This window comes from Leucopleurus acutus (assembly GCF_964270905.1).
Source record: "Leucopleurus acutus genome assembly, chromosome: 15".
In the NCBI taxonomy this organism is placed as follows: domain Eukaryota; kingdom Metazoa; phylum Chordata; class Mammalia; order Artiodactyla; family Delphinidae; genus Leucopleurus; species Leucopleurus acutus.
In genome coordinates, this window is record NC_139157.1 from 9,030,686 (window position 1) to 9,298,535 (window position 267,850).

The following is a 267,850-nucleotide window of genomic DNA, read 5'->3' on the forward strand; positions in this document are numbered from 1 at the left end:
CTGTGGAGAGAGACCTAGAAGATGTGAACTACAGAGAGAAGAACTGAGATGCTCCTGCTAACAGCCAGCACCAGCTGCCAGACGTGTGAGCAAGGCCATCTTGAACGTTCCAGCCCCAGCCCAGCTCTCAACTCAAGGCAGCCACATGAGTAACACCAACGATCAACATACAGAGCAGAAGAAACGCCCACCTGAGCCCAGAGAGAATCATGACAAAATCACGATACGCTGATGTTTTGAGATAGTTCATTTTGCCACAACAGAAAACTAACACAGTCAATCCCGTTTTGTAGAGAAGGATTCTTTCATTTCTTACTGGAAGGTGAAGGTCTGGTTGCCAGTATCCTGGGAGCAGAATGGAGGAGGAAGGATGGGAAGGGTCCTTATGTATTTAACGCTCATATTTACTTCATCCCCCTTGTTTTGGCAATCAGTTGCTGTGCTGCAAAATCAGTGGCTTAAAATAAGTCGCATATTTACTCACAATATTGCAATTTGAGCAAAGCTTAGCAAAGACAGTCTGTGCTTGCTCCATATGACATCAGCCAGGGTGGCTCCTCCAGCTGGAGGATCCAGTTCCATGATGCCTCACTCACACAGCTGGCCATCTGATGCTGGGAGCTCAGCTGAGCTGCTGGCAAAGGGCCTGACTCTCTTCCATGTAGGCCTCTCCATGAAGCTGCTTGGGCTTCCTCACAGTATGGCAGTAGGTTCTCAGAAGGAGATAGTGTAGGCAGACAGGCCTTCTTAATGGCAGTGCCTGGGAGTCCCAGGACAGCACTTTCTTTGTATCCTACAGGTTGAAGCAGTAGAGACCCAGCCCAGCTTAATGGAATTAACAGGACTCAACCTCTTGATGGGAGCTGCTTCATGCCCATATAGGGAGGAGGGGAACTGTTTGGGGCTATCTTTGAAGGTTAATTTCTATACCCCTGTTTTCAGCACAGCTTCCCGGCCTGTGATTTTGCCCAGTATGTCCCAGTCCAGATACCCTCAATTTCATAGTCTCTAGGGAATCAACCTCTAGCTTCCCACCAATGTTGGGGAATGGAAGTTGCCTACTGGCACAGAGTGGAGATAGATTTGGGAATTTAACAGCTTATCAGACGTGCAATCTATCTTCCTGTTGTTTTTTTTTTAATTGAGGTATAACATACATAACATTATGCAATTTTAAGTGTATACATTATCCAACTTTTACATATATATTCATCCATGTAACCACTACAAACATGAAGATGCAGGACATTTCCCACCCCCCAGAAGGCTCTGTCTTGTCTTTTCCCTGCCACTTCCTCTCCCAGTGGTAACCACTATTCTGGCTTCTATCACTATAAATATATTTTGCCTACTTTTCAATATTATATAGAATCACACAGTATGCATTCTTCTGTTTGACTTTTGTTAGCTGAATATTATGGGTTTTTTGGGGTTTTTTTTTGTGGTACGCGGGCCTCTCACTGTCATGGCCTCTCCCGTTGCGGAGCATAGGCTCCGGACGCGCAGGCTCAGCGGCCATGGCTCACAGGCCCAGCCGCTCCGCGGCATGTGGGATCTTCCCGGTCTGGGGCACGAACCCGTGTCCCCTGCATCGGCAGGCGGACTCTCAACCACTGCGCCACCAGGGAAGCCCTATGTTGTATTTTTAAGTGTTGTTTCATGCAGTGTTTTGTGGTTTTGGTTTCTTTGTTTTTTCTATACAGTATGCCAGTGTATAGATATAGCGTAATTTATCCGTTTTTGGTTATTCAGATTATGAACTTTCTTGTATTTTTTTGGGAGGGGCATAAGCACTCATTTTACTTGGGTTTATACCTAGTGAAATCACTGGGTTATAGACTACACATATATTTGGCTTTAGTAGATACGGTCAAACTGTTTTCCAAAGTGATTGTGGCATTTACATTCCCACCAACAATGTGCAGGAGTTCCAGTTGCACCATGTCCTTACTACTCTTGATTTCGAGATTTTTACTTGTAGCCATTCTAGTGGTCTGTAGTGATTCATCATGATTTTTGCCCCATCTTCACTGTTTTTGTTTTTTTTTTTTTTGGCTGCCTTGGGTCTTTGTTGCTGCACGCGGGTTTTCTCTAGTTGCCGCGAGCGGGGGCTACTCTTCGTTGCGGTGCGTGGGCTTCTCATTGCAGTGGCTTCTCTTGTTGTGGAGCACGGGCTCTAGGCTCTCGGGCTCAGCAGTTGTGGCTCACGGGCTCTAGAGCACAGGCTAAGTAGTTGTGACGCACGAGCTTAGTTGCTCCGCAGCATGTGGGATCTTCCTGGACCAGGGCTCGAACCCATGTGCCCTGCATTGGCAGGCAGATTCTTAACCACTGTGCCATCAGGGAAGCCCCTTCACTCTCACTTCTAAAGAAGGTGATTCTGCCGCTGGTTCCCAAAATGCTTGAGGAATCTACGGTGCAGATTGGGTTGTTTTCTGGCTTTCCTCATTGGTTTTGTGGGGTTTTTGCAAAAGTATGTTCAATCCTCCACCTTCATTTTTTGGACCATGTCTTATTAACAATGTTATGCTGGTGCTCAGCTCAGATAGGTACTTAATACATGCTTGTTGAATGCCCTCAAATTATCCCTTCTACACTTCCACTTGTTAAAAGGACCATTATCTTATTGTGATGCTCTTATGCAACTGCAAGAAAGCAAGAATGTTCATTCAATTGCGGCTAAGAGCACAGGTTCTAATCAGAAAGATGAGTGACTCTACCACTTTTTTAGCAATGTGAGTTTGGGCTGAATACTTAATATCTCTAAGTTTTGGTCCCTTTCATGCGTACAGAAAGGATGATAATGCAGGCTGCCTCATGAGTTTGTGGGAAACATTATGTAGAGCACTGAATACACGCCTGGTCCACAGTAAATTCTCATTAATGGGTTAACTCCCCTGGAGCATTTGCATATTTCCTCCCCCCAGGAGTACTGATATCCATTCTTTCTCATTATAGAAACTTATATAACAAACAGCTTAGCTAAGAAAATGAAAATCATCCATATATTCACCCCTGACAATCACTGTAAACATTTTAAAATACTTCTCTTACAATACGTGTAATACATTAAATTACTGCCCAAGTCCCTGTAATGATTGCCCCAATATTCAATTTTTTTTTTTTTTTGGCCAAGCCATGCGGCTTGCGGGATCTTGGTTTCTGGACCTGGGCCCTCAGTGAAAGCGCAGAGTCCTCACCACTGGACCACCAGGGAATTCCCCCAATGTTCAATTTTTAAAGATCAAGATGTTAATGAGATTTTGAAAAGATCTGAAGCCAGCAACTTTTTATACCTTTTCTAAGTGAAATACATTGTTCATTTACACGAAATTTGACTGAATATACAGTTTTGTAAATCTTTGTTTTTGATGCCTCTTTAAAAGGTGTTGGTAGCAAAAGAGGAGAAATACCCCTTAAAGTTAATCCTTTGCATCCCTGTCTTTTGAAATACGAAACCATGAGACCTAGAGTGAACTGCATTTCATACAGGGTTCCTTATGCTTACTGGCTTGTTTATTTGTGGATTAGATTTTAAAGGGCATTGTTTCTTCTGAGAACATAGGAGACTCTGCAAAGAATCATCAAATCAAAAATACTCTTCAGATCATCTTCATCCTCTGAGTGAAATACAATAAAGGAAGGCCATAAGAAAATCTAACTAGAAGATGAGATGAGCAGTACTATGAATACGGTCGGTATAATTTATTATTGCTCAGTCACAAACAGCAACACGCAATTCTTTCTCTGCTCCTCAAAGAAACCACACAGCAAGTTTCTTGTTTTTCTGGCTTTTAGTTGAGATATTCCCTGGATACACTGTTAATGGTAGTGTTTTTTTTAATTTTTAAAATTTATTTATTTATTTATTTTTGGCTGCGTTGGGTCTTCGTTGCTGCACGCGGGCTTTCTCTAGTTGCGGCTACTCTTGTTGTGGAGCACGGGCTCTAGGCGCGCGGCCTTCAGCAGTTGTGGCTTGCGGGCTCTAGAGCGCAGGCTCAGTAGTTGTGGCGCACGGGCCTAGTTGCTCCACGGCATGTGGGATCTTCCTGGACCAGGGCTCAAACCCGTGTCCCCTGCATTGGCAGGCGGATTCTTAACCAATGTGCCACCAGAGAAGCCCCAATGGTAGTTTTATTACCAACAACTATCGTAATAGACCCATTTCATATTGTGTGCTAGACACGGTGATAAGCATGTGATGCCGCTGTCTCACTCAGTTATCTCAACAGTTTTATGAGGTGGTGCATTAGGTTCTCCAAAGAAACAGAAACAACAGGAACCAACAGAATATATGTATTTATTATGAGGAATTGGCTCATGTGATTATGGAGGCTGAGAACGCCCACAACTTGCCTTTTGCAAGCTGGAGACCTGGGAAAGCTGCTGGTGTAATTCCAGTCCAAGTCCAAAGGCCTAAGAACCAGGAAAGCCTATGGTGCAAGTCCCAGTCTGAGGACCACAGAAGATGAGAGGCCCCAGCTCAAACAGGGAGGCAGATAAAAAGTAGGTGAATTTCTTCTTCCTCTGACTTTTGTCCTATTCAGGCCCTCAGTGGGTTGGATGATACCCACCCACATTGGGAAGGGGGCAATTTAGCTTACTGAGCCCACCAATTCAAGGGCTAATCTCATCCAGAAACATTCTCATAGACACACTCAGAAATAATGTTTGATCTGGGCACCCGACGGTCAGTCAACTTGACACATAAAATTAACTGTCATAGGTGGCTACTATTATTATTGACATTTTGAGGTAACCGAAGCTTAGAGGGATTGAGTATCTGCTCATAATTCCACAGCAAGTAACAGGAGCTGTATTTGATCCCAGATGTGTCTGACTGCAGAGATTTCACTTTTACTCAATACATGGTACAGCCTCTACTGAGGCACCCCACTGAAGACCAGCTGTATTTGGAGAATGAGCTACTGCAGCTCCATTAAGAAACAGCTCTGATTCCCTGATTTCACATAGCATCATCACACAACCCATCGAAGACACACCCTGTATTTAAGGACCAGTGAGGCTAAAATGTTTAGAGTCCTGTTACAGTTGTGACAGTAATAATCGTGCATACATATTCCTCTGTCAATCTCATGCCAGTGCCTCCCACTGACCAAACAGACCTGACAGGAAGCCAGGGATCAAGGCTGCTGAGTGATGCAGTCCATCGGTGTCGGTCTCCTGGGACTCAGAACTGGACAGAGAAAGCACAGGATCTGGGGAGGAGAGCAAAGAGAGAGTCACTAGCACACACTGCTCATAGCCTTTTCCTCTGAGGTCAGTGAATGCTTGATGGTAGAGAGTAAATATGACTTACAAGAATAAAATCCAGCCCCAGGACTAGCTTTGGCTCAGAGGGAAGGTCGGTAGCGAATCCAGGACAGCACTGAGAGGTCACAGGACAGCTATTGTTCCATTTCTTGAATGTTTTTGGTTTTTATGTTAATTAAAATCTGTTCTTATCTTTGTATTCTTTTTTTAAAATTTCTGTTATTTTCCAATGTCCGAAGATGTATATTTTGCTAATTTTCCGTTTTTGTTCTTATGTAAAAATAAGCATTTAAGGCTACAAATGTAACTCCAAGTACCGTCTTCATGGCATTTCACTTCGATTCATTATCATACAGTTCTTCTCTCGTCTCTGGATCACTTAGAATGCATTTCAAAATTTCAAGTATCTGGACAATTTTGTCTCTTTATATTGACTTATACCTTAATTGCATTGTGTTCCAGAAACATAGTCTATACGGTACTGATTCTTTGAATTTTGTTGATGCTTGCTTTATGGTCTCCTATGTGATCAATTTTTATAAATGTTCCGCTTTTGTTTCAAAAGATTTTGTATGCTCTAGTTGCTGGGTGCCAAGTTTTACTTATGTCCGTGAGCTTAGGCTTTTGAGTGTTAGATCCATCTACAATGAAAAGAACTATGTTGTAAGCTCCCACCACACTGGTGGATTTGTCAATGAATCCCTGTAGGTCCATCAATTTTTGCTTTATATATTTCTTGGGGCTATTTAAAAACTTTCATTATGGAAATGTTCACACATACTCAAAAAGAGTCTAGTTGAATGAATTCCCTTACTCACTCGCCATCCACGTATCCATAATCTCTCGCCCAGCCTGAGTTACCAGTGCCCTTCTTGTTTTATCTGATCTCCCTACCATTTTTGCTTTGGGGATATATTAAAGCAAATCCCTGATACAACGTTTTTACTTCAGTATTTTTCTCTCATAAGGACTTACAACATATAAACAAAGTGTGTTGCACCTACGAGGAAAGAATTGCTTGACTCTAGTGAGCTGAACCTAGTTTTCAGGTTTTCGTTTGGGAAGCTGACCCCTTCTCTAGTTCAGTCTTTCCTGGTAAACAGAGTCAAGGTGAGGCAGCTGCAGTGATGTCCTGTATTCAGTGGCTGCTCAGTGTTTGTGGCAACTACTTACCCACTGAGATCTTTAGGAATGGTCTTGGGAAGTCTGGCTTGCTCAACAGCTAGCAATCCTCAAGGGTAACATACTTTGGAAAGGCCCCAAAGTCTTGATATTATCCTTGTCCGTTTCCTGTCATGCTGAGCACTTGGTAGAGGCTAAGCGGGGCTCTTGGCAGTTTTGGGAAACGGGAGTACTAGGGTGAAAGAGCTGACTCTTTCAAATGCTACCTTTAGGCAAATCAGGCTTGCAGCCAAACTTTTCAATTTACACTGGAATTTTGCTGGATGAGAATTTTGCTTATGATGAGTGGTCTCACAGATGGGTCTTAGATAAGTCCTGTTTATTACAGAGATTTTACGTATACTGACCACCCACCCTGTTCCAGGTACTTTACAAAGCACTGGGCACTCTCATGGGGTCCGCAGTGTAGACAGAACATGTACTGTTATATATTCATCCTAACCCACGTGTGAGTACAATGGGACATGTGCTCTGAAGGAACTTAACAAAATACTTCATCTAGAATGGAGCAAGGGGGCTTCCCTGGTGGCGCAGTGGTTGAGAGTCCGCCTGCCGATGCAGGGGACACGGGTTCGTGCCCCGGTCCGGGAGGATCCCACATGCCGCGGAGCGGCTGGGCCCGTGAGCCGTGGCCGCTGAGCCTGCGCATCCGGAGCCTGTGCTCCGCAACGGGAGAGGCCACAACAGTGAGAGGCCCGCGTACCGCAAAAAAAAAAAAAAAAAAAAATAGAATGGAGCAAGGGAAGGCTTCACTGCAAACATGGTCTTGAAAGAGCTCTGAAGGGTGAGCTGAGTTAAAGGGGAAGCTGGGCGGATAAGGGAAGGTGTGGCAGGCAGTGAGATGAGCTTGGGCAAGGGCCAGCGTGGTGAGAAGCGTGCAGAGAGGAACTGGGTTCTGGAGCACAGAGCTGAGGCTGGAAGAGTAGTCAGAAGCAGGTGAGGGGTTTGGTTTTTATCCTAATGATAAGGATGGTGATGCAACATTCCGAGCACTTCACATTGCTAACTCATTTAATCCTCAAAACTACCCTATCCAGTGGGCACTATAGTATCTTCTTTCTGCGGGTGGGGAAACAGATCCAGAGCTGCTGTGTCATCTTGCCCTAAGTTACCCAGCTAGTGGGCAACATAGCCAAGCAGGCTGGATCTAGAGGTGATGCCTCTCCCCACCACGCTTGACCACTGTTAGTGGATTTTAAGCTGAGAAATGATATAAAAACAGGGATTAAAAAAAAAATCACCCTGGTTACTGAGTTGAGAGTGGTCCAGGGGAAGAAGCAGCCCGAAGACCAGTTAGGAGGCTCCAGAAGTCTAGGTGGAAGGTCACGAGGGCTTCAACGGGGTCGAGGCTGCAGAGGTGGAGTAGTGGGAGGGCTCCAGAGCCCTGGGAGGAGAGCGGGATGGGACCTGGCGGTGTACCATCGTGGGAGCAGGAAGAGAGGAGTGCACCAGGCTGGCTGCACAGCTGGGAGCCCTTCTACCGGGTTCCAGAACACTAAGGCCTTGAGTGGAGAGGATGCGCTGACCTGGGAGAGGAGGGGGTCAGTAGAGTCTCGCTGGGACCACACACTCTGTGAGGCGGGGCTGGGCTTATGTTATTCACGCTGGGATTTCCTGTCTCAACAGGAATCATGGTGACTGGCACGTAGTAGGCACTTCATTAATATGTACTGAATTAATGGGAAAATTTTAAAAATCTAAGTCTTGAACCCACCAGCTGCATAACTTCTGGTGAAGCACGCAGCCTCCTTAGATGCAACAACCCCTACGTTGCCATGTGACCTGAGGCCGGGCTTGCTGTTGTATTCTGAAAAACAACGCACACAAGTGACATGCTGGAGTCGGCTCGCACTGCCTCATGATGGTTCTATTTTCAGGAATCTTGAGACCTTATTGTTAAACCCAGTCACTTATTAAACATTAAGTTGCTACTTACTGCGCATTTCCTTCTAACTCCACATTCGATGACACGTTGGTTGCTTGAAACTGGCTCTGGTGGGAATATTTACACCATGAAAATCAGCAAAAAGCCATAAATCAGGAATTAACTTGGTTTTGTTTATTGCTTCAAGTGTAAGCTCTAGACTTCAGAAAGTCAGAGACAATGTTGATAATGCAGTTTAACTTGAAAAATGTATCATGCCAGTAGCCATTACACGGTGAATAGCACCAGAAACTTGAGGAAATTTTCTTCCAGTATTCAGAAATTATGATCCGATTTATCACAGAAATTGCTCATGTCATTGATGTCCGGGTAAAGTTCTGGCGATGCACTGAACACACATCTTTGTTGTTTCACGTCTGTCTTGCTCATAAATGTAAATGAAGGCATCAACCAACATTCATGTCCGAACTACACTCGTTTGTCAGCTGTGATCATTGGTTGGCTATGGATACAAGCGTTTGGCAAAAATCAACAGAAGCATTCCGCGAGATGCAAATGGCTCTACGGAATTATACTAGAGCACTGTACATTTTATTATTTGTGATTGTGTGCTATGCATTCTTCATATCACGGCAATTTATAATGCTTATGTAGGTATATTTATGCATGCAGGATTCTGCTTGTGTCCGGAGAGCTGGCTGTTAAACGTTTGCCAGCAGGTCACTGCACTCAACCCTGAGCTGAAAGTACTCTTCTCTGAGACAGGGTATCTCGAAGGAGACAAGGCCCAAGCACCAGAGGACCTGCAGGGGCAGAGGGGGAGATAACCCTGTTCGTCCAGCAGGAGGACACGGGCAGGCTGGATGACTTCAAAAGGAGTATGGAAAAGCTGGAGTTCCGATAAAGCTGTCACTGACAGTTTATACGTACCACCCCTTCTACCGAGAGGTTTGCAGGGATGGTGAGTCAATCAGTAGTGAAATTCTCCATGAATTTCTGAGAACACGCTGGCTTTAATATTCACGCGCTGCTGAGCTCTCTTGAAGTTGCTACGCCTCCCCCCTCTCCACCTGCCACCCCTGTGGGAATCAGAATCCACTTTCCTCCCCAGGGTGGTATTACTATTTAGAGGTGGGAGAATTCTTAGTGAAACACTTCAGAAGCAGGTGACCTGGTAATGGGCAGCACAGCCCTGTTTCGGGAGAGCACAGTCCCCGGAACTAACCTCCATCAGTGAAGAGAATCACTGCCCCAACTCTGCCACAGAAAACACAAAGCTTGCAAGAACTCACCGTGCGCACTGCAGGGACTATTTTTGTGTTCCTTGGGGGTGAATCAAGGCAATAAAATAAAAATGAGGTTTGTGATAAAATGTGACTGTAACTAGGTTATGATCTGCAGAGTATTTCCTAATTATCTTTCTCACGTAACTTCCAGTGGCTCCTAAGTGTTTATCCCCTTGTGATTATTTCCGAATGTGCCCATAGTCCAGCAGGCCATTTCCATGCTTGCATGATCAAATTAGAAACTGTGCAAGATGTATCTCGCATGTTTTCTGGACAGCATTTCTTAGGTATCTAAAGATAGAATTGTGCGATTGTAAGGTATTTTTATTAATGTCCGTTAGTTTACTGTTCATTGGGGGAAGGTTGATTTCATTCTTATGATAAAATTCAGGAAAACTGGAAATTTGCTTTCTTAAACTGAGAGACCCAATAGATAAATCAACAGCGTCCAGACCACATACAAACACTCTGATCTGCCTGCAACCTGCAGTAAGCACCCCAGAAGCCTGTCTGCCCGAAGTCAGACATACAGGAAGTCACACCGCCCTCTCCAGCAACAATCCCGGAAGCCCAACCATCACCCCTGCGACAACTGGCCCCAAACAGTCAGCACTTGACTAATAACTGACAGTTCCCCTAATTTTTGTCCCTGCTTCTAATTTAGGACCAGCCAGAGAAAGCCAATATGCACCCCTAACAATCACGGAGCCCAGGCTTCTAGTCAGCCGCCTCCAGCTTCCCCGCAGCCTCCATCAGGACACACTTGAAGCTGTCCCTTTCTTCACTACGAAGCTTCCCCACTCCTCTGCCTGCCTTTGAGTCCCTGGCAATCTCAGCGATGGTGGCTGACTCCCTTGCTCCAGCAAGCTCTAAATAAGTAGGCTTTGCTTGTCACCATTTGGTCGGTCTTTACTTCCATAAAAGTAAGACAATGAGGAACTTCCAGATCATCTTGAGGCAACCCTGACTCCTGGGCTGTCTCCCTGGAACCAAGGGGCACAATTCAGTATCTTCCTAGTGGCCCTTTCAGGGCCCTGAGCACCAGGCCTCCCCTAGGGAGGTCCTCACCAGGGGCTTGGGACCCTCCCAGGAACACACAGTGAGGCCCAGACCCCCTCCCGCTTAGGCCATCCCCAGGCGGCTACCAGCTGTCCCCCTCCCATTTAGGTAGGGCCCAGGTGGATGCCAGACCTCAGGTGATGGGGTCAGGGAATGGGGTCCCCCTAGGGGACATGATTTGCTCTGACTTTCAGATCAGATGAATATTCTCAGCCCTTGGCTTGTTTTTGGCAACTGAAATGACAAGAAGTCTTTTTGCAAGAGTTCAGAAGAGACGTTTACTTTTGTGTATCACCTACCCAGCCAGCTGAAGTTCTATTTATGACCGCATTTCTGGATATGAACTCCCAACCCCTGGAGGGCGCAGACCTTAGGGTGTAATGTACTGGCTTCAACCCAGATGAATGCTTGGTTGACCCTAAGTGGTTCTCTTCTCTAAACTGAGTGAAAGATGATGTCTAGGGCCCCCGGTGAAGCTAGAGAACAGAAATCTGGAAATACCAATTAGGGACAGAAGATGAGGTAGGTCAGAATGAGTCTGACGTCCTCAATCTCAGTTACCTTAGGAAAGACTGTATTTGTCTGAGTTAGAACTGCAGACTCAACGAGCTAAGTATTTGCATCTTGGTGGGCTGTAATGGGCAAGAGCTCATTTCTGTTCCCAACAGCTCTGCTCCGTTAAGTACCCTGTAGAAACAAAACAACACTCTACACCTTTGCAGCTCAGCAAACACACTTCACACTTGAACGAGGGTCTCTTGCCTACTTGCGCAGAAGCCAAGTAGATCTTTTATTCTATCAGAAGAGGGAGAAAAGAAACCTGCCTTAAGTTTTCAGTAAAATTCACAAAAGCACAGAATTCTGAACTCGGGAAGAATTTGGAGAGCATCCAGTCCAATTTCCCTAATCCTATCTACTCCTTGGGCCATTGGTCCTACAAGATGCTCCCTTAAAATAGGATTCTGAGGGCAAAAAAGTTTGGTATTTCCTCCTCTTGGTGGCCCACCACGCACAACACATTAGCATACTGATGTTTCCAGAAAATCCTACAGTAAAGGAACGCGTTTTCCTTTCGTCAGTGTGCGCAATTACTGGGGAAGTTTGGCCCACGCCTGGGGAATACCTAGTCCCGTCTCCATCTATCAGTTAGGCTGCGCAATTTGGTGACAGATCCGGGATAAGCTCCTTCATCTCCCAGCTTGCAGAGCAGTGCTCCTCGCCCTACGCCACGCTGCCTCTCCACGAGGCCCGGGACAATGACACACCCAGCCAGGTATTCTCACTGACCCAGAACCCGTTCACCGTTAATACAGTCTTGTCACTACTCATTGAAAGAGTGCTGTGACCCAGCCTTTTACCAAGGATTTTCCACTCAAGTCTGGTCTCAGTTATAACTCTGCCATACAAGGGTGCACACAGGCATTTGTTAAGGACATGCATACTTCATAAGTTGTAAATGAAATCTGAACTGTTTCCAAGAAAAACGCCTGGGTTTTAATGCTGGAATCCTGCTGATTTGCCCCATCCCTTACCTGTAACCTTGGAGCTCCAAAGGTGCACAGCATGGAGCCTCTCCCAGTGGAGCCGGCCAGGCACCAGGTCTGGGCAGGGCTGAAGCGTTTAGGAGCCCAGGCCCCTGGGAGAGCACTTTGCTGCTTCTGTGACAAGAGGGAACAAAGCCTGGAACACTTCATAGCACAAAGCAGCCTAAAGGAGACCTCTGTGTAGGAAGGTTTGGGTCAGGCCCCTGCCTCTTCTACCTCTAGCAGCTCTTTGTCTGGCCCACGTGAGAGGTTTGAAAATCAACTCTTTTCTCCCCTTAGGAGGGTGGCTGGTGTGGGAAATTCTGGGCGTACTGTCCCTTCTGGTTCTTCTCTTTGGGCTGAGTCCCTTTCTCCCGCACCCAGGCAGGTCTTTCTGCTAGCAGCTCAGGCTCTCTGATGAAAAGTGAGCCGTCCTGCAGAGTGGCTCCTCTTCTCTGAATGTTAACTCACTGAGTTTCTTGTCACTTCTGAGACGTCCTGGTCAGGGGTCTGGACAAGATGAACCTGGGTCTTTGGAGCATCACATCCCTCTTGGGAAACTGACCATCAAGGAGAAAGTAAGTGGAGGGCAAATGTTGAGGACAGCTCTCAGCCTCGCCCTGGGCTCTGGGTCTGGGCATCATTTCCCGGGGGAGGGCGGCTTTCCAATCGCCGGGGCTTGGAGGCGGGGAGGTGTGGAGGCGGGGAGGAAGCTTCACAGGAGCCCTTTTCAAAGAGGAGTGGTGATTTGGCTGCTCTGAGATTTGCTCCTGGCTTTCTCTCAACACTGCCTGGCTTGGAGCAAAGTCACTTAGGAATTTCGACCTGATTTCCCCATCTCTAAACTGGGACCAACCCTTCCCACAAAGGGCTTGTGAAGAGGGATTTACGATGCCACAAAGGCATACTTTCCCACTGTGGTTTGCAAAACTTGCTGTTGTTATGGGGTTGCGCTGTTGGTGTCAGTTTTACCTTTGCTTTGGTTTTGGGTACGGATACACAGCCAGACAGCCTTGTGTTGCACCAGTTAGACAGGAGACCTTTAGCTACCTAAAGTTAGCTGAGTCTCTACAGTGTACTGAGGATAAAAAAAAAGTACCAGGCTCCAAATAAAAGTCTCTTGGTACGGATGCACTTGTATCTGGCTAGTTTTAAAAAATTATTATGCTTTCAAATACAGGTTTACCAGTTCTTCTTTCCACACAGATCACATTTTTCAAGCACGAACTTGAGAGACCAACACCATGAAAACACATTAAGAGACAGGCTGGCGTGCCCCGTGCTGTAATCCCCCTGGAGGGCAGGTCGCTGCAGGGACCCCATCAGAAGGAGGAGTGTCACCATCGCTGCTTCTAGCCGCTGGCGGGCAGAATCCACCCAGTGAGTTACATGCCAGGAACTGAGCAGGTTTGGGGAATGTGACGCTCTCAAGAGGTGGGTGTGATCTAGTCTGAGGGCTTCCTGGGGACACGGGCGGAGAAACCTGGCTGATCCCCTCCAAGTCTGTTGCACTCGCTCTCTCAGCCTCCCAGGAATTCAGCACCTGCCAGGAGGTATGGGTGTTGGAAAAGAGGATGCTTATGAACGCATCCCATGGGAGGGGAGCCCTGAAGCAAGGGTGAGGCCCACTGGGGTGGAGCTCGTGGGAACAGAAGGAAACAGAAGGGCTAGCGGAAAGGAGGCCAACTCCACGTGGCTGAGTTGGGGCAGAAATCCTGAGGGTTCAGTAAATCCAACGTTCTGCAGTTTTTAGAGCAACTAGCCTCCCCCATTGGCTTGGGATCCGTGTCAACAAATGAACCCTGGGGCGTTGACGGGACCTTCTCCCACACTGCTGGACACCAAGCCGCGGCTGGGGCTGGTTATTCTGACGGAATGAGTGGAGACAATCTCTTCCTGTCAGAGAAATGTTTTCTCTTATGATTTAAAACAAAGGAGTCAAGCTTCAGTACTGGCAAGAAACCATAATTCTGGGACTTAAGAGCCTCCTGTAGTCAGTAAAGGCTCTTGAGGAACATGTGACCGGGACTCACAGGACCCCGTGGGGCTCCAGCACAGAAAGAAATGAGTCACTCGAGGACAATCCTGCGTACAGCGGGACTCCATCACACGTGTGTGTCGCAAGCACTGTGGTGTCTGGGTCACTCACCTTACCAGGAGAGAAAGAAAAAGTAACACTGGTAAAGCCCAGGTTTCCACGATCCCAGACGTGAAAAGAACGGGATTCAGGGATGCAAGGATTTCTCCTCTTGCAACAGGGACTGCACCACTACTGGGTCGATGCAACACTGTGACAGGCGCTTCATGGCGGGCCCTCAAGGTGACACCTAGGGAGGGAGGCAGGGAACACCGAATTAATCCACGTGAAAGGAGAAACCACAAGACCGTCTGAACAAGCTGGAGGCCCAACTAAAAAAACGCACAGCGACCCCTGGTTCCCCGCGCACACAACAGGGAATGGTGTCAGGACTGGCCACTTCTTCCTACTTTGAAGAAGAGTGGAAGAGAACTCATGAGGTTCTCTCTGCACCCTGACGGCTGAAGATGGGGTAAATGACTAAGGTAACCGGCTTGACTAAGAGAAGGCAACTTGATCAGTAGTTTGAGATACTGCTATGCGGCCAGCCTTTAATATCCAAACTCCCCCCATTTTTTTGGTGGGGGGGGGCAGAGGAGGGAAGGAGCACAGGCAGTGAAAATGCTGCATAATCCTGGGACTTAGAAAGTGCCTGGAACAGAGCAAGAGCTAAATGATACATGGGCTACCGGAATTTCGGATCCACCAAAGGCACAGATATTTCACATGGCAAAGACAAAAATCGTATGCAAACTGTGTGCCTGCTGTCCTGAAGGTGACTGAGGTTTAAGAAATTCCTCAGGCTTATTTGTCCTTAAGAGAAACGCAATTAAGTTCTCTGCTATAGTTTTATAATTTCCCATAGAGCTTTTACTTTGCCTCAACAGCAAGGTTTCAAGGAACAAGGCTTGAAACTGCACTGAACGCTCCCATCCCTATGTAAGGGAAGCTTCAGGAGAGTGGCTTTAAGGTCACCTAAAGCACAGAGAACGCACTCCCTATAGAGGGAAGCGATGTGGAAAGCAGGAAACTAAGAAAAGGGAAAGCAGAAGGGATGAGGCGTAACTATTTTCACACCTGACTCAGTTTCCTGCCGGGGTCCTGCTTCCGTGCTGGTGTGCCTGTTAGCATTTGAAGCTATCGTTCTAACAGGAACTTCAAGCAGATTTAAGAAATGAGTCCATTCTTCACGTGGATGGTTTCACCTTCTTTAGTGGATTGAGCAACTCTTTCTAAGATACGCAAAGAAACAAATCCACACAGACCTGCTCCTCTGGGATGCCTGGGTGAGTTAACTGTTCTATCTTCTGACAAGAAAGAGCTGTGGACAGGGTGAGCTCACCTGCTGATGGGCGAGGGTGGCCCACCTACGTTGCCTCTTTTCAAGGGAGATGACTAAGTGTAAGTGGCTCAGAGCTCATTACAGGCAAATCATTACGAAACACCCGAGTGAGAAGCTGGGAATAAACTAGGCCTATTCATTAATGTGGCCTAGAAATCTTCAATTCTATTTCAGGATCATTTTTTTGTCTGTGGAATCCAGGAACCATTTCAACCTCTCAATGCTTCAGTTTTCTTCTGAAAGGAAAGGAAGGCAAAAGGTAACCACCTCATAGTGGAGTTTGGAGAGTTACCTGTGCACTCTGGAAAAACTGCAATGCAGTCTGCACGAGGCAGTCATTTCCCTTCTACAATGAGTTTTGGGGACCAGGATGTGAGAGCTAAATTGATTCCCTCTTCTCTTAACACTACCGGGAAAAGCATGCTGAGTGCCAGAATAAACATAGAATGCGTGCTTTTCAAAATAAGTCTGTAGAAGGCAAGGGATTTGCCAAGTTTTCTTACTTAAAAAATAAGACACTTCTGGAGACACCAACGCACGCTGAACGGTCCCAAAGCTGACCTTGGGGCTGGGCTGGTGGAGAAGGTAGCCCCACTCCTACACATGGTCCTTGGCACCAACCAACACAGCCTGGCTGTTAGGGTCTTGGTCCCTTGATTTTGAGGGGAGGGGAGGAGGGGGGTGTTCCTGATCAGGTTTCCCTGCTACCTGATTTAAGTGATGAAGATACAAGGAATATTAACTGGAAGTTCACAGACTTTCACAGTAAAACGAGACGCGTTTAGATTCGCCTACGAAATTGGGGTTAGCTTCATATGGTTATTACTATTTAAAGCAGATTTATAGTCCTTTGATTATTTTAAAACTTAATGAATGATTAGAATTTGTTAGAGACGACAAGTCGTTTTTGGTTCTCTCTCCCCCAAAGCCTGAGTGACTACGTGTCTATTTTTTATCCCTGAAAAAAACAAATGGGTGGTTCTGTAAATGCACATGGGAACTATGGTGTTTACAGATGCGCCTCCTATGACCCCCAGTCCCTGCCTCCCTCCCACAGTCAGAGGGAATTCTAGGGTGGAGCAAGGAGGTGCACTAAGACTCCTTAGTAATAACAACAATTAACAGTTATATTAGCACTTGTAGTGGAATTGCTCAAAACCCGGTTTTATTAAGTTTGCTACCAATTTAAAAAGGTGTTGATGTATCTAGCACCTCAGGTCTTGCAGGTGCTGTGACAGAAACACCGTGAAGCAGATCCTCTTTTTTTTGGATGGATCATCAACATTTATGTAATCGGAATACACTGAATGATATGGACCAAAGTTCAATGTTTCTACCATGACAGTGTTCACTGCAGCACTATTTACAATAGCCAGAACATGGAAGCAACCTAAATGTCCATCGCCAGATGAATGGATAAAGAAGATGTGGTACACACAGGGAGATCAGCTCGGTGCTTTGTGACCACCTAGAGGGGTGGCATAGGGAGGGAGGGAAGGAGGGAGAAGCAAGAGGCAGGGAACAAAAAAAAAAGATGTGGTACGTACATATAATGGAATATCACTCAGCCATAAAAAGGAACGAAATTGGGTCATTTGGAGAGACGTGGCTGGACCTAGAGACTGTCATACAGAGTGAAGTAAGTCAGAAAGAGAAAAACAAATACCGCATATTAACACATATATGTGGAATCTAAAAAAATGGTATAGATGATCTTAGCAGAAATAGAGACACAGATGGGTCCTCTTTGAAAAAGCAAGGAAAAATAAAACAAAAACAAACACAAACTCATACCAACTCACCAAGAAAACAGCACAACCTCTGAGCTCTCAGAAAGAGCAATGATGATAAAGATCTCAGGTGTCAAAGCAACCCCTGGCAGTAACCCAGGGATCAGAGAAGCAGCTGGAGGGTGGTCATGCCAATGGAGAGCGGTGATTTCTTCTCAAAGGACTCAAGACCGCATCTGAATTCTGCACACAAGTAACTGATTCGTTTTTGATCTGTAAAATTTTATTAAGCAATAGCTGACAACTCTTGCAACTTCAAATCATCAGGAAAAAAATAAGGAGATTAATCCATCTCAGTAATAAAGACAGAAAATACTTTGGACAAACCACGCCATTTTGAATGCAAACCATTAATGCCTTCTAGAATACCTCCTGCACAATCTAATACACAAAATACATAAGAAGAGAGGAAATAAGGGTGAGCGCATTAGAATGCAAATCAGAAATCTCAACAGATCTTGCTTGGAAAGTAAAACAAAGCAGGATGCTGAGTTCAAAAACGAACAAACCAACATGGGAGGGATCAGGCACACGCAGCAGCGCGCCACTCCCGAGGCAGGGACAAGAACATGCTGGTGGTCTGGTTTGGTCTGGGACCTCTGCACCTGCATCGCACACTTACAGTTGGGGGCGGGGGGGAAGGAAAAAGAAAATGCCAGTAGTAATAAACTCAGAAATTATATCCAAATTTACAGTACCAAAATAATGCATTTATAAACAAATGCAAAAACAATACCCCTTTGGTAAATAATACAGTGCCTTTTTCAGTCAAACGTATAACCCATGCTTTTCTACAACACTAAAAAAATTTTATCTACAATAAACGAGATCTTAGAACCCTCCCCCTCCCATTTAAAAGAACATATAAACAGAAAATATAGGTACAAGTAAAGTTACAAGAAAATTGCACAAAGCCAAAGAAATGAAAACCATAACCCTTCAGAGCTTCATCAGCCAGGGACAAGGAAATACACAAAAGGTGAAGAGTTTTGAGTTGTGTGCTATGACAAAATTCCAGGAACCCAAACAACATTTGGACACATTTTGTTTCAGCTAACTTTGCTCATAACCCCTGACTTGGCCAAATGATAGATGGCCCACAAGGGGACACAACGGGTTCCTTCTCGAGAAAACCTTCTGAACGCAAAGCTCGTGCAACACTGCACTGCACAGCACACTCAAGAACTCAAGCCAGCCTAGGCATATACTCCTTTGTTCTTTTTTCAACTCACTCTTCAGGGCAAAGTGGTGACTTATTTTAGGGCTGTTCTCTGGGGTGTCCACCGAGTAGGGCACACTCATGGGAAGCCTTCTCTGTCTTACCTGGAATCGGTGCTTTTGTATAATTTTATGAGAACAAACGTGATTCCAAATGCATTCGTTGCTAGAGGTAAACCTCCCAAAGATACTATTTTAAATGCACTGGTTTACATTCAGTAGGTTGCTCGTTAATACAGGAAAAAAAAAAAATTTCTCTACAAAGGGCAATGTTTTGAAACCTTCCTTCCAAGTTTGTAAAATGGAATTGATGAAACGGTTACATTTTGGGCCCTCAAGCCGTTCAAGCTGGTCGACAGGAGTTTAGAAAATTGTCCAGGCCATCCTTTCTTTTACAGACAGACAAATGGAGGCCCACGGTCCCCCTCCAGTTTTGTGGCAGAGCCGGCTTGACCCCGGGGTCTCCTGACTTTCGTCTATGATTACACGTCTTCGCATGCCCTCGTGGGGCCCTCGATGAGGAAGCAACAGCCGTGGATGAAAACACTGCAAACCCTCTGACCTATCCTGCCACAAGAGCTCCGACATCTTCCTGCTTTCCTGGTACCGGTTTTTCTTAGGATATACATACATTCAATGGGTATATGCTATACTCAAAGCTGTGCCTTTGGTTTGATGAGGTAAAACCAACTTTAAAACTGGTTCTCATGCCTGTTCACACACCGCTTCCCTCAAAAAGGCCTGGATTCTGTATGTGGTTGGCTATTTACTGCGCTAATGTTTTTACTTTAGAGATTCACTGAGGTATCTTAATATTCATAAGTTGCTATTAATGGACACTAAATATGTAGAATTCTGCTGCTTAAAGTACTGACTTTGGTAGCATTTAATAAATTGAGACTGACCGAATGGAAGCATTTTTAAAGTAAGTGAAAACGTCACCATTAAGTGAAAAGACACGCGTCGCCACGGCTGCAGACGCCTGTCTGACTGGACTGGGGACTACGTCTTCCTTCAGGCCAGGGCCGCAGAGCTGAGCGACCGTCGCTCTTCCAGAGGCGGATCCAAGACGGAGGCCTTTGTCCCCAGGTGGGGAAAAGGTCCTTTGGGGAGGGAGCTAAGAATTCAGGAAGTTTAGTTAATTGTTCGTGACACACACTCACTTCCTCTTCACTCATGCATCTGGAGTCTTCATTCCAAGGATTTCCCTCTGTATTTTGCTCTTATTAGGAAAAGTTCTAAAATGTGGTCTTTACATCTCAAAAACCAGTCAGAACTTGAAGAACTGAAACTTACTACTATAATTCCTTTCTTGTGCTACTCTCATTCTCTTAAGTCTCATTTCATTTCACCTTTTATTTTCATTAAAAATAAAGTTTTCAACAGAAGGGGAAATAATATTTTAGGATATGTTATCTCAAAGAAATCTTCTCCTTTTATATAATTGATACCACAAAATGAAAAAAAAAAAAAAGAATTGCTTTTAAAGGATTAATAGGAATTTTTCCCAATTAGAAAAAGTTACAAATTGTCCAGTAAAAAAAACCTTCTATCACATCCTTTTTATTTCTTGCAGCAAAATATACTGCCACCAAATAAGTCATTACATACTATTTTTCTAAATAAATAATAAAGTGGGCATAACTCACCAGAACATAGTAACAAAATAATTTCTACAAACACTATGAAAGCAAGATAAATAATTAACTTTTGGACAATAAAACAGAGGAACTGCATTTAAATTATTTAGAAATAGGCTATAACCATTATTGCACAGCTGATAATAAGCACTGAAACATCATGTTAAGCTACAGAAACTCATATAAAAGAATTATATAATTCTGAATACACTGCTAAATTCTTTCTGGAAATATTTACCCACCAAAGAATCTGGTTCAATATTTTAAAATATAAAATGGGAAGCTCTGGTATTAGCTGGGAGATGTCCTTCACCATATTTGAAACCTCACCTGTGTTTCTTCTGGGTCTGAAGAAAATGGTAAGTGATGTCATCTTGCATTGGGCCTGTTTCTTTTCTAATTTTTAAACTAAAACAGAAGATTGAAAACAAATTTTTTTTTGGGGGGGAAAATAACGTTTCTGCAGTATCTTCCACCTGTTTGTTTTCAAACAAAATCCAAATTTAGGACCCTAAACTGGTACACAGTTCTTGTGTTCCTGCCCTAAACAACATCACAGATATCAGTAACTGAAAACTATGAACTGGGTCTTGTTATCAGGGCTGAGTATTGCCCTCCGTGGAGGGGGAGGTGGGAAAAGAGAACCTCTGGATTTTTGTTGTTGTTGTTGAAATTAACAAAGAATAGTCAACCAACTACATTAAGTACTGTAACTTTAACCACATTCTCCCAGTGGTTTATCTCCTCAGTAAACAGTCTGTAAGTTAATAAACAACTTTTTTTTTTTCTAGAAAAGCTTGTGGGGCTCTTGTCAAAAGAATTGATTATAACTCTTATCTTTTCATACCCTGGCAAATGCCTAACATTTCTTTTGCTACATTTCTAATCTGTTGGAAAACATCTCTAACCAACTGAATTTTAATACAGCCCCAAAGAGGAAAGGAGCGCTTTCAAATCAGTGTTGTCAGCATTTTTAGAGAGAGCAAGTATAGAACAGTGTTACCTAGTGGGGAAGACACCGCCTCTGGCACGGTTCCCAGGTTCAACAATGAGAGGGGAGAGGGAGTGAGGCCCACTTCTCAGCAGCAGGTCTCTTAAGGAGCCACCACCGCAGCCCAGAAAATCGCTGCCCCACACCACACTACTCGGGGACCTTCCTCCCGAAGTCAATCAGACTGAATGATCGCTGAACCAACGGAATTCTGACGTAGTAGGAAACTAGTGGAGGTTTCAGTGTAAACCTCCTCTGAAGAGGAGCGTGGCCCTTGTACTGCTTCAGGTCACACGACGTGAGCCACCTGCGTGAACACCTGCAGGAGATCCTTCCTCGCCCGTCATCCTTTCCCCTACGAGCTCATGAGCAAATCATATTTATACCTGGTAATAGCACCCCCGTAAAACGCCTACTTTTATTAGTCAAACACAGTGCATTTGCCAAAATACCCCTCATTAATCAAGTCACCTCTGGGGGAATAACATAATATGCGTGAATTAAACGTTGTCCCCCCCACAAGAGAACCTGTACCTTCAGGATTTTTTGGTTGTGTTTTTCTTAACAAGTTTTTTATATTTACACTAGTAGTGATGTTGGAGGAATAATAAAAGCTAGATGTTGTGGAGAATGAAAACAATGCACACTCCTCGTCTAGAAGAACAGCAGGTGAGAAGGCAGTCTAACCTTCCCTCTGAAGGGCCCTTTGTCCCGTCGCCGACATAAGCAAACCCAGTAGGACATTCCCACAGCGACCATGCCGCCTAAACACCACCAGATAGGTGCCTCGCACCCTTTGCTTGCAAACACCGCTCTCCTGTATTTTACTTTTGTTTAAAAAAATGAGAGAAGAAAAAAAAAAATAAAGGATAATAAAAACCCAAACAAACAACAACGAAAGGTCAGTGCCCTCCCCTGGGCCTGACAGGCGTTTCCAGTTTTGCCCTTGTCTTCTGGTCCCCCGGGCACCAGGCCGTGCAGGCTCCTCCAGCGTCTGCGATCAGACAGCTTTCTCCTCCCCACACCAGTCTCTTCATTTGAGGCGCTGGGTCACGTTGGCCAGGGCAACTGCAAAGGCCTGCACAGCGGAGAAGGGGTACTGGAAGTCCAGGATGTACGCGTTGCCGTCAATCCTTCCAAACTGCATCACCTGGGGTGAGGGTGGGGCGGGGAAGCAAAGACGTTAAAGGAAAACCTCCTTGCGGCTCCTGATAGAAGCAGACAGCGCGGCCTGTGAGATATTTCTGCCAACAAAAGCGACTCTGAAAAGCTTCTCAATCTAACTATGAGTTTGTCGGAAATAAACAGATGGAAGAACACGTTAAATCGTGCAGTGGGGAGGCCACAAGCAAAACTCAGAGCATGGAAAGCTCCGCGGGTCAAAGGAAGTGGTTTCTCCACCAAGGAAACAGAAGGAGAAAGAAAACGTAGAGAAAAAAAATCTACAGGCTAAGAGGCTTAAGAGAACCACCACCTGCGATGTCAGATGTCACGCTGCTCAGAGAGGGACCAAGCAGAGCACACGTGGTCCCCCTTGCACTCCACCTCCTGCACCTGCCTTCCTGTCACCCCAGTGCTTACTGTGACCACACTGTATCATGTTATTATATGATGTTACACATATTTGTTTATGGTCTTTCTTCCATTTTTGTAAACTCCAGGAGGACAGAGATCTCCCTCTGTTTTCCTCAGTGCTCTAAATTTCAGCACTCAGAACTGGGGTTCCCAAACTCTCTGTAAAGGGCTGATGATAAAACATTTTAGACTTTGTAGGTCATATGGACTTTGCCACAGCTACTGAACCTCTGCTGCAGGGCAAAAGCAGCGCAGACAGTACTGAAATAATGGGCGAGGCTGTGTTCCAGTAAAACTTTATTTCTATAACGAGGCTGCAGGCTGGATGGGCCTGTAGGCCGTAATTTCCCAACTCCTGGCCAAGAGGATTGCCAGGCATATAGCAAGTGCTCAATAATCATTTCTTGAGCGAATTAATGACGATGAGATTTAAATATGAGCGGTGAAGGGAATTTCCGGGATGGTGGAGAAGGGCAGTCCCAGAACGACAGCTATGCAGTGGGACCACAGCAACAATTCCAGGTTGGTGCAGGAAGAACTGACAAACTACGCAAAGTGCTCAAGTGCACCAAGAAGAGATGTATGTTCTGCCAGAGAACTGGGGAAGGACTTAACAACAGAAACACAGAAAGACAAGCAAATGAAAACTGGGTAATTATTACGTCTTGAGTAAAAAGTCTACACGATAAAAAAGGAACTGTAATTAAACCCTAATACGTGGCTCAGAAATGAACCATATTCAGTGGCACAACGAGGGACCAATGACTACTGATTTACCTGCGAAAAGGGGGAAGGGAAAGTTCACATGTTGGGGGGCGTTGGGGTGAAGAAAATGAACCCTTATGGTGCTCAGGAAGAAGTCAGTACATGACGCCCCAAACTAAAAAATCAAGAGATAGAAGTAGGAATGTGTTCTTCGCAAGTACGGTGGCAAACACCAGAAGCAGCACACAGACTGAGTTGTTAGAGCTGGCCTCTGCAGAGCAGCTGTGGGCAGTGGGCAGGTGCCTGCTATTTTCCTCATGGGTCTCACAGAACCATCTGACTTCAAAAAATCAGGACATGCGTTACTTCGGGGAGAAATAAAGAAAAGATAGCAATAGGCACACTGAAAATTACCAGCCCGCCCGGCCCCAGCTAAGAGTCATCAGCCGTTTCCCACATTTCCCATCTGGCCTTCATAAAAATGCTCCCGAAGGCCGAAGTCCAGAGACCTGTCAGGACCAGACAGTGGCACTCGGGCCACACCCCAGCACATGGCTTCTTACCTGCCGCCCCTCCAGCTCGATCTGGAAGTTCTTTGCCGACTCCTGGGTCACCCGCCCCCCGAAGTCCAGCTGGTACACCTGGGTGGCCTCGTTCCAGAGAGGCTGCTTGTTGGCCATGACGTACACGAAGCCCTGGCTGCCCAGCCGCCCGTCCTCTTTCTCGCTGGCTTTCCTGCACTTGAACTCCTCCAGCTCACTGGCCGCCCTCAGGCTCCTCTTGCTCTTCCAGCCCTTCTTGCTGCCCTGGCTCTGGTTCATCAGCTCGTCCCCGCTGATGAACAGCTCCGGCTCGCTCTCCGAACTGTCCTGGAACTCATTTGTCTTATTCAACTTCTTCGACTTCAGCTGGTCTTTCTGACTCTTCACTTTCTTCTTCTCTCTCCCCAGGCGGGGGCTGGAGATGAGGGAATTAAAATCACTCAAAGTCCGAGCCTCCTTCTTCACTTTGCCTTCAGTGATGGCCTGAACATTTCCCTCCTCGGCCCGGCTGTCCAGCCGCTTCCGGTTTTTCTTTCCGAATTTCTCTGTCCGCTGGGGCACTGGGCTCTCCGTCAGGGAGAGGACTTCCTGGAAGTTGTCTGCTGTCTCTACCATCACCTCTGTACCCAGGTGGGTTTGGAGGTCCGTGGGCGGCGGGGACACGAGGGGCTTCTCCACCACCAAGTGCGCCTTGGGGGGAAGAGCGCCCTGGGGGTTCTGCACGGGCGGGCACGCGCTGTAGGAATTCCAAGGGTGCAAGGCGATGGGTGGCAGTTGTAAACTCGAGCAGGCGCTGCTTCCCGGATACATGGGGGGCAGGGGGCAGTAGGAGAGGCTGGGCGGGTAGGCCGTTTGAAGAACCACCGCGGACTCCTGTTGTGCAAACTGTGCTGGGGCCAGAGCGTCTTTCGGGGAGCAGGGAGCCTGCACCCCCGTCAAAGCGGAGGTGTTATAGCCTCCCGGATAGGGCACTCCCATGCCATAGCCTGTCTGGAAAGTGGCAGTAGGGCTGGCGGGAGGCTTGGGGGAGACGAAGGGCACTCGGGACACATCCAGGTGCTGGCTCTGACCTACCATCAGTGGGGACAGCTTCAGGGGGTTGGGCATCGCGGTCTGTGCTGTCCTTTCCTGAGGAACCCAAACATCCTCCCCCAGCACGGGGTCCCACTGGTAGGGGGGCGGCCGCTTCACGGCCACAGCGGCTTCGCTCAGCTGGGGGTGCCTCAGCGGCTTCTCGGCCTGACAGTGCTGGGCCAGCGCCTCGTCCTCTGTGAAGGCCGAGTTGACGTAGTCGGCGCGCTCGCGGGCGCCGTCGCCCGCGCTCAGGAGGCTGTAGGACGACTGGGAAGTCAGCGGGGAGGTGCCGGCCGCGTGCACCAGGCCGACGCCCGGCTGCGACCCCGCGCCCGGCTCCGGCCTCCCCGCCGCGCCCGCGCCGCTGCACTGGCTGCAGGTGTACAGGGCGGGCGGGGGCCGCGCCGGGAACTGCGCCGCGCCCTTTGGCCTGGGCGGGTGCGGCGGCGGCCGCGGGGGCTCGGCCAGCGGCGCCGCCTTGAGCGCCGCCTCGCGGTTGTTCCTGCGCAGCGTGGCGTGGATGAGGCCGCCGTCGGGTCTCTGCCCCGCGCCGCGGCCGGGGGCGCCCAGCGGGCCGGCGAGGTCCGGGTAGGGGGGCGGGTCCCCCGGGGGGATGGAGTAGCGCGGGACCGTCAGGCGGTTCAGGGTGGCGCTGGTGCAGGGCTGCGGGACCTTCTTCTCGGTGGCGGTGAGCCTCAGCGTGGCCGAGCTGCCCGGGCCCGGGAGCGCGTAGGTGTTCTGGGAGCAGAGCATGCGTGTCCGGGGCCGGCACACCTCCTCCACGTTGCCGCTGCTATCGAAGGTGGTGATTCTCTCGTAGCCCAGGGGCGGCTGGTAGTGCGCCGCCGTGGGGTAGGGCGAGAAGTCGCCCTTCTTCAAGCACGTGTCCAGCGGGGGCGGTGGGGGCGGTGGGGGCGGCGGCGGCGCCGCGGTGGTGGGGGCCGCGGGGATGGTTCCCGGGTAGGGGGGTGGGGGGTTCATCTTGGCCACCTGGACCTCCTGGGGGGCGCTGAACACCACCGCGTCCCCCTCGGTAGCCAACTGTGGCACCGGCCGCAGGGCCTTGGCTGGCTTCTGCAGGTGCTCGTGGTCTCGGTCCCCGTGGTCCAGCACGGACAGCTGGATGGCCCCCTGTGCTGGCGGGGGCAGGGACAGCTGAGGGGGGTTGGGAATGACGCGGCTCATCTCCACGCCCCCGAAGATCACCTGGCCAGGGCTGGAGTAGCGGCTGGCCACTGGGTACTGGGCGGCGCTGTCGCTTGCGTGCTCGGCAGCGCCCACGGCTGTGGTCTGATTGGTCAGGACATCCAGCTGCACATTCTGGTTGGCCAGCAGGGACTGCACCAGCCCGATGCTCTGCGTGGGGGACATCGCTTGAGCCGAGCTGTGGATGGGGGCGATGGGGATGTTCACGGTGCAAGGTGGGTTGTTCTCGGGCACACCAGATGCTCCTGTCACTGAAAGGAAATTAGAAAGATGAACTGCTTACAAACAAAACACTGCCATGAAACTGGGTCAGAATAAGCAACACACCTCTACTCATCCAGTCCTTCTGCATACAGAATGCAGTCGCTACAGAGGAAGGTGTGTTTGCTTAGGGAAAGCTGGACAGTTCACACAAGTTACACAACACTTCCCTAAATGTTTCTAGAAGGACACACAGGCAATCCCAGTGGGTTCTTCAGGGCAGCCTGCAGTCGTCCGTAAGCTAAGGGACGACTCTCCCTTATTTTCAATAAACACCTCTGAACCTTCTGAATTTGGTACCATGTACCTGAATGGCACCATGGCAAACGATTAAGTGTTTAAAAGATGCTTTTAACTTGTGATATTCATAAAACGGCCCCCTCTTTTGTGCAAGAAGAGGGCCCTGGTACAGTATGAAACTCCACTGAGGACTCAGTGCCTAGGCTTCTTTAGAGTGGATTCATCCAGGGTCACGGACTGGTTAGTGTGGGAAGTGTCATGCAGCAGGTGTGTGTCTGAGATGTGTACGGCAATTAAGTTTCTGTAAATAGAACCATGTGAAATGCAGTAGAGAAACCAATGAAAAGACTCCTCTAGCAAATCTGCATATGAGGGGAAGGGTCATTTCCTAATTTAGCTGCTTTTTAGCATTTCAAATGGTACATAAGGTGAGCCCCATTGAATAAACCCTGTAAATATATCCTATTTGTTCACAGTGGGGATTTAATAAAGTGTATATTTGAGCGTTGACCTGCAGACCACGTGCATGTGCTCAGAGCCACTGTCTGAACTGCTCACTGAGCACGGCAAGCTGGCTCATGTGGGCCTCTAAGTGCTGTGTGGCAACCAGTATCCGAGCAGGAAATAGAATTTAACAGGCTAATTGCAGAGGCCGGCTGACCGTTCACCAGAACTTCAGAACGAAACCAGCTGGTTCATGAAAAGCTAAGCCCACCCTCAGCGCCTGTAACAGACTCTCCCCTTCCGGGGGGTCCTCTTGTGAGAGGTAACTATCTCCTGGCTGCACGAATCTGGGCCCTGTCCCAAGTTTTCTACTATTCCTGTTCAGCTTCCTCTTCCAGACGTTCTCTCCTTGGTATAGAATACTGACGACAGGTGTCTTCCCCACTGAACGAGACGAGAGTCTCTGTCGCGTCACAAAGCACTGAGTTTAAACTCTGAGACCAAACGTTCCCTCCTCCACAGGGAACCACAGACGATTACAACAACAGCTGAGCATTAGAGAGAGCTCTATCAGTCACGTTCTGGGAGAATGGAAGGCGATAAGGAGAAAGTGTAAAAGATACTCCCAGATCCAAGGCTGTGAACTAGCAGGGCACAGGCTACACACTCAAGGGTGTGCAGCCTCACCAAACCACAGGCTAACACGGTTGCAAGACCTTGCCCATCAGGGCCGCGTGAGTCCAGAACATCTGCTCCACCCATGAGGAGAGGTAAACCGTCAGAGGACCAAAGGCGGCTACTGTCAGAAAGCACAGTCATTTTACAGGTAAAAACCTGGGCTGAGAGAAGGCAGACAACTCCCTCACGTTCAGAGCCTGAGCTGGGATCAGTGTCTAGCCCATCCCATGGCGAGACTAGAGCCCTTCTGTTTGAGAATGACCAGGTACAGGAAAAGTCAGTGGCCCATGCAGGGCTCCTCTGGCTCAGAAACCAGAGACTTTCAGAACCTTGCTTGGTTGTAAGTAGAGGAAGCTCTGTGTTTATAAAACTGTTGCAGGTGGACTTCTTTTGAGAATAGTCACAGACAATAATTGGGAGACTAATTAGAATTCATTCTAGTCTGTTAATCAAAATAGGACCCCCTGACTAGGAAGCGCTTAAATGAACCTAAGATGCTATAGATATTTCAAAATCTGTAAACTGGGATTTTAAAACCTTGTACCAGATTTTACTTTTAACTCACACCAGGCTTCTGTTCTGTGCATGGAGACCTGCACTGCACTTAAGAGAGACGTTGAAATGCACAGGTTTTCTGCCCGGGAGACGGGGCAGGTTTGAGAAACTGGGCTTCGTGGGCATAGGGTCATCTGCGTGACGTCATTCTCTAAGCAGGGACAGAGAGGACGAGGGCTGGCCTAGGGTCCGTGAGACAGGGTTTCGTTTCTGATGTCTGATTGGTCCCGTTAACTTCTCTTTATGCAGGCACGTGACTAGGAGGATCACCCTGAGGGTGAGACGAGGTGGCAGCAGCACTCACAGCCACCTCCACCTCCATCGTCCTTACTCCGGCAACTCCCCTCCTCCCCAAACTAGTGACAGTGTGTGACCTTTCTGCCGTGACACCTCACATGCCTTCCAACCTTACTGAGGCAGCAGGCACAGGCTGACGTGCTGTAATCCTCAACTACCACCACTCTGTCCCCCAACACGACCCACTAAGAGAGGGTGTGGGCTCGTGACAAACCAGCTGACATGCGTGAACACACCTGGTAAATCATCTTCATCTTCACTGAACACGTTTGGGTTGAAGACAGGTAAATTAACAAAGTCCATGGAAATCTTCCGAACCTCCGGGAGATAGATGGTCATCTGCCGCGGCTGGAGATGCAGGAGGCTGGTTTTATAGATTACTGGTGGGGAGGAGGAGGAAAGCACGGTCAACAGAGACAAGCAGAGGGCAGCCAGGGTGCCAGCAGAGTCCCTCACGGGGAGAGAAATGGGGCTGCGGTGTCCCTGCCCTCCGAAGACAGATCTGTGCGGGCGGGCTGAGAGCCTGAGGGCAGCTGCGCATCTGCCCCTGGCACTCGACCCGCCACCCTGGACACAGTGCAGATTCAGTGACAGCAAATTCTCGGTCTAGCCCGGCCACTCTGCCAGTGGTTTGTCTACAGAACCACACATTTTAAATGTTAAAAACGTACACTCTTTTTTGGAATGAGCTGGAAATGATATATATTTTTTTAAACCTCATTTGCAATCAGAAGGATAATTTGGTGAAAATAGTTGTGATAACCAGAGCGCCGAGCTCAGGGGAATCTCGGGCAATCAAGGAGCTGTTTGAAGGCAACTATGACAGAAGGGGTGACGTGACTCAGGTAGGAATGAAACGCCGCTTTTATTCAGGACTGAATTCTTATCTTACTGACTTTCAATTTCATGATCAGGATAGACACGGGGAACTGCCACATGCTTCTTTAAATACTAAGGTTTACTTTGATTAATGGGGACATTTAAGAGAAGGCCTAGATTGCAACTAAAATATTTAGAGACAAAATAAGCTGAAAAAAATAATGAATCTGAATTTAAGTTTCACGGTAGATTAGAATCAGCATGAAACTGCCCCGCCAACTTTCCCTTTACACTCTTTCCTGTGACATATGTAGAGTTGCTTTAATTATTACTATTTTAAGTTTTGTGTTAAGATAAGCCAAACCCTATCTCCACAGCTCTCACCTCCAACAGCCTGGTGGCTGGCTGGCCAGCAGCCCCAGGGCGCAGTAGGCTTCCTTTTTTGAAGCACCTCTGTAAGGTGCGTGCTTGGACTGGCGTGGGCTAAGACGATTTTTCCAACCCAGCAGTCCTTACAGGTCTTTTTCATCTCCCTTGCCCACAGAAGAGAATATGCATTTCGGCCTAAAAACTCTGGATGGCCATATAGCTTCAGAATTAGTGCATGCATTAAAGTGCTGCTCTTGTCATTCAGATTGACAAAGAGAAATAAAATTAAAAATCCCAGGAGGGATTAAGACACAGCATCAGTTGCCTCCAGAGGGGGGAGGAAACCTAGGTGCTGGGGGTGAGGACGAGACAGCTTAACTATGCTCCTTTAAACCTTCCGAATTTATTCCATATTTTTAAAATTAAGAAATGTAAAAAATTAAAAATAGAAAATTTCACAGGCCAGATCATTCTAATAGAAAGAAACAAATTATTATCCAATGATCCAATATAAAGTAACCAACAGCACTCACTTTCTTTTTCTTTTAATAACCACAGGCCAGGCCATACAGACTTCTAGCTTTCCATCCACACTGGTGAGCTTACCAGAGTATTTAATAGGGTGCCCATATGTAATATACCTTCTAAAATCCAAGAGTTAATTTCTTCTCTCTAGTAGAATCAAATGCAAAATTCTCTTCGCTTGACATATGGTACTAGCTAAAACCCTCTTTTTTTTTTTTTTTTTTTTGCGGTACGCGGGCCTCTCACTGTTGTGGCCTCTCCCGTTGCGGAGCACAGGCTCCGGACGCGCAGGCTCAGCGGCCATGGCTCACGGGCCCAGCCGCTCCGCGGCATGTGGGATATTCCCAGACCGGGACACGAACCCGTGTCCCCTGCATCGGCAGGCGGACTCTCAACCACTGCGCCACCAGGGAAGCCCTAAAACCCTCTTTTTAAAAAGGTCAATGACTAGGACAGTGATTTCACCGCAGTCACACAGCAGGCTTTGGTCCCGGGCACTCAGATTCCTCGCACAGCAGCAGCACGGGCCTCAGAGGCACTTACGGGCCCTCCCATCTGAAGGTCTCGCTGACCCACTCGTGGGTCTACTCAACGTCCAAGAAATAAGGGCAGACAGAACGAAAAGATTCAGTAAGTAAATTCCTTCATTCCTTTTTTCAAGTTTACAGTCAGCAGATGGCTAAGTTCTCAGCTTACTGACATGGGGATGGTCACAACCCTCACACAGTGGTATAAGAACCCCGTGTACACCAGCAGCGCACTGCTGAACTACTGAAGAACAGGCTTTTGTGGTCTTCAGAAGGTGTCCAGGTTGTGGAAAATACCCTAAGAGATTTCTTTGCATTATGTACAGGGATAGTCTACTCTTATGTCCTAAGTCAGTTTTATATTTTACCTTTATTCCTCCTCTTCTTTAAGCTGAATAACTTCAAAATGAAAAATCCACCTGCAGCACTGCTTAATAAGCCTCTGAAGATACAGACACAGCAACATATCTTTTAACGTCTGCTTTGCAAGAATTATTTATTTTAAAGGATCTGTGTTTGAGACAGCTCTAATAGGCAGATTCAGAATTTAAAACAAAAAACCAAAAAACAAAAAATATTTTTAGTAGGTTACACAGAGCACATTCAAGATGGGGCCCCCAGCCACAGGCTGGCCAAGGCGGCCTTCTGGAATGGCGTGTGCATGTCAAATGATCAGGCCACCCCACAAGGTGGGGGACACACAGCCGCTCAGCCCATACAGGGCCGTGCCAGCAGGAGGAAGCCACTTGGAAAAGGACCTCTGTCATTTCCCTCCCTCACTGTCCCGGAGTAAAAGTGACACGTTAGTGCTACTCACTCAAGTCGGGTACCGAGGAGGACGCATACTCTGGGTTCTCGCCCAGCTCTGTCCTCCGTTGGTTCCATTTTCCCCGATGTCTCAAGCTTCCAACAGACAGGATATTTATCTGGTACTTACAAATGAAATCTACAAAGATTTACCACTAAGAACTGTACTAACAGGCAGCCCACATGTTCTAATAGCCTCCAATGCTCTCTTCTCGACTTTCTTGAGAAGTTTCTTTTGCCTCAAGAACCTAAAGACACTGGTACCAAAATCTGCCCACGGTAAAAGGCCAGAAATCAAAATAACCAGAAACCTATCAGAGCTTTTGGTTATTTCTGTCATTTTTATCAGTCACGGCTTCTAGAAAAAAATCAAAGCACCACTGGCAAAAAAAAAAACCGGATTCGAGCAATAATTCTAATTTTTACAACATCACAGTGGCTAACCTGGAGGTAAAGCACATGCGAACCTTTTGGTGTCGTAAGAGCTCGTGTTTTACTTTAGGCCACTGGAGGTCGAAACTGATTTCTCAGCCTGAGTTCTGACTGGGATGCATGCAGTGCTTACCTGCACCGAGGTTGGTTGGCAGGAAAGCAGCCAAGCCCACGATCTTAAATTTGGTTCCCCAGATATTAGACGTGACCTGAGCAAGATAGTTGTGCTGTGGGGGGGGGGGGGGGGGGGGGAGAAAAGAAGAAAAATCACAATCTCTTTCCATATTTTCTATCAATCACTTAAGAAGTAAGAATGCCAACACTTTTTGCTTAAAAAGTCGCTGGTGGGCACTGACAGAAACATTCATTCTCTGTATCGTTCTACCGTTTTCAATACCAGATGCCGACTACAGCATGCCAGGCCCTGTTTTTAAGTGGTGGCTCACGGGCTGTGATTCTCAGGTCTGGGAGTGAGGGGCGGACGGTGTCCCAGTGTGCCCGTGTGTGGGTAGCTTAGAAAGGTCACAGAAGTGACGTGGGCACATGTTTCTTCACCTCTCCTTTTGCCCCGGTCACTGATCTATTACACAAGGTACCAAGCTCTGACTCCATTCTTAGCCTTGATATTTCTCCCAGAAATATCAGTTGCATTGATACCACTATGTCCTGAGACCACCCAATTATGTTTTTTCATTCAATTAAATTTCAAAAAACTTAAAAAGTTATCACTGTGCTCAAACCACACATATGTGTAGGGTGTGTGTGTACGCATGTGCAAGGGCAATAATAAAGACGAATAAAATCTAGCTCCTCAGGAAAAGGGAACCCTCCAACACTGTTGGTAGAAATGCAAACTGGTGCAGCCACTGTGGGAAACAGTATGAAGGTTGCTCAAAAAACTAAAAATAGAACTACCATATGATTCAGCGATTCTATTTCTGGGTATTGTTCTGAAAGTGAAACTCCCAAGACACTAATTTGAAAAGATATGTGCACCCCAAAGTTCACAGCAGTATTATTTAAAATAATTAAGGCATGGAAGCAACCTAATTACCCATCAATAGATGAATGGATAAAGAAGCTGTGGTACACACACACACACACACACACACACACACACACACTGGAATATGACTCAGCCATACACAGAATGAAATCTTGCCGTTTGTTAACAACATGGATAGACCCACAGGGTATATGCTAAGTGAAGTAAGACAGACAAAGGCAAATACTGTATGATTTCACTTATATGTGGACTGTAAAAAACAAACCAAATGAACAAATACAACAAAACAGAAACAGACTGGTGGAGAACAAACAGGTGGTTGCCAGAGGGGAGGGTGGGGGGATGAGTGAAACAGGTGAGGGAGATTAAGAGCTACAATTCCAGTTACAAAATAAATAAATCACAGGGATGAAATGTACAGCATGGAGACTACAGTCAATAATATTATAATAACTTTGTATGGTGACAGACAGTAACTAGATTTATCACAGTGACCATTTTGAAATGTATAAAAGTATCAAATCACTACATTGTACACCTGGAACTAACATAGTGTTGTAGGTCAATTACACTTAACCCCCCCCCCCCCCCCCCCGCCACACACACACACATACACACAGGCACCGAGAGCTCATGAGCTAATGGAGGAGATCAGGCTTGTAATTATTTGCAGACAGAGCGTCACGGAGCAATGTTATAAGGGAGCTATAAACAACATGCTTTGGGGTTACTCTGGCTGAGTCAGGGAAGGAAGGCTTCGGCATGGAGGTGAACTTATATCTGGAAGCGTGAAGGCAGAAACAAGGGGGAGGAGAGGAGAGGATGGGCCCGATGACCCGGAGATGGAGACGCAGGCAGGACAAAGGCACAAAGGTGGGAAGAGGCCAGTCAACAGCGAGGCTGCAGCCCCCAGGGTGAGGGGGACCAGGAGGGAGACAGGCAGGCCAGACTGCGGGGCCGCAGCTGGGGCTGGGCTCCCGCAGACACTGGGAGTCACTGGGGGGTCAGGAGCAGTTTGAGGGAGCAGAGGTGGACATGAGGATATGTCTCAAGCAGAGCTGCCTGGGAGAAGGTTCTCGTGGCAGCAGCAGGGATGCCCGAGGTGGGAGGGAGGCCCAGCGGGATGAAGAGGTGGCAAGGGTACCGAGGGGGGCAACCAGGGCTCTTCTCCAGGGCGCCCGGGTCGGGCACTGCCGTCCCAGGCACGGAGACGGTCCCGAGGGCTCAGCCGCTGTCATGCACGCACGAGGAGGGGTGCGTGGCGGGGCTCAAGACCCTACCTGAGTGATGTCTTCAAAGGGAAACTCCCTCCGCGTCAGGCTGGGCGAGCCGATGGACGGCTTGCGCATGGGCAGGCGAGGAGACCGGGATATCTCCTGAGCCGCACGCGACAGCTTGGGGGACTTCCGAGCCTCAATGTTGATCCTGCAGAGACGAGGCCACGGGTCAGGCACCCACCGGCGCTCCCGGACCCTCCTCACTTTCTAGCAGCCCCCCGTGGTGTCACTCTCTCAGAGGCTGGGCCCTTAATTTAATCAAGTCCCTCCCACCTGCTTTTGCCTTACGAACATGAGGAAAGAAGGACAGAATCGTATATCAAATAGCATATATTTAAAGTATACTGCGGTTAGATGAAGCGATTCATTTGTAAGGAACCCCTGAGAATTAACTTTTACTTCCTATTGACGAAGAGTATGTTTAGAAATGCCTTCTACCGGGGATTTACAAAATTAGTCCCGGGGAAAATGGTGGGTGGGAAGAGTTATTTCTCACCTTAAGACCACAATGATTCCACAATTCCTAATACGTAATGTTTGGACTTCAACAGACTTATCTAGCATTTCACCACCTGCAATATTTAAATTAGATCTAAAGTTTGTCTTCAGTTCCTATGCTTATGACATGGGGAACATACGTGTTTAATGCCAATCTACCCCGAAGAGAGCATTATAAAAATGAACATGGTAAGGTTGATGGCGTTCTATGAAGGAAAACCATGAAGCCTCACATATACTGCTTGAGAGCTCGATAAGATACCTAGGGCGGAGGGGGACAGAGCTGGCTAAATCGCCGCGCGAGGACACCCAGCCTGGCTGCTGTGTGCAGGGGATTCAACGCTGGGAAAGACGGAAGGAAGGAGGACCAGCTCTGGAGACGGCCGCACCCAGCAACTTCAAATGGACATTTACACGTGAAGGAGTTGACTACTCATGTGTTAAATGGCCTCTCTGCTTAAGTAACGGGAAACGCGGAAACACTGCAGAAGTGTAGGAAAGTTCATAATCTAATTTGCAAATTAACAAGCTTAGAATAAAGATGAAAAAAGAAATCAATCAGGTTGCTAGAGCAAATGGATATCTACGCGGGAAAAAACCCAAACATTTACCCCTAACCCATATTTACACAAAAATCAATCTGCGGTATAAAATTCATCTGAGAGCGAAACGTGAAAGCTAAAACTTTACAGAGCATCCAAAAGAGAACAGAAGAACGTCTTCATGACCTTAGGGTAGACACAGATTTCCTCAACAGGACAAAAAAAAGAAGAAATGCACATATTAGATGGTATGACAATCCATGTATCTGCCGAAGGACTCACAGTTAGAAAACACAAGACACCCAAATGGCCAACAAACATATGAAAACTTGCTCAGCATCATTAATCACTGGAGATAACCAGGATTAAACTATTGGGTTGGCCAAAAAGTTTGTTCGGGTTTCCCATAAGATCATATGGAAAAACCCAAACGAATTTTTTGGCCAACCCAATACAACCAAATACCGCTTCCCACCCACCGGAATGCATACAATTTTTTAAGTGACCTTCAACTGCAGGTAAGAATGGGAGCAGTGAGAGCTCTCATACACTGCTGGTGGGAATTTGAAATGGTACAGGCACCTAGGGATACTGTTTGGTAGCTTCCCATAAAGTTCAACACATGTCTACCCCATGGCCCTGCAACTCCCCTCCTAAACAAGTGCATATGTCCCCAGAAGGTCTTGTATAAGAACATCTACAGTTGGTTTTGATTCATAATAGCTCCAAACTGGAAACTACCAAATATCCATCAATTGGTAAATGGAATACATTATAGTATATTCGTAACAAGCGAATTTCATAGAGCAAAAAAAGAGAAACTGTTGATATACGCAACGACATGCATGAATCAAAATCATTATGTTGAGCAAAAAAGCCTAAAAAAAAAAAAAGAGCACGTATTGTTTGACGCCATCTATACGAAGTTCAAGAACAAGCAAAACCAACCTACGGCAACAGAAGTCAGAATGGTGCAGGTATCAAACAGGAAGGGCCCAGGGAACCCTCCAGGGTGACGGAAATCTCATCTTCAACTGGGTGGTGAATACACTGGTTTATCAACTACACCGTGCTTACGTGTTTAAGATCGGGCGGGATTCTATCTGTATGTGAATTATACCTTGGTTTTGCACAGCATCACAGAGGGATCTTAGTGAAGATCTGGTCCACCCTTTAACTTCCACAGATAAGGAAAGTGGTGTCCAGGTCAGGGAGCCAGGATGGGGCACGTGGGGTTTCTTATCTGCAACACCGTAGCCCCTTCCACCTCCTCTCAGCTTTCTGCCACTCCTTAGGACAAACTTTAGGATCTAATTTTTTTTAGTTCACTATTTTTTCCCTATTACAGAATTATAGGCATGTAATTCTGCACTTTCTTTAACACATTACATACACCGTAAAAACATTTTTCTTACTTTTCTCAAACTGGAAGGTAAAACAAGCTCCCTGGCTATGGCCACCCCATGCCACCCACCGTCAGTGCTAACCACCCCTGGAAGTTCTGCGGGTTTAGCAGACTTGCTACTGGATGTCTTTTTCTATCCCAAAGGCAAGGATGAAGGAAGCTGTGATTACTGCGGGCAGATCTTCCAGACGAAAGGCGACGACGCCCTCTGGCTGTGCTCTTCAGCTGCTGGTTTCAGTGGGATTCTGCTGCAGACACAACAGACACACCTTCGGAGACACAAAAAAGGGAGCACACCCCTAAAGACCGAAATTACCTTGGGAGTTTGGGTGATTTGCTAGCTCGGGAGATCTTGGGAGACTTCTTGGCAGCCCAGTCATCACTCAGTTCAATGTCACTGGAGTCTGAGCAGTTGCAGCTGTCAATCATCGTGGAAATCAGGCTGTTTCCATAGATTTCATCTGGTAAGATACCAACCAGCAAAATTTAGGGGAGTAATGTCAATTAGACCCTAACAATGGTCATTACTAGAAACCAGAGGACAGACTGACTCTGACAGGCCATCAGTTTAAGTCTAGAGGTTGAAGCAGAAAGGAGCAGGACACTGTTTTCCATCTACCTTTTTATGCTCTTACATTTCCTAAGCAAAAGTAGGCACTTCTACTGCTATCAAAATGGGCATGAATTTTAACGCCTCTGGAATGTACACAACAGTCTGGCCCTGTTTACTGTGCGGAAGGCTGGAGCCAAAACGGCTGTGCTGTTGCTCCTCATGACACACCAGGCAGCCACCTGGGGCCACAAAGGCTTGCGGTGGCCCCGGAACCCATGCCAAGCAAGGGGCTTGCTGACTCAGTGACTGCCCTGAGGGCCTGCTGCTGGCCTGGGACCTAGGAAGACCCCAGTTGGTTCCAGGCCTGCTCTGGACTAAGACCCATGTCAGGTCTGTTCCAGGGACTCCCAGAAGTTTACGCCTAGATGCCAGGTGGTCTTGGAAGTGCCACAAGGTTGCCGGTGGGCCTTGGCTTTTCCACCTGCAGGAGCTGCTGGCTTGCTTCGAGCAATGGCTGGAATGAGACCCATGCAGTAGAACATTCGGCGGTAGCTGTGGGCTCCGCTGAGGTGCCTGTATGGGGGCCAGCTGGCCATCAGGCAGAAGATGATGTGCACAGAGCAGGCTGTCACCAAACCGCAGAGTAGATGAAGTTCACATTTAACATCCTCCCCAAATCCCCTCTCCTTTGCTGCCTTCCTCACCCCCTCACCCCCTCACCCCCGAAAACCACCCGAAACCCAGCTCTGCCCTCACTGGAAGTACCCCGTGCTTCAGAATCACTTTGCTGACAAAGCTTCATCCCTCCAGGCTCCGAGAGCCTTGCCAGGTGATAGAAAAAGGCACGTGAACTAATTTATAGAACGTGAGTGATCAGATCGTTCAAAAGGGCTGTTTATGCTGGAAAGGATGAGTCTGTTAACCCAAACTCGGCGCCAAGTTTCTGAGCATGTGGAGATGACATCTGTGAACAGGGGCCTCTCGGAGGCCACAGGAGGCAAAGCAGAACAACTCGGCAGGGAGGCTGCTGACGCCCAGCCCGTCACTACCTCACCCCCTTAAGCTGCTGCCTGAATCAGGAGGCACAGCTCCAGCACCCAGCGAGCCAGAGTGCTGTGCATCTGAGTTCCACCACGCCCCGAGCAGTGCTTTCTACTACTTCATTTATAATTAGTCGCAAATTATTCCTGGATCAAAGGAAGTTTGGCCATGATTCAAACAGGCGTGTGACCTCACAGAACACTTTCGCGTGTTCATGAGCACAGAGCCAGTCCACAGACCTGAGGAAGTTCAGTAACACAACTCAACGCTGACCTACACTTGTTAACCACTGCTATATACCATACCGTTTGCTCGTTTCCTTCACTGAAGCCTTAGTCTGTTTGGGCTCCTGTAACAAAATACCACACACTGCGTGCCTTATAAACAACAGAAATTACTGTCTTGCAGTTTTAGAGGCTGGAAGTCCAAGGTCAGGGTACCAACATGGCCGGGTTCTGGTCATGCCCTTTTCGGGACTGTAGACTGCTGACCTCTCACCGTGTCCTCACGTGGCAGAAGGGGCCAGGGATCCTCCTGCAGGCTCTTTTATAAGGCACTAATCTCATGAGTATGAAGGCTCCGCCCTCATGACCTAATCACCTCCCCAAGGCCCCACCTCCTAATACCATCTCACTGGGCGTCAGAATTTCAACACCTGAATCCTTTCTTGGATGCGGGCACAAACATTCGTAACTACTGTAGCAGCTGTCTCCCTAGTGTGTAATTTCGCCATAATAATGAAACATGAAAGGGGAACATTAGAAAGGACATAATAAAACATGAGAAGTGAGTAACAAAATTGTAAGGACTTTATTGTGAAATACAAAATATGTGAAAGCATTTAAGGTGTGTATTGATTCATGGCAACACTGTGCAAATAACTGATTTTGTAGGTTGTACCTAAGCACTTGTCCTTCCAAGTCTTTTGTTCGTAAGTTATTTTTTTTTTGCTTCTTCATTTGTCTCCTCATTTGACACTGCACTTTTTTTTCTTGCCAAATTTCTTCCTTCATTAACAGAGATACGTTGGGACTTCCCTGGCAGTCCAGTGGTTAAGAATCCGCCATTCCACTGCAGGGGGCACAGGTTCGATCCTTGGTAGGGGAACTAAGATCCCGCATGCTGCATGGTGCGGCCAAAAAAAAGAGAGAGATAGTGGTTTCCAAATACTAGGCTGCGTATTTGTGGCTGAGCTTTGTGTTGCGCTGGGAATGCCCCTACACTGTTGTTCGCGTTCTTGGCATACGGTCCCACGTCTGCTGATAGATGTTCCAAAGTTCTACGAGAAACACGGGTTCAGCTCTGCACCTTTGAGGCCCTCGGCTTCCTTCTCCTCCAACGTAGTGTGTTTCAAAATAGGAAACCAACTCTCAGGGCAAATCATCGTCATCTGTTAGCCCAATAAAGCCATCAGTAACGTCGCTAACTGGGAGAAATGCTAGTGCATTTCAACCAGCCGAAACCAAACTGTCAAACCAAAGTGTCAATCAGTTATTTTATTTTTCACAGCAAAGGTGTCTATGGCAAGAGGCTTGTGGCAAAAACACCGGACATGGGCTTAAACAACAGAAATTTATTTTCTCAGTTTGGGAGGCTGGAAGTCCAAGATAAAGGTGCCTGCAAGGTCAGGTTCTGGTGAGAGCTCTCTTCCTTTCTTGCCGATGGTCCCCTCTGCACCGTGTCTTCACAAGGACTTTCCTCAGTGCGTGCATGTGTGTGTGTGTGGGAGAGGGAGGGAGGGAGGGAGGGAGGGAGGGGGGAGAGGGGGAGGGGGAGGGAGGGGGGAGGGGGGAGGGGGAGGGGGGGAGAGAGAGAGAGAGAGAGAGAGAGAGAGAGAGAGAGAGAGAGAGAGAGATCTCTTCTTTCCCTTCGTCTTACAAGGCCACCAGTCTTACTGGATCAGGACCCCACGCTTACAACAGCCTCATTCAACCTTAATTACCCCTAAGAGCCTGAACTCCAGAGTCCACAGCATTCCACCCCTGCTGCCCCGCTCAAATTCATGGCAAGCTCCCATGCAAAATACACTCCTCCCATCCCAACAGCCCCCAAAGTCTTATTACCTCATACCAGCATCAACACTCTCATCTAAAGCCCAAAGTCTCACGTAAATATCATCTAAATCAGATGTGGGTGAAACTCAAGGTACAATTCACACTGAGGCAAAATTCCTTTCCGGATGTGAACCAGTGAAAGCAGACATGTTATGTGCATCCAAAACACAGCTGTGGGACAGGCACAGGGGAGGGATTCCTGCTCCAAAAGGGAGGAGAAAAAGGAAAGAAAGAAAGGGCGATGGGTCCTACGCAAGTCCAAAACCTAGTAAGGGGAATTCCATTAGACCTTAAGGCTCAAGAATAATCCCCTTTGGTTCAATACTCTGTGTCGCCTCCGTGGTACGCTGGGCTGCGGTTCAAGGCTCTGGGCTGAGGCCGTCTTGCCTGTTGAAACCGCGGCAGTGGCCCTGCTGACCTCTGAATCGCCGCTGGGGTCATTCTCCCTCTTGAAGAACAGAGTACGTTCCTACAAACAGCTCTCTCATCCCATCCCGGCAAATCCAAGATGTCCAACAGCCTGCCTTCACCTCGTCCTGTGTGGAAAGGCTGAGAATTTTCCAAATCTTCAAGTTCTGGTTCCTTTGTACTTAACAATTCCTTCTTCAATTCGTCCTCCCCTTTCTCGTTTTATTCTAAGCAGTCCCGACGAACCAAGCCACTCCTTCCAAACCACTTAGAAATCTCCTGGGGTAAATATCCAGTTTCACTGGCTTGCAAGTTTTATCTTCCACAAAACACCAGAACACACTTCAGCCACGTTCCCTGCCGCTTTATAACAAGAGTCACTTTCCTCCAGTTTCCAATAACATGCTCCTCACTCTGCCCGAGACGTCACCAGAGATCGCCCTAACTTCCGTATTTCCAAGGTGTCCCTCAGAACTCCTCCAGCCTCTACCCAGGACCCAGCGCCAAAGCTGCTTCCACATCTTCGGGTATCTGTTCCAGCAGCACCCCACTTCTCAGCACTACAGTCTGTATTAGTCAGGGTTCTCCACACACGTACAGGAAAAGGGAGCGAGAGGAGGGGAACTGGCTTGTGCGGTAATGTTGGCTGAGAAGTCCCAAGGTCAGGGGGCCAGCACGGCCGTGTCCTTGGCTTGCAGACCCACACCTTCTCACTATGTGCTCCCATGGCCTCTCCTTGGTGTGTGCACATGTTGGTGGGGGTGGGGTTAGTGCACGCGCGCGCGCGACAGAGAGAGAGAGAGAGAGAGAGACAGAGAGAGACAGAGAGAGACAGAGAGAGAGAGAGAGAGACAGAGAGAGAGAGAGCACGTGCGCGAGAGAGCGCATGAGAGAGCGAGAGCGTGAGAAAGAGCGAGAGAGCACGCGAGAGAGAGCGCGTGAGAGAGAGAGACAGAGACGGGGGGGGGGGGGGCGGGGAGAGAGAGAGAGAGAGAGAGAGAGGGAGGGGGAGGGGAGAGGGAGAGGGGGGAGGGGAGAGAGAGCGCTCTCCCTCCTCATTTTCTTAGAACGCTATCAATCCTATCGGATGAGGAGCCCACCGTTATGACAGCGTTAATTACCTCCTAAAAGCCCTGGCTCCAAAATGCAGTAACCCTGGGTTAGGGCTTGAACATGTGAATTTGGGGGGCACACAATTCAGTCCATTGCAAGCTCTAAGGATTCCTTTTGAGAATCCTTTGAGAAATGGTGGATTTCTGCTAAAAAAAATTATTGGGATTCATGTTATCTATTATAAAAACATACAGTGGTAATTTTGAGGAACATCTGTTAAGTTGCTTGGAGAACATCTACAACAGTGGATCACAAACTTTAGAACATAACAATCACCTGCACACCCATTAATCTGCAGATTTCTAGGCTTCCCTCCAGACCTGCTGAGTTAACCTAAGGGGCAAAAGCCCAGGAATCTCTATTTAAGTAAGTATTCCAGGTGACTTACAGGGAGGCAGCCCATGGACCACAGGTGAGAAACAACGATGTGCAGGTTTGGAAGAGTTAATCTGCTTCTCACGATGAGCAATTCCTGGTTTCTCCTGGTCAGGGAGCTTTTCCTCCTCTGCACCCGTTTACGTTCACCATTCAGCTGGTAATTAGTCATATTCTGCCTGTGATACATCTTCTATTTTTGTCTCAAGGTATTTAAATCTTGACTTTTTAAATGAACTTTTCGAGTGTTGTCTTGCCGTCCAAAAGGGATTATAAACTCCTTGAAAGCAGAGACGCCCTGGCGTTGCTTCACAGCTGCAGGAGATTCAAGGACCGTGTACGAAGTAGGCACCAAACACACCTTATTGAATCACTTTGCTTTACAACTTTTAACTTCTTTTAACTACAGAAATAAAACATCTCCTCCCCCCACCCCTGGCTTCTGTCCTGTTCTTCAGCAGGGAATCCATGCACCCGGGGAACAGAGGCAAGCTCTGCACTCAATTCCCCTCCAGATGTCACCTGAGCATAGGCCCTATGAAGTCACGTGCCCGGGAGGAACCTGGGAGGCAAGAGCGCCCGTGAGAAGCCGGACGCGTGTGCTGCTCAGCCCTTCTTCACACGCCCCCTCGTCGGCCACGCTCATTGTCAACAGCTCTCTTCTTTCCCATCCCCTGAAACGCATTTTCCTTCCAAGTTCACGTCCACTGCTCGCCTGTTCTCCTCACTTTGCCTTCCTGCCTCCACCTGCCTCCTCACCAGCCTCCACTCCTTCTACTTGCTCTCCCTGCTCCTGAAGACAAAACTGACTAAGGTAAGTACAGCTGTACTGCTTTCAATTTTATACAGTAACACTGGTAGCAGAATGTTGCCACAGATGCTGAGTGACTAAAGAAAAGCAGACACAGGTGGATTGACTATATAAAACACTAGAGGGGCAAGGAGGCTGAGAAAGCCCACTGCACTGTGACAGGAGGATGACTCTGGTCGTCCCACGACCTGTGGCTTTGGGGACATAACGAGGGGCAGAGCCCAGCTTAATGGGCAGGAGCGTGAGTCGGAGACGGGAAGTGGAGAGAATAAAGATGAACTAATGGAAACAAACCCAATTCAGCTCGTGTCATTTCAAGGTCAGGTGCGTGCCAGTCCCTGGGGGTACCACGATGACTCAGTTCCCTCCCCGCAGGCCCCCGGGATTCGGGGGCCAGACGGAGCCCTGGCGTGACAACCACCGCGGGCCCTGAGGGACACGGTGATGGGCAAGACTCCACAGGGAGGCGGCAGCACCTTCGGGCCGGTAGGTCCTGCTGGTGGGGACATGCAGGCCATGCCAGTCACCAGGTGGGGGCCCCGGGCTAGCACACACGGTACCAACAAAAAGAACACGGTTCCTTCCCTCGAGGCTCCCAGAGAGAAGTACGCAGAGAGCACCTGGACACACCACCGAGTCATGAAGACCAGTCTAGGAGGGTTTCTGGAAGGCAGGGGTGGTTCACCATGCCAAAATCTCTATGGGTGAACAAGCAGTTTTCCTTGGAGGTCGGCTACAAAGCAGTTAACGGTGGATTAGAGAGGAGCAGAAGCAAGGTGCTAGCGGGAGGCTGGGGGGCAGGCTGAAGGTCTGACAACTCCAGTTCTATCGTTCCCTCTGGGGGGCGGAGACAGCACCTCACTACTACTTTCCAATGGCCTCCACCAGCACACGAAGGTCCTCAGTGAACACCTGATGAGTAACCGACAGAGGAAGTCGCCATTCCCAGAAGGCCTATGCCAGCTTCCCCCGACTGGAGCCCGCGCTGCCTCTACAGACCCGGCCACACTGAAGCCGTACAAAACGCTGTTAAAAACCCATCAGAAAGTACATTAAGAGAGTCATTAACTTTAACGGGATTTTGGAAATGGAGCAGCTTCAGGGATGCTCCTCGCCAGCCCAGACAGGCTCACGTTTCATCCACAGGCTCCCCCTCCGCACAGTTCGCCAGGAAGGCTATTCCACAACCACACCCGACAGGGCTTCAGTGCCTCCAGGGGAGGGGGCCCCACCTGATCTGCCATCTGTCCGCGGGTCCATGATGACGAACTCGGGCCGCAACTTGCTGATGCGCCTCCCCTTAAGGATGGGCACGAGCCCGCCCAGGTGCTCCAGGTAGAGCGTGTAGCAGGGGCCGCCCACCTCGGGGTCGTCCTCTGTGCGCTTCATGGTGCAGTGCAGACGCTCGCTGCCGGTCGACGGGTAGCTGACGAAGTCTCGCATGTTGCTGGGGTCTGGAATTGGGGGCTGGAGGCAGGACACAGAAGGAAGCGAGTGTGGGCACCACTGATACTCTGCACTGGCTGCAGCTCAGAAAGGGTTAACTATGTGCCGTGAAACAGGGACTCGCAGCGCTGGGTGTGTGTCAGAATGCCAGCGGTTAGGACTCGGCGCTTTCACTGCTGGGGCCCGGGTTCAACCCCTGGTCAGGGAACCGAGATCCCACAAGCCGCATGGTATGACCAAAGAATAAAAAAAGAATCTCCTGGGGGCTTTTAAAAAATACCTAAGCCAGGATCCCACCTCAGACAATGAAATTGGAATCTCCAGGGGATAGGCCTGGGCATGTGCATTTTCTAAAAACTCCCCCAGGTGATTCCAACGTGCAGCCAGGGTGGAGAATCACTATTGCAAAACCAAGATTGTAAACCAACTAGAAAAAAAACATCATAACAGGTTCTAAAACTCTGATGTTTTAGAAAAAAAGTAACCAACAAACCAACAAACTTAGAAGCAAAGATAAAAAACAAAAAAAGAGAATACAGAAAAGAACCTAAGGTGCAGAGGGCCAGAGGCTAAGGAGGAAACCCACCCTTGAACAGCAACTGGCAGCTATGTTCCACACACTCCCACTGAGAACAGACTAGTTTCTGGGTTACAACCCGTAGAAAGAACAGCTGACAGTGAGTGCTGGCAGCAGTCAGCTTCCTCAGCACAGTGGTGAGGAAGGCAGGCCCTAGGACTGAACTGGGCTCAATCCCGACCATTTTCGTAACTATCGATGGAGCGAGTTACCTGACTTCTAGGAACACGTTTCCCGCTGTCTCACGTGGGAACAATGGCAGCATCTGCCCGCAAGTCAGGACTGAACGGACGGACTGACCGTCGGGAGGCTACAGCAGTCAGGCTCGGAATACTGCCTTTACCACAAAAAAGCTCACGTCCATCACACAAGGCAAGTCCCCCATGGACACTAACGCTAGGGACAGACAGCACACAGGGAGGACCACGGCAGAACTCTGGGGAGCCGCACGACTTCTGTGGTCCTGCTCTGGGCCTCTTGCCCATCTCCCTGACTCCGCCCTCCTCCCGGCGGTCCTTCTGGGGCAGGCAGGCAGCCAGCAGGGTGAAGAAGGAGCAGGGGGAAGGCTTTACCTTGATGGTGGGGATGAAGGCAGTGGAGAGGTAGGAGCAAAGGCGGGGGGGCAGGGTCAGCTTGCTGACGTCCTTGTCCTCTCGCAGGGCGCTGGCAATGGCCTGCTGGCACAGCAGCTGCAGGCTGGACACCCGGTGCTCCACACGCACCACGTACAGGGCCGGTCCTGACGCCATCAGCAGCCGAGAGTCCCGGTGTCCCCAGCAGATGGAGATGATGGGGCGCTGCCGGGAAGGGAAGGGAGACTGTGTGTAAGCTTTTGCTCTTGTGAAAAGCAAAGAAAGATCACGCTCTCTGTGTCGAGCGAAATAAAATGATCTAACAGATTTTTAGAATGTTGGTTTTAAAAAGCACAGTCGAGGATATTAAATCCTACATTATAAAAAGTCGGCATTTTCAGGCTTTCCCCGGTGGCGCAGTGGTTAAGAATCCGCCTGCCAATGCAGGGCACACGGGTTTGAGCCCTGATCCGGGAAGATCCCACATGCCGCGGCGCAACTAAGCCCGTGCGCCACAACTACTGAGCCTGTGCTCTAGAACCCGCGAGCCACAACTACTGAGCCTGCGCACCCAGAGCCCGTGCTCCGCAACTAGAGAAAGCCCGCGCGCAGCAACGAAGATCCAACGCAGCCAAAAATAAAATTAATTAATTAAGGAAAAACACGGTCGGTGTTTTCACTGAAAAGTAGTTAGATCCCCAGGCCAGGGCACAAAGCGCCGGGATAGTGCTGCCAAGTTCTTATACATGTATTATCTCATTTAATTTGGTGGCATAAAACCTAACCTAGCTCCATATAATGACACCTCCGCCAGGAGATGCAAACAGCCTGTGGCACACAGTAACCCGCATTCCTTACTGAGGCTCTGGCTACCTGGATCCTCAAGTAACAGGGGTAGTTCCCAAGGCTTGGAGAGGTAGACCAGATGGCCCTTCCCTTTTGTCCCTATAAGGAACATTTCAGAGTCAGATCAACATTGGATTTGAGTCACAAGCTCATGACCCAGGGAATAATACAAGTCTCATACTTTCTCATGAGTCAAAAGGGGGCTGTGAGGATTAAAGGAGATGAAAGAAATCAGAGTGCTTCTGGGACTCATCACAGGTGATAACCCACAGATACTCAATCACTGTTATTCTCAGCCATCCTTGAGCCGATGGGGCAGGAAAGGGGAGAGAGAGGGACACAGTTCCTGTGGCAGCTGCTCTACGGGTTTGTGGCCATTATTGGCTTTGAAGAGGCAGGCTGGAATCCAAATATGCAAGTTAGAAACTGGCTGCACTGGGAAAAAGACTCCGAAGCTCAGGGGCGCCATCTAGGAAAGGTCAGCCCAGGAAGAGCGGAGGGTCGCGACGGAGAAGCAGCGAGAGGATTCGCTCACTCTGGTCCAGACAGGTGGAGTTCCAATTTAATGAAGTCAAGATCAGAAGTGGGGATACCAGATCTTTTATAGGAAACAGGAAGAGAAGTTTCACAACACTTTAGTGACAGGCATCAAGATAAAAGAAACACATGAAGACACTTGCTTAAAATAGCCTCCAGGGTCAGCTAATCCTGGCTTCGAATTCAAAACAAAAATGCAAGGCTGAAGATAACTTCATTTCCATCATGGCGAGGCCGCGCAGCCGCAGGGTAGGACCACAGCCGCAGTCCCCTGGAGGAGGGTCACAGGGCCTGGAGCTCAGTCTGGGGGCTTCAGAGTACTTCCAAGAAGGGCCTCCTTATAAAAGGATCCCTCACAGAGGGTAGACCCCCACAGAGGAAACTGTTAGGTTAGAGCAAGACATAATCACTGCCGAAGACACGGCAGACGACACATAAAAAATATACGAAGAGAGTTTCTTCAGTATGACCGACCCCCCGTAAGCGCAGTTTAGGACAAAGCTCTATTGGTAGCATAATCATGCTTGATCTTAAAGCTGCAAACCGCCCTGCCAACCCCCAAGTCTCCGAAGATAATACTTACAACCTACAGCTCAAATCATGAAGAACCGCTTCCAATTAGCACAATCTGACTCGGTTGGAACTGGCTGCAAAAATACCAGACACTTCTTTCTTCCAATTTCCCATGAGTTTTGAATCCATCTACCTGATGTCCCAGTGGTCACAATGCAAGAACACATATATTCATCCTCTCTTCCCCTCCCTCCTCCTGGTTTGCTTTTCATAGTAATTACCTCTGTGTTAACAGCTGATTACATGTTTTGGAAGGGTCTTCTATAAGATTATCATTATGATAAGTATGCTATAGCTTTGTAAAAAGGAATTTAAACCACTTTATAGACTTTCAAGTCTATAAACAGATAAAAATCCTATCTGTTATAATTACAGGTATAATCACTACCCATCTTAACAAAAATTAACAATCAGGTCGTAAAAACTAACTACATTCCAGTTGCACATTAAGGTATCTTAATAAGCACCCGTATTATCTCATTTAATCCTCTCAACTCTGCCACACAGGCATCATTATTCCCAGTTAACATTTGTGGAAACTGAGACTAAGAGAGCTCCGTAACTCACAGCTGATCAGCAGGAGAGCACATTCTCACCCATCCCCCAACCCCGCTGCTTATGCTCATCTTACTACAACGCGCTGCCTCTCTGTCAACCACAAATACAGTCACGAACCCCAATTCTCCCCACAGTTCTCCCCTTAATCTGCTTGGTCAAGGCTATTTTACTCACAAACAGACCCAACAACGGATGTGTAGAAAAGGCAACAGATAAGAGGAGAAACGAGCTGCATAAACCACGAGGGGACAATGACCGGAATAACTCATTGTGGCAGAAAAGAGCCCCCCGGTCACATGGGCCCCGCGCTCCGCGGTAACCCAGCCACGCAGCGCTGCCGGGTGAGCGCGAAGCAGCAGAAGGTGGAGGAAGGGCCGTGCCCTCCACACCCGGCATCGCGAAATGAGGAAAACAGAATTCTCAGCAAGGAGGAGTTGAAAGGACTGAAAACTAGACCCGGGAAAAAGGAACTGGAATAATTTGGCCTGGAGAAGTGATGCCTGCAGGGTCTCAAAGGACCTGTTATCTGGAGCAAGGTGACCAGGAAACCCCCTTTTCTAAGAGCACGACAAGACCACTACCACTAGGAATTTATAGTACAGTACAGTACGGTACAGCATTCACTTACTTGCCCAAGTCAGTGATGATTTATTTATTTCAGCAAAGGGGGAAATCACACTCATTGAATTTATTTTTACAGCATATGCCCCACGTAAGATAATAAAGTAGCAAAATAAATACTGGTGCCTTTGCCATAATAAATCTTAAAGCTGTATTAGAAAAGTAAGGAAAAATTTACAACTAGTGAAAGCTGATACTCTTGTCTGAAGATTCTGAGGTATCACTGACATGGGGAAATTGACTGTCATAGTTACCATTGAGTCTGAGGCCAGTAAGTAGGGCCATGACCTCTCAGGATCCCTGTAAGTCCTGTAAGCCCGTAGGAAGTCCTACTACCTGGGATCCATGCACAGCATGGTGAGTACAGTTAACAATACTGTACAAATACCTAGAAGTTACTAAGAGAGAAGACCTTACATGTTCTCACCACAGAAAAGAAATGGTAATTATGTGACATGAGGGAGCTGAGAGCTAACTTCACGGCAGTAATCATACTGCCATGCATACGTATAGCAAATCCAGACGTCGTAGACCTCAAACTTACAAAGTGTCCATATCAAATATATCTTAATAAAACGGGAAATAAATAAGAAAATTAACACACACAAAAAAATCCTTTTATACCTTGCTTACACTTTTACAGTTTTTTACATGTCATCTTACTTTTTACAAGTCTCATTTCCTGCCGGTGCTCATCTTCCTGTGCTGTGTACTGGCGCTCCAGCCTGCAAAGCCCTCAGTATAAGCTTGCCGTTTTCTCAGAAAGGACAGGAATCAAGGCGGTGGTAAACACACGTGCCCGCAGACACAGGGTAGGGGCGTCCCGATTCAGCGGCTCCGGCCCCTGGGACCTGCCGCTGCAGGTAGAACAGGAATCCCCTGCTCACTGCCCCCGGGCAGAGCGCGTCCAAGCTCATCTTCCCCAGGCACATCCCACCCACCAGGATTAGCTGCAGCGGAAGAGAACGGTGTCAAACATTCTCTTCCAGCGAACCTGGGAACACGCGAGAGTGCACACAGACGCGACTCCCGCAGATGAATGTTTTTGTTTTTGAACAGCTGCCGTCTGCTAGGGAGAAACTCAGCTGTAGATGTGTGGACTTCATCGCTTTCTCAAATTGCACAAAATGACTATTTTTAGAACCGATGGCTAGAACTTAATTTGTGTAGGTATTCGGCACGTAAATCTAAGGCAAAAGGGCAAGACGACGAGCTGCATTTCGGGGAGTATCCGTGTGGCGGAACCTGGTGCTTTGGTGAGTTTGCTGGCCCGATGCCAGGTGTCCCTGGGTCGGAGAGGTACGAGAGGAGCGGCCAATGGACAGTCAGGCTGTCCCTCTCTCTGTGTCAGACGCCAGCTACTTACGAGGAAAGCAGGTTAGTCTGCTCACCCTACTTCCGCTGCCACAGCATCATGGAAGGTTAACGGCCTGTTTCAACCCCTTATGGCACGTGAAGAGACGCTAACTACCTCGCGACCTCATCTCCTGCTGCTACACGATCCGTGCCATGCATCCGTCCAATCACGTACTCGCCTCCTGAGCTGTCAATCGGTCAGTCAGTAAATCCCTGTCAAATGTGTGCAGTGGGCCAGACAGATGCCGGGCGTTTGGGGATTGACACGGAATAAAAGAAGCTCCCTGCCTTCACGGAGCTGATGCTCTGAGGGGGAACGGGGAGAGAGAAGTGCCTCAGGCTCTGTGATAGGGACGGACTACCTGATGGTGTCAGCTAGTGAAGAATGCTACGAGGTAACAACGGTAGGATAAGGGGCTAGAGGCAGAGCAACGGGATCATTTCAGACAGGGGAGCAGAGAAAGCTTCCATGCAGGAAGTTTCAGCAGAGCCTGAGATGAGTGAGTTGGTGACGCTTGTGGCCGGACCTGAAAGCCTGCTCACCACACCACCATTTCTGTGTGCAGCAGTGCGCTGCGCGGAGTTCTCGAAAAATTTAAAAGGGAATAAAAAGCGGGGTGTCCTTTCCATGTTAAAGATAAGCTTTTCAAGCAGGATTAGAGTCAAGAGACAACAAAAGGGTCAAACCAGTTACACTGGCCCAAGAGAGAGAAAAAGAGGCCATCCAGGTACGCAGCTGCTGGCTGATGGAGCCCCGGGACGCGGAGTGAGAACCCGGGAATGTCAGAGGGGTCTCCTGTCTCCCAATTGCTTTCCCTCCTTTCTGAGCTCCCCTAGGAAGAAGGTGGGGATCTCTGTCTTAGAGGAAATGCACTTCAAATGTTTCACAGCCCCTGGTAGAAGGGGGTGTTTTTTTTTTTTTTTTTTTGCGTTATGCGGGCCTCTCACAGTTGTGGCCTCTCCCATTGCGGAGCGCAGGCTCCGGACGTGCAGGCTTAGCGGCCCAGCCGCTCCACATGTGGGATCCTCCCGGACCGGGGCACGAACCCGTGTCCCCTGCATCGGCAGGCGGACTCTCAACCACTGCGCCACCAGGGAAGCCCCAGAAGGGGGTGTTTAATGTTTGTACAGGCGAGTACACAGGAGGAAAGCCTTCCAGCAGAGTTCACTTTTAAATAGACCAAGGTGGTGACTGTTCACCGTAAAACTGTGTTGGCTGGAGCCATGGACAATTTTGAATATTAAGTTACAATGATCTGGCCACCAACTAAGCTGCAGTAATAAAAGCTAGCTCAGGATTCAGTCGCCCAAATCTCCGTTTTGAAAGAACATGCCGTTCTTGTATTTTATAAGCAGACAGCCCAGAAGGGACTTTCTCAGCTACTTACAGCAAACAATGGGAAAAACACACCTGTGGCAGCTTTGAGAGAACAGGTACAATTAATTCTCAATTTAAGAAAGGCAAAAACAGTTTTGCTAAAGAATTCTCCTTCAAGAGCCTGGAAGTCTATGACCGTAAATGCGCTCCGTCACTTGATTTTTCGGTTCCCACACCTGCCATCTTCCTCTTTTAATTTTTTACCCAAATATCTTACATCAACACCTGAACCTTACAGAATATAAGGCAACTCCACCAACTTGCCTTTATTGCAAAAAAAGTTCATAAAGCTAAAACACACACACAAACCAACCAACCCACCCAAAAAACCCAACCATCCAACCAAATAAAAAACACACAGACCTGAATTACCGAAGCCTGTGAACTTCAGTCAGTGGTGCTAACCCTCAAAATCTGTGGTCAAAGGATCAGATATGCAATTACATGTAGATGGTTACAGATAGCACCTAGTGTGATCAACTCTAGACTTTTAAATTATGACAGGAAGGAAAAGAAAATAAATTACAGTGTATTTCCTTCTGGGAGCTTCAGCCACAGGCATTGCTGTTATGAGTAACTCAGGAGAATCAGTTTTAAAATGAGGCTGCCGCAAGTTTGTGCTGGGCAACGGCTTTGTACGCGATAACCTACAATCTCATTAACTTGGAAATAAGTTATCCGATCTAAACTGCATTTAGTTCTTTTTATAAACAGCCCAATAAATTGCCTAACTTCCTTCCTGCTATAAAAACGTTCCTGCCTTTGGACAACTTGAATGGCACAGTACAGACATGTGATTCTAGAGTCATTACAGACGACAGTTAAGTTGGTGCTACACATAATCAGTACTGTACTTGGTTTTTAATAGCATCGTTATTTAACTTTATATTATTGAGGCGATTTTTCCAACGGCTGAAACAGACCCTCAAATGAAAAAAGAGTCAACAATTTATTAAAATGCTGAGACACTGTGTGAATAGCTTTCTCCAAAGGAAGGTGAGCCAAGCCCCTCTCTTATCCCTGAGCCTCAAATGGTTTAAATTCAGGACCTATGTTAATTTCATGGGATAGTTGATGAGAACTTTTGCAATGGTTAAGGCTGTCAAGCTTCTACTACATTCTAAGCACAGTGAAGGTCAGAAAAATGAACAAACCGTGGCCTTTGACTTTAAGAAAATAAGGCAAATAAACAGAAAAGTGTAACACATGCCAGAGGTATTAAGCAATGCCCTGGCAGTAAGGTAACAATTACTGTGTAAACAAGGTAATCTCTCCTTCAATCCCAAATCCATAGGGACTCCAGTATCTACCTTTATTTTGCCACACACCTTGGCCTCATGCTAACGGCCTCAACTCTGCTCCACTTGAGCTCTTCCTGGGTTCGCCTCATCACCTAGAACTACTTCACTTCTAAAATAGGAATCTGCATTTCCTATCCAAGCACAGCTTCCCATCCTGTGTTTATCACTTCTTCCTGAACATGCCTTATTACGACTTTATATTACTTGCCAGTCTCAAGTCATAGAGCAGATGCTACCCACCAAGGTTCCCTGGCTGCCCATTTCTATACCGTCCTTCGCAGTTCCCTGAATTCCTTCCAGTTTTGGTCTCTCTGCTACATGAATCTCTCCAGTTCCTCATTTCAGGCAGCCTGTACCACTTCTGCCTCTCGGGGTTGCAGAGGCGGCCTGGGCAACGTTGACTCTCACTTTAAAACCACGCTGTCCTGCTCTGGCCGGGGCTTGATTTCAGCTTGTTACCTTGAAGGGCTCCTGCATCGCGTTCTATGCACTAGCACTCAGAGCTCTGAGCTCAGGGCCAGCTGCGTAGGAGCCCCTCAAAATATGTTTGCTGGGTGCTTGAACAAACGAACAAACAAATACGCTTATCTGCCCACAGAACATATTACACTGTCAAAAGATACATTTAAATCCTATGACAACTCAGCAACAAGAAAAACTAGCAATCCAATTAGGAAGTGGGCAAGGGTCTTGAACTGACATTTTTCCAAGGAAGATATACAAACGGCCAACAAGTACAGGAAAAGATGCTCAACATAACTAATCCTCAGGGATATACAAATCAAAAGCACCACGAGATAACACCTCATGCCCATCTGGACGGCTATCATCAAAAAACCAGAAAATAACAAGAGCTGGCGAGGGCGTGGAGAAGCTGGAATCTTTGTGCACTGCTGGGGCGAACGTAAGATGGTGCAGCCACCATGAAACAGTATGGCAGCTCTTCAAAAAGTCTGACACAGAATTACCATATAGCCTAGCAATTCGACTTCTGGGCATTTATCCAAAAGGACTGAAAGCAGCAACTCAAAGAGATATTTGTATATCCCTGTTCACAGCAGCATTATTCGTAACAGCCAAAAGCTGGAAGGAAACCAAACGTTCACTGATGGATGAATGGATAAACAAGACGGAGTGCACACATACAATGGCATATTATTCAGCCTTAAAAAGGAATGAAATTCTGACACAGGCTACGATGTGGATAAACCTCGAGGACATTCTGCTAAGTGAAGTAAGCCAGACACAAAAAGACACACACTGTATGGTTCCACTTATATGAGGTATGTAGAACAGTCAAATTCATAGAAACAAGAAGGTATAGATAGTTTCGGTTTTGCAAAGATGAAAAAATTCTGGAGATTGGTTACAAAATAACGTAGCACACCTAAAAATGGTTAAGACAGTAAATTTTATGTTATGTGTATTTTACTACAATTAAAAAAAAGATACATTTAAATAATTAATGCCTGCACCTAATTACAAATTTCCCCAAACCTGGTATACCTGTCTCTCTGATGCGCTGGGTAAGGTTAGGACGTAAGTCCCTAGTTTATTATCACCCCCATCAACCATCAACTCGCTCTCAGACTCCACTCCACGCCACTCCACGGTAGTGGAATTCTGCCTCCACCATAACTGATCCAGACCAGAAATGAGGCGGCCTAAAGCTTTCTGGGAGATAAAAACAAATAGAGAGGGGCCCACGTGTGCACACTTTCTTAAACACCTTTAAGCTTTTCTACTAACTGTTTAACAATAATTTAGTTTAACTGTAACAGTACGTTACTGGCATAACAAACAAAATCAGAGTAAATAAATGTAAATCCAGCATTCACTTCTCTGCGAGTTTCTGATTTTTACTTCAGAATGATGATAAACACCAGCTCGCTCTGCTTACTCAGTGTGCACTCGTCTGGGAATGGAAATGGGTGTATTTTGGTTAACAGGCAAAAACTTCTTTTTCCCTTACTTCTTCTGGTCTATACCCCATAATTTAATTCAGGTCAACAAAAGATTAAAATCTGTCAAAGATAATCACAGTGAGTAGAATCAGCTCACGAGCATTTAACGGAGGGTGGGTGCAAACTAACACATCAGAGGCACGGCCGGGTGCCTGGCACACATCCTTACTTGCACAAGCGTGTCCAGTGTAAAGATGTGCTCCCCGCGAACATTGTAGAACTTGACCATGGCACTCTTCAGAAGAGGGCCATTGGGAAGGTCACCGAGCTGGGTGGGGCGCTCCATGCCAGCGACTGCCAGGAGGTCTCCCTGCGTGCACCACTGGGCCACCACCTCTGAAATCAGAAAGAGGAAAACTGTCAGCACGAGGGTGGGACCCTTGCCTCCCTGCAAAGATGCTCTGGCTCGGTCAGAGTCTGAATTCATGACTGAATTATTTTTCCTTGAAAGATAACAGAGTGTGCACCCCAAGATATGCCACATTGGCATGAGAATTACGTAGAGCTGAAGGCGATGGAGAAGAAGCAGATAGAAGAAAAGCTCTCTCCCTTCCCCCTACTTGCCTAAAAGCAGGACATAAATCTGTGAAGGTGTCTACCCATCCCCCACCAGGAAGGACAGAAATGAACCACTGGAGACAACGCTAGACCATTATCAACACCAGAGGAATCTGCATAACAAACTTTACTAACTGGCCCTTATCTTCCGTTAGCTCCCCCATATAATTACCTGCCCACAATGTGCTGTCCTAGAAACTTCAAGTCTTCTCCTTGTCACTTCTCCAAAAAATGTATTGTTCTTTCGTTAACATGCTATCTAAACCCTCTGAGCTACTCATCTCTGTGCTTCCACAGGTAAACAGTGCAGGTGTTGTTAAGCTTCTGTGTGTTTTACTCTGGTCAATCAGTTTTTTGTCAGTCTAACTTACAGGGCCTGGTCTGAGAGCCTAAGATGGGTAGAGGGGAAATAGCCTTTTTCCCCCCTCCCCGCTACGTCCTCAAGAAAGAGGAAAGTCACAATAAAGGGTAAAAACCCCAAATGAGGTGAAGCAGTTTACAGTTCACTGTGTGATAAACAGAATTCCCCGAAGCTGGGATACTCAGCAGATCTTTCTTCAAGGCAGAACTTCCTCAGCAAACGTCAGCAAGGCAAAGTCCCCCCAACCCCACGAGTCTGCAGTGAAAATGGAGTGGGCAGGGGTGGGAAGGAGGGCTGGCCGTGGAGACCACGAGGGGTCCAGCACTGTAAGCTCTTGTGCACATGACACAGATTACCGTGTTGGTGACAAGCTGGGGAATACCAGGAGTCACCTTTCTTCGCTGGAAAAGTTCTCTGATGATGTTTCTTCGAGACAGTAAAAAAGAAATACTAGACCCTTCTGCTCTACAGATCTCCCTTGGCTTACAACAGGGTTACATCTGGATAAACCCATGGTAAGTTGGAAATGCATTTAATACACCTAACCTTCCGAACACCATAGCTTAGCCTCACCCACCTTAAACATGCTCCGAACACTTACATTAGCCTACAGATCATCCAACACAAAGCCTATTTTATAATTAAGTGTTGAATATCTCACGTAATTCACTGAATACTGTACCGAAAGTGAAAAACAAAGTGTCCGGGTACAGAGTGGTTTTAAATGTATCGGGTTTTGACCCTCGTGATCGCGGGGCTGCCTGGGAGCTCCGCTCGCTGCCGCTGCCCAGCATCACGAGAGAGGATGGCATTGCAAGTCACTAGCCTGGGAAAAGATCCAGATTCAAAATTCAAAATACGGTTTCTACCAAAGGCATATCGCTTTTGCACCGTCATAAAGTTGAAAAACCCCAGGTTGAACCACGGTAAGTCAGGGACCGTCTGCACCTTGCGAGTCAAACGACCAACCTGTCCGTGATGGGACAGGTTACCGCAGGTGGAAGAAGCTGCGGTGAGCCATCTTTGACGGCACCTGGCGACCTGTCCCAGTATGTACTAACATATCCCATAAAGCGGTGGACAAAAATAAACAAATTTTCAAAAAACGACTGCTGTCCATACCACACGTAAGACTGAAATATTCTGAAACCAAGACAGAAGAGAGAAACTGCCTACACGCAGCACCTACTGGATGACACCAATCTACTGAAACATCACCTAACTTTCTGAAACTGGGAAGACAGTGCAAAAGCATCTCGTGTCACGAGGGCATAAATGATTGAAAACATTTTGAGATTAGACTGAGATTTCTAGTTAGGTCATCACAAGAATGCTAAATTTGCCTGTATTTTTAGGATAAAACTCAAGTCAAGAACTTTCACATTCGGGAGGGGTACTTGGGGTCGCCTCCCCAAGTCACCTCACCTTCATGTTCCCAATCCTCTCATGCCCATTGTGGGACTGTGTTAGAAGGGCTGCTCCAATATACTTTAGTTTGATAGAGAACAAAAGAATACACCCAAGGAATAAAAAGTAAAGTTTCCACAGGTAGGTTCCAAGATGGCGAAAAATTTGAAAAACTCACCCTACAAAGAATACAAAGGAACTGAGCGGTAATTATGATATTTTCGGTCAGACACTTGGTAGAGAACGAAGTTCAGGACGGCAGAACTAGAGGCAGGTACTGATGCAATTAATAAACTTGGTTAAAAGGTTTAAAAACAGAATTTTAGAAGAACAAAAGTAGAGCTTGGATCACTAAATATATGAGAGAATTTATGATGACTACCTTTTTGTTTTAGCTCCATGAAAGACAGAAAATTCAGAAAAGAATTTACAGAAAAGTCCAAGGAATTTAAGTTCATCATCATCGTAAAAAGAAACTTCCTCAGCTCCTAACGGGTCCATTTGTGATAATAAAGAAGGACGTCTACATGTCCCTCCGGAATTTATAGGCCAAATAATTCCTTACAATTATAGTTTTGAAACAGCAAATGGGACACTTAAAAGAGGGAGTTTAACTTGTTGCCAAGAATATCCAATAGTTCTGAAACAGAATTAAGTGCTTGTGGGGTGTGCAGGCAGGGACGATGCATTCCCGCCAATCAACAGTTAAGTATGTGGACTTGATTCTCCATATCCCTGGCATTCCTGAACAATTCAGACAAGAAGCAACATGGCCAGGACTCTGGTCTGATGGCCAGTCTCGAAGGACAGCAGCTGAACTGAAGGTTCCGGTTTGCCTCCCCACCGCCGGGCCCCGCAATGGCTCCCATTCAGATTATAGCAGGTCCCTTAACCTCGAGGACCAGAAGTAGCCCTGGAATTTCTACACTGCACCATTCAACCCTGAAGAGACAGAACTGTTTTTCCAAAGAACTCCTCAGAGGCACCACCTCAACGGTATTCCTGAATTGCAAAATTCAGAACACCGCGAATGCTTACGGGTGCCTGTCTTGCCTTGAGACAGCATTTCATTAACGTCCCTCAGGAAGGCATCAGCCCCTGACTGCTGACCTTCACACCGAGGCCTCGGCTGTCTTGTGTGTCACCTGCTGCCGCAGGCACGGCAGGTGCTGCCGCCCAACACCCGCAGTGCTGGCTGCAGGCAAGCGGCCCACACCCGAGAGGATCGCTCCTGCCGTGGGGGGAGAAGGGCAGGTGAAGACGAAGGGGACTGTCAGGAATCCCTCCTCAAGGTGAGACTAGATAGGAATCGACTTGTCGGCTAAGCAGAGGAGTGAACAGACTCCATTAAGCCTGGAAGAGGCCACTGCAGAGGCCGGGGGTCAACAGGCCTGGCCGTGACGCCCAGCTCGGAAGGCTGGCCGCTCGGGCTGATCCGTACCTTTCAGCCCCGACTGGATGACAGTAGGAGACAAGTCGTCATAGTTGTTCATCAAGCTGATGTCTCCTGAGGTGAAGCTGACGGTGAGCAGCGGCTTGATGCTCTGTACTGGGATGGGATACGCCGCCGGACCATCTGCGGGGACAGAAGCGCCGAGTGAAAACGAGGCAACAAGCACGTGACCGGAATCCAGGCCCGCGTGCTGCAATCCTGCGGAGGGCCTCGAAACTGCCCAACAGTGCAGACCAGACTCTGGGCTGGGACATCACCAAGTAAGGCAGTGCTGCACAGCACTCAGGAACTACACGGAGCCCCCTGGAATGAGAGGCGCTGGGGGCCGAAGCCCCGAGGGCACCGAGCAGGGCTCCCTGGGCTCTGTACGCCGTGCTGAGAGCGTGCATGCAGAGTTTATTAACCCCTGTGGTCACGGGTTTACATGGTTCTGACGATGTGCAAACGTCCATTATTTTAATGTCACGTAACGTATAAGGATGGTGCGAAGAGGGATGAAAACATTTTCTTAATCCTGGTCCAATGTAAAGAGAAAAGCTGCCTTTCAACACTGAACACACTTTCACTGAACATTATAGGCAGTGAGCGGCCACCATGAGCTCTCTGCTTTTACCAGAAGAGACCCCACACCTGGAGAGAAGGCCAAGGTCGGATGTGGCTCACACCCAGCGCACGGCCAGCAGAAGGGAACCCTGCCTCGTGCGTGCGAGGAGACTGTGCATTAAGGCAGGAGCCGTGAGGGATGACGCTCTGTATGCTCCCCCCCAGGGCGGGCCAGCCTGATCTCTGCTCGCTCACCATGCTCAGCCCCACCTGCGGAGGACCCCCAGTTATGACTCTCCTTTGCTTCACTTTTAAGATGCTGCAGGTACCTACCTCTGTGCTCAAATTCCCTAGGCCACCAAGAAACACCCTGCTCTATCTGAATGGTAAATCCCAGTCATCCTCCAAACTGGCCTCTGCTTCTGAAGAGGGCAACAGGTTAGCGTAGTAGCCAGGAACTGCGTTCTGCTCCGAGACTTACTCTGGACTTGCTCTAGCAACTTGGTCTCTGGATCTTGTTTCTTCCCCTAATAAATGTGGATAAGCAAATATGCATTCAATCTAGCAAAGTTCTGTTTTAAAAGGATGCCGAGTCCAAGGCTGAAAGACACTGGCTTCATCGCCACGAGGTGGAGGATGGATCAGCACTTCGCTCAAGGCTGGGGCCCCACGAGGTGATGGATTTCCAGGAGCGAAGAACGCTCTCCCTCCCGACACCCACCAATCCTGAAACACTACCGCCAATCGACACTTTTTTCACAGGGTCTGAAACAATCTTTCATTACCCGTCTGAACACTGCCTTCTCCCTAACTGCACGAATGGCGATGTATATGTGTACGTCTCTGGGAAGCATGACACTTTATCACGTCTGGGACAAGAGGGAGAAGACTCCAAGTACCAGTGAGGGCAGATGCTGATGGGGGAGAAAGTTAAAAATACTCTCCCTGGACCAGCCCTTCACAGGCTGAACATGCTCACAGTCACAGGGAAGGGTAGACACTGTCCAGCGTGTGCCTTTAGCCCATTAAGGGCACTCAGCCAGCAGTGTGAGCACAGCTGCCCGGAAGTCCCACAGCAGGTGACCACGGGGAGTCTTTTCCTTCCACTATTCGTAACATATTCTCCTTTTAAAAAAAGAGGTTGGAGCAGGGGATGGGACACTGGGGAAGAGCCAGAGCCCTGAGTGGGCCAGTGCTGAGGGCTGACATTGGTGATGGCCAGCGTCGACACCAAAGGCTTCTGCTTTGGGGGCTAAGACACACACTGAAAGGGGTGAAGGAAGCTGGAACCTGAAATTATCCCCACCAAGGGTCTGAAACAATCTTTCATTACTGGTCCAAATGTTAAAAAACTCCGACGTCATCTACTCTAATCTAACGTCACTGTGAGGCTTGGGGGCGGGGGGTGAGGGCGGCAGGTTCACCTGAACTGAGGAAGCCCAGACCTTCTGCCTGAAATAAAAAAGACAGGGGCATGGATACCAGCCCAGTGTACTGGCCTTCACTAGGGGCAGAGCTAATCCTTTCCCCACACAACTAAAGCTACGGGCTTTAATAACGTTAGGGATTTGAAACACCACAGATTAGGGTATAAGAATAATGGCACAGCATTTCTCATCTTCAGCTCTCTCTACTCTCACTAAGCAGCGAAGTCCCACGACACCCCAGGGACATGGAAACGGCCATAAGTCTTGCTTTATATCTAGGAAAACCTAAGCCAATGGAGCTTCATCAATCTGACCAGTGATTCTGCAAAAAGGGATGGCAGAGAGAAGACGGTCCAACCAAGAACAGAGACTGGGCCAGTTCTGCCTTGCACCTCCATTGAGAACCCTGCCCAGTAGGTTAGGGAGCCGTGCACACGGCGGGCCTGTCCCTTCCCCTGCGGATGGGTTCATTCTCCTTCCACACTCTTGTCCCCACGGAGCCCGCGAGCTACCTTGGGGCGGGGAGTAGTCATCGGAGTCGGTGTCACTCTCGCTGCTGTCCTCCACTAGGAAGGCGGGGTAGTTCCAAGACATGCTGAGGATGCCGTCTGACTCATGCAGGAGGACGTGGGCCAGCATCCTGCCATGGCAGTCCATGACGATCACCTGCCCGTCAGCCGTGCCAAACAGCACCTGCAACCAAGGACCAGGACTCGTGATGGACGGGGAGAAAGGTCTGTGGTTTCTGGCAAACCTCACCACCTTGACTTGTCCACCAGGACTAAAGAAAGAGACCAGGTAAGCAACTGAGGAAATACACAAAGCAGGAAATGGCGGAAACTTAGCTGGCTATTACTGGAAGAATTTTAGTCCTCTATTAGTGAAACGTGACTAATGCTATAGTAAATATATTCATTATGTTATGTGGACTTTTCAAACACCAGCAAAATCACTGTTTCACCTTCTGTGGGTTGTTTTTCTTTGTTTTGCTTTTTTGGTTGAAGGAGGAGGGCTAAGAAGAGGATAATATTCTCTTATTTTTCTTAAAAAAAAAAAAGCAGCAGCAGAGGTTCATTGTTAAAAACCTCTTAAAGAAAAACTTTAAGTGTATGTAAGCATGTTTGTCTCATGTTCTATTTCACTGAGACTAATAATGGTGTTGATGTATTTAAGTAATAATGTTATAATGAATTCATGATATTAATACATTCATTAAGTGCTTACTTTGGGCTAAGCACTATTCTAACCAGTTTACCTCACTAACTGTCAAAACAATCCTGGGAGGCAAGCGCCAGCGCTGCCGGCACGGAGCTGAGACAGGCCTGACGCCTTGTGTGCTGAGGGCCGCTCCTAGGCCCCGCCCAGTCACCGGCCCGCAGGCGGACACACGGCCAGGGCTTAAGCACAAGCACGCAGAGGGAGACTGGGCGGCGGCGGAGGCCCTCCGTCGGAGCGGCAGAGGAGCTGCTCGTGGTTGCTCAAAGCCCCCCCCATGGACACCATCCCACTGGACGACCCTGAGGGGGCCCTTGGGGCCTGGGAAGCAGGACCTCCCTGAGGAGTACACCGTGTTATCTCCTGCTTTGTGTGCTAGGCTCTGCGGTTTCTGCGTCTGCCGGCATTGAAATCTTTGTATCTTTTGTGTCTAATGACATCTGTCCATCCACCGACAACTCACTGAGAGAACCATACCAGGATCTACACAAAGGGAAAGTTATTTAAGACTTTTAGGTCCATACTACTTTTTGCTTTTTAGATTTTGACACTGAGCTCCTTGAGGGCCAAGACCGTCCACAGCTGTACCCCTGGCACCTAACAGAGCTTTGGGTACAGTAGGCACTCAATAAGTATTTATGGTTACGTGAGTGAATTAAAGTCAGTGACAATCAATAGGCAATTATCCTGATGATTACGAGAGATTAATTGCAAGGGAAGATGTATTTCATTTCAGCAGTAATATGCTCACAGAATTTAGAGCTGTTTTAGATAAACCAACTGTCCATCAAATATTCCTTTAGGGCTTCCCTGGTGGCGCAGTGGTTGGGAGTCCGCCTGCCGATGCAGGGGACACGGGTTCGTGCCCCGGTCCGGGAAGATCCCACATGCCGCGGAGAGGCTGGGCCCGTGAGCCATGGCCGCTGAGCCTGCGCGTCCGGAGCCTGTGCTCCGCAACGGAAGAGGCCACAAAAGTGAGAGGCCCGCGTACCGCAAAAAAAAAAAAAAAAACCTTTAAACATGATCTACATTTTTAATGATTGTAAACTTAAAAAAAAAAGAAGCTAAAACAGTTTTCCCCCAAGGCCAGTGATGAATCATCATCGAACGCTGCTTAAAGGAAAAAACAGATAAGACGTAATAGGAACACAGTAAAAATCATTTTAGAAAAAGCTGAATTCTTGGCTGCCAACAGAGAAAATAAACAGTATCCACCAGCATGTCCACAAAGACCTCATGTGACACGGGCAGAGAGAGGCAGACACTGGAGCGGTGGGTCAGAGCCACTGAAGCCCTGGCAGAGGCAGACACTGAATATGCTTCCTGAGCAGTTTGCAGAGAAGATAAATATGGAGCGTGACCTCCTGTAACTTCAACTGAAATGTACAATTTACATTATTTCAGAAGAAAAAGACGTGTGGGAACCCCACTGTAAGGCAACATCCCAGGAAGCAGGCGTTTCTTCTCCCCTTTCCACATCCTCACCCATTTGTTCAAGCATGTCTGAAGGGCAGCCCTGTACCATGGTGTACGTGAAGGGGTTATTTCATCACCTGTGACTTTGTTTCTCCTAAACGTAGCCCATTAGCAGGCAAGGGCAAACAGTCATTCTTCTCAAGTACCCAGGATTAAAACGTATCAACCCCAAACAAGTTCCCAGACCCCTCCTGTATGTCTCCCACAGTCTCCACTGGCACAATCACCACTATTCTCATAACTGACTGTGGGATTATTTGATTTGTCTGACTCCCATGCTAGACTGCAAGCTTCTGAGGACATGGACTATGTCTGCTCTGATCGCTGCAATCTCCTCAGGGCCTGTCATATCCGATGACACATGGCAGGGTTTGTGAAGGGAAGGAGGAAATGAAGCATCTTTTGAGTAACACTCGCATTTTTCCATTTTGGAGAAGAACAGACACCATCTAATTCCTGAATGAAGGCCTGGTGGCTTAATGAGTTTTCAATGTTCAACATCACAGTAAAGCAGAAGAGGACCAAAAAAACCCAGCTGCCAAATCCCCCGTCATTAATCACCTCCGACTACATCTCTCTGGAGAGATGATGCACTGTTAGGATCAGAGAGAAGGAAAAAGGCAACCCTAGCAGTCGGGTTGTCAAGCAGTGATGGAGGAAGTTACTCTGTTTTGGAACAAGTGTGTCAGATAACTGAAGAACACTGATATGACATAAAATCAGATTTTCAAAAATCTCCTCTATTACAAGTTCTTTTCATGCCTAATCATTTCCAATGAGATAAAGCTTCTACGAGCCAAGGACTTCAAGAGAACAAGACAGAAAAGTCTAATAATAATAAATACACACACTGGCAAATGCATCCGTCCCTGCAGCTTCCACTCCTTAATTCTGGTGCTCTGGACAGAATGGTGCCGGCTCCTTTTTCCCAGGCTCTGTCTCCTCTTTTAGGCTTGGCCCCAGACCTCCTTCCCTTTCTAGGAGGTCAGAGTCACATCCACAGCCTCAAGGACGCCATTCAGGGCTGGCTTCCTGCCCAGGCCATTCCCCTAAGCTCCAGACTCACAGGTCCAACTGCCTGCCAGCCACCTACCCCTGGATGTGTCGAAGGCCAGGCCCTTCAGAATCAACATGTCCCAGATGAGATTCATAACCTCACCCATCCCCTGACCCACACACACAGCAGGTCCTCTGCCAGCAAAGACTGTGGCTTTATCTCCAGTGTCCAGTACGGTGTCTGATACGTTACAGGTGCTCAGACGAGGCTTTTGGGGCCCCCTACACAGAATTAACCTCACTCTAACCATGGCTCCCACAACACTGTTTTTGCATGTCTGTCTTTCCCATTAAACCATGAGGTTCTTGAGGGCAGGTCTGCACCCCCAGGTTCTCCCATGCTGCCTGGCATGAGCGGATGCCCAGTGACTATTAGCAAGCAAATTTCTCCCCAAAGCTTTGGCCTTTGCCCAAATTTTCCTACAAATGAAGCAACAACTTCTTTCCTCTCTTCTTTAAACTAAACCAGTGCTCAAATCCTCCCATAAAATTGGCCTCCAAAACACTTTCAGTTATGGATGACATAAATTTCTGTCTCATATTTTTCCTGCTGTTTTCTCTACTGGACTGCAGGCTTCACAGAGGGGCAGGGACAATGCTCCCTCTGTAACGGGTGCACCAAGAACCAAAGAAGGTGGTAGAAACCTGCTAGGCCTCAGGCCACACCAGTTCAACGGCGGTCCCTCAGGGACGGGGGACGCTATTGCAGGGCAGTGTTCAGTATCAATGCAATGTTTAAAAAATTGTGGTATCCACATATAATCTCTCCATTTAAATGTACTCCATTCTAAACTAGTTTTAGATGTAATTATTTTAAAATGTAACACAATTATCACCAGCAATTAAAATCGAACCAAGCCACAAACCAAAGGAGGTAGGAAGAAGACAGCAAATCATTCAAAAGATTTATGTTTTGGAACCAGTGATGACATATATCACCAGTGATTTTACCTTTGGAGACTGGTACGCATCTAAATTCTCGAATAAAGACCATATTAGGAGATTTCAACTATAAAAATATGTGCTTCTATAACTGTTCACCTTTTTTGTAGTAGACTTTAACCAGTAGCATTGGAACCAGCTACAAAAGGAATTGACTTTGCCCCATTTATTTGCTTTTGTGATTTAAAGCTGGGGGAGAGGATAACAAAGTGATTACAAATTCCTACTACAGGTAGGCCTTATTTTATTATACTTTGCAGATACTGTGTTTTTTTTTTTTTATAAATTAAAGGTCTGTGGCCACCCTGTGCCAAGCAAGTGCCAGTTTCCCAGCAGGATTCGCTCACTCTGTGTATCTGTGTCATATTTTGGTAATTCTCACAACATTTCAAACTTTTTCATTATTATATTTTTTAGAGTGATCTGTGATCAGTGACCTTTGAGGTTACTACTGTAATTATTTTGGGGCATCACAAACCATGTCCATATAAGATGGCGAACTTAACTGATTATTTAAATGGCAACAAAGGATCTAGAATATGACAAACTTACTTGATAAAGCAGGGTTTGAGAGAACTGACTCTGATTTTGAAAGAAGTTCTACTGTGCATAGAATGCTATCAAACAGCACTGCATGCTACAGAGACATGGTTCATGAAAGGAAGAGTCAACTGATGGGGCAGACGTCACTGCCATCTCACTTTAAGAACTACCACAGGCACCCCAGCCTTAGCAGCCACCAGCCTGACCAGCCAGCAGCCACCAACACGGAGACAAGGCCCTCCACCAGCCAAAAGGTTACGACTCACTCAGATGATGGTTAGCGTTTTTTAGCAATAAAGTCTTTTTTAGGGCTTCCCTGGTGGCGCAGTGGTTGAGAATCTGCCTGCCAATGCAGGGGACACGGGTTCGAGCCCTGGTCTGGGAAGATCTCACATGCCGCGGAGCAACTGGGCCCGTGAGCCACAACTACTGAGACTGCGCATCTGGAGCCTGTGCTCCGCAACGAGAGGCCATGACAGTGAGAGGCCCGCACACCTCAATGAAGAGTGGCCCCCGCTCGCTGCAACTAGAGAAAGCCCTCGCACAGAAACGAAGACACAACACAGCCAAAAATAAAAATTAATTTTTTTTGAAAAAGTCTTTTTTAATTAGGGTATGTTCATTGTTCTTTTAGACATAACGCTGTTGCACACTTAACAGACCACGGTACAGTGTAAACATAACTTTTATATGCACTGGGAAACCTAAAAATTTGTGTGACTCACTTTACTGCAGTGGTCTGGAACCAAGCCCACACATCCCTGAGATACGCCTGCAGTAACTTCAGCTCCGTTGGTGGCAAATGTCTAAATGCACTACTGTGGAGGGAGGAGTGAAGGGACAGGCCGTGACGTCCCTTTGCTCTTTAGAAGGAAGCTTCTGTCCTGAGATGCCACCAAAGTAAAACTTTTGTTTTGAAAAGACCTCCCCGTTGGGTTGCAGAACACTAGCTTGTAAATGTGCTTCAAGGCCAGATTTGAGTATTTTGCAACTAAGGAAATAGTCATTGAAATCAGACAGTTGTAAAGGACAGAATTGCTCAGTTGATTAACAGAGTATTTCCTGGTTCAAAAAAAAAGATGAAATATAATTTCACAATTGACTATAACATGCATTTCTAAAATGGACATTTTAAGACTTATTCTGATAAATATGGGAAAGAAATCTCACCCAAAATACAGAATAACAATTTGTATCTTTGGTCCAAACATGTAATTTTGAAGTCATTTCATCTCCTCACTGCAGAATAACTGCTTATAAACTAACTCATAAAGATGAGAGACTATGCTAAGTTCAAAGATTTTCAGAGAAGGAGATATTCTATCTGCCTCAGGTACTGAATTTAATGTTAGTTAATTCCCATTGCTAGAACGTTCTTCCCCAAATCTTTCAGGCTCCATTTTAAAGTTTGTTCACCCTTTTAAGACACCTACACATGATTTCTGGGGGTGGGGTGGGGAACAGAATGACTCGAGGACTAATTTAAAAACAGGATACCTCCAGAAGGATACACAGGTAACTGGAAACACCAATTACCTCTGGGGAACAGAAGTGGGTGGCTTGAGGATAGTGGGGAAAATGGAACTTTTCATCATATATCCTTTTGAACATTTAGAATTATATACCATGTGAATATACTATTAAAATATATTTACTACACAGGGAATAAGGTAGAGAGAAAAGTTTCAGGAGCATAGCTCCATATCAGATCTCTGGAGCGGGGTGAAAACACCCAGGCCACTTACCACGTGGTCCTTGGATTGGGAAAGAGGTGCTAGGTGACGCTGAAGTCTGCTTAACCTGTTTGGTAAAGACAGTCTTAAATCTTCTGGGGAAACATCCCTTTCTTTGCAAAGAACTCAGAACTGGGAGTTGGCTGGCTAGGGGTCTGGTTCTATTTTGACTCCTAAATACTTATGTAACTTCGAATTGATCATTTACCTTCCTGAGTATTTGTTCTCTTCTGTCATCTAAAAAAGGTATATTAGATGAGCTCTCAAATCCTTTCCTGTTTCAAAATGCTCCAAATCTTTGAAACATATCTAAATATATTTCTCAGTATACAGAAACAGTAATTTCCTCCTGTGGCTACTAATAAACTTCAACAAAAGGGCTAAGAGGAAACGATTTCCTGGTCTGAGGACAGTGACGGTCTTCTGACTCAACGGTAGCTGTCAGGGTACACGGTGATGAGGGCAGACCCAACAGCACCTGTGACTGGTGTCAAAGATCAGTGAAGCCGGACACTAGTCAAGGAGGTAAGGACAGATTTTTACCCAGTAATCATTACTGCAATAAGAAGGAGGTGAACCCAACTTCCACTAGTGCAGACATGACTGCGCATTTTAAAGGGAGAATGAGAGAGCAGCGAGGGAGGCGGGGGCTAGGGCAGAGCCAGGGAAGTGGAAATTTTGCCAAAAGTGGGAGGTGGGGACTGTCAGTGTCATTAGGCCATCTGGGTTTTGCTAGTTAAGGTCCAGACACTGGGAGACAGGGGCCCTAGTTTCAGGTGCTGTAATTCTTCCGGCAGCCTCGAGCTTTCCCAGGCAAGAACATCGGAAGGCTGGAGTTGTCATCTTTAGCTACACAGCCTTGCGTGGACAGAAACTATGCTAGTGTTTGTTCAAGACAGAGAGAGAGAGAGAGAATGAAACATTTGTGATGCGAATCTAGTTTGACAGGCCAAGGCTGAGGCCCAGTCAAGAAGAGTGGGGCCTGCCTAGAATTTAGTCAGGAGAGTGTCTGTCACTCTTAGTGACACACATCACCTCCCTCTAAAATGACACCAGGATGTATTCAATGCCCATGGTAGGGCTGTCAGAGCGGCAAGGCATTCGAGGTTTAGGAATGCCAAAGGGAACCCTGGGAAGCTCAATCCTGTAGTGCAGCCATCCGGACAAAGACCGCCATTCCTGCAAGGGCTCTGCGTCAGAACCAAGGCCACTGCCATGCTGTGGTATTAATATAAGCATATGAAGAAAATATAACACTAAACTGACTTTAAAATAATTTAGACTACCAATTTAAAAAAATACATATCTTTTTAAAAAAATTGTGGTAAGAATACTTAATACGAGATCTACACTCATAAATTTTTAAGTGTACAGTACAGTTTTAAGTGTACAATATCGTTCACTATAGGCAAAACGCTGTGCAAAAGATCTCTAGAACTTGTTAATCTCGCATAACTGAAACTTTATAGCAACTGAACTTCAATTCCCTGTTCTCCCCTCCCTCCAGCCCTGGGCAACCACAATTTTACTCTCTGCTTCCATGTGTTTGATTATTTTAGATACCTCATATACATGAGATCATGAAGTATTTGGACTTCAGTGACTGGATCATTTCACTTCGCATAATGTCCTCAAGGTTTTTTATTATATTATTTAGCCTCCCTTTTTTTTTTTTTTTTTTTGGCGGTACGCGGGCCTCTCACTGTTGTGGCCTCTCCCGTGGTGGAGCACAGGCTCCGGACGTGCAGGCTCAGCGGCCATGGCTCACGGGCCCAGCCGCTCTGCAGCATGTGGGATCCTCCCGGACCGGGGCACGAACCCGCGTCCCCTGCATCGGCAGGCAGACTCTCAACCACTGCGCCACCAGGGAAGCCCCTAGCCTTCCTTTTTAAGACAGTATTTCACTGTATGTGTATATTTCATTGTAAGAATATATGACATTTTCTTTATCTTTTCATTCACTGATGGACATTTAGGTTGTTTCCACATCTTGGCTATGGTGAATAATGCTGCAATGAACATGGCTGTGCAAATACCTCTTTAAGACGTTGTTTTCAATTCTTTTGAATACACAGCCACAAGCGGGATTGCTGGGTCATATGGTAGTTCTATTTTTAATTTTTTGAGGAACTTCCGTATCTGCAACGTTTTACATTCTCACTACAGTGTACAAGGGTTCCAATTCCTCCACATCCTTGCCAGCACTTTTTTTTCTTTTTTTAAGTAACAGCCATCCTGACAGGTATAAGGTGTATCGGACAGTGGTTTTGATTTGTATTTCCTGATGATTAGTCATGTTGAGCATCTTTCATATACTTGTGCGTCAATGTAAGGATTCTTTGGAGAGATGTCTATTCAAGTCCTCTGCCCATTTTTTATTCTGGCTTTTCTCTTTGTTTTTCTATACTTTATTAATTTTTCATTATTTTTAATTTTTTTTGCTATTGAGTGGAAGGAGTTCTTTATATATTTTGGATACTAACTACTTATCACATATGTGGTTTGCAAATATTTTCTCCCATTCCACAGGTCGCCTTTTCACTCTGTTAATTGTTTTCTATGCTGTGCAGAAACTTCCTAGTTTGATATAGCCCTACTTCGCTAATTTTGCTTTTGCGGCCTATGCTTTTGGTGTCATATCCAAGAAATCATTGCCAAGACCAATGTCATGAAGTGTCCCCTATGTTTTCTTCTAGGAGTTTTACGGTGTCAGAGCTTGTGTTTAAATCTTTAATCCATTTTTTAGTTGATTTTTGTATATGGTATAAGGGTCCAATTTTATCCTTTTGCATGTGGATATCCAGTTTCCTAGAACCATGTATTGAAGAGACTACCCTTTCTTCATTGTATATTGTTGGCACCCTTGCTGAAGATCAGTTGACTACATATGGGTTAAATTTCTGTTCCACTGGTCTCTATGCCATTGGTGTTTATGCCAGTACCGTAGCGTTATATTTGGTATAGCACTGTAGTGTACTTTGAAATCAGGAAGTGTGATTCCATCAGCTTTGTTCTTTTTCACAACATTGTTTTGGTTAGTCTAGGACCTTTGTGGCTTCATCTGAATTTTAGAATTTTCTCCCTATCTCTGTATAAAATGCCATTGGGATTTTGATAAGGATTGCACTGAATCTGTAAATAGATTTGAGCAGTATGGACACTTTAACCATAATAAGTCTTCCCGTCCATGAACACGGGATGTCTTTCCATTTATTGGTGTCTTCTTTAATTTCTTTCCTCAATGTTTGATAGTTTTCAGTGTACAAGTCTTTCACCTCCTTAATCTAGTATATTCCTAAGTATTTTATTCCATTGGATGCAATTGTAAATGGGATTGTTTTCTTCATTTCCTTTTCAGAGAGTTCATTGCTAGTATATAAAAATGCAACTGATTTCTGTACACTGATGTTTGGATCCTGCAATTTTACTGAATTCATTTATTCTAACAGTTTTTTTGTGTATGTGTAGTCTTTAGGGCTTTCTACATATAAAACTATGTCATGATTTCTATTTGAATGTCTTTTTTTTGTTTTTCTTGCCTAACTGCCCTAAGACTTCTAGTATTTTGTCAAATAAAAGTAAAGAGAGCAGGTATCATCTTGTTCCTGATCGCAGAGCAAAAGCTTTCAGTTTTTCACCACTGCGTATGATATTAGCTGTAGAATTTTCATGTATGGTCTTCGTTATGTGGAATTAATTTCCTTCTATTCCTCGTTTAGAGTTTTCTTATCCTGAAATGGTGCTGGATTTTGTCAAATGCTCTTTTTCTGCATCTATTGAGAACACGGTTCTTATCCTATATTCTGTTAATGTGGTGTATCACATTAATTGACTTATAATGTTGAACATCCTTGCATCCCAGGGGTAAATCCCACTTGACTGTTGTGTAAGATCCTTTTAATGTGCTGTATAATTCAGTTTGCTAATATTCTGTGGAGAATTTTTGCATCTATGTTCATCAGGGATATTTATCTGTAATTTTCTTTTCTTATAGTGTCTTTGTCTGGCTTTGGTACCAGGGTGATGGTGGCCAGATACTATAAAACTCTTAGAGGAACACATAGGCAGAACCCTCCTTGACATAAGGAGAATAATCACAGAAATATCTTTTTCGATTCATCTCCCAGAGTGATGGAATAAAAACAAAAATAAACAAATAAAATAAAAAATAAACTCAAAAGCTTTTGCGCAGCAAAGGAAACCACAAACAAAACGAAAAGACAACCCACAGAATGGGAGAAAATATTCGCAAATGATGCTACCAACAAGGGATTAGTCTCCAAAATTTACAAACAGCACATGCAGCTCAATATCCAAGAAACAAACAACCCAGTCAAAAAATGGGCAGAAGACCTAAATAGACATTTCTTCAAAGAAGACATACAGATGGCCAAGAGGCACATGAAAAGATGCTCAGCATCGCTAATTATTAGAGAAATGCAAATCAGAACTACAATGAGGTATCACCTCACACCAGTCAGAATGGCTATCCTCAAAAAATCTACAAACAATAAATGCTGGAGAGGGTGTGGAGAAAAGGGAACCCCCCTACACTGTTGGTGGGAATGTAAATTGGTACAGCCCCTATGGAGAACAGTATGGAGGTTCCCTAAAAAACTAAAAATAGAGCTACCATACGATCCAGCAATCCCACTCCTGGTCATATTCTCTGGAGAAAAACATGGTTTGAAAGGATACATGCACCTCAATGTGCACTGCAGCACTGTTTGCAATAGCCAAGACTGAAAAAAAAAAAAAAAAGATACAAATGAACTTATTTACAAAACAGAAACAGACTCACAGACTTAGATAAGGAACTTATGGTTACCAGCGCTGAAGGGTGTGTGGGGGGGGAGGGAAAGATTGGGAGTTTGGGATTGACATGTAGACACTGTTATGTTAAAGAAAAATTAAGAAAAAAATTAAGTTCATTAAAGTAAAAAAAAAAATTCTTTTTACCCATTTTTGTTTCTATCCTCACATAAAAATAGCAAACAGTATGTGACACACTATATACTATGTATACAATTATTATTAAAATAAACCTGATATGGTATTTAAAATGAAAAAAGTAAACATGTCTCTTAGGTCCACTTGGTTTACAGTGTTGTTAAGGTTCACTCTTCCTCTATGGATTTTCTGTCTGGTTGTTCTATCCAGTATTGAGAGTGGAGTAGTGAAGTCTCCTACCATTACTGTATTGCTATTTCTCCTTTCAGTTCTGTCAATGTTTGCTTTACATAATAATTTAGTGTTTTATATACTTAGGTGCTCTAATGTTGTATGCATATATAATTGTTATTTCTCCCTGGTTAATTGACCCTTTTGCCTTTATGTTTTTCCTTATCTCTTGTGACAGATCTTGACTCAACATCTACTTTGTCTGATATAATTATAGTCACCCTTGTTCTCTTTGGTTATCGTCTGCATGGAATATCTTTTGCCATCCCTTCACTTTCATCCTATATATGATCTTAAATCTAAAGTGAGCCTCCTATGGGCAGCATATAGTTGTATCTTGTTTTTTTTTTCATCCATTCAACTACTTTGTGTCTTTTTATTAGGGAGCTTAATCTATTTACATTTAGAGTAATTATTGATAGGGAAGGACTTATTACTGCCATTTTGTTAACTGTTCTCTGTCAGTCTTTTAGTTCTTCTGCCCCTCTTTTCCTCTCTTGCTGTCTTCGTGTTTCATTGATTTTTTTGTATTCGTATGCTTTGATTCCTTTCTCTTTTTCTTTTGCATATCTTCTATAGGTATTTTCTTTGGTTACTATGGGGCTTACATAAAAGAAATTATAGTTACTCTACTTTTTTTTTTTTTTTTTTGCAGCACACAGGCCTCTCACTGTTGTGGCCTCTCCCACTGCGGAGCACAGGCTCCGGATGCGCAGGCCCAGCGGCCATGGCTCATGGGCCCAGCCGCTCCACGGCATGTGGGATCCTCCCGGACCGGGGCACAAACCCGTGTCCCCTGCATCAGCAGGTGGACTCCCAACCACTGCACCACCAGGGAAGCCCTATAGTTACTCTACTTTTAATTCTCCCCTCCCACTGCATTTTATGTTACTGATGTCACAATTTATATATTTTTATATTGTGCATCCACTGGCATAGTTTTATAATTATAGTTATTTTTAATAGTTGTCTTTTAACTTTTATTATAACTTTTATTATATTAAAAATAATTTTTTTATATTAAAAATTTTATTTATAACTTTTATTATAAATAACTTATTTTATTTATTTTAAAAATTTTAAAAATTATTTTAAAAATTTTATTTGTAACTTTTATTATATTAAAAGTGATATATCCATCACCATTACAGTAACAAAATAGTCTGTATTTGTCTATACCTTTATTAGCGAGTTTTGTACTTTCATACTGTTGCTTATCATCCTTTCATGTCAACTTAAAGAACTCCCTTTAGCATTTTTTGTAAGGTAGGTCTAGTGGTGATGAACTACCTCGACTTTTGTGTGTCTGGGAAAGCCTTTATCTCTCCATCACTTGTTAAGTACAGTTTTGCAAGGTATAGCATGCTTAATCGGCAGGTGTTTTTTCATTCAGCACTTTGAATATATAGTCACAACCCCTCCTGGACTGAAAGTGTCATGGCGGTTTCCTTACATGAGACAAGTTGCTTTTTTCTTGCTGATTTCGAAATTCTCTTTGCCTTTGGACTTTTGACAATTAGATTATAATGTATCTCAGTGTGGATTTCTGAGTTCATCTTATTGGGGATCCATGAGGAGCCCTGAATCTGGATGTCCATTTCATTCCCCAGATTTGGGAAGTTTTCAGCCACTATTTCTTTGAATGAACAGTCTGCCCCTTTCTCTCTCTTTTCTTCTGAGACTCCCATGATACATATATTGGTCCATGCGATGGCATCCCGCAAGCCCCTCAAGCTTTCTTCATGCTCTCACTCTTTTTCCTCCTCTGACTAGATAATTTCCAACGACCCATCTTCACGTTTCCTGATTCTTCCCACTGCTCCATCGAATCTGCTGCTGAAACCCTCCAGTGTGCTCTTCACCTCAGCTGTTGTGCACCTCAGCCACTCAACTGCTAATTTTTAAAAAACATCTGAAAGCCTCGCTTGGTTCATGCTTTGTTCTCTTGAACTCACTGAGCGCCTCTATGACTGCAGTTCAGAATTTTCTGTCAGGTAAATTATGTATCTCCATGTCATTGGGGTCAGTGTCTGGAGATTCATCTTGCTAGTCCAAACCACTGTCTTTGTTCTTAGTGGCCCCAAGGTGTATAGGGTATGCTGGGTCATGTCAGTGCTCTAATTCAGAAGCCAGTCCCTTGGGCAGTCCTCAGGAAATCTGAACATTGGATACATGGTCCAACTCTCCCTGCCCCCCAAGCCCCCACCCAAAGTAGGAGCTGGAATCTGGGCTTTTTTTCACCAGCTCACTCTGTGTTGGGCCAGAAGGAGGGGCCGTGTTGAGTGATAGTTCAAACTGCCACCTCTGTTCTCAGTCACCCCGGTGTTCAATCAGCCCTTTGAGACAGATGAGACAGAAGCCAGTGGCTTAGGCTACACCCAGGGAAAAAAATCAGAATATTGGATGTATGATCCAGTTCTTTCCTTCTCTTTCCAGGGAGAAGCTGGGAGTTTTCTCCCAATCATATGGCACTTTGCCAGGGGTGGTGATTACGGCAAGAGGGTATCTCAAATTTTCCTACCAATTCTGATGTGGCTGGTTTCACACACACTTGGGGTGTGGAAGCCTCTCAACTGGTTTCTGGATTTCTCACAAAGGGAACTGGTCTGTGTATTACTGATTTGGTGTGCCTGTTGAAGAAAGGAGGGTCCAGAGCTTGCTATTCTGCCATTCTGCTAACATCGCTCCTGCCCAACACAGTCTTTAAAGGGTGTATTAAGTAACAGCCATTGTACACAAAAACTGCCTCCCGCCTTTCATTCTTAACCTGAACTGCCAAATGTAAATTTCAAGGAAGATTTTCTATTTGGCATATTTTATAATTTATCTGTACTGAGTGTTCTATATAGTGATCCAACAATGATCTGAGTCTGGAGATAACAAAGAGCAATTTAATTTTTAAATGACTTAGTTGCCAATGTCACTCAACCCAAACAGCACAAAATAGTACAAACAGTAGTTTCACCTGTTTTTGCTAAAGAAAATCTATTTTCTCCTATGAAGAGCTCAGCAGAATATCCAGAACACACACGTACAAACAAAATCCAAAAACGTTTAAACTGTATTCACAGTAGTGTAAAGATAGCCACAATGGGTGGGAGGCCATCTCCTGATCTCCTTTCCTGAGCATGTTTCCATTATTTTCCTTCATCGTTACTCACATCCTCCTTGCCTATTTTGGCAAGAAGCATCCCTATATATGTTCAGTTCGAGCCTTTAAATAAAGACGAGCTTCCCTCGTACAGTACTTTTTTAGTACATGCACCACTAAAAACTCATGGGAAAATCTAATGGGAAGAGAATCACTTTTCCCACTGGTTTAGATTAAATCTGATTTCAAAGCTATGTTTCCACAAGCCACTAGGCAGGAGCTGTACTCACAGGTCCTTTAACCTACTTACAGCTCCCTCGCGACTGAGGGTCTTCAGAATAAGAATGGTTCACTGAGTTGTTCCTCTAGTGAGTCTGTGGATTAAAAATAATAATAGTAATAAATAATTCGAGTACAAGAGCTTGGGTAAGAGATTTCCATGTTCTTCTCTCACTGTGTTAGCACAATGGCTTTCAAGTCTTTCCAGGGAAGCTAAGACCTATACAGTTCCGTAATTACTACCTGAAAGGACTACATGCAGGCTCCCTGGAGAGGTGGGGGCAGCACTGTGGGGGGCAGTCGGCTGAGTCACTCCAAAAACCAGCACTTACACAGCCAGCAGAGCAGAATATTTTCCTATGGTGAAGAAAAGACTCCTTGCAAATAACAAACTGGGACTCTTTTTATTTTGGTTTTGTTAAGTCTGACTTTTTTTCTATCCATGATCGGGCCTCATCTATGAGACAGTCATTTCCTGTATGTCAAATATCAGTAAATTACTTTACATTTACAAAACTACGGTGGCAACATCACATTTTTAGCTGAGAAAGTAAAGATTTACACTGCTTTTTAAAGTTTCCTTTATAAACCATTTCCTATCTTACAGTGCAAGACAAACAAAAACTTCAGAATGAACACCCATCTTCTTGATGTAACAGATGCCCTCCTTTAAAGCCATGGCTAATCCAAGCCCCAGACAAATCATTTACTTTAATCTGACAAGACCCTCTTCAAAGTAAAGATAAGAGGTGGTATGCCAGATAACAGCACTGTGGTTATGGAAGGAAATCCCACATTTTGAAGAGATTTATATTGACATAAGTATGGGTGAAAGGACATGCTATTTGGGATTTGCCTTAAATACAGCACAGAAAAAAAAGAATAAAGGGATAAAATAGCAAACGTGGTAAAATATCTGGGTTCTTTATTTATTTTTGACGTGTTACTGAATTTTTTATAGTCAAAGTTTTAAAATTTATAAAATTAAAAAACCCGACAGAATCATTTATTACTTAAAATACTTCGAGGGAGTCAGCAAATCTACTTGAGTCCTATGTTGGTACTTCATAACCTTATATTTCAGAATTAAATGAATAATTACTCTTTTCAACCGACTAATGTGTTAAAGCTTTAAGCGTATATTAGTACCATAACAGTTCCTTTTTCACCAATTCATCTCTCTGGAAAGATGCTGTACAGTAATGATTTAAATTTTTTTATTTTTAAAATTATTTGAACTAAATGAATTAATCCTGCACTGAAGTATCCCCCTTTAACGATCCTGCTACACCACTCAAGTCCTGACTCCAGTCTACTCCAAATGAGGAATAAAGGTCATGTTTCTTACAAAGCGTGTACATAAAAACAGCTTTCATTTCATAGATGTCACAGAGGCACAAAGGGTACTTTTAGGGATTTTTCTTGTTGTTGTCGTCCACGTCACGGCACCGACTGCATTTAAAGTTGTTGTAAAAACGCTGGTGGATCACTGATCACATCAGCAGACACCAGACACTGGATCAGGAGGGACCACATTTTGTGAAAAACTTACTGTCAGCCGATGAGAGGAGGCTTGGAATCTACCATTTGTATCCAAAAGCAAAAAGAATAAACCTCTCTTCCTCGGTTAAAAACAACAAAACAACACACCAGGATGGAGGCCAGAGGAGAAGATTTCACCCCACTCACATCTGCGTGTACTAAGACTTGAAAATTGGAAAGCCTTCTCTTGGGGCTGTTTAAGACATACCAACCCCAGACCCCTTCTAGTTTATTTGAAATCATGGCTTGAAGTGTCTAAGAAAATATCAAGTCTATTTAAGTATTTAAGACTTCCTTTGAAAATGGTTTTAGTATTCAGTACCAGGTTTTAAGCTTTAGTATATAAACAAACATTACCTCTACTCCTGGAAAACTAAAGTCTGGACGTTTAGCAAACAGATGTATTAGGTGAAGAATTCCCATTTCACACCAAACTGCCTTCTAAACGAGGGCAATTTCTACAGAATATTCTTTTAAATAGGAAAGATTTCCTTACATGGATACTTTAAGTATAATTATGATTACAAAAACTCGGTTCACCTACATTTTAACATCTAGTATATAAAGTGAAGAATACCTGTATTTCTTTAGGACTATTAACATCAGTAGCAAACACTTAAATATGCCAGCTATGTGACAAACGTTTGTTTCCTAACAGCACATTCCAAAGGAGAAACCACTGGTTATTCATTATAATTGAAGGTCAAGCATAATATGTGTCTACTGAAATAATAGGTTTCACTTGTAAGACTGTGTCTGTAAATCCTTTGGAGCAGAAAATTTGTTTTCATAGTCTACTTCTCTCTCTTCTATTGTATAGGATCGTTCTCCTGTTTTTGACGTTCATCATCATCACACAATAACCTCTGCTGTATAATTTAATCATAGTTTGTATCTGTCGTCGCCTGGATAAACTCTACAAAGTAATTATCAGTACTTCCAAATTTTATGAAGAAGTAGTATTTGCCTTTAGGATTTTTAAAAATATTGACCTGTGTCCTCATTAAAGGAAAAGAGCCTTAAAGTGTCCCTCCTATGGCTACAGACTTCCTGAATGTAATTCCAGGATGTTCTTCATGAATTTTTATCGGGAATGATGTCACCAAGCTGGTGAAATCGTCATTCCTGACTTTGCTCCCCTGCACCAGAAGAATAACTAATACCTATTCACCATACCACCGAGAGAATCCTAGTGAGGCTAAGTGCCGCCCTGCACCCTGGAGACCCAGGTCTGCAATACGGTAACAGTGGTGCATAATCCACTTACAATTGAAGTTAAAAAAATGAATATATGTTATAGGCACACTGGGGAAAGAGGAGAATTTCAGAATATTGACACTGAAAAGTCTGTTGGCTCAGGATAAAAAAATTCTCATTACTGTAAAGAAGAGATGGAAGAGAGGGAAAAAGAGGGGTCAGATATGACATAGGAAGAAAAAAGGAAAAAAATCTTAGGGCGGGGTGGTCTGTGAAGACGTCATCAATCCTAACCCGCCGTCCTCAGGCAGCACTGCAGGGACACCATGCCAGGAAACGGAGACATGTAATCTTGCAAAGGCCTTCCTCCAAGGAAACCACGCGGATTTTCTTGGTACTATATCCTAAGAGCTAATAATTGTCACTGAGTTGAATTCTCTATACCGTGAATCAAGATGAAGCTGACAATTCATATTCAGAAACTGTTTTTGGATTTGAGTAGGAAGAAGAATTCAGTTATTAGGATCCTCACTCAAACTGCTTTCTAAAGGAGGGATAACCACACAGCCTAAAAAACTAAGAAAAAAACCAACAACGCCCCACCCCACCCCTCAATCCAACCAGCCTTAAGTAATGAAAGATTCCACACAAGTATCATGAGATGTGAAAAACCAAAAAATTAGACTTTTCTGTATGAAACAGTTATGAATGAAAAACTAATGCTGGGCCCTCCCAGGACAGCCTATGTGGGGTAAACCAAGAACTCCTCTCATGACTGTGTGGTACCTGAGGACGGGAGGAAATATGGCAATTCCTTAGGTGAGGATAAGGACTTAATCATCACCAGGCGGAGAGGAGGGGGAGGCCGGCGCTTCTGGAGAAAGCATTCTTCCCGCACTCACTGCATGACCGCACTACTGCTGCACAGGGAACAATGAGGCGTGGCCCCTGCCCTCACATCCGGTAAGAAAGAAAATATGCAACCAACAGTTACAACACAATGTGGAAAATGTTACCAAATGTGCTCTTGGTGTACAGGAGGTGCTCCTGGAACACTCCAGAGTCTAATTAGCTCTGCCTGGGCTGGAGTGGAGGAAGGTGGCAGGGAGCAGACTATACAGAGGAGGTGATGTTTGAGTTGACCCTTCAAGGACGACTGGAAATTGACTGGACAGACAAGGGGCAAGGGCAGAAGCAACAGCACACTCGAAAGTAGGAAAGCATTGTGAGCGTAGGAAATCAAACGAGTCCACTAGGGCGAGTGTGAAGGGGAGACAGGGGCAGGGAGAAGCCTGGAAAGGTACGAGGGGTTGCGTGATGGACTGAACACCTTCCCGAACCCCACTCAATTGAGGGGTAATGAGCGTGAAGCTCTAACAGAGAACTGGAGAGAACAGGTCAGCGGAGAGGTCAGCAGACAGAGAAGTCAACACTTAGAAACTGACAGCACATGGGCACGTGGTAAGTGACAGAGTAGACCAGAGCGAGCTGAAGCCCAAAGCTACACCAGGAAACACAAGAGTAAGCTGATTAGGGTCACCTTCCCAGAGTGGACTGGTTGGAAGCCTTGAAAAGGAATGGTTAGCCCTCCGCATCTCCTCTCCTACCCAGGCAGGCGGGTACGCATCTTACTCTCTGTGAAGGGGCTGAACAGAAGGCCAGACACAGCTCAGGGGCCTAGGGTGAAAAACCCAGCAACTGAATGGTAAAACGGAGCCCACTTCAGCCACCAGGTAAGGCCCACAGGCAGCCAGCCTCCAACACTGCCACGGTCAGGAAGAAGATTGCTCAAAGACAGACTCTGATGTCCAGATGGGTCTTCCAAGTAGAAGGACAGGTCCACTAATTACCCCATTCCACAGGCTTCCAAGTACTTTTTAGTATCCACCTCTTAAATATGAGCAGACAACCAAGGATCACCAGACATTTGAGAAAAGCATCTAACATGAAAAAGAGAAGCCAAAACAAAACCAGAAAGAACCTGGAGGAGAAAGACAATGAAGAATACAGAAGAATACTTCAAATCAGGGCTGCCCTGGTGGCGCAGTGGCTGGGAGTCCGCCTGCCGATGCAGGGGACGCGGGTTCGTGCCCCGGTCCGGGAAGATCCCACATGCCGCGGAGCAGCTGCGCCCGTGAGCCGTGGCCGCTGAGCCTGTGGGTCCGGAGCCTGTGCTCCGCAGCGGGAGAGGCCACAGCAGTGAGCGTACAGCAAAAAAAAAAACCAAAAAAACCTTCAAATCAATATCCTCACGTTGTTTTGTTCTCCATGAGATAAGAATAAAATGAATTTTTTTTAAAGAAAGAACAATCAGAAAACAAAACAAAACAAAAAGAGCTCCTAATAATTAAAAATGTGATAGCATTAATTTTTTAAAAGTCAAAGAAAACTTGGAGAATATAGCTCAGGACATCACCCAGAAAACAAGATTAGGCAAAGAAAAGAAACAGGACGAGAAAAGATATTAAAATCAAATCATCAACCTAAAAGAACATCATCTGAATAATACGGTTTCCAGAAAGAGAAAAGAAAATATCACGGAACTAAGACAAGTCCTTGGAGGTGAAGGACAAGTTGGAAAAGGACCACCATGTCCCAGCCAAACAGGGGAGAGAGACAAAGCACAGCATCTTGAAGCATACAACACCCTGAAGCCACGCTCCCCCAGAATGAGGGGACACAGCGCAAACATAAAGGTGCTCGTCCCAGACACAGGAGGAGATGAGGGAACGGGTGCTCAGGATGCCAGGTGTGCTGCAGGCCAAGAGCAACCGGTTCAGGCCGGCAGGCGGCTGGGGGCCCAGGGAGGGGCAGCGCCAGCAAACAAGTGAGTCGGATGTACCACTTGGGGTGGTGGAACATTTCGGAGGAGATTTTCAATTTTTTGGAGAGCAGAGGGCTTAATTTGTGATTGGTACACAGAAAACTAAGGAAATAAATAAAGCAACTTGACTAATTCTGGAAAAAGCAAATGACTGCATGAGGAAGGCAATGCTATCCTGGTTCTTCTGTGTACGAGTCGGGCCTTCAGCGAGAAGACAGAGCACACTGGGAGGATGGGAGGTGGGGGGCGGGCAGCCGTGGAAGGGGGCCTTCTGAGAGAGCCAGTCCTTGTCTCCCACGTGCAACGTCAGCAGAGAAGACCTGAGTCCAAAGAAAGATCCAGATCTGGCACATAAGCCCGTAACTCAGAAATGCGGAGGGAAACACAAGCAAAGTGCTGACCACAGGGAGCAGGGATCTGGGAGCGGGAGGGGCGGCGCAGGGAGCTGAAAGGTGCTTGTGTTTTGTGGTTTTTAAAAAACATTCATTATAAACCCAGTAGTACTATCTGACTTTTAAAAACTACAGCTCTTTAATAAAAATTAGTAAAAATAAATAGGAAAGGAAGCTAGAGGGGAAGCAGACTGTGCAGAGAGGGAGCAGATTCCCATCCCAACAACACATCTAAAACTAACGGAAGTGGGGTTGCCCCGGGCTCTGCTGGGTGCTCTCCGCCCCCTCCTCCCCGGGCCGTAGGCCACCCCCAGCCCCAGGAACGCAGATGCACAACTCCCTGAGGAATGCACACCGTGTGCAAGCCACTGCGGTGGCCAAGGGGAACCTTCGAGTAATTTCAAAGAGCTGAAGAGCCACTCACTCCCTCACTGGACATGAACCAAGAAAAAGGCAGCCCAGTTGGCAGAAGCAGCCACCAGACATGACAGAAGGAACCAGCCAAGGGACGAAGCTGCAGGAGAGGAGCGGTGGGAAGAAGCTGGGAGTCCCCAGATCAACCAGCCCTACTCCAGAATTCCAGGTACGTGGAGCCTTACCTACCTTCACGGACGTTAGTCTGAGCACAGTCATCTGCCACTTTTAAATACAAATAAATCAATTCCTGGCCCTGAAGTATTTAGGAAGTGGACTCAGTAGGGTTTAGTGACTACGTAGAGGGTGCAGCTAAGGAAGAGGGAAAGTCAAGCACAGCTCCCAGTCGGGGGCGTAAGTGATCAACAATTAGAGGAGCAGGGCGGGGACGAGGACGGACCAGAGAGTGCGGACCACACGGGATTCCAGCGGGGTCTGCGGGCAGCTGGGGCTCAGTGTGAAGGACCAGAGGGAGACGTGAGCACAGCACAGAGCTGGGGAGCCTGAGATGCACACGTGGCAGTGGAAGAAATCGCCCCGAGGACAGGCAAAAAGGGGGAAGGTCAAGGGTGGAAGTCCAGAAAGCGTGCAAGGAGCTCGGGAGCCCGAGGTGGCAGCGCCAGCACAGGGCAGCTGGGGAAGGTTTCCAGGAGCAGGCGAAGGGCGGCACTGGGAAGAGGAAGACGAGGCTGGGACAGGGGCTGGATCTGGCCAGCAGCGACCAGAGAGCAGGAAGCCTGGACGTGTGGCCTGGGGCCGAAGGGGCCGAGCAGTGGGGCAGCAGCCAAGGGAAGCCGCGGGCTGCTTGGAGGGAAGCCTTCACCCGAGGCAGGAGCCCAGAGAGAAGATGCTCCAAGACTGGGGGCCCGGGGGCAGGCAACCTGAGTAGCAAGTGTGGGGAAGCGGCAAGAAAGGCCAGCAGGCCAGGACAGTGGGAAGGACCACTGGCTCGGGGAGGGAGGCTGCAAACGCCGGGATTGAATGAGCCTGTTTGATCAGGGGCTGCACTGACTGTGTGCAAGCAGGAGTCGCTAATGTGCCTCACGTGCACATGGTTCTGACACCCGAGATCCCTTACAACTAATCCAAACACGGCTGGCGCACCCAGACCATACACGTGCCTCTTGTGGGAGCTGTGACAGAGAAGCGGCAACTGGGACAAGAATGGGACAAGGCCAGCAGCCTGAGAAGTCCTCTGCAGAACCCCTGGTCCCCACCACAGAGGGATTTTCTGGGAGCCGCCTTCTTGGAGTTCTCCCAGGAAGGGCGGAAAGGAAAGGAGGGAGAGTTTTCTTCTTGTGCTCAGAACTTTAACCACAAAAACCTTCTTCATCTAACCTAAATCCGTCAGATGTAAGTTTGAGGCTTTTTCCTCTGTCCTGCTCTTGCGGACACGGATCCACCAGCTGCTCACCCTCCTCCTGGGACAGCAGTGCTAACTCCTAGACACATGATGGCTCACGTGCCAGCATCTCTACCTTTTTTTTTTTTTAACATCTTTATCGGAGTATAATTGCTTTACAATGGTGTGTTACTTTCTGCTTTATAACAAAGTGAATCAGTTATACATATACATATGCTCTCATATCTCTTCCCTCTTGCGTCTCCCTCCTTCCCACCCTCCCTATCCCACCCCTCTAGGTGGTCACAAAGCACCGAGCTGATCTCCCTGTGCTATGCGGCTGCTTCCCACTAGCTATCTACCTTACGTTTTGGTAGTGGATATATGTCCATGCCTCTCTCTCGCTTTGTCACAGCTCACCCTTCCCCCTCCCCATATCCTCAAGTCCATTCTCTAGTAGGTCTGCGTCTTTATTCCTGTCTTACCCTAGGTTCTTCATGACATTTCTTTTTCTTAAATTCCATATATATGTATTAGCATATGGTATTTGTTTTCTCTTTCTGACCTACTTCACTCTGTATGACAGACTCTAGGTCTATCCACCTCATTACAAATAGCTCCATTTCATTTCTTTTTATGGCTGAGTAATATTCCATTGTTTATATGTGCCACATCTTCTTTATCCATTCATCCGATGATGGACACTTAACGGAAACACGTCTCGAGTTCTCCACAGCCAGCTGAAAGGCTCTGACAGTGAACTGATACTCAGCTAAGACTCAAAGTGAGCTGGATGCATATTTGTAAATGTTCATGTCTGAAGAGGCACAGTGTTCACCCAGACCCCCCAGAAAAAATGAGGAAAATATATGACAAACAGGAAAATGGCTAGATTTCAAACTCACTGCTTGTAAAACTGTACTGCTTACATTTTGAAGAGTTAACAGGAAGCAGCCTAAAATCCCATTACGATCAGAACCGTCTCAAGATGTGAGGAGGCGCCCTGGAGGCTGTTTTACTCTACATCAAGGGCAGAAGGTTCTCAAGGAGAAGAAAAGAGATGTAGCCGGCTTCTTGCAGCCCACACCTGAGACTGTCCCAATGTCAGAGCTCAGGGCATTAACTACAAACATTATACTGTCTTCACACTCTTTTCTCATCAATAATTTTCAAACTAAGCAAAAGATACGAAAGAATGACAGAGACGGAGGGAGGAATGTCTCAGTTCAAACACGACCCATAGAGCGTCCCACACACCTCTTCCCTGTGTAAAATTCCTCCAAGGTCTGCAATCCTTTTTATAGAGGCAATGGAGCTCTTTCCTCAAATGAAATCCCACCTGCTGGCCCTCAGTACAGAACCATAAAAACAGCCATCCAGACAGAGGTGTGGGCCAGGAGCCCAACCATCTGCAAAGCTGCTTTGGGGTCCTGCCGACAGGCCTAGGGAACCCAGTCGAAGCTGCAGCCCACCTTGCTTCCATCCCCCGCTCGACACCATGCTGTCTGCCACCCGGGCAACCATGTTGGACGCAGCACAAGGCGCTTGTGGGCCTGCCTCCTCCAGTGGCCCAAGGCCCCCTCAAAGGCAGGTGCTGCATCTCACACAGTGTGTCCCCAGCCTCTCTGGGTCCCATGCCTGTCACACTCCAGGTGTGCAGTCTGCTGGGGACACTGGCCAGCACAGCTCAGAGGGGACGGTGACATGAGCCTCACGGTTCCATCACTCCAGGTGAGGGAAGAATGTGAAGCCGACACTTCCTCTGACATATTCTTAACTGCTTTCGCATCTGTTCCCTCATCTGATCATTATAAAAGCCCTGGGAATTAGGCAGGAAATAATTCACACCCCTTGTCACAGAGGAGGAAACTGAAGCAGGGAGAGGTTGAGTGTGTGTGCAAGGTCACTCACTGGGCCACGGCACGCATCTCTGAGCAGACTGCAGGGGCAGTAAAACCTACGAAAATGAAATGCTGTAATAAATAAGTCCAAGTGCTCCACACAGAAACACACATCTGCTACTGGGTACGCAGATGCCTTTGGGGGATGGGGAGGGAAGAGACTCAAGAGTTGGGACTACTACCTCTCTGTAATTCTCATAATACTAATTTTGAGAAGAGAAAAAAATACTGAGCATTTTTACTTGAAAATAAAATGGAAACATGAAATATACAGTGATAAGAAGTCACAAGGTTGGTTGTTTGGCCTGGGGCGACCCAACACTGGAGCCTACCTGGGCTATTTGGTGGGGCTAATGGCAGACTCTGGGAGGTCTCATGCCAAGGAGTACTTCCCAGAACTTCTGCTGCCAGTGTCCTTGTCCTCACGGTAAGACACAGCCACGCCCTGCCTCTGCAGGAGACTTTCCAACACTAGCAGGTGATCAGAAATGGAGAGAAAAGTAAACAGAATCTATCTTGCTTCTGAACCTGATATAATTCATTTTCTACAAGTTGCTTGGGAAAAAACACTAGGATCTGGTTTTGTTATTACACTTACTGATGGTCAGTCAGCATGGACTGGGACAGTTTGTGAATCAGAGATTTCCCAAGAAGCTGATGACATGGCAATGGAAAAAGAGAAATATGTTGATGAACTGAGAAAAGCACTGGTGTCAGGAGCAGGACCAACTGACACATACAAGTTTAATTTTTCGAAAGAGTCTTGTCACTTCTCCTTTGAGAAAAACTTGAAAGATGTTTCATACAAACCTCTGGGACCCTTCCTGCTCCATCACCAGGACACTTCAGTTGGCAGTAGATTGTTCTGGATGACAGCATACTCTAGTACAAGCATTTAGAACTCATTATCTCTTCACAATAAGTACTGTTGCCTACTCAAGAGATTATCATGTACTTTGTGTCACTCTTTTCGCTCTGCCTTTTACAGTTCATATGGATTTTGCAGTATATACTTTGTCATGCAAATAATACATCTTAATTAAAAATGTCTTCCTGGGCTTCCCTGGTGGCGCAGTGGTTGAGAGTCTGCCTGCCGATGCAGGGGACACGGGTTCGTGCCCCGGTCCAGGAAGATCCCACATGACGCGGAGCGGCTGGGCCTGTGAGCCATGGCCACTGAGCCTGCGCGTCCGGAGCCTGTGCTCAGCAACGGGAGAGGCCACAACAGTGAGAGGCCCGCGTAGCGCAAAAAAAAAAAAAAAAAAAAAGGTCTTCCTCTTCTTCTCTCATAATTTGCTCTGTTCCTTCAGAAAACATTTTCATTCATGAGCCATGTAAAAAAGACCTAATTTTTTTTATAAGAGTAACCCTGGGGGGAGACAAAATACCTGTATGCAGAAAACTATAAGACACTGATGAAAGAAATTAAAGATGATACCAACAGATGGAGAGATATACCATGTTCTTGGATTGGAAGAATCAATATTGTGAAAATGACTATGCTACCCAAAGCAATCTACAGATTCAATGCAATCCCCATCAAATTACCAATGGCATTTTTTACAGAACTAGAACAAAAAATCTTAAAATTTGTGTGGAGACAAAAAAGACCCCGAATAGCCAAACAGTCTTGAGGGAAAAACATGGAGCTGGAGGAATCAGACTCCCTGACTTCAGACTATACTACAAAGCTACAGTAATCAAGACAATATGGTACTGGTACAAAAACAGAAACATAGATCAATGGAACAAGATAGAAAGCCCAGAGATAAATCCACGCACCTATGGTCAACTAATCTATGACAAAGGAGGCAAAGATATACAATGGAGAAAAGACAGTCTCTTCAATAAGTGGTGCTGGGAAAACTGGACAGCTACATGTAAAAGCATGAAATTAGAACACTCCCTAACACCATACACAAAAATAAACTCAAAATGGATTCGAGACCTAAATGTTAAGACCAGACACTATAAAACTCTTAGAGGAAAAGATAGAAAGAACACTCTTTGACATAAATGACAGCAAGATCTTTTTTGACCCACCTCCTAGAGTAATGGAAATAAAAAAAAAATAAACAAATGGGACCTTATGAAACTTAAAAGCTTTTGCACAGCAAAGGGAACCATAAACAAGATGAAAAGGCAACCCTCAGAATGGGAGAAAATATTTGCAAACAAATCAATGGACAAGGGATTAATCTCCAAAATATATAAACAGCTCATGCAGCTCAATATTAAAGAAACAACCCAATCCGAAAATGGGCAGAAGACCTAAATAGACATTTCTCAAAAGAAGGCATACAGATGGCCAAGAAGCACGTGAAAAACTGCTCAACATCACTAATTATTAGAGAAATGCAAATCAAAACTACAATGAGGGGCTTCCCTGGTGGCGCGGTGGTTGAGAGTCCGCCTGCCGATGCAGGGGACATGGGTTCGTGCCGCGGTCCAGGAGGATCCCACATGCTGCGGAGCGGCTAGGCCTGTGAGCCATGGCCGCTGAACCTGCGCGTCCGGAGCCTGTGCTCCGCAACGGGAGAGGCCACAACAGTGAGAGGCCTGCGTACCGCAAAAACAAACAAACAAACAAAACTACAATGAGGTATCACCTCACACCAGTTAGAATGGGCATGATCAGAAATCTACAGACAACAAATGCTGGAGAGGGTGTGGAGAAAAGGGAACCCTCTTGCACTGTTGGTGGGAATGTAAATTGATACAGCCACTATGGAGAACAGTATGGAGGTTCCTTAAAAAACTAAAAATAAAATTACCCTCTGACCCAGCAATCCCACTACTGGGCATATACCCAGAGAAAACCATAATTCAAAAAGACACATGCACCCCAATGTTCATTGCAGCACTATTTACAATAGCCAGGTCATGGAAGCAACCTAAATGCCCATCGACAGACGAATGGATAAAGAAGATGTGGTACATATATACAATGGAATATTACTCAGCCATAAAAAAGAATGAAATTGAGTCATTTGTTGAGACGTGGATGGATCTAGAGACTGTCATACAGAGTGAAGAAAGTCAGAGAGAGAAAAACGAATATCGTATATTAACACATGTATGTGGAACCTAGAAAAATGGTACAGATGAACTGGTTTGCAGTGCAGAATTTGAGACACAGATGTAGAGAACAAATGTATGGACACCAAGGGGGGTAAGCCACGGGTCGGGTGGTGGTGGTGGTGTGCTGAATTGGGTGATTGGGATTGACATGTATACAGTGATGTGTATAAAATTGATGATTAATAAGAACCTGCTGTATAAAAAAATAAATAAAATGAAATTCAAAAATTAAAAAAAAAAAAAAAAAGAAGTCACAAGAAGCAATTCATTAAAAAAAAGAAAAAAAAGGTTCCCCCAAAAGTCATGGTTTCATATTATACTGTTTGATTTTACCACAATTAAACTGAAATCTCAAGTACAAAATGTTCTGGCATTTTAGGGATTCTCCTGTACTTGGAAAACACAAATTTTACATTTGCAAAGGTTTTAACTAGTCAACCCTTATATTAAAAAATGAATTATCAATATATAATTTTATTAGGTTATTATACATCATTTTATCATGAACGTAAAATAGGCACCTTAAAGAAAAACTTGAAAGTAGGTTTTAAAAATGACCCAGAGGCTCACCATAAAATAACCACCTACATGCGGCATTTTGATTAATTTCCTTCCAGTTAGTTTGACAATGTGGGTAGTTTCCTTCAGTTGTTTTATGATGTGGTAATCACACCACATACACCATTTCGTATCCTGGTTTTTCTCCTTAACATTATATCATAAGAGCTCTTTCAGATTATTACGTCATCTTTATAACCACGATCTCTAATTTATTGGACTACTATATGATCCTTTAAGTGGTTATACCACAGTTTACTTAACCAGTCTTCTATTTTCGTACTAGTAGGCTGTTGCCAAATTTTTACTATCATAAATAATGCTTTAACGACCACAACTCTTATTTTCTTCCCATTTTGTCTCTTTTAGATAAATTCCTAAAGCATATCACCAGGTCAAAGCAGATGATAATTTTTTAGACTTGCTTAAAAATTGTATCAAATCTTTGCCACCCCAAAGATCGAATGCATATTATTACCAGCAATGAATGAAAATACTTATTTGATTAAACCGTTATGAATGATAAATAAAATCATGGGTATCATTTTCTTTGTTAATAAGTGAAAATATACCCTCTCACTATGCTATTTCCCATTTTTTCCCTGAGAGTACATACTTTCCCACCATGACTACTGACTGGTTGAACTTCTTTTGTGAACGATTTATGTCCATTATCCATTTATCAATTGGCTATTTATGCAGATTTTAAAGTAAATTTGTATGAGTATTTTCTATAATTAAACTGTTAACTCAGTATTCACAGTATCGGTGGGGAATGTTATTTCTCCAATCTATTAACACATGAAATTTTGGTGTTAATTTTTACCTGGACAAGCTCAGTGTTCTTTCCCTTTGTCATTCTTTACCAGCCTTTGAGACAGCTCTCCTCAACGCCCCCCCCCCCCCCGTATTAGTACTTAACGCTTTTCCCCCTCAGCTCACGTCGTTTTAACATGACACATCATGTTCAAGAGGCGTTACCTGTTGGTCATCGGGCGTCCATATGCCACATGTGATTTGACTTTCCAAGTTGATCTCAGATGACCAGTGTCTTTGTCCACTGACAGAACCAACCAGGACAAACCCATCTCGATAGGAAATAAGTGCTTGAGTCCCATCGTGGCTCCACGTGAAATCACTCACCTTTGGGACACACAGATAAAAGGAGTCAATGTGTAATCTGAAAGGGAAAGCACTTTTATCAAAGACTAGACGTAGTCATTACCTTAGCCTTTGGCTAAGATCGAGATGGCCTTAAAGAGACAATACAATATGTTGTTGCATGTATTTTAACAATAACACATAAAACACATTATTTGAAAAGCATATGCCAGCGTGGAGTTGCTAAGTGTGTCACACATGGTAATTCATTAAGCCCATGGTAATACCTCCCACAGCGGAGAGAAGTAACTTCTCCTTGGTCTCACAGGGCTGGCGAGGGGCAGAGCGAAGAATGGTCAAGGGTTGTGCGGCTCCAGCATCCTTGCTTTTAGACACTGTTCTACGGCCTGCCCCTTATAGTACCAGATTCTCCATCAGTGTCTCGTGGTCACTTATCAAGATAGTAAAGCTCTCAGTTTCTGATTATATACGTTTCTCAGTCTTGCTAACAACATTCCCGCAATCAAAATGAGAAACAATCTCTAACCGGAACACATTACTTATACTTGGGTGTTCAGTTCTATCAAATGCATTTATTCAAAGGACCACATGTTTTTCCTTTTAATCTATTACTGCAGCAAATTACTTCCATGGATTTCCCAGTTTTATGCCATCCTTACATACCTAGAAGAAGCCCAACTTCGAGGTCAAGTATTGTCCTTTACACATACAGTTGAAGTTGATTACGTGTTTGGGATTTCCACATCTGTATTCACGAGTGAGGCAAACTTGTGATTTCATTTTTTATAACGTCTTTGCTTGAATTTATCAGGGTTAATGCTGACCTCTCAGAATGAGTTAGAGGGTAGTCCCTTTTCTTCCATGGCCAGGAAGAATTTGTATAAACTGGGCCGACCTGTTGCCTCAAAGTTTGGTGGAACATGCCTGTGAAACCATCTGGCTTTGCACTTTTTTGTGGGATGATTTTTAATCATTGCTTCAATTTATTTAATAGTGTTAGCAGCAGGCAAGCTTCTCTTTTTATTTCTTCTTGAGTCAGTTCTATTAAAATATTTTTTTAGGAATTTGTCCAGTTCATGTAAGTTCTCAAAACTGTTGGCAAGTAGTTGTTAATAGTACTTATTATCCTTTTAAATATCACCTTTAGTGAGCTATAATTTATGTGCAATAAATAAAGTTCCCCTTGGCAGTCAATTCCCTGCCCTCACCCTGGGTCTGAGGCAACCAGTGACCTAACTTCTGTAACTGGCTGCTTATTCTAGGAATTTCGCATGAATAGAACCACACAGTATGTTCACTTTTCTTCATGATTGCTTCTACTCAGTATAATAATTTTGAGAGTATTCTGATTTCTTGTGTGCATCAGTAGTTCATTCCTTTTTATAGATGAGTAATATTCCATGGCATAAATATACCACAATTTATTCATCTCCCCAAAGGGCTGGGCGTTTGGGTTGTTTCCAGTATTTGCTTATTACAAAATTGCTATGAGTATTCACGTGCAAGACTTTCTGTAGGCACATGGTTTCATTTTTCTTGAGTAAATACCTAGGAATGGAATTAACTGCTGGGTCATACGGTAAGTGTATGTTTAAATGCATAAGAAATTACCAAGCTTTTCCAAAGTGGCTAAACCATTTCACATTCCCATCAGCAATATATGTGAGTAGGTCCACACCTCACCAGCACTCGGTGTTGCCAGTCTTTTTTATTTTAGCTATTCTAGTAGGTGTGTAGTGGCAGGACACTGTGCTTTTAATTTGCATTTCCCCAATGACTATTATGCTGAGCATCATTTCATGTGCTTATTGATCATATGCACATCCTCTTTTGGAACCTTTCTATTCACATCCCTTGCCATATATATCTATTTGTATATCTGTTCACGTTCACCTATTCATTATATACGTAAATACACACACACATACACATACGTATACAGATATATAGAAGTTTTCGACCTTCTTATTGTGTTGTAAAAATTCTAGATACTATCCTTTATCTGAATATGTGCTGCAAATAATTTCTCCCATTCTGTAACTTGCCTTTTCATTTTCTTAAGGATATCTTTCAAAAAGTAAGTTTTAAATTTTGATGAAGTCCAATATGAAGTTCTTTCTCTTACGTTTCATGCTTTTTGTATCCAATCCAAGAAATCTGTACCCAACCCAAGGCGGCAAACGCAAACTTCCCAGAAGAAGTGTACAGCTCTTACATTAATGTCTATGATTCATTTAATTTTTGCACAGGGTGTATGGTAAGAATCAAGGTTCTACTTTTTAAATTTTAAATGCAGATATTCAGTTGCTTCTGCACCATTTGTCAAAAAGACTATTCCTTGGATGTCAAATAGACTTATCGTGGCGATCATTTCCCAGTAGATACAAATTCTGTTGTACACCTGAAACCAGTATGTTATATGTTAATTATACCTCAATTAAAAAAAAAAGATGACTCTTCCCCCACTGAAATACCTGGGCATCTTTTATTTACCTTTGACTACCTTGTAATCTCTACCTTATCTACAGTTATGCTCAACTTTTCATTCATAAAATTATTTTAGGTTTCATCTTTCTTCTCTTACTCAAGGCTTGCCAGCAGTTTGTCTACTTCATTAATTTTTTTCCAAAGAACAAATATTTGAATTTGTTGATCTCCTCTATTGTATGATTTTTTCGCTATTGCATTAATTTCTACTTTTATTTAAATTATATTTTCTTTCTCCTTTTACTGGATTTACTCTGTTCATTTGATCAGAGTTTTATTCCTTTCTAATATACATAAATTAAGGATATATATTCTCTTTTAAAAAAAATTAGTTTATTTATTTATTTATTTAACTTCGGCTGTGTGGGGTCTTTGTTGCTGCACGCAGGCTTTCTCTAGTTGCAGCGAGCAGGGGCTACTCTTCGTTGCGGTGCACGAGCTTCTCATTGTGGTGGCTTCTCTTGTTGCACAGCACGGGCTCTAGGCGCGTGGGCTTCAGTAGTTGTGGCGTGTGGACTCAGTAGTTGTGGCTCGCGGGCTCTAGAGCTCAGGCTCAGCAGTTGTGGTGCACGGGCTTAGCTGCTCTGCGGCATGTGGGATCTTCCCGGAGCAGGGTTTGAACCCTTGTCCCCTGCACTGGCAGACGGATTCTTAACCACTGCGCCACTAGGGAAGACCCTAGGATATCTATTTTCTTATACCACCACTTTAATCCTATCTCACAAGTTTTGATATGTGGACAGTCCGTTATCATTCAGATCTAAGCTTTTATAAATGGCCGTGACCTAGTTAACAATGCGTTTAAAAATGACCAAGTGTCCAGGTATTTGGTCAGCAATTTCCTTTCTTTTCTTTTTTTCTGGCCACGCTGCATGGCTTCTGGGATCTTAGTACCGTGACCAGGGACTGAACCTGGGCCCCGGCAGTGAAAGGGCCGAGTCCTAACCACTGGACCGCCAGGGAATTCCCACCAATTTCTTAAATTTATGTTTTTGTTATTAACTTCTAACCCATTCAGAAATCATGGTCCATAATCATGAGAGCTACCGATGGAAATTTGTTTAGGTTTTATGAATGCCCTGAAACAGGCTGGCAAACTATGGCCAGTGGGCCAAATCTATTTGCCGCCTATTTTTGTACAGTCCACAAACTATGGTTTTAAATGGTTAGGAAAAAATTTCGAGAGGAATGATACTTTGTTGTATGTGAAATTATATAAAATTCAAATTTTAGCATCCATAAATAAACTTTTTAACTTTATCAACAAAAAGTTTTCTGGTTTTCTTTTCTTTCTTGTTAGTACTTACATAATATCCTCAATTCTGACTCCTCGTCCACAAAGCCTAAAATATGTACTAACTTGCCCCTTCACAGAAAAAGTCTGCGAAACCTCAGAACATGATTAATTTTTGTAAACGTTCTGTGTGTGTCTGAGAAAAATGTATGTTCTCTACTTGGTGGATTCAGTAACTACAAGTGTCCATTAGGTCAAGCTTGTTAACTGTGTTGCTCAGATCGTCTATATCTTTGCTGATTTTTTTTGTTGTTGAAACTTCTCAGTATATCAATGAATTTATCAGTTTTTACTTTCAGTTCTGTCAATTTCCTTCATATATTTTGACGCTATTATTAATAAGTACACACATATTTAAAATATCATCTTGGTAAACTACAGCTTTTATCATTATGTGGTAGCACTCTATAAACGAAACATTACTTTCTATCTTTAAGTCTATTTCATCCAAAAGTAACAGTTGCTACTCCAGCTTTCTTTTTTCCTGGATATTTGCTCAATACATCTTTTCCACCTTTTTACTTTAAACTTGTATATGTCCTTAAGTTTTAGGTGTGGCTCCTAATAGCATATAGCTATGTTTTTAAAAACGTAATCTGTCAAGCATCATCTTGACCGGTGAAGTCAGTCCATTTACATTTATTCTAATTATTGTTATATTTGGTCCTGTTTCTATCGCCTTAATTTACTTTTTCAGTTTGTACTACCTTTTAAATATTTTCTAACTTAAAAAAATGGATTATCTATCATCTTCACTGTTGCTTATACTTGGAAATGTTCACCTTCATTGAAATTTGTAACGTTACTGGACTTTTCACACTTCAGGTAGTAATAAAACAAATGAACAAACACCAAAAGGACATGAACTTCTTGCTGTTTTCCCAGCAGGGGTTATAGGTTATCAGTGGTCAGCACGTCCCCCTCATGACAATGGCATGGGGGTGTGAGACAGCTCCTCGACAGCTGGTCTGAAGGTACTGGAAAAAGCTGTTTGTTTTTCAACTCAGAATCTTGGTTTCTCTGACCTTATGTTTCAACCAGTTATGTTATCTAGTTTTTCTTAAGAACTGAAAAGATTTTTTTTTTTTTACAGACAACACATTAATTCTGCAATAAACTGTAAAAGTCATTTCATTTTGCAAAGATAATGTTACTTATTTACATGGGTTTTAACTCATTTATCTTTGTGCTAAAGGAAAAACATCTCACTAGAGTGAGAAAACGTATAGCCAGTGACAAGATGCTTCTCCAAGGCACCACCCATCTTACAGTCACAAAAAATGATAACAGAGGATGTTTACATGATCTAATTGCGTTTATTAAATTAGGTTGGCATAGAGTGATAAGACTATACCAAAATTGGAAAAACAAAACCAGGGGAACTGAGTCCCTAGTGTGTTAAGGAAATAAGCAGAAAGCCCTCTGCTGTGGCCTATCCGATGCGGGGGGCCGTGGCACTCCTGGCCCACGTTCAGGGCTCTCTCGACATGACTGACCAAAGCTGAGGAGCAGACTGGACGGCCCGCCACCCAAGACAGCCTTTCCTCTGACGGTCCGAGGCCTGGGCCTGGCACAGCCAGCCTGTGACCAATGCTGTGAAATAATGCAAGCACTGTTCCAGACTCATTTTGGAAATAAAGGACTCATAATCATTTCCTGAAAAAAAGAGTGTTAAAGCTTCACTTGGCTTCTGCCAAATGTCTGATTACCTCACGACAATGAAAGGCCTGCTATATAACAAAGATCACCTGTCACCTCTTCTAAAGAGTATCACTTCAAGGACGCTCCTCCTCCAGGCACAGAACTGTCCCTCCTGCCCCCAGACACCGCTCCCAGTGCGCGGACCCTCCACTCCCTCCACCAGTGAGCCATCCTCACCGGTGCATGACGCTTCTCATACAGGACGCGACTCCAACACAATTAAAAGCGGCCAAATCTCCCCCAAATGCAAGTGCTTAACGATAACAATTGCTCAATGGATTCTGAGGTCTGTAGAATCAGAGTGGCAAACAGCAAAGCTATATGAAGATCTGGATCAGATCACTAGATACAGTGATTACTCTGGTCGAACCTGAAAGGAACAGGCTTTTGGGAGATTCTAGGTGCTTCCAGATGTTCTATGGTCCATGTAAGCTCATTCATTTCCAGGTCTGAATTCATCCGTTCTTGTTTCTAACGTGCTTTTTTTTTTCGCCAAACTCTCAATGAAAAGAAAGGCTGAGGGTATATGGCGGTGGCAGAGGCCACACGGCTCTGACGTGGAGGTGACAGATGTCTCCCTCCTCAGAGAAGCTGCCGTCAGCAGGAGACAGTGTGGCAGCACCACCAGGCTGGGGGGGCCGGACTCGCCAATGGCAGTGAAGCCTGAGCTCTCTGGATGTACTAGGAGTATATGCACCTCTGCTGAAGAGAAAACAGTTTATTGTCTGGGAACAAGACAGAGTTTCAGACTCAAACCTGGGTTCAAATTCTGGCTTTACAAACCATGAACTAACTTCCCTGGGTGAGTTACTCAACCTCCCTGAGCTGGGTTTTTTCTTCCATTAACTGAGAGTAACAACATCTTCCCAACAGGGTTCCTGTGGAGGTGAGGGATGACACCTGGAAAAGGCCAGCACTGAGTGCCATTCTGTAGGAGTAACACTCTGTAAGACCTCTTGCCGGCCAAGGTCTGAAGACATGTCTCACGTGACCACTGGGCCTTTCTAGGGAAAGGCTTCACTCTGGTGGATGGGAGAACAGCGGCACTTCAAAGACCTTCATGGGCAAGTGCAGAAGAGTTGCTGCCTCAAGGCCTGAAGCTGGTCTTTGGTGATGATGCTACGGCGACGACCTAAGGGCAGGTGCGCCCCGTGGTCGGCGGCTATGGGTGCTGGCACCTCGTGAGTGCTTCAGGCACCGTCGCAACTTGTGGGGACGACCATCATGTGCAGACAGTGGCACAGCGTTCTCCACATTTAATCTGTTTTTTGCGGGGGCTGTGCCACGCAACTTGCAGGATCTCAGCTCCCTGACCAGGGGCTGAACCCGAGCCACGGTAGCAAAAGCCTGGAATCCTAACCACTGGGCTACCAGGGAACTCCCTTCCATATGGAATCTTCTGTAATCCGCCCAAGTGATCCGTGGAGGCAGGCACCATTAAACTCCCTGTGTACAGATGAGGAAACTGAGGCACGGAAGTAAAGTATCTCCTACTGAAGTGCGACGGACCGAGACGCTGACTCCAGAGCTCATGCTCTTGACCACAGTGTCCACCTTCTAGGTGACGTGAACTTCTTATGGGCATGGAGGTTTCCACATCTGTGGCTCAATTTCAAGGTTAGTTAGTAGTCACAGCGTAGGCGCCACCTCTTCCTTTTTCCACTCACGGCGGAATACAGGAAACCGGTAAGGCCTTACCAGAGTCAGTCAAAATTATGACACCGACCCTACCAAATAAATAAACGCACACAAAGAAGTATGTTCTGTTTGCACCCAGAGGTAGCTCTGCCTTCTGTGATGGCATCTTACAAAGCTCCTCAGCCTGGCAGTAACTGCCAGTAAGAGCTTCATTCCCTGCAATTTTATGTCACCTCACCCATCTGCATCTTTCGAAGTTGTAGAGCTCGTAGCTTATTTAAGCAACAGATGGGAAGAGAGAGGGTGAGAATTCATTTCCTTAGGAATGTATAGAAAGGCAGTCACAGGGGAACCACCCCGGAGCCAAACAGACTAAGAAACCCCTTGTCAATAAAGGTTCCCCCAGCACTCGGGCCTGTCAAATCCTTGGCACGGGACCCGTGTCCTTAAACACACGAGACAGGAGCTCCACGCAGCCGTCCTCGCGGGGAGGGAGAGCCAGGGCCATACCATCAGCCACGAGAACCCACGAAGTGGTTTTTAAAATAGCACAGCTCGGCAGGGTGTCCCTGGAGCAACTGTTTTCCTCAGAGCAGCGACAAATTGGTACCAGAAAGGGAGAGCTGAGTGATGACAACAGGTGGCCCCGCTAATTGAAACCTGACCGAAGGGACTGTGAAAAACTCGGCTTGGGGATTGGCTGTGAGAACGGTCATGTGGAGCTCCCCGTGAGAGAACTAGGAAGATGACAACACGGGAAAATACCTTCCACGGGGCAGCAAAGAAGCGCTACGCCAGGAGCGCTTCGCTAAATCGGAATTTAACAGGTAATCACAACACTGAGTGGTGAAAAACGACTTCACAGGTTTAATTAAAGCTTAAGGCCTGGAGCGTTCTCACAACAGCCGCAGAGTGGAAGAGAAGGAAGGACGATCCTTCTCTCGCTCTAGTGACGTACTCAACGGGCAGCACGAGAAGCAGGATGCTGGTTTCATTCATCTGCCCTCCGCCCTTCCCTGAGGAGCGTCCTGCCCGCTCACCTGGGCCCCTCGGTCGTTGACCAGCTCCACAGACCACCGCCCTTCGTACTGGATCCACACGAATATCCCGCCGTCTGCGTCGCACGTGGCCAGCTTCTGGTACGGCTCGTTCCACCTCACCAACACGACCTAGGAAACGACCAAAAAGACACTTACTGCAGGGAAGGAGCCCGTGGGCCGCAATCACGTCTACGACGTTATCAGACCCAGAACTAACTAGAATGCACGGACAAAGGCAAGGACTCGGGGAGGATGGGGGGTGGGGAGTCCAGCAGAGAGGACACACGGCAGCACCTCAGGGGACCAGGCCCACGTGACGTGGCCTCCTGACAAACAGCAGACACCTGAGCAAACCATGAACCACAGCGCTGCAGCGCCCGTCGCCGTGACCGCAGAGCCGGCCCAGAGCCCACCCGTACCCGGCCCTGCCTCCACAGTGCCAGGCTCGCTCGCCTGAGGGCCCTGCGCGGCGGGGAACCGATTTCCTCGGAACCTACTGTGCGCACCCGAGTCAGGGCACTATTTGCTTGGTACAGATGGAAGAAAGGGTGCGGCCTATGTAATCTCATTTTCTCCCAAAGTGAAATTTTCTGTACCTTTGCCAGGCTACATTATTTCCAAGTAGTTCAGCATCTAAGCATGCCAATTTGGAAAAAATACACAGTTGAAATATCTAAGCTGTTCAGGATTTATCACAGAGGAAATACGAAGAAACTATAAGCTTCAAAACGGATGAGTATGAGAACTTAATTTTTAAATTTGAAAAATCCTGAACGTGGACAATCATTTTCATCTTTCTCAACTATCACTCGTTCATGTAAAAGGTGGCCGCAGGTAGGTGGTCTGTGGGATCAGCCCTCACAGAGCCCAGTAGAACCTGTAAGGGCACAGGGCTATGAAGTGGTCCCAGGAGGCACAAAACCAGCGCCGGGCTCCCCACGGGGAATGCTTCTGGAGGTCACCTGGCCCGCCCGCGCTGGTGCCCGTGATCGTTTCCTTCGTTCAGCTCGTACTCATCAGATCCATGCTGCGCGCTGCTGCGTGACCAACACGGAGGTGGAGAAGACAGGGCCTGCCCTCGGCAAGCGCAAAGTCCAGCTGGGAGCCAGAACAGCCATGGATACGTGGACACATTCGGATGTATGTCAGTCGAATGAGGACTGTTACTAACCAGCAAGAGCACCCCTGCTGCTCACAAGATGCGAATCCGTCTCCTCCCAGGACTTTGTGCCTGATAAGCTAACAACCCTCGTGAATACGTGGCACCGGTGCATAGGGTCCCCAAGCTCCACTTATGTTCTAAACCACTGACTGCGAGCGGCAGAGAGCAAGGACTGACCATCACAGGCCTCCAAAAGCACAGTTCCCTCCTCACGTCCATCTGCGTCCAAACCACAGACCGACACAGAAGCCCTGCCCCTTCTCAAAGTTGTACCATGGGCACCAGGGAGCCAGGAGAGGCCCCCCAGCCTTGATCCACCACACTTGGTGGTATCAGCATTTGTTGCAAGATGCATACTAAAATCCTCAAATTGTCCAAGAGGAAATTACTACCCACTTAAAATGTAAAGATACTGTAGCTCTTTTTTAAAACTGTGCATCAAGAGCTGAAAGGCTGCAATCTTTTGAGACCTGGCACTTGTTGGCCAAATCTAAGCTAGTCAATGGCCCGCCTGCAAAACGGATGCAAGTTCCGTGGATGCGGACACTGCCAGCTGCCGGCAGCCCCATCTAGCTTTTGTCCCTCCACTGCGACTGCCTGTCCCTCTCTGGTCACTGCTCTGCAGGTGCCGCGCTCACACCACCTGCTATAACCACAGGCTTACGTGCACCCTCCTTCCCCTGAGCTGGGCCACCGGAGGAAAAGGGCAGAGGCATGCTCACCTCCGAACACTGACACACAGGAATGCTGAGCATATCACGCCAAACAGCCACACGTAAGTTACGATTCTCATTCAGTTACGCTTTGAAAACTACTTCAAGTAGGTTACTTTCGACTCCCAAAGGCATTTTAACAAGAGCCAATGCTGACGGACTGCCTATTACAAACCATTAGGCTGTGAGGATAGAAAGTTAGGAATCTTTGTCCCTGCGGAGTTCAGTTCACTAAACAGACATAATACCCTGCTCTGTATGCAAGTACAGAGCTGTGAACATACACAGGAGGGGCCTCAAAACAGGCGGACGGGAGGGCAACAAATCCAGATTCATTTTTTTAAAGTCTAACTTTAAAAATTCTGTATTTAAATTACTGATCTAATTTTTAAAAATAGTAAAACCAACACAAGTAAAGTCTTTAAACGCACCGCACTGAATGTACCATAAAATTTAGAATTTCCAAGTAGCCAATAAAAACCAACTTCATAAACTTTCGGACCCAACAACAATCGGCCTGAGCAGTGCCGCCCACAATGTGCTGCAATATGGTCCCTCAAGACACCTGCATCACCTAAGCCCACAATCACAAATGCACTTCAGGATGGCTACAAGAGGGCGGAATATGACAAATAAGAACACTTATTTCCTAAGTTAAATACAGTGAACATTCATCTACTATGACCTTCCTTATAATATTTGATGACAAGGCATCACATTTCAGAGAACAGAGGTTAGTCACATTTTCTATACTTTTGCCTTTTTCCTTTAACAACCATCGCCACACATGATTGCATATTTAGTTATTATCAGTAACAAAACCTCTCTTCTTCATGAAGACAGCCTGCAAGTCGCAGCATGACACAAACACAAAAGAGCAGAGGCAAAAAAATGTTTTAAAGTTATTTCTAATGTTAAAAATGTCTTGGTCTTACGACAACACAGTAGTAGTTGTTGGAGAAACAAAGAGTTCACAGACTCAATGTCATCTTTTCGTAATTCCTGATCAGTTGAGATGCAGCAGTAAACAGAAGTGCAGTCCCCATACACACACTTCTTTGCTGTGAGTATAACTGGTATAACTGAATATAGGTGGGTTGCTCCCCTAAATTAGAGGGAGAAATCTTTCCAGTGATCCTTGGTTTAAAAATAAAGTTAAACTGCGATGTTGTTTCCCTGGATTAGTTTTCTCATTTCCGCTCTCGTCTGCGATTCGGAGCTGCCCGTCTTATCTCCCAGCCGCTTATTTCCTGTTCTGCGAATCCCTCCAGTCTGCTTGGCAATGTCAGGACATACCAGAGTGTTGAGGAATTACCAAGCAGGGGCCAGCTGGGTTCTCAGTTGCCCAGATGACGTGGCAGGGTGCTAGGCAGCTGCCCAGGCATTCTAAGGCAGAGCTTCCTTCCCTTTTAAAGGAAAACGGGGCTCCTGTTTGCTTTGGGCACAAAAGAACTTCAGCATTTAACATGTTAGCTGAAGTATGTGTTCCTCTACAGACAAAGGCTAAGCCAAGTTCTGACCCAGGTCTTTGATTAGTCCCCCAAAATGCTAGCCTGTCGCCCTCTCCAATGTAAGGTTTCTATCATTTTACAGCTATTCTTATCAATAAATACTTATTGAGTACAATTAATGGCAGAGAAATCTACACTAAAAATACAGTGCAGGTCTGCTGAAGGCCTATTTGGGCTGTACTCTAATGCCCTCAATAAGTCACTTCACCTCCTACTTCTAGAACTATTTTTAGGCAGAACAAAACTCTAGTGCCAAATAATCCAAGGCACCAGTTCATCCAAGAATGTTCATCGTTTGAGGCAGGAACCCTTCAAATGGTGTTGGTAGATATAATTTCTACTTTACAGATATATACAGGAAACCACCGCAGTGAACAACCAGTATCACCAATGTTCAGAAATATTTCCCTTAACCCTAAAAGAATGTAATTTGGACATACGTTAAATACAAATAGCTCAAGTTATAAATCCCTGTAAGTGATTATTACCGCTCAGTTCTTATTCTGTAATTTATTAAGCGAAACAGCACTAACTTCACTTGTACAAGAAAAACAAAATGAGTGCCAACTGAATTTTAGATACATTTAGCTGTTTTTTAACAAAGAACCAAAAGCACCCTGAAACAGAGGCTGGAAGAAATTCAATGTGGACAACGGCTTCATGCCCACCAGCATGACGGTCCTGTGAGGTCCAGAGCTCAGCCCCGGCCGCACCGCTCACCAGCTGCATGGCCTCGGGCACCCTGTTGACCCGCTTGGGTCCCTTTTCCTCATCTGCAACGGGGGTAACAGCAGCAATCCTTCTAGAGCTATTGTGAAAACTGCGATGAGAAAGGACCTTAGGGCAGCAGCAGGCACACAGCAACGTGCCCCTACCCAGTCCTGGTGCACACGTTCACGCCCCGCACACCGTCTCTGGTTCTCGCCAGCCTGACGATTTCTTTGCATCTGTACTCCTGAAGCCCGGCACGACGGCAGGCACACAGCAGCACTCCACACATCTTTCTAAATTAAAATATTCCTGAACGACGATTAACCATATTTCTTTAGAATTTTATACTGTTCTCTTTCAACACTAAGATGTTAAAACTAGTCCAAGTGAGATTTGGGGCGGGGCGGGGGGGCATCCACAGTTGTACTGAGACAAAACTGACATACCATACAACCCATTTAAAAAGTAAAACTCAATGGGTTTTGTATCATTTATAGAGCTGTGCAATCATCACAGTAAATTCTAGAACATCTTCATCAGCCTCCAGTACTCCCTTCAGCCTGAGACAATCACTGATCTTTCGTCTGTTCATATTTGCCTATTTTGGACACTGCACAGAAATGCAATCATACAATGTGTGGCCTTTGGTGCCTGGCTTCTTTCACTCAGCATAATGTTTTCAAGGTTTATCCATGTTGGAGCATGTGCCCGTATTTACTTCCTTTATATGGTCAAATAATATTCCACTGTATGGATATACCATTTTGTTTATCCATTCAGTTGATAAATATCTGGGTTGTTTCCACCTTTTGGCTATTATGAATAATACTGCTATGAACATTTGTGTATCAGTTTTTATTTTCTTGGGTATATGCCTAGGAGTGGAGTTGCTGAGTCAAACGATAATTCTACGTTTAACTTCTTGAGGAACTGCCAGACTGTCTTCCAAAGTGGCTGCTCCAATTTGCATTCCCAGCAACAATGTATGAGGTTCCAGTTTCTTCACATTCTCTCCAACACTTGCTACTATGTCTTTTTGATTATAGCCATCCTAGTGGGTGTGAAGTGGTTTTGATTTGCATTTCCCTGATGGCTAATGGTTTTGAGCATCTTTGCAAGTGCTTACTGGGCATCTGTTTACCTTTTTTGAAGAAATGTCTATTCAGATCCTGTGCCCCTTTTTAATTGGGTTGTCTTTTTTATTAGTGAGTTGCAAGAGTTTCTCTTCCTAAGCCTTTTGAAACACTCTGTTAGAGGGAAACTTGTGCTTTTATTTCCACATAATCTATTTCTCTCATTTACATGTTCACAGATCCAGTCTTCATTCAATTCAATATGCTGATAAGAACTCCATGAAGGAAATGGTTCAGGGACAATAAAGGAATTCAGAAAACACGGATCTATGGTTTTCTAAGCCCTAGGCCAGGGACCAGGGTGCTGCTACGTGGTTCTAAACCTGAATCTGAATTTGTCTGGAGGTGACTTCCGCAGTCCTGGCTCCCCAAGACGCTTCTCAGGAAACTCACAGCTACACACTCCTTCCTGATGTTTTCCAAACCTTCTTGTTGGAAAATAATACATCTTCTTTTTGGGGAGAGTTTATATTATCAGGCAGGACTGAGTTAGGAAAAAAAGAACTCTATCAAGTCTCCTGACACGAATGCAAAATTACCGTCCCTAGCCTTCTCATCTACTAGGCGGCAGTGAGAGTCTTCCACTAAAGCAATATATAAAATGCTTTGAATGGCTTCATCCAAAAGTACAGTCTGTAGGAAACCCAACAGTCAGTACCTTCATCTCCTGGCCATTTTCTGATTTGTGCATACCTCAAACCAGTGCAGTGAATACTCCCTGTGACTCCCACTTCCATCCTTCTCTGTCCCATCTCAGTTGCCATCTCCCAAGCAGAATTTTACTGGAAAGTATGTTCAGTCACAAACACTGTTCCCCGAGGTTACAGAGCACCTTACCAGGGCTAAGCATGTGTTCTCCATCATCACCTCCCACTTATTCTCGCACAAATACTCTTGGTATAGACAACGGTTACTGGCTTTAGCCAACTGAGAGCTGACACGACCACGCAGTCTCACAGATGAGGATGGGGGCAGCCAGCATGAGGTCACGCAGAACGCTTGAGGTAGGTCAGGCTCCAGGCCAGAGCCTCAGTCTCCTCGCTCAGGTCCAGGGCACTTGGTCTCCGCAACCAAACTGGCACGGGGCCATCCATCCCTCAGCCCCACCAAGGCGCTGCTCACGGGACACACACAGATGGAGCAGACGCCCTGCCCGCAAGGAGCGCCTGGGGGAGCTTGGAGAAGCCGCCTCACGTCTTCTTTCTTACTCCTGCTGTCAGACTTCTGCGATGCATAAATATTCTCAAAAACAGCTGTACCAACAAACTCTAATTCTGACAGAAGAAAACAAAAATCATATACTAAAGAGAAATAAACTAAAACATTAGCGGTGGTGAAGTAAAGGGATTTTCATCAGAATTTTTCTACGTTTTCTGATCTTCCCACAATGAACCTATTTCCAGCTTCACCTATTTCTGTAGCAAGGAAGTTGAACACTTTCTTTTCGTAATAATAATAATCAAGAGTCTGAAAGTCATATTCACATACATTAGCTTATTTTATCTTCACAGATATCTTAGGAGGAGGTATTACCGTTATTCTAACCTCCCATTTCACAGATTTAAAAAGTGGAGCTGAGAGAAGGTACAAATATTTCCATAGCCTTTTTTAAAAAACTTAAAAAAGAGTTTTCACAATATTTATGGCAGACTTAACAGTTTAAAGAAAAATTCACCTGAAGTATTGTCCTCATTCAGCTTAGGAAAATATCACCAGGACCATCGGAAGCCCCCGTGTACTCCTCCCACACCTCAGCCCTCCCTCCTCTGAGGAAAAAAACCCTTCCTGGGCATTTCATGTTTTTAATTCACAGGCATTTTTATACCCACGTATGCATCCTCACTTCAGTATTTCGTGTTTCTTTAAAAATTTTAAATATTACAGAAAACACTAAACATACACCCAAGAAGAGCAACCAGGATCATAAACTTCCACGTACCTGCCGTCCAGCTTACACATGACCAGCCTTTCTGCCTGTTCTCAAGCTTTAAAACCTCTATGCATTCTTTTTTTTTTTTTTTTTTCTTTCTTAGCGGTACGCGGGCCTCTCACTGTTGTGGCCTCTCCCATTGCGTGCTCCGGACGCGCAGGCTCAGCGGCCATGGCTCACGGGCCCAGCCGCTCCGCGGCATGTGGGACCTTCCCGGACCGGGGCACGAACCCGTGTCCCCTGCATCAGCAGGCAGACTCTCAACCACTGCGCCACCAGGGAAGCCCACTATGCATTCTTTAGCTCAGCATTAGGCTGTGAAATTCATCCTTGTTGACAAGCGTGGCTCCAACTCGCCCGTTCTCACTGCTTCATCGCAGTCACTGTGACGACACCACGGTTTTGTTACCTCATCCCCTTGCTGACATTTAGGCTGCCTTCCCTTTCTTTCCCGCTTTTATTACCCTAGCACTGCTGCTTATAACCATGCTGCCACCGGCCCCCTGTGAACCAGAGCAGGGCTCCCCTGAGTCTGCACTGGGGGACAGCTGGAGCAGAGGCAGGCGCAGCTCTGCCTTCGCCAGACGGTGCCAGGTCACTTTCCAGAGCGAGCCGACAGTGCACGTCCCAACAGCAGTCCAGCTGTGCCTTAGATCCTGACGTAGTCTACCCTGCCAGACTTCAAATGTTTTCCAATCAGACACGTGTAAAACTATTTCAGATTCTGCTTCTGAGTTTCTCCGTATCTCCACAGACTTTCACATTCTATTCTACTGGACACGTCTCAGTGCCATGCTCTGAGGAGACAGACCGAGGCTCTTCCTTCTCTCTGCCCCTCGCCGCCCCTCCGCTGTGCTTCCGGACAACGGTTTCTCAGCTCCCGGCTGTGCACCCACCACCGAGGCCTCCCTTCATGGCCTCCTCCAAGAAGAAATCAGAGTCGTCTTATGAACCCGACAGGCATCTCTAGGCACCTGCCACACAGCCACCGCCGGGCCCACCAAGGGCGAGCAGCACAGGAGGTACAGCCGTGCCCTGGAGGAGCCGGGCTGCGGGCAGAGGGAGGGGGCAGACTGGGCAGGTGGTGGGCTCTGGCGGCCCAAAGACCCGACCAGCTCAGCACACGTCACATCACTCTTGAGGCCCTCCTCTCCATTCCTCTGGGCTGACGTGCTGTGGCTCGAAAGTGAATATCCCGCAGGGCCGGCGAGCCTGGAGAGCTCCCAAACGGGAGGCTGAAGCCGACAGAGCCGCAAAGGGGGCCCGGGGCCACTCCAGCGTGGATCTTGAGTTAAGCCTTGAAGCTGGTGCAGGATTTCCCTCAACGCGCAGTTCAAACGTCACTTCCTCTGTGGCAATGTCGCCACCTCTCGTGGGCAGAACTGCGTCCTCTGTGTCCCCAGCCCCCGGCCCGGCCTGCCTCCAGCTCTGTCCGCGGCCGCCCCGTCCCGCGGTGGACAGGCTCCAGGCTCCAGACGGGAGGTCTGTGCCCGGAAGAGGAAGAATGGCAGCTGACGTTCACTAAGGCACTGGCCTCACCCCTCGGTAAGTCTTCTCTACCGGCGTCTCGGTGATGGTCCCTGAAAGCAGAGCCTGGGACGGGGACCCGCGCACTGAAACCTTTCCCTGTGGGTCCTCCCAGGACAAAGGCAGTGAGAGAGGCAGGACAGGTCTGGGGTGTAAGGGAAGGACGTGTGTCGCTGGAGACCGGCTTCCTCAGCCTGACCCACAGGGAGCCCTGGTGTGTGGCTCCGGCACAGCTGGCCCCGCTCTGAGGCAGGGGTGGCCTCCAGTGCCACCCCGGGCATTGGTCATGGGCTGCTGGCCGCTTGGCGGGAACGGGGACGGGGGAGTGGAGCAGGGGACCAGCTGGCAGCTGGACGCCTCAGTGGCCAACGCGCACCGCGGCTGGGGGATGGTGCACACAGCGGCCTCCAGTGCCCCTCAGTCTCCCCTTTGCCAGCTCTTCCTCTTCCGGCCTCCGAGGGGCGCAGAGCTCCAGGCTCAGTCCTGACCCTGCCCTCTTCAGTCTACTCTGACTGCCTAGTCATCTGATCTAGTCTCAGCTTTAAATCCATGGTCTAACCATCTAAGCACGATGACTTCCAAGTTCTTGTCTTCAATCCCTTACTCTAGATCCTGTCCAACATCTCTGCTTGGAGGCCAGACAGGCCTGGCAAACTCGGCACATCCCTAACAGGTCTCTTCCCCACCCCCCCCCACCCGCCCCGGTGCTCTTCACCCACGTGAATGACACCATCTGTCAACAGCAGGAACACGGACAGCAAAGCAGACTTCCCTCCCTGCCTCTCAGGCCCATCAGCTGGGTGGGGGGCCCGTCTGGGCAGAGACACGGTGCTGCCCCCCTGGCAAGGGCAAGGCTTCCTGCAGTGTGGGTGCTGTCCCCTCTGTGGCTGTTAAGTAACGAAGGGTGAAAACCTCGGCCAGTGCAGAAAAGATTACTCTCTGCTTGATCTTCACCACCCAGTTCTATGTCTTAACTGTGGCGCTAGCTCCAACGTGCTTCTTTAGATATGGCCTTAATGCTCATGAAAAACAATCCCCTGCCTAATTGGAAACTAGAGGAGAAACTCAAAGAAAGGAACTGAGAACGTGTTTGAAGACAGTGGTGCACTATACAAATATCAGCTCCTGGGGTTACTGCCAAAGGGTAAACAACTCTTTAAATTACTAAGACTTTAAATTTTAGAATAGTCTTAGATTTACAGAAAAACTGCACAGATAGTACAGAGGTCCCATACATGTCCCATACCTAGTTTCCCCTATTATTAAGATCTTACATTTGCATGGTATATTGCCACAATTAATAAATCAATACGGATATGTTATTATTGACCAAAGCCCATGCTTTATTCAAATTTCCTTAATTTTAATGTAGTGTTTTTTATCTGTTCCAGGACCCCACTTCGAGTACCACATTTAGTCATCACGTTTCCTCAGGCTCCTCTTGACTACAACAAGAAAGTCTCCAAACGTCCCTTCTTTTCGGTGACTTGGACAGCTCTGAGGAGAACTCGTAGGTGTCCTCCAGTGAGGGTGTGTGTGATGTTTTCCTCGTGATAGGCTGGAGTTAGGAGTTTGGGGGGACGACCACAGAGGTGAAATGCCATCAGTGGTACACTCTCTCAACATGACCTGTCGCTGTTGAAGTTTAACTCGGATCACCTGGTTAAGTAGTCTCCGTTCAGTTCCTCCACTGTGAACTGACTCTGCCTTTCCCCCTTTCCTCACCTGCACTCTTCAGAAGGAAGTGGCCACGGGCAGCCCACACTTCAGGACTGGCGTTATGCTCCACCTCCTTGAGGGAGGAGTGTCTACATAAATTACTTACAACCCTTCTGCTCAGGAGATTTGCCTTTTCTCCACTAATTTTACCAGTATGGACACTAACAGAATTAACGGATGTCTGCTCTACATTCTGGGTTATAATCCAACGCCACTCCATGTATTTTGCTGCTCAGACTGTTCCTGCTTTGGCCACTGGGAGCAGTTTCAGTTGGTTCCTCCGTCCCTTTGACACACCCCCGACACTGTATGTGTTTCGTTTTGTTTTCTGAGTGCCATCTTTTTTTCTGACACCACGAGATGCTCCAGACTCCTGTGTATTTCCTGCTCCAGTCCTTGAATAAGACATTTCTCCATGGGACCCTGGTTCCTTTTATTGGAAGATGGTACTAGAAACTAAGGTCTGCGTCTAGATCCAAGAAACCAAGATCTAGGTGTGCTCATTGCTACTTGGGTAGGTAAACGGCTTTTGACATTAAAAAAACCAACAAATTACAAGATGAGCCTGGGACATCTTAGTATCCCACAAGGCAAAACAGATACCAAAAGACCTCTAGACCCAACTGGAAAGGGCTCCCAGGAACCAAGGACGGAACAATTTGAGCAAGGCGCTGAGACAAGTACCTTAAAATTCATGTATGCTAAAATCCATGAGTTCACGACAATCCTAAAAAATAAAATCCTCACTGTTAACTTTTAGAGAATGGTATAGAACTTTCTGCCCTGAAACCAGGCACAAAAAGGGGGAAAAAAACCAAAACCCACATTTATCCTGCCATTATTTACAAACACTACCCCATAACAAACAAACAGTTGATGAGGCAAAGTTTTTCTTGGTGTAAGTATTCCAGTTAATAAATAAAGAAGGAACGACAAAATTAGGATATCATTTTGCAACTACTAATGGAACCATGGCTGTAGGTGAAAGGTTGATGGGACTGCAGTATGAATGGATCAAACTGACAATCGCTAACTCACCAATGTAAACATCACAAAAAGGCAGACAATCATGTATTACATGCCTCCTGATGGAAGTGCATGACGCCATCCATGAAGCAATTCCAAAACTACCCCCCCGCCCCCGCCCCCCAAAAGATCAAACTTGAAGTCTCTAGACCTTAACAACTAGTTTACAAGAAATACAGAAGACAGAAAAACAGACTAAAGAACATCCTGGGGATGTAATCAGGAAAATCCACTTTTCCTACAGAATTTCTCATGTTCTGGGTTTTCCTAAAGCAAGGAAAACAATAAAGAGATGAAGAACCTATAGATTAAAAGATTTAAAGGGCATAGCAACCTAATGCGATTCATGTAACGGACCTTGTTTGGATCTGACTCTCAGAACTCAAAAAAAAAAAAAAAAAAAAAACCTGAATTTTTTTCTAAAAGGTAAAAGATTTCATAGACCTTTCACCAAAGAAGTTATACAGATGACAAATAAGCACATGAAAAGATGCTCAACATCATTTGTTATTCATAAATGCTAACTAGAAGCACAGTGAGACAACCCTACTGTTGAGTCATTAGAATGACTCAAATTAACTTCTGAGGATACTTATTAGCACTTGTGTTCAAGTCTCAGCTTTTTTTAAGTGATCCTTGTACTCCTCTGAAAGAAACAAAGGAAATATATTACCTGTTCCCCCTGCTGTAAATTTCATAAGTATTAAGTCAGGTCCAACAGTGTCTTTCAATAGAAAGGCTAAAGGGACTTGGGCTTTTATCCTGTTGGTAATGAAGGCTGTTGTTCTTTTTAACATAGGTACACTTTACACAGGTATCAGATCACTGTGGCACCCATTATGCACAGAGTACTGAGAGCATTCTTTTTCAAGCTTCAAGTTACATTTTAGTTAGAATCTGTTAAAGCATAAGATAATGTGCCAGGCAGTGTATCTCAAAGAAGGACCTAAAAACATATCAGGTTTGGGGGCATGGTTTGTGGGGCTGGAATACGTGGAATTTGAAAAAAGCATATTAAGCATAATTAAAGCATACTAAGTACAATTGCTTTGATTTACTTTTTAAAAACTTGTTATTAAAGTATACTACACATGCTTTAATTGATTTTCAGTCATTTCTTTTGAAATTTCAAACAACATTAAAGGAGGATGTAAGATTTTATCACTGGCTATCATACAGAACTAAACATTTCTGGTAAAACATGATTCACACACATAAACAAAAAGCTCAAAACCAGTGTCACATGCACCAAATTCGACTGAAACACTGTATTACTATTTCCTTTTACACATTTTTATTTCTTCCCCCCAAAACCGTGACTGTGAACCAACCCCACTGTATGGGTATTAATTCCCATACTTTGGAATTAATTTCTCAATAAGTAATATGTTTCTGGTTGGCAAGAGAGAAGAAGAGTGTGTGAAAAAATGGACTCAGTGCTTGATTTTAAAAAGGAAAGGGAAAGGAAAAGAAAGAAAAAGGCCGCACGTCCACTATTTTCACAGTGGGAAGAGCACACCTTTGTGTTGTTCAGCCTTCCAGTCTGGTGAGCCTGGCTGGAGGCACACAAAGAGAACTCAGGTGCCAACAGCTGTAAATAAAGCAGATTGCCTGAAGTACCAAAAGAGGAGAATCAGGCAGGAACAAATTAGAAATTAAAATATTCTGAATAAAAAGCATTAATCAGCAAAGGTCACTAATTTCTTAAAGTCATTATTGTCTATTAGCAAATGATACTTTTTCCCCCTTGGATTTAGATCTGATTCTAATGTGGAGGTAGCAGGGATCCCAGCTAAAACCAGGATCTTCACGTGGACCGCACTAGAGGTATGCAGTGTTAATTTAAGCCAACAAATATGTTAGCTTCCACAATATAACTCATACATTTTATTTCTTCTTGAATTTCTTAAAATCTCTTCCCAGTCTCTAAAATAAAAACAGAAAAGCATAAACTGAATCGTCAACCCACCACATTCATGGGGTTTAGACTTCCGGGAAAGCATCATCTATCCTTTTTTAATCATCATAACTTGTTATCTAAGCCCCTGATAAATCAAATTTATAATTCAAAATGTTCCATTCTAAAACAAGGGAGTTAACCTCCTAAATCTGTAAGGAAATGGACAGACTACAAAAACAACTGATTCTCAAAAGGGCCTGGTACCTGGAATGGGCATTATCATCTTCACTTTATAGAAAAGGAAACTGAGGTTCAGGGAGGTTCACTTGCCCAAAGTACCCAACTAGCAAGAGGCAGAGCAGGGGCCGGGAACCAGGTACCTCCATTCCTAGTCCAGTGTGTTTTCCTACCTATCAATACAAAGTGAAGTAAGGCAGAATCACTTCACGATCCTATTTGGGGTGTGTGTGTGGGGGAGGAAAACACCTATTCACCCTGGGAAAACTACTGTATTTGTGAAGGAGGCTCAATTTGTTTTTTAATTAGAAAGCTGAAATCTCTAGTCTAGAATTTTTGACTATCCAAAATGAGCTATGAAAAATATTGAGAAAACTAGAAAAAAGTCTTGGGGCAGAACCAGGAGACATAAGCGCAAATTATAAGCCCAATGTTTACTGTGAAAGAGAACTTTCTAACAAGGAGCACGGCCAATCACTGGAAGGGGCTGTCTTCAAAAGGCACCTGGAACACCGGAAAGGGTTTAAAAAAGAGGCCGGACAGCCAGCTGCCAAGGGTACCTGGAAGCAACTCATCTAACGAGTTGTGTGTGTCTGGGGGTGCTTCTGGATTGGAACTAGAGGACCTCCACATCACCATCCATCCAACTCCAAGATGACAAATCGAAATTAAACGCGGCCTTAGTACCGGTGACGCTGTGGCCTCAAAAAACAAAAAGGCTGATCTTAAGCTCTTAAGCATCTACCTCCTGATAAACTGCCACTAAATTTGCTACAGGGAAATTCAATTATTCAAGTAGTTAACTTGGCCGTTTGAATTAAAAATTTATATATTAAATATGATAGTAACCTTGTCAACCAGGTGTGTACTTTAGTCGTTTACATTTAATCTAGCAGATGCTCCTCTTCAATTCTCAGAGCAGTTAAGATAGCAGGATTCTCAACATCCTGCTCTTTAAGATCGCTACCTCTCAGTCACCACCTTTGATCGGTAGCCAAGTTTGCCAGGCTACCGACTGAAGACAGAACGTCAGCTGGCTCTCAGCCCAGCCTAAAGCACGCCTCTCAGATCCAAGGGAGCAGGGCAGAGCCAGAACCGAGAAGCCCTTCTCACTGACAACAGAAAGCCCAAGTTCCACTCTGGTCTCTAACACCCTGCATCTTCATTTTGTCTGAAAAAGTAAATTGGCCTAGACCATTTCTAAAGATACTTCCAGCTCTAATATTTTGACACATTGGATTCTATCTGGTCAAGTACTAAGCAAATACCGCCTAGTCACGCCTAAGTGCAGTATCCTGCAAAACTTCAACACATTTACCACCCAAGAAAAAAAATCTAGCACGTGGATCATGACATAACACCTGGGAGGAGGGTGGGCAGCTGATGGGAGTTGAGTGAATATGTTATAATAATTCAACCAGAGTTAGGAGCTAAATAAAAGTTTCCTCCTAAGCACTCATAATTTTAAAAACCTGAGAGATGTTACTTTTTAGGTAATTAGTTCAAGACTTACATACAGATTGAGTTTCTATGTATAGTGATAGTTAATTTTATGTGTCAAATTGATTGGGCCCCTTTTGGATTTCAGAGGCAACGTGCTCCTAATCTGGGTGTGACACTCTGGCCTATCTACCTAGGGACCCGAAAAGCTGACGGTTTTGAGTGGGGCCCAGAAGTTAAAATATCTTACAATTTTCTCAAATATTCATGTACGATTTTCCCTCTTAATCTTCCTTCTAGTCGTGTAAATATACACTAAGTAAAATTCAGACATTACAGAAGTATGTAAGTAGAAAAGGAACATTCCTTGAGATGCTGTACTTCTGAAACAACTATCTTAACTACTTGGTGCACATTCCTTCAGATTCATACTTTCCCTTCGCTGGTGAACAGACCTGCACGACTCCTTAATCCAAATAACTGTGTATTCGTCCTCCTCTTTCCAAAAGCTAAGTTCCTCACATCGCCTCACAACAATTCCACTTCCTGTCATCATCTCTGCACACACTAGTATCTTGTTTTCGAGCAATTTCTCACTTCTGAATTCTGTATTTAAACTGAACCACAAACTCATGGGCAGAAGGAACACCCCCCGTCCCCGTCTTGTTCCCACATCACAAGACCCTGGTGCCCGGGAAGAGCAGCTCCTTAATACAGCTCGTGTTAACCAGCCAGGACTTCCTTCAGGAGAGTGAGGAGCCCTCCCTCAATGGCGCCACTGACTGACCTTCACCAGAGCCCGTGGATGGTCGTCCTAAAGGACTGTCCCACCAGAGAACTCCTCGGGGCTCCTGGAACTGACACAGCTTTCAGTCAGATGAGAGACGGCCACAGGGAAGAGCTTCCCAACGTTCTCAACTGGCAGCAGCATGAGGGCACGAGGCAGCCCTGCTGACGGCTCAGCCTGGGGGAACAGAGGGACCAGAGCGCATGCGAGGACCGGCTTCACCACGTGCGAGCCACAGCTGAGCTGACCGCCCGTGGGGAGCTCTTCCTGCCCAAGTACCCGGTGCCCCTGCTTTGCCCCCGCCCCCCGCCCCCGCTCTCAGTTACCCCACATGTTGCTGAATCCCCAGTGCAGCGTGTACCACACTGTGCCGTAACCCTCGGTATCTCAGTGCCAAGCACAGTCCCAACCCCGAGGGTAGTGCCTGATTGTTGTTTGGACTGAATTGAAGTGCAAAAGCAGAGAGCTCACAGATGGAATCACAGATTGGTGTTTTTTTTTTTTTTTAATTGAAATACAGTTGATTTACAATGTTGTGTTAGTTTCAGGTATACAGGAAAGTGATTCAGTTATATTCTTCTCCCTTACAGGTTATTACAAAATACTGAGTATAGTTCCCTGTGCTATAGTGTAGGTCCTTGTTGGTTATCCATTTTATATATAGGAGTGTGTATATGTTAATCCCAAATTCCTAATTTATCCCTCCCCCCCATTTTTTCCTTTTAATCAGTTGGCAGATAGCATTGACCATGGTTATTCTTTCAAAATTATAATATTTGTATCACAAAAATTGAGGAAAAATGGATGTCTGTGAGAAAACAGAAACGAAGACGGTGCAGTTCCGTACAGAAAACCATAGTTATATTAAAATTAGCTGAACTTTCTCTTACTTCTCAGTTAAAGGGAGAGAGACCAGTATTTTAAAAATTATTGTTGGAGAATCCTTGGTTGCATTGCACTGTACATTTGGCTGCATTTCAATTTTTTAAAGCACGGTTATTAGGAAGACAATACCACATGAGAGGTATGAATCACCTACGGGAGGTCAACTCAGAACTAGGTTTTAGGCGATGTTTGTGCTTTTGAAGCTCAAAGCAGCACCAAAGAATTCTCATTAACTTGTCCTCATAACATCCCTGGGAAACTTCACAACTTTCTCAGAAGTCGGGGAGCATTTTCACATAAGACAACATACATCAAAGTTTTATCTAAGACCTTTCCATGACTTATCTATAAGCCAGCACGAAGATTCAGGCTCCTAAAAATCGGTCCAGAATACCACACTGCTTTAGAGTGATTAATTTCAACCACACTGAGGTATAGATTGAACCACTTTTACAAAAACCAGATGGTCATTGAGCATTATGAAGAAGTCATATCCACCGAAAAAAGAAAAAAGAAACAAACAAAAGAACAGAGAAAGGAGGTGTAGTCTCCACCTACTAGGGTGATTCCGGAGAACAGTAAAAGTTAGAAGACAGCACTCTACGTGAGACAAGTGAGAAGGTGAGGCTCAGGTAAGCTACAGACCGGGTGATGAGTCACGAAGTCGCGGAGAGCTGACTATCTGCTGACTGCTTGGAAGGCCCCGCCCACACCCTCTGACCAAGGCTCCACCCCACACGGGTCCCTTCAGCGCCTCCAAATGAAAGGGCCCAGCACAGCTCCATCTCTGGCACTCACCACTGTCTGACATATTCTGTTTACTTCTTTTTTTTTAAGTATTTTAAATTAATTAATTAATTGGCTGCATTGGGTCTGTTGCTGCGCATGGGCTTTCTCTAGTTGCGGTGAGCAGGGGCTACTCTTTGTTGTGGTGCACGGGCTTCTCACTGCGGTGGCTTCTCTTGTTGCCGAGCACGGGCTCTAGGCGTGCGGGCTTCAGTAGTTGTGGCACGCGGGCTCAGCAGTTGTGGCTCACGGGCTCTAGAGCGCACGATCTGTAGTTGTGGCACACGGGCTTAGTTGCTCCGCGGCATGTGGGATCTTCCCAGACCAGGGCTCAACCTGTGTCCCCTGCATTGGCAGGCGGATTCTTAACCACTGCGCCACCAGGAAAGTCCCTCTTCTGTTTACTTATTCGGTTGTGGGACACTTTACACTTACAACCCAGAATATGTGCAACAGATGAAAGTAAGCAGCATAGGCAAACATTCACTGCGTTTTATGCGAACAACTGGGCAACCTGAACTACCCCTACCTGCCGGTTTTCTCTTCTCAATTGAGAGGCCTTACTGAGACCTTATTTTCTGCTTACTTATTTCAATACACAGCCGAGAACACCACGTTGTCCCATCAATGAGTCCATGTTAAGAAATGAAACGTCATTATTCTTTAAAGTTATATGATACACAGAAATACACAAAATAAACACAACTTATAGGAGGGAAAAACCCAGCTGAGTTTCTTATCAAATTGATTTATGACTCTTTCACACTTTGAAAGGCTAGAAGTGAAATTCTGCGTTACCAAAACTATTACCAGGATAACTTACGTCATTTCCAACAATGCAATTATTAACAAAAAGTACTGGGGTGGCTAGCCTATAGAATTAATAGGCAAATGACACTGGGCTTACACCCCAATTAAAATGTACAAGACACAGTAGAGGACCCTGAGGCACTTCTTACACTTAGCGGGCATTTGCCCCGCGCCGGACACCAAGCTGGAGCCTGAGAGACAGCCGAGGCTGGCACTTGGCTCACACGCCCGAGAGGCCCTCAGGACAGGGAGACAGGCAGGTAAGTAACTGTACAACCATGGGCTCAGCGAGGTGCCAGAAACACTCTATGCAGAGAGAACGCGTGGGGAGGCTTCCTTAGCCACAGATCCCTGCGGGAAAGACATCCTCAGGTGTCTCCAAACCCCCAGGGCCAGGGGAGCTTAGCATTCCCTGCTAAAACACTAATTATCTAGAATTCCTTCAACAAGCAAGAGAATTCCCTTCTGCCCAGTACTCCCTTTCAGAATGAAAACTGGGGTGGGCTTTTTGACAGCTACAAACAAAAAATTATAATTACATATTCCCTAATATATTTAGCATTTGAGATTTCCCCTTCAAAGTATTTCTCAGTGTTTAGTTTTCTGTGCATATGTGCTTCTGCAGTATAACTTACCATTCATTGGCTCTCAGTCAATAGCCTGAGATACCTGAAATGTACTTTCAGTCCTTTTTAAACCTAAATTCCACTTTAGCCACTCGGTGTTTGCATTTAGCTCTATGTTCCTATTTATTAACGCTCAACTTTTTTGCATCTTGCTGAAGGATCCACTGCTCTACACATTTCTGGAGCAAACGTTCTTTGTGAAGGGAATCATCAAAGGCAACGGTGGCCAAAGAATTCAGCCACTGTTTTACTAACCTGTAGAAAACAAGAGTCAATTCTACTCCATCGCGAGTACCGTTAACCAAAAACGGGACACACGCCTCGCCCGCCTCTGGGTGAGTCACACAATCTCCCTGAGCCTCAGTTTGCTCATCTGTAAACAGAGGCGTCAGCACCTAACTGACAGGACTGCTGCAAGAGTCAACTGCAGAGAAGAATAATTACCATTCAGTCTGGACTCACCATCTGCTTGGCTCTTCACACATAGCACCTCATTTAATCCTCATGCCAAAGCCCTATTGGGTATGGAGGACCATCCCGCCGCAAAGATGAGGAAACTGCGGTTTAGAGGTGCTCAGCAGTTTGTCCCAAATCTCTCAGCAACTGGGAACAGAGCCAGGGATGACCCTGGTCAGTCAGACCCCAAAGCCTGTCTTAATCTCTAAACTGCCCTCTCCTTCCTGTTAGAAACGATGCAAGTACAGCCCGGGAGCCAGCGCCCGGACGGATCAAGCCCCATAGACAGCATCCACATTAGTGGCTGCTATCAAGGAGCACATCGTTTTCTAACGTTGGTGAGAAAGCCTCAGCCAGGAGAGTGGCCTGGGCATCACAGCCCACCCTGTGTCTTCGTGATCAGACAAACCCAAGTCGTCCCCTTCCTTTCAAGCCCCCAAGTCCACGTGTGCCCCAGCTTGAATCACGTCACCTGCACTCTCTCGTTCCCTCCCATCTGCTCCGCCAGGCAGTCTCCGAAATCCCACCCAACATTCCTCAGGGAGAAAACACGCAGCCCCGGGAGGTGATCTGCGCCCTCTGCCCCATTTCTCCGCTGCTGCAGGGGTGAAGCTGGGCCCCGTGCTGAGTCTGGCCCAGCTTGCCCCACGCCGCCTACTCCCTCTCTCCTGAGAGCCTTTTCAGTAAACTGTTCAAACGAGAATCCCCATCTCAGGCTCTGCTTCGAGGGCACCCAGCTCACCAAAGACGCTCTGTTAAGTCTGGAAAAATGAGACTGATGAGAAACTTGGTGTTACCAAAGCCAGTGGTTCTCAAAGTCTAGTCCCAGGTTCACCAACACAGAACAACCTGGGAACTTGTGAGAAATGCAAATTCTTAGGCTGCCACAGAGCAAGTGAATCAGAAATTCTGGGGTGGGGCCCACCATCTGTGTTTTGGCAAGCCCTCCAGGAGATTCCGATGAAACCAGTTTGGGAGCTTACGTGCGCCGTGAAGGCAGGGCAGCAGCTGTACCCGTTTAGTGGAAGATGCTTCAGCTCCAGGTGCTGAAAAAGCAAACCCAGCTCCTACCAGATGCCCCAGGGAGGGCGCTCCCGAGAGGCCTGAGCAGCAGGAAGACACACACCCACGCCGGAGGAAGGCAACAGGGAGAGGGGTCCTTTGTACATATTCGGTACATAATTATTTCTTCAGCAGAAGCCAGAAAGGCAAGATTCACTGTGTAAAATTTTTGGTAAGAGCAAGGGATTGACTTGGAAAAGGGAGGCCATTTGTAGAGTTAAACTTTATATAAAGTCAGGAGAAATCTGAGTCTTTACATTTATGAGGCTGAAACTTACTGTTGTCCTGTGGACGGTCCTGGGGAGACTGCAGAGTCACATCACAGACACCTGACCATTTTGAACATGAGGTCATTTTTCAAGAGGACAGAAACCATCATCGACCAAAGGCTGTGGTGAAGCATAGTACGCTGCCATTACAAGGTAAAGAGAGCTGTGGTCTTGACTAGGACACAGCAATCACTGAGTGCCACTGCCACTCGAGGAAGCCTCCACGTCTGAGGACCGGATCAGAGCTCCGACAGGCAGACCCTGTAACCTCCTCCAACTGACCTGGCAGCTTAGCACAGGTGCCCCAAGGTGTACACAAGGCAATCCACTGGGAGGCGGGGAGAAAATACTTTTCCTTGTAACTATTTGAAGTTAAAGTAAACAAAAATGTTATCAATATTTAACATATGAACTATAGTGGGGCCCTCTGGTCCCCAACTCGGAAAGGTTACCCAGGTCAGGTACGACAGGGCAGGCCCCAGAGGAGGAGGGGAAGCTGTGCAGCGCTGCTGCCGTCCTAGGCACGCGCACGTACGCACACCCAGGGCTGCGTTTCTGAGTGTGCACCCAGCTTACCCAAGCCAACCTCACAAAGAGGACAACCAGTTTTAAAAAGACATTGCCAAGAAAACGAAGGTGAGGATAAAACTAATTATGCAAGCACAAGGGAAAACAAGAAAATGGTAGGACTGACATTTTTCCTACTGTCCGAATGGGTTCTCCACCAGTGACAAAAGTACAAGGCTGATCTAGACAGATCTGACAAGACATGGCCTGCATGTGTGTATTAAATAAACCTATATAAATATTAAATATGTATATATGTATGAACATACATATATTTCAAATTATCAAGAAAGAAATCACCGAGATGACCGTTGTAGATACTGATTTACAAGGACAACTGTGACTCAACAGAGGGCCTTCTAAGCACTACACCTTCAGACATTAATGACGGAATGAATCTACCAGATTGGCAAGACATTTAAAATTACTACTTATTTCACTATTTCACTGACATCACATGCATTCACAATTTCTCTTTTGTGTTTATGTTGTAAGGTACACACTTTTTATTGGTATAGTAGCCTATAATATGTAAATAAATACGCCATCTACTGGAGTACGTGCTTTTTTTTTTTTGTAACTGATGGGGATTGGAGGTGCTTGTTCAAGGAAAGTTTGTAGCTCATGCTAAGGTATAAAAAATACCTTTACATTATTTCACTTCAGTAAATTTTAAAAAGGTTTATAGATAAAATTCTTTAATTTTTTGTTTGTTTGTTTTGGGTTTTTTTTTGCGGTACGCGGGCCTCTCACTGCTGTGGCCTCTCCAGTTGCGGAGCACAGGCTCCGGATGCGCAGGCTCAGCGGCCATGGCTCACGTGCCCAGCTGCTCCGCGGCATGTGGGATCTTCCCGGACCAGGGCACAAACCCGTATCCCCTGCATCGGCAGGCAGACTCTCAACCACTGAGCCACCATGGAAGCCCTAAAATTCTTTAATTTGATAAACTTTATCAAAATGGTAACTCTGTAAAATGATAACATAGTTAAATTTCATGTTTATCAGTAAACATTTTATCTTGTTAAATGTGATTTGTAGCATACAGTTCTGAGGCTAACAGACTGTTAAGCAATGGCTATAACATGCTAGCACCTTCTCTTCTGAGTACTGGAATCTGAAAGCCCGGTCAGAATTACCCCAAGTGTCAGAACATCAGCAACGCCAGGCCCAGGGAATTAGCATCTGCATGTCAACAGGCATCTCATATGCGTGTTTAAGTCTGCGAGCAGCGCCCTACAGGACTAAACGTCCACATCGCCAGCTATGTGGTCACATAAAATGCTGGGACACCCACTCAGCATCCGGAAAACTCACCCAGGTGAAAGCTGCTAATAAGGGAGCACATTTAAGCCCACAAGGCCATTCCTTGCCAAGCACCAACCCCTCCTGTCTTTTCTCCTTTCTCCTGTTACTTCAGCAGTCCTAGGACAAGCTGCCAGCCTTTCAGATTCCCAGCAAACTAAGGATTGCTCTGAACAGCTCCCAAACTGAGGCAGAGGAAGACATCTTTTTCCAAAGTGAACACTGGTGCCCGTGAGAGGAAGGTGCCAGCAGAGGCTCACACCCATACCTGCGCACGCCTACACACACACCTGCACACGCACATCGAGGGTGTTCTCTACTTAGAAACCCCCTGACCGACAGGTGGACAGTAGAAACTGCCGGACTCAGATGAACACACGGCCACCACTCAGATGCAGCCATAGCAACGACCTGTGTTACCAAAACAGAACATACCAGTCACTGAGAGGTCACGATGGCTCTGTAATTTTGTTAAGGCATTTAAAAGTAAGAAAACTCATAATGGAAAAGAATCTGAAAAAAAATAGAGAGAGAGAACTGAATCACTTTGCTGTCTACCTGAAATTAACAACACTGTAAATCAACGATACTCCAACTAAAGAAAACTCAACATCAGCTGTATACTAATGGAAAATGGTTTCGCAGGGTCTACACAGGTGGTTTCACGAGTGAAAGGTGTTTCGCTTGGGGTGCGGGCAGCATATTAAACTGTGACTACAGCTGCCCCTCACCGAAAGGCACTCTTCCTACGCAGGACGGGGGCAGCGTCATTTGCAGCAATGTGGGTCAGTGTTGCAGGAAGCACCGTCTGGCCTCGTGGTGAAGAGGCAGCCCTCAAAAGCCTCGGGGGCCAGGCACTGGGCCGACCACCACTGGGAGCTGAGGACGCCGGCGCCGGGCCCCAGAGGTCACACCGGGTCGCGAGCTGCCATCCAGGAGAGGAGCCTGCCTGCCGTGAGCCTGGTTTGGAGAAGCGGTGAAACCTTCCCCACATGTGGTGCTTACCAGGGGTAACTGGTTGACTTCCCAGATCAGATGGACTAAGGACGTCAGGCTCCACAGGGCCAGCCCTAGGACCTGGTGAGGAAGGCGGGGAAGCCTTTGACTGTGTGTCCGGGCACTAGCTACCTGTTAGGTCATCACCCTGATGGGGTTCAGGACGCACTTCCCCAACATGTGCACACGCTGGCACGCTGCATGTTTTACACTGAAGGAATCTGAGAAACGGCAGGAGCGGGAAGGGCTCGGACCTTGCCCTCATCCTTCTCCCCTGAAGCAGGTCATCGACCCTCATGTGAGAGGTGGCCTCCCCATACCCCAAGGGAAGGGGCACCATCGTCTCCGAAGATGGAGGGATGTGAGAGGACTGGACGGACGAGCCTGGCTAAGCTCCCCCAGTTCCCTGCACTCAGCCACAGCCCTTCTGTCCTATCACGTTCCCACCACTTCCCAGTCCGTGTCAAAGCCAGCACGAAACACTCAGGCTTAAGCACTCCTTCACGGCTCATTTCCTCACGAAGGCTCTCGTGTCATGTAACACATATATTAAATAAATGTGTATGCTTTGCTCTCGCTCATCTGTCCTTTAGTTAAGAGGCCCAGCTGAGAATGTAAGACGGGTAGAGAAGAGAGATTTTTACTCCCCTTCGACCCACTAGACTGCTGGAGCCCGAGGCAGGAAGGCCCAGCGCGAACCTAGCACTGGGTGGTTTTCTGGGACTGGATCTGCCCTCACCACCCTGCAGAACATCTATTATCTGTCTTTCTAACTCTATTTTGACTTTCAAAGTTTCATGACATATGAAAAAATAGGAGGTCATCAGTATATTTCATACATCAAAATGAACCTATTCTCAATAAGCTAGGAGGGGGGCCTCCCTGGTGGCGCAGTGGTTGAGAGTCTGCCTGCCGAGGCAGGGGACATGGGTTCGTGCCCCGGTCCGGGAAGATCCCACATGCCGTGGAGCGGCTGGGCCCGTGAGCCGTGGCCGCTAAGCCTGCGCGTCCGGAGCCTGTGCTCCGCAACGGGAGAGGCCACAACAGTGAGGGGCCCGCGTACCACAAAAAAAAAAGCTAGGAGGATAGGATTGCCAACCTAATAGAAGCAGTATTACAGTTCCACCTGGGCCCAGGAACAGGTGAACTGGTTCTGCAGGTGAGGACAAGGGCCAAGGCCACAGATCAGCCCAGAGGGGCCGTGTCTCACTGCGGTAACCAGTAAGGTCCCGAACCTCACAGGCTTAAAATCGCACAGGCTTCTGTCTTGATTATGCTTCACAGCCGTGAGGGTGAGTCGGAGCTCTGCTCCACACTGTCTTCACCGGGGGACCTGGGCTGATGGAGCCCCTAGTGCCCGTTCCATCATCACCGGCAGTGCAGGGAAAGGGGGCGTGGAGAATCAAGCAAGCCTTTTCGAGGTTCTGCACGTATTTCACTGGCCAAGGTGAATTAACTGCAAACATCTAACTTGAAGGGCAGGAGAAGGGCAATCCTGCATGTCCCCGGAGAAGTCAGGGCACCAGCGCGGGGAGCACAGCCAGATTCCAAGAGGCACTTCTGACTCTGACCTGGTTACTCTGAGACTCTAGCGCCCAGAGTCAAGGCAAACGTTTCCATAAAGGCTGTCCAACAACAGCACCCTTGCTCCCAGGACCACTTCCCGAACTTCCCTCCAGCTGCTCCCCACGTGGTTGTCAGCTAACACCTAAAGTTCACCTTATTGTTGAAAATCCCTCTTGCAGAGCAAACACATCCTCACTTTTCATAATTACATCAGCTAATCCCATCATGGTCCATATTTTCCTCAATCCCTGGTTAATGTCCTGTGAAGATAACGAAGCTGAAGCCTTCCCACACCTCCAGCTGCCCTCCCACAGATTAGACAGAAAGCAGGCTCGGCCAGTTTCTCCAGGGTTCTGGTTGCCTGGGCTGAAGAAAAAGGCATGTACATTTCTTGTAGGGAAGTTACTACCAGTAAGTTAAAAAAAAAAAACACCTCTCCCACTTATGACTACTTAAGTGAAACATCTTAAGTTATATCACAACATATGTGTATGTGTATAAAAAAAAGCCACCTAGGAGATGGGATTATAAAAGATTTTTACATGCTTCCTGCTGTACATTTTTTACAAAATAAATATATTTATATAAATTTATATATAGAAGATTACATAAAAATTAGAAAAGCTGTATTAAATTTGGTCCCTTTAGTATATTTTCAAAGGACCTATTTCATGACAATGAATTCCTTTTGTATACATTACCCCTCTGACTGCCTTTTTTAAAGTATCGCACCTGATGTCAAGAAAGCAAGTTGACTATCACGGTACTTACTTGACTTGTAAAACTGGACCTCTATCTCAAAGGAGGCATGCAGAGTTAAGCTTTCTGTAAATGTTTCTTCATAGTCTGACCGAACTGCCTAAAATGAAGGATAATTTTTGCCAAGAACATGCAAGTGATGAAGGCAGCATGAGGGCACGACAAAAGGGAGGAAAGAGGCAGAGCTCTGCTCTTGACACGACAGCTGTGACGGGACGGGCTGGAGGGAGAGGCAATACCGCGAACAGCAGTAACTACAGCAGCTACATTCACCAGGGCCGACACTCCGCTCGGCTCTCTGCTAACAGTATTACATGCATTTTCTCACTGAACTCTGAGCATTACTTCACTAGTGAGAACTACTTTTATCCAGACTTTCTGTGATGAGAAAACGGAGGCACAGGAAGACTTCCTACTTTGCTCAAGGTCTCAGCTGCTGCAGGCCGGGCCATGCTGTGAAGTCGGGGATCTGAGTCAAGGGCCAGCTCTGTACACCTCACCCGCATCACACTTCAGATCAACTCCAGGGGGACTGAGCAGAGAACGGAAATATCAAACAACAGCACATCCAGCGTAAAACAGAATTGTACAGGTGTAACATCTTTGAAAACTGACCATTTTCTAAGCTTTGAAGCAACAGGAGAAAAATCAAAGAAAAACAGGAGACTCAACTACAGAAACACCCACATGCTCCTGTCAGGTCTGAGTGGACACCCCATTTCTCTGTGTCCAGCAACTCCTCATCCACCCCGTGTGCTGGTGCCAGGACTGCCATCATTGTGCCTCCCTGCCAGTTGGCCGGGACGACCATGACTCAGGCCGCCAACCAGGCCTTCCAGGCGGCTGCTGACGTCACAGCTCCAGGGGTAGAGGGTCTACTTTTCACCTGGCGCTATGAGCCATTGAAGTCATGGAAGCTGGGGGCTATCAGAAACCACCTCCTGTGAGAGAAGCTGATGAGTGACTACAATCAACACATGGAGAAAGCAGAGCTGAGGACACCACCTGATGTGTGGACCGAAATACATCCAAGCCAGAGCAACCCAGGGCATTTCAGTCGTAAGAGGCAATAAATTCTGTGTTTGGGGCTAAGTTAAAGTCAGATCTACGCAACTGGCAACCAAAAAAGATATAACTAATGCTAACTGAAATTGCTAAATTAGTAAATTTAAAAGGTTAAAACAAACTAGGAAAAATGTGTCTATCAAATACAATAAAGGATTAAGAACAGAAAGTGCTAAATAAATAAATAACAGGAAGTGCTCAGTTTCCCTAGTGAGCAAAGAAATGCAAATGTAAACAGATCCGGTGGCAGTGTAGGGCGGCGGGTGGCTTACCCTTATCATCCAGTCCCCACACCCCCTCCCTCATCTGCCTCTGTGATTTCCTAGGCTCCCCACCCCCCTCCCCCAACCTCCCTTGTAGTCAGGACTGGTCATATATCATAGTTCTGGCCAATGAGATGTGAGCGGAAAGCAGCCGAAGCCACCCTACCCTGCTTCTCTTGCCTTATACTCTAATGCGGTGGAGCGAACTGCAGCAGTCACCTTACGGCCATGAGGAAAAGGCCAAGAGAATGGCAGAGATGCTGCTTCAGGCTTTTAAAAAAAACCGGCAGCCGCCACTTGCCTCTGGGCTTTCTATCATGTGATTCAAAATCCTATTTCTATAAGCTGCAGTTAGGCATATGTTGTTACTTCACTCAACATACTACTGAGTGCCCACCACATTCCAGACACTATCCTAGGCTCTAGGAATACAGAGCAAAGCAGAAAGGGCCTGATCTTGTGGAGCTTCCTTACAGCACAGAGGAAAGCACATCTAAGCACGACAGACAGCATTAAGCACCTATTCATAAGCAAAACTAATACCAACAAAAGGTCACTGTGAAATACAACATCCAATGCTGGTAAAGTCACAATAAAACTACAATCAGACTCCAAGACAGCCTGGTTCACACTGGAAAGCAAGCAGACCACATGTATCAAAGTAGCCCACTCCCACTCCTAACTCGTTCTCCTTAATCCAAGAATTCCATGTTTTTTACACCAGGTATGGAAATACATTTGGAAGCCCCTGCCATTCAGTATTTCTGGTCTAGTTTAAATTTTGTCTTAGGGGAAACATGTAGTTGCTAAAAGAATATTTTTTTAAATACTCACCAAATTTGCTTCTTTATGTTTAAATTTCCTGAGCAAACCCTCATAAAGTATAGCCGATTCTAAACTGCTGCTAATGATTATTTGGCTTCCATCACAGCTACCTGTGATCCTCTCCTGTGGGCATGATGAACTTTAAAAATGCAATTATTATAAGGAAACAGAAAATAAAAGCTAAAGACCTTGCTGTATACAAGGGCTGTACTTGTTATTCAATTTTCCAAGATATATCCATATTATTCCATTTCATAATAAAACACTTCCTTATGGTTTTTATTTTAAATTTTACAAAAGGAAATAAACACCAACTCTCATCCCCTACCTGCCCCCCGACATAAATACATCCACAAACACTATACTATCTAAAGAAAGCAATCCTTACAGTACTAAAGTTGTCTCCACGCTGCTATTTATTATTTCAAGTATTTCCATTTTATTCCTATTTTAAAATAAACATAGTACCCATACATAATAAAATAAATGTGCTAGTTGATGGAAATTCTTCACTCGAGTTTTTAATTTCCACAAGACCACTCCATAAACAGTGTGCTTCTCTCTATCATCTGACTTTTCAATTACTTGGTACCCAGGCTGCGATCTTCTTAGATCTTCTGTTTGGCTCCCTTTCCTGCTGTGATTTGATTTTCCCATCTGTTGGGCATAGTAACAACTCCGTATCTAGGAAACTGTCACATAAACACCCTATAGATGTTCTCTAACGACACTTCCAGTTACATGATGTATTTGATGAAATGAAGTATAAAGATTGATAGGCCAAACAGAAGGGGTCAACCTTCTATGCAAATGAGGTTGCACACTTTGCGGGATAAAGTTAACTGCAGGAAGAAGTCAACAGTACAATAATGTTTGTAGACAGTTGCAGCTAGGAGTCCTTACTGCAGTAGCTGACAAATTGGAATCCGATTGTTATTTTTTCTAAGTTGAAGATGCTAACAAATCAATAAGGAGAAAACAACCTAAACACCCACCAATACATGGCTGAATAATTAAATAAATAATGGCCCATCCATTCATTTGAATAACAATCTTTCTCTTTTTTTTTTTTCCTCTCTTTTTTTTAAAAAAAGTGTACTGATAAGAAAAGAAGTTCACATATAGTTACACAGAGAAAAAAGCAAGTTGCTGATCAGGTGTACCGTGATTCAACTCTGTTTTACAAAAAACTGTGGACGTTTACGTACATGTTACGTGTCTTTCTGCCTATTCTTGAATGCACAAAAAAATTCATGAAGAATATCAAACTGCTATCCATAGCTGCTTCCCCAGATACTGGAGACGGTATTTCACTTCATGTATTTCTTTATTTCTCACTATGCAAATGAATGACTTATGTTTTAAACATGTTTTAACACTATTCAAACCAAATAAAACTACCTAGCCTGGTTGCTTATTCACGTGCACATCAATTTTTGTTCAACAACCTGAACTGGGCTATACTCGCCAACAGATACCCTAACCCTAAACCAAAGGCTCTTCCCATACTTGAGGTGTGAGGGGTACCACTGGGCTCTGGCCATCTTCTGGCCAAATCCATACTTATTAATAATAGAAATTTCATCAAAAGCATTGTTTGCCAACTCCAAGGAAAGAGGCACACCACACGATTCATATGGCCCTTTATAGCATTTTGCGATTAATTATATTAATTAAAACCTAAGAAATAATGTGTACAATAAAATCCCCAAATCCACCTCTACTGATCTCCATTCAAAACATGTCTTTTTATGTATATGATAAGAAGTACAGGGAAAAAAAAATGCTGTCTCACTTTTACCTCAGGGAAAAGTTGCCTTTTACTGATTTCAGTTGTAGGTTTTAGTGAGAAAATTAAATCCTTTGCCTATTAAGATACTTTCAGCAAAACCTACCAGAGCTGGCAAAACTATGACACTGTTTACTTTGGTCTCATGTATCTCTTTGAAACATGAATCAGCAAACGCACATCACCCTGAGTTGGGACATTCCTCCTCAAACCTCAGATAAGGATCAGAGATCCTGAAGCTGGACAGAGTGACAACAGACCTGTGCTCTTCTCGGTAAATATTGGCAGTCACCATGGAAACTGCCCGGAGGTGGGAGGTGTCACCTTTGCTGTCACCACAGAACTCAGAACAACTGTGATCTAGGCTGTGCTTTACAGTTCTTAGTAAGATTTCAGTTGTGACACTGACCATAATTTACAGAGTTAATTTACTTTTGACCATAATTTACAGAGTTTACTTTGATTACTTCAGGAAGATATTTTTTAATTTAAACTAAAATTTTTTTAGGCGACTGTTTTTTAAAATAATAACATAATTATACATGTGCAGAAAAACTGTACCTTTGATGAGGGCTTTCTTTGTTTCATTAGAAAAGGAGTATATTATTTTTCTCTAAGAATCTTACTTGATAGATGAGACCAAATTTTATTACCAGTCTTCTATATAAACAAAATTTCAAGGCTTATTATTTGCTAGTTAAGCAGAGAAATTACTAAGTCCTATGCCATATGAATTGGATGGAATTTGGCAATCTGCTAGAATAGAGGGAAAACAGAAAAGATGTGATTATTTCTATTTACTCTAGCTAAACCACTTGAGACACCTGAATCTCTTAAAGCAGCAATTTTCTCTAAGCAACTATGTTATATGCACTAAAATAAGACAGCAGAACTGATCATAGGATTCAGTTTGGGGGGGCTTCCCTGGTGACGCAGTGGTTAAGAATCTGCCTGCCAATGCAGGGGACACGGGGTCGAGCCCTGCTCCGGGAAGATCCCACATGCCGCGGAGCAACTAAGCCCATGCGCCACAACTACCGAGCCTGTGCTCTAGAGCCCGCGAGCCACAACTACTGAGCCCATGTGCCACAACTACTGAGCTCACGTGCCACAACTACTGAGCTCACGTGCCACAACTACTGAGCCTGCACCCTAGAGTCTGCGAGCCAAAACTACTGAAGGCCGTGCGCCTAGAGCCCATGCACCACAATGAGACGCCATCACAGTGAGAAGCCCGCGCACCGCAACAAAGAGTAGCCTCTACTCGCCACAACTAGAGAAAGCCCATGCACAGCAACGAAGACCCAATGCAGCCAAAAATTAATTAATTAATTAACTAATTAATTTTTTTAAATTCACTTTTGGGAGGAATGAGTTAGAGTCGTTCACATGCACATTCATGAATATGATTTAACTATGAAAATTAAGTTCAATTTGCAAAGATTCAATGAAGGCAGGTCACTTAGAAAGATTTCAGTTGAATTGAGGGTGATCCGACTGTCAAAAATCAGAGACAATAATCTAGAGAGAGTGCCCACTGTGAGCCTTCCCTTCCAAGTGGCTTTCGTTCTGCTCACAATAAACGGCTGTAAACATTACACTGAACATTCAAACTTTAAACAGGTGAATTGTATGGTACGTGAATTAAGAAGAAAGAAGCGTGTGTGTGTGTGTGTGTGTGTGTGTGTCTGTCTGTCTGTCTGTCTCAGGGTAAATGGGGAGGGGGGGGTAAGAGAGATAACCTGAAATCCCATCAGTATCTTTCTTGAGTAAAACACTGGCAGTGTGGTATTTCATGGCAAGTAGCACATGCCTTGGACAATGGGAAAAAACATCATGGAATCCATGTAGTGAACATATGGAAAAACTATTTACTGGTTAATTTGCTGCTCAGAAATTATGCTTTAAGTTAAAGTAAAACTTTTAAAGTAAAATGCATCATTTTTTAATCGACTCCTTATCTTATCCAACTTTTCTCTCTCTTTTTTCTCTTTTGGATTAACCAACCACCTGCCAGTCTCAATTCCTTCAAATACGGACATCTACCAAGGCATGCTACGTTGGAGAACATCTTGAAGCTTTAAGATACACGTGTAACTGGCGGGTGCTCATTTAATATATAAGGCATATAGCAATTTTGATGTCCTACATGAGAAGTGATCTTCAAATTTCAATTTGCACTTTGGTATAATACAATGAACTTGCATTAAAAGCTTTAATTGACAACTACACAAACAGCCCCACACTTCTTATGCGGCAGCATGACTCCCTACCTGCTCTCCCAACCGTACTGTACAGTTTCTTCCTGATTTTACCCTCTGCTTTTACAACATTTTCCTATTTTGACTACCTTCTCCAAATTTTCCCTAACCTGTTAATTTCTGTAATCACTTTGAGATGAGAGAAACAAACAGAAAATAAACTAATTCTTCCTCAATTTTCAAAGTTTTAAAAAACAGGTAACACTGTGTGCTAGATACAATTCTAAGTACTTTCCAAGCTTTAACTCATTTAGTTCCCTTGACAACCCTATGAGACAGGAATGATAACTGTCCCCATTTTGCAAATAAAGATATAGAAAACAGAGACGTTTAGGAATTTGCCCAAGTTCATTCAGCTAATAAATGGTTACCTCAGATTTCTACTCCAGCCAGTCTGGCTTATGTCTGTGTGCTTAGATACAGCCTTTCTGAACAGGGACTGTCCTATCTGAACTTTGTAGCTATATTAAACTGCAGTCAAGGAATTAAGGGCTCCTTCTTATGCATGAAATAAGTTACGTCTGTAATATGTTATTTTGTTTTAAGAAAGAAATTTATATACATTAAATTAGTAAAACGATGGGTTTACTCCACTGTGTCTCTTAGCACCTATGAACACCTTATGCAGGTGTTGTTCTCTTGAAAGAGGGCTAGAGTACAAATCTCTTAGTAAATTTCACTGTGTCACCATGAAAGATTGGATGTTCTCCAAATTATATCTAATTAATGTTTTACTTTGTTAAATTTTGAAAATTCACTGTTTTCTTAAGGTCTGAGCACTGAAATTCCAAATTTATTATTCTAATTCAGAAATAAAACTTACAATTAATAGGGGCCGTGATCTGACAATTGTGGCTAAGATTAAATAAAATAATGTCTGGGGTGAATATTTCAGCTAGCCAACTGCAATCTTTATAATAAAGATATTATACAGAGTATCTGTAAGCTTTTCCTTAATCAACGTAAACTGAGCTACATGGCACCATATGTGTTGGCAAGATGATTATGGGGAAGAAGGGAGAATCAAAATTAACACTGAATAAGGAACTTTATGTACCAAGCACTATAGTAAATGATACATACAATGTATAAATTATAATGTATATTTACATAGTGTGTATATAATTATATGGGTGTATATATGTAGATACAATATATGTATACATGATATATGTGCATATTAGCTTAATCCTCACAACTCCTTGAGGCGGAGGTATCACCATTTCACAGAACAATCTGAGGTTAAAAGCTTGCTCAGGGCTTCCCTGGTGGCGCAGTGGTTGAGAGTCCGCCTGCCGATGCAGGGGACGCGGGTTCGTGCCCCGGTCCGGGAAGATCCCACATGCCGCGGAGCGCCTGGGCCCGTGAGCCATGGCCACTGAGCCTGCGCATCCGGAGCCTGTGCTCCGCAAGGGGAGGGGCCACAGCGGCTGAGCCTGCGCGTCCGGAGCCTGTGCTCCGCAACGGGAGAGGCCACAGCAGTGAGAGGCCCGCGTACCGCAAAAAAAAATAAAAAATAAAAAAAAGCTTGCTCAGGTGACACATTTACTAAACTGAAAGGCAGGATTTGAAGCCAGAGTCTGCTGATCCAAGATCCCATGCTCCTTCTGCCACGGGGCATTGCTTGTTTTGATGGCATTGCTTGTTTTGACCAAAACCATCCCTTGTGGGCTATCACATATAGTACAACCTAATTAAAGGTGAGCTGGAAGCCCTGACTGCACAGGTGAGAAATAATAGCAGCCAGAGGCAGCAGAAAGTCAGCAAGAACGGCCTTGGAAAGTTTGCCATCATAAAGTCATAAGCCCCTGATAATTTTACCAAGATCACCATTTTAGTGGGTGATGGAAGTGGAAGGCCAGTAGGTGCTCATGCACCTTTTCCATTTTTCTTGGTAATTACTGAGTGACCTACTGAAATAGAGCCTACATTCACAATAGCACCTCCTGAGGCAGGTGAGGTCATCTGCTTTCCAGATGAAAGCATCCATTTGTTTATTGTCGTCAACGGGCTCTTAACCCAATTAAAAGCCTAACTTTGGGGCTGGGTACTGGGAGATATAATCTGGAATTAATTTCAGAATTCCTAAAGCTACTGCTGGGAAGTTTTCCAAGCAGATCGTTTGATATTGCAGTCTCTTCATGTTAAACACTCTCCAAACATTTATAAGGTGAGCCCTTGACGACGTTCCAAAGCAATAAGGCCCGGGACGTCTTGCTCCTAGAGTCCTTCAGTGACAACCAACAAGGGCACATTCAGGTCCGATGCCAGATGGCTACGGAGTCAACCGCTCATCCTAGTTTGGGTGACAATGCCACTTCACCTCATCTTAGTCAGCCAGCTAATGGCCTGTCAAACAATTAAAATGCATGGCCTGAAGAAAGGATCAACCACTGCCAACTAAGAAGAAGACAGAAAGGTAAGAGCTAAACAAGCATATAGTTCTTATACTAAAAGTCACATTTTCAAAATTAAGTTACTTCGTCATAATGTCTACTACATTCAGGGAATGAAAGAATTGGCTTTATATGCTAGGAAAAAAATTGTGTTCAGAATATCTGAGGTAATTTATTTTAAAAGAAAGAATACTACGGTCATACAGAAGGTTAGGACAGAGCTCATGAACTTCACCAAAGTCTCCCCACCAATGCTACCAACCAGACTCAGCCGTCACTGCTAGACCCCCCTCCTCTATCCACAAGTCTTGTGACAGATAACGTCTGGCTCCGCAGTATGCATCCTCATCCCTTTACTCCCTGCCAAATCCAGATACTTCTTTGCTCTCATTTTCTTCCAAAGCCTTATCCAAGCCACATCCAACTCCTATGAGACAGTCACCCCCTTTGGAACTCTTTAGAAGGGGGTTCACCGAGTGTGCTCATCTAGTCAGCCCTGCAGATCAGAACAAAGCCCCTTTGATGGTCCGCAGTTCCCACCCTGCCCCCACCCTCACCCCGTCCCAGTACATCCATGGGCCACGTTCCCAGGTTTTCTCTCAGGCTCCACCTGCGCACTCAGAATGGCCAGGCTGTGCTCTCCTGGGTCCCTCGGGCCTTCCAAGTCCAGCTCAGAGCACACTCCCGGTCGCTGTGGGCTCGCCTGTCATCCCCACGCTGCTGTGGGTTAGTCAGTTATCTGTCCAGCCTATAATGCTAATGGTCCATTTCTTTTCACCTTTATAAGGTTCATCTCCAGACTAGTTGCCCACAGCCTTGAAAACAGGCACTACCCCAACCCGAACGATGTAAATCCACGCCTTGGTAATAACAGCTGAAATATGTATAAAATTGCTGTGTGTGCCACGTTTACTTGAATCGTTCCATTACAATACTCACAAGAGTACGCAGAAGTAAATATAATCATTCCCGTGTTACAGGCAGGGAACGGGATACAAGATTTCACAGAATTCACCAAGTCGTGTTCTCATCATCACTGGCACCTGCTGAATGTACCCCGGGAGGTGGTGTTACTCTGAGCAGGAGTAAGGCCGGGGGGGTGGGGGGGGGTGGGGGGGGGAGGCGCCCGGGTCTGAAGTCACAGGACTGGGTCTGAATCTAGCTTCTACACCTTAAAGGCCATGGGACTTTGAGGCAGGTGCTGAGCAGAACGGTCCGGGGCAAGATGGGTTCAATTTAGTCCCAGATCCAACAAACTGTGCCAAACTGCTCCAGCAAATACTTCTCATGGCGCACTGGGGGCTCCATCAGCCGTGTGACCTTGATTCTTCTCATTCCACTTCCAGCACCACCCCCTCTGCCTCTGAGGACCTCCTTTTTGATTTCCCAAGATTAATGGTATTTATTATGGTATTTGACTCACTTATGTGAAAAGGACATTGCTCTAATTAATATGTCAATCTTTGCTGTAATGACACCTCAACTTCTCACACAAATGCCAGAGTTCCTCTCCAAAGTCTCAAGGCACACACAGGGGTGGGGTCAATGATGGAACTTCCATTCATCCAGGCTTCCCTGGTGGCATGTCCTGCACCACAGTACAGAAATAGCTCATTTCATCCTTACTGCGGGCCTGTGAGGTAGAGCTTATCTGTTAATCAACATTTCAGAGGTAAGAACCTAGCTCAGAGATTCATGGTAATTCCACCAAAAAGAAACTAGTAAGGAATGGCAGACCAAGGATTCAACTCCCAGTCTGCTGGGCTCCAAAGCTCTTTCTCACCCATTCTACCACCTGGAGGAACATGGCAAATGGAGAGGGGAAAAAAGAGGGATCCTGTCATCCTCGTGCAGGGAGAGGTTTACCGTGCTGAAGGGACAGGTGAAGGTCCCCAAACCTCACAGGGCACTGAAACCTCCACTTCTCAAGGTTTAGCGGGCACAAGAGGCCACGGACAGAGTCCCAGACTAAACAGATAGAGATAGAGATAAAGTGCCCAAACCGCAGAGCCAGCCAGCCAGCCAGATGCAGCCTCAGAAATCTGTTTCTGCAAGTTTTGCTCCTGACCGTCAGTTCAGTACCAAAGAGCACGCTGACACCTCCGGAGGCTTCTGAAGAACACGGGAGACAGCATCCCAGTGTCAGGCCAGAGCCACGTGTGGCCCTAAGTGTCCACTATGCCGACGCCAGAGATAAAAAAGACAGCGCCTACCTGAAAAGGGTTTCCTGTCTAGTGAGGAAGACAAATAATCGCATTGCACATAATGAAATGCCATATCCAAGTAAACACAGATGATTGATATTAAGAGAAAATTCATTCTACTTGGAGTTTCATGAAGAAAAGTTAAATATTCATAATTTGAGCTTTTAGAAAGATAAATGAAACTCTACTATTGTCATTATTAAAGAATAAGTACGCCTGAATTGGTCTTCTTGGTAACAGCTTACATCTTCAGCTCAGAATGCAGGGTTCGTCCCACACAGCAAGTCACAAATTCAGTCACGTTACCCCCGCACTGTAAAATATGCCCCATGGCTCTAATGAACATCGAGTCCGTAACGGAAGAAGAAAGTAGGAAGCAGCGCCCTACATTTGGAATCGGGTCAACAATCAATTATCCACAATTCTGAGCTCTAGAAATCTCTGAAAATCCGATGTTTTTCACTAACTCATTTGATGATAAAACCTAAGCTGACTTATTACTTGGCCACAAATCATGTTCTGAACTGGCACATGGCTCAGTTAGGCCTTTATTCATCCATTTAGGGAGCTGTGCTGAAATACTATGTTTGGTTACAGTGTTACCCAGCCCTGCGAGGAATCTTTCACACTCTATGGTATGTGCGTCCGATACCTTCTAAAATTCAAAATATTCAGAATTCAAGAACAGAGTCTCAGATAAAATTATGGTGCTGTATTTGCTTTCGGAAGCACAGAGGAAGTAAGAAATCAAAGAAACACTACTTTTCACTGTCAAGTAAAAAGTATCTATCTTCCTGCCTGCAGACATCCCCCAAAATCACCAAGAATCAGAGCAAAACGCACAAACGAGTCACAGTGCGCCACACCCTGGTCAGGAAACCCTCTCCGCTCCAGCCCCGCCCCCCCACGCCGCCCCGCCCCACGCCGCCCCGCCGTTACAGGGCTCGGAACGGCCCTCCACCTGGCACACCCAGCGGGCCGCTGCCTGGGCCGCATCCATCTTCCTCACCAGACAAGAGCACAGCTGTCGTCGTTGTCTTTCTGTCTGGGGCCCAGCAGAGTGCCTGGGCTCTTACCCAACAGAAATTCATCTGTGTAGCCCGTGAGTCACCCCAACTGTAGATACAAACCACCCTTACCGAACTGCCCTACCCTCAGCAATGCTGAGCAACACCTGGGCCGCCGTGTTCCTCCTGGCACTCTGCTTTGCTTGAAAGCTGTGAGATAGAACCCAAAGTGAGCTATTTAAGGCCTGGCTGCTGAACACAGAAAGGCCGTTTGAGGGCTGAGAAACATCTGTTCAGCACAAATGTTTCCTAACTCTACGTTACTGCCAAAGCAAGGGGATGTGTGGTCTGGAAGGTGGTGAGGGGCTGTGCAGAGACTGCACCCTCTGTGAGGGTCTCGTAAGTGTGCTCCATTCTCACCAGATCACAGTTTTCATATATAAGATAGAGTAAAATTTAAAACTGTCGGCTGGGACTTCCCTGGCAGTCCAGTGGTTAAGACTGTGAACTCCCAATGCAAGGGGCGCAGGTTCGATCCCTGGTCTGGGAACTAAGATACCCCATGCCACAGGGCATGGCCAAAAATAAAAACAATTAATTAAAAAATAAAAATAAAAGGGCTTCCCTGGTGGCGCAGTGGTTGAGAGCCCGCCTGCCGATGCAGGGGACACGGGTTCGTGCCCTGGTCCGGGAAGATCCCACATGCCGCGGAGAGGCTGGGCCCGTGAGCCATGGCCGCTGAGCCTGCGCGTCCGGAGCCTGTGCTCCGCAACGGGAGAGGCCACAACAGTGAGAGGCCCGCATACCGCAAAAAAAATAAAAATAAAAATAAAATAAAATAAAATAAAAATAAAAAACTGTCTGCGGACAAGACCTTAAGGTAAACAAAACCAGGAAGCTTGTCCTTTTTTATCTTCAAACTCCTCTTAAGATCAAGGAGGTATGTGTAAATCCTCCCTATCTTTAAGGTTTTAAATCATAACTATCACCAAGTCCTGTTCACTTTTCTTTTAAATAACTCTCGAATATCCTGCTCTCTACTCCTACTGCCACCACCCTAACCCAGTCCCTAATCATCTATTACAGCACCCCTAGGTGATCTCATCCAATCTAGTGGGTTTTTTTTTTAAAGTGGCTTTAAATACCAGTTATACAGAGCTAACCCCCAATTTTTATCTGCAGCCTGAATCTCCTCCCTGAATTCCAGATTCCTTTATGAACCTGCCCACCTGACGTCACTGCTTGGATTGATAGCCAAGGAATCTCAAGCTGAAGCTCAAAGCATTAAGTCCTGAATTCTTGCCCCAAATGTGGTGCTCAATCTTTACTACCCCAGTAAATGGCAACTCTATCCTTCCAACTGATCAGGCCAGAAAGCTTTGAGTCCTCTCTTTATCTCACGCCTCAAATGTGATTCGTTGGCAAATCCTGTCACCTCTACCAGAATCCACTCTCACCATCATCACATGTGCCACCACCAGCCTGTCTCTCTCCTAGGAGGCTCCTGCAGCCCTTCACTGTCTACCTGTCCCACTCCGGTCCTCCTACGGCCACTAGACAGCACTTAGATTTCTGCCCTCCTCCCTTTTAGGGCAAAATCGTTCTCATGGCTCCTCCTGTCACCCTGGGAAGATGATTCCAAAAAGCCCTCTCTTGCCCCCTGACTTTTCCACGTCCAAATTTCCAGTTAAATACAAGTGCTTGGATAAGCCACTGTCACCTCTAACTCAACATCTCCAAACTGAACTTATCTTTCCCCCCAGAACTGGGACCCCCATCCCAATCACTCAATTTTTATACATGATATCACCATGCTCCTAAGATAGAAACCCTACAGTTACTCAGGTCTCAGTGCACTGGAACGTATTTCTATCATAACACTTGGGTCAGATTATAAAAATGGCCACAACTCATCCTCTTCCCCTTTGCAATGTGACTCTGCAGCTACTCCATCCATCAGGAGTCAGAGCCTAGTCTCCATCCCTTGAGCCGGGCTTGCTCTGTGACCGTGGCCAACAGAAGGCCGCAGAAGCGAGGATGTGCCAGTCCCAGGTCTAGGCCTCGGAAGACCCTGCACACTTCTGCTTCCTCTCTCTTGGAATCCTGCCCAGTTGCCATGAAAGAAAGCCCAGGCCAACCTGGATGCCTGCTGGATGAAGGAGGACGTGTGGGCTGGTTGCCCCTGTCATTCCAAAGGACAGCCTACCAACCCTCAGAGCAGAGCTAGCTAGCTGACCAGCGGCTGGCCACAGATGCATGGCTAGTGTGGCTAGTGTGACTAGTGTGACTAGTCTGGTCGAGCACAGAAGAGCCGCCTTGCTCAGCCCAGTCAACTGCTTACACACAGAAGCTTGTTCTAAATAAACAGCTGTTGTTTTCAATACTTCGTTTTGAAACGGTTTGTTATGCTACAATAAATAACCATTACAGAACTTAATTTGATGCATTAAAAGGGAACATATTAAAACGTCCTAGCTCACAGAAGGCCCTCGATAGATGTGTGTCGCATTCCCAAATGTGGTTACACGGAGGTTGGCCTCCCGCTCCATTTGGCTCTTCAAAGGCGCAGGTCCCATCATGTTTTCTCTCTGTGCTCTCAGCACCCAACACGGTGTCCAGCACAAGTGCAGAGGCTCAAAGTATAGGCTAAATGAATGTCAAGTGATGATCTGAAAAATGTGCACTTTCAGGGCGAATTCCTTTCACATTTAAAACAACAGAAAACCTTACAATTAAACGTAGGCAAGCTACTTAACTTTTCTAAGCATCTGTTTCCTCATCAATTAAAAAAAAAAGGAGATAAGAGTACCTTCCTCACATAATAATTCTGAGTTTAAATTGAATAATTCACGTTACATCCTTAGCATAATACCTGGCACATAAAAAGTCATATGTATGTGTATTAATATTACCCACTTGCTTTTCTCTTTTCAAGTAAACTATAAGTTACTTAGTAACAGTGATGTTACTTTGTGCTTTTTTTTATTCCCATCCTGCATAACACAGCTGAGCATGCAGTAGACACTGATAAATACTTCAGCAACAGATTGATTTCAAACTCTACACAAGAAGCTCAAATGGCTTCCCACTGCCTATTAAAATTTCAACTGCTCTCATGCAGCAGCAATAAAAAAAATCTTACTACCTCTTCCATCCCATATTATATAATATCACATACTCTCTCATTAGAAAGGCATTCAGATGTGAGCAACAGAAACCTCAGAAACAGTGTCTCAGACAAACAGGAGTTTTTCTCTTCCATGAAACAGAAGCCTGGAGGCAAACAGGTGCTGTCACTTGTCCGGGGCTGTCTAAAGTTCCTACAATGAACTGAATGTGTCCCCCCCAAAAATCACATACTGGAATCTTAACCCCTAAAGAGATGGTATTAGGAGGTGGGGCCTTAGGGAGATGACTAGGCCATGAAAGTAGAACTTCATGAATGGGATTTGTGCCCCCAAAAAACCTCACCCCAAAAAACCTCACCACCCCCAGGGGCTTCCCGGGTGGATCAGTGGTTAAGACTCCACCTGCCAATGCAGGGGACATGGGTTCGAGCCCTGGTCCGGGAAGATCCCACATGCTGCAGAGCAACTAAGCTTGTGCACCACAACTACTGAGCCTGCACACTACAGCCCGCGAGCCAGAACTACTGAGCCCACGTGCCGCAACTACTGAAGCCCACGTGCCTAGGGCCCGTGTCCCACAACAAAGAGAAGCCACCGCAATGAGAAGCCTGTGCACTGCAACGAAGAACAGCCCCTGCTCGCTGCAACTAGAGAAAGCCCATGTACAGCAACGAAGACCCAATGCAGCCATACAAATAAATAAAATTTAAAAAAAAAAGAAGCTCACCCACTTTCTTCCCAGTGAGGTTACAAGAAGTTGGTAGTCTACAACTTGGAAGAGGAGGGTGACCAGAACCCAACCATGCTGGCACACAGATCTCATACCTCCAGCCTTCAGAACTGTGACAAATAAACTTCTGTTGTTTATAAGCCACCCAGTCTACGGTACTTTGTTACAGCACCCGAAACGACAGACAGGGCCAGAGCCAACCACTCGGATTCCCTTGGCCCTTCCCTCACGGTCACAAGATGGCTGCCACAGCTCCTGGCATAATGACCACATCTGGCAGCGTAAGCACGAGGCAGTGACAGTCATGTCTGCTCCCGTTACGTGGAAAACAAAGGTTTTCCCAGGGCTACCAGCCAACTCCTCCTTATGTCTTACTGACATCCCACAAGAGAGGCCAAGAAAGTGAACAGGCTCTGTGGTTCTGACAGGTTGCATTTCCCAAAGATGGCCACACTAATATACCCCATTCCACATGCTCTCCTTAAACAGACACTGAAACTCCCCCTTTGAGACACAGGATCCAAGTTCCTTCCTCTTGAATCTGGGTGGGGTTCTGTGACAGTGCAGGTGATGCTGGTGACTGTCAAGGCTAAGTCAGAGGCGGTGATACAGCCTCCACCTGGACTTCCCTTTTTCCTGGACGTATGTCTCTGGGGCCCTGAGGCTCTGTGTGAAGAGTCGGGCTGAAGAGACCATGCAGACAGACCCCCCCCCCAAGGTGGGGGGCTGAGGAGGGCTTTCCAGATGACCACAGCCCAAGCCCCTCACCACTGGACTGAGGCCTCCCATCAGATCCTGGTTCAGAACTGCCTGACGGGGCTGCTCCTGAGGACTGGATTCACAGAAACTGTGAGAGATTATACACGATTACTACTGTTCTAAGCCCCTGAGTTTTGGGGTGATTTGTTATGCATCAGTGCAGACAACTAAAACAGTGGGGGCAGGCAAAAGAGAAGGGGCTTAGGAAAGGGAGCTGTCCTTCCAGCTGCGGTCCTCACTGCCCCAGATCCCGCAGCTATTTCTGGCCTCCGTGCCTTTGTTCTTGCCTCACCTGGAGCTGCAGCCCCAGCCAGCACAAGCAGACATGGCCTCACATCCTCAGGACAGGGCCCCGCCTCACACTTCCACAGTGACCGCTGTCCATAACAGACATTTAAAAAATTGAATTACATTCAGTCACATTCTTTTCCCCCATTATACTGGCTTCTTAGATCTAGCATGAGTTCTTGTTCATGGAGATCCCAACATATAACTGCACTATATACATTAGTTTACTCCTTACCAGGTAAGGAGTAGAAGTTTAGTAAGTTCTTGCGGAATGAAATCGAGCATCCTGTGTTTCACACTGTGCTCAGTGTCTCTCCACCACTTAGTGCTGGGCTGTGTGTCCTTTTCTTCTCCCACTCTCCCTTCTCCACACTCCTCAACTCCTTTCAGTTGTCCCGTTATCTTGGAATTGTGGGCCTGTCTCCTCACCAAACCACTTCGTTACTAAGGAAATGACTGTACTGTATTCCGCTTTTTATTCCCCACACCAAATGCTGACATACAGCAGGTATTCAGCAAACATTTGATGAGTGGAGGAAAAAGGAACACATACTGAATTGCTAACAACTAACAAAAAAGGGAGAGCTTAAATGAAAAAAAAAACAAAACTCCCATTTAATTGCTTAAATTATGACTGAGAACCTGACGTTTTTTAACACTTAGTTTAGGTAAGCATAGCAAGGCTACTACTTTGAGGACAGAAATAAAACCCTGATAACTCTATAAACACACCAAGAAGCATCCTTAATAAGCTACTTTGGGAAAATGTTACATTTCAGACCTATTTTAAAAGAAAAATATAATGAGTCCTAGGAGGTAACACTCGTGAATAAATTCACTGCTTTAGAGCTGAAACCTGGAACTCATAATGACGGCCGGGACAGTATGATGTTTCCTACGTTAGTCTTAGTGTTGTTGGAATGGGCAATGCGCCCTACAAACAACTTTAACCGCTTCTAAGAAATTGAGTGAAACAGTAAATATCTGGAGTTATATGGAGAACTTAAGGGATAAACCCTGTCACCTAAGGCAGCCGCAGGCTGAAAGCTAGACTCCTGACCTCCTCCTTGGTCCGGGCGACAGCTCCCACGATAGAGTCCAAAATTGGAGAGCAGATCCTAAAAGGCTAACAAGGTAGTATCTTCTCTGAATTTCGTAATTCTTCTCCCATTTCTTTCCATTTTTGGAGAATCAATGTAAACCACCAAATACCACTCATATCTGCAATACGTCCACACTACCAATTCACTCCTGGAAAATGTCTACTCTTTACTTCTAATCAGCATTTGCATCTAAGCAGGCCTCTGCATTGTTCTGTTACTAATAGTATCCTAATGGCACTATTAAAACAAGTCCAGAAACGGTCTGTGCAGTCAAGATTCCCAAACAGCAGGATGTGTCAACCCAGAGATTCACCGTTTCCAGGTTTGAAGTATCTTACAAAATAAAGGAAAATAAGCCTCTCTCATGGTCCTCTCTGAACAACTGCACAGGCTGTTCTCCTCTAGTAAGATCGCTTGGTCTCTCCACCCACATGGAACCTACCTAGTCTTTGAGGACCAGTTTGGTCCTCAATCCCTCTCTCCAGGGACTGGAACACAGTAGGGGCCCAATAAACATCTGATGAATGCATCAACATGAAAAATAACTTTAAAAAACATGCCACAGTACTTGGCAGTTGGTAAATAATTATCATGAATAAATCCTAAAGAAAAATCTGTGTGGCCTGAGAAAGTTAAAGGCAGCTTCTTGGAGGAATTAACCATTCAGGAACTTGAGGATGCCATAACCTGTTTATTCCAAATGTCCTCTCCTTGAAAAGCATGAAGTTCATTAAGACAGTATTATCAAGAGGAGATGAAGTCCATAACTGTAAGTGGAACCAACCAAATTGTTTTTCAAGAAGTACTCATACTGTCCAGCCAGGCGCGATGTTTAAGTCTGGCTCAAGGGCAAAGCCTTCAGGACGAAGGACCGCTTCTTCAGAGCTCCCCTTGGCTTTCTCAACATGTCGCTCATCAAAGGGACCGTCCACTTGGGAAGCGAGACAGGAGGTGGTGAACAGCGTCAGTGCCCACAACGGCTAACTGGGTGCCTGGAGCAGGTCACCTCACCACCCCGTGCCCTGGCTCCCCTGCACCTGCCTCGGAGGCTGCTAAGAGGACTCAGTAGGTTAGTATATGCAGAGCATTTCGCACAGTGCCTGGGACACAGTGAGAGCTGTGTACATATAAACCATTACTGCTGTTGTAGTTCCTCTTACCACTGTGGACAGACTCCACACTTGCTTCAAAGAACTCCGTCTTTAAGAACCTGACTTACCATTTAGTTATGGTCAAGCTCCCACCCTACTCTACTCACCACCTATTTTAATCTTCAGGTTCTTTCTCTCTGAGCAGTGGCAAGCTGACCAGACCTTGCTCACTAGTAGTGGCGCCTGCTGACAGAGTGCTAGCAACAGTTTCCATTATTACTGCGTGAAAATAATCTAAATATCAGCTTAATTTCCTAGTTCCTTATATTTATGCCTAATGTTTTCTGACTGATCTGCTATATGCTATGTGCTACTTTTTCAGAATGTGAAAGCGATGAAGCAGCAAAAACAAAACCATATACTGTGCATGTTATATTTGCTGGTAACAAAAAAGATGACACTTCAGAAATACGGTGCCGGGGATGAGATAATCACATAAAAGCCCTAAGCGGGAAAACGGTCAAGATTATTGCAGATAGGGGACATGAGCTCCCTATGCATTAGAAACATTTTTATTTTAAAAATCAGGTTAGCTGGAGGGTATAAAATGCTTGTCATTTCAGGGTTCATTTCTATCATTAAGAACAATGATCAATCATTACTGAAGCACTCCAGGGCCTTTGCAATTATCTCTCACTCTACTCAAATTCTCAAAATAGAAACTGATTTTAATTCAATTTAATCTTTTAAAAATATGCCACACTGCACTTTTAGGAGAGTATTGAGATGTCAGAAAACCAACAATGATATTTCTGCTATTATGTAATCCAATGGGTTCTGTGGTTCAATGCTAACAACCTAAAACAACACATTTCCATCCCTATAGTTGCTTGTTCTGGTTTTTCTGCCTTGGAGGACCTGGTAGTCAAAATCATCATGCCGTCATGAGGTGTTGTCTTCCGGAGACCTGATCAGTCTTTGACATTCATTATTGTTGAGTTCCTGTTTTTTTATTTTTTTTTTAAGTCACCCAACATAGCCTTTTTTTTTTTTATTTTTTAAAAGAGTAGCAGGTGGAATGGAATCGTATTTTTTTAAATCTGAAAACAACAGGGAATTCAAATCAACTCTGAAACCTGAGCAGAGCTAGTGTTTCCCGGCTGCGATACACCAAAGAGACTTGTGTTTTATCTTAACACAGTATTTGGCCTTGAGCAGAAGTAGAGTGTACCTGTGCCAGGCCTGGGAGCTAAATACCTGTTAGAGTCTCTCTTGCAGCCTCTACTCCACCTCAGAGCAAGTTAGTAGTAAAATGTGACTAAATATTCCAAAACGACCAACGTGCCAGGCACCACACTTCGTATTAATAGATACGTGTCATTTAATCAACGAGTGATCCTAAAATTCAAATGCTATTCCCCTGTACCAGCTGGGATTTTGTTTTCTCACATACGTGACAAGAAACTAACTAAAGCCAGAAAGTGAATTTATTGGCCTGAGTACGTGAAGAGCCTAGTCATCAGCTGGGACAGAATGAGCTGCCAGGGTCGCCTGATCCCACCTGTGGCTCCAGGCTCCATGCTTTCCTCCTTGTTGGCATTTTCTCTGGTTCTTAGGGTTAGAATGTAGATGACTGCTATTCCAAACCTCACACCTTTTTTTCAGTCAAGTCCAGTGGGAAAGAACAAGAATTTCATCCTTGGATGTGCTAACAAAAGTCTCTCTACCTCTCACTGACTACGTCAAGGTCATGACCCTATTCCTGAGCCAATCGCTGTAGATCGGGGAACATAAAGCCTAGCTCCAGGTCATGGGACCACCCGCAGCTGCACTGGAACCCTAGCAAGAACCCCAGTAGGGCTGCCATAAAGGGTGCATGGACACTAGATGTCAAAAACAACTGATGTCTACTACATTCTCCTTTCCCCTCTTCTGAGAAAACTGAGCCTTGAAGATAAATTAATTCGCTAAGATAAGAGCTATTATCTGACTCCACCAAGGCTTGTTACCAAGCACAAATTACCACAACCAGAGGCAACCACGGTTACCATTTTCTTGTGTAATATCTTCTGAAGATAGTCTACGCGTATAGAAGTATACATGTATGACTTTCCAAAACCAAATTATAGCAACATCTGCTCTGTACTTTGCTTTAAAAAAACATACTCAGCTCCCACCTTTGAAAGTCTCAAGTGAAGCTGTCCCAATGCCAGATGCAACAGAGTTATCCACCCAGGTGGTCTCTCTCCACTCCTGCCCTGGCCTCCTATGGCAGAGGCTAACTCGGAGCCTCTTAATATTGTCTCCTCCCTTGTAAAATGACATTTCATCACAAGCCATTATAACAAAATAAAAGCTGCACAAAGTAAGAGTTATCTTGAGGATAAAATCATGGCCTTACAATGACACTCTATTTGTATTCTTAAAATTGATTCTAATAAGATATAAAGGGAGACATTCCTTGCAATCTGGCACCATATCTCCTACAGTGGCTCTTTGGCACTATAAAATTCTAAAAAGTCCCTTCAAAACAGATAAAACTACATCATAGCACAGTTTTCTTCAAGATTATGGTTACACAGAGGCCAAGAAGCATATGATAAGGATTCTTTATACCATACTGAGTGAAAAAATAATCTGCTAAATACCGTACAAATACTGCAAAGATAAAAACGTATTTAAAATTTAACTATTTGAGGGCTTCCTTGGTGGCGCAGTGGTTGAGAGTCCGCCTGCTGATGCAGGGGACACGGGTTCGTGCCCCGGTCCAGGAGGATCCCACATGCTGCGGAGCGGCTGGGCCCGTGAGCCATGGCCGCTGAGCCTGCGTGTCCGGAGCCTGTGCTCCGCAACGGGAGAGGCCACAACAGTGAGAGGCCCGCGTACCACAAAAAAAATAATAATAATAATTAACGGTTTCCTTGTCCCACAAGAGGCAACTATATAATTTTTATATACTTAAAAAAAGAGATTGTGTGTATATACATTTTAATGAAAATGGTACTGACATACACACTATGCCCTAGTCGTGCACCCTGAAGTTGTTTTTATAATTGTGATGTGAGGATCTATTCCTCTTTGGGGACCAAGGCTCTGTACTCAGAAAACTGAAAGAAATTAACTGGCCAACCCAGGGGCTGAAGCAATACTCTGTCCAACAGAGTGTTTTAACCAAATGGGCTAATTATTAGCCCAATTCACAAATGCCATTAAAGACTATTAGGGATGGGTTTCTGATATGCTTTCAACATAAGACAAAAGGCATATAGGATACTGTTCAAAAGGGCTAAGAACATTACACTGAATCCAGCAGTTAAACTAAAGACTACAACTCAATTCTGTTATAAATCATTTTAGCATTAATGATCATAACTTCTCATGCAAAAAATTCTAATCATTTTATATAGATAGGTTTTTACTATACAGACAAACTAACCAAGAGGCAATAGAATTTCCAACAAAGGAAATTCATGGATAGCTCAAAGTTCCACTTGAGATCTGATAGGTCACTTCTGACGCCAGTTTTGAGGTCCCGATGTTCAGGTAGTGCCTGTGTGTGTCAAAGAGGTGGGGGCCACGTGAGAAGTCGGCCTGGGCATCAGGTCACAGCAGCACCACCCTCTCCTCCTGGGCTCCACTCAGGAGCCCATTTCCCCCCTCTGTTCTAACTACTTCCTTGCCTTTCTTCCTAATTAATGGCAGGCCCTCACCCCATTCTTCTCCTAGCCCCTGGTTCCCTAAAAACTGCAGTCATCTGCAATTCTTTCTTCTGCTTAGAAGGTTAGCAACAGAAGAATCACTGAGAACCACTGGACTGGGATCAAATTTACATTTCCTCAGAACTTCTGCTTGCCAAATTTAATATGCTATTTGTAAAAGTTTAAAACTATTAGGTCTAATTTTTAAATTTAACCATAAATGGTTAAAGACTATTTTTATTAAAGTGGGGGGGGTTTGGTTTGTGTTTGGCCTTTTTGTAGGTCTATCTTTTAAAATAGATTCTACACCTCCAGGTTTAAACAAATACCATATGGTTGCTTCCTTGCTAAGTTATTTTTCGAAAAATGTTAACTGCAATGTTGGCAGTTCTTCATTAAACATTATTCTTAAAACATAAACAAACAGCTCTACCAATCCTCCATCAAGAGACAGACTTCAGAAGCTTGTACAAAAGTAAATTCCGCCTCCTTCTGACTGACAATGACCCCCAATTAATTAAAGGTAATTAATTACATTTAATTACCTTAAGTGCAAATGGATTAAATGCCCCAACCAAAAGACACAGACTGGCTGGCTGGATACAAAAACAAGACCCATATATATGCTGTCTACAAGAGACCCATTTCAGACCTAGGGACACATACAGACTGAAAGTGAAGGGATGGAAAAAGATATTCCATGCAAATGGAAATCAAAAGAAAGCTAGAGTAGCAATACTCGTATCAGATAAAATAGACTTTAAAATAAAGACTATTACAAGAGACAAAGAAGGACACTATATAATGATCAAAAGACCGATCCAAGAAGAAGGTAAAACAATTATAAATGTTTATGCACCCAGCAGAGGAGCACCTCAATACACAAGGCAAATGCTAACAACCATGAAAGGAGAAATCAACAGTAACACAATCATAGTAGGGGACTTTAACACCCCACTTACACCAATGAATAGATCATCCAAACAGAAAATAAATAAGGAAACACAAGCTTTAAATGACACAATAGATCAGATAGGTCTAAGTGATATTTATAGAACATTCCACCCAAAACCGCCAGAATACACTTTCTTCTCAAGTGCACACGGAACATTCTCCAGGACAGATCACATCTTGGGTCACAAATCAAGCCTTGGAAAATTTAAGAAAATGGAAACCGTATCAAGCATCTTTTCTGACTACAACGCTATGAGACTGGAAATCAGTTACAGGGAAAAAAAAACCTGTAAAAAACACAAATACACAGAGGCTAAACAGTGCACTACTAAATAACCAAGAGATCATTGAAGAAATCAAAGAAGAAATTAAAAAATACATAGAAACCAATGACAATGAAAACACGATGACCCAAAACCTATGGAACGCAGCAAAAGCAGTTCTAAGAGGGAAGTTTACAGCAATTCAATCTCACCTTAAGAAACAAGAAAAAACCTCAAATAAACAATCTAAACAAACAAACAAAAAATCTAACCCTACACTTAAAACAACTAGAGAAAGAAGAACAAAGAAAACCCAAAGTCAGTAGAAGGAAAGAAATCATAAAGATTAGAGCAGAAATAAATGAAATAGAAACAAAGAAAACAATAGCAAAGATCAATAAAACTAAAAGCTGGTTCCTTGAGAAGATAAACAAAATTGATAAACCCTTAGCCAGACTCATCAAGAAAAAAAGGGAGAGGACGCAAATCAATAAAATTAGAAATGAAAACGGAGAACTCACAACTGACACCACAGAAATACAAAGGATTATAAGAGACTACTACAAACAACTATATGCCAATAAACTGGACACCCACGAAGAAATGGACAAATTCTTGGAAAGGTACAATTTTCCAACACTGAACCAGGAAGAATTAGAAACTATAAACAGACCTATCACAAGTAATGAAATTGAAACCGTAACTAAAAATCTTCCAACAAACAAAAGTCCAGGACCAAGATGGCTTCACAGCCGAACTCTATCAAACATTTAGAGAAGAGCTAACACCGATCCTTCCCAAATTCTTCCAAAAAATTGCAGAGGGAGAAACACTCCCAAATTCGTTCTATGAAGCCACCATCATCTTGATACCAAAACCAGAACAAGATATCACAAAAAAAAAGAAAATCAGATAACAATATCACTGATGAACACAGATGCCAAAATCCTGAACAAAATACTAGCAAACAGGGCTTCCCTGGTGGCACAGTGGTTGAGAATCTGCCTGCCAATGCAGGGACATGGGTTCGGGCCCTGGCCTGGGAACATCCCACATGCCGCGGAGCAACTAAGCCTGTGAGCCACGACTACTGAGCCTGCACGTCTGGAGCTTGTGCTCTGCAACAAGAGAGGCCACGACAATGAGAAGCCCATGCACCGTGATGAAGAGTGGCTCCTGCTCGCTGCAACTAGAGAAAGCTCTCGAACAGAAACAAAGACCCAACACAGCCAAAAATAAAATAAATAAATAAATAAAAATAAAAAAAAAATACTAACAAACAGAATCCAACAACACATTAAAAGGATCATACACCATAATCAAGTGGGATTTATCCCATAGAGGCAAGGATTCTTCAATATATGCAAATCAATCAATGTGATACACCACATTAACAAATTAAGGAATAAAAACCACATGATCATAGAATTACCATATGACCCAGCAATCCCACTACTGGGCATATACCCTGAGAAAACCATAATTCAAAAAGACACATGCACCCCAATGTTCACTGCAGCACTATTTACAACAGCCAGCTCACAGAAGCAACCAAAATCCCATCCACAGACAAATGGATAAAGAAGATGTGGTACATATATACAACGAAATATTACTCAGCCATAAAAAAGGAACGAAATTGGGTCAGTTTTAGAGACGTGGATGGATCCAGAGACTGTCATACAGAGTGAAGTAAGTCAGAAAGAGAAAAACAAATATCGTATACTAACGCATATATGTGGGACTTAGAAAAATGGTACAGATGAACCGGTTTGCAGGGCAGAAACAGAGACACAGATATAGAGGACAAATGCATAAACACCAAGGGCGGAAAGTGGTGGAGTGGGGTGGTGGTGTTGGTGTTGGGATGAATTGGGAGATTGGGATTGACATATATATATATACACCAATATGTATAAAATAGATAACTAATAAGAACCTGCAGTATAAATAAATAAAGATAAAATTCAAAAATTCACCAAAAAACCCCCATATGATCACCTCGATAGATGCAGGAAAAGCTTTTGACAAAATCCAACACCCATTTATGATAAAAACCCTCCAGAAAATGGGCATAGAGGGAACCTACCTCAACATAATAAAGGCCATATATGACAAACCCACAGCCAACATCATTCTCAATGGTGAAAAACTGAAACCATTTCCTCTAAGATCAGGAACAAGACAAGGCTGCCCACTCTCACTGCTATTACTCAACATAGTTTTGGAAGTTTTAGCCACAGCAATCAGAGAAGAAAAAGAAATAAAAGGAATCCAAATCAGAAAAGAAGCAGCAAAACTGTCACTGTTTGCAGATGACATGATACTATACATAGAGAATCCTAAAGATGCTACCAGAAAACTACTAGAGCTAATCAATGAATGTGGTAAAGTAGCAGGACACAAAATTAATGCACAGAAATCTCTGGCATGCCTATACACTAGTGATGAAAAATCTGAAAGAGAAATTAAGGAAACACTCCCATTTACCATTGCAACAAAAAGAATAAAATACCTAGGAACAAACCTGCCTAAGGAGGCAAAGACTTGTACTCAGAAAACTATAAAACACTGATGAAAGAAATCAAAGGTGACATAAACAGATGGAGAGATAAACCATGTTCTTGGATTGGAAGAATCAATATTGTGAAAATGACTATACTATCCAAAGCAACCTTCAGATTCAATGCAACCCCTATCAAACTACCAATGGCATTCTTCACAGAATTAGAACAAAAAATCTTACCATTTGTATGGAAACACAAAAGACCCCAAATAGCCAAAGCACTCCTGAGAAAGAAAAACGGAGTTGGAGGAATCAGCCTCCCCGACTTCAAACTACACCACAAAGCTACAGTAATCAAGACAGTATGGTACTGGCACAAAAACAAATATAGATCAATGGTACAAGATAGAATGCCCAGAGATAAACCCACACACATATGGGCACCTAATTTACGACAAGGGAGGCAAGAACATACAATACAGAAAGGACAGCCTCTTCAATAAGTGGTGTGGGAAAAAACTGGACAGCTACATGTAAAAGAATGAAATTAGAACAATCCCTAACACCATACACAAAAATAAACTCCAAATGGATTAAAGACCTAAATGGACACTATAAAACTCTTAGAGGAAAACACAGGAAAAACACTCTTTGACATAAACCACAGCAAGATCTTTTTTGACCCACCTCCTAGAGTAATGGAAGTAAAAACAAAAATAAACAAATGGGACTTAATTAAACTTAAAAGCTTTTGCAAAGCAAAGGAAACCATAAACAAGACAAAAAGAAAGACAACCCTCAGAATGGGAGAAGAAATTTGCAAATGCAACAAACAAAAGATTAATCTCCAAAATATACAAACGGCACATGCAGCTCAATATGAAAAAACCAAACAATCCAGTTAAAAAATGGGCAGAAGACCTAAATAGGCATTTCACCAAAGAAGACATACCGATTGCCAAGAGGCACATGAAAAGATGCTCAACATCACTAATTATTAGAGAAATGCAAATCAAAACTACAATGAGGTATCACCTCACGCCAGTCAGAATGGCCATTATCAGAAAAGCTAGAAACAATAAATGCTGGAGAGGGTGTGGTGAAAAGGGAACTCTCCTGCACTGTTGGTGGGAATGTAAATTGATACAACCACTATGTTAAACAGTATGGAGGTTCCTTAAAAAACTAAAAACAGAACTAGCATATGACCCAGCAATCCCACTACTGGGCATATACCCTGAGAAAACCATAATTCAAAAAGAGACATGCACCACAATGTTCACTGCAGCACTATTTCCAATAGCCAGGACACAGAAGCAACCTAAATGCCCATCGACAGATGAATGGATAAAGAAGATGTGGCACATATATACAATGGAATATGACTCAGCCATAAAAAGGAATGAAGCTGAGTTATTTGTAGTGAGGTAGATGGACCTAGAGTCTGTCATACAGAGTGAATTCAGTCAGAAAGAGAAAAACAAATACCATATGCTAACACAGATATATGGAATCTTAAAAAAAAACAAAAAAAATGGTACTGATGAACCTAGTTGCAGGGCAGAAATAAAGAGGGAGACATAGAGAATGGACCTGAGGACGTGGGGTGCGAGGGGGAACCTGGGGCGAAACGAGAGTGGCATGGACATATACACACTACCGAATGTAAAATAGTTAGCTAGTGGGAAGCAGCAGCATAGCACAGGGGGATCGGCTCGGTGCTTTGCCATGACCTGGGAGGGTGGGAGGGAGGCTCAAGAGAGAGGGGATATGGGGACATGTGTATGCATATGCCTGATTCACTTTGTTGTACAACAGAAACTAACACAGTATTGTGAAGCAATTATACTCCGATAAAGATCTAGTTAAAAAAGAAAAAAGACTGACAAATACTCAACCATCAGAAAAAGATACTCCTGACAAAATGAAAACATGGCAAACTGAAAAGGACTGTAATATAAATGTATTAAAACCTTCAAAGAGATACAAAAGAAAAATAACCACCCCCAAATTTTTGGAACCAAAATCAGTCAGATAATGGATCAAGAGGTAGATTTGAAAACAAAAGTCTATTGGAAATCCTGGAAATGAAAAAAAAAAAAAAAAAAGGTCTTGATTAAAAACTCAGTAGATGAGTGAAACTCAACACCAGGCACAAAGAGAAAACTAGTAAACTGAAGTTTGCTCAGAGTGGAGAAAGAGAGATAAAGCACATACAGAGAAGTTACGTAACACAACAGGGAGACAGAGAAACACAGCTAACAGTATTTCCAGAAATGAAGCTGGAAGGAATGGTGGGAAGCATTGTTAGAAATAATGCCAAAAATTTTCCAGAATTGAAGACATGAATCTTGACACTGAAAGCCCACAGTGAGTGCCAAGCAGACTGGATAAAAATAAATCTCCTAGATGAATTGTAGTGAGGCTGAAAAACTCAAGGAAAAAAAGGAATCTTGAAAAACAGATTGAAAAACTGTGGGGAAAAAAACAGAGTTAAAAGAGTGATAATTAGACTGGCAGCAGACTTCTCAATAACAACAATAAATTTTATGTAGAAAGCAATACATTCATATTTTCAGTTTTGAGGGAAAACCATTGTTAACCTAGAATCTGTAAGGAGGAAGAGTGAGAATGAAATAAAGATTTTTTTTTTTAATGAAACATGAAGACTCAGTTTACCTTCTACAGACAGTTACTACAAAAACTAACAAAGAATATACATTCAACAAAAATAATTTTAAAAACTGAAAGGTAATACAAGAAGCTGAGAGAGAAAATAAAAGATTTATTTTAGGTTTCATAAATAATAATGGCTGAGACAAATAAGAACCCTGGTATGTTGACTGCCAGTTTAGTATTCTTTCCTCTCAACTAACTCTCTGCCTCTTAGTTTTTCAGTTCTAAAAACCCCAAGTTGACAGCTCCTAAATACGAGCAAAATACTTTTCACAACGTTCAGATTCTTATTTCTCCTTTTCTAAATTTAAAAACTTCCCTGGAGTATAATTATAAGGAGGAGGAATTCCAAAAGAAGTTATTTACTAGTCATTTAACTTTCTCTGCATTTCCTTGGTCAAATTACCTGGCCCTTAACAATTCATTCCATTTCCTCTATATTTAACACAAAATCATGATTTTTTTCACCTAATTCTAAAATGTGAAGTTTTGATAAATAGTTCATAATTGTCTTTGATTTGTATGCAAATGAAGAGAAATTCTGTCTATGTTACATGTTCCTTTTAATATGACCCTAATTATTTTGCTATTTTAATATGCATTTATTAAAATGGGTTTTGCAAATACCAACTGTGTACTGACTTAATGAAAACAAAACACATGTGACTATCATATCCTTAATTCAAAGGGAAATAGGAGTTGAAGTAACAATAGTTAAAAATCTAGCTGGCACTCTAGGTGAATAAAAAAATAGATGCCCTCAAAGACGTAACAGCACTTCACATATAAACATCGGTTCCTGTGCGCAATCCTTGGTACATTCACACACTCCCTAATAAAGTCATCCCACAATCTCCACATCTGGACCCCAGAGCAATTGTCTGCCTATTTTAGGCTCTGTAAATCGCTCACAACCTTGTACAGACAGCCATTAAGAGGAGGGTCAATAGTTTTTCATGTGATAAAACAGGCAATAAAGGGAGTATTAATTTCAAAAGTGTATAGCTGGAAAACACACCCTGAACCTAATACAGAGACTGTGACACTGAATCTGACTTGAAGGTTCACTTCAAGACACTTTCTGTGTACCGGCTCAGTGCAGATATAGACAATCTTCAACCCCAGGCAACGAGACCTCTGAGAAGTATAAAAACAATTATGAAAATCCCTCAATGTTGGCAAGTCAGGCCTGGGCAGACACCAAGTGCTGTCCGTCTGCCGTGCCGTTAGTGACTACAACAGCATCAGACCGCATGGGAACAAGCTTGGTGTTTCCTATAAAGGATCACTTGGCAGGACACGCTGGAAGCCAGTCTGTGGTCAGAGTCAATACAAATAACCAAAAGAGTGTGTGTTCATATCCCTGGGCAAGAGCTGATGCTACCCAACCGTTATTTTTAGACACAGGACAGTTATGCAACAGCACTATTTCAATGATGCTATGGGACCTTCTCTGTGGAAACCAATAAAACTAATCTCAAACCAATTTTTCAACTACCAGAGAAGTTTTCAAAGCTGCAGAGCTTGAATATTCTCGAGGCAAAACCAATAAGCCACCTAAAACTTTTATGTTGATGACTGAGAAATGTTCTAAGCTATAAGGAGAGGTAGATGGAACAGACAGACTCATCTATAAGTTAACCTCTAAAATCGGGAGGAAGTTGGTATTATTTGGAGGAGTACACACTCTCTGTTAGAAAGAAAAGATGCAATGAACATGGAAGTGGTGAGAGACAGCAGCTCTCCATGTGCCACGAGACTTCCCTTCAGGGAGAAAAACTCACATTTTACTCCATACGTTTACACAGCATCCAGGTTTTTACAGTGAGAATGTACACGTATTAATTTCAAAAAGAAAATAAGCCACTTGCACCTCTAAAAGTCAGAAACACTTAAAAAGCTAACAGATTTGAGGAACAAGCTATAAGATAGGGATTTACTTCTAATTAAATGACATATAACACTAATCCACCATTTCAGGAAAAACTAAGGAAAAGCCAAACAGTCTGGCACATTGATCAAATAGGCTTTTAAGGTTCTCTTTCAGGGACGCATCTCTCTCAATGCTAAGGAGCAACACATGCTATTTCTGAACAGTGAAAAACACTCTACTCATAGGTTTTTAAAAGAAAAAAACGTCATGAAACAAACTACAATTAAACACCACTCTGTTCAAGTCATCAGCGGGTGTGGACACACCCCTGGCAGCAACAGCCCCTCCTGACACTTCTCTGCTCCTAACTCCAACAGCCCCAACCCACTGAGAGGGAAAGGCAAGACCCCACGGCGACAGCACCAAGGACGAGGAGAGGGAAAATGGAACGGCGCTGCTGCAGGGCGCCTGGATCTGCCAGAAGTGACTGCATATTAACTTTAAGTATACTGTGACAAATCCAAAAATGAACGTTATAATCCTTAGAGCAACCACTTAAAAAAAAAAACCCAAATATACAGCAAAGAAACAACTGAAAACCACAAGTTAAAAGAACATAGGAAAACATTCTGGTTAACACAAAAGGCAACAGGAAAGGAGGATCAGAAGAATCGAAAAAGGAGGTAAGACAAATAGAAAAATAGCAGCCCTAAGTCCGACTGTACCGATAATTCCATTAAATGTAATTCTGCAACATAAATGCAGTCACAGGCTAATTTCTGATGGGAAAATGACAACATGGGCTGCATCTTTTGCTAGACTTCTTTATCGGGGAGGGAGTCACTTGCTCAGAGCCTATTTGACCTGCTAAGAGCCTGTGAGAGGGTATTCTTCTAATCTTCCATCTTCCAGCATTCAGTAAATGTATGAGCAGCAAACACCTGTAAAATAAATATTACTGGATGTCTTTCTTCCCCTTCCACCTAATGTTCTGGTTATTGCTGCTCACTCATTTTGTAATAGGACCCGATTCTTTATAAATGTCACATCTTTGCTGCTGCCACTGCAGGCCAACCATATTTTTAAATCAATCATCTACATCACTCAGAAAAATAGCATCAACTTGGAAGAATGATTCTTAAGGCACATGCTATATAATAAGAATCCTCTTGGGCAGACACTAATAATCTCATTAGAGGCTGCAAACCCAGAAGAAGGTGAATTGAGGGTCTGTCAGTTCTTGCAGGCTTCTGTTTCCCTTGGACCCTGTCAAGCACTCCAAGATGGACAAATGGACACCAAGAATGACAAGGGTGCACAGGAGCAAAACACAGAGCTGCTCCCCGACCGGCATGAAGACTGTAACTCCTGTTATGTATGATTACCCTAACCTCACACTTTTTGAGGAAAAGGGGGCAGGGCACAAAAAAGCTTCAATTGCTTTAGTTTACCAAAATCACAACGGTAACTTTAACCCTTAGTCCAATGGAGCCAAATAATCAGCGAGTCCCCAGGGCCAGATGAAATGAAGCAAAGGACAAGAACTGGATAGAAACCAAAAGGTAATCTGTCGGGGCCAGGCCCACAGAGAAGCTCATCACATAATAAGCAAAAGTATAAACCTTCTGTGTCAAGGTCTATTTAACTGAGAAGAGAGGACAAATGCTGGGCATTTAAAACTTTTTAACTTACCAGTTAAAGATCGTATTATCTGCCTTTGATATACCTATGAAGGAACAGAGCAATAATTACCAAAGAAAGATGGGAGTATCTCTCCCAGTTCCATGGGCATGCACCTCCTCTGTAAACCGTGAGACACCCATTTTCTCTCAGTTTAGTTCTAGGTAAATGAGGGAGGGGAGGGCGGATGGCACAAACCTACACAAATAAAAACAATAAACTGGGGCAGAATCTTCCTATGAAAAGCTATGTTATAACACCAGCACACCACATCTTACTCCTAATTTAACATCAGAGCAGCTGAACTGAAGGGGAACGTGCACGTATGAACCCAGCTCCGACAGCTCAGACCAGCACCCGCTTCCAGCCTGGCCAGGCCCTCCCAGGCCCCAGCCAACACCAGCTGCCTGTCTCCTCACATCCCTTGCAAGGGCCGTGGGCTGGCATCACTTGTTCTCCATTCTTCAATTAGGGAACCCCCTCATTGCCTATCAAGACCCAGCTCAAATGTCCTGCTTTTGAAAGTGTTCTCTGACATCATCAGAGATGATGCCTCAGTTATCACAGTGCTTTAGTCCTTCACTTACTTAGAATTTTTCACGGTTTGTGTATTACTAGCCTACAAGCATGTCTTCTGCTGTCAAGTAAGAGCCCTGAGAGTACAGAACCATTTCTCATACAGGCCTTTTTTTTTTTTTTAACATCTTTATTGGAGTATAGTTGCTTTACAATGGTGTGTTAGTTTCTGCTTTATAACAAAGTGCATCAGTTATACATATACATATGTTCCCATATCTCTTCCCTCTTGCGTCTCCCTCCCTCCCACCCTCCCTATCCCACCCCTCCAGGCGCTCACAAAGCACGGAGCCGATATCCCTGTGCCATGTGGCTGCTTCCCACTAGCTATCTACCTTACGTTTATTAGTGTATATGTCCATGCCTCTCTCTCGCCCTGTCACAGCTCACCCTTCCCCCTCCCCATATCCTCAAGTGCGTTCTCTAGTAGGTCTGTGACATAAATCACAGCAAGATCCTTTTTGACCCACTTCCTAGAGAAATGGAAATAAAAACAAAAATAAACAAATGGGACCTAATGAAACTCAAAAGCTTTTGCACAGCAAAGGAAACCATAAACAAGACCAAAAGACAACCCTCAGAATGGGAGAAAATATTTGCAAATGAAGCAACGGACAAAGGATTAATCTCCAAAATTTACAAGCAGCTCATGCAGCTCAATAACAAAAAAACAAACAACCCAATCCAAAAATGGGCAGAAGACCTAAATAGACATTTCTCCAAAGAAGATATACAGATTGCCAACAAACACATGAAAGAATGCTCAACATCATTAATCATTAGAGAAACACAGGCCTTTTTATACTCTTTGCTAAGGATGTGTTGACTAGCCTTACAGAGGACACTGGTTTTACTGCAAGAACCAGTAAGTTCATTTGTTATTCCTTGTTAGAATGACACTGAGAAAGCCTTCACCCTCAAGTGCTCTTTGTAAAACAGGTGCTAACTGCCTAATAAGTAAGGCATAAGTCCATGTGAGTCAGCAAGTTTTTCCCAAATGGACCAACTCAATTAAATAAAGTGACATCATCACGAGGATTGATGGATTCAGATTTTTTAAATTAATAAAATACCTTCGTAGGGCAAGGGTAGAGCATTCTGAGCACAATTCTGACACAATGATGACAAAGCACACTTAAAATTTACACAAAGAATCACTTTTGCCTCAAAGAAGAGTTCATACAGCTCTATCATTATCTTATTTAAACAGAGTCTTTAGTTTAAAAAATTGTCAGAGTTTCTCAGACACAATCGCTCTCCGCTCCCCCGCCTGTGCCCCCCATGCTGTTCTGAGGAGGAGACTCTGAGAAACAGGTCTTTGGGTGGCATAGGAAAGGCGGAAAGGCTGAAAGTCAAGGTCTTCTCTGGACTTACAACAACATTAAAAACTAACATTTGCGTGGTGCTTTACATTTTTCAAAGCATTTTGCTTAAACCCTCTTAATTAATGCCCAGGGCATTCCAATGTGGTGGGCGGGACAGACATAATCACGACCCAGCTCCCAGAGGTGAACACTAGATGCAGAAGGTGAAGTGATATGCCCAACCTCACCTCCTCACTTACACCGGATCTTTAGAAACCCATGCTTTCTGAATTTAGCACATAACTGAGGTCCTAAGTTTTACAAAGGAATCAAGAGGTTACAGTCCAGTAAGAAGCAAAGGTGGACGTGAAAGCTCTCCCCCTTGCTTCACCCAACGAACTCAGCAACTGGAAAAGGCCAGGCACGTGGGAGTCCCTGGTAAAACTGGGCCATGCAGCGCTCACAGCAGGGCAGGGCCAGGCCTCGAACCAGAGAAACATCTTTGGTTCCAGAAAACATTTCCTTTTCTGGGCACAGGATCACAGAGAAAGGTGGAGCTCTCCTGCCAGTAACAACAGCAGCAGAAACCACAGCACTTTCTCCACTAAGCTGATGGAATTGCTGGCATCTGAGGTCCTGTGAGCTTGTTGTGGTCATTGCTACACAGGATCTCAGAGGTGCTTTATACACCAACATGGGTCCTGGGAAAGAGAATGTTCTCAGGGTGGTCCTCCAACCGGAAGCTAAGGTTTGCATTTCAAACGCCTGTTAGAAGACAGCACAAGTGACTCTCACCTGATGGCTCAGCTTTAAGCCTGACATAAGCCCTCTGCCAACTCTGCCAGGGAGCACCAACTGCTACTCCTTCAGCCTATTTTCATTAAAGAAAGCATATTCTTGGGGCATGAGGGGCAGTGCTGAAGGTGGTCAAAGTGAACCTTCACTTTGGGAGATCTGATGCACAGCATGGTAACTATAGTTAAAAGCGGCACAGCACAGGGAGATCAGCTCCATGCTTTGTGACCACCTAGAGGGGTGGGATAGGGAGGGTGGGAGGGAGACGCAAGAGGGAGGGGCTATGGGGATATACGTATGCATATGGCTGATTCACTTTGTTGTACTACAGAAACTAACACACCATTGTGAAGCAATTATACTCCAATAAAGATGTATTAAAAAACAAAAACTGTATTGTACATCTGAAAGTTGTTAAGTGAGTAGATCTTAAAAGTTCTCACCACCAAAAAAAACCCTGTAACTACGTGAGGTGAATGACATGTTCGCTAATCTTACTGTCGTAATCATTTCACAATATATACATGAAACCAGTACATTTTATACCTTAAACTCAATATACATGTCAATTATATCTCAATAAAGCTGGGGGTCGGGGAAGAGCATACTCTCCTCAGGCAAAAAAAGGGCTCTCATTTCTAGTCAAACAAAACCTTTATTCGGAGAGGCACAAAGTCAATTACAAACACGACCCCTACCAGTCTCACGTCCAGTGCGCGGTGGTCACAGATGGGGAGGGGGCAAAGGGCCCGGGACACGCCCTCCTGGACGGCGCCAGGGGCTGCAGACGGAGATGACCTTCTGCAGCACGTAAGGCAATGCCCCTTAGGAACCAGATTAAAGGGAATGTTAATCTGGCTACCTAGTCACCTCGTGTCTTAGCGAGAGAAACCTGTGTTTCTGAAGGGCTGGGCACGGCGGGAGAAACCACAGCCCGTCCAATCCGAATCCCGGCAGTTTCTAATCTGCAGGCCTAACTCCTCTCAGCAGCCCTGTGCTCCTCCGGGGCCACGTCCCGCTCCCGCTTCCTAGGCAGCTATTCCAAAGCTGCTCCACGCCCCTTCAGCCGGCTGCTCCACCCTGCTCCCCAAGAGGAAACGGGTCCATCTGCATCCAGCCTCCGCTCTCCTAATGTACCCCACCCATTCACTCAGCCCCCAGACAACCACTGACCTGCTTTCTGACACGACAGATTGGACCTGTCTCTGCTACACTTTCACATAAATGGAATCACGCACTACGCATGCAGTTATCTGTGTCTGGCTTCTTTCACTCAGTATAATGTTCCTGAGATCCATCCATGTTGTTGTGTGTATAAATTTGAACCTGAATTTTTAATACATATCCTACCTGATCCTCAAATGCAACACGTCCCAAAATGAAGTCTACATTGTTTATCTCAGTCAATCACATCCATTTATAAATTTGGGAGTCATCCTGGGTTCCACCCTACTTGCCATCCACACCAAACCTGTCAGCAACCCCGTAATCTGATCTCCTCCATTCTTCCAAATTTGCCCTCTTCATTCCCACTGCCATGGCCTGAGCACCCCTTTGTGCCTAGATCCCTGCAGGAGCCCGAAGTCCCAGCCCCCGGTGCCTCTTCTCCTGCAGTTCAGAACCTACGCTGCACAAACAGAGCTTGCGTAAACGCAAATGCTTCCATCCTTCAGCTGCATCCCGCCATCAACGGGACGACATGATCCCTCACTCGGTACACAAGGTCCCACCTCGTCTGCTTCCTCTCATGCTACACTGACTCTTGGACAAATGAGTCTCCTCACAAACCTCTGTTTACCCTTCAAAACTGTTTATAGTTCATCTGGTCTGAACCGTCCCCTGAAGACTTCCCTCACATTCTCCTCACAGCTTCCAACACCTTGTACACACCTCTACCCAACTACTTCACTGTATGGAAATTTTTACTTATACTTGACAATGAGCATCTTGAGGACAAATATTTTATCCTTTATTCACACTTGTCGACAAGTGGCCTCAACAACTATTTTGGGTTTTTTTTTAATAAGCCGTGAAACAAGAAAAAACTGACACTCTACTAAGCCTGCCCATTAGACACACTCCAAATCTGTCAGAGGACAGAGTTTTGTACCTGTTCACGGTGATACCAGTCAGCAAACACGGTAACAGTAAATGTTGGTACCAGAGCACGCACCCATGGCCGCACTTGCTCAGTGATGCTGTCATGCAGTTGGACATTCTCCAGATGCCTTAGAGATGAACTAAAACACGTTAAAACACATAAAAGTTACTCACACTTTAGCTTCCAGCCTCATTAGTTCACTCGTTCTTTCTGCCAACTAACAATTAGTAAATACCTTTTTCCGAGAAGAAGTGCAAATACTGGGGGAAATGAAGACATAACAATCGTCTAATAAAATCCCTAATATACAGTGGGTGTATAATTACCCCCCAAATTCCAAAGGTGCTCCTTAGCAAAGAGTGGTGGTGGAGAACCCTGATGGGCGTTCAGGGTAAAGACGCAGCATCTTCTGGGTCAACGGAAATGCTCCCTGAAGATTCCGGAGCCTATTCCCACAGCGACCACTGAAGCTACTTCAGAGAGGATGCTGTTCTCTGACATCCTTAACAAGTGCCCACATTAACAAACACACACAAAAAAAACAAAAAACACTTGAGAGAATCTCAAAGTCAAAGGCTTTACTTGGGAGGTTTTTATTGTTAGAGAATTCATAGTATTTCAACCTCCAGGAAAAAAAAGAAATGTTAGGGACTTTAAGAATGATCTATTCTCAGAGATCTAAAATTTAAAGACAGAAGATACAAGTAGTACTGTATTTGAAGATATCAACTAACAAGCAATCCAGCAATTTAACACTCTCATTACCTGTCTCTCCACAAACAGCACCCAATAAAAGAGATGTCTGAACTAATTAAAGAAGATGTAAACTTATAGCTGGAAGTTGGAAAGGTATTTTCAGGTAGAGTAAAAAAAAGAACACATTGAGAATTTTACTACGCAGACTGCTTTCAATTTATGAAGAGCATGTACTAAAATATATATACATACTGAATATGTTTATTGTTCTATGGCTCCAAATTTTTGAGAAATTATACATAGCTATAGGACCGAAATGAAATTGTAAAGCAATTATAATTTGCAGTAAGAGCAATTTGGGGGAATTACCTTAAAGTAGGACATAAGCAATCTATTTAAAGAAAATTATAAAACTCTAATGGGAGATAAAGACAAATGGAGAGATACTGGAGGATTCTAACTGGAATTCTAAATATAGCAATGGAGACATGGCCCCATTTAATACACAGGTTTAAAGCATTATCAAACGCGATGAAAACTACTGGCAGAGCCACGGGAGGTGGGAATGAAAGAAGCAGATGCATTACTGGAGCCAAGCCGTCTGGGAGGCAGACAGACCACACACCACAGATCAACATCAATCCCATGTAAAAATTTCTGGCTGGCTCATCCTTACTTGGGTTTGAGGACCAATTTTTTTTTCATAACTAGAACCTGCTCTCTGCAGCCCTGACAATCATGAATTTTTTTAAAATGACAGTAAAATTTGTCAGAAAAATTAAGTTGGCACAAATACAAAAGAACATTTTGAAAGGAAAAATATCTTATTTGCCTTTCCTTTGTTATTTAAATCAGGATAAATATTTAGAAGGGATTTACGTATTTATTTTAAAACAAAGTTAAATGTGATTGTTAGAGACATGAAGGGTGTGATTAAAGATAAAATCTTTTTTTAATTTAAAAAATATTTTAGGGACCCCTCCCTGGTGACACAGTGGTTAAGAATCTGCCTGCCAATGCAAGGGACACAGGTTTGAGCCCTGGTCCAGGAAGATCCCACATGCCACAGAGCAGCTGGGCCCATGTGCCACAACTACTGAGCCTGCGCTTTAGAGCCCGCAAGGCACAACTACCGAAGCCCGCAAGCCACAACTACTGAAGCCCGTGTGCCACAACTACTGAGCTCACGTGCCACAACTACTAAAGCCCACGCACCTAGAGCCCATGCTTCACAACAAGAGAAGCCACCGCAGCAAGAAGCCTGCACACTGCAACAAAGAGTAGCCCCCGCTCAACGCAATTAGAGAAACCCATGTGCAGCAGTGAAGACGCAATGCAGCCATAAATAAATAAATAAATTTTTAAATAAAAAAAATTAAATTAAATTAAAATTAAAATATTTTAATGGGTGGAGAAAAGTAATAAAATACAACATACAAAAATTCACTATATCTGAAAATATTAGTCCATATAGATGGCAATATTAGTCCATATAGATGGCAAGTTGATATTATTGTTAAATTTCAACCTAATTAATAAATGAAAATATAAAACCAAAAACCATAATATAGTACTTTACCCCTTAGTTATCCCAAAAAAAAAAAAAAAAAATTATGACTCCATATGATCTAGAACTTCTAGACTCCAGAAGTCTTAAAAAAAATCTGGTGTTCATCATTTTGCCAATCCTTCTGGAAAAAAATCTTGGAATATACAACAAAAATTTTAAATTACTCAAGTCATTAATCTTATTAATCTCACTTTTGAAACTGTATCTCCAGAAACTAATCCCAAAGGAACTTCCACAAAGAGTGTGTTAACACTATTTACTCTAAGGAAAACTTGAAAATATTTTTTAAATGCACTCAATGAGGAAATGATTAAACGAATCACAGTACAGCCATATGAAAAGATGTTACTTAATTATCACAAATGACAAAATTCAGCTGGGCCAACGCAAACAACCCCTGAATTACACAGGGTAGCTAAGTCTGGGGGACCATAAATACCACACTAGGTCACAGTTATAAAAGAGAGCACATCTACCAAGAGTTCTTCCTAGGAAATGCCACCAGCACTTCCTCATCTCCTAAGAACACGACACGTGTGACCATAAGTTGTAAATGAAACAACACAGTTTTCAGCAGCCTTACTGTGACAGCTGTAACAGCAGCCTTACTCTCACTGCTACTGGTTCCCCCGAGCAGGTCGCTGAGCCTTCTCCACGCAGGAGCTGAAACTCACTAAGTTGTGCTCAGCCTGGGCCTCGAGAACAGACCCGACAGGGCGTTGAAGAAGTAGGTGTAAATGCCAGCGTGAGCACATCTGGGTCCACGGGGCTGAGCAGCAGGCCAAGACAGTGACAGAACCGGCCTAAGCAAGCATCCGTTCTTCACCTCTCTCTCAGGAGCCTATGTAAGTGCAAGCACGTGTGGCTCGGTACCAGAGAATGAGTCCATACCCCTGAGTTCTGTGACAGCCCCCAGACACAGTGAAAGACCACAACAGAAAGTCATGCATATAGCCAGCCTTCCCAAATGACACTTGCGACATTTATATTCAGGGTTATGCTGTTTAAATGACCAACTGTTAGAAACAGCATCTCAGCAAGGAAAGGGGCCCTAGGTTTACTGTATAAAACATAAACGTTTGAATGAGAGAGCAAATCAAGAACACCCAAGTATGAGTTTGCATTTGATGAGATAAACAATTTAGAGAACACTTCTAGATTCTTAATCAGGGAGGTAATATAATACAAATGTTCTGTCAGAAAAATCTAATCATAATAGGCAAGAAAGCTAGAGAAGGGATAACTCATGACTCAGTGGTCAGGACAGGCCTCTCTGAGGAAGCAACCTTAAACAAGGTGGAACCTAAGTGCAAGACAGCACTAAGCGGGCAGGTGGCGGACGTGGCTCAGCTCGGGCCCCAGGGCTGTAGAGGGAGGTCAGCGGCAGGCCTGCACCTCAGGAAGGCAGGAGGAAGCAGGCACTAAACAGGCAGATGGGTGACGGGATCACCTAACGCTCAGAAATGTGATTCTGGCCGCGTGTGGACTAAAGGGACGTCCGGAGGAGAAGCAGGTGAGCAGCTAGGTCAGCACAGTTCCGGAAGGGTTAGCAGCAGAATGAGAAGAAGTGACTGGATTAGGAATGTATGCACAACATTTCATATTTCTATATTTATAGCTATGTATATGTTAATGGATCATGCATTACTTTTTAAATGAGAAGGTTCCCATATATATGAAATATGCAGATCTCTTATTTTTCAATTATAATACAATAAAACGCAATGAACTAAAAAACTATACTTAAGATAATATTTCTTTAATGATTCAGAAGACACTTTGGAATATTGTAATGCCTTAGGATCATATGATCAATATCAACTACCCTTGCAGCGCAGGAGAATAGGATTTCCAATTCGTTAAAAGCTATATAAACTATATTTTATTGTAATGGCTTATTTCAAAAAAAGGAAAACAAAAAATTATTTGCCAGAAGGAAAAAAAAAACAAAAAAACTACCTGACATTTTGACATTCTGGAATTTCATAATGAACTTTATCTTGCACGTTTGCTACAGCTATGGTCATATTTTACATCCAAATTTTGATACGCACACATTAAGGTTAAAGTTCAATGTCAAGTTAGCACATAGCAAAGATCAGAGAATTATGAATCATAATTATTCCAGTCATGAGGAAAAAGCAGAAATGTAAGCCCGATTTCTATTTTAGGAAAGAAGTGGCTGAAGGGGGTTTGCTTTAGCAAAAGCTGAAACTCTACACCAATCTTAAATCATTAAATACTCTGCCTAGGACTTCCCTGGTGGCACAGTGGTTAAGAATCCGCCTGCCAATGAAGGGGACATGGGTTCGAGCCCTGCTCCGGGAAGATCCCACATGCCGTGGAGCAACTAAGCCCATGCGCCACAACTACTGAGCCTGAGCTCTAGAGCCCACGAGCCACAACTACTGAAGCCCGCGCGCCTAGAGCCCGTGCTCCGCAACAAGAGAAGCCACCACAACGAGAAGCCCATGCACTGAAAAGAAGAGTAGCCCCCACTCGCCGCAACTAGAGAAAGCCCACGCACAGCAACGAAGACCCAACGCAGCCAAATAAATAAAATAAAATAAAATAAAATAAAAATACTCTGCCTAAATGAACCTTTAGAACCCAAAATATTGGACCTTTTAGTACTAAAAGAAGCCCAGGTATGATATTACACATCCTTTTTATATTCAGAAAGCTAAACAACAGTGATAGGAATGATTCACATACTTAATTTTATTATGATTTTCTCTATGTACTTCATTTTATTACTATTTTCATTTTAAGTCAAACTACTTGTCCTGACAGATTAAAAAAAGAAAGAAAAAGAAAAAAGGAAGCCAGTGAAGAGCCTTTAGTCTCTTCTTCATCATGCTCCCCCTCCCAGCATTAACTTGACTTGTGTTTTGTTTGGTTAGAAACACAACAAAAAGAAAAAGCATACGTACAATGATTTAACCAGGTAAAGTTTGGAGAAGCTAGATCACAACATCATTTTGGACCCAGTTTCAATCAGAATCTGACTTCTATTCCAGCTCAGCCCCTTGACAGGAACCAGAGCAAACCTCACCTTTGGAGTCAGAGCTCCTCCCCTTCACAGACAAAGCATAAAGCTCAAACGCCCTCACAAACAGCTCCAAGGTAAGCACGGCTATAAGAGCACAACCTACGCACTCCTCCTGGGTCAGCTGTGTGTGAGCCTCAGGCCATCACAGAGAAACTCCCAGTCCCGCCTCTTCCCCTGCTGCAGTGGGTCCATCTTCCCCCATCACCTGGGGCTGGTCTGGAGGAAGCACTCTTAGAGGAAGCGGGCCTGGCAGCAGACACATGGTTTTATGTATTTGCACAGCAAAGCACTAAATTGATGGTTTTATCAGATGACAATTGTGAAGAAGTATCCCGAAATTTAAGTTTTGGTCCCAAAACATACTGTTTATTTTTCATCCCACTGTTCACTACAGGAAGCCTAGCGGTTACCATTTATTGAGCATCTTCTCAGGGTCAAACACTATACCAGATACTTTATATGTGAGATAAATATACACAGTCCTATTTAATCCTCACAACAGCCCAATATGCTTTTAAAATCCCTGCTTCATAGCTAAGGAATCATGGTGAGACTACACAGCTAGTACAGGACAGAACCAAGAGTTGCTGCAAGGTCCATCTGACTCCAGATCCTAAGATCTTTATAGCACAGTGTCATTCATCCAACCCTTCAAAAGGTCAGCATTATAGGCAACTGAGCACAGGGACTTGCACTTTCACTGAGGAGTATCAAATACAAAATCTAAAACACGTATTATATAATTAGTTGTTTCATTATTCTAGAAACCCTACATGCTTAAGATACCAAGCTGGCTAAGCAGTTACTTCCCTGAATGAATCAGCCGTTCAGAGCTACTTTCCTCCACTGACAATCCAGGCTATATAAGCAAAACGCTAGTTCTTCAGGATTCACATCTAAAGTGTACAAACCAACCACAAAGGTAAGATGTGACTCATGGTGATAAACAGTACGGGCTTATGTAAATTAATGTTTTCAAAGTGCAGCAGTCTCTCTACATGTTTTCAAAACAGAGGCAGCCTTGGGCTTCCCTGGTGGCACAGTGGTTGAGAGTCCGCCTGCCAATGCAGGGGACACGGGTTCGTGCCCCACTCCGGGAAGATCCCACATGCCGCGGAGCGGCTGGGCCCGTGAGCCATGGCCGCTGAGCCTGCGCGTCCGGAGCCTGTGCCCCGCAACAGGAGAGTCCTCGCAAAAAAAAACAAAAAAACAAAAAACAGAGAAACAGAGGCAGCCTTAAAATTCCTTAACTCTCCCAGCTGACTGTGTGCCGCCTCCAGCAGCTCAGCCACCCCTCAAAGGCTCTAACTCAGACAGTGCAAACCAGAGGAGCCCGATGCGCACACACCCCTGGACACGACAGAAGACAAGGAGTCCTACGCCTAGCGAGTGGCACGATTAGCGATGGATGACCACAGAGTCACCAAGCACTAAAGTGGGAGGCCCTCAGGGACCGTCGGTCCAAATGGTCTGGCGCTTCAGGGAAAAGCAGGATGAACGGGAGTCCTGAGAACGGATACCATGTATCCTGGTGATGAAAGAAAGAAGGCAGGTCCTAAGGAGGAACTCCCAAGGAAAGGTGGAGGCGGGAGCAGGACAGCACATCCACAGGAAGCGCAGGCCCAGCGCTGTTGCGGTGGATGGTTTGGGGAAGGAGTCCAGGCTACCTCATTCCTCTAAGCGACGGTACCAGCAAAGCCCTTCCCACCTGAGGCTGTGTGCGTGCCCCGACTCGCCCCACATGCACACACAGGAGTGGGGAAGGACACTCGGAAACTCAGGGACAAACTTACGAAAACACAACTGAATTAATGGGGCCTTAATTCAGTAAACGTGATTTGTACTCACTAGTTATGAGTAGCCCTATAGTTGAATGTCTACACTACTATTTGAGGTTTGTTGAATATAATGGCTAAATAAATACAAAACAATTCTGATAAACGCCCTTCCCAGAAAAATAACATTTTCACTAGTCACTGAATTACCGAAGTACATACCACCAAATGAAATTACACATCTCTGAGCATGCCTGCTAGTGGCCACTGAAGCAGCGTCTTGCGGGGGACACCTCCAGAGAACAAGCAGCTGCCCCCAGGCACCAGGTCAGACCACACTCCTGCTTCTGTCCTCACGGTGAGCCCCACTCAGGGCCCAGGAGCAGAGGGACCTCAAATGCACTCAACTGGCCACTGGACTGACGTTCCCTGAGCTCTGCAATCCTCTCAGGAAGTCCTCCAGGTGAGCATGGGGAACGCTCGCCCACCCAGGAATGCTTCCACCTGCATGAAAAGAGCCATCCTCAGGGACTCCAAAGAGGGCAGATGGCAGATGAAGTGAGGCAGGGCTCCCACAGTCAGGAGGAACCTTGGTCATAATCAAGGCCTATCTCAAAGCCATGCTGTCTATGAAATGTTCTGTGATCACCCCTCCACCCCCCAAAGTCCCCTCTGCCATCACAGGGGCAGTGATTCAGGTCCCTGTGCAGACCTCATGTTGCAGCACACTTGCCTCTCTCTGACTAAAGGTGCAACATAGGTGGCTGACCCACTATCACAATACTGAACCAGCCCTCGTTACATGGAAATGTAGGATGTTCACCGTTGCAGGGAACACGGGATGAGAGGTCACTGCCCCGGCGACCTGGGAAAAGTTCACGGTTGAGCCAGTCCTCTTCCAGCAGAGACCTGGCCAAAGAGAAAGAGCCGACAGGCACTGACTCAACCGGTTTGCTGCCCGAGAATGTCCAAAATAAGGTTAACTGCCACGTTCCTTCACCATATTATGTGTCCTTAAAACATGTAATTTTAAGGGTGCATTTTTGATTGCTGTTATTTGTTACATTTTAAAGTAAGCTTTATACTGACGTGTTCCTGCCGGGTGCACCCACGGCAGCCTGTGTTTCCTCTCTCAGAGCGCCACCGCCCTTTACAGTCATTGCTGTTGAAATTCCGTCTTCCTCCACTAGGCTGTAAGGTAGACAATGGTTACTGCTGACTCCATTCACTCCCTGCTTCTAGGGCAGAGCCTGGATTTCCCCCCTGGGACCACTAGTCCCTACTCTCAGCCGTCGTGCTAGAAAAGGGACAACTCTCTCCATCTGGCTCAGGCCTGGCCAATCGGAGCACTGCCTCACTTTGGCCACAGTGACTGGTTCAGGTTTGGGCACATGACTAAGTCCACATTAATAAGAGTCAAACCCAACGTTTTATTGGGGAAGAGCGGTCTCTCTTTTTCATCAGAGTGAGAACTAGGAGATTATTAGCTTAGGTTGCCAAGGGCAACCAGGTCAAATGAGGCTGCCTGGGAAGCCCACACAGACAGAAGCAGAGAGATGGAGAGTCACCAGGTCCCCATGGCTCAAGCCACTACTCACACCTGGTATCTCTTGGATGTTCTTAGTTCCATGAGCCAGCACATTCCTTTCCCTAACTGCTTAAGCCAATACGAGTAGGTTTTCTGTGCTTGCAACCAAACATATCATCATTAATAAAACCTATGTTCATCCTGTTCACCCCTATCACCATAGCAGTTAGTATGGCAGCTAGCACACAGAAGATGCTTAACATTTTTTCAAATGAGCTGAATAAAAACCTAGGGTCAAAATATTTTACACGGGTATTTTTTATATATATAATTTATTATTTTTTTCTTTCCTCTCTCTCTTTTTTCTTTTTAGCCACACCGCACAGCTTACGGAATCTCAGTTCCCCAAACAGGGACTGATGACGGGTCACAGCAGTGAAAGCCCGGAATCCTAACCACTAGGCCACCAGGGAACTCCCTACATGGGTATTTTTACCTTTTAAAATTTCAACAGTAAAACAACCACCAAAATTCACTTTCACTAGGAAAAAAGAAAAGAAAAGTTGACTTTACAGACATAATCCACATTGGAAAAGAAGCCTTCCATTTACAGTAATTATTATAAATCCATGGAACTTAAAAGAATTTTATATTACACAAAACTCTTGGCATTTCCTTCCTGATTAAGCTAACTCTATGATAACCACTGACTGTTAGATGGCAACATGAATTGTTTTGTACCTTTGGTCATTACAAAAGGGACATGGGCTACCTCAAGTGAACATCTGGCTCTGGGTCACAACTTTGAAAACTTAATTGGCTTTTTTTTCCCACATAAGAGAAATAAGATAGCTACTCAACAATAGGGCCAAATGTTCTTAATAAATGTCATTCCAACTGGGAATGGATTTTCTTTTTAATAATTAAATTCTCCGTTCTTCAGACATGAAGGAAATCCCATTTTACAAGTGAAACAGCAGAACATAAGCTGGGGGGCAGGGGGAACTAATACTGAATGTGGTTTCAGTATAAATTCACTACCATATTTTGCATTGTTTTTCAAGGCACTAGGATGGATCTGCAAGGATCAAGCAACAATTTCACCCAACCTTTCTGCACCCAACAATGAACTTTCATGATCGCCGGCCATAATTATGCAAGGGTACAACGTAGGACCATGAAACAAAGATAGCTTACTGGTCTATATGGTAATAAACCTGAAACATTAAGGCCTACCTCAATATTACTAAGCCCCTAGAATTGATTACCCTTCTGAACCTAAGCCACACCAAGAAGAAATACACTATTTACCTTTTAGTTTAAGGTGCTAACGCCAAGTCCCCATTCCCATGGAGCTTACACTCAACCAGAAATGACAAAGTATCAAGTACCAATCTACTTATCTGACCAATACTCTTAAGACGAAGAATGTTCAAAAAGAAAATTTTAGAAAGAAGTGAATGGTTAAAAAAAAAAGAAAAGACGAAGACTCAAATGTGCTTAGCAGTTTGGGGACCATATTACAAGCAGGAAATAAAAGACACTAGAAGAATTTAGAACCTTGGAGCTGGGAAGGTTCTTGGAGACCACCTGATTTTAAGATAAAGAAAATTAAAGGTCAGAAAGTACTGGCCGACAGTCATACATCGGTGACTGTCAGCCAGAACAGAACCCAGGACTCCCTCCCACTGGTTCCGTCCGTCATGGATCACACGGGCAGTTTCAGACACCAGGGCTCAGCATCTACTCAGTGCTGCTCCCTGGCCCCCGTTTTCATACTTCACTGTAAGAAAACCAATCACTACAACATTATTTTCACTTATTCAGTAACAGAGGGAACCTGCCCTCTCCCAGCCCCTGGACTGCTGGGAGCTCATTTGCTGAAGGGGCCTTTCACACAAACCTCTCCAGAGAAAGGGGTGTGAAGACTGATTTCTGCACCCGCCCACACAGAGGTCATCACCATCCTAAGCCTCTGCTCAGTGGGGGTCACGAAGGACGGCTAAGAAACGTCACGGCCTGCAACTGCTCTCCAGATAACCTCGGCACACCTCAGCGCTATGCTAAGACAAACACAGCTCTAAGATGTCGATGAGACTTGCCAAGATGCTCTATGAAATCAGGAAATAACCTTAAACGAAAGGACCCAGTTAACAAACAAGAATCTCAGAAACGAGTGGACTGGTCTTAGGGACTAACTCAAAATAGGTGAAGCATACAAAGAGTTTTTAAAAATGAGTTACATTCTCAATTCTGTCACTGACTGAAATTCTAACTTAACCTGAATGGTTCTCTCTGTTCTTTAGTTTATCTGTTTGCAGAAGCAGTTCAAAACCCAACTGCCTGGCAGGTCCGAGAGTTCATAATTACCATTTGTCCTGCTGTAAGGAGGCCATGGATGACAGATTCCACAGCAAGTACAAAGTATGTGTTGATTTCTTCGAGCAGTACTCTGTTACAAGTCTTCTCCTGAACCTATAGAAAATATGGGTGAATTTCTCTATAACCGAGGTATATAAAAAGGCTTTCTAACTATGACTCAAAATCCAGATGCAATAAAAGACTGATAAATTTGACTAGATAAATTTTTTTAAACTTTTGTATGGCAAAAAATATTATAAGAAAAGTTAAAAGATCAATAACAAACTGGGAGAAAACATCTGCAATATATATTACAAATAAAAAACTAATATCCCCAATACAACAAGAACTTTTAAAATGTAAAGGTGGCAAAGTAATCAAAAATTCTACGGAAAAACGGACAATGTGACTAGACAACCCATAAGACATAAAAATGACCCTTAAATATTTAAAAAGATGTTCGAATCCACTCATAATAAAGGATATCCAAATCAAAACTACACTGAGTTACCATTTCTCATCTAGAAGATTGGCAAAATTTTTAAAGCTTGAAAATACTTTTTCTGGTGGAAATGCAAAGTGGGTCAATCATCATGGAAAGGAGTCTGGCAAAATCCAACAAAACTACTTATGTTTTCACACTTGAACACAGCAATCCCACTTCTAAGAACTTATCCTGAAGATACACCTCCAACAACACAAAAATACAGGACTTTCTGGTGGTCCAGCGGGTAAGACTCGGTGCTCCCAATGAGGGGGCCCGGGTTCGATCGCTGGTCAGGGAACTAGATCCCCCATGCATGCCGCAACTAAGAGTCTGCAGGCCACAACTAAGAAGTCCACATGCCGCAACTAAGGCCCAACGCAGCCTAAATAAATAATATTAAAAAAAAACCAATATGAAAATATGTATGTACAAGTTATTCACTGCAGCATTAGTTATAATTACAAACTACAGAAAACTCTCTAAATATTCAATATTTAGAGACACTATCCAAATATTTGGACACTATCCAAATAAACTCTGGTACCTTCACACAATGGAGCACCGTGGGCTATAAAAAAAAGATGAGGACATTCTGCATGAGCTGACATAGAGCCACTTCCAGATGCTAAGTAGAAAAGCAAAAGTACAAAAAAGCATATATACACACCTAACACTAATACAATGTTGCCAATTATATCTCAATAAAACAGGAGAAAAAAATACATAATATGCTCTCTTCTGTTGTGGCAGAAAGTAGAGGCACCCCCAATGACAGGAGTGCATCAAAAGGACACACCAGCTTGAAGGGGCTTCCACTGGCCAAACATGGAATAATCTGAGCAAAACTGGGTCTCAGCAATTTAGTACAATGAGCACTGAAGAAAAAAATTGAAATCCATAAGTTCATACTGGTAATATGTAAATGAATGGATGAATGGGGAGAATGGGGAGCTCTTGCTTACATAGAATGTCCACTGGGAACATTCTGTGGAGGGAGTACTGCAGCTGAAAATCAGCAGTTCGCAACCATCATAATAAAAACTGGCTGAAGCAAGAATCATTAATGGATGATAAACCTATGGAGAACATCCTGATAAGGAACAGGCTATCTGCGTGGTTTTAAAGTGTCCTCCCATAAGATGCCTGTCAAATGCAAGGGGAAAACATGGTAACTACACAGCAGAGAAACTGGACAACACTTTGGCCAGGTGATCAAAATTAACATCAGCAATGAGGGGCCAATAGATACTATGAGCCTCCACACAGTATCTGAGAAGAAGGCAACATCCAGTATCACTTACAGGGTGTTCAGCTGGGGACAATTAACCTGAATTAAACCCCAAATACAGAAACGTTCTATTAGAGATGGGGAAGGGTATGCTTCTAAAATGCCAATGACATGGGAAAAGAAAAAAGACTGAAGAACTGTTCCTGATTAAAAGGGTGTAAACATACATAATAACTAAATGCAATCTGTGAGCCTAAATTAGATTCTGTACTGGAGAAAAAATTTTGACAAAAAACGGAATATACCGCAGAGCAACTAAGCCTGTGTGCCACAACTACTGAGCCTGCGAGCCACAACTACTGAAGCCTGTGCGCCCAGAGCCCGTGCTCCACAACAAGAGAAGCCACCGCAATGAGAAGCCCGCACACTGCCACGAAGAGTAGCCCCTGCTCGCCGCAACTAAAGAAAGCCTGCACGCAGCAACAAAGACCCAACGCAGCCAAAAATAAATATAGAAAAAAAAAAAAAAAGAACAATTATATACTCAGAATTTTAACCCAGCTCTGAAAACCACCTGTCTGGGAGACCAAGCATCAGTCTGGTATGGCTTTTGGATGTATCACGATACAGGAGGCACACTGTAATAAATGACTCAAACGCTCTCCTACAGAACTGTTGACATTTCAAGATTCCTCACAGGAACTGAAAACAGAGATAGATAATCACAATCTATTTTATTCACACAATTGTTTTTATTGTAATTAAATTGGTTGTAAAATCAGAAGAAGGAAATTCCTTATTTAGTGTAGAAAGAACCAAGGTCATCTGAGGTGATGCATTTTTGCAGACAGTCGGGAAGCAAGTCTGTTGCATCCCTCCTCTCACAGACACAGTGCTTTGGCTGTGTGATAATTCATGAAAGGAGAAAACAAGTACAGAATTTTAAAGTCAAATAAGATTTTCTCTTTGACTTGTGAATTATAATTGGCCAATCTCTAGCAGCTGCCTCTTAGAAACTGTATTTTCTAAATGTTAATAGGCCCCAAGTTAGCGATAAATATGAACATTTAGTGGGAAAAAAAAAAGAATATAGACAGTACATTAAAGCATCGAATCAATGTTATCAATAAATCTTCTGAAGGTGATAACTGTACTATTGTGGTTATATGAGAGAATGTCCTTATTCTTAGGATTTATACACTGAAGTATATCAGGGTAAAAAAATCCAGAAATATATTCTCAAATGGTTTGGGAGGGGAAATACACAGACACACACAGACACACACACACACACATACACACACAAGCAAGCACAAGTTAACAACAGGTCAATCTGTGGAAAGACTGCGTGTTTAACCTTGCAACTTTTATGTATGTCTGAAATTGTTTCCAAATAAAAAGGTTTTAGGACCTTGGACAAAAGGCCTTTTAAGTCGTACATTAATAAGCTCTCTGGGGTAAGCATGCAGCTCTGCCATAATCCTCAAAAAGAAGCAGAATCGTCCAAAACGACACCATTCAATATGGTAGCCATGAGCCACAGGTAGCAACTGAGCACTTGAGATGTGGCTGATTCAAATTGAGACGTGCCAACTTTCTAGGACTTGATATGAAAAAGAATATAAATTATGCCATTAAGAGTTTCTATACTGATTACATACTGAAATGATATTTTAGACATATTGGGTTACATAAAATATATTATTAAAATAAATTTCACCTTTTTACTTTACAATGTAGCTACTAGAAAATTTAAAATTACACATGTAGCTCATATTGTATTTCTCTTACAATGCTGATCTAAAATATAATAATACCTTTTTTTGAAAAGAGGTGTTTGTTGATTTCTTAAAAAAGTATTTCATTACTAGAGAAAAATGTCAAGGAACATTACAGATTCTGACTCCCCTAAGGTGATTTCAATCTTGGAAATAAAGTAGATAATTAGGGTTTTTTTAAGGCATAATTAAGGGAAAAGAAAAATTTAAGGCCTAGGAGACAAGAAAGAGCTCTCTGGTCATGTTGTTTAAGTAATTGCCCGATTAGCCACAAATCCCATCTGTAGCAAATTTCCTGAAGAGGAGAAAAAATAAAATCTAAACTCATGAAAATACCAAGCAAATGGGAAGACAATAGATGGTTTTCACACTTCTGTTTTCAAACTCTGTATGAATAACATCAACTTCCCAAATCCTAAACATTAACTTATAGTATCTTATAAACAAAGCCTTTAAACAGTCACTTCTGCTACCAAGGAGTTTATGAAATAAACTTGACTGACAACGATGTTATTTACAACGTTACTTATTTTTCCGTTTTAAGGTTCTGACTGACAAACTTCCTTAACTCTAAAGGTTTAAGAAGGACATAAAGAGGAGAACTGAGCTAAGACGGACAAAACTGGCTTTTGTTTGAAACACTATTTTAGGGATTATACACAGGGAGGAGAAAGGAAGGTCGGGCACGAACTTAAACAGGATTATTTCAGGATAACGAAAAGGTCCCTGGGCCAGACAATTTCTTCTGTATTTTAGTTATCCAAATCTAACCAGGCCAAGTGGAGAAAACAACAAATGTCAGTAAGAATTCTATACAACAGCAACAACGAGGGAGAGAAACCAAACGTGGGTTGCCAGAACGTACGATAAGAACACCCAGCAGTACAGTCTTGGGCAACGTGCATAGGTGTGTTTGTTTTGGAAGTTCGGAGTCAAGCATGTGGACGGAACCAATTAGAATCACCAAACTGACTCACAGCACAGGATCCCGGGCTCTCTCTCCTGACCCACACTCTCCCCACCCACCCCAGACCATATCCCAGAAAGATGACTTCGATCAACTCTAGACAAAAATCTCCTACTAGAATACGATACCCGCTGCCAGCGCACATGGATCCATTTCTGCGTTATGTCTAACGGCCTCCCTGCTGAAGGATCAACAGATGCGCCATGCACCCCCGAGGCCACGAGTCAGGCCCCGTGGACTCAGACAGAAGCTGACAGCAGGAATGAGCTCTGCTTAAGACGAAGTCAAGAGTGCCTTGCAGATAAGGAACCAACACAGATGAGGCGCCCTTAGTCCCAGAATCCCAAACCTGTAATAAAACTACTGGCACGAGCCCAGCCTCCCTCGCGGCTGGGACACTCCCATCCTGCTGCTAACCCCTCACCTGCTTCCCACCTCACGCTCCATTCCTGTGTTTTGCCATTATGAGGCCAACTCATGCAGTCTAAGAGAAGAGGCCATGGGTCCACTGTTCTAGCTTCAGAAGGAAATGCAGACGGGTGAAACACCCAAGGATGACCGTGAGTCTAACAACAATTAAGTAAGAACTAAGACTTAATGAGCTCTTCTATGTGCATTGTCTGTGGGTCGCATTTTTCAGTCAGCACAACCACTTTAGGTGGCAGGTGTTATGTTCCCTTAGGGATAATGCGACCACAGCACACAGACGGCAAGCACTTGCCCCAAATCACACCAAAAGGGGGGCAGCTCAAACCCAAGCAGTCTGGCTCAAGAATCCATAGGTTCAGCTATTAATAAATCATGAACACAGATTCCACAGTTCAGGAAGTATTTCTTTGCCCAGGAATTCAGTAACAATCTCATTCTCATTTGCTCTCATTTTGACATCATGAAGCTTGAAGCTGCTTCCCTGGGAGGCTACTACCAAAAAAATTATTGTCCTGTACTCACATCCCTCTCTCACTCTCTCTAGCAAAAATAAACCCAGGGCTTCCCTGGTGGCGCAGTGGTTGAGAATCTGCCTGCTAATGCAGGGGACACAGGTTCGAGCCCTGGTCTGGGAGGATCCCACATGCCGCGGAGCGACTAGGCCCGTGAGCCACAACTACTGAGCCTGCGCGTCTGGAGCCTGTGCTCCGCAACAAGAGAGGCCGCAATCGTGAGAGGCCTGTGCACCGCGATGAAGAGCGGCCCCCGCTTGCCACAACTAGAGAAAGCCCTCGCACAGAAACAAAGACCCAACACAACAAAAAACAAACAAAAAAAACACCCAAAAGATAGCTTGCCATGAGTCTAAAGTACTTTCAGATATGATCATTAAGAGAAAAAAATTAGACAAACCAAAGTGCTAAAGGAAAAAAATGAACAATGCCATTATTTTGACAAATTCTATTTTCTTAATAAAATATAATTCTATTATAGTCTGGGTTTTGTTTAGGGAAAATAAATCTGCATTTAAGGCCTTTAAGAATCTTTAAAAACTATGTTAACAGGAGATTTCAGATTTAAGACGTCAAAATAAAGATGATCCTAACCCATCTCGTAGAAATCACCTCAACACAAGCAGCATGAGAACACACACAAAAGCCGTCTTCGTGGTGCCCTGAACGCAGCAGGTGCAGACAGGAAATGGATAAGGAACGTGGCAACGGGCTTCACAAAACTGAGGAAGGCCAAACAGGGTGCCTGCAGAGAGGTGCCTGGGAGAAGGGAGCCCGGAAAGGCTCAGGAATGAGGCTCAGGGACTGCGAGAGGTGCAGGCTGGGCTGAAGCCAGAGGGCCGGCGTGAGCACGTTAGCGCAGGCGCCCACGCAGCCAGATGACGCTCCCGACCCCGGAGCCGTCAGAGACGTCGCCAGGCAATTCTCACCGCAGCGTCAGAGCCTGAAGGCTTAATCCCCTGGCAGAGTGAACCACAGAAAGCAGTCTCGGGGACACTGGGCACAGACAGAGAAGACAATAACGAGGCCTGACAACTGGGCGTTTTCCGAGAGGTTCAGAGTGTGGAATCTATCTTCCCCTACCCCTAGCAGCTTCTAATCTAGATTCTGTCTCTATGAATTTGACCACTGTCTCTATGAATTTGACCACTGGCGGTAACTCCAATAAATGGAATCATAGAAAAAAAAAAAAAGTGCGTGGAATCTGAGGGGCTCCAGGCTCAGTCTCAGCTCCATCGATTAGCAAAGGTGCGTCACCTTAGGCAAGCTGCTCAGCATCTCGGCACCTCAGTTTCCTCATCTATAAGATGATGATAATACACAGGTTCAAAGTCCTAGAGCCGACGTCAGGATTAAACGAGGTAAAGCTCTGACAGTGGGGCCAGCACACAGCAAGCACTCAGTAAGCATCAGCTCCTCCTCCTGCCCCTCCACATCTACTATCACGACCTCTCCCCCAGCACACACACGCACGCACGCACGCACACACACCCCCCCTCCTCAGGCTCTCAGAATGCTGACAGCAGGAGTAAATTCACAGGCAGGCAACCGGAGGGGCCTTATGTAGAGAAACTGAACGACCCCAGTGAATATGCTTGGCTGCTGGCGTTTAGCAGTCAGCAACAGAACAGTTGATTCTCCCCCAGGTTATTCCACAATAAAGCCCATCAGCTGAACTACCCGCGCCGCCACCCGTACACACAGAGGTGACAAAAGCTTTCTGATACGTGACTTCTAAACATCACCATGAAACTTCAGGTATCGGGGATAATGAGCAGATGTCAGTTGTTTTAAAGGCCACATATAACTGACTTAGAATAATAATATAATAAGAGCCAATTTTACCAAGTCCTCATGATGTACTAGACACTGCTGTAAATGCTTTACATATAGTAGCTCATTTAATCCTTACAACAAACACATTTCACAAATGAGAAGATTATGGTACACAGAAATGAAACAACACCCTTAAAGTCACAACACTACTGAGTGATAAAGCTGGGACTCAAACTGCATCCAGCTTCAGGGCCTGAACTCTTAACTATTATGCTTCTCAGTAATAACTCTGCAACTTTGAAGACTATGGAAAAATGCCTTCAAAATTCTGAAGGAACCAACCTAGAAATATATACCTAGCCAAACTGTGCATCAAGAGTAAAGGCAACATGGAGGTATTTTCAGACATACAAGTCTTAAAATTTATGATTTACGAATTCTGTCTTAGGAAATTCTGACCTAAAGATCCAGAAACATGCCTATTTCTGCCTCTTTGCTAGAACAGTTCTCTGTTCAAAATAAGAATTCATAAGAACATTTAAAAGAGCTGCTTCTCAAATACACTCCAGTGTGTAAGTGGCTGCACTCCCGTCTCACTCATAACTGTCTCTCTGCTCATTGTGGTTCGCCTCTTCTTGAAGCAGTGTCTTACAGAAGGAAAAACACACACGCATGAATTCAAATCCCAGATCTGTCACTGTCATCACCTAGCTCTATACTTTGGACAACTTCCATAACACCTCTGATCCTCAGGTTCTTCAACTGTATACCAGGGATAGTAAAACAAAGCTGTAGAGAGTTGTTCTGAGGGTTAAACAGTGGACATAAAGCACATAAAAAAATCGTGGCCATATAATATGTGGCAACTGTCATCAGCCGTAGCAACATTATTTCCTTACAAACCATATCCATTCTCTTGACACGCAGGTCATCTGGGCAGGAATGGCTCTTCTTTCATCATTGCGGAGCCGAAGTCCAGCAGCTCACAGCCTAGCGTGGCCCCTCAAGTATTTACAGAACCCCAAATGAGTAAGTAAATAGAGTATGAAATACTTTAACATCACCATTTATATACACTGCGTTCACTATTTTCAGAGTCCTTTCAAAGGCAGGGATGAAAGACAACAGACTTGACACAGATATTAGCAGTACTCTGTGGATATTTACTTTCCTGTATCTGAATGTTCAACTTCTTAATTGCTAAGAACATCGTTGGCTTCACAGGGTTCCACTGCTCAGTGTGCTGCAATAGCTTACAGTATGACTGCAGATCAGGAGAACTATATAAAATCATGAGTTTAATTATGGAAATGAAAATTAATAGAAACTTATGTGATTAGGCTAATAAAATGTTCTTCAAAAAAAAACCAGAAGTCCTTTCAGAAATATACTCTCATAGATTCTCACGACAACTCTGAAAGAAAGAAATTACTATTTCAACTTAACCATGAGTAAAATAAGGACGTGAACAGCTTGGACACACCAGCTAGTTAAGTGGTAGAGCTAGAACTTCTTGGAATAGAGATATAGAAAAACAGGAACAGAGCGGGGAACGGAATAGGCCATCACCACAGGAAGTAAATCACCGTCCTCCCTTCCATCTATCACTGTGATACCACAGTGGGTGACCACAAATCTACCAAAAGTCACTTTTTATGAAGCATTTAGAAGGAAGATAAAAGATTCCCTGTGTCTTCTCACTGGCTTTAATCCAGAATTTGTCAAATTTTCTCTCTGGAATTAGTGTATGACCCTTAAATATGTTGAATCCTGTACAAATGTTTATAAATCAAAAGCAGTTTTCAAATCTCTTTTAAGAAAGCTGACCATCACCATGCACAGTGATGCAAAAACAAGCCCAGGCTCGGCAACCCCCCCGGAGCCCTGGGGCTTCTAGAAAGGAGGGTGAACTACACACACCACGGAGCATAACAGAAACCTGAGATTCAACGACAAGGGGAGATCATTCTTATAATCCAGAAATGCTCATTCTTTTCAGAATTGTGACCTATGTCATACAGTACTTTTAGGAAAGAGAAAAGAAAACTAAAGTACATCAGATATAAATCAGAATACTTTAACGACACCTGAGAAACTAAATATACCCTGGTAAGCAGAGCCCTCCACAATGGGTTAACAACAGAGTTTAAGTCAAAAGAGCTGTGAGTAGGCTTGTACAGCATGGTGTGAAGGAGAGAGGAAGGCATGTTTCAGACATCAATTGGAAGTCAAATACAGTGGGAGGCCTTGCTAATAACTGGATCTGGGGAAAAGGAAACGGCAGGGAGGTTGCTGCACGTACGGCGTACAGTGTGACTCACTGGCCAGCCATGGGGCCATCTCCTGAGATGGAGAAGACAGATGGAGGCTAAAGGGGCAGGGGGAAAAGGAGTTCTCTCTTAGAGGGCCTACAGTTTGGGAAGCCTAGTGACTGATGTCCAATTCTGCATCTCATATAACAAATCGAAGAACAGAATCTGGAACTAGAAGGTGATGGCAGGTGGAAGATATAAATTCGGAAACCATCAGCATATAGGTAGATTTAGCACCAACTTGGAGAGATTATCTAGAAACAGATGCATGCCTGGGGCCCTCCAACATTTATTAACAATGAGGTGAAAATAGGCAGAGCCAGCAAAAAGGGTGGAAAGTAGAGGTCAGACAGGTAAGAGGAAAATCAGGAGAGCCTGGTGTCCTGGAAAGCAAGAGAAAATAACGTTTCAACTCCACTGAAGGCTTCCAAGACAGCAAGTGCAATAAAGTGGCCTACGGGTTTAGCAACGTGGGGTCATTGGGAATGTGACCATCTCAGTGGAGTGGAGGGAAAAGAAGCCCCACTGAAGTGGGCTAACAAGTTAAAGGAAATTAAAATAGACGAATGACATTTTAAATAGTAGGAGGTGAGGAAATTAAGACACGAGAACAGACAATCTTCACTAAGTTTACCAATCTACACAAGCAGGTAACTGTAATAAGGCATGACCAGGGCAAGCACAGAAGTCTGTTCGGTGTACAGTGTACAGCCTGGGGTGGGGAGTGGGGGGTGGGCAGAGGGTCAGAAAAAGCTTCTCAGAGAAGAAGTAACCAGATCCAGGAACCCAGGAGACACCGTTCCTACAGTGGATGTGTCCCTGTAATGAAACAAATCCCACCAAACACGCATGGATGCCTGTCCGCACTTAAGTGAAGAAAATCTCTTTAAATGAAGAATCAGTGACTAACTTGCATGTCATCAATAATAACCGTAATGAATTGTTTTCTAAAAGAAAAACATTCCCAAGTTTTTCAGCTGTGAAACAGCAGATCACGAGACCTGACGTGCGCAGTTTGGTCATCCCATGGCCAGAAGACAGTAAAATCCTGCGACAGTTCTTGACTAGAGTTTTTAGGGTATGTCAGGGTGGGGGCAGGGGGACTTGGCTCCTCGAGTGGAAGGCCAGTGAAGATAAGGTAACTAAGCAATGGACAGAGATGACTTAAACGTCAGCCTTCCTGAAAATGAAAAAACATAAAACTCTTCAGAGGTTGCTTTTCACAATTCCCTTAAAGGAAGATACAGGCTCATAATCATGTACTCAAAATCCCTGCAGCTAGGTAAGTTTTGAAATTCAGAGTTTTTGAAATTTTAGGCCTAAAAACAGGAGACACCAGCAATATACAACACCCCCAGCAGGGTCTGGGCAGCACCCATAATAAAAACATAAATATTTCTGCAGCCGACATGACAGGATGAGGACAAAAAATAGCCTCACATCAGTTCATGTCTTGCCATTAAATGAGTCATGCAAAAACTTTCCATTTTCAGAGCCCTTAGATTTCACAACTGTGGTTAAGGGGCTGGGAACTTACACCTAACACAAGTTTTAAGAAAATAAAGGTACACTGAAGGAGAATGGCGGAGCTCTGGGATCCAATTCCAGCTCTCCTCCATACCAGCTGTATGAACTTAGGCAAACCAGTTAGCATCCATAAACCTTAGCTTTCTGACCTGTAAAATAGGAAAGTGATATCTATCCCTAAGTCTACTGTGAAAACCACATGAAGTAATTTGGTTGCAAGGCACCTGGTACTATGTCTGGCCCTTGGCAGTAGGATGAATAAACATCCCAGTTTGCCTGTGATTTTCCAGTTTTAGCACTGACAGTCACACATGCTGGGAAACCAGGATGGCTGGTCACCCTACTTGGCAGGCACTCAATAAATAGGAACTATTCTAATGTTAAGAATAGAAATTAGCACAGGAAACGATTACAGTATCGTGTAATAAACCATAATGAAAAAAATATGAAAAAGTATGTATGTATATATAACTGAATCACTTTGCTGTACATCAGGAACTAACACAATATTGTAAATTAACTATACTTCAATTAAAAGAAAAATTAAAAGTAAAAATACAAAATGGAAAAATCACATGAAATAGCTTCAGTAGTGAAATATCCACATCACTAGGAATTATAATCACCTCTTTTGTGGTAGGCACAATTCTAAAACTGCAGCCCCTGGTGTGCACACCCTATATGATTCCCTCACCTGGAGTGTGGGTGGGTCTGACCTAATCAGATGTACCCTTTTTCAGAGATGGAAAGTCAGACTCCAAGCTACAGCAGATGCTCTCCTGCTGGCCTTCAAGATGCAAACAGCCACGTTATGGAGAGGGCCATGTGGCAGGAGTGGTGGGCGGCCTCTAGGAGCTGAGGGCCTCAGTCCTACAGCCGCAAGGAACTGATTTCTGCCAAAAACCTGAATGCGTCTGAGGGGTACCCCAGCTTCAGAGGAGCTCACAGTCTCTGATGCCACCATGAGACCCCAGGCAGAGGACCCAGCCCAGACTTCAGACCTACACAACTGTGAGATAAGAAGTGGGTGTTGTGAGCCACTAAGTCCATGGTGATTTGTTGCACAGCATTAGAAAAATATCTCTTATCCCAGGAATGCAAGGATTCTTCAATATTCGCAAATCAATCAATATGATACACCACACTAACAAATTGAGGAATAAAAACCATATGATCATCTCAATAGAGGCAGAAAAAGCTTCTGACAAAATTCAACACCCATTTATGGTAAAAAAACTCTCCAGAAAATGGGCACAGAGGGAACCTACCTCAACATAATAAAGGCCATGTATGACAAACCCACAACAAGCATCATACTCAACGGTGAAAAACTAAAAGCTTTTCCACTAAGATCAGGAACAAGACAAGGATGTCCACTCTCGCCACTATTATTCAACATAGTTTAGCAAGTCCTAGCCATGGCAATCAGAGAAGAAAAAGAAATAAAAGGAATACAAACTGGAAAAGAAGAAGGAAAACTTTCACTATTTGCCGATGACATGATACTATATACATAGAAAATCCTAAAGATGCCACCAGAAAACTGCTAGAATTAATCAGTGAATTTGGTAAGGTTGCAGAATACAAAATTAATGCACAGAAATCTCTGGCATTCCTATACACCAACAACTAAAAATCAGAAAGACAAATTAAGGAAACACTCCCATTTACCATTGCAACAAAAAGAATAAAATACCTAGGAATAAACCTGCCTAAGGGGGTGAAAGACTTGTACTCAGAAAACTATAAAACACTGATGAAACAAATCAAAGATGACATAAACAGATGGAGAAATGTACCATGTTCTTGGATTGGAAGAATCAATATTGTGAAAATGACTATACTACCCAAAGCAATCTACAGATTGAATGCAATCCCTATTAAACTACCAATGGCATTCTTCACAGAATTAGAACAAAAAATTTTACAATTCGGATGGAAACACAAAAGACCCCGAACAGCCAAAGCAATCTTGAGAAAGAAAAACGGAGTTGGAGGAATCAGCCTCCCCAACTTCAAACTGTACCACAAAGCTACAGTAATCAAGACAGTATGGTACTGGCACAAAAAGAGAAATATAGGATAGAATGCCCAGAGATAAACCCATGCACATATGGGCACCTAATTTACGACAAGGGACAATGCAGAAAGGACAGCCTCTTCAATAAGTGGTGCTTTGAAAACTGGACAGCTACATGTAAAAGAGTGAAATTAGAACACTCCCTAACACCATACACAAAAATAAACTCCAAATGGATTAAAGACTTAAATATAAGGCCAGACACTATAAAACTCTTAGAGGAAAACATAGGAAAAACACTCTTTGACGTAAACCACAGCAAGATCTTTTTTGGCCCATCTCCTACAGTAATGGAAATAAAAACAAAAATAAACAAATGGGACTTAATTAAACTCAAAACCTTTTGCACAGCAAAGGAAACCATAAACAAGACAAAAAGACAACCCTCAGAATGGGAGAAAAGATTTGCAAATGAAACAACAGACAAAGGAGTAATCTCCAAAATATACAAATGGCTCATGCAGCTCAATATGAAAAAAACAAACAATCCAGTTAAAAAATGGGCAGAAGACCTAAACAGACATTTCACCACGGAAGACATACCAATGGCCAAGAGGCACATGAAAAGATGCTCAACATCACTAGTCATTAGAGAAATGCAAATCAAAACTACAATGAGGTATCACCTCAGACCGGTCAGAATGGCCACTATCAAAAAAGCTAGAAACAATAAATGCTGGAGAGGGTGTGGAGAAAAGGGAACCCTCTTGCACTGTTGGTGGGAATGTAAATTGATACAGCCACTATGGAGAACAGTATGGAGGTTCCTTAAAAAACTAAAAACAGAACTACCATATGACCCAGCAATCCCATTAGTGGGCATATACCCTGAGAAGACCATAATTCAAAAAGAGTCATGTACCACAATGTTCACCGCAGCAGTATTTCCAATAGTCAGGACATGGAAGCAACCTAAGTGTCCATCGACAGATGAATGGATAAAGAAGATGTGGCACATATATACAATGGAATATTACTCAGCCATAAAAAGAAATGAAATTGAGTTATTTGTAGTGAGGTGGATGGACCTAGAGTCTGCCATACAGAGTGAAGTAAGTCAGAAAGAGAAAAACAAATACCGTATTCTAACGTATATATATATGGAATCTAAAAAAAAAATGGTACTGATGAACCCTAGTTGCAGGGCAGGAATAAAGAGGCAGACATAGAAAATGGACTTGGGGACATGGGGTGCGGGGGGGGGGAAGCTGGGGTGAAGTGAGAGTAGCATCGATATATGTACGCTACCGAATGTAACATAGTTGGCTGGTGGGAAACAGCAGCACAGCACGGGGAGATCAGCTCGGTGCTTTGCGACGACCTAGAGGGGTGGGATAGGGAGGGTGGGAGGGAAGCTCAAGAGGGAGGGGATATGGGGACATGTGTATGCATATGGCTGATTTGCTTTGTTGTGCAACAGAAACTAACACAGTATCGTGAAGCAATTATACTCCAATAAAGATCTATTAAAAAGAAAAAGAAAAATATGTCTTTTAAGAGAGCATCCAGTTCAAAATTACAGGTGTGTGTGTGTGTGTGTAGTAAGGACAGAAGAATCTGTAAACCAAAATTCCTTGCATAAAACTATCTTTTTTTAATATGAAAAGTTCAAATCCAAAAGAAGTTTCTTACACAACTGAAACTTTTCATACATCCATGGTAGGGGTATCAAACGGCACAATCACTTTGGAAAACTGTTCCTGGCAATTCCTGTTACACCTAAATGCATGCCCACTGTGCAACCTGGAAACCTGTCATGAGTGCACAGGTCCACAAGAAGGCACGCACACGAATGTTCAGAGCAGGTTTCACCAAGACAGCAAGAAACTGGAAGCATTCCAAATGCCCACCATTTGAAGAATGGAGGAATGGAAAAACTGTGGTGTCCTCCTTCTGTGGAAAACTAACATCAGTTAAAAGGAACAAACTAACAGCACACACGACAAGGATGAATCTCACAGACACAATGTTGAGTGAAAGAAGCCAGACACGAAGAGAATAAAATGAATGATTCCACTTACATGAAGTTCAAGCACAGGCACAACTGATCTGTGATGACACAGCCAGAGTCTGGGTCACCTCTCAGTGGGAAGGGGCAGCAGGTACCTGTGAGAGGTCCTGGAAATGTTCTACACCCTGATCTGGGGGAAGGTTACATGGGTGACTGCGTATGTAAATAATCACTGAGACGTACGTATGCGTACGGTTAATGCACTTTACTGTATGCTACCCTTCAAAAATACTCTTCCCCTTTATAACGACTAACCAAAAACCATCTAGTGACAATTTAAGGTGGATTCCTCATAAGAAACTAGTGAACAGGGAAGCATGAATATGGTTAACACGCTACGCAAGTACAACTCTTCTTGTAAACACACTGCTCACTAAATGCTGGTTGAAGGAATTTCAAAGATAATGACCATGGTTATGTTTCAGAAGCCCAGAGGAATCTATACGCATGTATACATAGCATAATGTCCTCAACAGAATATACCCCATAGATGTGAAAAACCATGACTCTTGTCCAATTACTCCTTTCACCTCTGTCCAATTAATTCATTTGTTTACCTCCCACTACAAGAATACAAGCTAGGTGTTACACCATCACAAAGCATGCAGATGTGAACTGTGCACGGCCAAGACAGCACCACTTCCATGGCCTGCACTCCCCGTCTGACACTGGGGCAGTGACTCTTTGCCATGGATACAGGCGACCACAAAGGCTCAGAGCATGACAGGCAGGTTAGGATCGTCTCATCCAACCTCACACCTGGTCAGAAAGCCGCCCTGGTGTCTCTGCCAGGGGGCAGCCCACCCACCACAGGGAGAGGAGGACCAGGGACGCTGGAGAGGTGACACAGCCCGCCGGGAACTGTGTCTCTGACTGGGACACACACACACAAGACAGGGTTCACGTTTGAAAAGTCTCCCTCAGCAGCAAGTCTGAGAAACTGGAATCCATGCAGGATGGGCTCAAAGCCACTGCTAGTGACCAGACCAAAAGGGAAACAGAAGCCCGCTCACCTCGCTGTTGTGGCCCCGAAGGTTGAAGTTGATTCTCTGCGGAGTGTTCCTGTCCCGGCGGCAGTGGCTGGAGGTGAAGGTCACGCCAACAACGCCGCGCCCGTTACCCGTGGCCAGCCAGCCCTCCTCGTAGTAGCGCCTTCTGCACACGGGCTTCTCCTTCTCACTCTTGGGGACGCGGCCCTTCCAGGACAGGCAGAGGATGTTGGAGTCACTGCACAGGACAGGCCCATGCTCCACCGCTGCATACATACTTTTTTTTGAAGAACCGTTTTACTTAAAAAGTAATGCTGAATGCTGAAAAATTGCTTTCACTGACAGATCGATGTTATTTTTGTGGTTGGCTTGCGCTGTTTTCCCTGACCCCCTTTTAAGACTGACCCGGTTCTAATTAGAAGGTCAGTATTTTATAAAGATCCACCAAATGCATAGTGAAAAAATTCCTCTAGAAAAGATGACGGCAGTCCGCTAAGAAAAGGTAATGCTTAAAAACAACGTGGGGTCCATTTTTATGTTCGAGTCCTCAGAGGAAGAGGGGGCTGACCCTTTGGAGAAAGAGCATTGTTAACAAGTGGTGATAAAGAAACTGAGTGTTCTTCTTTTCACTCAACTTGGTTCTTCTTATTCAGCCTGAGATTCCAGTTTAGTGTAATGTGATTCCAGAGACAAAGGGCTGCAAATACATAGATTTCAAGTAACTTAAGGCTTTGAGAATCCCTCGAGCTGGAATCTTCTCTTCAAAAGCTCAGATGCAGAGACAGAATACATGGGGATCATCTTCCTTCTGAAGCCACCCTCTGGCTTGTTTTCTCAACTAGACAAACCTCTGCTGCTAAAGCTGAAAAAGATTGCATAAAGGGAAAAAAAGGCACACAAACCGTGCAAAACAGACCAGAGTTTGTGCAGACAGCAGTCCAAATTTTAGGAGAAAAAAGGACTCTTTCCCCACTGTTCAGAACCAGAAACCTCCAACTTCGGAGCCCAACCTGGCTTCCCAGCAGGTGGCTGTGTCCCCGGGGAGGGCTCCTCTGCAGGCCGACGCACCCCTCGGTGCCATAGAGGCGGGTGAGAAAGCCCCTTCCCTCAGCAGGGCCAGAAGGCGCCAAAGCTCTCACGGGAGGGAGTCTGAGTGTGGGCCCCCCGCGAATCCTAGATACTCCTGCTGGCAAACGGGAGCCAAGCTGGGCTGCAGGCTGTGTCTCCTCCCTTGCTACCCTAGTCACTTCTCCCCTTTCCGCTCGTAAAGATTACGTACTTTTCCATCTTGAAGGAAAAAAACTAATCTCAGAATTAAGTCCATCAAGTAGCCTTCCTCTTATATACAAAGATTCCTAGCCTCAACACGGAAGAGAATCCCTTAAAACGGAAAACACAGGTGAGAGTCAGCTTCCTCCCCACTGTCTCCCTACAAAGCGGCCATGTTCGGCTGACGGGCACCTTCCTGATCACCTCCAGAGACCGTCTCCAAACGCCACGTGTACAGTCCAGGGAAAGAAGCTTTACTCGGATGCTCCTTGATAATTAGTTTGTAATTATCAGTTTCAACTGCTACCTTAAGGTATTATCCTATAGGTATAGGAAAGGAAAAGGGAAGTAATAAATTAAAATTTCTGGAATACAGTTAACTGAAAAAAGGCAAAGGAATCAGTTCACTGTTCAAACTTGTCCCATCATACCCTAACTGGCTTCCCTCCAGTCATAACCACACAGTAAGAGCCACTCTTCGGTCCAGAATTTTCACCTCTGTCCAAATCACCAGACCCACTGAAAAATAAAGTGCAAAAAGCACTGCATGCTCCCCTCTGCAATGCTTGAAATCACACTTCTCCCTCAGTCACCTTCTCACTTAGTTCCTTCTTTAAACTGGAGAGGTATTTTTGAGGCCTGATCTGTGCAAGTTTTTTTTTCTTCTTTTTGCAAACCTTCTTCACCCGTGAAGACCATATGGAAAACTGGCCATTACTGATGTATTTTTCTCCCCGGGCTCCCAAGCCCAGTGGTGTCAAGTTGCTCCATCTGATTCTTAAATTAATTTTCATCAGTTGTAAAACTCTTCAAGTGCACGCAAGAATGAGTCTGCCTTCTCGTGTAAAGGTGTATGCACAGAAAGAAGGTTTTAAATATACATGGACATACACTCTTCAACTGGCACACAAAACGTCTGCTTTCCCAGTCATTTCAGGAACCATGGGATTAACCGCAGCTGGAAGGCCCTGGAGTCTTACAAATCTGTAAAACAAAATAGGACATAAAAAAAAGAACTTTAACGTATTGAAGAATAAAGGTTCTAATACACCTGTTTGCATGAACAGATGAATAGCATATAATAACATCCGAATCACTGCGACTGAAATCAGAGACCCGTCTGGGCACTTACGTGTATCAAATGGAGCAACGGGCTGGTAAAGTTCGAATAGTAGGGGCCCCTCGCCAGCTTATGGGCAACAGGCGACATGAGGCGTCTGAGCGCCAGGCGCCATTGACTAAATTTGCCCGCAGCTGTGCAGAGTGAATGAAATAACACCTAAGACTGTCCTTCCTAGGACCGTGAGCCCTGAAGGTGCACCTTCACCACCCAGAGGTCATCAGCCTGAGTTCAGCAGCCATCTTCAAAGAGGAGGCAGGAGAGCCTCAGGCAAGTTCTCTGAATTGATGTTTTCACTTTCAGTAAAAAATAATCCCTGAAGACACAAGGCAGCAAAGGCCTTTAACTGCCGGCAGGTCACAGAGCAAGGCACAGCTGTCTTCTCGGCTTTTACATCGTCTACCAGAATACAGTCCTAGAGACTCTACCTCCAGCAAACCCATCCCCTCTTCCTTCCTGCTGCCTTCAGTCCAGGCCCACATCACATCCGCAAAGACACTGGACAGCTTGATCCCTAACTTCCCCACACCACCCCACCTTCCAGAGGACCCTCAGAGCGATCTTTCTAAAATTCAAGGCTGCCCCAAGAGCCTGGACTGTTCTCGCCCCGCCCAGGCAGTCTCCCACCCCCACCCCACCCCCACCCCGGAGAGCTAGCTGAAACGGACAGCCCACCCCCACCCCCAAATACCTGACACGGAAGGTCAAGGGCTGGGCCTCGGTATCTGCATTTCTAACAAGCTCCTGAGAGACACTAACACTGCTGGTCTGGGACCAGCTTTGAGAACCACTGGCCTATGAGATCAAGTCCCAGCAAGACCCCTTAGGATGTGATTTCAACCTGTCCTCTTCTGCCACAGCCTCCACGTCCAGCCTGTGCTGCAGCCGTTGCCCTCTGGCCACTCCCTGAACCATGTCCCCAAGTACTGAGTGCCCCCTCTCCTTCATGTCTCCACACCTGCTGCTCCTTTGCCCAGCCAGCCCACACCCCCTCTAACACCCACCGAACACCCCCTCTCCCATGAAGCTTCCCAGAGACTCTGTACTAACCCGTGCAACAGTCTTCCTCTCGCTGCGTCTAGAGGCTGGGAGCCTACCCTTCTCGTCCCTGGCAAGGAGCTTAGCACAAACAAGTTACTCAGTAAAAGTCTGTAAGAGGATGCAGGCGGAGGAAAGGCAGCAGCTACAGATAATTTCCTGGAGATACCCTAATTCAGATGAGTCACAGGACATATACTTCCTATGTGTCTAAAATCAAAACAGATTCTCTCAGGAAGCACTTGTACCCGAGGGGAAAAAGTGAAAACAAATGCTATAAAATTCAAACTGTGCCAAGTCCTTCCTCCTGAAATTCTAATGTCACTGTATAATACTCCCTTAGTCCCTACCCTGGCCTGGGGACAGCACCACAGAGGGGAAAAGCAAAAGCGACTTCTCAAGACCCAGCAATATATACACAGGGTTTAAACTATTTAAGAGCGTAATCCACGATTACTAAAGCACCCACATTAAACACGACAATGTGAACCATCAGTTCCCTCACACTGTCCTGGAGGGAGAGGGGTCTATAACGTAAAAATTATTTTCAAAATAAAACTAAGACATTATTTGTCTTCTTCACTGCATTGACAGTTTCTATCAACGGTGCGACAGCAACAGTGGGTCAAACTATCAGCCAGCTCTGTGACACAAATAAAGGCCCAGCACCAGCCAGCACCAGTGCTCATCAGAGTTTTTTAAACGCCAGCTTCACTTAAGAATGTTCTTGGGACTTCGCTGGTGGTCCAGCAGTTAAGACTCTGTGCTCCCAGAGTCTTAACAGGGGGGCCCAGGTTCGATCCCTGGTCAGGAAACTAGATCCTACATGCCGCAACTGAAGATCCCGCACGCCGCAACTAAGACCCGGCACAGCCAAGTAAATAAATAAATATTAAAAATTTAAAAAGTTCTTAGTGCAGCAGTAAAAATTATTAATTTATTAAATCTCACCCCTTGAGGACATGGTTGTTTAATATTCTGTGTTTCAAACAGTAAATACACACACAGCGCTTCTGCTGACTATAGCGCCACAATGGTAATCCTAAGAAAAAGCACTTGTGCTATAGTTTAAGTTACGGGCTGAGCAAACTGCTTTTTCATGAAATGCCATGTTTACTGGAAAGAATGAATGACAAATTATGGTCATTTAGGCTTGGGTCTTTGGCAGACATTTTTCTCTAATGTGAACAAAGTGAGCTGTCACTTTAAAGAAAACAACTGATGGTATTTGTTGCCGATAATAAAAGTAGAGCTTTCAAGTTAAAATTAGAATTGTGGGAAAACCAGCATCTATCACTATGAGCTTGATAGCTCCCCAAGATTTAAAGACACTCTGCAAGCAACAGAAGGTGATATTAATAAATGTGAATTTCTGACAGTATATTTCATAGTGTGTCAATATTCGGAAGATTCGCATAATTTGCTGAAGCAATATTCTTCAAATGACCAGTGAATGATGATACCAATTATGCTTGACAGAGCCATTCAAGGTGCAAGAAAGACAAATGGATTTTAATATAACGAAGTACAAAAAAGTCACTGATATATTTAAAATTCTACATTGCTACTAACCTTTAAGAAACTACCATTTGTTGAGTTTAGTACAGTATCAAAGAAAAATATTCATGATTAGCTGAAAAGACTATTAAAATACTCTTCCCTTTTCCAGCTACGTATCTGTGTGAGGTCAGATTTTCTTCAGACATTTCAACAAAAACAGCATATTGTAACACTGAATGCAGAAGCATAATGGGAATTCAACTATCGTTTCAATAAGTCAGACATTAAAGGTATTTTACCAAAATGTAAAATAATGCTACTCTTCTCAGTAATTTTTTTAGTCAGAAAATAGTCATTTTTCATAAAAAATACATTATTTATAATATTTATAGGTTTATTGTTTTCAAATGAATTAGCAATTTTTTTTAATTTCTCAGTTTTAATTTCTAATATGGTAAATATCAAGAGCTAACACCCACATAATCAAAAGCTCTTTTCGGACTTCAATAACTTTTGAGACTACAAAGGGGCCCTAAAACCAGAAAGGTTACAAATCACTGACATATGCTAACTCTCCAGAATATAAGCCTTAAATAACTGTTGAAATAAAGTACGTAGGATAAATTTCCATAGTAAAAGCACAAACAAAAGTATTTCATTTTATATATGCTGCTAATGGTTTTTAATCAAACTTTTAAAATTACAGAGTGCCATATACGCTAGACAAAATAAGGCAGATCATTTAAGGAAAAATGACATGCTCCTTTATTATTTCTCAAATGGATAACAGATACAAAAATCTACAACAAAAAAACTACCATCATAGTCTCCTAATTACTGAAAGGCTGGTGCCTATCTTAGTGCTACCGTTAATAGAAATAGGTGATGTTGGATACTTCCCTTCTGTCTTATTTTCTCATGAGGATGAGAAAATAAGGCTCTAACTGATTAACTAGTTTCTGAGGGAAGCTGACTGTCAAATCAACACTAGTAAAGGTGTTTGGTATAAAAAGATTAAAAAGCAACTATTCAACTGAAAGCAGGGCTCGGAACAGATATTTGCACATCCATGTTCAAAGCAGCACTATTCACAATAGCCAAAAGGTGTAAGGAACCCAAGTGTCCTCAGACAGATGAATGAGTAAACAAAATGTGGAAAAACATACAATATTATTCAGTCTTAAAAAAACTGAAATTCTGTCTGACACATGCTGCAACATGGATGAACCTTGAAGACATTGTGCTGAGTGGAATAAGCCAGACACAGAAGGACAAATACATGTAAGTATGATTCCACTTATATGAAGTATCTAGAGTAGCCAACTTCATAGAGACAGCGGAAATGGTGGCTGTGAGGGGCTGGGGGCGGGGAGACAGGAGAGTCATTATTGAATGGGTACAGAGTTGCAGTTTGGGATGATGAAAAAATTTGGGAGATGGACAGTGGTGAGGGCTGCATAATAACGTGAATGTACTTCTATTAAGGCCATTGAATTGTACACTTAAAAATGATAAAAATGGTAAATTTTGTTACGTATATCTCACCTCAATTTTTAAAATCAGGTGAGAAAAGCAACTATTCATACAAAGTTTTTTGATAACAGACTGAAAGTAAATACTCAGTTTGGCATTATGATGTTTTTTACCCTAAAACTGTAATACAGGCCCATGAGCCATCCTTGGAGGCTTTCATTAGGAAGAAACAATGCTAACCTCTGAATTCTGGCCCAAACCTGCTTCTGTTAATTACAGCTTATTTTCAGACTATTCCTATAGTAAATCACTGAAAAATCTATTCTATTCTATCAATTCTACTATAATCTGCTTTTAGAAGATTACAATCTTAAAGCAAATAATACATGTGCCTGATTGAATTAATAACCTGACAGCGATCTAGGAGACAGTAAACATGTAAGATGCCTCACACTCTAACTTCCCATACTATCCAGTCCTAATGGCAAATTAGGAGCCCGAGAATTTGGGAAAGTACAACTTAGGGACAGAATTGTACATCATCAAGAAAATTCTGTACTAATTACAGGCACTCCTGGATTAATCGACCAACAAATGTTAACTGAACATCTATTATGCAGGAGGCCCCTGTGCTGCACTTGCTGCCCCTCTTGCCCCGGTTAGATATTCTGTTTTCTAACTAAAGTTATTTCACTACAGGTTATTCTGTTTTATCTGATTCCTACTTTCCACCAACATGGATAAAATTTACTATTGGGGGGAATAAAAATGCATTTGTCACTTGTTTTAGTAGTCACCTGAAAGGGGAGAGGGGGTTGGAAATTGTGCCTGGGGAGGGCGCACACAGTGGTACTGCTGGGACGCTAGCAATATTCCATATATTCCATGTCTTGATCTGGGTGGTAGTTATGGGGTGTTCACTCCATAATTATTCTTTACTACACCTCTGTGTCTGACATATTCTTCTACATGGATGGTACATCTCACAATAAGCAGGTTTAACGCACTGTGAACTATATTAGGCATCAGTTCTCTGGGGTTTTTTGATAATTTAAATCAATTATTAAGAGAGTTTTTTTAGTTATTATATACAACCTTAATGAGTACTCTCTGAATCTAGAAAATCCCAAAAAAGTATCAAAAATGCTATTTTAATTCTCAAGCTAAGAAAGTATCCACAAAGAAAAAACATATTAGGAGTAACAAATGGATATAAGAAAATTTCTGAATAAAGCTCTATTTCTTTCTAAAGGATAAAAATTTATACAGTAGTTAGGCAGAAGACTGAGATGAGAAGCGGAAAGTAGATTTTAGGAAAAAATACATAGATGTTGCTAGATAAATGCAAAACAGGAAAAAAAACAAAGTAGAAACTTTTGAATAAAATATTCCCAACAATCTAAGCTTTTGACTACAGAGTTGTTTGCAGGTTTGAGCAAAGAAAAGGATATAAACATGAGTTTTGCTGATTGGTGATGTAAATTAAGCACACCTGCTGTCCTGGGCTGAGCTCCACGGCAGGGTGGAGGGAGGGTGGCTGCTGCCGCACGGGGGCTCCCCTGATGCCTCCTTTCCACAGACAACAACAGGTCCTGAACTCCACATTTCTTTTCTTTTTTTTTTTTTCTTTTGTGGTACGCGGGCTTCTCACTGTTGTGGCCTCTCCCATTGCGGAGCACAGGCTCCAGATGCGCAGGCTCAGCGGCCATGGCTCACGGGCCCAGCCGCTCCGCGGCATGTGGGAGCTTTCCGGACTGGGGCACGAACCCGCGTCCCCCGCATCGGCAGGCGGACTCTCAACCACTGCGCCACCAGGGAAGACCTCCACATTTGAAAGTAACTACACTGACCTGCCTCTAATTACAGTCACTCCTTTCCCTGGGGAATTTTCCACAACCCACAAACATCAAGGGAGTTTTAACTGGCTCCTAATTAGTTTCGATAGCTGCCTGGAGGCTAGTTCAAATCTGCCTTCCAAGACTGCCTTTAAAGGTAGGGATATTCTCAGATGGACCTAGAGAGTATTACGCTTAGTGAAATAAGTCAGAGAAAGACAAATACGGTGTATGTTATCACTTATAAGCAGAATCTAAAAAATAAAACAATTGAATGTGTACAACAAAACAGACTCACAGATATAGAAAACTATTTACCAGTGGGGAGAGGTAAGGGGGAGGGGCAAAAGAAGGGTAGGGGACTATGAGGCACAAACTACTATGTATAAAATAGATAAGCAATAAGGATATATTGTACAGCTCAGGGAAATACAGCCATTATTTTATAACTTTATATGGAATATAGTCTATAAAAACACTGAATCACTATGCTATACACCTGAAACTAATTAATATTATAAAACAACCACACTTATTTTTTTAAAAAATCAATGTCAAACAGCCTAGGGGTCAGGAAGAGAGGGCGAGAAGGTCCGGACACTCCCAGCAATCAACTGTCACTTGGCTACTACCTACATATGCCGGGAAACAGCTACACACATGAAACATCTACAACACCACTGCAAAGATAATGGAGTTTAATAATGATTTAACATATTTTATCGTGTTATTCTCTAGATCTTAATTCTCAAAACATGCTAGTGAGATAATAACTAAAGACACATATGCATGGTTATACCCAGGCTTATTCAAAAGATGCAATCTTACTACAATTGTGTGTCACATCACTTTCCTGTTGACTGTAAATCTTAGAGACGCTTCCCACAGAAAAGCTGTCTTATTCCGAACAGCACTAGCTCCTTTAGATGCTCGTAGTACACAGAAGCACTGCCCAGACTCACATGGTAAGGGTCTTCTCTGCTCATAGTACAGCTATTTTTCAGTATAACCCACCATACCTACTAAACCACAAACACCCAAACTCCAGTTTTTATCTCACCTGCAGTACCCACCAGTAATGCATTTAATGAAGTGTTCAACACTCTATTAAGTACGGTTCAGAGTCCCAAACAGTCGCCTACGAAAAAGGGAAGCTAAATGCTGACTGAATGAGGTTCTCTTCACAAACCACCAAGTGGTCACCAACACCAACCATTCAGATCTGGGCCTTCTGAAAGCCTGAGGCCCCCAGGCACTGCTGCCCATGCAACTGAAAGAATTCAGGGAGAGGACTGCGGTCCACTGCTGTGTTCAGAGAACAGCAAAGAGATACATTCTCAGGGAAGGTTACTCCTATTTACTCTCTGTGCCTGATTTCTACAGCCATTTCTAAGAACATGAACATCTAATTATCTGTACAGAGACAGGAGAGCATGGAGGCTGCAAGACAAACAGACTGATTACAAGTTTAAAAGAGTGGGAACTAGATACTTCTGAGAATGAATCCACACTGGAAACTTAGACGTTAAAATACTGTGGTGAGCTTCCAGGTGTCCGCTCCTCTGGTGAGACGGGGCCGGGAGACGCTCTCCTCAGCTCCTTGCCTGGGTGGGCGAGTCAGGCTCTACAGCCAGCAGAAATCCTCGTTTGAGGGTCCCACTGAGTTCCCTGGTGAGAGTGCTGCACCTGAGCGGAGTGGCTGCTTGGGACCACTGCTCGGGAGCTGCAGAAAGCCTTCTTGGATTCTGACGTGTTATCACTTTGGGACCACTGGCCAGGTGCTCCTGACTTGGCCACATGAAGGCTCAGACTGTCCCAGTCTCTGAAGTGAAGATAACCAACACTACTAGCATATCTCTCACCACCACGAATGCAACATATTTCAGTGAAGAGTATCAGGAGATCCCAGACTGGCAGGTGCAAGTTCTGAGGAATGGTGGAATAGCCCAATGTATCTGGGTGACCTTTGGAGACAGCTGAGACAGAGCTACAACAGGGCAGTGGCTGACACCCAACTCATAGCCCATCTTCCCCAGCAATGTGGCTGACAGGGTCTTGGTGCTCGGGCCGCTGTCAGGCCTGAGCCTGAGGTGGGAGAGCCGAGTTCAGGACTTTGGTCCACCAGAGACCTCCCGGCCCCACGTACTATCAATAGGCGAGAGCTCTCCCAGAGATCTCCATCTCAACGCTAAAACCCAGCTCCACTCAACGGCCAGCAAGCTCCAGTGCTGGACACGCCATGCCAAACAACCAGCAAGACAGGAACACAATCCCACCCATTAGCAGAGGGGCTGCCTAAAATCATAATAAGTTCACAGACACCCCAAAACACACCAACAGACACGGTCCTGCCAGGAAGCCTAAACAACCCACTGAACCAACCTTATCCACTGGAGGCAGACACCAAAAACAACGGGAATTATGAACCTGCAGACTGTGAAAAGGAGACCCCCAACACAGTAAGTTAAGCAAAATGAGAAGACAGACAAATACACAGCAGATGAAGGAGCAAGGTAAAAACCCACCAGACCTAACAAATGAAGAGGAAATAGGCAGTCTACACAAAAAACAATTCAGAGTAATGACAGTTAACATGATCCAAAATCTTGGAAATAGAATGGAGAAAATACAAGAAATACTTAACAAACACCTAGAAGAACTTCAGAGCAAACAAACAATGGTGAACAACACAATAAATGAAATTAAAAATTCTCTACAAGGAATCAATAGCAGAATAACTGAGGCAGAAGAACAGATAAGTGACCTGGAAGATAAAATAGTGGAAATAACTACTGCAGAGCAGAATAAAGAAAAAAGATTGAAAATAATTGAGGACAGTCTCAGAGACCTCTGGGACAACATTAAACGCACCAACATTCGAATTATAGGGGATACAGAAGAAGAAGAGAAAGAGAAAGGGACTGAGAAAATATTTGAAGAGATTAGAGTTGAAAACTTCCCTAATATGGGAAAGGAAATAGTTAATCAAGTCCAGCAAGCACAGAGAGTCCCATACAGGATAAATCCAAGGAGAAACACGCCAAGACACATATTAATCAAACTATCAAAAATTAAATACAAAAAAATATATTAAAAGCAGCAAGGGAAAAGCAACAAATAACATACAAGGGAATCCCCATAAGGTTAACAGCTGATCTTTCAGCAGAAACTCTGCAAGCCATAAGCAAGTGGCAGGACATATTTAAAGTGATGAAAGGGGAACACCTACAACCAAGATTACTCTACCCAGCAAGGATCTCATTCAGATTTGACAGAGAAATTAAAACCTTTACAGACAAGCAAAAGCTAAGAGAGTTCAGCACTACCAAACCAGCTTCACAACAAATGCTAAAGGAACTTCTCTAGGCAAGAAGCACCAGAAAAGGAAAAGACCTACAATAACAAACCCAAAACAATTAAGAAAATGGGAATAGGAACATTCGTATCAATAATTACACTTTAAATGTAAATGGATTAAATGCTCCAACCAAAAGACACAGACTGGCTGAATGGATACAAAACCAAGACCCATATATATGCTGTCTACAACAGACCAACTTGACCTAAGGACACATACAGACTGAAAGTGAGGGGATGGAAAAAGATATTCCATGCACAGGGAAATCAAAAGAAAGCTGGAGTAGCAATTCTCATATCAGACAAAATAGACTTTAAAATAAACACTATTACAAGAGACAAATAAGGACACTACATAATGATCAACGGATCAATCCAAGAAGAAGATATAACAATTGTAAATATTTATGCACCCAACGTAGGAGCACCTCAATACATAAGGCAAATGTTAACAGACATAAAAAGGGAAATTGACAGTAACACAATCATAGCAGGGGACTTTAACACCCCACTTTCACCAATGGACAGAATATCCAAAATGAAAATAAATAAGGAAACAAAAGCTTTAAATGACACATTAGGCTTCCCTGGTGGTGCAGTGGTTGAGAGTCCGCCTGCCGATGCAGGGGATGCGGGTTCATGCTCCGGTCCAGGAGGTTCCCACATGCCACGGTGCGGCTAGGCCTGTGAGCCATGGCCACTGAGCCTGCGCGTCCGGAGCCTGTGCTCCGCAACGGGAAAGGCCACAACAGTGAGAGGCCCGCATACCGCGAAAAAAAAAAAAGACACATTAAACAAGATGGACTTAACTGATATTTATAAGACATTCCATTCAAAAACAACAGAATACACATTTTTCTCAAGTGCTCATGGAACATTCTCCAGGATAGATCATATCTTGGGTCACAAATCAAGCCCTGGTAAATTTAAGAAAACTGAAATCGTATCAAGTATCTTTTCTGAACACAATGCTATGAGACTAGATATCAATTAAAGGAAAAGATCTGTAAAAAATACAAACACATGGAGGCTAAACAATACACTACTTAATAATGAAGTGATCACTGAAGAAATAAAAGAGGAAATCAAAAAATACCTAGAAACAAATGACAATGGAGACACGATGACCCAAAACCTATGGGATGCAGCAAAAGCAGTTCTAAGAGGGAAGCTTATAGCAATACAATCCTACCTTAAGAAACAGGAAACATCTCAAATAAACAACCTAACCTTGCATCTAAAGCAGTTAGAGAAAGAAGAACAAAAAAACCCCAAAGTTAGCAGAAGGAGAGAAATCATAAAGATCAGATCAGAAATAAATGAAAAAGAAATGAAGGAAACGATAGCAAAGATCAATAAAACTAAAAGCTGGTTCTTTGAGAAGATAAACAAAATTGATAAACCATTAGCCAAACTCATCAAGAAAAAAAGGGAGAAGACTCAAATCAATAGAATTGGAAATGAAAAAGGAGAAGTAACAACTGACACTGCAGAAATACAAAGGATCATGAGAGATTACTACAAGCAACTCTATGCCAATAAAATGGACAACCTGGAAGAAATGGACAAATTCTTAGAAATGCACAACCTGCCGAGACTGAATCAGGAAGAAATAGAAAATATGAACAGACCAACCACAAGCACTGATATGGAAACAGTGATTAAAAAACTTCCAACAAACAAAAGCCCAGGACCAGATGGCTTCACAGGCGAATTCTATCAAACATTTAGAGAAGAGCTAACACCCATCCTTCTCAAACTCTTCCAAAATATAGCACAGGGAGGAACACTCCCAAACTCATTCTACCATACCACCATCACCCTGATACCAAAACCAGACAAAGATGTCACAAAGAAAGAAAACTACAGGCCAATATCATTGATCAACATAGATGCAAAAATCCTCAACAAAATACTAGCAAACAGAATCCAACAGCACATTAAAAGGATCATACACCATGATCAAGTGGGGTTTATTCCAGGAATGCAAGGATTCTTCAATATACACAAATCAATCAACGTGATACACCATTTTAACAAATTGAAAGAGAAAAACCATATGATCATCTGAATAGATGCAGAGAAAGCTTTCGACAAAATTCAACACCCATTTATGATAAAAACCCTGCAGAAAGTAGGCAGAGAGGGAACTTTCCTCAACATAATAAAGGCCATGTATGACAAACCCATAGCCAACATCGTCCTCAATGGTGAAAAACTGAAACCATTTCCACTAAGATCAGGAACAGGACAAGGTTGCCCACTCTCACCACTCTTATTCAACATAGTTTTGGAAGTTTTAGCCACAGCAATCAGAGAAGAAAAAGAAATAAAAGGAATCCAAATCGGAAAAGAAGTAAAGCTGTCACTGTTTGCAGATGACATGATACTCTACATAGAGAATCCTAAAGATGCTACCAGAAAACTACTAGAGCTAATCAATGAATTTGGTAAAGTGTCAGGATACAAAATTAATGCACAGAAATCTCTGGCATTCCTATACACTAATGATGAAATATCTGAACGTGAAATTAAGAAAACACTCCCATTTGCCACTGCAACAAAAAGAATAAAATATCTAGGAATAAACCTACCTAAGGAGACAAAAGACCTGTATGCAGAAAATTATAAGACACTGATGACAGAAATTAAAGATGATACAAATAGATGGAGAGATATACCATGTTCTTGGATTGGAAGAATCAACATTGTGAAAATGACTCTACTACCCAAAGCAATCTACAGATTCAATGAAATCCTTATCAAACTACCGCTGGCATTTTTCACAGAACTAGAACAAAAAATTTCGCAATTTGTATGGAAACACAAAAGACCCCGAATAGCCAAAGCAATCTTGAGAACGAAAAATGGAGCTGGAGGAATCAGGCTCCCTGACTTCAGACTATACTACAAAGCTACAGTAATCAAGACAGTATGGTACCGGCACAAAAACAGAAATATAGATCAATGGAACCGGACAGAAAGCCCAGAGATAAACCCATGCACATATGGTCAACTTATCTTTGATAAAAGAGGCAAGAATATACAGTGGAGAAAAGACAGCCTCTTCAGTAAGTGGTGCTGGGAAAACTGGACAGGTACATGTAAAAGTATGAGATTAGAACACTTCCTAACACCATACACAAAAATAAACTCAAAATGGATTAAAGACCTAAATGTAAGGCCAGACACTATAAAACTCTTAGAGGAAAACACAGGCAGAACACTCTATGACATAAATCACAGCAAGATCCTTTTTGACCCACCTCCTAGAGAAATGGAAATAAAAACAAAAATAAACAAATGGGACCTAATGAAACTTAAAAGCTTTTGCACAGCAAAGGAAACCATAAACAAGACCAAAAGACAACCCTCAGAATGGGAGAAAAGATTTGCAAATGAAGCAACTGACAAACGATTAATCTCCAAAATTTACAAGCAGCTTATGCAGCTCAATAACAAAAAAACAAACAACCCAATCCAAAAATGGGCAGAAGACCTAAGTAGACACTTCTCCAAAGAAGATATACAGATTGCCAACAAACACATGAAAGAATGCTCAATATCATTAATCATTAGAGAAATGCAAATCAAAACTACAATGAGATATCATCTCACACCAGTCAGAATGACCATCATCAAAAAATCTAGAAACAATAAATGCTGGAGAGGGTGTGGAGAAAAGGGAACCCTCCTGCACTGTTGGTGGGAATGTAAATTGATGCAGCCACTATGGAGAACAATATGGAGGTTCCTTAAAAAACTAAAAACAGGGCTTCCCTGGTGGCACAGCGGTTGAGAGTCCGCCTGCCGACGCAGAGGACGCGGGTTCGTGCCCCGGTCCGGGAGGATCCCACATGCCGCGGAGCGGCTGGGCCCGTGAGCCATGGCCGCTGAGCCTGCGCGTCCGGAGCCTGTGCTCCGCAACGGGAGAGGCCACAACAGTGAGAGGCCCGCGTACCGCAAAAAAAAAAAAAAAAAAAAAAACTAAAAACAGAACTACCATGTGACCCAGAAATTCCACTACCGGGTATATACCCTGAGCTAACCATAATTCAAAAGGAGTCATGTACCAATATGTTCATTGCAGCTCTATTTACAATAGCCAGGACATGGAAGCAACCTAAGTGACCATCAACAGATGAATGGATAAAGAAGATGTGGCCCTATAAACAATGGAATATTACTCAGCCATAAAAAGAAATGAAATTGAGTTATTTGTAGTGAGGTGGGTGGACCTAGAGTCTGTCATACAGAGTGAAGTAAGTCAGAAAGAGAAAACAAATACCGTATGCTAACACATATATATGGAATCTAACAACAACAACAAAAAAAGGTCATGAAGAACCTAGGGGTAAGACGGGAATAAAGACACAGACCTACTAGAGAATGGACTTGAGGATATGGAGAGGGGGAAGGGTAAGCTGTGACAAAGTGAGAGAGTGGCATGGACATATATACACTACCAAACGTAAAATAGATAGCTAGTGGGAAGCAGCCGCACAGCACAGGGAGATCAGCTCGGTGGTTTGTGACCACCTAGAGGGGTGGGATAGGGAGGGTGGAAGGGATGGAGACGCAAGAGGGAAGAGATATGGGGACATATGTATATGTATAACTGATTCACTCTGTTATAAAGCAGAAACTAACACACCATTGTAAAGCAATTACACTCCAATAAAGATGTTAAAAAAAGACAGGTAAATTAAAAAAAGAGAAAATATATATATATATAAAGACACATATAGATTAAAAGCTACATCTACTGAGAAAGATATACCAGGCTAACACAAATTTAAAAAGTGGGAGAACCAATATTAATTTCAGACACAGCGGACTTCAGAATAAGGAAAATTATCAGGGATAAATAATGGCTTTACATAATGATAAAGGAGTCAATTCCCCAAGAAGACATAATACTCCTTAATGTGTATGTACCTAACAAGAGAGCATCAAATTACGTGAGGCAAAAAGTGACACCACTGCGAGGAAAAAGAAATGAGTCCACTATCATATTTGGAGTCTTCAACACCCCTCTATCAGAAATGGACAGATCCAACAGGCAGAAAATCCATAACAATATAGTTGAACTCACCAGATTAGGAAGGGAGAAATAAAATAGTTAAATGTTTAAAGGAATAAAAAAGCAAGCAATAAGCCACTATCTAAATTGACCAGAGAGAGACAAAAGGAAAGCCTAATCACTAAAACAGAATGCAATATATGAGACATCAGCCAAAAAAGGAATTAATGAACTGGATCTAACAGCTCCAAGAAATCTCCCATGAAAGCTTCTGTAGTACAGAGGCACAAGGAGATATAAATATAAAGGAAAGATTAAGAGAAAAGGAGGACAGATCTAAGTGGAATTCCAAAAGGATAGTACAAAGAATATGGAAAAGAAATATCTGAAGACATAATGACAGAATTTGCCAGAACTGATGAAAGATCCACAGATACAAGAAGCACTACACACACACACACACACACACACACATATATACACACACACCAAGGCAGATAAATAAAAAACAAATCCACACCTGAGTACATTTTAGCAAAACACAGAGCCAAAGAGACAGGGACTTACAGAGCAATGACAGACTGAGAACAGACATCTCAACAGCAACAAGGGCAGAGATCAATGAACTAAGATCTTCAAAGCACTGACAGAAAATATAGAATTTTACTCTGGATATGTAACACAGAATTATATACCCAGAAAAACTGTCTTTTAAGAATTAAAAGTTAAATAACAAAGATGATTAAAAAGGGGAAAAGTTAAATTTTAAAACCAGCTGAACTCACAAAATAAATTCTAAAGAATATTTTTCAGGTAGGAGAGTGACTCAGAAGGAAAGTCTAAGATAGAAGAAGAAATGATGAAAAAGAAATTGTTAAACACGTAGGTAAAATTAAACACTGTCTTTTCAAAACAGAACAATAATAGCAGACACTTACACAGCACCTGCTAACTACCAGATACAGTTCTAAATGCTCTATAGGTACTGCATTTCTCATTCAAAACCCCTGGCCTCAGGAAAAACGTCCTTTTACTGTCCATACTTTACAGATGAGGAAACTGAGGCACAGGGAAGTTAAGCACTTTGCCCAACTTCACTCATCTGGTAGGTGGCAGAACTGGGGTTCAAACAGGCTGTAGGTTTCTAGCCCCTGTGATTAACCACTGACCTGTGTCTATTTGAAGGGGGAAATAGAAAACTAAAAAAAGAAAAAAAAAAGACAATTGGGTGAAAAGAAGAATGATCAGAGCTATACCCTAAGGCCCTTATAATGTTCAGAAAGTTAAAACACTAGTTAACTTTACACTTGATTAGCTTAGGTAAGCATGGTGAATTGTAAAGGGCAATCTCTGAAAGACCAGAAACAAAGTATACAACATCCCGGGTCACAAGACAGAAAAAATGGAGGAGGTGGGAGTGGATTCAAATCAGTCCTCTGAAAAGAGGAAAACCAAACAAAAGGCAGAATAAATGAAAACAAGAGACAGAAGTTAAATGCAAATATATTAGTCATCACAGCAAATCAATGATTAAAAGACCTAGTCTTGCCAGTTCAAAGAGTATCAGATTACACCAAAGGGAAAAAAACCCAGAAAAACAGTTAAATGCTTTCACAAGAGACATACCCAAAACCTAAGATCAAGTTAAGAATGAAAATAAAAGGATTTTAAAGTGAGAGAGTGGCATGGACATATATACACTACCAAATGTAAAACAGATAGCTAGTGAGAAGCAGCCACATAGCACAGGGAGATCAGCTCAGTGTTTTGTGACCACCTAGAGGGGTGGGATTGGGAGGGTGGGAGGGAGGGAGATGCAAGAGGGAAGAGATATGGGGACATATGTATATGTATAACTGATTCAGTTTGTTATAAAGCAGAAACTAACACACCATTGTAAAGCAATTATACTCCAAAAAGATGTTAAAAAAATAATAATAATTTAAAAAAGAAAAGGATTTTTTTTTTTTTGCGGTATGCGGGCCTCTCACTGTTGTGGCCTCTCCCGTTGCGGAGCACAGGCTCCAGACGCACAGGCTCAGTGGCCATGGCTCACGGGCCCAGCCGCTCTGCAGCATGTGGGATCCTCCCAGACCGGGGCACAAACCCGTGTCCCCTGCATCGGCAGGCAGACTCTCAACCACTGTGCCACCAGGGAAGCCCAAAGAAAAGGATTTTTAAAAGAAGATATGTTATGTATACAGAAACGAAAAGAAAACTAGGGTTACTCTATTAATATCAAACAAAATACATTTTAAGGCAAAAGTAGTTAACATGGAGCAAAGAAGAGAGCTAGCCACAGAGTGATCAACAGTCCTATTCACCAGGTGCACATCACAACTCTAACCTGATAAAACTCAAAATGAAATAACGTTGAAATACACAAAGCAAAAAGTGATGGGGAGAAATTAGTTACCCACCATCAAAATACAAGAGTTCAATTAGCTCCCTCAATTACTTATAAATCAAGCTGGGGGGAAAAAAAAGTAAACATTTAGAAGATGTTAATGTCACAATTATCAAACTTGGTCTTAATGAACAAATAGAGAATCTTGTATCCTATTCAGAGAATGCATATTCTTCTCAAGCACAAAAGAACATTAAAAAAAATTACCATGTAAAGTTGAGTCTCAACATATTTTAAAGAATAAGTGTCAAAGAAATACGACTACAAAGCTAATAAGTTAACAGCAATTACACAGGGCTTCCCTGGTGGCGCAGTGGTTAAAAATCCACCTGCCAATGCAGGGGACACAGGTTCAAGCCCTGGTCTGGGAAGATCCCACATGCCACGGAGCAACTAAGCCCGTGTGCCACAACTAATGAGCCCACGGGCCACAACTACCGAAGCCCACGCACCTAGGGCCCGTGCTCCGCAACAAGAGAGGCCACCACAATGAGAAGCCTGCGCATCGCAACTAACAGTAACCCCCGCTCGCCATAACTAAGACCAACTAAGAGAGAGCCCGCACGCAGCAACGAAGACCCAATGCGGCCAAAAAAAAAAAAAACACCCTAAAAGTAATTACACAAATATGATCATAAAACTATATATTGGAAAATTTTAAACAAACACATTTCTAAATAACTTATAAAACAAAGAAGAAATTATAATGGAAAATGTAAAATACTCAATGTGAATTAAAATACTACATGCCAAAACTTGTCATCTACAGAAAAAGCAGTGTTTTGTGGGAAATTTATTTCCTTAAATGCTTATAATAGAAAAGAAAAAGTGTTACAAATTAAGAAGATAAATGTTCATTTTAAAAGTACAGAATAAACCAAAGGACAGTAAAGGAAATAATAAAGATAAGAAGAGAAATTCATAAAAGAGAAAAAATAACATTAGAGAGGCTAAGCACAGTCAAATGTTGACCCTTCAAAAAAAGTAATGAAAGACACAAACCTCTGGCTAGACAGATGAAGAAAAGGGAAGCACAAATAAACAATACTGGGAATGAGAAGGGGGGTAAAACTATAGATACAGTGAAGATTAAAAAGATAAAAGAATACCATCAACAATTGAATGCTTAAATATTTGATAACATGAAATGAACAAATTCGTAGGAAACATAATTTAATCAAACTAATTCAAGAAGAAAGATAAAAGTCTAAGCTGTGCCATAAACATTAAAGAAAATGACTCAGTAGTTTAAAATCATCCCACAAAGAAAACATCAAGTCCAGATATTTTCCAGATAAGTTCCACCAACATTCAAGGAAAACACCACTGCAGTATTAGATAAACTCATCCAGAGAAGAGAAAAAGTGGTAACACCCACAACTAATTCTATGAGGCTATTATACTTTGATACCGAAACCAGACATGGAGAGTACAGGGATAAAAATTAAAGGCAACCTGGTGGCACAGTGGTCAACAATCCACCTGCCAACGCAGGGGACACGGGTTCGACCCCTGGTCCGGGAAGATCCCACATGCCATGGAGCAACTAAGCCCATGCGCCACAACTACTGAGCCTGCGCTCTAGAGCCCACAAGCCACAACTACTGAAGCCCACGCACCTAGAGCCCGTGCCCCGCAACAAGAGAAGCCACCGCAACGAGAAGCCCGCGCACCGCAACGAAGAGTAGACCCCGCTCGCCACAGCTAGAAAAAGCCTGTGTGCAGCAACGAAGACCCAACACAGTCAAAAATAAATAAATAAATGAATTTTTTTAAAAAGGGGCTCAAATGGATTGCTGAAATGCAGCCAGCAACTGAACGAGAACAGAGTCCTGGCTATTGCCCAGCCTCAGTTGGGTTCTATGGGAGGGATAACTTCCAAGTGATTCCTTCTTGGTTCCAATGGTGAGCAGGAATGCCTGACCCGCAGCCAACAGATGGACAGGGCAGACACAGAGAGCACGCCCAACTGTCCATCAAGGCCATGTCCTGGGGCAGAGGGCACGGCAGGAAGGCAGGGGACCAGAGCTGACTGATGGCCCAGTGCCCATACAAGTGGACACATTTCCAATCCTAAACATGTGCTTAGGACCACACCGAAATGGCTGTGGGGTATTCAGTAATTTCCAACACACAGAGAGTCCGAGCTTGGTGAGCAGCACTTACACACGTGCCTGGCCCTGAATGAATGAGTAGTCTTGGACTCAAAAGGACACTGCAGCAGGAAGCCAGGTGGGAATCATCTTAACCGTCAGGGATAGAGTGCAGAATACAGATGTCTACATCATAAAGGCCAGCGAAAGTATTTTCTTACTTTGCCAAAACTCTCACTTTATGACCGTAATAACTTTTTTGGACAGAAATATTTTCATTTCCTCATAACAATGGCATTACATGCTTAATCAAGCAACAATAAACAAATATTATAAAACCTCTACCAAGTAACCAGCCTGAGACTAGATAACACAAAATTAATATAAAAATACAAGATCTGGGTTTCCCTGGTGGCGCAGTGGTTGACAGTCCGCCTGCCGATGCAGGGGACACGGGTTCGTGCCCCAGTCCGGGAGGATCCCACGTGCCGTGGAGCGGCTGGGCCCGTGAGCCATGGCCGCTGAGCCTGCGCGTCCGGAGCCTGTTGCTCCGCAACGGGAGAGGCCGCAACATTGAGAGGCCCGCGTACCGCAAAAAAAAAAAAAAAAAAAAAAAAAAAATACAAGATCTGGTCCCTGACCTTAAACAGTTCACAGTCTAACTAATGTAAGCAAAACTCACAAACATGAAATAATCAGAGAACAATTAAGCGTGAAAGTGTGGGACTCTGTACAGGCTTCAACAGTCTAAGATCTCATGGAGTTGAACCAGTAGTAAAAAAGCATTTAGCCTGAAAGTCAGGAGAACCGAGTCCGTACCATGTGTGACTATCAGTGGCACAGAAAAGGAAGAACAGGCGTATTTGTGGCAGGTGACGTGTAGGTTAACCTTTCATCATGATAGCACCCAAGAGGTAGGTATTATCCCCGTTCTACAGACAAGGAAACTGAGGTTCATACCTTGGGCAGGTTACTTAACCACAGTGGTCTCAGTTTTTTCACTTGTAAAATAAAGGTCTTCAAACTGGGGACGAAAAAGCACCAGAGTTTCCTGGAAGTGACTCAGAAACCTGAAGTGGGCAGGACTCTGGGGCAAACGTACCAAAGCCTCGCCCCAGGTCAACAGCAATACCCCCTTGCCCACAGAATATTTTGCTGTTATAACCTCGGCACTGAGAAGCGCACCTAGTATACAATGACCGATAGATAAAAATTCGAGGAATGAATGGATGAACAAACGGCACATCACAATGGGCTCCGAGGCGACTCTCCTTATGGTGGCTCATTTCCTTTACATCTAGTTTTTGTTGTTTGTCCGAATTTCAGAGCTCTTAATCAGTGGGTTGAGGGCGGCATTCTTCCAGAGGGGATTTGTGTTTACTTCTGCCAAGCCCTTGGGCACTTCCAACCCAGATGCACTGAGATGAGCTTCCCATCTTGGGTTTTCCAGACCAGGCAGAGGGCATACATTCAAATCCCAAATCCAACAAGATTCAAAAGAGACTGTTTTTTTAAAGCTAAGAAGACACCTCCTCCCTTTGTTAATGGATGTTCCCACCCCACGCATACTCCCAGACCAGCCCTTCAAAGAGGTTCAGATGAAACCGTCTCCCTGAAATCTAGGTTCCCAGAATCAGCAGAAGTCCCCTCACTGTCATGTCCCACTCTGGTTTTAGACCCTCTCTCTCTCTCTCTCTCAGAAATGTTTACTCCTCTTTGTCTTTTTCCCCACCTGTGGGTTTCTCACTTTCTTATAATAAAGATAATAAAAGGGTGTTTGTTTTATTTTCTCCAGTATTTCTAGTGGAAGTGTTTCTAGCAGGAAGGTTTCCATAACATCTGGTCAGCTTCCACTTCCAGGAGGGGTTCACACACTACCACCTACCACCTTCCAACGTGGGTTTAGAAATCATCCCTAAGGTGAGCAAGAGCTGAAACAAGGTGGGCAGTCAAAGCAGGATACGCCCAGCGCTGGCGAAGGAAACGCGCAGGGCCACGTGAGAGGCAGCTAGGGCTGGCTGGGCAAGAGCAGGACCCAGCGTGTGGCGCAAAAGACCTGGAGGGCACAAGACAAAACGCAGGCCTTGACTTCATAATGATAAGGAGACCAATGTGAGCTTCAGAAATCAGTTCTGAAGGATGACTGGAAGAAAAAGAAAACAATGCTTATCTTTACCGGTACTTCCACCAGTTGAAAAGGACAATTTGGGAATATAACTCTGTCGTTTGTATATATAACTTATCAAAAAAATTCAAGACAAGCACACAGATATAAAGTTAATTCAAGTAGGAGATATGGCATAGGAAACCCCATGTACCGGAAATGAGATAAATGAAGTGGATGTTCCATTATTGGAAGCAAACTGTCAGTTGTGTTATGCTACTGTGAAATCATAAGATTCACAGCACAAGCCAAACCTTGTCACATTCCATATTAAGGTGCTGCTTTACAAAGGAATCTGGTTATAAAGATTGGGGAATAAGTGGACCAGCACCAAGGGCTTGGAAATGCTTATTATTTTAATTCAATTATTACTGAATGTAGTCAAGCATACTGCTTCAAGATTTTTTTATTATTTTTTTTTGTAATAACCATACGTGGGAGATAGTCATAATTAGCAAAATGAAGCTCAAAGAAGCTGGATAAAGATCCAGTGTCACACCACCACATCTTAGCACTTACAGGCACACAACTCTGTAGCTTGTCACATAATATAACATTCTGTATATGAAATAGCTGAAAGAATTCAAAACTGAGAAAAAGCTGATATGAAATGGGATTCATCAAGGAAAGCGTCTGTGTCCCTGTAGGATCCAGATACCTGCTTCCTACAGGCGTTGTTACAGTAACACTAACAAGAATGAAGTGTCAGGGAAAATTCAGTTAATTCATAGGCTGAGTAAGTGTGCAAATAAAACATGAGAAAATGAAGTGCAGAATTTAAATCTCCACTATGATGCTCTCTAATCACTGGAGTAACCCTTCTTCCCAGAAAACAGCATCACCTCAAACAAAAGAGAAGACACTGGGTGGCAGGAAAAAGGAGAATGATCCAAATCCTCCCTTAAACTGCATTTCAATTAAGGGCAATAATCACAGCTGGAGATAATGAACATAAGGCTTGGGTTCGGGCAATGATTTATATCACCCAGGTTCTCAGAAGGGATTCAGAGTAATTTATCAAAAGCTTAAGCTTTCAGAAGAAACAGATCAGTTCTGTTTCCTTCAACTTCTTATACCACAACCTTAAGATCTTAAATAAAATAGTATAAGAATACCTAAATATGGAGATACTAAGCCTGGCCCAGGACTAAACAAGAAAGAAAAGTCGACTGGAGTTAGCAAGAAAAGAGGGCTGTAGGACAACAAGCGTAAACTCAAAGCAAGTACTTAATGAATAATAAACATGCACCATTGTTTTAATGAGTCTATTAAAAGCACAAATCTCTCCAGAAAGAATTTAAAGCACCTGATTAAAAAGTGCATACAAAATAAGATTATTTATCACCTTAAAACAGTTTTAAAAGAAAAAAGTTAAGAAAAAGGAGACAAAAAATGTCAACACTGAGCACAAAAATCTTGGCCATAAGCATGCCTGCAACCAGGGCAGAAGGAGACTCAGGATGGCTTACATAAATCTTATTATCAGAAATGAGGAAACTGTCTATTACCCAGGAAGAAACATTTTCCCTATTACTGTATTCTGAAAAACTTTCAATATCAAAGCACTACAGAATGGCCATCAGATGATGGAAAAGATAATGTCTGTAACAATCTCACACAAATGTAGAAGAGGATTTAAAATTATTTCCTATAGTGAAATACAAATAAAAACTTAACCTTAATAGGTACAGCAGTTTTTTGAGGGCTAGGGTACTGTGGACTGAAATGTGCTATGAGGTGAACAGAGAATATGTCCGTCCCAGTCTTCCTAAAAAGCGTGACTTTTTTTTTTAACATCTTTATTGGAGTATAATTGCTTTACAATGGTGTGTTAGTTTCTGCTTTATAACAAAGTGAATCAGCTATACAAATACTTATATCCCCATATCTCCTTCCTCTTGCATCTCCCTCCCACTCTCCCTATCCCACCCCTCTAGGTGGTCACAAAGCACCGAGCTGATCTCGCTGTGCTATGTGGCTGCTTCCCACTAGCTATCTACTTTACATTGGGTAGTGTATATATGTCCATGCCACTCTCTCACTTACTCCCAACTTACCCTTCCCCCTCCCCATGTCCTCAAGTCCATTCTCTACATCTGCGCCTTTATTCCTGTCCTGTTTTTAGTTTTTTAAGGAACCTCTATACTGTTCTCCATAGTGGCTGTATCAATTTACATTCTCACCAACAGTGCAGGAGGGTTCCCTTTTCTCCACACCCTCTCCAGCATTTATTGTTTGTAGTTTTTTTTTTTTTTTTTTTTTTTTTTTTGCAGTACGTGGGCCTCTCACTGTTGTGGCTTCTCCCGTTGCGGAGCACAGGCTCCGGACACGCAGGCTCAGCAGCCATGGCTCACGGGCCTAGCTGCTCCGCGGCATGTGGGATCTTCCCGCACCGGGGCACGAACCCATGTCCCCTGCATCGGCAGGCGGACTCTCAACCACTGCGCCACCAGGGAACCCCTGTTTGTAGATTTTTTGATGATGGCCATTCTGACTGGTGTGAGGTGATACCTCACTGTAGTTTTGATTTGCATTTCTCTAATGATTAGTGATGTTGAGCATCCTTTCATGTGTTTGTTGGCAATCTGTGTATCTTCTTTGGAGAAATGTCTATTTAGGTCTTCTGCCCATTTTTGGATTGGGTTGTTTTTTTGATATTGAGCTGCGTGAGCTCCTTGTAAATTTTGGAGATTAATCCTTTGTCCGTTGCTTCATTTGCAAATATTTTCTCCCATTCTGAGGGTACCATGCACATATGGTCACCTTATTTTTGATAAAGGAGGCAAGAATATACAATGGAGAAAAGACAGCCTTTTCAATAAGTGGTACAGGGAAAACAGGACAGCTACATGTAATTAGAACACTCCCTAACACCATACACAAAAATAAACTCAAAATGGATTAAAGACCTAAATGTAAGGCCAGACACTATAAAACTCTTAGAGGAAAACATAGGCAGAACACTCTATGACACAAACCACAGCAAGATCCTTTTTGACCCACCTCCTAGAGAAATGGAAATAAAAACAAAAATAAACAAATGGGACCTAATGAAACTTAAAAGCTTTTGCACAGCAAAGGAAACCATAAACAAACGCATGACTCTTAATCAGACTAGTTACAAATTAAGATAAGGGCCCTAAGGCTCACACTCCATCTCCCCGTTTCCCTCTGTCACCTGTGAAGTGCTGCCACTTCAGTGCCTCATCCCTTTGAGCTGATGGAAGGATTAAACTCCAGGATGGGAAAAAAAGACCCCACTATTTAGGCTGGTTCTGTAAATAAGGATATTAAAGCAAGGACTTCAGCCCAGGGAGCCCAAAGTCTCAATTAACTCTCTCTGATACCAGTAAAATTCATGGAAACTAATGATGAAATTCCGTTTCTTTCTCCTGCCTTTTTGAATATCCTTCCCAGAACATTCCCAAGCTGAGGCAGCTAGCTCTACCAGGCCCTGTGTGATCAACCATATCCGTCCCAGCCACTCACCCAAAAACTTGGGGGCACGAAGGATTCAAAGTGGCTCTTTTTTCTCAGATATAACATATCTGCTATTTCTTCCTAAATAAAATATTTTAAGAATAAAAATCAACTAAATTTATTTATCCATACATCTGTCCCTCTATTAGTTCACTGAACAAACACCTGCGGACTAAGAATGCCACCTGTCATATCAGCAAACAAAGGATGTTGCAGCCATCAAGCCATCAGCCACTACAGGCTCCCCCTTTTCCCCACCTTCCCACAGTGAGTCCTGAGGGAACTCAGGATGGATACTGGCCCCAGATAGCTAAGGTGCATATCAAAGGAATGATTTCAATGAGCCCAGACTCTTGCACCTTTCCATACATAGAAAAGTGCTAAATTTATTAATTTGAGATGTCTGGTTTTCTTTAATTAACACTAGTATTTTGATGTTCCCACTACTCGTTTTTTGTTTTTTTGTTTTGCGGTATGCGGGCCTCTCACTGTTGTGGCCTCTTCCGTTGCGGAGCACAGGCTCCGGACGCGCAGGCTCAGCGGCCATGGCTCACGGGCCCAGCCGCTCCGCGGCATGTGGGATCTTCCCGGACTGGGGCACGAACCCATGTCCCCTGCATCCGCAGGCAATCTCTCAACCACTGCACCACCAGGGAAGCCCCCACTACTTGGTTTTTGTTGCACAAACCCCTATATATTCCGGCTCCTCCCATACCCTTGGGAGCAGTTCCTCAGAGCAATCTGAGGGGCTGTCTTCTGGCTTGAGCCCTCAGAAAATCAGCCGAATAGTCCATAACTCTCAACTTCTAGGCTGAGCATTTCTTTTCAGTCAACAACTTGAGCACCTTACACCCCAGCCTCTGTGCTAAGCAGTGAAGAAACTACCAATAAAACACATCCCTGACTTTCTAACTTAGATGACAAATGACAGTGTTTCCCTCTCCCAATTTAAATGGTTAAAATGTGTACTGCACGATAAGAATGCACCTTTCAAATAGCATTAGAATGTAAGACTGTCTCCTGCAAACCTGATAATGGCTCGGGGACTCAAATACAAAATCACCCGACTAGGGCCACTGGGCAGCTGGGCTCTCAGCTCTGTGCCCGCAGCCAGCAGGCACTGTGCCAGGAGCTTTCCTGGCTGCAGAGGCACCGAGGCAGCCATTTGAGGGGGAGATCAAATCGTGCAGGGACTCTTCCTGACCATGGTTTTCTCCTTTGGTGTGAAGCAGTTTTTAATCTCACTGAAGAATTTCTGTAAGAAACTAATCTTCACTGTAAAAATAAAATCTACGTTCAGGCAGCCACTTACTCCAAGAAGCCAAGAAAATGGGTTCCTGGTGAAGGAAAATGAACAAATGTTAAATAACCAGGGAGGATAAGGTGATAAATGACCAGTAGAAAGTATTAAAAATAAAAAAGCAATACCAAAAAAAAAAAAAAAAGATACAATGGCATAAAAGCATAGTACCGTGCACTTGGCATGCCTTCAATTATTCATTTTATAATGTATAACCATTCCTTGTTTTAAATGCATTCATAACACATTGGGCTTGCTACCACAAGATTAATGTTGTACCACAGTTCTAATTAAAATTCACACCAAGGTCTACCTCTCAACAACAAACATTGAAGATGATCTATAAAAGGAAATGAAGAGAGAATATATTTTTAAAATATGCCATTTTCTCACTTACTGAATTATCCATTTTGACTCCCCAGTTACTGAGAAAGCCAAACCCTTTCATCTACTGTGATGCATCTCCTGGCTGTCCACATGGTTAATGCCTCAACGTTCAGCCTGCTCATACAGAGGCATCTCCTAATTTCAAACACTGTTCTGAAGCAACAGCCCTATGTTCTAGAGAATGACTTTCTAGGTAGAGAGGTTCACATGCTAATTCCAAGCCAAGCAATTATCCAGTGTTCACAGTTGTCTGCTGCATCTGAGAACTTTTTGGAAGAGAACGAAGAGGTCTACTTGCTGTATGTCTCAGCAAGAACACAGGGTAGCCCATACCATCCCAGGGGTAGGGGAAGGAGACAGGCCAGGGACACTGTCCCAGTTACGCTCGCGTCAAATGACTGGGCTGGGAGAGGGAGATTCTTCGTTTCTTCCCTTTTTTAACATAATTATCTGAAGTTAAATACTGATGAAGTCATTTGAAACTTATTTTTCCATAGTTTGAGCCATATATTAAATGAAGACTTTCCTCACTGATGCATATAGAATATCATATACTTAGGCTAGGAAGCATTTTCTAAACATATTACTACCAAACTCTGCATTATTATCTTCCCACGACATTAAGATTAGATTTTGGCAGGGACTTCCCTGGTGGTCCAGTGGTAAAGAACCTGCCTTCCAATGCAGGGGACGCAGGTTCGATCCCTGGTTGGGGAACTAAGATCCCATGTGCCGCGGGGTAACTAAGCCCGCGTGCCACAACTACAGAGCCCACGCGCTCTGGAGCCCGCGTGCCACAACTAGAGAGAGAAAACCCGCATGCCACAACTAGAGAGAAGCCCGCGCGCTGCAACGAAGAGCCCACAAGCCACAACGAAAGATTCTGCATGCCGCAACGAAGATCCCGTGTGCCGTAGCTAAGACCTGACGCAGCCAAAAATAAAATAAATTAATTAAATATTTTTAAAAAGAAGACAATAGAAAAATAAACTTAAAAAAAGATTAGATTGTAACAGAGAAAGGAAAAGAACATCTTCTATCATACCTGAGCTAAAGCATGGATATATACTAATGCAGTTTATGTGTAAATTTAACAGTATCTTTTTAAAGTTTCAACTAGATGGTAGAAAACAAACACAAGACTTAAACTCTGAACAATTATTAATTGTTCTACATTATTAAAAACTATGCCCAGTCTTCTTGACCACACCCCCTCCCAGAGTCTGTGTAAAGGAAGGCTAAACCTCACCTAACGACTCCCTAATACAGAGACTGTGACTTGGGTCTGTATCACCTAACATAGTGCCAGTAGACCCTCCAAAAGTATTTGTTCAATTAGAAGTTTAAAGGGGGGGAAAATGAGGATCAAATAAATACTTACTGGCATCTATTAAAAAAGAAAATAGGTAGAATGATCAAAACAAATTTTCACTCCTATCAGAGCAACAGTTCTTCTAAATCCATGATGTAAAAATTTTCTCAGCCAAAAAGTATTATCAAAGTAACATCCTAGGAGCGAGTTAAGCATGTCAATAAAATTAAGCATTTCAATCAATTCAATCAACATGAGCATAAACACCATCTTTTGGTTCTAATAATAAAAACATATTTTGGAAATGCTGGATCATTTTACATTCAAAACAAGAGGCCAAAAAAACCCCCAGGACCCTACTCTACATTGCCCCCTCCAAACACTCCAAAATGTACTATTTCAAAACAACTGAAGGGAGAGATCAGGGGCTGGACTTGGCTCTTGCTTTATGAAGTTGTTGTCAATCAAATTCACTATACCATCCACCAAGACTGGACACCTTGAAGAGTCTGAAAGGAGCTGTGAAAACAGACTCTACCCTTCCCCCAGAACTTTATCTAAAACAAATACAGTGCAGTCCACTTGATTGACAATCGGCAGATTTAAGATCCCTTGAAGTTGTCACTCCACAACTGTGATGATGAATTTAGCAGGAGAGGGAGGGAGCCCACAGCTGCCTCTGCCTCTTGCTGAGAAGGCCCCAGTATAAAGGAAGTGGAAGGACTTAACAGGAATTAGAGGAGACAGGGGCTGAAAGGATGATCTCTGAGTGAAGAAAGCAGAGCTGCCTCAAGCCAAGCTTGAGATGCCCCACAGAGCCCACAAAGATGACTGCTGTCAGAAAAAGAAAACGAGGGATGTTTCTGGTGCCCACACACCGGGGACTTCTGTAGGAAGGAGTGAGTGGTTTCAGGATATGCGCATCACTGACGCGAACGCTCCACAGCTGAGACTCATCCCGAGGTGTCCTGTATAAGATCTAATGCTTGACGTGCACAGCAACTGCTTCCACACGAAAGCCAGAAGTTACCCTCCAGGCCACCAAGAGGTCAGAGCCACCGAGCCTAGTGTGACAGGAGAAACAAGATCCTACGCAGCCCACCCTGAGCTCCCCCAGACCAGGACGGCGGCAGCAGAGGACCGGAAGGAGGAGCTGCTGCTGCCTGTGTGGCCCAGGCCAGTCCCCTCTTCTGGTGGCCCTGCTGCAAACTTCCCCGTTAGTCCACACTCTATGCGGTTACAGTCTTTGTGAGTGGATTGTTCGGAACTCTGAATAAATGATCCTGACGAAGTAAAGTCAAGCACTATCACTGCTACGCAGGCGAGTCCATAAGTCCCGCACCCCACAATGGACTGGGGCTAACACACCAGCACCTGCCCCCGCACGCTTTACCGTCCACGAAGCCATCTCCTTTCCCTGACCCTCCCTGGCTGCGGGGCGGTTACAGGTGGCATTCGAGACCAAGAGGAGCCAGGCAAAAGAACAGCTGCAGATTCTAATAGCTTAGGCCCTACCTGCACAACAGAAACACCTTGGGGCATGTGCAGAGAAAGTGCTGATTTACACCCATCACTTCCCAGTTATTCCAAATTAAAAACAAAAGAGTGCTGTGGGAAGGGGACCCGAAGGCTGTTACCTGTGTAAATTGTGAGCTCAGGACCAGAGAACAGCTGAAGCAGTCATTAATCAGGGTCGTGTTTACTCTTCCACTGTCAACTAAGAACATGTTTTTGTTCCTTCAGAGGAAGGGTCTCCCCAGATCATTGCAGCCACTACTGCTGCTCAGGAAGAGGTGAGTGCCCCAGTCTAGGAATCCGTACGCCAGCACACTCCTACACCTCCCGCCGGGGCCCACCGCATCCCGTACTCTCACAGGATGTCAGTTCTTAGGAAGTTACAGGGTCTTCGACAAGCTGATCGCTTCCTGTCCTCCACAACAGAACTACAAGCAAGACTGTAATTAATTTGCTAACAGTTACTGCCTGTTTACTAATATTAGCCCAAATTTCATCTTTTTGCTTAACTACAGGAACTCTCAAAAGGCACATTTCCTTGGACCCCATCCTGGGAGAATGAGTTACTAAAGAAAGTCAAAGAACTTGCCGCTAAAGTGACATGCACATTTAAGGTCGTTCTAGAAGAATCCCCAGGGACAGTGACCTGGAGCTGCCAAGGGACAGAGCGGGCACCCAGACAGAGCGAAGAGAGGTCATGGCTGTGGGAGAACCCGAGCTGCAGGGAGGGGACGGGGGTCTGTCGCAGGCAGGCCCAGCTCACCTGGTGAGAGCCCCCGCCTGGCTCCCTTCCCCCGGCCACAAAGTGCCTGAGGCTTCGGCAGCAGTGGTGCCACAAGGTTCAGACCCTGTGGTGCGTGAGGAAGCTGGTGGGACGTCGGGACCCTGGCGCCTGCGCCCCCCGAGACAGCAGCACACGAGCAGCTGCAGCGAGAGGTGGGCTGTGCCCCAGGCTCCGGGAGAGGCAGCTCTGCTGGGCTCAGGACACACCTGCACCTGGAAAAAGCCAGCTTTCTAAGGCAACCAAAGTTCAATCTGCGTTTCTTTCTTTCAACAAACACTTGTTGCACTCTAGGCCCTTAGGGAGCTTACATCCTTATGGAGAAACAGCAGCAAAAGGGCAGAGATAAGGAAGTTAGGGCCACGGGTGATACGTGCCGAGCCCAGGAGAACTCCGGAGCAGCGGGGAGGACGGGCCTGGGGAGAGACTGCAGCGGAGGCCGGACAAGGCTGGCGGCGGGTGGGAGCTTCCCTGCCAAGGGGATGCCGTGCCAGGGCCCAGAGGCAGCAAGGACAGACATGAGGACACGAAATAGACTGGGGCGGGGGGAGTGGAGACCAAAAGCATAAACAAGGTCTAGGGGGCCCTGAGGGCCACAGAAAGGAGAGCACGTCTACTTCTGAGCACAGTGGGAGCCCCTGCCGAGCTTTCCGCAGCGGGCGGAAACGTCCTGGTTTTCAGGCTCAGGCCAGAGCGGCTGCTGTGTGGAGGAGCCCTGCAGGGGACAGAGAGAAAGCAGAAAGCACAGGCAGGGGCTGTGGCCGCCGTCCAGGGCGAGCCCACAGTAGCTAAACTACAACACTCACCAGACAGACGAAGTGGAGCACAACTGGAGACAGGTGTGGGGGCAGGATCGACAGAAATTCTGACACACCGGATGTGGGAGAGGAAACGGAGGAACTGCCTCCCGTCTGTGAAATGGGGACAATCACAGTAAGAAACAGCACCAGCGCCAGTGCGCATGCTCAGTCTCTGCCGGACTGTACTTCCAGCTCCACACGTACGAGCTGGGGGACCTGGAGTGTGGTAGGAAGCACGGAATCTCTCTGTGTTTCAGTTTCCGACATTATCTGTCAACGAAGGATAGTAAGAGTATCTACCTCAGTGATTTGAGAATTCCATGAGTCAGTATTTACAACACGCTTACAACAGTGCCTAGTATGCGCTAGGAGCTAAATCATCTATTCTCATTACGACTACTACTACCATCACCTACCTCGTGGTACTGCTGTTAGAACAAAACAGATTGAGTTAATTCATGCAATGCCTGTAAGGAAGTCCCTGGCACATAATAAATTCTCAATAAATGTCAGCTCTTACTATTATCATCATGGATGATTCCCAGTTGGTGGTGGCAATAACTGAAGAGCAGGGTGGGGGAGAGGGGTGCTATGAACAGGTCCAGAGGGCCTACGGAAGAGCTTCCATTTGGCATGTTAAGTTTGCAGTGTCTGTGAAACATCCAAATGTCAAGGTCAAGTAAGTAGCCGGACACATGAATCTGAACCTCAGAGGAGAAGACTGGACTAGAAGTATTAAGTTAAGAATCACCCACATCAAGATGAGTTAAGTACAAAACCTGGTGAGTCAGTGAGGGAGAGAATGAAGACGAAGGAGGAAAGAGGGTCTAGTGGTAAACCCTATGGAACCCCAACACTCCAGGACAGACCAAGGCGGAGAAGCCAGCAGGGCAGACCGAGAAAGAAGAGTCAAGGGGAGGAGGAAAGCCAATGAAGAGTGGAGTCTTCACAACGTAGCAAGAAGGTCAGCTGGGGCGTCAGGGTGGATGAAGACACTGGATGTGGTCCTGTGGAGGTGACACCAGTGATTCTGACGACGGCATTTTTAGCATCTTATGTGTTCACTTCAACTCTACCTAACTTCCATTTACAACACTACCTGTAAAAGAAAATGCGTTCCAAAGGCCATGTACAGTGAAAAAAAACTTGACCCTGGAGTCAAAAGACTGAAGTCCACTCCAGTGAGGTCTTGGGTAAGTCCCTAAACAACAAGGCTGTCCGTTCTCTCCTTAGGTAAAATGGCAAGGTTGGACCAGATCCCCAATCACAGGTCATGAGTACCCTAAGCACTAAAACCCACTAATCAAAGTCCATTCGCTAGCTTTCAATATTTAAAACATGTACTGATCACTTCCCAGCCTTTCGGCTAAGATAAAGTGTGTGGACGAAAAACACCGCCTGCCGTATCAGTAAACAAAGGATGCTGCCGGCATCAAGCCAGCGGCCACTGCAGCCACTGCAGCCACCCCCAAATGGAAAAAAGCACGGGATTCCAGATGGAGAAAAGCAGGATACTGGCCGTAGACAGTTAAGGCGCATACCAAAGGAATAATGTCAATGAGCCCAGACTCTTGAATCTTCAAGTGCTAAATTCATTAACTTGAGGTATCTGGTTTTCCTTAATTAACAGTAATCCTTTGATGTTCGAACTATCTGGTTTTTGTTGCAAAAACCCCTATATACCCTGATTCCCCTCTTACCCTTTGGAGCAGTTCCTCAAAGCTATTTGAGAGGCTGTCTTCCGGGCTTAAGTCCTCAGTTTTCTCTGCCAAATAAATCAAAATTCTCAACTTTTAGGTTGTGCATTTTTTTTTCAGTCCACACATGTAAAACACGTACTGAGAGCTAGGCATCTACCTAAGATAAAGTTATACAAACTGAACTGTCACATTCCTTTGTTTCTGGGTGAAATTATAACTGGGTATGGAAACACCTGTACACCTGGGAAGCAGCAGTGTTTAAGAAGGGGGACTCCATCACTTACTCCTCAGGGCGTGACCACAGACAGCTGTGTCATTTAACCACTCAAAGTCTCAGCCTCCCCATCTGTAAGATCTTGGCAGGAACTCCCTGTTGGCTTTCCTCTTCCCTCCTGACTGTTCTTTCTCTGTCTCCATTGCTGGTTCCTCCACCCTGGCCTGACCTGGAATGTTTGGGTTCCACAGGGCTCATTGTTAAGTACCTAATGAGTAAGAACTATTAATACCATTATCTTAGACTGAGCAAAAGTTCTTAGCTATTAATCAGATTAGTCATTTCTGGGGACAAAGAGGGAAAATAATGAAAAGAAGAATATAATGGTGACCACTGGTGACTCCCAACTCAAACATTCTTATTCTGGGTGCCTGAAATACATCTGCCATCCTATCACATGAAACTCAGCATCTTACTGTAATTAAAATCTAGTAGGGAGGGACTCCCTTGGTGGCGCAGTGGTAAAGAATCTGCCTGCCAATGCAGGGGACATGGGTTCGAGTCCTGCTCCGGGAAGATCCCCCATGCCGTGGAGCAACTAAGCCCGTGCGCCACAACTACTGAGCCTGCGTGCCACACCTACTGAAGCCCGTGCGCCTAGAGCCCATGCTCGGCAACAAGAGAAACCACCGCAATGAGAAGCCCGCACACTGCAACGAAGAGTAGACCCCGCTCGCCGCAACTAGAGAAAGCCCGTGTGCAGCAATGAAGACCCAACACAGCCAAAAATAAATAAATTTATTTTTTTTAAAAATCTAGTGGGGAAAGCTTTGCTCCCCCCTGACTGTAACCTCACCAAGGGCAACATCCACATCTGACTCAGAGATAGCAGTTATTGAGCTAATCTCTTGGTATTCAACCCCTTTACTCCTAAATTTCTAATTTAAAAATTAAAGATTCTAACATTATTTCTGCAAATACTTTTAAGGTCTCCACTGCTCAGGTGCCCTAATAAATCCTTTCAAGGAGCTCCCCCCTCCCTTGCCAACCCTTTACACACACCCTTTACCTCGCCTTAAACGCAACCCTACAGATTCCCAAATGTAGCCTTCCAATAAGCTCTCCCTGGCACAGATTCATTCTCAGTGCTTTCTAACTTTAGAATCCAACTTTTCAGTACTTTTTGTTTTACTTGGGGAGGATAGTTGTACCTGAATCAAAGCTCCCTTTCAAAATTTCTAAAGGGCAATACAATAAAAAAAAAATCTCTCTCCGCTAAGAGACAAAGCATATGTGGGTTACATATTTCTCTGCCCATCCTCCTCATCAATGCCTCATGACACAACCCTGAGGAGCTGGACCAAAACAGCTACCCACCTGAGAAGGATTCAAATGCTTTCGTGATTACCACATGATAAGCAACAACTGAAAACAAAATAAAATAGGGCAGAGCAGAGACTACTACAAAACCGCTTACATTAAATAAACCTATTACAGCCTATGTTTACAATAAGCTGGCGTATAAGCTGAGACAAAGGTGAAGGCAGCCTCGAAAGATGCCACATTTAGGCACAATGGAGGCTGGGGTAAAAATTACCTCTAATTCAGGAGACATTTCATCAGTGAAGGATCCAGAATTTCAGGAAGAAATTTTGAAAGCTTAGGAAGGCTTTGAAGAGGGCAAGCATCAAATCAATGGCTCATGTGTGTTAATTTTAGCTGCAAGAGTCCAAAGTGAGATATGAAATGAGGAAAGCAGCCGAGGAACACCCAAACAAGAAACAAGAAGCGAGCTGTGGTCACTGGGTACCCACCACCCAGGCCCAGACACTCAGGGGGAGCCAGCGCTGCGAAGTTTAGTGAAGTCCAGTCCCTGCCCTGAGGAGCTCCCCGCATGGTCGGAGAAGATGGGCGAAACACGTAAACTTCAACATTACAAGATATAAGCTATAACCAAGGGCCAGCAAGTGCACTGGGGCAGAGCTGAGAGTATCGTGACTGAACGACAGATCCTGGAAACATAAAGCCAGTGTAGATCTTAAGAAGATGGTGCAATAGCAAAGAAAAAAAAAAAAAAGATTTTAACCATGGGCCAAAGCAAGGAGAATATACTGACAAGAACTATACTGACAAGACTGTCCAGATAATGACATGGAAGCAAACCAAGTATCCATCAACAGATAAATGGATAAGCAAAATGTGGTATATACATATGATGGGATGTTAGTCTTAAAAAAGGAAGGAAATTCTGACACATGCTGTAACTTGGATGAGCCTTGAGGACACTGTGCTAAGTGACATTAGCCAGTCCCAAAAAGACAAGTACTGTCTGATTCCTTATATGAACTATTTAGGTTAGTCAAAGAGAGAGAGAAGGTGGAATGGTGGTTGACAGGGGCTTGGGGGAGGATGTTTAATGGGTACAGAGTTTCAGTTTCACGAAATGAAAACAGTTATAAAGATGGATGGTGGTGACAGTTGCACAACATTATAAACGTATTTAACACCACTGAACTGTAACTTAAAAATGATTAAGATGGTAAATTCTATGTTAGATATATTTTATAATAAAAAATTTTAAGAATATCCCAATAACGAGGACTTTATGATAATCTAGGACAAAACGAAACCAGGGTTCTAGAGACATAGTAGAGGGATTCAGATCTGAGTGGCAATTTCAAGGGGAGATAAATCAAATTATACTGCCTAGGTAAGGAAAAAGCCTTAACGTTACCGATTAGAATTAACATATTCAATAGATATGAATGCTCTGTATTTGACATTTGCTATCTAACTTCATAATAACTAGCCTTTTCAAAAACTAAGATTTTTTTTTCTACATACATATGTATACACACTCACACTAGAATGGGCTTCAGGAATACAGAATAAAGGGAACAAACCCTTCAATACCACGATGGCAGTCCAGAGGCAGCAGAAGTACAACTCCAGAGTCAGACTGCCAGGATGTGCAGCCTGGGTCACACTCCCAACCTCGGTGACATGTCTCAGCCTCAGTTCCCTATGAAGAAGGACTACTGGGACGATTAAATAAATATATACAAAATAATAATAATAAATAAATAAATATATACAAAGTACTTTAATTACCTGCCTGTCACATAGTTATAGTTGCTCAAAAAAATGCTAGACATTGCTGTTGTAATGTTATTTATATTATACCCACTAAGCAATTAAAAAACTGGAATAAAATAAATTATTAAAAAGATATGTAAAAACAACCATCATTCACCCTGATTTCAACTGGAAAATTAGGGACAAAGAATCGGAGTGGTGGAGAAGTAAAACTTATCTCTGATTAAAAGTAAAGTCTACCAAAATCGTGGCCAATTCTTGCTGAATGGCCTTAGTATGTTAATAACTCACTGGGGAGAGAAGAGGCAAGGAGCAAGAATGATTTCTGCATTACTAAGAGCCCTCCTTGCATCTTCCTCTACATTCAAAGCCACTCTGTAAGACAGTAAAATCCCTACTTCACAAATGATTAAACCAAGACTCAGAGTTTAAGTTAAGCTTATCAAAAATCATCGGGCTATTAGTCACAGAGCTATGATCTGATACCTGACTCCAAGGCCCATACTTTCTCCACCAAACTGTGTTGCCAGTAATTTCCACTCCACACCCAAGCTGCTCTGGAATAGGAAGGGAAAGCTGTGTATAAGTATTTGATGACAACAAAATGATGTATGAATAAAGCCCAACTCTGACTGTTCTCATGGACTCCAGAATGTCTACAGGAAATGACCAAACTCAAATTTAATGTTAAAATGACAGAACTACAGATTAAGAAGAGCTTTGGCAATACTCTGGGCACTCAACACTAGTGAGGCTGTAGGTGACATGTACCCTCCAGTACTAGTCCCAGTTTCCAGAAAGCGACTGGGCAATACACAGACAGTGATTAAAACCAACAGTGCTGGGCTTCCCTGGTGGCGCAGTGGTTGAGAGTCCGCCTGCCGATGCAGGGGACACGGGTTCGTGCCCCGGTCGGGGAAGATCCCACATGCCGCGGAGCGGCCGTGCCCGTGAGCCGTGGCCGCTGAGCCTGCGCGTCCGGAGCCTGTGCTCCGCAATGGGAGAGGCCACAACAGTGAGAGGCCCTCGTACTGCAAAAAAAAAAAAAAAACAAAACACCAACAGTGCTAAAGTTTGGCTAACGTGAGGATTAAGCCAAAGATGTTCACCAACAGTGTTGTTCAACATCACTGCAAAAATTCCAAGAAGTATATTATGACAGGGAAAAAAAAAGTCATATAAAAATGGAAAGAGCAAAAAATCCTTATTTATAAATAATTTTCCATCTGCAAAACACACAGAATTGAATGAAATTAGTACTATTAAGAGAGTTCAGTAAAATGGGAAAACAAAACACACAAGAATAAATTCAAAGTGATGAATGAGCCTATGTGTTTACCTAGTCCCTCTCTCAAATTCCTTTAAAATGATCAAACAAATATAAAAGTGCCACAAGAATTTTTTGCACAAAACAGACAGGCACTACTGACAGGCCCTTGAGGAATTTCTAAAAGACATGGAGCAGATAGGTTTAGACTGACAGAAAAGTAACAAAGAGCCTTAATTCAGCCAGGAAAGGCAAGCACACCACTGAAGCGCTTTAGGCAACGTCTGGCCAAAGAATGGCTGTCTGCACTGGGTCGGTGAGACCGCACAGGCCTTCTTATTGCACCCATGGGCAGGGGAACAACACTCCAGGTCACGGTGGATGCCACAGCAATGAGCTGCCTGGGAAAGGGTGAAGATCAGCCTTGCAAAGAAGTGAAGCGCCCCAGTGATCGGAGGACTTACTGTCAGACGGCCACAAACTGTACGCAGAGGCCTAATGTAGCAGCAGCTGATGCAGGAGGGAGGGCAGGATATCAAACTGAAGACCCTCTTCTGGAACGCTCTTAGGGCCTACCCTCCTCTCAGTCTAACAACTATCTAAAAAGCAAGGGAAGCCTGCTTTTCCTTCCTCTGTAGGAACCCAATGCCGGCTTCCTTACCACTTCGCTGCTTTGGTTTTCTAACTGTTTGACATGGTGGTATGACAACCTGGGTGTAAGATCTCTGAGGTCAAGGATCACATCTTTCACTCCAGCTCTGTATTCACAGACATGCCAAAGATTGATAACAACAAAAACAGGAACAAAGATACCAATTCTTCCCCAACGTGACCACTCCGTCTTGTAAAAATTATAGTTTCACCACTGGACTAATTCTCAAAGATCTGATCATCTTTTCATCAGCCCATAGACTCTTCTTGAATATTGTCCTGAGATCAGTTCTTCAACTACTGAAACATCAGTCATCTCTGGCATCTGTAAACCACTGCGCCATGCCCTCTCACTGAGGAGGCGTTCTACTGACTGACGTAGTAAGAATTCTTTAGGTGGCCCTTCCTCATTAAAACTAAGGCATAGTCAATAAAATGCAGAGTAATGCTTTTTATTTTTAGCATACACCTAAATTATTTTCATCCAAAAGTTTAGCCTAAATTCTAACTCAGTAAATGACAAACAAAACAGAACATAAGTATTTGTATAATCATTGCAAAGAAACAACCCAGAAGGATTTAAAAAAAAAAGTACGATGATATTTACTACATCTTTACTTTAAAATAGCCCCCAGATGGAAGCAACCCAAAGAGCAAACACTGAAGAATATCATTATATGATTTATCTACTTGGTGGGATATTATACAGTCCTCAAAAATGTGTAATTACCCATGTGTCCATCAACAGATGAATGGATAAAGAAAACGTGGCATGTACATACAATGAGATATTGTTCAGTCTTAAAAAGGAAGGAAATTTCTGACACATGCTACGACATGGATGAAACTTGAAGACATCATGCTAAGTGAAATAAGCCAGTCACAAAAGGGCGAACACTGTATGATTTCACTGTAAGTGAATATAATGTGGTAACTAGAGTAGTCACACTCCTACAGACACACAGAAAAAGGGTGGCTGCCAGGAGTGGGGAATGGGGAACGAGTGTTTAACGGGTACGGAGTTCCGGTCTGGGAAGACAAGAAGTTCTAGAGGCGGATGGTGGACATGGCTGCACAATAAAGTGAACGTCCTTCAGGCCACTGACCTGCACACTTTAAAAATGGTTAAAAGAGTAAATTGTATGTTATATATTTTGTCGCAATAAAAAGCTATAGTTATGAAGACTATATAGAAACATGAAAAATCCTTGTGCTATGTTCAATTTTCAAAAGCATACAAAGGTGTTTGTAGGAGAATTCAATATAATGCTATGCTTAAGAGTTATAATAATGGTGGAGATCGCGGGTGATTTTCCACCGTTTTATAAATGTACTGTAATATACTGCTGCTTTTTAGGCTTACACTTATAAAGACACTAAGTGTAACACCAAAAGAGCGCAGCTCAGGTGTCTGTAACCACAAAGCTCCCTCACGTACTACTCCTTTCTCCATTCATACAATCCTAAACTTGGGGCACGAAAAAGGTTTATATATGCTTAATATCTGGGGGCTGTGCAATGACCTAACAACTGCTGGGGAGCTCTCGGCACACAGAGAGGATTTAATTTTAATCTAACAGTTTTCCTCTTATCCCCATTTTCAAAGTTTAAGAACAAAATGGGCCTTACTTGAGCCAATATTTTCTATCAACATAATTTCCTTCTTAGTCATTACTTTTAAGCCACCTTAACTCTTTTGTGGGAGAAGGCTGGGCTCTAAATAAGTAAGTAAATAAAGTTATCATCAAATAAAATTTCTTTTAAAAAGGAGGGTCAGAAAAAGTGAAATGGGAAAAGCATCTGAGCAGGAATTGGAAGAGGAGCTCCAGTCAGCTGTGCTAGTTAGTGGCGGGGACATGCCAGGGGTGCACAGCTGCTCACAGACTGCTTCCCATCCGTAAATGGAGAGTCGATTTGCTGCACTCTTTACCACCTTTACTGACAACACTATAAAGATCAAAGGTGACAACGTTTATAAAAATGCTCTGAGGAATGTAACATGCTTTATAAACTAAAAGGTGATGGCTTATCAAATTTACAATACTAATTTACAATACTAGTTTACAATACTAATTTACAATACTAATCTACAATACTAATCTACAATACTAATCTATAATACTAATCTACAATACTAATCTACAATACTAACTTACAATACTCATTTACAATACTAACTTACAATACTAATCTACAATACTCATCTACAATACTAATCTACAATACTCATCTACAATACTCATTTACAATACTAATTTGATTTCTTCTGGGTTGTCATAAGGCACCACATGAAATCGGCCCCCTCATATATGCTTTTGTTTTTCCATTATTACTTCTAACTCCTGTCGTTCTGAGAGCACCGAGTCTCCCCAATCCTCAAAGCTCCCCAGCTCTGCATTTTTGAGACAGGACAGTTCAAGCCATATCTATTTAAGACAAGACATGTCAGAGGCATCCCCCATGGTATGTAGAAAGAGGCCTGCACAAGGAGAGAAAGGTCATATGGAATAAAGGGTTTCCCATAACCCACATGCAGTACTCCCAGGTTTCATCCAACAGCAGGGCTCTTTCAGCACTATTTTAGAATACCAGTGGCTTCTAAATTCTTTAAAGCAGAAATGTTTCCTATCCTTCTGAGGGCAGGAAATCTAGTACAGTGAGGGGCATGTCAGACAGAGCAGCCTTCCAGAGGGTGTCATCTTCCACTACGCCAATATTTACTCAGGTGCTAACCGTGCCCTTCCCCTCAAGGCCAGTGATACTCATACTTCCATACAACCCACATTTTCTGAGGAGGGAAACTGAGTTTTTAATTTTAAATACACTAATAAGTCAAACAGGTAATAAACCACCTTTACGACTGATGTGCAAATACAATAGATCCTGCACATTTGACAACATGACCAATTCCCAAATTCTCAAATGGCACTAATTCCCACAATTGTCAGACTGCTCTTTTCCTTGCAATCACTAAGTGATACTTTCAAACCTGCTTGGATTATTGCATACAGCTTCACAATTCAGACAGAGTGTTCAATCCCAATTTAATTCCAACTCACAGAGGAATTCTCAAATTCATACAGGGGATCTATGGGTGTAACCAAACAACTAAAAGAGGAACTGTTATTGTTCATAACCTCAGAAGTCGGTGGAGCATTCAATCTGCCAATGAGCCAGTGACCCCGACAAGATAATGACAGCAAGGAAGGACAATCCACTGGTGCACTTGGATCTTAGGTAAATGTGATATAGGAAGATCCAAATTCATAAGGTTAAAATTACTGCATTTTAGAAAAAGATTTACAGAAGGATTCCTTCTGATAGCAAGCAGTCAGGCCCTTAACCACTGACTCCCCTTGTGTATTTAAAATATAATTTAATTTAAAATATTTTATTTATACTCAGGTTTTCAGGAATCCATCTCCCACATCAAGCTACCCTGCTGAAGTAAACTTTGGCCACAATTTCTCTGAGTTCAAACAATGCTGACATAAAAATAGGCTCTAATTTATTTCACTAAAAAAGAAATTTAATTTTAAAAAAGGTGATTCCAGAATGTGTTTGGCAGGTTCATCTCCTCAACTCACTGGATTTTTTGTTGGTAGTGGAGATGGTAGCACTTTGTTCTGATTTCGTTTGGGGTCTCACTGTTCTGTGTAATTTCTAATGCAAAGCGTATTAGGTGCTTTCACAGCCTGGTTCCATCTTCTGTGACCACTCATCAGTTCTTCCCAGGAAATTCTGGAACAGAGAAAATAGTCTCTAGACACCGGGATCATAACAATGAAGAACATGGGTGTTGGCAGCCACGTTGTGCCACATGGACCAGGGAGCAGAGGATGCTGGTCTGGAACAAAGAACTCGAAGCACTGAAGGAAGCTAAGAGATGGGGACAGAGAGAAGGAAAGAGCTTCCCAGGCCCATCCACAGAGTGTTCCAGTCTCTGGCTCCTGGCCTGAAGCCCAGCTGTATCCCTGCAGAGATTTTAGGACACAGCCCAGAATCCTTCCAATAAATTGCCTTTAGTGTATAAACGAGCTCAGTTAGGTCTCTCTAACTTATAACCAGGAGTCCCCTAACTAACAGAGGGCTCTGTGGTCCTTTCTGTGGATTGTTTGGAAGGAGGCAAGCTAGAAACCTGCAGGTGGCAGATGGAACCCAGCCGGGTCTGCAAGTCAGAAAGGCAGGCAGCACCTCAGAACCTGATGCAGCGGCAGGGGTTGAACAGGGTGACTCCAACCTCACACATCCTCAGCAGGCCACCCGAGGGCAACTCCTCTAGTTAACCTACCAAGTAATGCTAGGTTAAAAGGGGAGTGAGCTATTCTCTATTCCACACCCTTGCTTTAAAGAGGAATACAGGAGAGGCAGAGCAGCTTTCAGGGTACCGTCAAAAAGCACTGTGCCTGGAGGGCAGAGCTTCCCAGGTTCAAGAACAGCAAACCAAACCCAGAACAACGGGGGCACGGCACCTCTATCCCACCAAGTCAACTCCCAAGCGGAAAGGAAGGAAATCCCAGCTTAAAAACAAAGGGACATCCATCAGACAGAGCATGCTGATGATTTTTTTATACATATATTTGGTAAACAGAGAAGAAGCATCCACTACTTTTACTTGGTTAAAACATGACCCATCATGATAGTCACACAACAACATAAATGTACTTAATGCCACCGAACTGTACACGTTACAAATAGCTACAATGGTAAATTATGTTATGTACATTTTTCCACAATTTAAAACAACAAAAAAAAACATGATACATCAAGAGTCACAGAGACTGAGCCTCCCACCCTGCGACAAACACCATGCACGGTGTTACCTGAGACAGTCATGTCAGTAATGTGTCCCCTTGCCGTGGGCAACTCAGTACAGAACCGGGGCGACGTGAGTGGCCGTTTGGGTGGGTACAAGAGAGCTGCGGTTTGGGGGAGGTGGGAGCGGGGGCTGCTGAGCCCAGGCAGCCACGTCCTGAAACCAGTAGTGATGAAAAGCCGCTCCACAGTCTATCTCCCCTACCTCCTAATACCTGATCAGCATAGTCTCAGCATTACTAATTCCTAAGTATTTCAACATGAACTCCTCAGAAGTCACTGCTGGTTTCCTATCCGCCACAAACAGATGGCAACCCAGAAGAGTCCTGTTCCCATTATGCCGACTTGGCGGGAGGCTCACCTGCCGCCACCTGAAACACCGATCCCTCCCACCTGCACACAGAAGGCTCCCAAACACAACTCAAATCCCGCCCAGATGCCCACTGATCAGCATCCTTAAAAGCATGGGGGGGAGTCTCATTACAACTCCACTAATTAATAAACATAGGGAGGGACCACATCGCATTCTAACATGATTACAGGAGACTCTGCAGCTTTCGTTGCAGTTCCACTCTGCAGCTCAGGCTGGTTCCCGGCCTGATTACACTGGGACGGAATCCAGTTTTCTAATATATCCATATGTATGAGAATCAGAGCAGATCTTATTACATCAAACCTGGAGGAAAACCTCTGGAGATGCTAAAAGTTCAATTTCAGCCACATTAATATATCCTTAAAATTTTATTTACAATGAAACTATCTATCCTGTTTTTATAACTCCAACACAGATTTCTTAGCTGCCATTTTTTAACTTAAATAATCAAACACTAAGAGAACGACAGACTGTTCACAAATTGTGCCTAAATTAGAAAACATGAAAGCTGCCTCTGTGCATGGATATGTACATACGTGTACACACACTGGCAAGGAGGAAGAAAAGGAAAAGTAGATTGTTTACTTCACCAGATTCCAAGCAGAGATGTTCTTTCACGTTTTGTGGACACACCTGACCATCACCAGGGCCTGAACCACTGACTGATCCTTGCCTGCTCAGCAGATCCAACGGGACTCTTTGGAATGCTAAGCCAAGGTTTCCTTTAGCAGAGGCAGCTTAAGTTAACTACAGCTCCATGTTCTCCTGCCACTCTCCAGTAATGAAACCCTTCAGGGGCTCTGCTCCTGCAATAAAGACCAAAATCCTTAAACACGGGATACAAGGCCCAGCACGAAAAGGCATCTCTTTCACCAAGTCCTCTGCATTTCCTCAGGGAAACCATCTCTGACCTTCTGACCAGATCAAATCCCACCTTTATACCCTGCATTTCTCCTTCGTGGTATGAATGAATGAATGAGTTAGCATGTCTTTCAGTGCAAGTAACAGATAATCTCAACTCAGGTTGCCTTAAACAATAGGGAAATGTATTTCACATAATAAGTCCAAAGGCAGGTGCGTGGTTGGCTCCGAGGAGTTCTCGCTGCTCTTTTCTCGGCTCTGTCCTCTCCCCTGCACCAGCTTCACGTTCAGATTGTAGAAATGCGGCTGTAACAACTCCAGGCACCACATCCAGACAGGACTGTACTCAGAGGAAAAGGACTATCTTTCCTAGTGTTGTCATTTTAAGATTGAGAAGTGCTCCAGAACCTCTGGCAGACCAGAACCAGGTCTCTTGCTTATCCCTACAGCAGTCACCGATGGTGAGTGGGACCTGCAGGACTGGCTGAAACAGATCAGGACTTACCCCTGTGCTGGGGATGGATCGCCTTCCCCACAGCACATGCAGACGGGGAGGGTATCTAAACAAAACCCAATTCCATGACGAAGGGAAGAAAGGATGTTAGAAATGCACTCAACAGGGTCGGCTAGTTATCAATCTGGGATACGTGCTGGTTGTTGCCAAGAGAAAACCCCACTAGCTTCACCCACATGCACCTATAAAACCAGCAGCAGCAGCTTGGACAGGAGGCCACAGGGCAAACGACGGGGTAAGAGAAGAGATGCGGACTTTCGATCAGCAGGTGCAGACTTAGGTCCCAAGACATCTGCTTAACAGTTACATGACCGTGGGCAAACCCCCAACCTCAGCTTTCTCATAAAATAAAAAAATACATGCTTGACATAATGTGCAAGGTTACTGTGAAGACCAGATAAAACGGTAGATGTGGAAAAAGCCTTTATAAAAACAATGATTATAACTAAAACTTGTAAAAAGTCACAAGCCACCGAGAAAAACTCCTCCAAAAAAAAAAAAAAGTTGTCTGTCTGGCCAAACTGAAGCAGGTATAATCTACTAATGGATCTCTGCTTTAAAAATTACATTTCTATTGATTTACTTGTGACTCAGTTAGAGGCTTTCCAACATGATCTACCGATTCTCTCCGGGTTGAGGTGGAACAGAACAACTCTATAGAAACTGCCTTAGGGGTCCGTAGGAAGCCAACCCAGGGTCCTCTTCACTTCTGCGTTGATCCCTCCTCCTCAGGCACGCACAGCAGTCATATTCTCACTGCCTTCTAAATCGAAAGGCGGGGGGGGGGGCGGTTTACAAGTCAGAAAAGGCTAAGGAAACCTAAGTGTTTTCAGTTAGGAGAGGGGAGACGGATTTGAATGCACAAGTAGAAGCCAGTGGTTACCCAGGAGACAGCTCAGCCCAACTCACGTGAACGTGTGTGAGTCGCGATGCCTATAGATAGTAAGTGCAGAGGTATCTAAGGCCTCCCTGCTAATGCTATTTCTATCAGGCAGTGTGGGCATGGAGCCACCCAACATGGCTTGTGTTCTACCTAATTCCCCACCTGCCCACCCCACCTCTTCATTCATCTGTCTCCACTTACCGGGGGGTAGAGATGGGCAAGCGAAACACAGAGAGGCTCAAACCCATCTAAAGAGTAAGATGTGCGTTCACCTACGCCAACCACATTTTTTTCTCATTAGATACATCCCCCTTCATTTGGGCAATAAAGTTAGAAGACTGGCCGTGCCTAGTACTGTGATTCTAGAGGGTGAAAGCAGTGATATTCTGGGCTTACTTTGACGTCTAGGAACTTAAAACGCTTCCTCATGATGAGGGTGCCTTTCTCGCCGAGACTAAAAAATCAACAACATATGATTTTCCACTCCAGTCCAGGCAGAAGAACCAGGTAACAGTGTGAGAGCAAAGACATGGTAGGGAATTACAATGCAGGGAAAACGGAGGCAGCAACTGGCAGTCTGGACAGTCTGAGAGGTATTTCTCTGCCCAAGTTCCCTGTGGTCGCACACATGCAGAACAGCGCCACTCCCAAGACACACGCTTCCAAGGGGCAGGTGTGTCTAACAAGACCGATGATCAAGAATATTTTCCGTCTAAATCATGTGTATGTATGAAAGAATTCTGTAAACCATAAAGCTGCCATGTCCCACACCAGTGCAGTGTCTCGAGCTCAGCTTCTCCCCAGAGCACGTTGCCATGTGTGGTCCTGCCTCTTCAAAACCCACCCCATTTAATGCAATGTAGTGCCCTGAGGAAGGACATCAGTGAAACTGGTGCAATCAGAAGTAAGTCTAGAGTTTAGTTAATGACAACGTATCAACGTTAATTTCTTAGTCTTGACAAATGTTCTATAGTTTTGTAGGATAACATTAGAGGAAGCTGGGTCAGAGGAACTCTCTGTACCGAGTATCTTTGTACCTTCTGTAAATCCAAAACTATTCTAAGATACGAAGCTTATTTTTAAAAGTTTAAAACACCTGTCTGCTTAAAAAAGGAAAAAAAAAAGAAGGGGAAAAAACACACTGCATGGGAAAAGACTTTCTAAGCAAACCATCAGAGTAGAAACTATGGGAAAAAAATTGAAAGACTTGACTACATAGAAAATTTAAACTTTTATACATAAAATATGCCATGAACAGAGTTGGAGTTGAAAGGCAACCAAGAAACTGGGAAAATATTTATAATATACATGCGAGAAAAGGGGTTGATATACATAACATAGCAAACTTCATATATTTTTTAATTTTTAAAAAAAGGCCACATGCCTAGGTACTCCATCTGCTACAACTGCTTTCACACATATCAAATCTGTATGTCCAAACTCCAATTCAGTCCCTTTAAACCACGTTTCTTCCCATTCCACCCACTGCCTCTGACAGCCCCCCACACCTGGGGGCTCTGCTAGAGAAAGCAGAGCTTCAGTGCAGCCTTCCCCACAGCGGCTAACCCTGTTCAATTTGTTGGACCACTCCTAACCAAAGTCTCCTTCTAGAATCTAGGACTCTTTTCTTCTTTATGAGCGCAATATGTCAAGCTTACCTACTTGGTGCCCACAATACTGAAAACAGGTCAAACCACAACCAGAAGTGGGAATCCTGAGAAAAGACTAAGGTGTGCGAAGACCTCGCAGGTCAAAACCAGATTCAAATTTCAGCACCAGCCAATCAGAAAAAAAGGAAGCAGAAAAGCACTCACCACAGGTGGGCAGCCGCCTCCCACCTGGAGCCCCATTTACCTGGATTTCTAGAGAGACTCACCTATTCAGAGAAAAAGCACCTTCGTAAAATAAAACACAGTTACAGCTAACTCAGCAGTTTATATTAGAGCCAACCAATCTTAGTAATTTTTTGGTTGTTGTTATTTCTGTGCTTTTAAATTTAGAAGGGGACCAGAGAATCTGAAGAATATACTTCTTTCAAGGTGTCTCCATATATGTAGAGTTTATGTCAGTTAGAATTATACTAAGAATTAATATTAGTCATATTATATTAAAATTAAGAAGCAAAAAGAACATTGAAGTTCCATACATAAAACAATACAGAAGTCAAAAGATAAAATATTTTTCACACAGAATAGTGTGACCATGATTAAAACCACTAGCTAAAAATTCAGGAGCTAGAAGTTTGCACCCCAGCTGATTACATTCTTCCATTAACCTTAGGCAGACTTTCTGTTGCCCTACTTACCTGGAGTTTCCTATGCTACAAGACAGTAGTTCATGTCTTAAAATAACTCTAAGTACTTAAGACAGTACTTAAGGCCAAGTAGACACAAAACGAAGAATAGAATTAAACCCAATCTTAATTTCTTGACGCTCATTCATGATCTAATTTGTGAATAACTCCAGACTCCCCAGCAGGCTTCCTTCCTCAGACATCTCACCTTGGGTCCACCTTACTGCTCATTAGCACCAAAGGAGGTTTAACTTAAACCAATTGTGCTCGTCATTAACCATCTAGTAAAAGGTTTGAAGCAACTGGCTTATATTGACCTCCGGTGATTACTGGTATAGTTCACGTGACAGTGCCTACCTCTCTCCCACAAGTTTCAGCTGTCTTACATACACCAGAGAAATAGCTCAATTCCCCAAAGCCAAATACACGCACATCCTTCTATGTCACATGAAAGAGAAAAACTTCACCATCTGAACACGGGTGAAGGACGGCCAAGGAGATTCCATTTCTATGACCATTGATCAGCAGAGATCACTGTTCTTTGCAAATCACAGACAGCAAAGAAAGGGAAGACAATGGGATATCCCAAGGCTCTCAGAATTAAAAACAATACACCATTTCTGAACCATGGGTTAATCCTGAGACTTCTCTACTTATTTACAATAAACTTATTACATTAAATTCATAGGAGACTGATGTCAAAGCACCTCATAAACATTATTGCTCCTATGAATACCTCTGTGAAGAAAAGCATTTGTAGCCTAGGAGGGACCTACAATGGTACTTAATGTTCCTCTATCCCATTTCTTGCACATAAATACACATAAGTACAAGTCCTATTCACTGTACTGTATCACGAAATTTTTCAAAACAACGTTAATTAGTTGATCAAAAACTTAAATAAATCTATTCCATACAGCAATGTAATTGTGCAGCTTGTTAATGGTCCAGAAAAGATTTGGTGCTGATTAGTTAAAATTAAAGGTTGACATAATTAGATAAAACTGAATTATGGTGATAACTTGTGGACTTCATATATCAGCACTTTACTCTCCAATGATAACAGAGACCTGGCTGTCGTAGCTGTAAGAATGGTGAGGAGGAAGCAGATGCAAAACCAAACACAAACAGGACGCCATAAATCCACAAAGGTTGGGAAGTGATGCTCCAGTTAGCTATGACGGATGGATTGTGGGCGGGACCCCGATCCCACGCTACTTAATTTATCCCCAAGTCCCTCAAAATCAAAGCTGGGTGAGGAGACAGAACAATGTTTGTGCCACTTTCATTCTCACTCTGTCATAGTATTAAAAATTACTACTGTTGGAATAAAATAAGCAAACTGTGAGCTTTCTTTTACCGAGTTGCTGTATTTTATTCCAAGCATTTCAAATATTACAGAATTTATTTCATCATTCAGATATCAGAAAATTCTGAAAAGTTAACTTCCTACAAAGGAAACACAGACTGGGTTTCTCATTTCCTGGGAAAAGACGGCAAGCACAAAAACAAAAAGGGTTCCAACTATTTGTAGGCACTGGAAAATGTGACCTGGGTTTAGCCATATTCATCCACCTAGCTGTCCCCATGATCCAACCTCCTTACACTTCTTTCTTTCAGGTAAGTTAAATCCAGGAATGACTTTTTGAAGGCATTCTTGTGTAATATGACAGATGTTAATACATATACTTCCTGATGATTTAACACAGCAGTAACTATGGCCACCTGAAATGTCAGCTCTGGTGTCCAGGGTTTTCATCCACAGCATCAGGCTAACTTCTTATCACGCATGTTTTGATATTCTAACCACTGGAGCTGAATTTGTCCATCTGGGTTGTGGCTAAGAGGACTGTCTGAAGCTTCAGAAACTGATTTACATGTGAAGATAATCCTGTATATTCTCAGCACATGATAACATCACTACTGATCAGCTTTTCTGGAATATTAAAACTGTCCCAGTACTAACCGGCCTGTCCTCATGGAGGACCCCTGGCACTCTGACACAATGCCATGTGTTTCCCCAGGACAGTATCATATACTCTTAAAAGCCAAAGATGAAGGAAAGGTTCATAGGGGGCCAACAACATGGTACTCAAAGTATGTTCTACACAAGACTCTTCATTTCTCTTGCCAGAGACTGAAAATTACACACACACACACACACACACACACACCCCAGGTGTAACTGCCTCCAAAATTTAAACTAATCTTCCCTTGCTGATTGCAAGAAACTGGTCAAAGAAACATTCAGTTAGGATGAAAAAATTCTGAACCCAGTGATATTTGTCTCTATCAAAGGAGAATTTGAAAACACTGAGCAACAGTTTTAGAAAGTAGATACCAAAGAGCCTGTAGAGCCAAGTGTCCCACACAGTAACTAGCTTGGGATCAACAGGTGAGACTTAAGAGGAAAGGTTGAGACTGTCCTAAAAATTATTCACGAAAAAGGCCAATTCTTAGCCTTAACCAGACACGAACAGATCTGATACAAGAAAAACTATAACCCAGTGGTTCTACTATGCCCATTCCAAACTGGGAGAAAATGTCCAAGTATTAAGACTACCAGAAAAAGACATAGCAGAAATAATTGTAACAACATAATAACTTATATTATGCATTTCCAAATCCTTTCACATCCATTAAGATCTAAATTAAGTCTTCAATTTTTAAAAAGTGAGAAACTGTAAATCTTAAGTTGTAGTGTGTGTTATCTTTCTCAAAGCTCTTTCACATCCATTTTGACTCTAATTGTGCTTTTGATTAGAAATAATACCAGTGAGAAAGATGTTCAAGTGAGTCTGTATTATCTGCACAGCACCTCTGCACACCTACAGAATAATTTTCTACACTCTACAGCCTACTACGCCATTACTAGGAGGCTTTCCATAAACACTACTTTTCCGTTCTATTCTTAAAATACTTTCTCTCAAAGGTGGGTATCCTTGTCACCACATAAGCGCAAAGACTTCTATTTCTACTTACTGACATCAGAGAAATATATTTGATTCTGAATTAACCACATTTAAAGGAAAAATGGTATAATTTTTACAATCCAAGAATAATCCGAAATTTTAATTTTGATCCATTTTCTATGAAAGCCAGAAATCAAATAGAGTTGACCCACTGGTATAGGTCCTAACATGAACAAAACAGAAGTTAAAAGGAAAAGAAAGCCCAAGTTTATCAGAGTGTGTAGTAATTTATGGAGATGCAGTAATTAATTCAATGTTTATGAGCAAAGAATGTATTTAATTTTAACTGAATGTGTAGTGGGCATCTATCACCTTGTCTTCCTGGAATGTCTTCCCTTTCTTTAGTTAAAAGCACCCCAACTCACCTTGTGATTCCTCCATTCTATATCTTTGTGGGACTGTCAACTGAGAGCAATCCTACACACACACACACACACACACACACACACACACACACACACACACACACACACACACACACACACACACACACACACACACACACATACATACATATACAGCCAAAGGGCAAATTACCTAACAAGGCCAATCACAGTCTCTCCCCAGGAAAACTAAATCTTTCAACACAAGAATGAAATCAGTGGGTGCTGTCTTCAAGACCACGGCACCTGTAACAGACTGCCCATTAGGCGGTTCCTGAAGCCTAGCTCCTCGAAGGTCTGATTCTTGGCCTGCAAAGCCTAGTCGTTCAGCATTTTCTATGCCTATATTATATGTAATTGCTATGCCTACAGTTCTGTAACCTCTCTTTTTCACTCAATAATATATAATGGGCCTCCTTCCAGATTGGTTAATATAGATTTTTATATCATTATTTTCAATGGCTGTATGCAAAGAAGGTACCCTAATCTATTTAATCAATTCCTTACTTAAGGTTATTTACTAAATAACCGTATACAGTAAATAGTTCTTTACTGTATACATATACCTTTGCTAACTTTTCCTACTATTTTTTAGGATAAGTTCCTAAATGTGGGCTTGCTGGGTTAAAGGTTATGCAAATTTTACGTTTTGACACATAATAGTAGCTACTTAGAATAAGTGCATTGGACTTCCCTGGTGGCGTAGTGGTTAGGAATCTGCCTGCCAATGCAGGGGACATGGGTTCTATCCCTGCTCCGGGAAGATCCCACATGCCATGGAGCAACTAAGCTCGCGAGCCACAACTACTAAGCCTGTGCCCTAGAGCCCGCGAGCCACAACTACTGAAGCCCGCGCGCTCTAGGGCCCGCGGGCCGCAACTACTGAGACCCGCGCACCTGGAGCCCGTGCTCCACAGCAAGAGGGGCCACCATAATGAGAGTCCCACACAGCTCAATGAAGAGTGGTCCCTGCTCACCACAACTAGAGAGAGCCCACATGCAGCAACGAAGACCCAACAAAGCCAAATTAAAAAAATTTTTTTAAAAGATTAGAATAAGTGCATCAATTTACACCTCTACTGAGACCAAAGAGTATACATGTCCCTTCATCTTCACCAGCACTGGGAATTACTATCATCCTTATTCCCACTCCAAATTAGGAAATGCCCAAATATTAAGACTACCAAGAGAATGGATACCCAAAGTAATCATAATAACATAATACTTTATATCAAGCTTTACCAAATTGTTTCACATCTAGTAAGGTCTAAATTGAGTTTAAATTACATTGCCAATATAATCATTGAAATATGGTGTCTTAGTTGGCTCAGGCTGCCATTAAAAAATACCACAGTCTGGGGTGGCTTAAACAACAGAAATTTATTTCTCACCATTCTGGAGGCTGAAAACTCCAAGATTAAGATGGCAACAAGGCAGATTTCTTTTGTGACCTCTCATCTTGGCTTGTAAGTGGTTGCCATCTAGCTATGTGCTCACATGACCCCTTCTTTGTGCATGGTGAGGGGCGGGGAGGGAAGTATTTTGGAAGGGGTTGGAGAGCTCTCTGTTGTCTGTCTCTTCTGATGAGGGTACTAATCCCATCATGAAGGCTCCACCCTACCCCTAATTACCTCCCTAAGGCCCCATCTCCAAATACCAACACACTGGGGGATAGGGCTTCAACATAAGAATTTGGGGGAGAGACATTCGGTTCATAACAAATGGTATCTTATTTTTGCTTTTAATTTCATTTCTTCAATTACTAGTAAAGTTGAATATTTTAATATATTTATTGGTCATTTACTTTCTCTTTTATTTTTCTTTTAAAAATGGTCTGTTCTGGTTCCAAACCTGGAACAGGAAGGCTACAGGATGAGCCTGGAACATCTTGTCACACCAGAAAGCAAGGAAGCTACTACAGGCTACTAGAGCTGTGTCATAAGGACTCAGAGCCAAACTGAATAAGTCTATCTGCCCAAAGATATGGCAATTTGAGCATCAAAAGGACAATAATTGAAATGGACTGGAACGCATCATATATGCTAAAACAGAGAAGTTCATAAAGATCCTCAAAAAGAAAAAAAAAAAAGGAAAGAAAAGACCCTAGCTCCATTACCATTGGAAGATGGCAGGGAACCAACTCATGATTTTGGAGAGTGGCAAATAAAGGGAAATAATCAAACATTTCTACACAATGTATGTATACCTCAGGGTGAGTCCTTCATGCTCTTCCATACAGCAAAATATACCATTATAACATTAGCTGAGGAAAAAAACATCATCTACATCAGCTGCAAATTTCAGAAAGATGTACCATATGTCACTATCCACGTGGAAGGGAAATTAAAGGACCCAGAAAGGATATAACATACATATTAGTTTCATCCCCCATGGTTCCCATATTTTTAAAAGGTACTGTGCATTCTGTTGGTGGGAATGTAAATTGATACAGCCACTATGGAGAACAGTATGGAGGTTCCTTAAAAAACTAAAAATAGAATTACCATATGACCCAGCAATCCCACTACTGGGCATATACCCAGAGAAAACCTTAATTCAGAAAGACACATGCACCCCAATATTCATTGCAGCACTATTTACAATAGCCAGGACATGGAAGCAACCTAAGAGTCCATCAACAGACGAATGCATAAAGAAGATGTGGTACATATATACAATGGAATATTACTCAGCCATAAAAAGGAACGAAATTGGGTCATTTGTAGAGATGTGGATGGACCTAGAGACTGTCATACAGAGTGAAGTAAGTCAGAAAGAGAAAAACAAATATCGTATATTAAAACATACATGGGAAGCTAGAAAAATGGTACAGATGAACCAGTTTGCGAGGCAGAAATAGAGACAGAGATGTAGAGAACAAACGTATGGACACCAAGGGGGGAAAGTTGGGGCGGGTGGGGGCGGGGGATGAATTGGGAGACTGGGGTTGACATATATACACTGATATGTATAAAATAGATAACTAATAAGAACCTGCTGTATAAAAAATAAATAAATAAAACTTTTAAAAAGGTACTGTGCATTAAAAAATAAAATTAAATAAAATTTTAAAACAACTAATTTGATTTTCTGTTTTAATTAAACAAATCATAGTCAAATAATTTCCAGTGAGAGCTCTTGATCAGCATGAGATTACCTCAGTTGCTAACACTTAGTATGTTAAAATTTAGAACCTTTATAAACGAAATGTAATGTATACATACAATGGAATATTATTCAGCCTTAAAAAGGAAGCAAATTCTGAAACATGCTACAACATGGATGAACCTTGACATGCAAAGTGAAATAAGCCAGTCACAAAAGGACAAATACTGTATGATCCCACTTATATGAGGGACCTAAAGTAGTCAAATTCATGGAGATAGAAAGTAGAAAGCAGAAAGGTGGTGGTCAGGAGTGTGTGGGGGGCGGGGAGGAGGACAGAATGGGAAGTTATTGTTTAATGGACACAAAGTTTCAGTTCAGGAACATGAAACGGTTCTGGAGATGGATGGTGGTGACGGTTGCATAACAATGTGAATGCACTTAATGTCACTGAACTGTACACTTAAAAATGGTTAACATGGTAAATTTTATGTTATGTATATTTTATCATAAAAAACTTAGTATTTTAATCTGTTAAAATTTAGTTGACTAAATTAACATTATCCCAACCAAACTAAAAGAAATTCGACATTTCAATTACATATTCCCTGCAGTCTCACTAAGGAGAGATGTACAATTTGGGAAAAGCTTTTGGTAATACTGAAAATACTTCACAGGGTAGGAACCAATAGAAACCAATGCAATAACTAAATCAAGACATTTCATAACAGAAGTTTTACTCACTTTTTTTTTTTTTTTTTGCCATATGCGGGCCTCTCACTGTTGTGGCCTCTCCCGTTGCGGAGCAGACTCCAGACACGCAGGCTCAGTGGCCGTGGCTCATGGGCCCAGCCGCTCCACGGCATGTGGGATCTTCCCGGACCGGGGCACGAACCCGTGTCCCCTGCATCAACAGGCGGACTCTCAACCACTGCGCCACCAGAGAAGCCTTTACTCAATTTTTTAATGTATTTGATGAATCACATGCATAGTTGGGTCACTCAATCTATCTTCAATCTTTCTCCATCCACAGAAGAGAACAGGAAAGAGATCATTGATACTGTAAATGCAGTGAAACAGATGAAGAACAATGTCCTAGCTTAGTCCTGCACATGGAAAGCACTGAAGGAAGGCTGCTGTCTCTTTATTGTTCTTTCATCACTGGGGATCTCAGCATCAATGTTGGATGGTTCAATATAAAACAGGTTTCATGAACCACATATCCTTTTATGGCTTAAAAAAGTTGTTTTCCATGCAGGGTTTTGGTGGGGAAAATGTAAATAATCAAACTACCACTCATATAGCTCCATATGAAAACTAGAAAGTTCAATATGATACACACATCTTTTCTAAATGAAAAGTTGGTTTTAAAATAAACAGTAGTAAATACATTACTATTTCTCGGGCACAGGAAGTTAACTTGGGCTTTCTATTCTTCTCCCATGTCATAAAGCTTCACTGTGTTAAAAACAATTTTCCCTATATGATCCCTCTAACTCAGTACTACATACTTCCAACTCTAGAGGTCAACAACACCTCCCCCCATCACAGGAAAACACTGCTACTTTCACAGCCCTTACTAAAATAGAGCACTTAAAATTCTCCAAAGAAATTCACATCCTCTAGCAACTCTCTCACACAAATTAAGTCCTATGCTTAAACACTAGATTTAGCTATTCACAATTTACTCATATACTCATTTCCACAACAGTAAACTATCAAGAAATAGAAAGGGACGGCTGAGTTCCTCCCAATCTGAGCGTGGCTATCATTGTACAATGTTGAGATCAGCTTCCAAACTGCCCCACCAGATCACCAGGAGTCCAGGCAGTTGCCTCTGGTTTGCGGCGTGGCTATGTGCAAGGAGCCCTGTCACTTTCCATCCATCACAACCCCAAATCCCAGCAATCAGTGCTGCAGGGCCTGGGAATGAGCATCCTCCAGGACCATAGCACCATTCCCTGTGGCCTTGCCTGCAAGAAATAAACTCCAAGAAATGCAAACCTGAGACACAGAGAGGCACAAAGAAAGGGACTCCCAAATGTTTTTTTACATTCTTCAAAACTTTAGAAATAAATTATTTTCCCTGTGTTTTTTAAAGAATCTGCCTACTGGGTATCCTTAAGGTGCTGCTAAACTACTGCAAAATACAAAGAGGAGGACAATCCCCAAATAGAGAAATCCAGGGCAGAGCTCCCTGTAAGGGGAGCTGACTGTCCACCAGGGGAGAAGTGTTAGAAGACTTTCTGATCACCATGGCAATTTAGCAGGTAAGTCACATCCATCCCCGACAGAACTGTGTCACCCTTATTTCCTTCCACAAAGCTAGATGAACCTCACCTTTCCAACCTTAAAGTGCTGTGACAAGAAAAAGTAGACACCTCTCCCTACTAATTGCCCGAGCCGGTCAAACTTCAGACGCAGCATCATGCACTTTGTTTTTAAGCAGAGAGAAAAGAGGAAGGGTTGGCATTCTGAGCGGAATCCCCGTGATTTGCCAGAGGAAACAGCACAGACCAAACAGCAGAAGCGCCAGCATTTCCATGCAGCTGCCACGACAGGTGACCGGGCCGCTTTGCAGACACCCCGCTCGGTCGGGGGTAACACGGAGGTGGGGCGGCAGGAAGGCCAGGCGGGAGGGGGACAGCCTGGAGGACGAGAAGGTGGGCAGAGGCCGGGAGGGAAATCCACTCCATCCAGACGCCGGGGAGGAAGAGGAGGAGCACAGTTTCCCCCGGGAAACCGTTTTTTCTGTCTCCACAATTAAGGTGGTTTTCTGTCTCCACAATTAAGAAAAAAAAAATGGCTCCAAGCCAAACGCCTCCTGATTTACACACAGACACACATACACTCACGCGCGCGCGCGCACACCAAGCTCCTCTATCGCCCCATTTTCTTAGACACTGAAACAAAAGACTAAAACCGCTAAACGGCAGCGAGCGCCGCCCGGAGCCGGGTGTCGGCCACCGTCTCCCCACCGCGCCCTCGGGAAAGCCCACCCGAGGGGGCCGCCCGCCGCCCCCCGCCCAAGCCCCGGCCGGGGGCCGCCCGACGCACCCCCGCCCAAGCCCGGCAGAGGGGCCTGGCCGGGGCTGGGGGCTCGAGCGCCCGCCCCGAGGGGACAGGCGCCCGGCCCGGCTCCGGAGGGCGCTCCGCCCGGCGGCCGGGCCCGCCACCTCCTCCATGGGAGGGCGGCAGCGCCCGGGCCGGGACGGCGGTGACAAGAGCCCAGCTCCCGCCTCACCTTCGGGCGCCGGTGGCGGCGGCCCCGCGCTCCTCCGCGCCTCTCTGCCTCCGCCTCCAGCAGCCCCACGCCGCCGCCGCCGCCGCCGCCGCCGCCGCCGCCTCCCCCAGTGTCTCCGCGGAGTCTCCGCCTCCCTCGGCCGCCGCCGCCGCCGCCGCCGCCGCCGCTGGGCCCGGCTGTGCGCCACGTGATCGCGCCACGTGACCCGGCGCGGCTGGCAGGCGCCTCCCCAGCCAGCCTCGCGCCCTCGCGCCCCCGGGGACCCGCGTCCCGTCCGTTGACGCCCGCTGGCTCCGTACTGGGGTCGCGGCCCCCGCCACCCTCGCCTCGCGCTCTGCCGCGGCCCAAGCTGCTGACGCGCTCGTCACCTGCTTGCTGCCACGCGCGAAACCCCCAACTAAACAGACCCTCCAGCCACTGCACACTCGCGAGCACTCCCTCAAAGCGCACACACAACCGCCGAACACCCACTCGCGCGCCCACCGGTTCTCACGCACGTGTCACACACGCGCACCCCGCAGTCTTCGTCCCTCGGGGCAACTACACAGCCTGGACAACAGTGAAAACAGTAACTAGCCAGTCTGAACCCCACCCCCTTGAGGAATCCTTCCTACCCGGTAATGTAATGATTTGTGTGCGGTCCGAACTTAATTTGAGCCGGAAGTGGATATCACACTCTTGAAGTTGAAAGTCTGTAGAAAGCGCACGTTGCTTGTAGTGTGAACCACCGTATGTCTGCATAAAGACAGTCACTGAAGTGTCTTTGATGGTGACGATCTGATCTCAGATATATCGTATCTTTTTCAGTTGATCTCATGGGGAAAGGACTGGATAGCGTCATTTTAACTCACACAGAGGAACAAGAATTCACAGCCTTCTTCCCCCCATTAAATTGATGTCCTTCTAGGAATGGAAACTTTATGCATCCGTCCTTCATTTTCCATCACGTACACAGAAATGACACTGCTGATTGTGTGATGTGTATTTTTTAAAAAATGTATGTGTATTTTTAAAAAAATAGACAAGAGCAGCATCCTTTCTTTCTTGATTTGAGGCATAACATGCCCTATATATTTAAGTATAGCAGCTAATCTTTGCAAGTGTTTCGCACTTTTTTCTGTTTTGCCTATTTGCCAAAATTTTCGCATCAGCTTCGGCTTCAGAGTTAAGAATTCCGGCTTCCGTGAATTTCTGGTTGTTAGAAAGAAAATAAAAGAGTTGGACTAGAGTCTTTAAATCCTGAAATTACATAGCTACAATTTCACCAATGTTGGCAAGTGCTGCCTAGATTGTTTCAATTTTTAAAACGTTTTTAAACGATAATATTTGCCTCATTAACATATGCACATAAGTATAATGTGTTCAAGAGAAGTATTAATATGAGCATTATTTAATCGCATTTTATAACATCTCTAAAATTAATTTTGACACCTTTCAGAAGTAAAACTACATTCAAGTCTTAGAGTACCTTAACCATAAAAGATAATCCTCCCTCATTGCAATGTAATGAGTATTTTGCTTCAACTGCATTAACTGGGGTCAGCAATCAGGACCTGGAGCAAATTTTGAAAAATCTGACCCTGACTGTTAGACCTTAAATAGTTAGTAAACTGATGAAAGATGAAAATATGCAGTTGAAGAACTTTTCTTTTCTTTTTTTTTTTTTTTTTTTTTGGTATTTGGGCCTCTCACCGCTGCGGCCTCTCCTGTTGCGGAGCACAGGCTCCGGACGCGCAGGCTCAGCGGCCGTGGCTCACGGGCACAGCCGCTCCACGGCATGTGGGATCCTCCCGGATCGGGGCACGAACCCGTGTCCCCTGCATCGGCAGGCGGACTCTCAACCACTGCGCCACCAGGAAAGCCCTGAAGAACTTTTCTTGACCTAACAAATGCAATGGATATAACAGCCTAAAAATGATTTAACAAATACCATTAAGACTGAACAATGTGGGTGTTCTTTCTTCTGCAAAATATTAAATTTGAAACCACTCTTCTCCTAATACCATAGTTTTCCTTATGGCTCACATGTGCAAACTCTCTTTTATTCAAGCACTGTTTGGCACAAATGCAGCCAACTCTCAGCAAAACTGCAAAGGCTCTCGGGTCTGTCTTCCACCTCTGCAGTTTCCCACAGCGTGAGCGGTGGTGTGAATGGTCTCCGAAGCAACTATCTTCATTGAAGTCCTGCTTCTACCACTTAGAACAAGTGATAACAAGAACAACATACCTAACACCACTTCTTCTTTTTCTTTTTTGTCATTTTTTTTTTTTTTTTTTTTTTTTTTGCGGTACGCGGGCCTCTCACTGTTGTGGCCTCTCCCGTTGCGGAGCACAGGCTCTGGACGCGCAGGCTCAGCGGCCATGGCTCACGGGCCCAGCCGCTCCGCGGCATGTGGGATCTTCTCGGACCGGGGCACAAACCTGTGTCCCCTGCATCGGCAGGCGGACTCTCAACCACTGCACCACCAGGGAAGCCCCTAACACCACTTCTTTAACAGTACATTCAAATAACAATATCTACCTCACAGGGCTGCTGAAAGAATTAAATAAAATAATTTATGTAAAGCACTGAGTATAGTGCCTGATACATAATAGGTACTCAACCAAAAATAAGAGCTCCAGTGTATTAAATGCTTGCCACGAGCCAAATGCTGTGCCTTGCTGGTTCTTATTTTTACTATTCTTTCTGTTCCCTGTTACTCAGGATGGGTGCCCTTCATCCCCCGCCGTACCACCACCACCACCTTCCCTATTCCCTCTCTCTGCCTTTTCAGAAGGAAAATGGTTTCCTTAAGCCATTTTAACTTGAAGGCTCATTTACAGAAATCTATTGAATCAGTTGTGAATCAGCATTTTAAGCTTAAAAAAAAACCTTTCAAATTATGAAATAAAAATTGACTATAATTTAGAAATCTGAGGCAACTGGGGGCCATTAAGAAGGAGATTTGGCAATGCGGACCCTACTACTGGCCTTTGAAACGCCCTGGTCCAACAATTCTAATTTTGTTGTGTTTAAAGTACATCGTTGTCTTGGGCAAACTTTTTTTTTTTTCTAGTGAGGTCCTAAAACTGCCTCACTCTTGAAGGAGGAGGAGTGAGTGGAGAGCAGCGCCCCCACACACACACAGCTTCTTCCAGGCTCAGTGTCAGGGCCATGACAGGCCAGCCACAGCCGGGAGGCCTCGGAGGTGAAGGTACCAAGAGAGCAGAGAAGATGGAATCGTGGCCTCACCTGGGGCTGGCCAGGGGCAGCTGCGCGCACAGCCGGGGCGGGGCTGGAACCAGCTTGGTCTCAAACCTCACAAGGTTGGCTGCCCTCCAGGAAGCTGCTGGGGATGACAGTCGTGGAGCTGAGAGCCGAGGGCTGTCGGTTGGGACTGAAGATGATCAGGGTGTAAGTCTGGTAGCCAAAACATAATACAGCAGAAACGACTTTACTCCAATATCAAATGCCTTAAACACTTGCGTCTCAGCTGTTACTCTGTCGTATATAACCTGTTTGTTATATCTTCTTTTTGTCTTTGCTTTAGCCACCACATGGAAGAACTAGTTGGAACTTGGGAAGAACAGACATCATCACAAGGCCCAGGGTTATTATCATCCGTACCATCACTTGGTGACTGGGTGAGCTTGGACACATACTCCGCCTCTCCGATCTTCACTGCTCAGCCTGTAAAAGGGGGAGGGGGTGTTGGTCCCTGATCCTTCCCCACTCTAAAACTCTATGACTCTTTCAATGAGATTTGTTAATAGAGAGAAATGCATAGGACCCTTTCCTAACCTGTGGCTTCTCTGTAGTTTGGAATATTCATAACAACCCACTGTCAGGAATATTTCATTTAACTTGGCCATGCTAAGTGAAGGACAAGATGAACTGCCAGGGGGTGGGGGCTTGGCTGCACGCAATTGTAGACCTCAGTGGACTTGTTAAAGTATAAAGTGCCAAAATGAGTTTGCAAAGCGTAGACCTCCCCCCTAACATTTAGTTTCTCCATGTCAAATTCACCCAATTTACATTTCTTAAGCTAGGAAAGCTGTAGAAGAAGAAAGAAAGAGCATTTTAAAATCAAATTTCTGTCTCTACCCCATCCTCTTATTTTCTGTCCCTCCTCCCTCACTCACCCTTTTCTTCCCTTGACCATGAATCCAAAATATACTTGGTCACCAGTATGAGGTCACGAACAGGACCAATGTTCAAGTATTTCTCCATTTTGCAGGCATCTACCATAAATTTTCTGAGGCTATAAGTACAGCAAACACGGTTGGACCAACCACCGTTCTCCCCTCTTGCTTGCTAACAAACCCCAGTGTGTTAAGCTGTCCACGTCCTCCACTGACCAGTGCTCCCGGAAGCCTGGCCACTGCCCAACCCCATCCGGGTCTCAGCCACTGGTTCTCACAGTGGATCCCAGGCCAGCCACAGCAGCACCTGGGAATTGTTAGAAGCACACATTCTTAGCCTCCACCTCAATCTTTCTGATGGAAACCCTCATGTTGGGGGCTGAGCATCCTGTGTTTTAACACACTCCACAGGTGATTCTGACCCACACGGAAGAATCACTGGTATAAACCAATCTTGACAATTCTATTCTCTTTTCTTAGAAATAGGCAAGTGATCCTGTTCTAGCCAATTAAACCCGAGTGATAGTCTGCAAGGGAAGCCTTTTGAAAACAGCTTTTTAGCTCCTAAAAAAAATATGAGGACATTTTCCCAGGCAAGTTGTGGGTCTGGTTTCTTAATAATACTAAGATGTCACTTGCATTTTCACTCGCATTCCCTCATGAATATACATTGGTCTTATCCAGAGCTTACATGCTGTGCAATATCACAACAGATTGGGTGCAGAAGTAGATATGAGAACCCACTTGTTCTCTATTAAGAAAGACATTACAGGACTTCCCTGGTGGCGCAGTGGTTAAGAATCCGCCTGCCAGTGCAGGGGACACGGGTTCGATAAACTAATAAATATTTTTTAAAGTTTCTCAGTTTTAATTTATAAAATGGTAAACATCGATAGATATAACCCATATAATTATATTTTAAAAGCTCTTTGGGGCCCTTAATTCTTAAGAATGTAAAGGCTGAAGTCCTGAGAAAGTCCGAAGGCTGCTCCTTTGGGCGAGGATGCAGTGTCTGGGGCTGCTGCTGCCATCTTGTGACCACCAGAGGCGTCAGCTCACACAGCCAGGACGGCAGGGTAGCGAGAACTGGTCTGTGAGGCCACTTTGACCCACTGAAGACCCAACCCTGGTGTGTATTCTACAGTCTTTCACTATCTTAAACTTCCTGTTCTCTGAGATGATAAATCCCCTTCTTGCTTAAGCAGTTTTAGGTTGGGTTTCCTCTTGCTAGCTGAAAAATCTTCCCAACCATTGTAATTTACATTTAGCTCTGAGGACCTCAGTGACGTTTACATCCATTTTGCTTATGTTTCCATAAACAAATCAGTGGCATTACTTACAAAATGAAGACAGTGAAGCCCCGAGACAAAAATTGAATAGAGAATAAAATGTGATAAAGTTGTCATTCATGAAAGTTAACGGAAATTATCAGCACTCTATATAGCCAAATCAGTGAAAATATACTAGAACCCACACACATTTAGGAAAATAAATCTCTGATTAAGACCATGTATTAAACCATTACAGTCTCTGTGTTGTAAAATCAATAACTTCTATGTAAATGCTAGCCATTTTCAGTTTAGCTCCGTAAAACTTAGATTTTGTAACTGATAATTCTGAGAATCAGAGACTCTGATGAAAGTGATGTTTACCAATAAGACCAATGAATACAAATATGAAGTCATACCTATATAATTAAGCATTGCTCCAAAGAGAATCACTTATTAGATACTCAATAATTTTTGTTATATAAAAAAAATTAGAAGGAGAGAAGCTCTGAAAGATTTAAGTATTTATGTACTGTTTAAGTACCAGGCTACAAAAGAGATGCATCCCAGCAACATTACATTGAAATAGGCAAGTGATCCCCATTGCTCACAGTGAAGTAACCTTACTCACTCCTGAAAAATAATGCAAGAGTTTAGGATAGTGTCGCAGAGGTGGCTAGTTGTCTACCCTAAGATAAGGCTGTAACTAGGAAGTCTCTGCCTGGCCAGGGACAACATTTCCCAGAACCCCTCTCTACCTAATTGGGGCCATATGACTGCTACTTGCCAATGGAATGTGAGAAGAAGTAACATGTGTCACTTCTGGCCACAGCAGTTAAGAAATGGGTGTGCTTCTCCACCCTAACTCTTCCCCTGGCTGCCAGCTCAACACAAAGAACTTGAGGCCCCAGGAAACAAAGCCACCAGATGGAAAGGGCCTGGATTTCTGAATCACTCATGATGGAGAGCTGACTGCCAACAAGAAATACCTACGTGGGACTGCTAAAGGAGTACAAAATAAAGTTCATTTTGTTAAGCTTCTGAAAACTGCAGCTAATGTTAACATAGATGCTCGGCTATCTTGAACTGTTGAAGCTCTAAGTAGACATCAGAAAATTTTTTTACTTTAGGAGGAAAAAGAGCAAGTCTCATGGTTTACTATTGTATCCCCATCTCCAGTGCCTAGAGTGGTAGCAGGTAGTGATTAAATATGTGATGATTAAATGAATGAATGAATGAATGAACAAATTGATGGGTGGATGATGCATGAATAAATTGTGTTCATGTGAAAACTGTAATAGTTTGGAAAAAAATAACACTAAGTATTTGTGGGAAACGTTCACTAGTATTTATTTCTGGATATTTTGAGTAAAGGAATAACTGGAGGTATTAAAGAATAAATAGACTGGGCAACCACTTGGCAGGGGTGTGAGATGTGATAGAGAAGGTTCAGCTTGGAAAGGTGATTGGACGATGAGTTTTATCTTGCTATTCTCTGATCTTTTAAATGAGTGATTAGATATATTAGTTAAAGATTCTGTATTTATCTATTTTAATATGAGTACTATTTTAAGTCTTTTAATTATTATTTTAAGAAGTAAAAGTATACGAGATGAGAAATCATTATAAATTAAGTACATATAATTATAGGCAAGCTACCCTACAGGAAATCTTTAGCTTCTGGAGTTCTGACCTTGCAATCCTAAACACATACAGTGACAATTATGAATATCAACTGGTATGACAGTAAGAAAAATGTTTGGTTTTGATATTAGTTTTAAGAAAAACTTTAACCTTTTTTTTTTTTGGCCGTGTTGCACGGCTTGCAGGATCTCAGTTCCCCGACCAGGGGTTGAACCCTGGCCATGGACAGTGAAAGCCCGGAATCCTAACCACTAGGTCACCAGGGGACCCCCAAAAAACTTAAATCTTATATGAAAATTTTTAAAGGATGAGAGAAAAAAGATATACATTTTTAAAAAATATTTATTTAGGCTGCGAAGGGTCTTAGTTGCGGCACACTGGATCTTCATTGCAGCATGTGGGATCTTTAGTTGCAGCATGTGGGCTTCTTAGCTGCGGCATGTGGACTCTTAGTTGCAGCATGCATGTGGGATCTAGTTCCCCGACCAGGGATCGAACCCAGGCCCCCTGCATTGGGAGCGTGGAGGCTTACCCACTGGACCACCAGAGAAGTCCTGAGAAAATATGCATTGACATTCATTTCTCTAAAGAAGAATTCTAAATATTAATTTTATTTGTCTTAATAAGGTTGAAAGATGGAATAGGTAGTTGGCTTGGAGAAATAAGAGAACACAAAGTCCACAGATTGGATAGTTTTCCTAGAAATTATTCTATTAAAAAATATATATTTGTGATATGTAAATATGATCAATATAATATATATTCAATATAATTATAATAATTTAATATTATATATAGACACGCACATATATACATATATATATTTGTCTTAAATGGTACATACTTTCTGCTAACCTTCCAGAATCTCCTGAACAAAAGAAGAGATGCTGTGGAGAAGTAGACTTGTTGCTTAGCAACCTGAGATTATGGGACATGTCCTCTTTCATTGACTTGATTTTATTTTATTTATTTATTTTTCACAGTACGCGGGCCTCTCACTGTTGTGGCCTCTCCCGTTGTGGAGCACAGGCTCCGGACGTGCAGGCTCAGCAGCCATGGCTCACGGGCCCAGCCGCTCTGCGGCATGTGGGATCCTCCCGGACCTGGGCACGAACCCGTGTGCCCTGCATTGGCAGGCGGACCCCCAACCACTGCGCCACCAGGGAAGCCCCATTGACTTGATTTTAAATCAGGCTCTTCAAGGGCAACTATGAGATAAACGACAAAAATGTAAGAACTCATAATGCTAGCATAGGGCAATGATCGTTAGGAACAAACTACCTATGTTGTCACCGTGTTAGGATATTGAGGTTAGTTTGGAAAATATTAATTTTGCTCTGGAATACTCTCCCTTTTCCCTGTAGTGATTATACTTATTTAAAACGGCACTTGCTAAAGTGGAACTATCTGAAGAGTTAGTTGAATATGTTAATTAGCTCGAATGTGTTGATTATTTCACAATGTATAGCTATATCAAATCATCAAATTGTACACCATAAATACATACAACTTAATTATCAAATACACCTCAATAAAAAGAAAAAAATCACACTTCTAAAGACTACATAGGTTAAGAAGTCAAAATAAAATAGGAAAAATATTTTGAATTTAATAAAAATTAAAACACAACTACAAAAAATGGCTCTTGCTGATGAAGGCGTGTTTCTCCAGAATCTCTGTGTGGGGCTTTGTTTTTTGTTTTTGTTTTTTTTTAATAGTAAAGGGAGTGTGGAAACATAAGGATAAATTTGAGGTCTGAGGCCAAGAAAGCATTTGTAAAATTTTCTATACAGTGGTCTTAAAGGAAGGAAATATATATAAGTGTATATACTGTTTGAAATCCTCAAATGTGGATGTTTATTAAAGTAGGAAATTATGCTTTTTTGGCAAAACAAGATAATTGCACTATTTCTCTGGTAGAAATTAAATCTGAAATCCAAATCGAGTTCATTTATTCCAATGTACTGCTTCTAAGGAGAAAAAAATATAGTTTGCAGCAGTATTTTATTTCACTGACGTGACACAGGGAGCAAGGAAGGACAAATTCTAGGGCATGGAAGGTCTGGGTCCTCAAAGCAGAGATAATACGTGTCTGTGCTTTTAAAACTCTTGGTCAGGGCTCCTCCTACTGGAATAACTTATTCAGTACCATGATATCAGACTCCTGGTCAAGATTCAAATTTTTGTTTACTTATTTATTTATTATTTATTTTGGGCTGCACTGGGTCTTCGTTGCTGTGCGCGGGCTTTCTCTAGCTGCGTTAAGCAGGAGCTACTCTTCGTTGTGGTGCGTGGGCTTCTCATTGCGGTGGCTTCTCTTGTTGTGGAGCACGGGCTCCAGGCGCACGGGCTCCAGGCGCACGGGCTTCAGTAGTTGTGGCACGTGGGCTCATTAGTTGTGGCGCACGGGCTTAGTTGCTCCACAGCATGTGGGATCTTCCTGGACCAGGGCTCGAACCCATGACCACTGCATTGGCAGGCCGGTTCTTAACCCCTGTGCCACCAGGGAAGTCCTAAGATTCAAATTTTTAACAAACCTAACACAGTGTTGCATATTCAATAAGTCACAATTTTTTTTTTTTTTGTGGCAGGGAGAAAAATTTCACATTAAGTGCTTATTTAAAAGGTCCATATCACATCTTCCATTTACCCCATAGTTGATGTTTACATTGAGACTTTGGTTAACATTTACATGGGACTTATGACCTGTCTGGCAGTATTCTAAGTACTTAAATATAGGTATTCATTTAATTCTCACAACAACTATATGAGGGAGGACTGCTATCATCTTCATTTCATGGGTGAGGAAACTGAGATACATGGATGGCTCTATTTCCTAGGTAACTGATATTTTTCATGCTACTGGAAATGGCATTTCTAAAATTTCATTTTTCAATTTTTCATTGCTAGTATGTAAAAAAATGTTTTCTGTTTATTGATCTAGCATCCTATGACTTTGCTAAATTGTCTTTTTTTAAGATTTCATAAGGTTTTCAACATACATAATCATGTTGTCTGTTAATACAACCGTTTTACTTATTCCTTTACAACCTGCATGCCTGTTACTTCTTTTTCTTACTAATTGCACCAGCTAGGATTTCCAGTATAATGTTGAGTAGGAATGGTACAAGTGGATATTCTTGCTTGTCCCCAATTTTAGAATGGAAGCATTCAGTCTTTGCTATTATATGTCAATTGTAGTTATGTCAATAGATGCATTTATCAGGTTGAGGACATTCCCGTATTCTCCTGGTTCGTAGAGAGTTTTTATCATGGATGAGTGTTAAATTTTATCAAATACTTTTTGACATATATTTGATGATCATATGGTTTTTCTTCTGCATTCTGCTAATGTAGTGAGTTATGAGTTACACTGATTGTTTTTCTTAGTTCCCCGACCAGGGATCAAACCTGGGCCCCAGCCGTGAAAGCGCCGAGTCCTAGCCACTGGACCACCAGAGAATTTCCAACACTAATAGATTTTCAAATGTTGTTCAATTGGTCATGATGTATTATTCTCGTTATATATTACTGGTTATATATATATTTATTTATTTTATACATATATCATATGTATAAATATGCTTGTTTTATATTGCTAGATTCCACTGGGTAGTATTTTTAAAGGATTTTTGTGTCTATTCTCATGAAAGATTTTAATTGATCATTTTTGTGGTAATATTTGCCCTGGTTTGGTGTCAGGGTTATGTTAGCCTCATAAAATGAGATGGGAAGTGTTCTCTACTATTTTCTCAAAGAGTGTGTGTAAGAAGGGTGTTATTTATTCCTTAAATGTTTAATAGAACTTCAACTGGGCCTAGAGTTTTATCTGTGGAATGATTTTGATTAAACATTCACTTTTCTCAATAGTATTGGGCTGTTTAGCTTTCATATTTTATCTGGTGTTGGTTTTGATCCATCACATTTTTTCAAGAAATTTGTATATTTCACCTACATTTTCAAATTGATTGGCATAATGTTCTTTGTAATTTTCTTTATTAAGCTTTCAATGTCTGTAGGATCTCTAATGATATTCCCTCTTTCACTCCTGATATTTCTAATTTGTTTCCTCTCTTTTTTTATCCTTTGAAGTTTATTAAAACTTGTTTTATGAACCAGCATATGCTGTATTTTGGTGAATGTTGTGTACATACTTAAAAAGAATGTGTATTCTGCTTTTGTTGGGTGAAATGTTCTGTAAATATCAAACAGATTGTTATTCAAATCTTCTGTATCCTTTCTTCTTTTTTTAAAATTTATTTATTTTATTTATTTTTGGCTGCATTGGGTCTTTGTTGCTGTGTGCAGGCTTTCTCTAGTTGTAGTGAGTGGGAGCTACTCTTCGTTGCGGTGTGTGGGCTTCTCGTGGTAGCTTCTGTTGTTGCAGAGCACAGGCTCTAGGCATGCAGCCTTCAGTAGTTGTGGTGCGTGGGCTCAGTAGTTGCGGTGCGTGGGCTTAGCTGCTCTGAAGCATGTGGGATCTTTCTGGACCAGGGCTCAAACCCGTGTCCCCTGCATTAGCAGGTGGATTCTTAACCACTGTGCCACCAGGGAAGCCCCCTTACTCATCTTATACTTTCTTTACTTCAACTCTAGAATCAGCCATTTCTCAAGGAACTTATTAGTATAGGATAGCATTTAGAAACCAAGATCTGGTGCTTTTGCTATGAGGATGTCATTGCTTCTAGTCTGTTTCTGGAGACAGAGATAGGAAATTCTCTACATACATCTGTAATTATTTCTAGAACTATGTGGATGTATATAATATATACATATCATGAGTTTATATCCCAATTCCAATCCAACATTCCTGTCCTCTGGTTTCCATTGTTTCTGATGATGTATGTAATAAATATTTTTTTCCCCTCTGGCTACTTAAATTATTTTCCTTTATCTTTGGTTTCAGCATTTTGACTATATTGTGCATACGTATGACTTTTCTTTGCACCTATCCTGCTTGGAGTTCCTTGAAACTCTTAGATCTGTGAGTTGATGTCCTCCAACAATTTTTGAAAATTCTCAGCCCTTCTGTGCTCGAACATTTCTTCTGCACCATTTTCCCCTTCCTCTCCTTCTCATTCTCCTTTACACATCTGTTAAACCATTTGATATTGTTTTGCAGATCTTACGGGCTCTGTTCCTTTTTTTCTTTAATTCTTTTTGTCTTAGTATCTCAGCCTAGAAACATCCTATTAATCTGTATTCATGTTAATGGATCCTTTCCTCTGTTGTATTCAGTTTTCTATTAACCCATTGAATTTTAGTTTCTGATATTAAAAAAAATATTTTTAGCATTTCCACTTTTGCAGTTACCATCTCTTTGCTGTATATCCCCATTTGTCCATGCATGTTGTCCATTTTTTACTTGCTCTTTTAACATATTTATGATAATATATTTAAGTTCTCTGTCTGATAATTCTAACATTCAGGCATTTCTATGTCTATTTCTATTAATCATTTCTTCTCTTGACTATGAGCCACATGTCCTTGCTTCTTTACATGTGTTGTAACATCTGTCACATTTTCATTTACATGTGTCATATTGTATGATTGATAGTATGAGCAAAAGAACAACAGAGACTGAAATAAAAAATATTCAGTCCCAGAAAGGGATATGCCCTTCTCCTGTCATGCCACAAATGAGGGAGGAGACTGAGTGAAAATAATCTGTAGCTGAGCTAGGTCTGGGCTTTGTTGCAGCTTTGGTTAGATTTTCCATTATCGTCAATGTTTTGAGATCGGGTTTGTAATCTGAGCACCAGTGAGACTCCAGAGATCTCTTTATGCTTTGCAACCCAGCCAGTGGCTCCCTGAACTGCAGCTCTGTGTGCTTTATAGTTAAATAATAGCCTGGCTGCTAGCTTTGTGGCTGCTAGAGGGTTCTCTTTTTTCTCAAGTCCTGTTCCTGGCTCTCTGTGTTCGGGAGGTCTCTCTTCATCCTGCTGCCCTAAGCCCAGCTTTTCACAAGGCCACTATACTGTACCTGGTGAAGGCCAGAGAGGAATTGCTTTCTGCTCTGCTGCTTGCCCCCAGACTTTGGAGGATCACGGGAGTTCACTAGGCACAGGCCCAGATGCTCCAGCAGGATCTTTCTCAGGTTTCCTGCCCTGCCCCCAGCCTCCAACATACTACCCTTGTGCACTTTGGTGAAGGCCTGTGGAAGACAGCTGGCGAATGGGTGCAGACTTGCTGGATGACTGGAGCTCAATCCATCATGCCAGCCCACACATGGCCATCATGTTTATTAAAAGTTAGGCTGCTTTCTCCATACCTCCATCCATAGCAGGTTCCTCCTACTCATGTCACTACGCAGAGAGTGAAAGTGGTTGTAGATCTCTTCTGTCCTAGGAAGGGCTCATCACTTTCCGGAATTTAGTTCATTTAGGTTTCTTTGTTACCTCAGCTGCCTGATGAGTTTATGAAACAAATGATTTTTTTTACCTTAGCTAGCTTCTCCTCATTGTTAGAGTGAGAGTGATGTTGTCTTACAACTTTTACCAAGTGGAACTATAAGTTAAAATATGTTTTTAATCTTGAAATTTTGTTTGATCTAAAAGTTTATGATACAAATTTTTATCTTGAATTAATATATATGTGTATATATAATATATAATATTCAGATTAAAACGGCCCATAAAAGAATCTTTTGTTAAAATACAAGAAGTCCTTGTTCCTACCTCCTTATTGTCCAAACCTTTCACATCATTAGAGAAGCAAAGGGATGCATCCACTGGAGCAGGGGAATAAAAATGAGGCAAAGGTCCAAAGCTCCCGGCTGTGTGGAGCCAGTGATACCATAAGAGGAGGAGTGGGGTCAGGGGAGCAAGCTGTGGGTTGTTGTGTTGTCTAGGACTTTGCTCCATAAACCCCTGTCTTCATATGCTACCCCTTGATTAAGAACACAGGATCCAACTTGCTGACAGACAACACCTATGGTTCTGTGCCCTGAACTGGTATCATTCCACATTGCTTTTTTCTCTTTTGTGGCTGAATGTAAGATGTGTACTATAAATCTTCATCTCTCATGTTTTTGGCTAAAATATTTTAATAGCTATTTCCTATCTCTGTCTCTGTATTTGCAGCTCACACTACTTATTGTCCCCATAGACAACATTAATTTATCATATCTTTATTTTCACTCAACATGAAAGGATTAAAATAGAAACGAAAGGTTTAAAGGGACATCTAGTTTTGGGCTAGTACGAGAGACAATATTATAAAATAAGTTCACCCAAATTTGTAAGAAAAATATCAAGACCCCCCAAAAGATAAATAGGCAAAGAACATGCCAATTAATTCATAAGAGGGAGTAGTCAAAGCTATAGCTACGTCCCATACAAATGTCCAAATTTCTATTGCCGCCCCATGTTTTTCCTCCTGAATAGTAAAACATGTAACCTAGTGCCCTTGGATCTCTCCACCTGCATGGACTCAACTTCCACATTCCAAAGTCAAACACATCTTCCTCCGTAACCCTCTTCTCTTGCTTGTCTCGGTGAACGGGTTAACAAATCCTCTCTCTCTCCTCCCAACCACAACCACTTACTAGCTCCTGTCAACTCAACCTGCTAGATGCCTTTTTCTCTCTTCCATCTCCATTGCAACCTCAATAGTTGAGACCCCCTCATTTTTCACTTGGTATGTTGAGACAACTTCTTACCCAGATCTTCTGCCTTTGGTCCACTCCCGCTCCAGTTCACACTCCTGCCAACTGTTCCTTGAGCCTTCTAAACAGATACCAGATATTCATTTATCAAAATAAATGAAGGCAAATCATGAAATTATTTTGCTTAAAACTTTTCTGGGGCTTCCCATTGCCTCCAGGATGAAATGCAGATACTCCATCAGAAAACTACAAAGTTCTACGGGATCTGCTCTCTTGCCATTCTCCCAAACACACCCTGTCTGTCCTCTAGCCTTACTAAATAGCTTGTAGCTCTTCGAATGTGGCACACTGTTGCACACCTCCATTGCTTTGCCCATGTTGTCGTTTCTGCCTGAAATCCCTCTCCTGTCCTGTTTCCTGATGAACTACTCATCCTTAAGTTTCAGTATGAATGTCACCTCCTCTGTGAAGTTTCAGGCAGAATTAGGTGTTCCCATCTCTTTCACATGGCATGCTATAATAACTTACATTTTCTGTGTTTATCACGTTGACCTCTTTCCTGCACTGGAATCTGAGCTCTGTGGCAGCGAGGATATTATGTCTATCTCCCCACACCCTAACCTGCACCTAACGCAACACTTGGTTGTATAATGAAATGAAGACATTCTGGTCAGGGTGCTGTGGAGCTGGCACACTTAGACACAGCTGATGGCACTTTAGAAACATATATGAAGGACCATAAAAGTATTGATATTCTTTAACCCAGTGAATCTACATCTAGGAATCTTTCTTAAGGAAATAATCCAAAACTTTTTGTACAAGTTATTCATCACTGTATTACGTAGGTACTCAAAATACTGGAAACCACCTAAATTCCAGCAATAGGAAGATGGCTAAGTAAATTATGACATATTAAGACCAAGTGCAGTCATTAAAATGTGTGATTTTTAGGTAAGTACTGGGCAACATAGAAAACTGCTTATATTACAACACCACTGGACACTACAATTACAGTTACCCCAGGACCTAGCTAAGACTTAGGTCTGCTTCCAGGATTGTCTGCAACAGGCAGAACTAAACAACTTGAGTAACTTGAGTCCAAACCGAAATCCTTCAAAGGGAGCTGAAAGTCAGAAGCCAGAGAAACTAGGCACAATTGCTAAGTTCAAAAAGAACGATGCAATCTTTTTTCTTTTTTTGAAAAGGCATTTAAAAAAATTAATTTATATTTTATTTTTGGCTGCGTTGGGCCTTCATTGACGCGCGCAGACTTTCTCTAGTTGTGGTGAACCGGGGCTACTCCTCGTTGCAGTGCACGGGCTTCTCATTGTGGTGGCTTCTTTTGTTGCGGAGTATGGGCTCTAGGCGTGCAGGCTTCAGTAATTGTGGCACGTGGGCTCTAGAGTGCAGGCTCAGTAGTTGTGGTTCACAGGCTCTAGAGTGCAGGCTCAGTAGCTGTGGCACACGGGCTTAGTTGCTACGCGGCATGTGGGATCTTCCCGGACCAGGACTCCAACCTGTGACCCCTGCATGGCGGGCGGATTCTTAACCACTGTGCCATCAGGGAAGTCCCAGAACAAAGCAATCTTGAAAAAGAGAATCAGTGGTTGCAATGAAGGCAGAGTGGGTAAAAACAGGAGAGTCTGGGTACTTGCTGTGAAAGCTGTTGGTCTTCTGAGGCGCTGAAGTTGAAACGAGTTAAAGCACAGAGCCAAGGCAAACAGCAATTAAGTAAAGACAATGGATGCATAAGGGAAAAAGGACCCAGATTCCACCCTCTGGGTTCAAGGCACGGAGGGAATGGTTCTGGATTAAGTAAGACAATAGGTGCATAAGGGAAAAAGGACCCAGATTCCACCCTCTGGGTTCAAGGCACGGAGGGAATGGTTCTGGATTAAGTAAGACAATAGATGCATAAGGGAAAAAGGACCCAGATTCCACCCTCTGGGTTCAAGGCACGGAGGGAATGGTTCTGGATTATACCATTTAAAGAAAGTAGAGTTCATGGTGAGCTGGGCTCTGGATTGAACCAAATGGTAATTCTCTCCAGGTCTCCAGGTCTGAAGAGGCACTGGGCTATGTGGGAGAAAGCAAGTTGGCAACCAGGAGGTGGAGGGTGTGTGTGTCACAAGCTGGGATGGGAGCCTAAGTTGTTGACTGCCTGGGCTGTTTCACTGAGCCAGGGGACATCCACAGAGCTGTAGAGCACACCTGAGATTTGCCCGAGATACACCAAAAGGCTAATTTTGGGGTGAGGATGGTGAGGTGTTGGCTAATATTTAAAAAAAATTTCTGTAATATGATATACAGCTTTTAAAAGGACAAAATTAACATTTAAAAATAAGAAGTGGACATCTAATGATTCTAGATGCAGTAACAGGCTAAATCCTGTCCCAGTGTCGTGTAAGATCAGCAAATGAAGCAGTTTACCTGACCAGCATAGCCTGCGGGAACTCGAGTGATCTGGTAGGCACGAGTCAGCTGCCCTGTCACCCTGTCACAGCATCAGTTCTTTTCTGTGCTGTGGGTTTCCAGGTCACTGCTTACTGTGACATCCTGCTGACAGGGTAAGCGAGGGCTGAATTCCTGTGGAAGAAGAGGTGTCTTTTTCTTCACCCAAAGGCCCTGACCAGTAGCAAAGCCAGTACCTGCCACCTCTCTCTGAGTTGCACAAAGGCACTGGACAGGGCAGTTCTGTGCTTCCCATCTGCAAAGTGGGGCATCTCAGAATCTGTATTTCTTTTACTAATAGAAATTCGACCCTATTTCTTGTGAAGTAATGAGGCTGATTTTATTTTGGTGAAGGTGTCTTTGCCCCTGTCTGGACCGGGTGATATTATGAAGCTTCTTCACAGAACACCATAGCTGTATCACTGTCGTTAATCCCCAGGTTTCTCCCCTGAATTGGGGTGGGAGCAGAAGGGAGCGTGTCGGGCCACAGCTTGTATCATACTAAGATGATTAACAGCCACATAATGTGTGCTGGGAAGACCCTCATCTGATCCCTTATCTGCTACCCCTCTGGCTGCCCAAGTGGGTGTTCGAATCCTCTCTCCCTGGCCCCAGGGTGGCTCCTTCAGGGTAGTTCTTCTCCACCTTCAATGTGTGTAAGAATCATCTTGGAAACTCATTAGAGTGTGATTCTGATTCAGCAAGTTTGGAGTGCGTTGCCAGGTGCGGCCGATGCTGCTTGTCTGTGCATCACCGTGGTTTATCGGGGCTCCAGGGCCTTCCAGACATCTGGGGCAGAGGCTGGAAAGGAACTGGGGGCTCCCCAAAGTCTGGTTACTGGACGAAGAGGGTACTTCTCCCGTGGGGGCCTCTGCTTCTCAGAGCAGACTATGGACTCGTGTTTGGGGCATCACAGAACACTAGTGTAGCAGCCACCCAAACGTGGCTTTCCAGGGAGGAAGAGGCCCCTGCGGTGGTGAATCTGAGGCTCCTGTCTTTACAAGGAGGGAGGAAGGTGCACGGGGGAGGGGGAGAGAAAGCGTTCTGCTCATCAGATTAAGGTCGCAGAGTCTGGGGGCTTTGGAAGTGCTGAGGATTCCTAAGAAGGGGTGCTCACCTGGAGACCACAAGAGAGAAAAAGACCAGACACTTCCTGTCCCTGAGGAATAATTATTTAAAAATAACCCCACTGCCTAACTTCTTGTGCATTTGGAAGCCCTTCTACAGGGCTTTCCAAACTGGCAATGTGTGGATCTCAAGATCAGCTGTTAGGGCTAATATTAAGCTTGTAAGAACTAATGTGCTAAGCTGCTTTTGTTCTTCCCAAATAGAAGTGTCATGTGAAGAAATAACCCACTATATGTTTGGGGATGGCAGAATAATCACCAAACAGAATAAACTTCTATTTTTCTTACAAACTTTATTAAGTACCTAAATGGATCTAATCTGGGTTTTAAGGAAAAAAAAATTAAGATCTACAAAGGAGTTATATTTTCCCACATTATGCCTTCATTATATTATTCCCTCTTCATTAATCCTTCCTAAGGATATTATTTAGAAAATGTGACCTGTTCACTTCATCAGAATTAGAATCCTAAGCCTGTGTTAATATTTTTGGCTGGACCTGCTTCATTATTGAATACTCTTCCTTTCCGGCTTCTGCTAGCCTTCTATTTTCATTTTAGAATTTCCAATACTGATACATAAACCAAACTATCAATTTTAACAGGCATTCTGAATGGACAGGTAGGAACCTTACAGCTATGGGACACAACATTCCCTCTTGAAGTCAAGAGTAAGAAGCAGAGAAAGTTGGTCCTCGGCTAGAAGGAAGATGTGCTTGGAGAGGGGCTGGAAGGTCTCTGTTTCTAGCTTATTTGTGAAGCTCAGCTGCATCCCTGTCCTTGTGAGTCACCTTGATAATAAATTCCGCTTTTTTTTTTAAATTTTTAAAGAAGATGTTGGGGGTAGGAGTTTATTAATTTATTTATTTTTGCTGTGTTGGGTCTTCGTTTCTGTGCGAGGGCTTTCTCTAGTTGTGGCAAGCGGGGGCCACTCTTCATCGCGGTGTGCGGCCCTCTCACTATCGCAGCCTCTCTTGTTGCGGAGCACAGGCTCCAGACGCGCAGGCTCAGTAGTTGTGGCTCACGGGCCTAGTTGCTCCGTGGCATGTGGGATCCTCCCAGACCAGGGCTCGAACCCGTGTCCCCTGCATTAGCAGGCAGATTCTCAACCACTGCGCCACCAGGGAGGCCCATAAATTCCGCTTTTTTTGCTTAATCTAACTGAATTGTATTTCTGTTAATTA

At 44.1% G+C, this 267,850-nt stretch overlaps 1 protein-coding gene across 3 annotated transcripts; it reads right to left on the minus strand.

Annotated features, from left to right (window-relative positions):
• Positions 1-21,428: 21,428 nt before the first annotated feature.
• On the minus strand, positions 21,429-190,190 carry TULP4 (TUB like protein 4). 3 transcript variants are annotated; one of them, XM_082855806.1, is made up of 15 exons: positions 189,251-190,190; positions 126,976-127,089; positions 98,934-99,062; positions 90,633-90,794; positions 61,397-61,577; positions 58,903-59,037; positions 55,305-55,471; positions 46,002-46,226; positions 44,639-44,873; positions 37,368-37,512; positions 34,610-34,754; positions 32,457-32,550; positions 29,081-29,224; positions 24,111-26,620; positions 21,429-22,417 (listed from the first exon to the last, which is right to left on the minus strand). In XM_082855806.1, exons 1-15 carry the CDS (start codon positions 189,500-189,502, stop codon positions 22,301-22,303), a joined length of 4,755 nt encoding a protein of 1,584 aa, XP_082711932.1. In that variant the 5' UTR covers positions 189,503-190,190; the 3' UTR covers positions 21,429-22,300. The 3 variants fall into 3 exon arrangements, with proteins under 3 accessions (XP_082711932.1, XP_082711934.1, XP_082711933.1); XM_082855808.1 differs by lacking the exon at positions 126,976-127,089; XM_082855807.1 differs by lacking the exon at positions 126,976-127,089 and having other exon boundaries at positions 24,111-26,647.
• Positions 190,191-267,850: the final 77,660 nt, after the last annotated feature.

Coding starts and splice junctions, on each gene's coding strand:
- TULP4 (XM_082855806.1), bottom strand. CDS start 189,502: ATGTATGCAGCGGTGGAGCATGGGCCTGTCCTGTGCAGTGACTCCAAC. Junction 127,090..189,250: donor TTCGGGGCCACAACAGCGAG/GTGAGCGGGCTT, acceptor TCATGCCCACAG/GAGAGGATCACAGGTAGCTG. Junction 61,578..90,632: donor GGACGCCCGATGACCAACAG/GTAACGCCTCTT, acceptor CCTTGGTTGCAG/GTGCTGTTTGGCACGGCTGA.